Here is a 288358-nt window from a genome sequence, read left to right on the forward strand (position 1 = left end):
CTATTTTGTCTGCCATGTTTAAGTCCTGGCAAAGAAGTCATCGTCTCCTTAAGTCTAATCCGCGGCTTCACCTTAATGCTCTTGTATGGTCTAATTCAGCTATTCGAGTGAGAGGTCGAACTCTACTTTGGCCTTTATGGCAAGAAGCTGGTATTCATTCCCTGGAACAGTTGTTTCATGGTGACCATTTCAAATCCTTCTCCCAATTGAGTGAAGAATTTCATCTGCCACTTACTCAATCCTGTAAATACTCTCACCTCCAACAGGCTATTACAAAGCATATAAGTTCCCGCCTGAGTTGTTATCCGCCTCTCCTATCTTAGCTTATCTGAATTTATGGGGCACTTTTAAGGGTGTCACTTCTGGTCTCTACAAGACTTTTCTACACCCTTTATTTTCGCTACCTTTCTCCAAAGCTCTTCAATTAAAATGGCAAACACGTCTTTCTGTGACCTGCTCAGATACTCAATGGGATCTTATTTTAGAAGGATTGCACAAGAGTGTTAGAGAAGCCCGCCTTAAATTTAGTATTTTTAAAATCCTTCATGAATGGCACTGGTCTCCGGTTAAACTGCATCATGCTAATTTACTTTCGCATTCCTTGTGTTGGAGATGTTCAGCTTCCAGGTGTGACATCGCGCACATTATATGTGAATGCCCTCGTACTAGATCATACTGGCTTTTCATACGAAATACCTTGGCTCATTCTATGTCATTGCCCCTACCCTTTACCTCCGCAAACATAATTTTACATGACTTTCGTGACCTTCCCAAGTTTACCAAACCACAGGTTCGCCTTCTACACACTGCTTTAGCCACGGCAAAAATTTGTATACTGCGTCACTGGAAATCCTCCCTACCTCCTTCTCAGGAGGAATGGTTAGTGGCAATGATACAAACAGCTTCATATGAGCGTATAATTTATAATGTACAGGACCAAGCTTCCATTTTTCTTCAAGTATGGTCCCCATTCTTGGAAACCACAGTCGATAATGAGTCTGCCTCTCCTACTTCTTCTGCTGCGCCTATTACTCCTTCCTAATCTTACCTTTTTTTTTCCTTATACCATGTTTCTTTTATCTTACTCATCTATTTATTTATTTTTTGCCTCGTATCGTTCTTTTTATTGCTTTCATTCTTCTTTATAACTAGATTGCTACTCTGGGGTTTTTTTTTTCCCTTTCTTTCTCTCTTACCCTTCTTATTTCTTTTTTCCTTTCTTCTTCTTTCCCTTCTTATTTCTTTACTAAACTACACTTTCAGAATACTAGAGGATATGTTGTTTTACATCTATTTTATCATAATTTAGGAATGCCTTCCTCATTTGTATTGTATATCATTCCTTCTTCTGCATATGTATCTGCATTTGTAATTGGGCGGATTTTGCGGATTGGCAATCCGCGAATTTGCGTATTTACGGATTCGCAATCCGCGAAGATCCGCGAACTCTAGCGGATTTGCGGATTTTTCCGTTTTTTGTGTTGGCGCGTGTTCGCGCCGATTTTGGGACAAGTTCGCAATTGCGAACTTACTTTTCGGCTTGCAACGGCCGCGACTATGTTGTTTCTACGTCTGGTTTATCATCACAGGTTCACAGCACCCTCTGTTTCACCACTGCCACCCTCTGGGACACCCATGCCACCCTCTAGTACATCCTCACTGGCACCTATTAGGTTTATTTATCACTGTAGATTATGGTGGTTGAAAAAAGCAAGCACACCTGCCCTTCTTCAACTGCCATCAATTAATTTGTGTTTCATTAATGTGTCAGTAATTTTGAAAGTTCCAGTCTGGCTGGCACCTGCTTCCTTCCTTATCTGTAATTTGCTTTTTGTTGCAGTGAAATTTTTTTTTCACAGGACCTTTATGGTGCTATTCTATGAGCCTGCTGTTTGGGTCATAGCAGGGTCATAGAATAGTTGCAAACTCTGGAGGGGCCCATCAGGAAGCACTACCTTGAATGTTACTAATGTTAAGTTTGAACTTTTGCACCTGCTCATTGCTTTCAGTTCAGCTAAAATCGTTTTTTCGGCAATTTGGCGCGTTTTTTGGGGCGCGAATCCGTGCGAGATCGATTTCGGAAGCCGCGAATACGTGCGAATACAAAATTGTTTTTGTTGCGACATGTATGTTCGCGTGATCTTGCGCGTGTTCGCGAGGCACTTCTAGCTATACGTTTGCCAAGTTACCCTATCGGTCGTACACGGGCGCGGCCATCTTGTTGGCGTGACGTAATTCCGTTTCCGCCCGCTATGTGTAATCTCGCAAAGTGTGCTGCTCGCTAGTACAATTTCGCGCGTACTCGCAAGGAAAATCTCGCGCGAACTTACCCACGCGGTCGTGAACGGGCGCGGCCATCTTGTTTCTCATTCATTGCTATGGTTCTGGGCATGCTTTCTCTATCCTCTCTCAATCTCTGCCATCCTTTGCTTGTTTGAAGTTTTTTTGATCTAATTTTACTTATTATCTAACCCTCTATTTTTCTAGCTCTATATTTTTGTGTTTTCTGCAGCTTTTAGTTACTTTTAAACTACTTTTTTAAACTCTTTTCTTTTCTTCTTCACTATTCTATTTCTTCTTTATCATTTAAGTTTATTTCTGCCCAGACCATGGTAAAGGGAGCCGGGAAGCACCCTGAGAAGGGGAAGGGTCCCGCACCCCGTGCCCGGCTCCCGTGCGGGCGTTTAAGGGGGGAGCAAGTGGTCCCGAGGGAGATCTTCAGCGCGGAGGAAGTGGCGGCACTGATCTTCCACGTCCAGCGCCGCCTCCCCAAGACGATCCTGGGAGGCGGCAAGATCGCGACCGGCTATGGCATCCGGGAGCGTCGCAAGCGGTGGGAGAAGGTGTGCCGGGCCATGTACAAGATCTCTGGGGTCCGGCGCACATATAACCAGGCCACCCACCGCTGGACCGATGTCATGGACCGGGAGCGGGACTTGCTGGACGCGCTCGGCGTAGAGGTCCCCGGGCTTGGTGAGTAGTAGTAGTAGTACATTTACTACTCTGTTTTATCCTGCTCTGTTATTTGCAAATCTTTGTTCTTTACCAAGAGCAATAATGCTGCCGATTACATTGAGGTAAATTATATTTCAAAATCTTCTATGCATTTCAGGTGCACTGCTCTCCTTCTCAGTAGCCTTGCTTGCTACTATGCTTCTTTGTTTTGTATGTTGTGTTCAGAAGCATTTCATTGGCCTGAGAAATTATGTATGAGTGTACTGTAAAGAAAAGAACTGCGTAATGCTAGACAGTAAGGGTCATATTTTCAATTACCGGCGCATCCCTGCAAAGTAGCAGGGATGCGGCAGTAATTGTGTGCCATGCCACCACCACCCATTGGCCCAAAACGTCACAGAAGCCTTACGCATCTGTGCCGTAAAGGCAGCGCATTGCTGGAGTTGCGTGCCAACGATGGCGCAGCTCCAGCAATGCTCTGGGGTACCCTATCTCCCCAATGCTGCATCAAGCCGTACGTCGGCTTCAAGCGCGCAGGTTTTGAGTCATGCATCATTGTCCTAAAAGTGACTGATTGACATCTTGTAGATTTCCCTCAGCCACTTTTAGGATTCGTTCCTGCGCAGGTACGCCCTCCCTTGCGCCGGAACGCCCCCTGATGGCGCAGGGCTTTACAACGTGATGCATCGCCCATATGCCCATATGTGTTTTTTTTTTTAATATATACGCCGCACCAACACCATGGCGAGTCTTTTGTTCTGCCGCTGCGTCAGAAAAGGCACGCAACAATGGAGGAAAATCAGCCGCAACTTCCGCAAGGGACTTATAAATCAGCCCCAACAGACTGAAGTCCAGTCCTTCCTTTAGACAGTCACATGGCTATCAGAAGAAATAGTGGCGGTGGTGGCGGGTGGATTGATAGTTTGAGTATTCACTGATCTGCAAGCAGGATGGACTTTGTCTGTCACGTGTTGCGCACTGCTGCCTGCAGTGCCAGGCCTAGGCAAACCTCTTTAGTAGTCTGTTTATTGAGTTACATAGGAACTTTCTAAGTCAACGTTCCGCAAATCAGGCAATACGAATAACGTAGTATACCACATGAGATAGATCCCGTGGAATAGTTGTCTATCTATTTGCTATTTTTCCAAAATATGTTGTTATTGTTCTTTTGAAATGTTTGATTTGGTTGAAAAATCTCATCCATGTTTTCTGGTTTTTCTTTCTTTCATGTTGTACATCAGCTCCCCCCAAGGGCAAGAGGACACAGGAGGAGGGTGCTGAGGATGCAGGCCAGGATCGGGCAGGCGAGGGCTCCTTTGCTGGCCCCAGTAAGTTTACATTTTAATAAACAGTACCTATTTTTTCCTAGCGTTCCTCATTCGATTTTTTCTAAATCGTCTTTGATCTTCTTGTAGACTGGATATAAATTCTTATCCTGCCTCGAATATGACTCCCTGTGGTATTACTAGACTATTCTTATTAGTCTGTCTGTGTAGCTAACTAAGATTGGACATTTGGCAATTCCATTGGACTCCCATTATATTCAGCAATACCTCTATGCACTGTCTCCTTACTGACTAGATAGTGTGGCAGAGTCATTCAGCTCCCGAAGTCACCGATTATAGATCCCCAATGATCTCTAGATTATCGTACGCAGGACAAGAGAGTAGTACGGAGTCACAGCACAGTCAAGAAGTGTCAGAGGCACTCATGCTTGCAAAAATTCCAAAACCTTTAGCTCATCCACTCTAGTCTAGAGGAACAAAAACCACAGAGTCTATTTAAGTGTAAAAGCTTTATTAAAAGTAAACACATTTATTAAAATCTACTTTGTCATAAAACTATTTAACTGTAAACGGAAAAGTGGTTAGTGCTGACGATTAATTGGACACATTTCTTGTGGTCGAGCCGAACTCTCACCTAGTTTGAACTTGATCCTGGTCGTGTTCTTAGGACTCAGGAGTCAAGCTTCTGTCTGTTAGGAGAAAAAGTGGTGCGTGTTAAAAATCAAAAGCAAGCATTCATCAGTTGTGCATAAAAGTGCAGCAAGACAACAGCCTTCCCTGGAAAATGGGACATTTTTACTATGGAGTAGACAGTCACAAATTATTACATTGTATTCTGTTTTTTTAACATTTCTCCTAGACCAAATATTATATAGTAGTGAGTGGTGTATTCTAACATTCTTAAATGTACTTTGTAGGTGTAACATCTGGTGACGGGGCCAGCGCGGAGGTGGCTGTGTTGGACTTGGACTCGGAGGCCTCTGGGGAGGAGGCGGCGGTAGAAGAGCTGGTGGCCGTTCCTGTGGGGGATCAAACGGTGGTGGCGGAAACAGGTAAGCTATATATTCCTTACTTATTGAGATTGAAGACTGCATAGTGTGCTTTCTGCACGGGTGTATTACAATTACAAATCAACCAGGTAGTAGCCTCCTCGAAATGTACTTCGACTTAGCTGTGAAGTTTTTGGTGAGAAGAATCCCAATAAGTTCTTAGACGAACGTGATGGATGGGATGAACGAAAAGCGAAAGAAGGGTGTAAGTAAGTGGGACGCGAACTTGTATGATGGCTGGCAAAGAAGAACGATATGTGTTTGCTTGGACCCAGAGGTGGCTGGGAAGGAAATAATATGGTATGGTGCATGGCTGGGTCAATGATGAAGCAAGGATGGGTGGAAGGACAGCAGCCTGGGTGGGTGAAACAGAAACTGTATGTGTGCGTATACTTTGACTGAATGGATGCCTGGAGCATGGTATTCTCTGACTCTTACATAGCACATGTGTATCTAGAGAGAGTAGATGGTCGCCAGGTGAAGTAAGTGTTACCTTGAAGAGCATGTACCACCGCACCCGCACGTCCGTCCCAGTGCAGGGAAGGCAAGGAAAAGAAATTGTAAATGTGTCCAATACTACCATGAATAGTAGCAGTACTTTGTATTGCGTTTGCATTCACAGCATATATCTGGTTATTACGGTGGACACTCCGTACCTCTCTTAATAACTTTAGTTTACTTGTAGTACGTCATTCATGTGTGGGTGTATCACTGTTCACTCAATATTAAGCAAAGCACCTAAAGTCATCTCATCTGTCATTAAATACGTCCCATGTGAAGTGATAGATAATCAAATTAGTTAGCTTCTTCAGTTTCCTTTTCTAGTACTCATTTGCACTGTAGGGTGAAAGGTAAATTAATTAAGCAGTAGCCCTTGTAACAGAGTATTCTCAGTGCCACCCGTAATAGAAAAGTAATAGCTTCACCACCTGCATGTACTGGACCGGTACAGTAACGCAAGTCTGTCTCCATCATCATGGTGTGCAACTTTTTTTCTCGGGTGCAACTTCACTGTGCTGTGTCCATGTCATTCTGCCGGCTTGCATAAGATAACGTACCCATTTCCCTAAACAAGAGAGAAGAAGAAGAATAAGACTGGTGTACTGTCATAGTCGACTGTAATGGAAGTCCATAGTGGTCGTAGAATTAGTTCATTAAACTACCACTACTGTTAGAGCAAGGATGCAGAAGTGGGAGGTTACATAGATACTGTTCTCAATAGTTATGTACTGTGCTTTCAATTTGCTACTTGTACTCTGTGACCCAAGTTTCGGCTCAATCACTTTGTGTTATTAATAAGGAGCATTGGTTACAGACTATGTCTTTCTTTCTTCATATAGTTGCTCCTTCCAAATCAACAACAAGGAGGGAGCAGGCTAGATTGGCCCGGCAACGGAGGCTGGAGGCCACAGTCGCCGAGTATCGGCGGCTGGTGGCCCTGGAGGAGGAGGAGGACACGCAGTCGAGCGGGGCAACATCTTCGACTGTGACCACTGCATCCTCCTCCGTGACTAAGCCAGCGGGACCGAGCCGGGCTAAGAAAGCCGACCGCCACCGCCAAGCAACCGAAATACCAGCTGCCCCCCACAGGAGCTGCAAGGAACGCCAACGCCGCCTACGAGTCCGCATGTCCAACCTGGAGCAGGAGGTCCTGAGGTATAAGAACTTGGTTAAGGGCCTCCGCTCCGAGCTTGCCACCCTCCGCAAGGAGTATGATGCCCATGCCGCATCATGCACCAGCACCAGCACCCTCCAGTAGTGGAGTGTCCCTTGCCCTTTTTTTATAGACTTTTGGGGGGTGGGATTTGGGAGTTGGGATCGTTTTGGGACGTTTCAGAGACAATCGTTGGGGTTAGGGTGGGTGAGGGAGATTATTTTGTTAGGGCTAAATAAATATATTTTTCAACTTTATCTGACCATACCTGTTTTTTACTGCTTTTCAGTCTGGTGGGTGGGGGGCGGGGGTGTAACAGTAACTTTGTTTTCCTGAACAGTCGTAGGACTTTAGTAGTACAACCGTCAATCTCTTGTCTACTCCGAAATAATACTCCATTATACTACCTCCCACCAAACGCTTATCTTACCTGTAATTTGTGTTAGAAATTAGGGCTAGGCCCAGGGCTGGCTCCAGGTGAAATGGGGATTAACGTTGTCAATCCTGGGCGGGTGACATTTCCTCATTGCGGTGGTACTAGTGGTGTGACACAGTGGCAGTTGCATGCCTATGGAAAAAAAGAAAACGAAACCTTGTTTGTCCTCCTTACTGTAGCATTACAACGGTTACGGTACGATCGAGAAAATAGCAGGTGACAGTACACTAGAACAGTGCCATAATGTAGCCTAACAAATGGTAAAGTATTTGCTTGCAAGTATAACTAGTACTTGCGTTGAATTTATTTGACATTGGCTACTACTACTAGAAGATATAGTACTGAAGCTGAGTAAGTCTAGAAGATATCCTCGTATTCCTTCACCAGCCTGTTGCTGCTATCACCTTATCCTCCCCAGCAAGTGTGTGGAATTATTGATGTCATTTTAGTCAGACATCAAGCAAAACAACACAGCCCGGGGGAAGAGGGTTAGGGTTTGTAAAATGGATGGGAATGGGGGTTTCTTTTTGGGTAGGTTTTGTTGAGAGAAGAAAAAAAAAGCAGAGCATGGACAAACAATAATTGAAGATACAGAGTTTACAGACAATCTTTGGTTACAAACTAAAGGTAAGCACATGCAGTCACACTCATAGAATAAAAGACAACAATGGATACTGTATCTGTATTGCGTATGTTGTTGGAGTTGTCCTGTTGAAATTGGTAAGTAAGTTGCATGCAGCAAACAATTCCTCTTATTGGCGGCACTCCTCCATTCCAGCTGACGCTTCGTCCATCAATGTGGTGGTGACCACTGACAGAAGAGACACCCTGTCCACTGCCTGCCTGGCGGATGTTGACTGAAACCCGGCCTGTAATTATTGAACGGAAAACAGGAAGTTCTATTACAATACCACTGATAAATAAATAAAAGGTATGTACGCTGTGTGGTTCAAAAAGTGACACTTTGATTTCCCTAATAGACAGTACAATATTTTTGAAATTGCGTGCTCTGTCTGAGTCACCTTTTTAAGGATCAATAAGTATGGCCAAAATATTATAGCGGATCTTTCCCCTCAAGGTGGGTGTACTACTGTGTTTTAGAACAAAATTTGACCTTCCCAGCAATGCTCCCACCAAGACCCTTACTAAAGCCAGTCGCAAAAATGTAGAAGAACCCAATCATATCTCCAAAAACGATGCCTAGCAGAAAAATGGTTACAAAACGTACTTTGAAAGTAACAGTAGGCCCAAATACAGACCGTGGATTGTATTCAAACCACTTGCCTGCAAGCAAAAGTATCCATAGCCAGCATCGCTCCAACAGTGCTCTACAACAACAGAACCGCGTTGCAATAGAACCCCCCTAAACACATGCAATCCTGCTGCTAGGGCTAACCCTAACGAACCCTAACTTACAAAAAGTGCCAAAACTGGTGTTTCCTTATGGATTTTGTCCAACAAACTTCTAGCCGGTATTAGACCTTCCCAGGAATGCCCCAGGCAAGACCCGCCCGCCAACCCACCCGCAAAAAAACACCCGACACAACACCACCAAACAGCGAAAAAGCTAAATCTCATACTTACAATGTCTCTCGGCCTTCGGTCCAAACGCGGCGCTGTGCAGCTAGGTCGTCATCATCATCAATCATCATAACTCCTGTTTTCCACCACGGATTTCCTGAAAAGCAAATGCAATCAAGATTAGACTGTCGCAGCAGTGCTTCGACAGAGACCCCGGCCGCAACCCACCCACGAACAGCAGGAAGCCCCCCAAAACGCTACATTGAGCAAGATGTCTGAAGAAATGGCAAAAAAAAGGCTTTTCCTTAAGGATTTTGTCCAAAACACTTCTATCCGGCATTAGACCTTCCCAGGAATGCCCCAGCCAAGACCCGCCAACCCACCCGCAAAAAAACACGCGACAACACCCCCAACAGCGAAAAAGCTAAATCTCATACTTACAATATCTCTCGGCCTTCGGTCCAAAGTAACGCGCTGTGCAGCTAGGTCATCATCAATCATCATAACTCCTGTTTTCCAGCACGGATTTCCTGAAAAGCAAATGCAATCAAGATTAGACTGTCGCAGCAGTGCTTCGACAGAGACCCCGGCCGCAACCCACCCACGAACAGCAGGAAGCCCCCCAAAACGCTACATTGAGCAAGATGTCTGAAGAAATGGCAAAAAAAAGGCTGTTCCTTATGGATTTTGTCCAAAACACTTCTATCCGGTATTAGACCTTCCCAGGAATGCCCCAGGCAAGACCCGCCGGCGCCAACCCACCCGCAAAAAAACACCCGACAACACCCCCAAACAGCGAAAAAGCTAAATCTCATACTTACAATATCTCTCGGCCTTCGTTCCAAATGCGGCGCTGTTCAGCTAGGTCATCATCATCAATCATCATAACTCCTGTTTTCCACCACGGATTTCCTGAAAAGCAAATGCAATCAAGATTAGACTGTCGCAGCAGTGCTTCGACAGACACCAAAAATTACACACAAACCCCCGGAACCCCGCCAAAGAGCACCTCAAAGGCAAGCAAGTCAGCAAAAACGGCAAGAAATTTCCACCTCATATTTGGTCCAAAACACTTTTGTCCATTATTAGAGCTTCACAGCAATGGGCCCAAAACCGTCAACTCACCCGCAAAGAAGTACAACACCCCCACAAGTGCTGAGTCTTTCTTCATTGTGCGTAATCCAGCACTCTGCTTGGAGGGAAATCGCAGTCTGGAGGAGGAGGATAGAGGAGCATGTTCTTCAGAACTTGTGAACCTGAGGAATGTAGACTGCGGCACCTTCAAATCAATAAGCAAACAAGTGAAGACAGTTCTGATGATGGTCTTGTTTTTGGGATTAGGTGATTAAAGTTTGAATTAAATTAACTGTGCAAAACAAAGAAAGAGAGACACAAAGCACACAGGAATAAAAGTGAATAAGGACGAAAAAGAAAGTTCTTGATTGATTGTCTCATTTTCAGGGCTCGGTGTCAGGGAATAAGAACAAGATTTCGTCATCATACTCTGCGAATTCAGGCTGGATGAGGTCAGTGGCACCGAACAGAGAAAAAATCCCCTCATCTACGTTGCTGTCCTCCTCGTCTTCATGCGGCGTGCTTTCTCGTACTTTGTAATCTGGTGGTATGAGGTGCTGATTCATCTTGATCATTGTCAGCCGCTCCACATTTTTGGGCGAGAGGCGGCTCCGTTTGGGAGTTACAATGCCACCAGCAGCACTGAAAACACGTTCAGAAGACACACTTGCGAGTGGGCAAGACAAATAGTTTATAGCCAGGTTGAAGAGCTGTGGCCACAATTGTTTTTTGCCATGCCAATACTGCAATGGCTCATCATTAAGGAAGACCTCTGTTGAGTCATTCAGATAGTCCTGCACCATCGACTCAAGGTCATCAACTGTTCCTCCACTTTGCTTACTTTTTGCTGTGCCTGTGACATTTTTTCGAGAACCATACCCCATCAAACTTAGCCAATCCTCCTCCCCAGCCACTGTTAGTGTTGTCATTGTGTGTGGTGCAGATGATCCAGTTGCCGGTGTCTTTAACGGCTGAGAGGTCACTTGTGCCCCAGCCACAGGTGCAGAAGTGGATTCTTGTGACTGCGGATGGCCTGCTGATGCTGATGCTGATGTACTGGCTTCTCCTTCAATAACCTGCCGTTCTTTTTCAAACCTCTTGGCTGACCAGGCTAACCAATGTTTGTACTTTTGAACATCTGCATCAGCGAAAGGAAAGAATGCGTTGTCTGCCAGCGCCTTTTTGTAGCGTGGATCCAGAATAGTAGCACAAATGTAATGCTGATCTGAGTTGATGTTTTGAAGACGTTCATCACCACGTAGGCGATGTAATAATTTCTCAGACAAAATGAAATGGTTTTTTTTTTTCATCTTTTTCAAACTCAGAAGAAACCGCCATCAGTTGGTGCTCCAGTATGCACAACAATGGGATAGCTTTTCCCAAATTACAGTCCTCCTGGCTGACTGCACGCGTGAAGAACTCAAAAGGACGAAGCATGTCTGTCAGGCTTTTAACTATGTCCCATTGCGCCTTACTCATCCGCAGGTCCTCCTTCTGAGATGTAGCCTCTGTCAAGAAATAGTGATCGAGTACCGTATACTGCTCATACAGACGCTCAAGCATGTAGAAGGTTGAGTTCCAACGTGTTGCCACCTCCTGGATGAGTGCTTTCACTGGCATTCCACGTTGAAGTAGCAGTCTCCGCAGATGCTTCCGGGCCTTAAAAGAATGGCTGAAATGGTTGCACATTTTGCGGCAGGTGGCCATTACCTCGAACGCTGGACTCTCTTTATCACTCAAGAATTTTTGAACTACCAGGTTGATACAGTGCGCCAAACACGGCACTCTAACATGGTCACCAAGGAACATGGCCTTAACTACATTGGCGCCATTATCCGTGGAAACATAACCAATCTTGCGTTTTAGGGGGGATAGCATTGTCAAGACCTTTTTGTCAAACTCTTCCAAAAGGTTTTCTGCTGTGTGACTTTTCTCCAAGCCAAACATGGCTAGTGTTGCATGTTTCCGAGCAGCTTTGAAAACTTGGTCCGGGTCAACACCTGCGTTTAGCTTTGCTATAACACCTGAAAAAGAGACCCAGTGTGCAGTGATGCACATGTAATCATCGCCTGGGCCACTGGTCCACATGTCTGTTGTCAGATGTATTGTGTGAACAGCACTCTTCTGCAAAGCTGCCCCAATCGCCTGCAGCACATCTTCATGTAGTGCTGGAACCGCAACTCTGGCAAAATAGAACCGGCTCGGAACCTTCCATTTAGGGCAGAGCGTTGCAACTAATTCAAGAAAACCTACCGCTTCTACAAAAGAAAAAGGTAGAAGGTCCACAGCTAGCATTTTAGCCAGCTTAGTGTTATACAGACGCGTCAGTGGGTGGTTGCGTTCATATGGCACGTCTGAAGTAAGCATTGTTCTAATGTTGCCCTGGACCAAGCATTTACGGGCTGATAATGACTTCGTTGACCCAATTTTGCTCGCTGGTGAACTTTTGTGCGTTGGTGTCTCACTCGCTCCAACACTCTTAGTGTGCCTCACATTGGGTGTGCTGCTGACAGGGGTACTGGGTGTAAGGGAAGTGTTTGACACGTCTTCTTCCTGCTCGTCAACATCAGATGAAACATCAACGTTTCCTTGATTTTGGCCTTTCTTGATCGCAGCTAGGTGCGCAAACCATTTGACAGCGTGCTTTCTCTCAAGATGACCACTCTGGCCGCCGGTACCATAGTTGGCACCTGACTTACCACGACTAACTGCAAGCTTACAAAGGGTACAAATGGCAAACTTTGGATTTTTGGGACAAACAGTAAAGAAGTCCCAAACTGGGGACTTGAAGTGTCTGTGGGACCTGGAGGAGGCGGCGATACTGGTGGTGGTGGTCATGAAGCTAATGCCAGATGAAGTGGAGGATCTGGATTGCCCAACTTTTGTACGTTTTCCACTTTCACCGCCACTAATTAAGGTCGAGGTTGACGCAGGTCTCTTCTTGCCAGAAAGAAATATGGAAGCGGGACGAGTTGGTGTACTACTTAACTCCAATGATTGTGGTGTTTCCACTGCCTCCTCATCGACAACATCATCATCATCATCATCACGCGCAGCAGCTCTTCGGGCTAGGGTCAAAATGTCTGTTTGCTGCATGCCCGCTGGGGCTGCAGTGACCTTTATGATGACTGGGTCGTCGTTGGCAGAGTCTTCATCAGCAGCAGTATCCGCCACTTCTTGTTGAGCCTCATCACACTCCATAAGTCTGAGACTTTGGACGAGCTTCCTTTTACGCTTAAGTACCTTTGTTGGATCATGGTGTGCCTCACTCTCAGACGGCTGTGGTGCTGGTTCCCAAGTTTGATCCGTATCATCAGAAGGAGGTGTGCTTGAAGAGGATGTAGACACCACCCTTGATCTCTTCCTTGCTAGGGTTGTGGAAGACAATGAAGGATCAGCAGGAGGAGTGGCTTCCTCAAATGATACCTCGCCTTGATTGTCGATTTCCTGATGTGCCCCTACTTCGGGAGGAACAACTATTGTGGGCACTTGTGACCCTCCATGCACCTCTGCTTGCGCATCTCCTTGCGCTGCCTCTCCTTCCACATGTACTTGGGCTTGTACTTGCACATGTGATTGTTGTTGCGGCTGTGGTTGTTCAACACTCGTCAGATGAGCTACAACAACCTGTGTTGATTGAGGGACATTGCTGCTACTTTCTTGCGATGAGCCAACATCACTGGTCGATGGTGATTGAAGAACTATACTGGCTGCCTCTGCAGCACTCAAGGGCTTGGACTTAAGTTGGCGTGGTGGTGGTGGTGGCACTGAGCCCAATGGAGCGGGGGGGGTGCTGCCAGCTTGGTCCCCAGCAGATCCCGCTGCTGCTGCTGCAGGCATACTTTTTTTTTTACTCCCAAAAAAAGGGGCGGGCGGCACACCAGTCTCCTTGGTAACTTGCTTCTTCTGCTCCTTACTGGCACCTTTCTTGCTAGAGGAGCTACGGGTTACTTTTTTTGGGGCCATCCTCTTCAGAGCAGGTCAGCAGGCAGCAGTTGCACGAGTTGCAGAGGGTTCTGTGTCCAGTCGTGACGTCGCGTGACGTTATGCTGCACACACCGCTGCAGGACTTCTTCCTGGCACTGGTGGTTCTCTTGAGTCTTCTTGTGCACCTAAAAGCAATGGAAGACAGAGGAACATCAGTTCAGTTATACACCCCAAAAATTCGACAAAACACAGAAAAATGAGCACAATCCCATGCCATCCTTGATGTTTACATTGAAGACACCCCACAGAAAGACTACGGACATGCAAGTATGCAACACTCACTACCCCTGGGCATAATGGATGAAAAGTAGGCAAAATAAGTGCAGGCCTCAGACACTGCCTCTCCTCAAAATGGCCCCTTACACCCCAGGCACATGTTGCCTGTACCAGCCAGCACTCAAGATGGCCACCACCACCACCCACATGGCCAGTCCACATCAACAGTACACCCCCAAAAAACAGAAAAACAGCCAGAAATCACCACAATCCAACGCCATCCATGATGTTTACATTAAAGAGAGTGAGACCACACCACAGGCACACTCAGTCCATGCACCACCCACCACCCCTGGGCAAAAGGCCACACCAGCAGCCCCCCAAAAACGACAAAAAACAATAAAATAAGCCCAATCCCAGCCCATCCATGGCCTCAATTATGTTTAAATTCAAGAAGACACCCCACAGAAAGACTAGGCCCATGCAACACTCACCACCCCTGGGCAAAGGGCCCCACCAGCAGGCCCAAAAAAACGACAAAAAACAATAAAATCAGCACAATCCCAGCCCATCCATGGCCTCAATGGTGTTTAAATTCAAGAAGACACCCCTCAGAAACACTAGGCCCATGCAACACTCACTACCCCTGGGCATAATGGATGAAAAGTAGGCAAAATAAGTGCAGGCCTCAGACACTGCCTCTCCTCAAAATGGCCCCTTACACCCCAGGCACATGTTGCCTGTACCAGCCAGCACTCAAGATGGCCACCACCACCACCCACATGACCAGTCCACATCAACAGTACACCCCCAAAAAACAGAAAAACAGCCAGAAATCACCACAATCCAATGCCATCCATGATGTTTACATTAAAGAGAGTGAGACCACACCACAGGCACACTCAGTCCATGCACCACCACCCCTGGGCAAAAGGCCACACCAGCAGCCCCCCAAAAACGACAAAAAACAATAAAATAAGCACAATCCCAGCCCATCCATGGCCTCTATTATGTTTAAATTCAAGAAGACACCCCACAGAAAGACTAGGCCCATGCAACACTCACCACCCCTGGGCAAAGGGCCCCACCAGCAGGCCCAAAAAAACGACAAAAAACAATAAAATCAGCACAATCCCAGCCCATCCATGGCCTCAATGGTGTTTAAATTCAAGAAGACACCCCTCAGAAACACTAGGCCCATGCAACACTCACTACCCCTGGGCATAATGGATGAAAAGTAGGCAAAATAAGTGCAGGCCTCAGACACTGCCTCTCCTCAAAATGGCCCCTTACACCCCAGGCACATGTTGCCTGTACCAGCCAGCACTCAAGATGGCCACCACCACCACCCACATGACCAGTCCACATCAACAGTACACCCCCAAAAAACAGAAAAACAGCCAGAAATCACCACAATCCAATGCCATCCATGATGTTTACATTAAAGAGAGTGAGACCACACCACAGGCACACTCAGTCCATGCACCACCACCCCTGGGCAAAAGGCCACACCAGCAGCCCCCCAAAAACGACAAAAAACAATAAAATAAGCACAATCCCAGCCCATCCATGGCCTCTATTATGTTTAAATTCAAGAAGACACCCCACAGAAAGACTAGGCCCATGCAACACTCACCACCCCTGGGCAAAGGGCCCCACCAGCAGGCCCAAAAAAACGACAAAAAACAATAAAATCAGCACAATCCCAGCCCATCCATGGCCTCAATGGTGTTTAAATTCAAGAAGACACCCCTCAAAAACACACTAGGCCCATGCAACACTCACTACCCCTGGGCATAATGGATGAAAAGTAGGCAAAATAAGTGCAGGCCTCAGACACTGCCTCTCCTCAAAATGGCCCCTTACACCCCAAGCACATGTTGCCTGTAGCAGCCAGCACTCAAGATGGCCACCACCACCACCCACATGGCCAGTCCACATCAACAGTACACCCCCAAAAAACAGAAAAACAGCCAGAAATCACCACAATCCAATGCCATCCATGATGTTTACATTAAAGAGAGTGAGACCACACCACAGGCACACTCAGTCCATGCACCACCCACCACCCCTGGGCAAAAGGCCACACCAGCAGCCCCCCAAAAACGACAAAAAACAATAAAATAAGCACAATCCCAGCCCATCCATGGCCTCAATTATGTTTAAATTTAAGAAGACACCCCACAGAAAGACTAGGCCCATGCAACACTCACCACCCCTGGGCAAAGGGCCCCACCAGCAGTCCCAAAAAAAAGACAAAAATCAGCACAATCCCAGCCCATCCATGGCCTAAATGGTGTTTAAATTCAACAAAACAGTTGTATCATGCACCCCTAACCAACCCTGGTCCTACTGGATACTGTGGCTACCCACAATATAATTTATTTAATGTTCTGAAAAAGTTCCAAAATTTTACTTGCAGCAACTGTAATGCCCCAAACAAACTTACTTGTGAAAGTTGATTTCTAATCCAAAAGTGATCCAAAGACAGTCAAAAAGGCCTCAAATCCAAATATCCAGCAGCACCCACAAAAAGTAATCCTTCCAGCTCCAGATCCAAATGAAAGTGACCAGGAGATGGACAAAGCACTGGGAGGAGCCTGCTGGACAGGAACAGGAAGTTGGAGACTGTGGGGCACTTCCTTCTTCCCCCCCCCAAAATGGACTCCTTGCAAAAAAAAAAGGCCATGCAAATGTCAACCTGAGGAGTGATTCTGATAAAAATCATAATTTTCTGAAGGTTTATCCTGTTTGCTGGTGATTTTCTTGTGCGAAATTGCAAAATCTCTATTTCGCAAGTGCGAGATTGTTCCTTTCCGCCGCAACTACGTGTTCGCAATTGCGAACTCTCGCGAGGTGTGCTGTGCAAGGTGGCAAGCCGCGAGTACGTATTCGCGGGCGACAAACTCCCGCGGGAACACGCAGCAAGATCTAAAATGGCGCGTCACTCGCAAAGAAAAACAACTCGGCAAACGCTAAAATGACGGAAAGTGAACGCCGTGCACCACGCCGCGCGCCGCAACCAAGCAAAAAATCCGCCGCGAGCGGATTCACGGATTTTCGACAAATTCGCGAGCGTTCGCGGATTGCGGATTTGCCGAAAATCCGAAAAATCCGCGAGCGGAGCGGATTTTACGCCCATGCTTAGAAATTTTCTTAATAAATAATTTCACCACAAAGAAGTCAATGGGGGATTTTCCTTCCCCTGATTTTCTATTTTAAATCTCCCCTCCCTGTCCTGAAATGTTGCCTGTGTGATTATTACTGGATTTGAGACTCTTCGCAGCCTGGACCCAGAGCACAAGTCCCCATGGGGCTGCTGCAGGAGCCTTGCTGTCACTGAACGGGGCGTGGCCAGCCACAGTCATTTGCATACCCAGAAGCCTCTGCGGCAAACACCAGATTCATCACTGCAGGTGATACAGGCGTTTGTTTGATAGGAGAAGGAGCGCCTGTAGCTGTGCACTCTCAGGCATTCAGGAGAGTGACTGACACGTCACCGCTGTAAAGTCACCCTACCAGTAGGAATTGATAGTTTTATTGTGATGGTGTGGACAGGACAACTATCCACATTATCCGCATTTTATGTTCTTCATCTTCGTCGCGGGTCACGTGCACTTCGAGGGGCCGTGAGAAGCGGAATTTGTTGACATTTTTGTAGGGTTTCTGTACTAGAGGCTCCGTGATTGGTTGAAATGTGAGTCCTCCGTGTGCGGTCGGGCCTCGCTGAGGAGAGGCGCGCCCGCTGCTTTCTTCAGAAAGGCGCCATCGCAGCGCGCGCGTCACCGGGTAACGGAAGGCGTCACAGGGTCACGTAACGCAGAACGAGGCGCCATGCGTAAGGACTGACGCGTGCCTGCGGGAGGTGCACCGCTCCTTCTTGTCGCTAGAGGTCAGGAGGCTCCAGAGGAACTTTCAGCGCGTCACCAGCACTCTGCATACCCACAATCCTGTGCGCGCCTCATAATGCTGCTTTACTTTCAAATAAATGCAGGGCTCTTTGAGGCATTGAATATGATAAAGAGCAGACGTTTAAGAACGAAGGGGCCAGAGTATCAGTCCTCAAGTAGGAAGACACGAACCGTAGTTAGGCACACTACTTTTCTAAGGGAAATTTCGGGTTATTAGTGTATGGTGCTGAAGATTAAAGGAAATAAAGCATTGGCAAAGTCAATAGTGCCCAATATAGAGACCTTAATTAATAACTGGAACTGCTCCCCATTTGCTGGAAAACATACAGTCCGTTTAATACTGAAGTTTATAAAGCGCGACAGCTACCCCAGACAAGGGGATACCAAGAGAAACTGAAGATTTCCCTAACCTGACCGATAGAAAGCGAGTGAATGTCATGAATGTAATCAACGTGGATGCAGAAGCGGGAGGGACCTACCTCAGAAGCGAGAGGGACCTACCGCTGGCTCTAACGAAGATAACGAATGAACACAGAGGACAGAAGCGAGAGGGACCTACCTCTGAAGCGGGAGGGACCTACCTCAGAAGCGGAAGGGACCTACCTCAGAAGCGGGAGGGACCTACCTCAGAAGCAGGAGGGACCTACCTCAGAAGCAAGAGGGACCTACCTCAGAAGCGAGAGGGACCTACCTCAGGAGCAGGAGGGACCTACCTCAAAAGCAAGAGGGACCTACCTCAGAAGCGAGATGGACATTCCTCAGAAGCGGGAGAGACGTACCAGTGGCTCTAACCAAGATAACAAATGAACGCAGAGGACAGAAGCGAGAGGGACCTACCTCAGAAGCGGGAGGGACCTACCTCAGAAGCGGGAGGGACCTACCTCTGAAGCGGGAGGGACCTACCTCAGAAGCGAGAGGGACCTACCTCAGAAGCGGGAGAGACCTACCGCTGGCTCTAATGAAGATAACGAATGAACGCAGAGAACAGAAGCGAGTGGGACCTACCTCTCAGAAGCGGGAGGGACCTACCTCAGAAGCAGGAGGAACCTACCTCAGAAGCGGGAGGGACCTACCTCAGAAGTGAGAGGGACCTACCTCAGAAGCAGGAGAAACCTAACTCAGAAGCGGGAGGGACCTAACTCAGAAGCGAGAGGGACCTACCTCAGAAGCGGGAGGGACCTATCTCAGAAGCAGGAGGAACCTACCTCAGAAGCGGGAGGGACCTACCTCAGAAGCAGGAGGAACCTACCTCAGAAGCGGGAGGGACCTACCTCAGAAGTGAGAGGGACCTACCTTAGAAGCAGGAGGAACCTAACTCAGAAGCGGGAGGGACCTACCTCAGAAGCGGGAGGGACCTACCTCAGAAGCAGGAGGGACCTACCTTAGAAGCAGGAGGGACCTACCTCAGAAGCAGGAGGAACCTACCTCAGAAGCGGGAGGGATCTACCTCAGAAGCAGGAGGGACCTACCTCCGAAGCAGGAGGGACCTACCTCAGAAGCGGGAGGGACCTACCACTGGGAGGGACCCACCTCAGAAGCAGGAGGAGCCTACCTCAGAAGCGGGAGGAACCTACCTCAGAAGCGGGAGGGACCTACCTCAGAAGCAGGAGGAACCTTCCTCAGAAGCGGGAGGGACCTACCTCAGAAGTGAGAGGGACCTACCTCAGAAGCAGAAGGATCCTAACTCAGAAGCGGGAGGGACCTACCTCAGAAGCAGGAGGAACTTACCTCAGAAGCGGGAGGGACCTACCTCAGAAGCAGGAGGGACCAACCTCAGACGCAGGAGGAACCTACCTCAGAAGCGGGAGGGATCTACCTCAGAAGCAGGAGGGATCTACCTCAGAAGCAGGAAGGACCTACCTCATAAGCGGGAGGAACCTACCTCAGAAGCGGGAGGAACCTACCTCAGAAGCGGAGGGACCTATCTCAGAAGCGGGAGGGACCTACCTCAGAAGCAGGAGGGACATACCTCAGAAGTGGGAGAGACCTACCGCTGGCTCTAACGAAGATAACAAATGAACGCAGAGGACAGAAGCGAGGGGACCTACCTCAGAGGCGGAAGGGACCTACCTCAGAAGCGGGAGGGACCTACCTCAGAAGCAAGAGGGACCTACCTCAGAAGCGGGAGGGACCTACCGCTGGCTCTAACGAAGATAACGAATGAACGCAGAGGACAGAAGCGAGAGGGACCTACCTCAGAAGCTGGAGGGACCTACCGCTGGCTCTAATGGAGATAACGAATAAATGCACAGCTGGAGCTGGGCTCCCCTGCTGCACCTCGGTTAGACAAGATAAAGTATTCTACTCCCGGCCTTTAAAGTGTCAAGGGCTGTTAATTTACAAAAAACTATTCAATATAAGGTGCCACTGCATGACTAATATGCTCTGGTCGCGAATGCTGTACTTGTAATTGTACTGTTGCTATTGCTAAAAAGACAATCTTTTAAATTTGCTTTTAGAAATTTGCCATGTTTTAAATACTTGCACATTACTCATATGTTTGGGTCTTCAGACTGATCACTTAGTATTCTATTTTCCTGTCCGCTTGTTGCCTCCTCTGCCTTGTGCCCCTTTCCACCGCGGGTGTTCCCGTTTGCATGGAGGGCGCGTCGGCAAACAGTTGGTCCCCACTCCCATTGGCTGAACTTGGTCAGGTGGGACGCCAGACTCGGGATCGTACATATTTAAACGGGATGACTTTCTCAGCGTTCAGCGGACGCGCGCCGAGGTCGCGCCAAAGTCAAGCCCGTCCGCGCCTGTCCGCGCTGAGGACGCGCCAGGGGCCAGGCGGGCCGGGCCAGGATTCGCTCTTCAGCCAGATCGTGAGTTGTATACTCGGTCCGCTCTCCTCTCTGTCAGGCCTCCTCCTAGGTCATGTCATTTTACCTTATATCCAGATATTTATTTAATATGCAGTGTTGCAAGGGGGCTTTAAGATCTGTACGGTCCCGGCAATTCATTAGAAATCAGGTACAGCCTGGGCGAGCAAAGCCCGTAGTAAACCCTATAAACCCTATTAAGGAGGCAGGCTTGCTTATTAATGCTAGGTCACTGGTCCGAAATAATGTGTCTTTTAACGACTTCGTCTCGCAAAGAAAACCCCCCTGGGTTTTTATAACCGAAACCTGGGGCTATGACTCCTCAGGCCCGGATCTTGTGGAGGCAGTCCCAGAGGGCTATACCCTGACCAGGATGGACAGGACTGGTCGCAGGGGTGGGGGGTTGGGAATTTTATTTAGAGACACTTTCATCTGCCGCACTGAGCCTCTTTCCTCTACCTCCGACAATTTTGAGGCAATGTACTTTTCTATAAACTTCACCCCCTTAGCTTCCTTTTCTGGCATTCTCTGCTATAGACCTCCTGGCCCTAGTACTACTTTTTCTCAAAATGTTCTTAAACTTTTAGCGCCTTTTATTGATAAACCCAACTTAAGTATCTTAGGCAACTTCAATTTTCATCTAGAGGCTGCAGATGCTAAAGACACTGCTGCTCTGGTGGAAGGTCTAGCCGCATGCAGTCTGGTCCAATTGGTTAATGGCCCTACGCACTCCGCTGGCCACACGCTGGATGGCATCTTCACTAATAATGCCAGATTAACGACTGGAACACCCATCCCTCTGACTTGGTCCGATCATCGGGTAGTACCATTCCACCTTAATGTTAATCCTATGCCACCTAATCTGCCTAAGAGTAACCTATGGGAGACCAGAAGGAACTATAGAGAGATCAATGATGCTACTCTTGCACCATTTATGAATGCTTTTAGTTCTCTCCCTCTGTCTGATCCCAATACGGCCGCACTAGGTTTGTCTAATGCCCTATCCAATGCAATAGACACCAAGGCTCCGGCAAAACAGCACTACTCAGCCCGTAAAAGTCCCTCACGGCCCTGGTACTCTGATCGCCTCAGGCTTCTGCGACAGAAGTGTAGACGACAGGAGAGGTTTTGGCATGCTCACCCTGACTCCATGGGAAAAGCCCTACATAAATCATTGTTGAGAGACTACAAGAAGGCTATTGTGGAAGAAAAAAGGAGTCACTTTACTAACCTTACTTCCTCCCTAAAATCATCGAGAGATTTGTTTAAAATAATTGACACACTTTCTGCACCTAAAGTAGCTGACCCTACTATTGAGACGCAGGAGCTTTGTGATAATATCCCGAGTTTTTTTCACTCAAAAATTGCTGATATTTACAATTCTCTCGAAACTCTCAACCTGGAGCTGGATGCCAACTTGGCACCTTCCTCTCTTTCACTCTCTCCCTCCCAAGTTGAGGCCGTCCAAGTTAACCCCAAATTGCGTCTCATCGGCTTCCCTCTTTTGACCCTAGAAGATCTAAACCGCCTTCTTGACGCCACTAAGTCAAGCTCGCCCTTGGATCCCTGTCCTTTAAAAACCCTAAAGACCTGTAGAGAGGTTATTCTTCCACCTTTATTAGAGGTCATGAACCTGTCTATTAGCAAGGGGATTTTTCCTCTACCATGGAAAACTGCTGTTGTTAAACCGCTACTCAAAAAGGCCTCTCTGGATCCAGGAGTCTTAAAAAACTACCGTCCTATTTCTTTACTTCCAGCCCCGGCCAAGATACTTGAGGCCCACCTCAATCGAAATCTCTCCACTTTTATGGAAAGTTCTAACCTGCTGGATATTTCTCAACACGGGTTTCGTACCGCACACAGCACAGAGTCTGCCCTCACGGTTGTGATTAACAACATCCGTTCTGAGGTTGATAGGGGACATTCGACTCTGCTGGTGTTGCTAGATCTCAAAGCAGCTTTTGACACCCTGTCCCCATCCATCCTGATCTCCAGGCTTGAGGGGATTGGTGTAGAGGGCACTGCTCTCAGTTTACACTCCTCTTTTTTACATCATAGAGAGCAGAGAGTTAAGATGGGTAATTTTCTCTCTTCCTCTCAGTCAGTGCAATGTGGGGTACCACAGGGCTCTTCGCAGAGTCCTCTATTATTCAACATCTATGTTACCCCACTCGCTAAGGTGGTGAGATCTTTCGGTTTTGAGGTGCTATCGTATGCCGATTATACCCAGATTATAGTTTCCATCACTCAGTCGGCAAGCGATTCAGCCCTTAAATTTAGAGCATGTATGGAGGCTGTCTCCCAATGCATGGTGCGAAATTTCCTAAAATTGAACGGGGAAAAGATGGAGGTTATGATTTTTGGAGGAAATCAGAACCTGTGGTCTGAGGACTGGTGGCCACCCTCCTTGGGGGAATGCCCTCATCCTACTCTTTCCGCTAGAAACCTCGGAGTGTTAATCGATTCAGCTCTATCATTTGACTCTCAGGTCAACAGAACGGTGTCCACCTGTTGTGCCATCCTAAGAACTCTGAGGAAGATCGCCCTGTATCTGTCCCATGCAGCACGGAGACAAGCAACAGTTGCCTTGGTCTGATCTAGGCTTTATTATTGTAATGCCCTCTACAGCGGCATTAAAAAGAGCTCCATCCATCGCCTCCAAATGGTGCAGAACGCCGCGGCCAGGATGGTCTTGAACCTTCCTAGGCTAGCTTCGGTAACTCAGGCCAGAAAGGATCTCCACTGGCTCCCGATACTCTCCAGGATTTCCTTTAAACTTCTTTGCCTGGCCCACAGAGCTGTATATGGCTCAGGCTCAGAGGGTATTAGGTCCCTTTTGTGTGTTTACACTCCCAGTAGAACTCTCCGCTCAGCATCCAAGAAGCTGCTTTCGGTTCCAAGATTTGTGAAGGCAAGGTGGGGAGGTAGAGCCTTTTCCACCCTGGCCCCCAAACTCTGGAACTCCCTCCCTCCGGAACTTTCCAGTCAGTCTTCTCTGGTGGTCTTTTGGAAACTCCTAAAGACCTGGCTTTTTTCTCAGGCGTACTAGTGGCCTTGCATTCGGCAGTCTGAGATTTTATGTTTGTTTTCTCGCGCCTTGATGCCCTTTGGGGCTAAGTTTGCGCATTATAAAACTCCTTTTCCTTTCATTTAATTTCATTTCAGTATGCAACACCAGCTGTACAGGGTATGGAAAGGAACAATGTGCAGCACAGAAAGAGCAGACATGTGTGTTGCTGTGCACTGACATCCCTGAGTGCACGCACAAATAGCCAAAAAGACTGTACATTTGAAGGAATCATTTGCACAAATGTATGTTATTGCGGTTGGTGGTTTGATTGGTGATGCAAATGATCTTGACAGTAGGGGAGATGTGGCCACCACTATGGCTTAGCAATCCATGCAGCTGACTCGCCGAGCTGTAATCCATCCGTCACACTTTTTCATTACTAGATTCACACACACTGAGGGGCATATTCACAAGGAGCTATCGCCGAGTTAACTTAACTTTATCACAGCCAAACTCGCGATAAAAACATCGTCCCATTCACAAGCTGGTGCAAACTGCACATAGCACCAGTTTACCAGCAATAGCAGCCGCAATAAACATCGCCACAGATGACCACAGCAACCGTCGCTAATGAGATGCAGAGTAGGCGTTCCTGTGCCAAAAGCCGCAACAACACCACTCCTCAACATTCACAACAAACAGCCCAATCGGCCCTAAGAACACAGAACAGACGATAAAGCACGTTTGCACCAGGAAATTAACATCTGACCTGGTGTAAAGTCGGACCACAGCCCGCCCCACAAAAGGGAGCCCAGCCCAGAGCCACACCTGAAGAACAACAGATGCCATGGAGCCAACGATCATGCAGCTCGGACCACCAAGAGAGCCACAACACCCACCGCTACTCCCCCCAACCCAGGACCCCAAACCCCCCACCCCCTGAACTCTCCCCGGACCACCACAGAGGCAGCGCAAACAAAGACAGCAGATCCTCAGGAAATGCATCTGCATCACAGACCAAACACCTGACAATGCCATTGCCCCATACAGACCCAAAAGGACAACCATCCTACGCATCCTGACCATCATCGCACAACAGGCCGATGGCACCAACAAAGCGGACAACCAATATCCCACCACACACAAAGCTGCTGGCTGTGCTGCACAAGTTGGCCTCTGGTAACCCCCAAACAACACCGCCAAAGTCTGAGGAGTCACACAACCAGCCATATCCAAGTCCCACACACCTATCCTGGACAACACCATCAGCCTGGTACCCCAGTCTCTATATGTACAACACAATGCGCAGGATCCGCCGGATACCAAGCAAGAACCATATGCCATAGCTGGATGCACGCACGTGTTGGTGGCTATCCACAGCACACATGTCATACTCGTGCCCCCTAGTGACACAGCACAGAAGCACTTCAACAGGAAGCACATGCATTCCATCAATGTTCAACCAACAGTTGACCACCGTATAAACACCGCCAATGTTGCAACAAAATACCCAGCCAGTGTGCATGAGTCCCTCATCCTCCGACAGTCCATCATCAACCAGCGGCCCAGGATGGTACCAAGGAAAATGCACACCCCCTTGTCAAGTTGCTAATGAACACCCCACACAACTCAAATCAAAAACCATGCAACTAACAACTCTGGACATGCACACGTCACAAAATCCCAACCAACATGCAAAACAACATGCCCACCCACCAGACACGACAGAACAACTTACAATGGTAACCTGGGATAGCCGTGAACATGAGGCATCAACGGCATGGCGCCTCAGCCACACAATTGCGGAATGTGGGGCGAGGTGGAGCCAGGCATTTGTGAAGGTGGTTGGAGAACCATGTTCTGGAAAGTACACAATGCCAAAATTTGGAAGGGTGCAGTATATACACATATCCATGGCGACATACACCGCTGGTGTATGAAGTTTAGTGGACAGTGGACGCAACCATGTCACCCCAGCCAGTGGGGTACCCTGAATCCCGAGACTGTATAGTCTCTCAAGCAAAATATCATGAGAGACCGTGTCGAATGTCGCGGACAGGTCGAGAAGCACCAGCATCCCTGCTTCACCTGCGTCTAAATATTCTCAAATGGTTTCAGAAACCTCCAGCAGCGCAGTCTCTGTGCTATATCCGGATCTAAACCCGGATTGTGAGTCGTGTAAATGATGGCATGTCTGATGATAGCTCGATAATTGCTCCTGAACTACTTTTTCCAGGACTTTGGCTCGTTTAGGTAGCAGGGAAATGGGGCGGTAATTTTTTAAAACAGAAAGATCTGCATCCGTTTTTTTCAAAATATGTATTAGCATGGCCTGTTTACAGGTCAAAGGGAAAAAGGGAAAGCCCCAGTTCACAGGGAGGTGTTCCAAATCAGGGTCAAAGGAGAGATAATGAGGGGGCCTAAAGAGCTAAATAATAATGGGTCCTTTGTGGAGCTTGATTTACAGGCGAGTAATTTTTGGAGTGCTAAATCAGTGGAGATCGGAAGAAAGGTGGTGAATGGCTCACTATTGGTTACCACTGAGTTTTAAACCGGGCAATCCAGAGTAGGGCCGGAAGTAGAGTAAATGTCTAAAATGTTATCTTGAAAGAAGTCCGATAGTCCATTGCACAGTTTCTGAGTAGGGGGAATTATGCTAGATAATGCGAACGGTTTAGTAAAATCTTTCACTATTATAAAAAGGGTTTTCGAAGAATTACCGGTGGAGTTCACTTTCTTGACAAAATACTCTCTCATTACTGAGCGCTTAAATTTGTGAAAATTCTTAATTGCAGCTCTGTAAATTGATTTAGCCTCTGTTTCATAGGATAGTCTCGAATTCTGTTCGAGTTTCTTGCACTGACTTTTTTCATCGCGCAGAGCGGGAGTAAACCAGGGGGCAGATGTTTTTTTTCTAGAGGATACAATAGGTTGCTCTGGGGCAACCGTATCAAGGGCAGAGGAGAGCCAATAATTAAAGTTAGATACATCTAGTTCCAAACCCCCCCTCCAACTGCAGATGGGTGCGAGAAAGGGCGGGGGCCAAAGTGTTACAAGTGATTTTAGGTTTAAAGCATTTTATTGAAACATTTACAGAAATAGGAAACATTTGTCGCAAGGAATAAGTGCTATGGCACAGCCATGTAGGAGCGCATACGACATGGGTAGTCTCTTCAAACTAAATGCCCATCCGGGCTCGACGCTTGATGCGCATGCAGCGACAATAACACAAAAATAAACATCCCCCCTTCCCAACTCCCCCCCCACTCCCATCCCTTCTGTCCCCTCCCTTCTCCTCCCCGTCCAGTGCTAAGTTCGCCCCCCCGCCTTACCCCTTCCATGCCACCTCCTCCTCTCAGCCAGTCCTAATCTAAGACTCATCCATCAGCTGAATCCGCAGGTGATGTTAATCTCAAAAGCCGGAAGTATCGTGGGCATGTGAGTTCCTTAACTTCCGTAACCTGTAGTGAGTGAAACGGTTGCCACAGGTCGTTAAACTGCTCCACCTCTCCCGCCACTGTGAGCGACAACTTCTCCATGCCCAGGACATGCCATAGTCTATGCAGCCAGCCCGTAATGGAGGGGAGTGTGGTGGTGCGCCAGTGTATGAGGATGTTTTGAACTGCCGAGCCCAGCGCTATTGCAATCTGCCTGCCCCTACGGGACTTCAGGGGGTACATCAACCGGTTGGGCAAGCCCAACAGTACATACGCCGGGAAGAGCGGCAGCTCGATGTCAAAGTGTGTGTCGATCTCGTCCAAGACCTCTTTCCAGTAGGGGCGCAGCAGAGGGCAATCCCACAGCACATGCGTAAGTGTGCCTATCTGGCCACAAGCCCGCCAGCATGTGTCCTCAATATTACGATTCATTTCATGCAATCTTTCTGGTGTGTAGTACCAGTAGGTGGTTACCTTAGTAAATGTTTCAGTAAGGCCCGTGTGGTATGCGGAATGTCGTGCCCGGTATGAAATCTGGTCCCACTCCGTGTGACTCAATGTCCTCCCCAATTCCAGTTCCCAACGTTCTCTGCCCGGGTTATAAAGATGAGAAGAAGGAGGCTGCAAAAATCTGTAGAGGTCAGAGATCAGTTTTGCACCTGAGGTGCGCGTCACAAGCCACTTCTCATAAGGTAGAAGCCTCCTGTCCGCTGTTTCACGCACCTGCGGCTGCAGTGCCCAGTGGCGCAACTGTAAATAACGCATTCTCTCCGTTTCAGGTAGTTGATAGTCTTGCCTGAAATCCGGAAATGGAATGACGCCATCTGGGGTATACATATGGAACAGCGTCCTGCATCCCGCAGTCCGCCAGCACGTAAAGGCCCTCTGCTCCATCCCGGAGGTGAAATCCGGGTTCTCAACCAATGGCGTGAACGGCGAGGGGAACGTGGTGAGAACATGAACGACATTAGTGGCATCCCATACCTTCATCGGAACTCGCGTGATAAAAGATGTGTACAGATTGGGGGGGCGGTGTGCCCTGCGCAGGAAGGGCACCTCCTGCAGAGGCCGGACCGCTACTGCCTGGTCTTGGAAAAGGCAGTGCTTATCCGATTCCCATCTGCTCCACTCCACAAGATATCGCAGTTGTGCTGCCTGGAAATACTTGCGTAAATCCGGTATACCCAGACCCCCTGCCTCCGGGGCTAGCATGGATAAAGCCCTCTTCAGCCTAGGTTTGCGGCTCTGCCAGATGAAACGTGCATGGTCCGCTTGAGTCTGTTGAATCCACCCTTTGGGGGGTTGGAGCGGCAGAGCCCGGAAGAAATACAGAACCTGCGGTAGGATTGTCATCTTAACCGCGGCTATCCTGCCGAGCCAAGATAGTGTGCCTCTCTTCCAGCGCCCCAGCTCCTCCTTAATTTTCTTTCCCAAAGCTGCATAGTTAGCGGTTACCATAGCGGGCAGGGTGGGTGCCAATAGGATGCCCAGATAAGTCACAATGTCCGTTGACCAATGCATGGGGAAGAGGCTCTGGAGTTCGGTTTTCGTGGCAGCGGTCAATGACACATCAAGGGCCGCCGACTTCCCCATATTCATTTTAAATCCCGCGACCGTCGAGAAAGCCTCTAGCTCTGCAATACATGCTGGGAGTGCCCTCCCCGGTTCAGCTAGTGTCAGTATAACGTCATCGGCGTAAAGGCTAATCGTGTGGGTATACTTCCCCATCCGCACTCCCCTCGCATTCGGGTTCTGGCGTATCCTTTGGGCAAGAGGCTCCATATATAGTGCGAAAAGCAGCGGGATAATGGGCACCCCTGCCTGGTGCCCCTCTCTATTGCAAACCTCTGGGAGCTGCAGCCATTCACCCACACCACCGCAGATGGAAACCTGTAGCAATTGAACACTAGGGTGCGGAACTTCTCTCCTATTCCCACCTTCGCCAGGACCCGCTCTAAATAAGGCCAATGTACCCGGTCGAACGCCTTCTCCGCGTCAATGGCTAACAGCATTCTCTCTCCGGGAATCCGGGAGGCCTTCTCTAGGATGTGAACCACTCTTTTGGTATTGTCTACCGTCTGCCTCCCGGGGACAAAACCTGCCTGGTCCGGGTCCACCAGTCCCGGTAGATGAAGTGCCAGTCTATCCGCAATTATCCCCGTGTACAGCTTGAGATCAATGTTCAGGAGAGAGATCGGTCTGTATGAGCTGCATTGAGTTTGGTCCTTCCCTGGTTTGGGGATGACCGACACGGTAGCCTGGAGTAGATCAGGTGGGATAGCTCCAGGAGTGGAGAATGAGTTAAAAAGCCGGGTGAGGATAGGCGCCAGCGTGGAGCAGAACGTTTTATAGAAGAGCGACGTATAGCCGTCAGGGCCCGGCGCCTTTCCATGTTTGAGTTTTGAGATGGCAGTAATCACCTCCTCAACCCGAATGTCCCTTTCCAGGAAATCCGATTGCTCCGGAGTGAGGGAAGGGAGGGCGACCGAGTACAGATAATGTGCCTCCGTATGTGCCGACGGGGGCCCACTGGCGTACAGTTCTTCGTAGTACAGACGGAAAGCCTCCGCTATCTGGCCGTCCTCCGTAACTGTCTCTCCGTCGGAGACCGAAAGCTCCTTCACTAAGTGCCGTTGATGCGCCACTCGGAGTTTGTTCGCCAGAAGCCGGCCGCACCTGTCTCCCCCGTGTAATACGCATGTTTCAAACGTAACGCCTCATACTCCGCTCTATCCGAATCCAAGGCCGACAGGAGTTTCCTCGCTGCCTTGAGTTGCCTCCAAATTCTAGGGGCTCCCGTACGCTGATGTACCTGTTCTAGCTCACGTACTTTGTGTGTGAGTTTGTCTCGTTTGTGTTGCCGTTCTCTGCTGATGATAGTGCTATAAATTCCCCCCTGAGCACCGCCTTCAAGGCCGCCCACTGCGTCGCTAATTAAGTGTCGGTATTATCATTATGGGTCTGATAATCGCGGACCGAGTCCGTAACTTGCTTCACTACTGTTTTTTTATGCAATAGAGTATCCCTGAGGCGCCAAACCCCACGCGAAGGAGACACCGGCGGTAAGCGAAAGGTGCCCGTGACAGGTGCGTGGTCTGATAAGGAGAAAACTCCCATTTCAGAGGCCGTGGCTAGGGCACAGATTGGCCTTGTGACCAATAGGTGGTCCAGTCTCGCATAGGTCCTATGTGCATGCGAGTAATAAGAGTAGTCTCTGTTGGAGGGATGGAGGCGGCGCCAGAGGTCGTGGAGATCCAGGTCCGCTATTTGGGATTTACCCAACTGTGAAATCTCCCCTGTCTGCCGGTACCTCTGCGCTGATCTGTCTAAAGCCGAGTCGAAGACCATGTTCAGGTCTCCTCCTATGATAATGTGCTTATCTGGGGTGGCTGTAATATCCACTAAGGCCGAGTTGAAAAATCGCTCTTGATGCTCGTTGGGGCTGTATATCGACCCAATGGTAAACACCAGACCTCCTGATTTAACCCTGTACACTAGAAGTCTCCCTTTCTGTTCTGCAAATTTATGTAAAACCTCCCCTTTAAATGTTCGTGACAGTAGGATTGCTACCCCGGCCGTTTTGGTAGTGTTGGAGGAGAAAAATTGTGTTGGAAATTTGTGAGATCGCATCCTATGGCAATCACGGGCTAGCAAATGGGTCTCCTGCAGGAGACAGATATCCGCTTGTGTGCTCTCTAGCAAGGACAGGACCGCCCTCCTCTTGACTGGGTTGTTCAACCGCTTCACATTAAGGGTCACGACCTTAAGGGCTGCCATAGGGGTAGGGACAGATGTAGCGCAAGCATGGAATCATAGCCCAGGTGGGGCGGCTCTGTGATAAACAGTGTGCAGGAGCTCTGTCAGGCCAGAGTAGATGCAACAAAAGCACTGGACGATCCCCACCCTTCCCCCCCCAACTCCCCTGAACTTCCCCTGAACTGCCCTTCCCTGTCCACCCCCCTCCCCCACTCTTCCACCAACAACCCCTTCATGCAAGCAACCAGCCTATTCCCACCCTCTCCCCTCCTCCCCTCCTGAACCCCCTTGGAACTCCAACAACCTTTAGTCCCAGTCATGTCCAAAGATGACAAGTCTGTGGTGAAGTACTTGAGTGGACGTCCGGCCACTCACTCCTCCCCACGGCCCCCCACCCCCCAGGACCCCAAACCTGCAATATGTAAGGCTGTGATGTTCTCCCCCGGAGTGTTTCTACGCCGTCAACGCGACATCGCTGTTGGAAGCCGTGTCTCTGGCCACTTCGGAAACGGCGTTCGCCATGCTGGCTCTGATGGTAGGTGAGCCTGGTCTCAGGGGGGTGGCAGGGGCTCGTCTCCTCGACACTCTCTGCCAGCCGTCTCTAGGGCCACGCCTCTGCCGCGGCGTAGCTGCACCTTCCTCCTCTGCGGTGATACCTAGATCCTCGCATGTCTCTTGCAGTGATCGTAGTTGGTGCATCGTGCAATTCCACTTAAAGATAAGGCGGAAAGGGTGTCCCCAGGTATAGTACGTTTCGTGCTCTCTCAAAAAATCGGTCGCTATCTTAAATGCCTTACGCTTCTGAAGGGTGATAGCGGACAAGTCCTGATACAGAGCTACAGAATGACCGCGAAAGGTGAAGGATTGGTGCTTTCTTGCTTCAGCCAAAATGCGTTCTTTCAATGGCAAGTCTGGGAGAAAGGCCAAAATGTCCGGTGGTGGTGCCGACGCACGCCTCGGTGGTCCCACTCTGTGCGCCCTGTCAATCCGGATGGGAAACTCTGCCGGTTCTCCCAAGATCTCTCTGAACAGGTCTCTTAAGTAACCGGCAACATCCGTGCCCTCTTCTGCAGATGGAATTCCCCGGACCCGAATGTTATTTCGTCGAGACCTGTTTTCAAGGTCCTCGTTGTGTGTTTGGAGATTCAGATGTTGGTCCCGTAGGCGCAACACCTCCTGTTGCAGCTGTACAATTTCATCGTCAAGCCAGTGTTTCGTGCTCTCCACGGTGGCCACCCGCTCTCCCAGGCTGTCTACTTCTCTACGCACTTCTCGCACCTCACCCGCTACTGTAGTGTAGCTCCTATTTTCCCAATAGGCTCTGCGCATTGGAATAGTACCTACAGCAGTAAAGGCCTAGGCCAGACGTTAACTAGGTCTACTACTGTCGATACTAGACTTAATTTTTGGGTTTGCCAGCTAAGCTCAGAGTTCGCTAGAAACTTTCTCGAATGTTCAAGGAAGGATTAACTCCCCTGATTAGACAAGAAGGGATTTAGTTTCTGACAACCATAGAACATGACAACTTTGCTCTCCCCTAATCAAGAGTCAATCTCGAGAGTCGTGTGAGCACAAGGCAATTATTTTACTCAGTCAGTACGTGCATTCTTAGTCTCATCAGAATGTAGAGAAAAGGAAGAGACGGGCGTGTTCAATAAAAGATGTTATTTATTGATCAGTCTCTTTTCTCGTACAAGAGAAATGGATCGATATTATTGCAATACTTATAGTTAAGTAAAGTGCATACATTAGAAGCAATAGTATAAAATAATACTGTAAAAACATTGATATGGTTTCTGAGCCATATGATGTTTAAAATGAATAAAATATATTTACATACACATATACATTTGACTAAACGTACTCAACTGGTGTTTCTAAATACGCCTACCCCGTGTACCTGACCTAAGTCTAATGCGTGGGCGGGAATAGAAAGTTACAGTTTAGTTTAAGTTTGTTTTTGCCAAGTGAATAACTAAAGAATTCTCTAGGAGGGGTTATTCAGTTCTGTACCTGGAATTTAGGATGAATGAGGAATGGTATCTCTTTCTCTGCTCTCGATATTCCAGGCTGCCTGCGAGGGCTGCCCAGAAGCGCCGGTGCTGGGTCTCTCGGCTTGAGATAGCAGCGCGTCTCTCAGCGCGTCAGGAAGGCGGGGCTGCTGGCTGCGGGGTCTGCTTCTGCTCTCGGCTTCGGCAAGTATGGCTGCTCCGTCTTGTCACCACGCGTGTGTTTGCATAGGGCAAGGTCGGCAATATTTATACCTTAAAGGTGCCGGGATTGACGTAAGGATGGACATAGGTACGTCAATAAAGATGTCATACGACTTGCTCGTTAGCACATTCTTTACTAAAGTTCTCTGTGAAATCAAAACAATGGCCGCACGGATTATCCAGGTTGTCATAGGTTTGATTTGTTATGAGAACGTCGTATGCCTTATCAGGGGCTGGAGGAATATCGCTTGTCTAATTAGATCTCAAGCGTTATGACCTAATCAGATAACACGTTCCTGTGCGGTAGTGTGACTGCGTCAGATAACGGTATCTGCATCATGGGGAATTTCTTGCCTCATGGGCTGACTGTTAGTTAACTAGCTAGTAAGTTTAACCAGAATAGGGTCAGGAATAGGGGGATCGAATCAGAACCTATAGAAATACACGACACCCACTCCACGCTAACTATGGTCATATCTACTAATCTATGCATAGTATAACATAGTACAACATACTATAGAGTATAGTGTATACCTTACCACCCCAAAATACACAAAATGCATTTTCGAAATTTTCAAATATACTGAAAAATTGCAGTCATATATATTGTATGCACTTAAGCTATGAATTAAATGCAAAAGTAAACACGCATTGTTATGCATTATTGCTTGTTGGTATATGAGAAATACACATGAAATGGCTCTTAATATGGCTATACAGAAAAAAGTCGAAACCATTTCATCACATAAAATCTATTGCGAACATACCAGCGGGCAGCTAAAGTCTATAAAGTCTATAAAGTATCTAAAATAGAAATCTTAGTTCTCTAGGAATAGTCTCTTACTTTAAGCAGAAAATCAGTGTCCCGGGAAAAAATATATAGAAAAATATTTTAGGGGCTTGCTGAAAAAAGTTGCTGTCCGTGAACTGGATTGTAATTGTTCATGTGACTTTATTTTTAAAGTTGAAGGCCGAATTCAGGGAACGCCGTGTGCGAGTTAACTCAAAAGTCTCTATTTCTGTTCCGGAGAGAACATCATATCATTCAGGCTTTCGAAAAAACTGTCAACAGCTTCATGGGAAAGTTCCTCTAAGTCGGAAATAGGGGTAACTATGCATTCATGCGCATGATTGTCTCCATTGACATTCTGATTTGCATTGCTGACAGAAGGTCGTACCTGTTCGATGCTGCTTTCATCTTGAACTTCACTACTCTTCAATCGCAGTGGTGAAGATTCCAGGAATGCCGTCATCAGAATTGGCAGCCTTTGAGGGCAGCACAGTGCGTGAACCTTGGTAGGAACCAACAGTGTATCTGCATCCACTGGCGCATCCGATTGTAGCGTCAGACAGGTGTCTAACACGCATTCTTCTCCGCATAGCAGACACCTTAGTACAGGTAAAACACACCTTTGCCACATTGGTCGAAATGATAGAAACCAAGTCATGTTTAGGTCTCTAAGCCGGGATAGTCCCAGGATTTTTGATATCCGGTCCCGGTATCCAATGGCTAGGATCGTATCTTCCATTGTCGTGAGATTTTGTTCTGTGACATGGGTTGCCATAACGAAAAATAAGGACTAGGAATAGGATTCCTGCAATTAGTCCTAGGATCAGGGGAAGTCCGCCAAAAATCGAATGGACGAAGTCTGGAAAAATACCCAGTATGGCTTTGAATGGTGTTAATGCCATCGAAAATACTGTCTTAAATACCTTTGAGACCCCTGTGGTATCAGAAATATTTAAGATTTCGCTCAGGATTTCCGCGAAATGTACGGGGGAATTAGTTGATAATAATGTATGTATCTCTGCAGTCGTCCTTGCGACTTGTAGATCATACGTTTCTTTAGATGACGTGAGCCTTGTAGGCGTCTGAAGAAGCACTGTTTTCATTCTGCTTAAAGTGTCTATTCGAATAGAAGTAATCTTCAATCCGGGCCATACCCTTGCCTCCTTGTCTGGAAAGGAGCTGGGAAACAAAGAACGTCCACAGCACTTGACCTTCGCCGTCGTAGTGACGAGATAAGGAGTACCGGGCATAAGACTACAGCATCTGCGGTCTACAATAAGAATGTAACTCCCATTATAGAGTCTTTGAAAGAATGGTTCTATTTCAGTTGCAGGTGCGCCTTGCTGGTGACATGAAAGGTTGTATGAATTCCCTTCACAGGCTCCGTGCAAACTAATACCGTTACACAGAAGCGTGCCGCTTAGTGACATAGCACAATTGTTGCCACTAAGAAACACTTTCTGTCCTTTGTTACTGACACATGCATGTGAATAGGGCAGGTTCCAAGTTGTTTTAAGGTACCCCTTTCCCAATTTCTCGTACATGCCAGCCTGTATATATTTTTGGCAGTATTGAAACCTGAAGGTTGAGATTGGAATATTTATGATTCCGTGGATTATCCATTCACTGACAGGTCGTTCTGACATTGTCAACGGTAATCTTTCTAGTTTTTCAATGCTCAAGATTGTATAATCAGCACCCTTCTGCGCCATACCGATCTGTCTATCAGTAAGGTTAAAGATTTGGAATAGTGACGTTGTGTTGATTAAACGCCAAGGCACATAGCCTGAACGCAGATTTTGTAACGTCCAGCCAAGCTGTACAATAGAACACAATTGTGACTGACCATGTTGTAATAACAGTAAGTCTTGCGATAATATATCGATTGCTGACGACACAATGCTGTCCAATGAAAAAATTCTGGAGGACAGAGTCATTAACCCATTGTCCACTACAGAAAGTGATTTTTCCAAATTAATACGGTCAATTTCCCGTATTCTTTCTGCTGTCTCAATTTGAGTAACCTTCCAGGCCTCATTGTATGCTGCATATACAGAGGCTGCTATGAAACGCTTATGACGCTGTTTGCGTGGTCCCAGTATGAAATCACGCAAGTCAGCACCATCAGTAAGTAAAGTTAGGTGTTGCTTAATTTCAGGCAGTGTGGAAGTTTGTAGCCATTGAAGGCATAATTTGCCCACACTGTAGGTTGTTATTATCCCTGGGTGATGTCTTTGGGGATATCTAGGGTCTGGCCTGGTCATTTTGAAACCCTGTGTTTTATTCAGGAATCTATCTTGACAGTTATTTGTATCTGTGGGCCAGATCAACCATTGTTTCCAATCAGGATGTGTTCTGTTTTGGTTAAGTATATGGTTTATGTCTATTTCTTCATCTGTTTCAGAGTTATTGCTAAACATTGTTGGCTTTGGAATAGACAGGTTATTTAAATCTTTGATTTTGGCTAAACCAAGACAGGTGGTTTGTTGAACGGTGTCATTTAAAAATATCATTTGTTCTGGGATCATGCAGGCTCTAAACAAAGCTTCTAAACCCTGTACTTGCCATTCTTTTGTACCCCAAACACTTTTCAAATCAACATGTTTGTCCCAATAATCAAATCCAAAAGTATTCATTTTTTCAAAGAAAGAATCTGAATATATCAATTTTGTGTTGGTTATCATGGTTTTCATCCCTGTCTTGTTTGACAATTTGTAATAAAATGTTTCAGCATTAGTTATGTTAAAACCTGAAAAATATGAATATTTGCCATATACGGTTCTAGAGCTCCCTTTTGGAGGTGTAGCACAATGTTCCCATTGATTAAAATTTAAAACATTTCTAGGTTGTGCAGATTTATGCAAGAAATGGTTACCATAATGGTTATAGCAGTACATGCTGTCATAATTTGTAGAACCCTGCAAATAATCATGTTTTGTAAATTTAGCAGACATTACTAAGTCAGACATCATATTGTTTATACTTTCAAAGTCCCAATCATCAGCAAAAGAGTTTGGTTTTGCAAAATCACTCAAGGAGATCTTGATTTGGTGTGGATATTTCAGGATCTCGACCGGACCATAAATTTCATAGTCAGTGTTGTCCCAGGCTACCCCACCAGGTATTGGAATTGCTGTGAAGTTGGCTGAAGAAAGTTCTGAAGAAAGTTCTCGTTTCTTGACGTGTGAAGATGTGTGTGGTTTGAGGACCAAGTTGATGTTCTGACTTGCTGTGTCCATTTTAGCATATTTTCCCTCAATGAAGCGTCCCAAAGTAAATACCATGATGAGCCAAAGTATGAGGATAAATGCACCAAAACCCACCCAAAATTCAATCCATGGAGAAACTAGATATGTTTCTTTCAGTTGTTTTAAAAGTTCCTTCGCTTTGTCTTTAAAGGATTTTGATGATGGCTGTGTCTTTTGTTCGCTGAAGCCTTCAGAGGAATCATCGAAGTTGATGAAGTAACCGGATGCAGTTCTGTCAATTGTTCCAATTGGTTCAGGATTTTTGTTTCTTGCATTTTCACTTGGTACTTCTGTATAGATTGGTGTGTCTCTGCTAAATGTCTTTATTTGGGTTTTCAGAGGTCTAAGTTCTATTGCATTGTTGCATAGTCCTTGTTGTTCTTCCGTAGGCGTTTCGAATGTGATGAGCCTCTTTGATAGGACCTCTGTACTGGTAGCAAACCTTGGTGTTCTGCTACTTATTGGGAGTCCACTTGGCCTACTGTTGGTTATCGGCCACATGTTGTGGTTTTACCAGGTCGATGGATACAACTCGGTTCTCCTTTTTTCCAGCAAGTGGCGGTAGTACAACTGATCTTGTCCCGTTGACAGACAATACAGGAACTGCTTTTCTGTAAGAAGGCCCAAATTCCTTCTTTACCGCGATCTTCTCCCTGACTAGATCCCCGACTTTTGGAATCCAGACAGGTCTTGCTGGGACAGGTGGTGATTCTTCAGTGGTCGTTGGCTGTTGTTTCAACTGTATGTTGCTCAGGTCTTTTCTTGTTTTGTTTAAGTCCTGCAAAATAGCCAAACGGTCTTTGACATCAAAGCTTTTTTCTGTTACCACTGAAGTCTGACTATCAAGGTCAGAGATCAACATCCTAGTTCCGAATAATAATTCGTACGGACTGAATCCCTTCAGAGAATTTCTTGGCAAGTTATTAAGACTACGTTGGACACTTATTAGATGTTTGACCCACCCAGCTCCCGAACCTAATATCCTTTCTATTATAGATTGCTTTCTGTCTTGGTTTTTTCTTTACACCATCCCATACCCTCAGGAAGGAAGTGAGAAGATTCCCGCTGGGCTGTGCTCATTTGGCCATTCTTTCCCCCCCCAGGCTGGATTGCCTGAGTGAAAACAATGGTCGAACGTAGCATGCTCTTAGCGTATATGCCATTTAGACTCGCAAATCTTGTATAACAGTCCGGACGTCAGCCGAGTGCTGTGGATCTACATTATAAGTGGGAACTAGCCTGTATATGTTAATCGCAAGCCATTCTTTTTAGTGGTGATGTTATCTGCCTTGATACGACGAGGTATTAAACTGCTTCTCTCCCCACTGCGATCTCTGTTGCAGTTTGGGCAGTTTTTTACAAACATGGTGTAGTGCAGGCTCATGCCTGGCCACCAGTACCGTGATTGTAATTCCTCCAGAGAATCTTTTAATTTAAGGTGTCTGAGACCCTCGCCCATGTGTGCGTCTGCGATTAACAAGTTTCTCCTGTCCATGTTTGGAATCACTCTATCCCCCACTCCAGGGATTCGAGCAAAAGGAATGGAGTTTGCATCTATGATGTATGTGTAATTGAGTGGATAGTTGATCGGTAACGCCGAGCAGTCGCCTTTTGATGACGTTTTTACTGCCAGCAATGTTTCGCCGTCAATGTATTTTAATGTACGCTTTTTCCGATCTACGGGAGCCGGTTTACTGGCTGCCGCTGCGGCTGTTTCAGCCAATGAATTCCCTACAACGTGAACGCCATCACGCTGGTGACTCAGTGAGTGTGTCACGTGAGTCTTTGGTAGTTCTTTTTTCAAAAGAGCTACCTGTTCCCAGAGCAGTCTCTGCTTTATTGGTGCATCCGTGTCATCTTTGTAATCGTTCTGAATCCAGGTCTGCAAATCCTTGTTATATGCTTTGACGCAGAAATATGAATCTGACACTATAAGTGTCGGGAATTCGCGATCCGCATTATCTAGCGCCATTTTCAAAGCTAATATTTCAGTTTGTAGTTCTGAATTAGTTTCTACTGAGTGTGTTTTTGTTAATAGAGGTCTTAGTTTACCTCCGTGCCACACTTCTTTTGTAATCTCACATGTGGGATTGTATGCATGTTCTCCCCAAACGGAGGGTTGAGCATGTCCGTCTGTATAGATTACACAGGCGTAATGTCGTAGAGGCAGAATGTCGATTGGCAGAGGATACGTTTTTTCATATTTTAGATTTTTTAATTCTTCTAGTTCTTAAAAGACTGTTAACCAGGCAATACTTGATAATTCATATCCTCCGTACTGGATTTTCAGATGGGCAATTCTGGACTTTTTGAAGTTGAATTTGTAACCCTCTGCAGCGAAACCAAGTATTATGGTGTTCACTCTTTTCAAGTGAGTTTCCAAGTCATCATCTGTTAAGTAAATGTCATCGACATAAGATAATGCTTCATCATCATATAGTTGTAGTAATTCTGTTACTCTCGCTGAGAATACCCCCGGGCTGTTCTTGTACCCCTGGGCTAACCGACAGAATTGTTTTTGAGTGCCATTTACTGAGAATGCAGTTAAATATCTGCTCTCTGGTGCTATGTTTTGACAAAAGAAACCGTTGGAGATGTCCAAGGTTGTTTTGTATTTTTTGCGCACTATGTTATTCATTAGTGCAGCACTGTGTGAGTTTTGCACTGCAAAAGTTTTGCAACATGTGTTAAGGTGTCGGTAATCCAAAACTAGACGGTACGAATTGTCTGGTTTGGAGACCGGAAATAAAGGATTGTTCATTTGTGAGGTGCAAGTTTCAATCACCCCTTGGTATTCTAGCTGATCTAGTATTTCATTTACTTGTTTTTTAGCTTCTTGCTTAATTGGGTACTGCCTTTGTGCAGTAGGTTGTGATTTTAACTGGACTTTGTGAGGAGGAGAATCCTCATCCCATCCTACATGATTTTTATATAAAGCAGGTGCTAAGGCCACTGCCCACTTTCTAGCAAGTGTATATTTTTTATGAATCGGTATTTGATTCGAGAAGGCAGGCATAATTACTTCTTCGCCATGAGGGCACTCCCTGACAAACTCTGGTGGCCAGTCTTTTTCAGCTAGAAGGATGTCATAGCCCTTGGATAGGTTATCCCAAAATAGTCCCCTTATTTTCCTAGTCTTATCTCCCTCTATACGTAATGTTATCTCGTATATTTTGTGGGGCTTGCTAACTCTGGTATCTGCAGTTTCCACTTGAAGGTATTCATTCGTGTCCACTGTCTCCAGATGATTCATAAGGACTTTGCGAGCTATGCTCACCTCTGCTGCGCTGTCTAGCATTGTCTGAGCCCATTCTCCGTTTTTCAGTTGTGTCCTCAGTATTCTCGGCATTGTTAACTACCTTGATACTGGCTACCTTCTTTTTTGGAAATTGTGATTTCTTTTTCAGTTGAGCAGGTTCCTTGTCTTTGGACTTGGCGTGCTCTTCTGATCGTCCTCTTCTTTCCGATTTCTGCGAGGAATTCTGAAAAGATTGAGACGGACGTGTATCAATGTCTTGATATCTATCAGGTTTTTTAATATTATCCCTATTTCTAAGGTTATATCTATTCCCAGAGGGTTCACTCTGAGGTGACCTTTGTCTCGGGTTTGGAGATTTCTCTCTTCGCCTAGGAGACCTTCCTCTGGACTGGAATTTCTTTTCTTTAGGATTGGATTGTTTGTTTCCATCCCAGTTCTTTTTTGGTGAATTATTATTATTAAAAAATATTTTTTCTGGACTTGTAGTCAGTTGCGGTTTTACTGGTATTCCACCTAGACTATCTCTGCCTAGTTCTTCATAGGATTTTTCTATGATTCTGGCAATTTCAGCTGGTTGGTCTGCTATATCTGTCTCTTTTAACCTCTGGCGGATCGCCACGTTTGCTGCTTCACCCTTTATGTTGGCTAGTAATATAGCCGAGACCTGCTTGAAGTCTTTTAGTAATTTCATACCAAGAGTTAAAGCTGGTTCTGGACCGTATTCATCTTGAATTTGTTTTAGCACATCTGGTATCACCGAAATGGATGGGACACCGTGCGTTTTTGTATAGATGGAAGCAAAGACTGTACCCCAAGTGTCACAGTCCTCAATGTGTGGTGCGATTCCCATTGGGAGACATATAGTCAGAATCCTGTGTTTTTCTAATGGGGTGGTGTCAGGAAACACCGCCTCTATTTGGGTAATTTTCTGTGCCAACCAGAATGGTATCTGTTCCCGTTTAGCTGGAACTTTACCTAGGCAGGATTGGATGTTCTGTGGTGTAATTTTATTTGTGTTCCCCTGGTGAGGGGTCAGCTGTGGAAGTTTAATCGCTGGCTGAATTGTTGAAGTCCGCATTACATACTGAACTAATTGTCTGTGAATTTTTAGTAGTTGTTTTAGCTGTATTAACAGCTCTGCTGCAGGCATTCTTTCGATGTCTGGATGTGGTGTGTATCCGGCTAGGACCGGCCACGTTGCTCCTGGTCTTCCTAAAGGACCGAGCCTTGTAATGTGATTGTTATGTATTAGGGCGCCATCAAATAAGAGCAAATGCTCTTGGAATTTGAGTGGTACTTCCACCTCCTCGAAAGGAGTGTACTCATTAGGAGGTTCCTCTACTTTGTAATAGTGGAAGTACTTTGTTACAGCATTTGCTGCTGGAAAATTTATCCATGTATAGTATACCTCTGTCTGCCGATATTCGTGTGCCTCGATTACGAATATGACTGTGCCACCTCTAGGTGTCAGTCCATTTTCTATAAGTTTTAGAGTTATAGCTCTCCTTTTGGCGACCTGGATGAGTATTATATCCGGGTCTACATCGAGTGCTGTAGTATCAGCTGCTGCTATTTCAGTAGCTAATCTAATTGCCTCTCTTTCTTCATCACTCTCTGTCATTTTACCGACAGGAGGCTTATGTCTTTTGTTTGCAGATCAGGTTTCTTTATGGAACAAAGATTAGGTGCACAATATTTTGGAACTGTTTTATCCTTCAACGTTGACTATACCAAGAACCATACATAGGAGTTCCCTCCTGCGAGGTTTTGGAGGATATTATAACCTTTCACCCACTCCAGACGTCTTTGGAGTATTTAGGAAAAGGGGTCTGAGTGAGAAAGCACGACTGAGTTACTCTAAATGTCTTACGTTAGTTTTATCGCCCTTTCCAAACGCGTTGGGCGCCATGTAGTGTAGCTCCTATTTTCCCAATAGGCTCTGCGCATTGGAATAGTACCTACAGCAGTAAAGGCCTAGGCCAGACGTTAACTAGGTCTACTACTGTCGATACTAGACTTAATTTTTGGGTTTGCCAGCTAAGCTCAGAGTTCGCTAGAAACTTTCTCGAATGTTCAAGGAAGGATTAACTCCCCTGATTAGACAAGAAGGGATTTAGTTTCTGACAACCATAGAACATGACAACTTTGCTCTCCCCTAATCAAGAGTCAATCTCGAGAGTCGTGTGAGCACAAGGCAATTATTTTACTCAGTCAGTACGTGCATTCTTAGTCTCATCAGAATGTAGAGAAAAGGAAGAGACGGGCGTGTTCAATAAAAGATGTTATTTATTGATCAGTCTCTTTTCTCGTACAAGAGAAATGGATCGATATTATTGCAATACTTATAGTTAAGTAAAGTGCATACATTAGAAGCAATAGTATAAAATAATACTGTAAAAACATTGATATGGTTTCTGAGCCATATGATGTTTAAAATGAATAAAATATATTTACATACACATATACATTTGACTAAACGTACTCAACTGGTGTTTCTAAATACGCCTACCCCGTGTACCTGACCTAAGTCTAATGCGTGGGCGGGAATAGAAAGTTACAGTTTAGTTTAAGTTTGTTTTTGCCAAGTGAATAACTAAAGAATTCTCTAGGAGGGGTTATTCAGTTCTGTACCTGGAATTTAGGATGAATGAGGAATGGTATCTCTTTCTCTGCTCTCGATATTCCAGGCTGCCTGCGAGGGCTGCCCAGAAGCGCCGGTGCTGGGTCTCTCGGCTTGAGATAGCAGCGCGTCTCTCAGCGCGTCAGGAAGGCGGGGCTGCTGGCTGCGGGGTCTGCTTCTGCTCTCGGCTTCGGCAAGTATGGCTGCTCCGTCTTGTCACCACGCGTGTGTTTGCATAGGGCAAGGTCGGCAATATTTATACCTTAAAGGTGCCGGGATTGACGTAAGGATGGACATAGGTACGTCAATAAAGATGTCATACGACTTGCTCGTTAGCACATTCTTTACTAAAGTTCTCTGTGAAATCAAAACAATGGCCGCACGGATTATCCAGGTTGTCATAGGTTTGATTTGTTATGAGAACGTCGTATGCCTTATCAGGGGCTGGAGGAATATCGCTTGTCTAATTAGATCTCAAGCGTTATGACCTAATCAGATAACACGTTCCTGTGCCGTAGTGTGACTGCGTCAGATAACGGTATCTGCATCATGGGGAATTTCTTGCCTCATGGGCTGACTGTTAGTTAACTAGCTAGTAAGTTTAACCAGAATAGGGTCAGGAATAGGGGGATCGAATCAGAACCTATAGAAATACACGACACTACTTCCTGCTTCATTGTTTGAAAATCGTCCCTGAGGGTGCTGAAGAGGGATTCCAGGAAGGACCTAGTGACCAGCGGCTCCCCTCCACACGTGTTCTGCGATCCTCCGGTGGAGCTCGGCGACGGGTGTCCCCTGTCTCCTCTTTGCTGGGTCCTGCTGAGCATCTCCGGGAGAGTGCGGTCCCCTTTCTTGCTACCCTTGTTGCTTGCCATCGTGGTGCGGCTGCTGGCCAGATCCCTCGCTGCACCTGTTCCGCTACTCCAGGCTCTCCACGCGTCTTCCGGGATCTATTGAGAAATCCCCACCAGGTACCATCGGCCTCGTCTCTCACGGTGGCTGGAGGAGCTGCCCCTCGACTGCCAGGGCTCAAGGACCAGGGCAGTCCCCACCGACCGCTCCCCGATCGCTGCTAGGGCGCTCTGTATGTGGCTGGGAGTCCGTTGCCACCAGTCTGCTGGCCCTCCACCCTGCCGCCAGTAGACGCGATCCACGGGGGTGCCCACCCCAGTCCTCGGCACCGGAGACTTGCCTCTATTCCTGTAGGATACCAGCGATTCCCGGCAGGGTGGTTGTCCGGGGGCTGTGCAAGTCCGGTCCGTTCCGCTGTCCTCCTGTGGCAGTTCTTCTATTCGGCCTCACCACAGTCTCCGGTCCCGCCGGCCCACCCGTATTCCAAGCTGAGCTCCTGTGCTCTGTAGGCACCACCAGCCCGGCACCCATCGTCGGTATCTCCTACCTCTCACGACACGCTGACAATGAGAGTCCCCCTTGTCGCGTTATCAGCAGTCAGTGTCCGCCAGGGCATCCACCCCGGGTTGGTTCGCAGGGGTCGTCTTCCACTCCTACACAACTTCAACTCATCCGCGCAGCAGGGCAATACCTCCGGTGATCAGCACCCGCCTGCCCCGCTCCGGGGACCCCCCGTCGGAGGCCCCGTCGTGAGGTCGCAGCCGCGACTCCTAGTTCTGCTGCACTGCTCGTCTTTGCTGATGGGCCCTGCTGGACTCTGGGTGCGGCCGATACTGCTGGGCCCTCCGCCTTGTTGTGAGACTCTCTGGGTAGGCGGGCCCGCTTCGCTCTGAAGAGCCTTTGTTAGAGGCCTTGCTGGTGGGCCGCAGCCGCGTTCTCCGGCTCCGCCGTACTGCCTGTTGTCTCTGCTGGGCCCTGTGAGGCTTTGGTTGCTCCCGATGCCGCGAGGCCCACCGGTCCGTCCCGACACCTCCCGGGCAGGCAGGCCACTGGAGGCTTCTCAGGGCGTTTCCCTCTACGGCTACTCCATCGCAGCCGCGCTCCGAAACCTCTGGTGCAGCAGTCGCCGGCCGGCCAGCGCAGGCCAGTCCCCACTTCCGAGCCCCCCAGGCCACTCGGGGCCCCCTCTGCTTCGTCCTTCGTCCCCTAGCCCGGGGGGAGCACCGAAGGGCGTTCAGCTCCTGTGATCGAGGGCGGAAATCCAGGCTTTGTCTCCTCCGGCTTCGGGTCACCCCCAGCGAGCGTCCGGTCTACTAGGCCGCAGCCGCGGCCTCGATTACTGCCCCGTTGCGTCCCCTCCAGCGCGGATCCACACGCCGGGCCGCAAGCCGCTCTCTGGGCGGTCCGGGTGATGCAGAGTCTTTCTCCTCTCCTTATTCCACACCGGGCCGAGGGTTAGCGCGGTGTGCAGCCCGCTGAGGCACCTTCTTTTGTTTCCCGGAGGTTGGCCTCCGTCTCCTCCGTCTCCCGGCTCCGACCTCCGATGCCGTTCGGCAGATTGCTCCGAGACCGCTCCGAGGCGAGTCCCCCTGCCAAAGTCTTCACTCCAGGCTTCACCACCTCTCCCAGCGCTGCTGAACGCCAGCGGGGGGAGAAGAAGCTATATTTCAAGGCTTGGGCCTAGTCGGATTGGGGAGCCGTGAGGAGAAGCGTCATCTCACGCCGACATCTTGGCCACGCCCCCCTTACAAGTGATTTTAAACCATTTCCTACTGTGTTCCCGGGCCAAAGAGGAATTAGTTGATTGAGACAGAGTAGACACACTAAACAGGATTAAAAAAATGGTCTGACCATGTAAGAGGTATAGGCGGAGCCGTGGACAGATTAGGGTAAACAGTAAATCAGGAGTATGGCCAGCCCGATGGTTAGGGCCTCTAACCCGCTGTGTTAGATTAAGGCCTTTCAGGGTTTCTAGATGCTGTCCAGCTTTAGTGCACTGAGTATCATCCACATGTAAGTTAAAATCACTAAGGATTATAATATGTGTATGTTTAAGTGACAGATTAGCCACAATATTATAAAAATCTGTAAAATGTTGAGACGGGAGGTAGGGAGTCTGTAAATAAGAATTCCAGCCATGGCTATATTGGATACAGCAGAGATGCTGAAATACATCGCTTCTAAGGGGCTGATGCTAGGGATTTTCCCAGCCTGAACGTCGGATCACTGCAATCCCACCATCCACCTTGTTGTTAGGCCTATTTATTCCCACAAAACGATATTCAGGGGGGATGCCAAGATTGAGGTCGGGATTAGAAAAGTCCCTAACCCACGTTTCCCAAGCATGAGTTGCAAGGGAAAGCAAAATGGCGGGGTAGCGATCTACAATTGAGTAAACAGGCTTCAATGGGAGTGAAGACCAATTTGCCCCTTTGCGGGTCCAAAGCGCATTGGGTGTAGTCTGGGAGTGGCTGAAGGATCTAAACTTAAAAGTGAATAGACAAGCGGCACAATTAAATTGAGACGGGGCCCAGAAAACTCCCATAAGGTCGGGGCACCACAGCACTTATCTCGCACTTCAAGCAGTTGCGACCTGGACCGAAGGATTTGGGCACCGGAGGGGCACCCAGCAGCATGGCTGGCGCTGGCCACGGAACAGGCGCTGACGGGCTTGCTTTTGGTGCGCCTTAAGTGTGCCAGTGGCGCGCCCGCTGCGTGCTTCTGCTGCGCGCGTCCGCTGCACGACGGAAATGTTAGGTTTAAGTAGTAAGTGGGTGCTAGTGCGCTAACCCACTTGTTCAACCTCCAGAAGCAGCCAGAAGTAGAGAAGGCGGCAGTCCTCTATACTCTCCACTACAAACGGGCATGCCCGTCATGCACCGGAGTAAGAGGAAAAGAGGCAAGGAGCGGCTAAGGGAGGGGCACTACATACAAGATAACCAAAAGTGCAATGTGCCAGCAATTGATTTAAAAGTCAAGTCAAGTCAAGTCAAGTTTAAATTTATATAGCGCACTACTCACCCATAGGGTCTCAAGGCGCTTGAGGGAGGGGGGGAATTTTACTTATCGAATATCCAAGTTTTTAGTTGTTTTCTGAAGGAGAGGTAGTTTTGTGTAAGGCGGAGGTGGGTGGGGAGAGAATTCCAGGTCTTGGCTGCTAAGTAGGAGAAGGATCTTCCCCCCATGGTGGATCTTTGGATGTGTGGAATTGCGGCGAGGGCTTGATTGGATGACCGAAGTTGGCGGGTGGGGGTGTAAAATGTCAGGCGCGTGTTGAGGTATTCGGGTCCTTGGTCGTAGAGGGCTTTGTGTGCGTGGGTGAGGAGACGGAACGTTATTCTTTTGTTGACGGGGAGCCAGTGGAGGTCTTTCAGGTGACCGGAAATGTGAGCTTGGCGGGGGATGTCTAGGATGAGTCTGGCTGAGGCGTTTTGGATGCGTTGGAGTTTTTTCTGTAGTTTGGCTGTCGTTCCGGCGTAGAGGGTGTTCCCGTAGTCCAGTCGGCTTGTGACCAGTGCATGGGTGACCGTCTGTCTTGTATCGGTGGGGATCCAACTGAAGATTTTTTTGAGCATACGTAGGATGTTGAAGCATGATTCTGAGACCGCGTTGACTTGTCTGGTCATCGAGAGGGAGGAGTCCAGGGAGGAGTCCAGGATGAAGCCCAGGTTACGTGCGTGGTCCGTTGGTATGGGTGCGGTTCCCAGGGTCGGTGGCCACCAAGAGTCGTCCCAAGCGGAGGGGGATGATCCTAAGATGAGGACTTCCGTTTTGTCCGAGTTCAGTTTTAAACGGCTGTTCTTCATCCACTCGGCTACTTCTTTCATCCCTTCGTGTAGGTTGGTTTTGGCGGTGTTTGGGTCTTTAGTGAGGGAGAGGATCAGCTGGGTGTCGTCTGCGTATGAGATAATATTGAGGTTATGTTGGCGCGCGATGAATGTGAGGGGACTTATGTATATGTTGAAGAGGGTGGGGCTGAGTGACTTTGGTGGCCTCTGATTTAAACGGGGGGAGGCGGACCCTCTGTGTTCTTCCTGTGAGGAACGAGATGATCCAGTCCAATGCTTTTCCTTGTATTCCGACGTTGCTGAGGCGTTGTATAAGGGTGTTATGACAGACAGTGTCGAAGGCTGCGGAGAGGTCAAGTAGGATGAGGGCAGCTGTTTCTCAGTTGTCCAGTAGGGTTCGAATGTCGTCTGTTGCTTCGATGAGGGCGGTCTCGGTGCTGTGTTTGGCTCGGAAGCCGGACTGTGAAGGGTCGAGTGATTTGTTGGATTCGAGGAAGGCGGCGAGTTGACTGTTGACGGCTTTCTCGATGACTTTGGCAGGGAATGGGAGGAGCGAAATGGGGCGGTAGTTCTTAAGTTCAGTGGGGTCTGCTGTGGGTTTCTTCAAGAGGGCACTGAGTTCGGCATGTTTCCAGCTTTCCGGGAAGGTAGCGGAGTTGAGGGAACAGTTGATGACGTCTTGGAGATGGGGTGCGATAATGGAGTTTGCTTTGTTGAAAATGTGGTGGGGACATGGGTCGGTTGGCGATCTTGAGTGGATGGTGTTCATCAGGCGGATGGTGTCTTCAGTGGTGATTGGGTTCCAGGCGCAAAGGTTGTTGGAGGGGTGTTTTGGTTCGGAGGTGGGTGGGGTGGATGGTCTCCAAAGCTGTTATGTATGTCAGCGATTTTGTTGTGGAAGAACGAGGCTAGAGAGTCGCAGAGGTCTTGGGAGGGGGTGATGTCGTTGGTACCGGTGATGGGGTTGGAAAACTCTTTGACGATGTTGAAAAGTTCCTTGCTGTTGTGGGCGTTGTTGTCAAGTCGATCTTTGAATGCTGATTTCTTGGTGGATCGGATCAGTTAGTGGTGTTTGCGGGTGGCGTTCTTGAAGGTGGCTAGGTTGCCAGTGGTTGGGTTTTTTCGCCAGGCTTTCTCGAGGGTACGACATGTCTTCTTGGATTTCTTAAGGTCATCATTGAACCAGGGGGCTTTTTTGCTGCCTTGCTTGATTAGATGGTTTTTCAAGAGTGCCAATTCGTCAGCGCTGAGGGTGATCCATTGTGTAAGGTTGGTGGCTGCTTGGTTTGGGTCCGATGATTTTGCAGGAGGGTTTTGGAGAAGCGATGTGCAGAGCTGGTCGGTGGTAATTTTGTTCCAGTTTCTCCGGGGAATTCGTTGTGGGTGGTTGTGGGTCATAGTTTTATTGTAGTTGAAGTGAACGCAACTGTGGTCTGTCCAATGGAGAGCTGTGGTGTGATTAAAGGAGACGTGCTTGATGGAGGTGAAGATTGGGTCGAGCGTGTGCCCGGCATAGTGAGTGGGGGTGTCGACAAGTTGTTTGAGTCCGAGATTGGTGAGGTTGTCCAGAAGGGTGGTGGTGTTGCTGTCGTTGTTCTTTTCCAGGTGGAAATTGAGGTCTCCCAGTAGAATGTAGTCCTCGGAGGGGAGGGCGTGTGGGCTGATGAAGTCAGTGATGTGTTCGCTGAATTGTGTGCGGGGTCCGGGTGGTCTGTAGATGAGGGTGTCTCTGAGTGTGGTCTTGGGGTCGGTGTGAATCTGGAAGTGAAGGTGTTTGGCGGTTGTGAGGTTGTCATCGAAACTGGTCGTGATGGGGATGGTGTCCTTATGGACGATGGCGATGCCTCCTCCTGATTGGTTGATGCGGTCCTTTCGGATGATTTTGTAGCCGTCCGGGATGGCTATGGCGATGTCGGGTGATGATGAGGCGTTCATCCAGGTTTCTGTAAGAAAGGCGACGTCTGGCGATGTGGTGTCGAGTAGGTTCCAAAGTTCGATGGCGTGTCTGCGGACCGAGCGGGTGTTGAGCAGGATGCACTTCAGGTGGTTAGTGTCGGAGCTCTGTTTGGAGTCTGTGGATTTGGTGTGGCTCCTGATGCAGTCGAACTTGCAGGAGTGGCAGGTGAAGGGTCCATGGGTGTGTCCTGGGGCGGCTTGGTAGCAGTTTGGGAGGCGGCCGGCGTTAAGTGCTGAGAGGGTAGCGGCGTCGTATGTTAGGCGGGCGGAGTGGGTCTTGCGGGGGTCAGGGGGTCTGGCGCTGGGCGCGGTCCAGGCGCGGACGGGCGTAGACGGGCTTACCTTTGGCGCACCTTCGGCGCGCATGGGGCGCGTCCGCTGCGCGTGGACGCTGCACGTATGTTGCTCTGACATAAGTGGATAGTGGAGGGGGCGGAGCGAGGGAGGAGCAGCTGGGAGGCGGGAGCGGGGTGGAGAGCTGGGTTGGGAGGCACACCAACAAACAACAAAATGGCAGCAAGCCAAAAGTCTGACACGACGAGATGAGGGCACAACCTGAATAATGGCTAGGAAATGGGCAATGGCACCGGCACAATCAGGCACAAATCGATTAAGCAGGCAGAGGAAGCAAAAGGCAATTGATTAATAATTAATGCGCACTTTGGCAGTATAGCGCTACGATAAATTTATTCAGCAATATAGCGCTACGATAAATTTATTCAGCAATCAGGCACAAATAAAAGCAGAAGCAATGCTAGCAATGCGCTATTGATTTCACAAACAAAGAGCAGTCTGGCAGTATAGCGCTACGATACCAGATTCCAGGTACCAAATCAGAGCAGGGAGCAGCGTGAGGAGCGACCGCTTCTGAGGAGCTCAGGACGGTCACCTGTAATAACAGATGCCAGTGTTTGTTTCAGATTCTATACAAACCTGTACTGATCGAAGTATATGGTGTGATAAATCTGATTTCTTTAGAATCCAACACCTTTTTACTGCATCTGTGTTTGAGAAGTGTGTTTCTGTCCTTCTTGTTGATCTTTGACCGAGCCGTGTCAATTACATATTTGCCATATCCCCTCGCCATAAATCTTTTTTCCACCTGTACCAGTTCTTCATTGAGTCTGGTTTCGTCAATACAGTTTCTTTTCGTTCTCACCATTTCCCCCAAAGGAAATGAATTAATCTGTGAGATAGGATGTGAGCTCTCTGCATGTAATAAGGCATTATAAGTAGTTGGTTTTCTATAAGGAACTGAAAGTAGTTTACCTTTGACCAACACAATAGTGATGTCTAGAAAATCTATGCTAGAAGTACTTTGTTCCTTTGTAAAGCTTAAATTGAAAGGATTGTCATTCATATATGCAAAGAGCTGGTCTAATTCATCAATGGTGCCTGACCAGAACATAAGGATATCATCAATGTTTCTACCTAGATACAAGATGTTGTTCAGACGGTTTACTGGGCCTTTGCACCATATGTGTGCTAGTTCAAAGTACCCCATATAAAGGATGGCCAGCGATGGGGAAAATTTTGCCCCCATGGCCACCCTTCTAATTTGGCGGAAAGAAATACCACTGTGCAGAAAGATGTTATTGTTAAGAACCAGTTCATTCATTGCCAACAACATCAGACGTTTCTATAGGTCTTGTATCCAGAAAATGTCGTACTGCGTCTAGACCAATTTTGTCTGGAATACTTGTGCACAATGCACAAACGTCCAAGTGATGCCCAACGACCCAATCCACATTTACAATTTTATTCAGGACATCACCAGTAGCCTGGATAAACAAAGGCAAGTTTTTAAGCAGCGGTTGAAGCAACAGACCTATATATTCAGAGATTTTTTCAGTGGGACCCACCAGATATGATGGGTCTCCCCGGAGGAAAATCTCCACCCTTGTGTACTTTGGGTAAGCAATAGATGCATGGATAAGTAGGCCCCTCATTGTAGAGATATTTAATCTCCAAATCCGAGATTAGGCACTGATCATTCCAAAACTTTAGTTGACTATATATCAAATCTTTAGTTTCTTTCATGGGATTACCACTAAGTTGCATGTATGTCGTCACTTCACTGAGCTGTCTGTCTATTTCTGAGGTATACTCCTGATGATTGATCAGGACTATATTTCCACCCTTGTCAACCTCTCGGATGACAAGGGACTGCTTCTTAAGATTGCCCACAGTATTTCTTTCTTCTACCGTGATGTTCTGTCTATAAAATTTACTTTTAGTATTGAATTTGTCCTCCAATTTATAGAGATCAGACATGACATTTTGTTGGAATTTATCGATGTTATTTCCTCCCTGAAAGTGTGGAGTGAATCTAGATTTCACTTTGAATCCGCTATTGATTTTTGAATAAGTGTCTAACTCCAAATGTGTAGCCACTGTTTGTAATGTTGGATTGTCCTCCTGGTCATCTAAACTAAGTAGTAATTGTACATCCTTGATTTCTCTAATGGATGGCATAGATTCACTCTGGTCAGATGTTAAACATATGTTTGTGGTATTGGGCCTATCTGAAAAATATTTGTGCAATTTAATGTTCCTGACAAATTTAAAGCAACTGATATGAAACAATGAGAAATCTGATTTAGAGCTAGGACAGAAGCCAAGTCCCTTGCTTAGTATTTTTATTTCTGTATTCGACCAGACATGTTCTGAGAGATTTACAATATTGATATCATTACATGGTTCAGTATCATGGGGGTATTCTACATCTTTTGATTGTGTGCCCCCATTTGTTGTTACCCCTACTTTCTCTTTTGGATATTGTTCTTAATTTACCCCTCGGCGTTCTTTTCTATTCATATCTTTTTTGAAAGCTTGCTTGTTGCCTTTCCTGAACCTGTGCAGTTCTTAAACAAACGGGGCAGGGCCCATACCTCCTGCACCACTAAGGGCTTTTAATGATCTTCCACTTTTCACATTGCTGTTACGAGACACATCCGACATACTTGTTAATTCTGCTGACTACGATGTACATTCGGAACCTCTTGGCTCATGCATGGTTTTATAGTATCACATTTTATAGCACAGGTATATACCCTGCCTTTGCGATAATCTCGCTCATCCCATTTGATCTTTTGGGATTTCTTTTCCCGTAAATACATTTGATGTTTCTACAATTCCTCTTTAAGAATGGCCCAATTGCGTTCTGTAACATCTGGGAGATTAGGATCTTGTATCTCTTTCTCCAGATTGGCAATTTCTAAGAGAAGCATCTCTCGTTTTAATTCAGTGTCTCTTATTAGGATATCCACCTTACCCATAGAAGAATGAAGTAAAAGTTTCTCCCACTCCTTAAGGTGCCCCTTATCCAAATCCTCAAAGGAGGGAAAAATCAGCACGCGTAGGCCTCTAGGGACTTGTTCCTTATCTATGTACTTCCGTGATACAGTGGCATCCCACCATCGCTACAGTTCTTCTTTTTTTACCCTTTCCAATCTTACAAATTTCTGTGGTAAACCCTTCTTTCGCCAATATCTTGGGATATGTCATGCTTTTTCCGGGGTTTGCACTAAACAGATCTTCTAATAAGGCATCTCTGTTGTCATCAAAGGTGGCCTAAAAGCATATTGTATCAGTATATCTGTGTACAATTTATCTCACACAAAGACGCATCAATTATATGGTCTCTAATATTTCATTACTTCATGAACTTTTCCCTATCTATTCTATACCAATTGACAGAACTTAATTATCAAACTTGTTGATTCAAAGGTACTTGAGTGCTAGATCAGCAAATAATTACATACAGTTTATAAAGCAAAGTGGCTATGCCTTGATAAAGTTAGATCTTTCTTCACTGTGTGGATAAAGAGTTTGGCGCCCTAGGTGGATGAGCGTTGGACACTAAGAATGCACTCAATATTTGCTTCATCATTATTTGTCAAGCTGATATATTAAGGATACACATTGATGTGCAGGTCGATGAAGGCATATCCACTTTGCTTTATATACACTGACCAGTGACACTGAAGTTCCTGCATGCAGACGCTCCAGCTAGCAGTGGTCTAACATCCATTGCGGGGTGTCCAACTCGAGACGAGGATGGGGTGCCACATTTTCTTATTCTAAGGTAATGATGTTGACTAAATCCTAGAGTAACTCTTGGCATAACACCTACATAGATGCATTGTACATTTAGGTATATCTAGTTAGTGAAGTATTGTAGGAGTATGCACATTTATCATGTGTTTTATATCTATGTATGTATTTATGATTATTGCTACATGGTAGAGCTTTACCATTTCTTTACTTTCATAGTACTGCTAATGATATAACTCTTCGGGGGGCGCGGCCAAGCAGCAGGGTCGACAGGACCTGACCTTTGGCTCCCGACTGGCCAGCCGCATAAATCCTGTTAAAATACTTTCTGCAGAGCTTGAACCGAGCCCTTGGATCGGCCCGGGACCCTGCAGGCAGGGGGAACACCGGGTAGTAAAACGGAACTGGTTTGCGGCCTGGAAACAGCCATCGCAGTGTTGGGCCTGTGAGACTCCCGGGCCAGAACTACGCAAGGCCAGGGATGCGGCCTCTGCTGCTCTGAGGGAGACCCGGTGATGGTGACTGCTGCGAGCCCGGCGGACTAATCTGGGCACCTGGCTGCTGCACGGGGGGCGCCGGCTGTCATCGGGGGACTCCCGTGGGGGACCAACCCTTTGCATAACATCTGGCCCCCACGAGTGGATGCAGGGCCGTGTCGGGTGCCGCGGGGTGCCTGGAGATGGCGGTGGCGCCTCTGTGGCCTGGAGCAGGCTATCCGATCGTCGAGTACTCCGGTGATTCCCTCCGGGGGTGCAGCGGAGTGCAAGCGGTGGCGGCGCCCTAGCAAGAGGTGGGCAGCCCAGTGGTCGGGAGCTAGAGTGGTGCCTGCGCGAGGCCGGGGATGCGGCCTGCATCGGAACGAGTGTGACCCACCCCCTGGGCCTGTCGCATGCTTGGCAGACCGGCTTGGACATTTCATAATTGCCGGGTGAGCACCCGTAATCATCTGGGGCCTGTCGCGTGGGCTGGGCCTCTGCCTTGCCTCTGGCCTCTCCGCGTGGGAGGTGGCTTGCGCGGTGCCCGGTCTGGAGGCAGCCCGAACAATAGACAGAAACCTGGGCCCATATGTATGAGAGGCTGGGGATGCAATCTGCATGACTGGAGGAGAGGCACGTGGTCCCGGGCTGGCACACGCCGGTGGCAACTCCTGTGACTTTACTGGATGTGGAGGTGGTACCTACTGCTGGCTCCTGATTTGATTTGAGGCAACCCGGACTGTGGTGTGGGACTGGGCGCACAGCAGAGGCGCGCCTGACAGTCAGGATCAGCGATACTGGCTCCCGGAGGAGGGCTACGCCCGTGGTCCAGTGCTCCTGTTGGGACCACGTGTGCTGGGGGAGGGCGGTGACCTATGGCGGAGGCCTCACAAAGACTGTTCTCCCTTATTCTGTGCAGCCCTAGACGGAGGGTAGCATAGGCGGCATATTGTGGTCGGACCGGGCTCTTCCTTTTAGGGACTTCTGCGGTGCCTCCTCTGTCTTGCCGGCAAGCAGGAATATTGTGTGCAGTGGACCTGAGACGCTGAACCTTGCGGTTCCCAGAGTAACCCCCAAGAGGACAGCAAGATGGGCAAGGAAAGGCTGGCCCGCGCATCTCAACTCAACACCATTACGCAATACACCACACAGCGCCTCCCCTCGCAGCGGATTACGCGTCAGACGGGTTTGGATGGGGAGAGTGAGGCTGCTGATGAGCCCTCCCGGGCGGAGCTCCCAGCAGGCGATACAGGGGTCCCGCACCACCCTAGAGAAGCAGATAGAGATGGTCTCCATCGATGTGAACCTGTTGCGGGCAGACCTGAGGAAAGTAGCTGATAAGGTCTCCACTGCGCAGGGGGATATCATCCAGCTGCAGGGTGAGGTAGCTTGCCTGAAGAAAACGGTTTCGCGGCTCACGACCACGACTGGGGAACTGAAGCGCAGAGCAGAGGAGGTAGAGGGGGGCACGCCGCAGCAACATCAGGGTCCTGGGTGTTCCAGAATGCTCTGAAGGGGGCAATGCGGAACGATTCCTGGAGAACTGGATACGCACGAAACTCTGCCCCAGAGGCTTGTCTGAGGTCTTCGAGATAAAGCGAGCCCACAGGGCGCTGGTCCCGCCGCCGCAGCTGGGCGCTCCCCCGAGGGCCCTTATTGCTAAAATCCTGAATCATCAGGATAGAGACTGTATACTGAAAGCGGCCAGAGAAACAGCAAACCTCACCTTTGAAAATGCTAAGGTTTCTATCTACCCGGACTACACCCTCCAGGTACAGGAACAGAGGAAATCCTTCCTCACTGTTAAGCAGAAACTCCGGGACCTCAACATGCAGTTTATGTTACTCTACCCTGCCTAGCTCAAGGTCCTATTCCAGGGAAAGGTGCATTTCTTTGATGCCCCAGAGGAGGTGTGGGAGTGGCTCGAGATCAGGGGAGATGCCCTCCAGCAGGGTGAACGCGAGGGAGCATGAGGTGCTTGGGGGTCCAGGCCGCCGAGGAGGCATGGCAACAGGCACGGGAGTTGATCGGCAGACGCCACCCAAGGAGAGAGACAGCTAATCACGGTGGGGGAGGATGGCGCCCTCCGCCTGGAGTCATCGGAGACTGCTTACCCCTCCGTTCTCTCTGTGGCAGCTCCTCAGGATGGGGAATTGGTGCTGGAAACCCTACAGCCAACTACAGACACTGTTCCTGAGACTGTCAGGGGCTCACTTACTGTCTCCTCGGTCCCGCCTTGAGGATGGTATCCTTCCTTTATTTCCTTGCTCATACTGTTGTGGTGGGGGGGACAGCCTGCCACTTAAACACTGGGTATTGCTACCCTTGAGGGGTTCTGGCTAATCACTCCGGCATATGGAGCTAGCGGGGGGGATAATGCATAGAGAGGTGGGATGCTGTGGCCCGAGTCGGGGAGGGTCCACTGCCGGTGCATTGACCCTGGTGTTCTAGGCGCCTTCTCCTAGGATTTCTGAGGCACCGAGATACGCAATGTGGCGGCTTCTTTGGGATGGGGGCTAGCCTGGCGGGAGGGACTTAATGGCTCCTCAGACGCTTATTCATTTGGCTCGAGACTCTGCATAAATGACTGGGGGCGGCTGGCATGTGTCGGGTGCTGAACTTGGGGAAGGGGGGGTTGTCTTCTCCACCAGCTGGGTAGGTTGGACTGGTTGGGCTCATGGGTTGGCTGTGCACGTCCTGGCACCAGCACGGGAAGGGCATTTCTGCATGTTTTGTTGTTGTCAGTAAATTGCTCGTGGGTGGGGGGAAAGTTTGTGGGGGGTTGTTGTTTTTTTCCAGGCATTGTCTGTACTGCATTTTGGGCAAAGGGTGGCTGCGTGGGACGTGGACTACGGCATGATGGGTTATTTCGCCTTACATGGGGCATAAATTCCTGAGTTGTAATGTGAGAGGGCTGGGTACGTGCACCAAGAGAAATAGGATTCTGTCCTCCCTTCGCAGGCACAAGGTTTCGATAGCGTGCCTCCAGGAAACTCACCTCACGGATGACGGGGCTCAAAAACTGGGGAGAAAATGGCGGGGACAGGTTATCCACTCTTCCTTTTCTACATATGCCAGGGGGGTCCTAGTGTGGGTAGCCCGGAGTCCCGTTTGCTGTCCAGTTTGTGGAGGCTGACATCCATGGGAGGTACCTGCTCCTTAGAGCTAAGCTAGATGGCAGGGATGTCGCCAATCCTGAAATCCTACGCCCCGAATACTGATGACCCAGCCTTTTTTCAGTCCCTGCAGGAGGCGCTGGTCCCTGAACTGGAGGTACCGTTGCTTTGGTTTGTGGACTTTAATTGCATCCTTGACAGGTTCCTACCCTGTGCAGGCACGAAGCCACGAATGACAGCGAAATTCTGGGAGGTCATGGGGAATATAGGAGCTCAAGATATCTGGTGCCAGAGGCACCCGACTCAAAAAGTATACACCTGCTTTTCCCCCACTCACAACACACATATTCGTTTGAACAGGGTCTTAATTGCAAACCCAGAGGCCACCATGTCACTTGAGGTTACCCATCAGGCACAATTCCTTTCTGAACACTCCCCTGTGGCATGTGAGGTGACTTGGGGGCCCCGGTGTGTCGGCTCCGGTGTGTCATCCCTGGACCTGGAGGTTACCGACGGAATTCTTGAGGACTAGGTAGTTAAGCACCACATAGATACTGCTATTGCTGACTACGATGACCTTAACTGGGGGGGGGGAGATCTCTCACTGGCCACAAAATGGGACGCCCTAAAAGCTGTGGTGAGCGGGCGAGCATGAACCTAACCTATGGGGTCCAGAAGCAGCTCCAACGAGAGGTAACGGAGGCGGAAAGCCCCCTCTTAGACCTACAGACCTCTGAGACCCATGACATGACACTATAATGAGCGCGGGGGAGCATGACGCCTGGACACGCATCCACGATAATCTGGTCAGGCTCGATAAATATACCCTCACACAATATAGGTAGCGTCTTCATAGGGAGGGGGATAAATCGGGTCGACTCTTGGCCTGTATTCTTTGATGGGAGAGGGCCCCGGGGAGAATTGTGGCCCTGCACGGCCTACGGGGGGCTTGGTCCACTCAGAAGTGGGACTGCTGCGGGTCCTTCGGTCACATCTCCAGCGGGTGTTCTCTACGGACCCCGTTGTTATTGAGACGTCTTATCTCCCTTACCTTCCGGAATTGGCCCTGCAGTCTCTCCCTAAGCTGGTGCAGGAGGACCTCGAGGAAGCTCTAACACTGGGTGAGGTGCACGCCGCTTTGCGGTGCCTGCCGAAGGCCAAGTCCCCGGGGTGTGACGGATTCCCTCCTGAGTTTTATCAGGCCTTTGAGGGTACACTCCCCAAACTCCTACTGCAGGTTTATCTTGATGCGTTTGAGAGTGGGACTCTTTCACCGAGCATGACGCTGGGGGAAATATGCATGATCCTGAAGCCGGGGGGGGGGGGATGCCCACGAGCCTTCCTTGTATCACCCGATCACGATGATCAATACGGATGTTAAAATCTTGTGTAAGCTTCTAGCCATGCGCTTAGCACCGTACATGACTCACCTGGTCCATGAGAACCAGTGCGGTTTCATACCGGGACGTAATATGGCTATGAATCTGCGGAGGCTGAATCACATTCTACACGAGGTGCAGGGTCGGGAAGAGCAGATGGCATTGGTATCCATTGATCTCACCAAAGAGTTCGACACGGTCAATTGGGGTTATCTTCTTGAGGTCCTCCGTACCATGGGGCTAGGCCCCAATTTCTGTCGCTGGATTTGCATCTTGTATATGGCCCCTCGCGCCAGGGTGAAACTGGGGGTGCGCAATCTGAGATATGTTGGCTGGCACGGGGTACTCGCCAGGGCTGTCTTAGAGGTGTCGGGGCTATGGCTCAACTGCCATAAGTCCCTGATCTTTGGATTCGGTGCCCCTGGGAGACATACCAGACCTCGGGCTGCGCTAGGAACGTGAGGGACTCCGTTATCTTGGTATACGGGTGGCCCCGATGGACGCGCAGGCGTTAGTCCAGAATGTCGATCGTATAATCGCGTCCTTACAGCAGTCAGTGTCTTTCTGGAATTCTTTACCACTCTCGTTAATGAGAAGACTGGCCGTCGCCAAGATGGTGATGCTCCCTAGGACGTTGTATGTCCTTCAGAATTTACTGTGTCCGCTCCCACCACGAGTCTTCCGCACTCTCAATACGCTTCTCATGTCCCTGCTTTGGGCGTGCTAACGCAGTAGAGTGGCTCTTCATACCATTGTTTGCAGCTACGAGGAGGGGGGCCTTGACGCCCCGCGCTTTGATCTATATTATTATGCGGCCCAATTACAACATGCAGCCTGTTGGTTTACAGATGCTGACAACTGGGATACGCACCTCCTCTCTGGTAGGGTACATATCCAGGCGCTGCAGGTGGCCCTGATGCAAGATAGGGGGGCAGACACATCCCTTCCTTATGTTGTGCGACATACAGCCGCTATATGGCTGTGGTTTGTTGAGAGAATCTTATGGAGAGCACACTTTCACAGGGAGCTCCCGATTTCGATATTGGCCCCCTTCATCGATATGGAGCAATATATGTCCTTTCATTCCTGGAGTGAGGGTGGCTGCTAAGTTCTGGCTGACCTTTACCCTAATAAGTCCTTCATTACCTATGAGCAGGCTGAGGAGACTTTTGGCATTGGACAAGGGTAGTAGCTACACTTCGAGGGACTCCAGGGGGTGGCGAAGGTCACCTGGTCCCAGTACCCGGATGCTCCACCACTGACCCACACCCTGGACATCCATCTTTCCTGCGGCAAGGGGCGTAGGCTGATTTCACTTCTCTATAAGACCATGAAATAGGATTCACCCCCCCCCCCCGGTGCCACTGTCCCGGGCAGCCTGGGAGGCGGATCTCGGCGCTCCGCTAGACCAGTGACAGTGGATGCACATAGGTTCCCTCGAGCGCAAGGTCTCATGCAACGCAAGGTTTAAACTCACGAACTTCAACTTTTTACACTGCACCTACCTAACCCCAGTGTCTCTGAAGCGTATCTCAGAGGATAGGGGAGACGGATGCCCTAGATGTAACGCTGAGAAGGCGGGCTTCCTGCACTTAGCCTGGGACTGCCCTTTGGTTCGGCGATTCTTGGTGGGGGTGGTGGAGTGAATAGTCGCAGCCACAGGCCTTAGGATGGCACTCGAGCACCTGCCTTGTCTGCTTGCACTGGTCCGGAATCCCAAGAAAAATAAATTTCCTATAAACTCCTGCAATTAATGTTGGTGCGCGCAAGGCGCAGGGTAGAGATCACTTGGATGGGGCAGAGGGCCTCGGAGGTCTCCACCTGGCTTAGAGATGTGCGGGAGTGGTCCCTGGCTGAGGAAACTCACATGCAATTCACTCGGAGGGATGAGAAGCTGAAGGACGACTTAATGGCCTGGCGCGTTATGTGTGCGTCGGGCTAGCAAAAGAGGAGCTCTCCTCATATGACACAACTGACAGTGGGAGTGGTGGGTGGGGCACGCCCTTTGGGTTTGGATCTGATGGGGAGCAGGGGGGTGGATCTCAGTGATATTCATCATCTGTATCAGCGATGTGCCTGGTTTCTTCTCATGACACTATTATTATATACTTTTGTATCCCTTACCTATATGTCCGTTCCCTCTCTGTTGCCGCCTGTCGCCCTAAGTGCCGCTCATGAGGTAGTCAATCTGCGTACATACACTGAATAGATGCCAGTTGTGTGTTATTGTTTTTAAGATGTATAAACTGAAAAATAAAGTTTAAAAAAAAATGATATATCTCTACTACTGTCTAACGGTTGTTACAGCTCATATATTCTACACGAGAAAAACAACTGTTCAATACATTCTTAATGAAACGACCAGACTGTTTATTCTGTGTATCTCTGAGACAGACTAAGTGAACACGAGTTTCTGAGCGAAAAGTAATATATTGTTTCCATGATTCTGAGGGATCAGGGTTGTCATGCTCTGAGGTTACCAGAAACTATTCTCTCCCTGATAAGAGGAGACTCTAGTGGCACTGTGAGCTAGCTAATACAAATAAGGCTAAGATACCCGGTGGGGGTGTACAGAATCAGTCTGCCACCAGACCCACAGCTTATGTTATCCAAACGCGCAGATCCTCTATAGGACATATAGGATCTAAACGACAGTGTCAATGTCTGCTAACGACAAGTACATAAAAAAGGTGAATCATTAATGTTTACATTTTAACAATTTGCATTAAAGCAGTTCTCGTCAGCACGAGCACTGCCCAACTGAGTTGGCAAAAGAGACTGAGCAAACTCTTCGAGAAGCTTTTTATGAAGTTGAGGTTTCACAGTTGCACAAATACAATTCCCCCTTTCTCTCCCTGTCAGCTAAGGGCACCCAGAGCACCTCTCTCCCCTTTATCTGAGCTGTCCTTGTTTTCAGGTCTGCCAAGGTAGTTTGAGTGCTTCTTGTCTTTAATAGCTGTTTTTGCTGCGTTCTATGGGCTTTGACAGCAGTTTAACAAGCATTTGCATAGCCAATAGGTCTCGCCTTTGAGACTTTATAAGTGTTTAGCCATGCAACAGTTGAGGTTGTTGCACCAAGGATATTGTGCTGCATAACTAAATACTTATAAGGTCCCAAAAGCGAGACCATGATCCAGCAAATCAACGCTGTCTCCTCCTTCTTCAACACCCTGCGCATGCTCCACAGGATCTACAGATGGATCCCCATCGAAACAAGAAGGATGGTCACCCAAGCCCTCGTCAGCAGAAGGCTGGACTACTGTAATGCCCTCTATGCGGGAACCACGGCCAAATTCCAGAAAAGACTCCAACACATATAAAACGCTTCCGCACGCCTCACCCTCAGAAACCCTCGCCAAAGCCACTTCACCCCCACCTCAGAGACCTGGACTGGCTCTCGGTCCACAAGAGGATTACCTTCGAGCTCCTCACCCATGCTCACAAAGCACTCCACAATGCTGGACCAGCATAACTTAACGAACGCCCCACCTTCTACACCGCGAACCGCCAGCTTTGCTCCGCTGACCTCGCCTCCGTCCCATACATCCACCAAACGAACACCAGCGGCAGATCATTCTCCCACCATACAGCCAAGACATGGAACACCCTCCCCATCCACATGCGTCAGACCCAAGACCGACTGACTTTCAGGAGACCCCTCAAGAACTGGCTGTTCGATCAGTAGCTGCAACATCCCCTCCCCCCCTTTCAATGCATTGAGACCCTCACGGGTGAGTAGCGAGCTTTACAAATGTTTTGAGTGAATGAAATGAGATTCAGTTCAGCCCTGCTCCAGCTTACCATTTCTGTACTTAGCTCCTCATGAAACAAAGTGAAATGACAATAGACCGCGAGTAAAATGCGAATGTTAAAAAGAAAGCATGGAATTCTTGAATGTGATCCATTCTTTTAATCAAAGGCAAATACGAGGACCAGGTGGCTGTTTTGAATGAAATCATTAGCAGTCTCTGCGAAATTGAACCAGATAGGAGTTTGTTCTGAGCCAGTGACCATGAAAAATGTCAGGCACTCAGCTCCTATATCCGGTGGCTTCATCTCAGCAAACAAAATTAAAGGTCCGTTGGGGAAGGAAGGAAAACACGTTAGGACAGGGAACCATTCTCATTATCATTTTACAAAAAGGTGCCTCACACATCAAGGGTTTTGTTATTAAAAAACAATCTACAATTCCATTGGTGTTTATTATTTATGGTCCTCTTATGTCAGACAGCAGACAAAATGTGCATAATTTAATCGCTCCAATCCCAGTGAGTGTCAAGTGCTGAGATGAACAGAGAAAAAAGAAAAAAAAAGTAACACGCACAAAAAACACAGGACACTGAAACCTGGAAGGTTCAACACAAAATGATCCTGGGTTGGATGTAGTGATTATATTCTGGTGTTGTCAGAGCTGGTCAGGAGGCTTCCCAGAGACAAAAACACCCCCAGAGGGCTGCGAATAACGAGACAAGAGTTCGCCTCTTACAGACCGCCAGGAGAAGAGGCGTGGGGTGGGGAGTTAAAACCCCTAAATCCCGACTTTGTAGAACAAGGATATATTGCACATGACTTCCCTTTCCCTAACCGAACACTAGCTGTATGCTCTGAAATACAGTGGTGGTTAACCACGGGGGCGGCGTACAGAACCCCTTATTACAGCCTCACAACAGCTGGACTCCACCATATGGGCGCTGCCAAAGCACTAGCCTTAACTGTTTGGAAAGAAAATACAGCACCTTGTCTCGGAGTGCTCGTACACCACTCTGTGTGCATGCCATGGCAATCTCCCCTGCTTTAGGTATTTGTATCTCAGATGCTCTCTAGCGGCCTGGGTGTTTCAGCGCTTTACAAAACCCAAAAGAAAATCTGTATTAACTCCCTATATGTAAGACAGTGAGGCCACCGTCACAGAGCTCTTGATCTAGACCCAGGGTAAGGAAATAACCCCAAAACTCTCTATGGACCACCAAAGGCCACCTTACCATCTGCAATATACAGTTGACCACCTTCGTGCAAAGAGCGCTATATATCCAGGCCCCCTCACACAAGAACATAAACACAAAGTCCAGTACATGGTGGTATCATTCTGCAGCGTGTGAATGGCGGCGGGGGGACGGTGCAACGGCAGGAGCTGCAGCAGCATAAGACAGGGACTGTGAGCACCAGTGGGTGGCGGCGCTGTGCAGGTGAAGAGAGTGGGAGCCGGAAGCAGTCTTCAAGCAGCACGGGTCCCCATACGCCTGATGCGGGCCCTACACCGCTGACCCGATATCTGTGACGGTGGCGGGCGAGTGCAGGCACGTGAAATAAACAAGTGGGAGGGGTGGAGGGAGTGCGTCGAGAGCAGGGACTGGGGCAGGCAGGTTGGCGATCTGAAAGGCGCTGTCCGTGACAGCGGTGGGTAACTGCAGGCCCACGAAATAAACAAGTGGGAGGTGTGGGGGTGAGAGTGCACAGGTTGGAAGTGACACCCTTGGAATGCTTCGTAACGCGCGCCGGCGAAATAAATATGTGTGCGGGGTTGAGGGAGTGTACAGGCAAATGTTAGCAAGCGTGGCCATGTTAATTACAAACATATGGCCCCTGCGCGCCGCTGCTCACTCCGGCAAGGTGGATGCCCCCACATGCACAAGTGTGTGGAAAAGTGCAGACCGATTTCTAAAGGTCATCTCCTAGGCAGCGCATGCGCGCTGCATAGGCGAGACCTAAAAAATGAAAATAGGGGGGCATAGGCATGAAAGGAAAGCAAAGCAGGGACTGAGGGAGCAGGAGCTAAGTCTGAACAGGCCTCTTGCGAAAAACACCAGGCAGGGTCTGATATGGAAGGCAACACTGTCTGTTCTGCAAGGGAAATCGGGGTGCTTTAGACAGGATGGGCTGTTAATTGCCTGACTCTGCTAGGTAGTATGCAGAATCGGCTGGGAAGCATCACAATCAGATAAAAATACATTTCTAATAACACATGCTAAAGCTTAAGCTGAATATTTAGAGGACAGAGACACAACTAGGCGTCCTCCAATTGGAGCAGTTAGCTTATTGACTAAAATGAAGATCTTTACTAAGGTGCAAGAGCCCTCCACGAACCATGTTCTTTGTTTCCTTTCGCTCGCACAGAACGACTTTACATGCATTCTGAGATTAATTAACCCCTTCAAGTGCAGGCCTTGCTGTTCTGTACACTTTTGAGAAGTGCCCTGGGGAAATGCTGAATGTAAGCCATGGTCAGTCTGGCTGGAGTCCAAGGGTTGCAGAGACAGTGCCAGAGGCAGACCCTTGGCAGGCATGGGGTCGCAGCTGCGACCTCTGGCGCCCCCTTAATGAGGTCCATGCGCTTGCGTTGTGCCTGTAAAATCTTTTGCATTTAAAAAAAATCTTAAAAGTCTCCATTACTTACTATATGCTGGCTCCCACGTCACTTTTCTTAATTTGATTTGGCAATTTACAAATGCCCGAAGGCGTCAAGGCTCTAATGCGTTTAGTCTACTGAAGGGCAAGAGCATCATTCCTGGGCTAAAGGACATTACAAGGCAACAGCCAGGTCTTCAGAGCCTTGCGGAAAGGAAAATGGGTTTCCAGGCAGAAGGCGATGTACTGAGGGAGAGTATTCCAAAGCTTAGATGCAGCCATAGCAAAAGCGCTCCCTCCCCATCTTGCTCCAGAAGTCTAGAAATAATCAACGGATTATTTCCAGCAGAACGCAGCTGTCTAGAATTGTCATACTGTTGAAAGAGATGCTTAACTCCCTCAGGGCCTGAATAGTGAAGTGCCTTATGGACAATGCATAAGGCCTTGAAGGCAATTCGTTTCGTGGCTGGGAGCCAATGCAGTTTCCGAATAGCAGCAGAGACTGAATGATATTTGGGAAGATCAAAAACGAGTCTTGCTGCAGCATTCTGGACAAGCAGCAACTTGTCAATGGCTGTCTTACTAATGTCCAGAAAGAGCGCGTTGCAGTGATCCATCCTGGACATAATCAGTGCCACAGCCGGTTGTTTACACGCAGGAAAAGAAAGAAACGGAAACATATTCCTAAGGGATTGACTTGAAGATTAAAGAACAGGTTGTTATTAACCAGGATGGCATGTTTTTTTGCAAAGTCAACAGCGCTGGGATGTTGCCCCAGCATTTCTGGCCACCAAGAATGGGTCCAAATAGATTGTTGGTTACCAATGATCAAATCCTCGGTTTTATCCCCATTCAGTCGAAGGTAGTCAGAGATACTTACCATTGGCTATCTCCCACAGCGCTCACAAATCTCTCATTCCCTTGCTTCCTATTGGTCAGCGCCTCCTCCTCGACCCCATCTTCCTTCTGGCCTTTGAGTCTTCGTTGTGCTGTGGACCCTGATAAAAGTACTGCTACTGGTGGCCAGTGTCCTTCCACTGCAGTCACTCTCGCTTAACTTTTCAACATACACTCTTATTGTTGAGTTCATGTCTTTGCAGTCCATCTTCTTCACCCCCACGTGCTGCTGTTTTGTTTTTTAACCCTCTTCCCATCTTTCGCTCAAAGGTTGAGTGCCCCACTCCAGATATATGGGTGTTCAGTCCCTGTGGGAGCACAAACTGCGTGTCGGCATATGTATGAATTGGATGTTTGCTTATCCCGCACAATGGTCTTACTGCTTACACCAAAGGACTGGTGCCAGTAAGATTAGAACGGCTTGCGTATTCTAGGCCGTGTATCTATATTGACGTACCAGGCAACTGAAGATCAATTGGGAGCTTACTTTCTCTGAGAGGTAAAGACATGTTCTTTATTTTTAGACAAAGGAGCACTGGCAGGGCTGTGCTACTCTGTTCTCCGAGCCCTGCTATCTGTGCCACATCCAAGTGGTTACACCCAGTGCCTTTGTTTTTGGCGGCTTACAATGATACCTCTACAATATACATGTTTATACTGATAGGTGGCGAACTCAATCACCGAATTGTACTGAAACGGTGAATACATCAAATTTTGCTGCTTATCTTTAGGGCATCTTTTCATCTTGCAAGTTGCCCACCAATGTTGTGTCTGTTTATAAACAATGGCCATCTCGACTCTGAGGGACTAAGAGTCCCACAACAAGGTCACATCAAGCTGGCACGGTAAGAGGAGAGATGGCTGCAATGAGCTGTGAAACCCAGCACCCTCTTTCTGCCGCTTAAGTGAAGGCGGCCGGGAGAAGCATGTTGTCCATATTCTTACAATTGGGCTAAAATGTCCCTTTTTACCCTGCCATTTTTAAGTTTTCCACGTTTTCGTTCCAGTTCCTAAGCAATGCTTGTTCGGAGTTGGCATCTGTGAAAAGGACCTGATTATCAACTTAAATATATTGTTATTGCTATTCATGAAGGCTGAACTTATAATGGGGTATTTAGATAGATTTGTAATCCATGTGTTAGGTGAAACAATATTATTAGAACAGTTCTTTAAGCACAAATGCAGGGCGTGAGAGCTGCAACTCACTCAAGAACAATTATCCCCAGAATGCAAATTAAGGAAAAGGCATAATATTGGATTTTGGTACAGTGGTAGCATTGTATTGTTAAGGGTACACATTTCACTAATTAAATGGAAATAGGGGACACTTTCCATTGCACTTTGTTGCACGCGTGTTCTTTGGTGGTTTATTTCCCACATTTTATTTGTCCTTCTCCTCCCACCACTCACGACAGCTTGAGAACTTTTCTGGGTCACACAAGATGTTTGGGACTGTTACCAATCATCTTCTCCTTACCTCCTATCACATGCCCGGTCCTTACCCCATCTCGAGAGGGTGTTATAGCTCATCCATGATCAGATATCGGCAGTGAGTCATCCAAACACAGGTCCCGCGTGCACTAGAGCTGCGCGTGTCTTACCAGAATAAACCAGTGGTCAGGGAGGTAGTACCTTCTCGCCCACAGCACCTTCCAGGCAGGATGGGCAATAAGGAGCTCTTGCACTCTTCTGCTTCACAGACAGACAAACAGATGTCCCTCTGCATCCCATTTGGATGAAGAGTTTTCCCTGGGCCTGTCATCAGAGTGACCATTAAGGGTTTTCACCCTTAAACTCCTTTAAGGGTTTTCACCCTTAAACTCTCTCGTTAGTTTAAGTTCTTGTTTGTTATGTTTTTGTCATTGCAGTAAAAAGACACCATAACATTTTTCTCTGTGCTTTACTAAACACCTGTTTAAATTCATAAACTGTACTGTGGCTACTTCTGTTTTATGAACTTTAAGTGTTCCAAACCTTTAGGCCTGTTGCCCCCCCTAGTTTATTGACCTTGGAGATACTTGTGTTTGTGCAGGCCATTACCAAGCCAAAGGAGAATCTATGGACCCTTTAAAACAGCTGATCACAGTTGCAGACACCTTACATATCACTGTTTTGCAAGCCAACGCTCTATATGTAGCAGTAACCTTTTTTCAGGATCACTGACATTTGTTTTTTTCTTATTCCTAAAGTAGAAACCCACACAGTGTTTTTTTCTTTACTTGAAGCTGCTTTGCACAACAGCTGCACTGCTGTGCAACATGTCTAAAAGCATTGATAAATCCTATAGATCTCGCTTAGGCAAAACCTATTGGCTTTGCAGTTGCTTGTTTAGTAAGCTTTCACTCGCCCCTCTATTTTATTTTTATATTATTAAATAATTTTTATTTGCATTGAACAAGTTAACAATCTTGCCATGCCAGACAGACAGGTTCAGTTTACCCCGTTTACCGCGTCGGCATGTCCGTTGCGATGTGGGCATTCCATTGAGCGGGCAGGGTTGCGGCGGCCAACAGTCGTGCGCAACACCCGTGAGTTAGGGCCGAAGGAGCACGGAACGGGTTAATTAGCATTACATCAGTAGTTGAAACCTCAGTCAAGCAAATGTAGATTTCGCATATGAGGGACTCACTTCCCTCGCCCCTCTTTGACATGTTTTCTTGTGTAGTACTGTTAAGAGAACAGACTCTCCTTACATGATTGGTTTAGTGGGAGGTGGTCTGACCCGGCCTACACGCTTGAGCTGCACATGCTGCCACTGACTGACATCCAATCCATACTTTATGGGGACCGCATTCCATCCTGACTGCCAGATGGGACGCGTTCAGTGCTCCTTGCCTGGCGGGTGGCGCTGCGGCACACTCAGTGGACACACAAGTTGACCCAGTGCATCCCCCTCTGGCACCGCACCTGGCTTAAGAAGGTGAGTGGCCTACAGGGCTTTCGCTCCTGGGATCTTACGGGATCTCTCAGCTGGGCGATGTGTGGGCGAATGACCATATGCGTTCCTTTGCGGACCTACGGACCCGGTATTCCCTGCACCAGTTCCAATTCTACAAATATTTGCAGCTGCGTCACGCCCTCCATGTACACCTCTCTGAGGGCACACGCATCCCTGAGCACAACCCGCCTGAGGCACAGATCATGCTTGGGGACCTGGGGAAGGTGGGAAGTCTCCAGCATCTACCGCACACTAATTAATAATACCCCGACCACGATCGACCGACTCCGACATCAATGGGTGGGAACTCTGGATGAGTTGGATTGGCGTGATGACCTGATGGCCCCCAGGACTATCACTCCTTCCGCCAGGCTTCGCTTGGTCCAGCTATACTACTTGCATGCCGCCTACCTGACCCCAGCCCGCCTTCATCGGGCTGGACTCTGTCCCTCCCCTGCATGCACCAGGTGCGGACATGATCCCGCTGACTTCTTCCACATGGTGTGGGCTTGGCCCAAATTGTCGCGGTTCTGGGGTGACATTGAAGAAGAGCTTACGGAGGTGCTGGGTTGGGTGGTCCCCCATGATCCTCGACATGAACTTGTGGGGATTACGGATGGGCTGGACGGATCCAGGAATGAAAAACTGTTTCTCACAACTGCATTGGATGTGGTAAAAGGGACATAGCTGCCTCTTGGATATGTCCGGAATCTCCAAGTGTTGGACGATGGCGGAGCGGGGTTTACTGGTGCGTCCCGCAGGAGAAAACATTGTATGAAACACGTGGTTGTCCTAGGAAATATCGCAGGGTGTGGGGGAAGTGACTGGGGGGCAGATTTAGATTTATGGAAATGTTTACTTATACTATTTTGTAACCTGCCAGATTTGTACCTCGGGAAAGTCTTACCTTTTGTATATACCTATGCTTTTATGCATTGTAATATGTGGCTGAATTTGTGTGTGAAAACAATAAAAATAGTTTATCAAAAAAAGAGAACAGAAAAATACAGGGACAGAGACAGTGGTCATGGATCCCCAATGTTGTCTTACACTACCAGTTACCACAACAGTACAGCACGGCAGGAATGTGATACCATTCCTTTGCATTCGCTTCTACCCCTTCATTATGTTCAATTTCTTATCTGCTTGTAGCCTTATTTGTCCATTAGGAGAAAAACATTTTTGGTTGACTAGACTGACTGACTGTCTTTTAAAATGTTGTCAACCAACAATTTTCCCAAAGGCATTGTGGTAGGGAAATATGGCATTGATGATTTGGTTCTTCTGTGAATTTGGTTTTTATTTGGGTGTTAGGATATTGTTGCGGTTTTATAAATCAATAATATAGATGAACACAATTCCAAAAGGGTAAGGAGTGGGGGCTGCAGCTTCTTAGTCTTGACAGGCGTAGTAATGGATTCCTTTTTCTCTCCACAGGTTTCTTGAGGGATGGTGCCACTGGCAGCCTCTTACCATAAAAATAGGGACAATGCGAGGTGTAAGCTACTCTATTCTTTTACTATTTTCTCCCATCACCAGGTCACCCACGATGAAGGATTCTAAACACTCTGTGTCTCTTTTCTCTCTGGTAGGAGTGTCATGGTGGCCCGGTGGGAGTGCCCAAGGTTATTAAGAAGTTCACAGATAAGTGCAAAAGGAGAAGGTAGGGAAGGAAATGAAGAGAAAAGAAATGGAAGCTTTGGATCTCTCAGTTCCTGTGCCCAACTTAAGGGAGAATTTCATATTATACTCCCCCTACTTGTATACTGGCACCCTCTAAGACACATGCATGGGCCTGCAGTTTTCCTCCTTTCCCCTTCATGTAGGTACTCCCCCTACCCACAATGATGCGCCCCACCTTGCTCAGAGCTCTCCTGAGCTGCTGCGGGCTGCAGCAGTATCTCTGGCAATGTCTACCATTCGGTGGCGAACCACACATAGTGGATCTCTTCTGTCTTGCTGCGGTCCTGCCGATTCTTCTTCTCCAGTGTGGCGCTGACTCAAGGCTTCTTTTTTGATGTCCCTTTGTTTTGCTGGTCTCGCTCCTGTCTCTCCTCCATGCTGGCATCTTTCTCTTGGTCTCCCCCTTCTCTTACGGTGTTGCGTTTTAAAATGAAAAGGCTGAAGGACCAGGAACCAGCTTAGTATGCGAGGGTCCCTTTTGTACCGCTTTTGGCCGCCATAAGTGTGGCAGGGTATGCTCAGACGTGAGTCCCTTGCTCACTTTGCCACTGGATTCAAGCAAGCCGGGCTGAAGACGGCTGGAATGCCAGAAACCGGTCCTCAGAAGTTTGTTTCCGGTCCAGGGAAGACATGGCTTGGCAGTTCGGGCTGGACTGTTCCCATGAGGCACAGGGTCAGACTGATTTGCATATGGCCATGTCTGAACTGAAGTGGCAGAGTGGGCTAAAGAACGGTGATGGATTAAACCCAGATCTTTTGACTGGGTGTGAGTGTTTGATTGATTCGGATGCTCCGTCCATCACCACCCCCTTTTGTACCGCTTTTGGCCGCCATGAGTGTGGCAGGGTATGCTCAGACGTGAGTCCCTTGCTCACTTTGCCACTGGATTCAAGCAAGCCGGGCTGAAGACGGCTGGAATGCCAGAAACTGGTCCTCGAAGCTTGTTTCCGGTCCAGGGAAGACATGGCTTGGCAGTTCGGGCTGGACTGAAACAAGCATTGGCGCCTGCTAAGACCCAGACGTGGGTGTTATGGGAAACAAGCATTGGCGCCTGTAAACACAGACATGGGTCTTAAGGGAAACAAGCATTGGCGCTGTAAACACACAGGCATGGGTGTTATGGGAAACAAGCATTGGTTCCTGTAAAGACACAGACATGCGTGTTATGGGAAACAAGCATTGGCGCCTGTAAACACACAGACATGGGTCTTATGGGAAACAAATATTGGGGCCTGCAAAAACACAGACATGGGTGTTTAGACACTCGCAGTCCATGACAGGCCTCACCGTTGCATGGTGTGCTCTTGAGGAGCCTCAGATTCAGCCCCTCATGCCAGCTCTGCCCCCCCCCCTCAGTGAAATACCAGCAAATTGTTAATTTTTTTAACTTCTGCAAAGGAACAGACATGATATTCAGGAGTGAATTGAAATGAGGACTTGTATTTCATTCAATGTGTTCAATGTAGACACAGTTGTTGCAATGAGGCTGAGCAGCATTTCTAATGTTCCTGGGGGTGATTCTTTATATTTGACAGGGCCGTGAATCCCCAAGCCATAGCTACCAAGGTTTCAGATTGCTATGTGTGACATTTTCATCATTTCAGTGAAAGTATGAGTGACATTTCAATGACTATGAGTAACACTGTCTTGGGGCGGGCAAAATTAAGTAATGAAGATTAGGGAAACAGATAAATATCAGAAATTACCCCCATTTGAGCAACAAGAAACTCTAACAAGGTTTTAAAACTGCAGCAAAGTAGCAGAAATGGAAAGAAGGGCACTAACCGGAGACAGCCGCATGACTGAAGCTCTCAGTGACAGAGACATTTTCCCCCTGAAATAAAACCAAACACGTAAGTCCATGGAAAAAGCTAAATATCAGAAATTACACCCTTTAAAACAGTAATAAGCTTTGGAAAGACGTTGAAGCTTCTGCGTAGCCCCTGAATTGCAAACTTACTAACCTACAGCCCCTTTCTAAGATTAATGTTTCTGGAAGGGGGCCTTCTAGCAAAAGGAATGTGTTTTAAAACTTCATGGGATATAAATTGCACACAGATGATCAATCATGGTAATTAAGAAATCATTTTTAGAACCATTAAATGTGAACTGTAACGCGTCCAAGCATGTTTTTTTAAGGGACCATTTCTCCCTTTTCTGTCTTCATACTGCTTTTTAAAAAAGGTTTTTGTTTTGGCATTTATAAAAACAGAAGAGTTCAGGTCTTACAAGCAATATTCTGCTCAGGCTGCATGTGGAGAGCAGGGCACGTGCACACTCCAGTACGGATGACAGCGCTAGGTCAGGTGTAACATGAAAACGAAGTACAGAACTCCCATGATCGCTTTTAGGTGACCTCAAGATGCTACAATGTACTAAAGAAACAGCCCATGGAAAATAAAATGCAATAGTTTAGACAAAAACGCAGTCATGTAGCTAAGAACCGGAGTATGTGCAAAACATGAGAGGTTCGGTATTAAATACACTCGTATCACTGCTAAACAATTCCCAAGCAGGCCTCTGCAATAGGTTATGAAATAATTGCATAACATTATGATGTGAATGCAGAGCCCGCACACTGCCCAGATGAACAGAAGGGCCCTGCACACATTTGTTTTCAGAGTTGCTGTCAAGGAGAGCTACAACATAGATACTGAGCACGTGAGCTGTGCTGAATTAAGTTCGCTAGAAGAAACCAAGAGAACCTGTTTACTAAATAGATTAATTCAGTCTAAAAACAAAGCTACATTGGCACAACTTAGCTGAATAGCTTAGACAATTGTGACAAATGAGGCCTCTGTCTTTACAACAATGGAATAAGACACCTACAATGTATTCGCATGTCTTGTAAAAAAAAAAAAGCTCTGTCACACACGCTAGTTACATGATGAAAGAGAGCGCACGACGGGAACGTCGTACCACACATAAATCAAGGACAATTTGCAATTAAAGAAATTTTTACTTTTTAAGGAACGCTACAAATTGAAGATATTTTCCATTCTTATTGAACGATGCCACTCCAGTAAGCGAAAACATAGCCGGGACTGCATAGAAGAGGGTTTCGCTGTGAATAAGCAGCACAACCTTTTACTATTTAGTACAAACAACTCAGGTCACAAACTGGCACTGAAAGTATTAGGACCGGCAGCACTGGCAGCGCGCTAGTGCTATTAATAAAATGTAAACTACACTTAGAAGAAAACTGATACCTCTCGAGGAGCAGCAATTGTACGGGCCGGACCTCGCCGCAATGACTACCTCCGACAATCAACACTCTCCCGCTGCTTTGCACCACATCAGGGTTTGCATTTCTCTGCTGCTTTCCTGTCCAACTCCCCCTTCAAGGGTTCACTCATAAAACAAGGAAAGAAGCAGGTTGTAGTCACAATAAAGTCATGAGACAGAACTATCAGGTGTGACCCACACATGTGTCTCTGACTCAGTGGATGGGGTCTGATGGAGGGGGTATTTCGCCCATACAGGGGTCTCTCACTATTTCACCCACACAGGGGTCTCTCACTCAGTGGATGTGGTCTGATGGAGGGGGTATTTCACCCACACAGGGGTCTCTCACTCAGTGGATGGGGTCTGATGGAGGGGGTATTTCACCCACACAGGGGTCTCTCACTCAGTGGATGGGGTCTGAGGACAGAGGGGGTACTTCACCCACACAGAGGTCTCTCACTCAATGGATGGAGTCTGAGGACGGAGGGGGTATTTCACCCACACAGGGATCTCTCACTCAGTGGATAGGGTCTGAGGATGGAGGGGGTATTTCACCGACACGGGGGTCTCTCACTTAGTGGATGGGGTCTGAGGACGGAGGGGGTATTTCACCCACACAGGGGTCTCTCACTCAGTGGATGGGGTCTGAGGACAGAGGGGGCATTTCACCCACACAGGGGTCTCTCACTCAGTGGATGGGGTCTGAGGATGGAGGGGGTATTTCACCGACACGGGGGTCTCTCACTTAGTGGATGGGGTCTGAGGACGGAGGGGGTATTTCACCCACACAGGGGTCTCTCACTCAGGTGATGGGGTCTGAGGACAGAGGGGGCATTTCACCCACACAGGGGTCTCTCACTCAGTGGATGGGTTCTGTATTTTTTTCTTATGGACTTAATCTGGGGAGCAGGCCACAAGAGAGTCATGCTTCGCAAACTTTACTCTACCTTGGAATGGGATGGGGGATGTACATTTCAAAAACTAACAAAGAACTACAAACTATTGTGTGACTTGGAAGACAATTATTTCTCAATGCAGCCCTTGAGGGGGGTGACAGCCTGTTCACAAAGCACATCCCAACTTATTTATGTAAAAGTTTGTACATTACACAGGGAGTGTGATTCAGGTAACAGTGTGAGTGTTGCATGACAGGAGCGGGCAGTCTTAGTTGCTGAGACATGAATGTCTGACGGGTGCATCTGTAGCTCTTTCAACGGTTTGAGAGAGGGTGGCAGTCTCAAATTCTGGGGGCGCAGATACCAACAGCTTCCCTCATAATCTTTGATCTTTGCATCTACAGGTGGTGCAGATGCCACCTAAGAGAGTAACCTTTCCAGCTAGGTAGTGTGCTTTCTGGAGTCAGCCTGCTTTGCTTTTCCCAAACTTTGGTCAGCAAAGCTAAATGTGTCTTCTACTAAAGTGTTCTTAGCTCGCTTTTGGTAACGTGGCTTGAGCAGTATGGCCTAAGGCGCACTCGAAGGTTAAGCAAAACAGTAGAAGTCACAAATTTCAATGCAGTTTATTAAAAATAGACAAGGAACTTTAAGATTCAAACCAAGTTTAGATCAAAAACAATATTAAATAATTATTCAGAAGCAAACTCTAAAGGAGGGCTGTGATTTAATGATTATTAATTAGCAAAAACAAAAAGGTAAATGAACTAAAAAAAAGCAGATCCACTGAATCAATCAGAAAGTCACTTACAAAATTGTAGCTGACTTCGGTAGCTATGCTCGAGGGGACAAAGGTAAGTTTAGACTCTGGTGATGATCAACACTTGAATTTGATGTGAGGTTTTTGGCTGAATCCGTCTCAGAGGTGACGAGCTGCACAGAAGTGGCTTGAAGTGCCAAAATTCCCACAGAGTAGAGTTGGGTCATCACATTGAACCTGAATCCACAGCCATCAAAAACTATGAAACTTCAGGCAGTTACAACAGCTGCGAAGTCTTCGGAGCTTCCAAGTTGTGGAGATGGTTCAAGGTTGATCGTATGAGCCAAAGCATGGAACGTGGTGTGAGACAAGCAGCGTACTGGAGCTCACGCCGGAGGTTCAAACATGAAACTTGTAACCGTCAAGGTGTATCACAGCAGGTTCAAAGGTTGTTCAGGGTTTCAAACCCATATCTCACTTTTCCAAGTGGAAAGGGAGAATACATATAAAGGCAGATCAAGGTGCAAGAATCTCAGGGTTAGGGCTCTCGGTGCTTACACTGTAGTCGTACAGCGAGGAGCGGGGTGGACACCCGCGTTGCTATTAGCCAATGCATCAATGGGGGTCAATAAAGGGCAGGAGCGCTACCCTCCGAGGGAAAACAACAGCGATCTGCCCACAGCGGACAATTAAAGCACCCTTCAAGGCGCTGGGGGGCACAGGCAGCACCAGGGCCCTACGGAATGACCTCTTTCAGCAACCAGGGCCCCAGCAGCAAGGTCCTCCTAGGGGCAGAGGGCAGGAGGGTACAAAAGAAGCCCTCAGCACACAGGCCAGGCAGAGGGGTCCCCATAGCTCCTCCAGTAATCCAGGGCATCAGCAGTCCATGGGCTGGGCAGGGCCCAGGAAGGCAAGCCTTCCCCTGGGTCCCAGCAGCAGCACACCCCTGGCAGATTCAAGTAGGCACACAAGAACATTTTGTAAGGGGACACAGCCCCTTTTTATACAGAGTAAACCTTTGTCTTGGGTGCAGGGTGGGGTAGAAACCAGTTGCAGCTGGTTTTAGAGTACTTTGTTTTCCCCAGCCACCCTTTCCATTCACCAGGCAGGCTAGGGTCATCAGTCGCACCTCAGGGGGCGGAGCCAGCATTGTGTGGGGAAAGCCCAGCCCTATTCAGGACCCAGGTGCACCACTCCCTCACATCACACATGCTAATCTCAACACTCACCACCGGGCAGACCCATCATGACTCATGGAGCCTGGCACCCCAGCCAGCTCCAGCCAATCACACGCCAACACATTCACTGCACACACAGGTACACTTCTAGAAGTGGCACTTCCATATTAGACACAAACACGCAGCACATACCATTGCGCAGCATTCAATCACACAAGTACTCACATACCAGACTCGAGCCTGCACACCCCACGCATCAGGAACTACCAGGGACACATACATTCCCCATGCATTCCTATGGGAGGGCAGGCCAATCTCACACACACACTCAGGGAGCGCACACACTTTACCCTGCGCCACAGTGTCAAAGTGCGCAATGACCAGCAATCACTATAATTATTTAATAATACCAGGCAAAAAGTTCAGGGGTGAACCTGCCAGAAGGGCCAAGTCCAACAGTTCCTTTGCGGACTTACGGACCCGGTATTCCCTGCACCAGTTCTAATTCTACAAATATTTGCAGCTGCGTCACGCCCTCCATGTACACCTCTCTGAGGGCACACGCATCCCTGAGCACAACCCGCCTGAGGCACAGATCATGCTTGGGGACCTGGGGAAGGTGGGAGTCTCCCGCATCTACTGCACACTAATTAATAATACCCGACCACGCTCGACCGACTCCGACATCAGTGGGTGGGAACTCTGGATGAGGTGGATTGGCGAGATGCCCTGATGGCCCCCAGGACTATCACTCCTTCCGCCAGACTTCGCTTGGTCCAGCTATACTACTTGCACGCCGCCTACCTGACCCCAGCCCTCCTTCATCGGGCTGGACTCTGTCCCTCCCCTGCATGCACCAGGTGCGGACATGATCCCGCTGACTTCTTCCACATAGTGTGAGCTTGTCCCAAATTGTCACGGCTCTGGGGTGACATTGAAGAAGAGCTTACGGGGGTGCTGGGTTGGGTGGTCCCCCATGATCCTCGACATGAACTTGCGGGGATTACGGATGGGCTGGACGGATCCAGGAATGAAGAACTGTTTCTCACAACTGCATTGGCTGTGGCTAAAAGGGACATAGCTGCCTCTTGCATATGTCTGGAGTCTCCGATTGTTGGACAATGGCGGAGCGGGGTTGACTGGTGAGCCGTGCAGGAGAAAACATTGTATGAAACACGTGGTTGTCCTAGGAAATATCGCAGGGTGTGGGGGAAGTGGCTGGGGGGACGGATTTAGATTTATGGAAATGTTTACTTATACTATTTTGTAACCAGCCAGATTTGTACATCGGGAAAGTCTTACCTTTTGTATATACCTATGCTTTTATGCATTGTAATATGTGGCTGAATTTGCGTGTGAAGACAATAAAAATTGTTTATCAAAAAAAGAGAACAGAAAATTACAGGGACAGAGACAGTGGTCATGGATCCCCAATGTTGTCTTACACTACCAGTTACCAGAACAGTACAGCATGGCCGGAATGAAATACAATTCCCAACCAATACCATATGTCCTTTGCATTCCCTTCTACCCCTTCATTATGTTTCATTTTGTATCTGTTGGTAGCCTTTTTCGTCCATTAGGAAAAAAACATTTTTGGTTGACTTGACTGACTACATGTCTTTTAAAATGTTGTCAACCAACACTTTTCCCAAAGGCATTGTGGGAGGGAAATATGGCTTTGATGATTTGGTTCTTCTGTGAATTTTGCTTTTTATTTGGATGTTAGGATATTGTTATGGTTTTATAAATCAATAATATAGATGAACACAATTCCAAAAGGGTAAGGAGTGGGGGCTGCGGCTTCTTGGTCTTGACAGGTGTAGTAATGGTTTCCTTTTTCTCTCCACAGGTTTCTTGAGGGATGGTGCCACTGGCAGTCTCCTCCCATAAAAATAGGGACAATGCGATGTGTAAGCTTCTCTATTCTTTTACTATTTTCTCCTGTCAGCAGGTCACCCACGTTAAAGAATTCTAAAGACTCAGTGTCTCTTTTCTCTCTGGTAGGAGCGTCATTGTGGACCGGAGGGAGTGCCCAAGGTTATTAAGAAGTTCACAGAAATGTGGAAAAGGAGAAGTTAGAGAAGGAAATAAAAAGAAAAAAATGGAAGCTTTGGATCTCTCAGTTCCTGTGCCCAACTTAAGGGAGAATTTCATATTATACTCCCCCTACTTGTATATTGGCACTTTCTAAGACACATGCATGGGCCTGCAGTTTTTCTCCTTTCCCCTTCATGCAGGTGATCCAGCGCGGCTCCAAAAATTATTTTTAAACATTACTCACCATTTCCCTGAAACCTTTAAACACACAAAACATGCACCAGTGGGGCCCATAACACTGCACAATTACTCTACTCTCTCTGACTTGGCTTCAAGGCGTTTGGTGAATCACAATGGAGAAAACGCTGTAACATTTGGTGGAGCGTCTAAAACCTATTTATTATTTACACTAAAGTTAAACATTTTACCATGGTTTCTTTAAAATACCTTTTATTCAGACACACCACCATAATGGCAATGGATCTGCTAGAATGAAAATTAGGCGTAGGAAAAATCAAAAGACCAGCTTTTTAATTCTTCATTTATCTAAATTTTAATTCAAAAGCAAACATTTAGTATGTCCGACATTTTAGGCTTTTATTGATACTTTATTTCAATAAATCTTAAACTTTATTTCAAGAATAATGATCATTGTATTTAAAGCTCAGAAATAGACAGTTTATTAAGAAAGTGCAGCAAAAGTTTAGTAAAGAACAGATAGTTTAAATTCAATTTCTCCTAACATCCCTGACTAACACCCTCATCTTATCCTAACAGTCCTGCAAAGCAAACAAGAAAATAAATCATAAGAGTTTTACATCCAGGAATCGGTCAGCAAACAGGCAGCATCTCCATTAGAAATCGGAAAAGCGACTCCAGACTCATAAAACCAGGGTTTTTTATACCTTATCTCTCCTAACTTAATCTATCTAAAAGTAACTATCGCTCTATATTCGGTCTCTCATTGGACAATTTCGGAGTGGGTGAGCATCCTCTCACCATTACAGCATCATTTTGGTGACAACTCAGCATAACACTAAAAGAGTCTTTGTTTAAGTTAGTTTGCGGCCTAGGCACTTCCTTGTACTTGTAACATTGGTCCTTATTCCCAGGCTCTGAGCCTTACGTCGTCTGTGTTTGGCATTCATCCTAGGTTCCGGGCCACAGCAGCCTTGAACCTCCTCGAACACAAGCAGTTCACTCTGGCTTGCAGAATTTTGGCACGCCTGTGCAGTTCAGCTCTTGCTCACAGTTTACTCACTGCCATTTTCATATAGGCCTCAGAGGCCACTTTTGAAACTATCGCAGAAACAAACACAAATTCATGTTAATTATTGAAATATATCCCATTCTGTTCACCTCCCACCATACTAATATTCCCCAATAGTTGTTACCTCACCAACAAGCCACATAAAAGCGTTTTATACTTACATATTCGACCTTCTCCTCACACAAAACGTGTAAAAAAATCACATTTAAATAGCGTTTTATTTATAACTAAGCAGCATATTAGTTCACAACACAATAACATTACATATTAGCTAGTATTATTTTGACATGCAAGCAAAGTTAATATCCCACGTGTAATAATAAAAATAATGTGTGCAACTTATACTATGGTTGGTTAATTTCACAAAACATGCAATTAATAAACATTATTGTAATGGAACATTGACTTCGAGAGGGGTACACAAAATTTTGCGTTTGCCACATCGCTCCATCACAGGTACTCCCCCTACCCACAATGATGCGCCCCACCTTGCTCAGAGCTTTCCTGAGCTGCTGCGGGCTGCAGCAGTATCTCTGGCAATGTCTACCATTCGGTGGCAAACCACACACAGCGGATCTCCTCTGCCTTGCTGCGGTCCTGCCGATTCTTCTCCTCCAGTGTGGTGCTGACTCGAGGCTTCTTTTCTGATGTCTCTTTGTTTTGCTGGTCTCGCTTCTCTCCTCCATGCTGGCGTCTTTCTCTTGTTCTCCCCCTTCTCTTACCGTGTTGAAAAAGCTAGGAACCATCTTAGTATGCGAGGGTTTCTACCCTTGTTATGAGCCATCCATTCAAGAGGAGCATGGTATGTATAGAGGGCAATATCCTGTCCTTCCAAGTAGTATCGGAGTGCATTTAATAGCTAAGGCTGTCCTTCCAAGTAGTATCGAAGTGCATTTAATAGCTAAGGCTGTCTTTCCAAGTAGTATCGAGGTGCATTTAATAGCTAAGGCTGTCTTTCCAAGTAGTATCGAGGTGCATTTAATAGCTAAGGCTGTCCTTCCAAGTAGTACCGAAGTGCATTTAATAGCTAAGGCTGTCTTTCCAAGTAGTATCGAGGTGCATTTAATAGCTAAGGCTGTCCTTCCAAGTAGTATCGAAGTGCATTTAATAGCTAAGGCTGTCTTTCCAAGTAGTATCGAGGTGCATTTAATAGCTAAGGCTGTCCTTCCAAGTAGTATCGAGGTGCATTTAATAGCTAAGGCTGTCCTTCCAAGTAGTATCGAAGTGCATTTAATAGCTAAGGCTGTCTTTCCAAGTAGTATCGAAGTGCATTTAATAGCTAAGGCTGTCCATCCAAGTAGTATTGAAGTGCATCTAATAGCTACGGCTGTCCTTCCAAGTAGTATTGAAGGGCATTTAATAGCTAAGGCTGCCCTTCCAAGGCTGTCTTTCCAAGTAGTATTGAAGTGCATTTAATAGCTAAGGCTGTCCTTCCAAGTAGTATCGAAGTCCATTTATTAGCTAAGGCTTCTTTCTCCACTGTAGCATCTTTCTTTTCTTGGGGAATTAGCTTGCAGCCATATATAGGACGGGGTTTTCCTCTCCTCTTTCATCTTTTTGGGACAGTGCCGTACCTAAGCCAACTCCCAAAGCTTCTGTTTTGGGAATAAAAGGTTTTGTAAAATCGTGACTGCGAAGGATGGGTTCTGAGGTGAGAATGTTTTGTAAGGTATAGAAATTCAATAGGACCGCTTAGGAGGGATGATGTAACCTTAATTCTGCTTCTTTATTCTTTTTTAGACGATCTGTTAGGGCAGAGCTTTCCAAAGTGTGTGTTGTGACACAGTACTGTGTCACCTCCCATGTGTGGGTGTGACGCGAGATGATGACGTGACGTCATAGGCATATTAGGGCGAATGCTTGCATTCAGTGACACAGTACAGTACAGCGACGTACGCAGAGGAAGGAGAAGCTGAACGTGCGGCCTTGTTCCCTTTCTGGCGCAGAGACCACGGAGCCGCCTCTGCTCTCCAGGCGCTCAGTAAGACAAATCTTCAAAATGTTCAAACTCTGTTTAGGCCGTACAGGATTTGCATTTACAAGTGGGTCGGATTTCAACAAACTCTGTATTTACCAATTGGTTTAAAGACCAAACTACCCCTCCCCTAGCCCCAACCCCCTCCAGTATAGATTTCAGCAGGTCAAAGCTGCTTGGTTCCTGGGTATCAGATTTGAACAGGTGTGATAAATACCATCTATCCATCAAGGTAGGGTTGCTTCCCGACAAGTATTTTACCATTCTGGCTGGTATAGAAAAAAAAACTAGAGATACCCATCACAATCAGGTCCCTTGTCTGCCTGAAAAAGTCTGAAAGGAAGTGGTAGGCTGCTGGGAAATAGGGCATGCAATCATGGCAAAGTCGGTGAGTGAAAATAAAAACGTGAACACTGCACTGCGCAAACAGCCATATCCATGTAGCAAGCACTACACAAAAACACTTATATCTAGATTAACATTATTATTACTTCCAACCTATATAGTCTATCTTACCCTCACTTACAGTGTTACAAAACTATTGCAGCAAACAGAATGTAAAATAGATGACACCATTATATATCAGGAATATCAATTACTGGAAAAGAAACATCTCTGCATGTTTCTACACAATTTGAGACACAACATTTTGAGCACGACACATTAAATTGATTTAAAAATATTTTTGCGAAATACAAACTGCTTTTTAGTGTGTTTAATTTCACAGTGCGGATTCTGCTTTGATTTTAATTGGACCCTCGGTCCCTGCACCCCGGTGACACTGCTCGTGTTGCGCCACTGATAGCCACGGTTCGGTTTCACAGAGCTCCCCTAGATTACTCTTCAGCTTTACCCCCCGCTCTCAGTGTGGGGGTGAAAATTCAATCTTTTCGCTTTCCTACCTCTATATTTTGCTCTTTCAGTCTCATTATTTTCTCTCACTTTACCTCGCTCTACGCTTTCTCTCGCGTTATTAGTTTCTGCGAGTGTCCTCCATCAGTTTTCACTCATACTTTCCGATTATCACACCTGCGTTTCCATTGACACTTGACCCCTTTCCCTCCCATTCCTGTCACCCTCTCCCTTCTTATCGTTCTGCCACCCTTTGTCTATATCTATCTCTCTTTGACTCACCTTTCCTGTTTATCTTCGCAAGTTACATTCCTTCTTTTTCTCTGTCTTTCTCGCCGTTTTTAGTATTTCTTTTTTCCTCTTAGTTCCTCTCATTTCTCTTAGAATTGTTCCCTCTTTCCTAGAGAAACTTGCTTCGAGCCAATTTAGCCCCTCTGTTTCTCCCACTCTGTCTGTTTCTACTGTGGCACTCATTCTCTCTCTGTCGGTTCCCTACAAGTTTTCCGAGACATCTCACTGTTTCCCGTGACACTTGCTTTGCACCAGTCTCTGTTCTTTTTCACTTGAGCCTCTTTCCTAATTCCACTGCTCATTTTCCTTATGTGCAACTCTTCCGAGCAGTGCTTTAAATGAGCCAGTGCTCACAGGTACTGAGTACCTGCACTTCTTTAGTTTGAGCGGGAGAGAGTACTTGCTCTTCTCAGTGGGGGCTTTTACTGGGAGAGTACAGGCTTCCCAAGATCACACATGTACTCCTGGGCAAAGAATACCGCTACATCTACAATACCATTTCAAACATTGCTTCCTAGTGCTTTTTTGATGGCATTACATAACCTTTTTTTATTTCCATTGCTACGAAGCTGCAAGGCTGCAGCAGAACCACTGCAAGCAAAGTACATCCCTCACACCTCTTTTCCCCCACTTCCCTTGTCACTTTCAATGGCAAACTGTTTCCCTATTTTTCCACACCAACTATTGAAATCTCTGACTTTTTCCATCTCTTTATGTCCCTCTTTTTTCTTCCATATTTCTCTTCTTCTGTGCCCTGTGCTGTCACTTTTGTATGGTGAAACGAAACGATAATACCGGCCCCTCGACTAAATCCTAATTTCATTCTGCGTAAATCACTTTATGCTCCTGGGCCTCTGTTAGCCATGGAATGCTAAAATGTATGTAAAATAAAATACAACGCCCTCTCTAGGGAGGAAGAGCATAGAAGTAACTCATATGACAAGATGGCGCTATCCATGCTGTCTCTGTCACTCTTTCGTGTTGGCTGTTGATTCAATTCCGCTCCTTATGTCTAGCTTGTTTCTATCTCCCAGCACCCCTGCCTGTCCTCTAGCAGTCTCATAACTATCGAAGAGATAAAGCACATAGCAGTCATGCTGGGTGCTCTTGTGCAGTCTTTGCCTGCGTTCACGGTGGCAGCCAGAAGTCAGTATTTAGCAGCAGCACTAAGGGACCACCCTCTGGCTTTGGCCCGCAGCACCTTTCCAGAGGTAAAGGCTGTTTTTTGATCTCGCCGAGACAGCGCTTGCGCTGTATCTGCAGGACATGCTGTATTCAGGATATGCCCCCCTGTTACATGTATTGTCACTCAGAGCTTGTGAGCACTATTTCTTTCTTTAAGTTGGAGCATGAGAGACCAGGGCTCCTGGTTTATAGAGCTCTGATGTAAACAGGGCTGTAAATCTTGCTCTTATCTTGCCACATTTGCTGTGCATTCAAAGTCCGAGGTCTGTTTTGGCTGCAGCTGCCTCCTCCTCCTTCCTGCTTTTGAAACACACGGCCTGACGTCACAGTCCCTGCCTTCCTATGGCAGCTGCCACCCCTCTGTCTCAGAGCTCAACAAGCATTTGCAATGGAATAAATCTCACATTTGCAAGAGTTTAAGCTATTGGCCATGTAAATGACAACGCCTTTTATTTATGTTTTGAAAACCTGCTAGTGGTGCGTAAACATGCAACTTTGTACTTATAGTTGTTGCTTACAAGAAACAAGGCTGGCAGTAACTCTGCCTCTTTTACTGCCAACCTTGCTTCTCCTAAGCAATGACTATAAGTATAAAGTGCGAGTTTACACATCACTTACAGAGTTTCAAAACACACAAATAAAAGGCATTTTCATTTACAATGCCAATAGCTCAAACCATCACAAATGTGAGACCTATTGCATTGCAAATGCTTGTTTAGGAAAGTAAGCAATCTAGTTTGGTGGGGAAGACCATGGCATAGAAATTTAAGGGCCTTCTGATAAAGGATGGAATATAATTGTGGATTCTGGACAGATCACTTGGCATCCTGAGTCTGTCCGAGCCCGCGTCAAAGCAGTTATTACTTCTGTCCCACCTTATGCTGAGAGCTCTGATTTCAAATGATTATCTACTACTCAAATCCTGAAATGTTCCTAGAGAGAATGAAGACTGTAAGCAAGGTGAAGGAATGTTAAACTTCGTATCTCATGTTCTTCCTATGTCTAGATTTCCACATTTCTTAATTTTCCCATAAGGCAAACAGAAACTCAAAAATGGATAAGTTTATAATTAGGAAGTGAAAAGCTGGTGAAGATGGCGGTTGCGAAGAACAAAATGTAGCAGCTATTGAGCAAAGTACCCAAGAATCAACTGAGCCGTTTGTCTCAGTACGTAAGAAGTGTGAAGGGAAAATCTCCAATCCCCGTTTATATAATAAAGCTTATATGTAACTGGGGTTCACATTTTCGGGTAATGAAAACCATCCTTGTCTCCAGTGTTTAGTTTGTGGGAAAATACTTGTAAATTAAAGTATGGTACCAAATAAATTAAAATGACATTTTACCACAAAACAAAGCCATTTGTCAGAAAAACCAGTAGAATACTTTGTACTTTCTAAATCTATAAGGAAGCAGTCTGCATCATTCACAAAGAGAAAGAAGACATCGGAGAAAGCTCAAAAGGCAAGTTACTTGGTTGCTAAAATAATTGCCAAAATCAAGGAACCACACATTGTTGCCGAAACCACCATAAAGCAATATTGCTGTGCTATTGTTCGAACAATGTTTGGGGCAGAATTTAAGATAGAAGGTAATAAAATCCCTTTGGCAGATATCACAATTGGAAGACGTATTCAAGATATGCCAGCTAACGTTAAGCTGCAAAGGAAGGATATTTTCCAAGACGATAATATGGTCTTTACATTGCAATTAAACGAATCAACAGTTGTCAGTGGGTTAGCTCAATTACTAGTTTTTATACGTTTCATTCATAGTGACAGAATAATTGAGCGATTCCTGTGTTGCCTAGAACTTCCACTGAGAACTAGAGGTGAGGATATATTTAAAACTTTAAATTGCTTCATGAAGGAAAATAATTTGCGCTGGTTAAATTGTGTCAGGATATGCACTGATGGAGCACCCTGAATGGTTGGCTCAACAAAAGGTTTTATAGCTTTAGCAAAGAAAGAAAATGAAAATATCATATTTACTCATTGCTTTTTACATCGCGAGACACTAGTCGCAGAAAAGTTATGGACAAAGTGATTCAAATGGTCAATTACATTAAAATCAGACCTCTTGAATCACAAATATTTACTCATATTTGTGAACAAATGGGGACAAGATTTAAAAAGCTCCTGCTGCACAAAGACGTTTGTTGGCTCTCAAGAGGTCGAGTGCTTTGTTGTGTATACGAATTGCGGGAAATGATACTTAAACTTTTGGAGGAAAATCAGCAAGACGGATTCGGCGATCTAATTCTAAACACACTTTGGTGCACAAAATTGGCATATTTTGCCGACATATTTGAACATTTGAATAAAATTAACACCAGTATGCAAGGAATAGGAGAAAATATCTTAACGGCAGTAGATACAATTTGTGATTTGAGAGACAAAATACATATTTGGGAAAGGAAAGTGAAAGAAGGCAGGTTTGAAATGTTTTCCAAAACTGATGAGTGCCAGCTGAAAAATGAGATCAGTCGGCTGATTGTTGACCATTTAACATGGCTCGGAGAGAAAGTTTATCATTACTTCCCAAATGTTGAAATCAAAGACTATGATTGCATAAGAAATCAATTTCTTTCAACTGCAACTGGAAACTTTTACGCTTTCTAAAGAAGAATTAGCTGAAATAAAACATGACACTGAAATGTGGAAGCTTGAAAATGCTTAATGACGAAATGCGTGTGTCTTTATCTAATATTCCACCAACTATTGACCAGCCGTGTTCATCCTATCCCTCTCATTCATCTCAATAAAATAGTAAGTGCTATTGTTTATATTCAAAGTTTTTCATTCTTGCACATATTTACATATTGTTACTCATAAAGGACAACATGTTTTGGAAAAGTATGTGTGTTATATTACAAATCATATATATATTTTTTTTAAATCAAGGAAAGGTTTTCGTAAGATATGTTGGGTCCCCATACATATTGATATTTACAATTTATATGCCATATATGTATTTGTCCTTATCTCTTATATCCAGTTAATTTTACCTCAAAGTGCTGGATGGAAAAACGTATGACTCGTCTTATTTTCTGTTGCGTTTTGGCGCACTGCGATGAGGAAAGCGGTCCCACCTGAGTTCAATGCGCAGAGACCAGCTGATAAGTTGCCTGGTTGTTTTACCAATCGCAATTCCCCCTTCCTGAACGGATTTTTGTAAAACTCATATTCAGCAAGGCAGCAGGCGGACTTTGTGCATGGTTGAAAGGGTTGGCAGTGCGTACACCCCCCCTTTTTGTGCTGTAAATCACTGGGGCATGTGACAATGTGTCCATGATTATATTCTTGTTTCAGGCTCAAACCTAATCTTGCTTACACCCAGTTTTGCTAGTCACTGTCTTTGTTAGAACAGATTCACAATTGCTTTATTAACCTTCTTGCTTTCTCAAATTTGCTTGAAAATGCACCATTTGCCCACTATTTTTTCAACATTTTCTCGGGCGGAGAACCCTCCCGTCCCCCTGACCCCCAACTGAGGTGGTTCGGGCAAGCTTGATGCACTCGCTCGCATTACTGTCGCCATATGAAGAGTGTTGGAAAGATGTCTCACGAACATGAAAAGTCTGGAAAGCTGTGTGTTAGGGGAACAGCTAATTGAGAAAATTTGGGTAGGACTCTTATGTAGTAGCCTACCTGTCCCAAGAAAGCCCTCAGGTCTCTTTTTGTTTTTGGGAAGAGTATCTTGAGAATGGATGCAATTTTTTCTCTCTGGGGTTAAATTAAGATTTCCCAATTAAATGCCCTAGGTATTGTACCTTTGTAGTGAGAGCTGGGCCTTGTTGCATGCATTGCTTTGTTAGAGGTGTGGCTCACTGGTTAGAGGCGGCAGGCCTATAAGCAGAGAACGGCCCGGGACCAGGGTTCAATTCCCGACGCGGCAGGGTCTTGGACCAGGGTCAACAGACTCGATAATTCTCGCCTCAGTGCCTACTCTAACCAGGGAACACACTCGGTAACTCTGGGCATTAAGCTTGCCTCATCTCTACAACGGCCCCCCACAGACGCCAGGGATGCCTGGTTTCACCCTGGAGATACCCAAAAAGGGAGCATCTCACAGGGAAAACCAGGACGGGTTCCCCAGCGGTCTACAGCGCCAGGACACTCGGGTAGAGTAACAGTGCGCTTTACAAGTATCCCACACAGCATAGGCTTATTAGAAGTTTAAACGGCATTTTAACTTTTCGCTGCTTTTGCACACAACACTACACATAAATGTTGTTGTAAGTTTGACTGCATGAAATGCTTCACATGAGAATGGCTTGTATTTAGCATCCCGAGACTTACATCGAGACTCTAGTCAGCACACAGTGTTCTAAAGCCTCCAAGGTTATCATAACAAGGTAGCTGTTGTTCGGGCTGATCGACTCACGTTTTAGCCATAACATACATGCAGCTGCCACCAACGTGATTCTGGTGCCTTTAATAATGCACTTCATGCACTTGGAAGACTCCCGTTTTTCCAGAGAGACAGAGAGGTCTTGCAGATCCTGATGTGATACATTCCTGCTGATCCTAGAGGTATGGGGTCACCCACACAAGCCTAAGAGACCTTCTATATTTTATAAAACATAGTTCCTATCGAGGGAGGGTGTTATACTAGGCACTATAAGACCAGTTTTGACCATCATTGTAATATGTTTTCTCTTTTTGTGTTTTATGGAATTGTAACAATGCTGACCATATTATTTCTGATTGTATGTCTGCTTATGTTAGCAAAAATACTGCATCTTAGAGCACGTCGTTAAAATAAATATTTTAACTCTGCCCCTGTCTCTTTTTACTCCTGTTGTGAACTGGTATGAGAGTATAACGATAGAGTGTTCTTGCTTCCCACCATTCCTGAGTATAACCTAAGTCGCATGTTCTGGGTTGTCTTATCATTGGTTCCTTTGCTATAGGATGAAGAGCTATTGTGACACTGATGCTAGCTGGTTAGGGTTCCTAGGCACTGAAGTGAGTTTTTTGGTACACCACAATTCACTGAGGTTCTGTGTAGGAGCAGAATCCCTGCAACACATTTTCTAGTGGCTAAGTGGATTTTTACGAGATTAACCTTGAGACCCATAGAGCCTAATGAGTCCAAAACATTACATAAGGTTGTATGACAGAGGCAGTCATGGCTGAACCACGCATGCCTCTACAACGCAGTTCCAACCTCAAATGCGACTTAACCATGCATTTGTTTACTATGTATGCCTTTGCAACAATTTTTGTTGCAAAGGTTTGACTGCTAAATAAATATGTGTGGTAATTTCAAAACCAGCAAATCCAACTAGCTCCACTCAGAAACACAAGATGCAATCCCATAGGCCCCAATGCAGGCGATTTGCTATTTCCAAACTAGGTCCAAACACCCTCTTACTGTGGATCGATTTTCCCCAAATTGTTCATACACACAGCAGGCATCCCCAACCATCAGAAGCCGCATTCACCTGGAGCAACTGAAAAAAAACCAAAAGTATTTCTCAAGAACCTCCAAAATGGGCCCATTGGATAAAATTGGACACCAGCATCTCAGAAACAATTGCTTTTCTACTAGTTCCACTTGTTCGATCCTTTGCAAACTTGGAGGGACACAAGTCCCACTTGTCACCAAATACCTACCAAGCTGCATCCGATCGATTCACAGGCATGGGTATGACATTTGACCTAAAAATCCCCACCTGAACCCATTCAAAAACAAGCAAATTCAGCCAAACCAAGTCAAAAACCAAATTTCAGCCAAACCTTGCTAACTCCTATATGTGCAAAACTGAAATGGCCCCTGAGTCCTAACTCAAGGAGCCCTAACCCAATCTAACGTTAAGCCCTAAAAACTACCCTGAACACCCCCCAAAACCAACTACTCCACCCCCAAACCCGACCCCAGCCCCTCTACCTGTCCGCGTTGACCTTTCTTTCTTAATGCTCCCTGTTCATCTCCCTGCCTATCCAACATTCAGACCGCGCACTGCCTTAAACATGCATATGTGTGGGTAAGGTAAGCATGGTTCCGCTTGCAGGTAAATGACATGCCTGTCTCAGACCGCATTGTTAAGGCAGTTACCATTGTATACGTGTTGTAGATGTGTACTCTGGAACCCATAAAGGGTTAGTGTTGAATTAGTATAGTGGAATATGGAATTTGAGAAGTGAACATGTTAGACTGGTTTTTGGATTGAAAAGGATAGTGGTGGGATAGTCAAGGTTTTTTTGTGAAGTCATAGCAGTAAGAGGAGGCTTTTGGATGAGTAAAAGGGGTTTTGGAGGGGAAGAGTCAGAGAGAAGAGTTTAGAAAGGTTTGTTTTGGGTATCGGTATAGTAAAGGATGTCAGATGATGTCCGCGTTGACCTTTCTTTCTTAACGCTTCCTGTTCATCTCACGGCCTATCCGACATTCAGACCGCGCACTGCCTTAAACATGCATATACGTGGTTAAGGTAAGCATGGTTCCGCTTGCAGGTAAACGACATGCCTGTCTCAGACCGCGTTGTTAAGGTAGTTACCATTGCATACCTGTTGTAGATGTGTTTACCATGAGGGACTGTATATAACAATGTCATCAATATAGGCGGCATCTTCCACTTCAGGAGCCCCTCCAGTGATGACACTCTGATGACAGTCGGTGTCCAAGAGAGCCACAATGGGATCCCCGTTCACTTTCATTGTATTGTATTGTAATTGCATCTATATAGCGCTTACTACCCCGACGAGGTGTCAAATTGCTTTTTCGACGAGTAGCACGCGACTCCAGGACCCATAGAGGATTAATGTTGAATTAGTATAGTGAAACATGCAAGGTCATTTTAAGTAGTGGATAGGGTAGTCAGTTATTTGGATTCAGAAGGATAGTAGAAGAATAGAGGGAAATAAAGGTTTGTATTTATATAGAGCTTGTCACCCCTGATGGGGTGTTGAAGCACGCTTCTCCAGAAACCCATAAAAGATTAGTGGTGAATTAGTATGGTGAAATATGAAAGTAATTTGAGTGGTGGATATTAGTCAGTTATTTGGAGTGAGAAGGATAGTGGAGGGATAGAAGGGGAAGAAAGGTTTGCATTCAAATAGCGCCTGTTACCCCTGATGGGTGTTGAAGTGCTTTTCTGGCGTGTAGCATGCTACTCCGGAACCCATGAAGCATTAGTGTTCAAAATTAGTATAGTGAAATATGAAGTAATTTGAGTGGTGCATATGTTATTCAGTTATTTGGATAGAGGAGGGTAGGTGGTGGGATAGAAGAGGGAAAGAGGTTTGTATTTATATAGCTCTTGCTATCCCTAATGGGGTTTTAAAGCGCTTTTTTGGCAAGTAGCACGCATCTGTGGAACCCATAAGGATTAGCATTGAATTAGTATGGGGAAACATGAAATTATTTTGAGTAGTGGATATGTCAGTCATTTATTTGGATAGAGAAGGGTAGGCAGCAGGATAGAAGTGGGAAAGAGGTTTGTAATTATATATCGCTTCTAACCCTGATGGGGTGTTGAAACGCTTCATTGGCAAGTAGTACGCTACTCTGGAACCCATAAAGGATTAGTGTTAAATTAGTATAGTGAAATATGGAACTTGAGAAGTGAACATGTTAGACTGTTATTTAGATTGAAAAGGATAGTGGTGGGATAGTCAAGGTTTTTTGGTGAGGTTATAGCAGTAGGAGGAGGATTTTGGATGAGTAAAAGGGGTTTTGGAGGGGAAGAGTCAGAGAGAAGAGTTTAGAAAGGTTTGATTTGGGGATCGGTATAGTAAAATATGTCAGATGATGCAAGGAGGGGTAGAGTAGGAGAGAGTCTAGAAAGGGGTATTTTGGGGATCATAGTAGTGGTATGGGTTTGGGATCAATGAGAGAGTGGACGTAGAGCATATATTGATAGCTGTATAGGGTGAGAGATAGGGTAGTGCATTGGAAAGAGTAGTAGAGATGAGACAGATAGTTGGGCTAGAATATATATTGACAGAGGTAAAGGCTGAGAAATATGGTAGTACACTGGAAATGCTAAATTAGAAGAAATTGATAAATGTATAGATCCATAAGTACATTGAAAGTTTATAAATGCATAAAGGAGGTAAGTATATGTAGATTAAAGATATTGATAGAGGTACAGGATGAGAAATAGGGTAGTGCATTGGATATGCTTTTTCAGGAGAAAAGTAACTGACACACAGATCCAAGTACATGGAAGGTACATAGATGCACAATGGAAGCAAGTACATGTAGGCCAAAGATGATTTTTAATTTTTTTTATTATTAACAACATAATTATTGTGCATGTGTATACAAAGCAATACACAAAGATAGGTACATATCTATGGTGAAATAAATGCTTATATACAGTATGCTGCTTTTGTGAGGAAGTGCCAATTCTTGAGTAGGTTTCTGAAGATAAGGTGGTTGTCAGTGGATCTTATGTTGAGGTGTAAAGAGTTCCATAGTTTGGCTACTTGAACAGAGAAGGATGTGCCACCCATGTTTTTAGGTCTCGCCTGAGCCATTGCGTTAGCAATGCTTTGGCGAGATATAAAGTAGGGACTTTCAAAAATGCTCCCAAATGCTTTTCCAGGTGGATTGCCTACAGTGCATGTGTTTGGGTGTGTGCACATCGCACACCATTTGGCAGCCTGTGAGCTTCAGACTTCAAAGGAATCTGCCCCCCCCCCCCTCTGCACAATGGCAGAGCTTGTTTAGTACTTGGGCTGTTTCCGGCCTTATTGCAATTACATTTTCCTTAGCCAACTTGCGCTAGTACTGCTTTCTCTGCTTTCCAAATAATGTCTCAAGATGACTTGCCCTGCTTTGTTTTACCTTTCTCATTCTCCTTACACTTCCACCTCTCTCCGATTTCCCCTCCACCGCTCCACGTATGAGTAGACGAGTGTCCTGTGGCATTTCCTCATTCAGACACTGACACGTTTTCAATAAAACTGGCATTTTGTCACTTAGCTTCTTTTTGAACTTGAATAAACTGAAACCTCCCTTTCTGCCTACAAGCCGTACTTTTAAAAGTGCATCTCATTTGTTTTACGACGGGGATATCTAAAATCATCTAGGTTTTTGAGAGGACGTGTCTTTGTCAAGATTTCTACTGAAAACATCTGTGCATCTGCAAACTGCCTGCGCTCCGGTGGGTGAGTCAGAGGGGACCGGATTGTGGATCTGTTGCTGCGGCAGATGCTCACAAGCTGAGCACTTCCTAGAAGTGCCTGCGGCATTTAAATCCTGGCACTCTGCTTACTTTCCATGCAGCCGCTTTATTTTACAGCCAAGAGATCTGACTAGAGCTGCACGGAGCAAGGAGGATTCTTGGGTGAGTGCCCTTATGGCAGTGCTTGTTACTTCTTCCATCCCCTCAGTATGCTCCTCTGCAGCCACATGGAGGCCTGCCTCTTGTCTGCCAATCTTGCAGCCGTCCTTCCTTTTGCCCCTCCCCTCTCTGTAGTGGGATTAGGTGTTCCAGTGATATTTTTATGAGGTGGCCACACACGGGTGCATGGAGTTACCAAACCTCTTTAGTAACCACAGCGTAATTCACAATAAGTGCTTATTGGAAAGCCATTGCGGCTGTTGATTGTCATGTTGGATTCACAGAGTTCGCTTCCAGCACACCCCAAGACGTTATGGAAGGGACACAGGAGATCGCACTCAGTGATGCATGAAATAGTTTAAGCTTCTCTTACATTATAGTTCAAAGGGGTGTCTGAAAGGCTTATGGTGCCAAAGAGACTGCTCTATTCTAAAAGAAGAGTAATTTACAAGATGAAGATTGGCCACCTACAACCACATTAATCATATTGTTTTTGAAGGAGTACCACATGCTTTGCAATTAGTATTTGCCACGCTGAAGGCCTCTTCAATGTTTTTACATGCTTACATTATATTTAGAACCCATTAAAACGCCACAGCAGGACACTCACCTTTTAGTAAGGGGTAATCTTCTAATTTCTAATTTCTAATTTCTAATTTAAAACATTTATAGAGCGCATCGTCCACCGTACGGTTTCTTGGCGCTAACGAGAGGTCCGAGTACTGAGACATAAAAGCCGTCAAATTACAGGGGTGAGCAGGTCTATACAGAAAAAGCCTGTTTAAACAGGAACGTTTTGAGGTCTCTTCGAAAAGAGACGTAGTGGGTGGCAGAACGTAGATGATCGGGCAGGGAGTTCCAAAAAGTGGGGGCCAAGGTAGAGAAATTGGCACCACCCCACTTTTTGCGCTTGAAACGTGGGATTTGGAGGAGAGACTTGGAGGAGGAACGAAGCTCTTTGGTGGGAACATATTCGCTTATCAGCGAAGAGATGAAGGCAGGGGCAGTGCCTTGCCGGGCCTGGAAGGTCATGCAGGCGGTCTTGAAAAGGGAGCGTTCCCTGACAGGCAGCCAGTGGAGCTCCCTAAGGAGGGGTGAAGAATGATGGTAACGTGGGAGACCGTAGATTAACCGGGCCGCCTGGTTTTGCACCATCTGGAGCCTCCGCAAGCTGTATGCCGGGATGCCGTTGTAGAGGGCATTGGCATAATCCAGTCGCGAGATTACTAATGCGGCCATGATCAATTTGAGAGCCTGGGGGGAGAAGAAGAGGGAGACAGTACGGATTGTTTGGAGGGTGAGAAAGCAAGAGGAGACTACGGAACTGATTTGTGAGTGAAGGGTGAGGTGTTTTGACCGTGACTGAGGGGGTAGGGGCGGGACCAAAAGTGGAGGGCCAAAAGAGGGGGTTCCAGGGACTGGACGAACCACCAGTGAGAACCAACTCGGTCTTCTCCGGGTTCAATTTGAGATGGTTGTGGTTCATCCAGTCCCTGATGAAAATCATAATGGACTGGAAGTTAGAAACAGAGAGAGAAGAGGAGGAAAGATCAAAGATGAGCTGGAGGTCATCTGCATAATTAAATACAGTGACCTCCAGCTGCTGAAGAGCGAAAATAAGAGGAGAGATGTAGAGATTGAATAGTAGGGGAGAAAGGGAAGAACCCTGGGGAACACCACAGGTGACGGGGAGTGAGGTGGTCGTGAAGTCTCCTAGCCGAACCGCCTGGGTACGGTCCCTCAGGAAGGAGGAAAGCCAAACCAGGGCTGTGCCCCGGATTCCAGCCGCCCTGACACGGGACAAGAGGATGTTGTGGTCCACCGTGTCAAAAGCGGCGGAGAGATCCAGGAGCACCAGCGCCTGGTATTGGTTATGATCCATTCCCTTCCTGAGTTTATCTAGGACCGATACCACCACTGATTTGGTCGAGTGCCTGGGGCGGAAGCCAGCCTGGCGTGAAGCCAATCCCCCATTTGCCTCTACGTGGGCGCTGAGTACCGTGGTAACGTGGCGCTCTAGCACCTTGGCCAAGTAGGGCAGTAGGGAAATGGGGCGATAGTTGGCTGAGATGGAAGGGTCAGCGCCAGGCTTCTTCAGGATGGGCACTATGGTGGCCGATTTAAGTGCAGGCGTCACGACACCCTGGGTCAAAGAGCTATTAAGGAAGGTGATGGGGGTTTCAGGGCAAAAAGAATAGATCTGTTGCAAAATGCGTGCAGGACAGACATCTGCCGGAGAGCCCGACTTCACTTTAGTTGAATGAACTGCATTTTAATTTAAGTGCTACAGCCAGAAATATGACATTCAAGCTCCTGTTAGGTCACCAGAAGTCTTGCTTTTTTACTATCTATCTCCCTCACTTTATCTATCTATCGCACTCACTCTATCTATCTATCTATCAATCTATCTCCCTCACTCTATCTATCGCCCTCACTCTATCTATCTACCGCCCTCACTCTATCTATCGCCCTCACTCTATCTGTCGCCCTCATTCTATCTGTCTATCTATCTATCTATCTATCTATCTATCTATCTATCTATCTATCTATCTATCTATCTATCTCCCTCCCTCTATCTATAGCCCTCACTCTATCTATCTACCGCCCTCACTCTATCTATCTCCCTCACTCTATCTATTTATTGCCATCACTCTATCTATCTATCTCCCTCACTCTGTCTATCTATTCTATCTATCTATCTATCTATCTATCTATCTATCTATCTATCTATCTATCGCCCTCACTCTATCAATCTATCGCCCTCACTCTATCAATCTATCGCCCTAACTCTATCTATCTATCGCCATCACTCTATCTATCGCCCTTACTCTATCTATCTATCTATCTATCTATCTATCTATCTATCTATCTATCTATCTATCTCACTCTATCTATCTATCTATCACCCTCACTCTATCTATCTATCGTCCTCACTCTATCTATTTATCGCCATCACTCTATCTATCTATCTCCCTCACTCTGTCTATCTATTGCCCTCACTCTATCTATCTATCTCTCTATCTATCTATCTATCTATCTATCTATCTATCTATCTATCTATCTATCTATCTATCTATCTATCTATCTATCTCCCTCACTCTATCTATCTATCTATCTATCTATCACCCTCACTCTATCTATCTATCTATCGCCCTCACTCTATCTATTTATCGCCATCACTCTATCTATCTATCTCCCTCACTCTGTCTATCTATTACCCTCACTCTATCTATCGATCTATCTATCTATCGCCCTCACTCTATCTATCTATCGCCATCACTCTATCTATCGCCCTCACTCTATCTATCTATCTATCTATCTATCTATCTATCTATCTATCTATCTATCTGTCTATCTGTCTATCTATCTCCCATCTATCTATATATCTATCTATGTATCTATCTATCTATCACCCTCACTCTATCTATCTATCGCCCTCACTCTATCTATTAATCGCCATCACTCTATCTATCTCCCTCACTCTGTCTATCTATTGTCCTCACTCTATCTATCTATCTATCTATCTATCTATCTATCTATCTATCTCCCATCTATCTATCTATCTATCTATCTATCTATCTATCTATCGCCCTCACTCTATCAATCTACCGCCCTCACTCTATCTATTTATCGCCATCACTCTATCTATTGCCCTCACTCTATCTATCTATCTCCCTCACTCTATCTATCTATCGCCTTCACTCTATCTATCTATTGCCATCACTCTATCTATCTATCGCCCTCACTTTATCTATCTATCGCCCTCACTCTATCTATCTATCTATCGCCCTCACTCTATCTATCTATCGCCCACACTCTATCTATCTATCGCCCTCTATCTATCGTCGTCACTCTATCGCCCTCACTCTATCTATCTATCACCTTAGCTCTATCTATCTATCGCCATCACTCTATCTATCGCCCTCACTCTATCTATCTATCTATCTATCTCCCATCTATCTATATATCTATCTATCTATCTATCGCCCTCACTCTATCTATCTATCGCCCACACTCTATCTATCGCCCTCTATCTATCGCCGTCACTCTATCACCCTCACTCTATCTATCTATCGCCCTCACTCTATCTATTTATCGCCATCACTCTATCTATCATCCACACCCGGTCTATCTATTGTCCTCACTCTATCTATCTATCTATCTATCTATCTATCTATCTATCTATCTATCTATCTATCTATCTATCTATCTATCTATCTATCTATCTATCTATCGCCCTCACTCTATCTATCTATCTCCCTCACTCTGTCTATCTATTGCCCTCACTCTATCTATCTATCTATCTATCTCTCGCCCTCACTCTATCTATCTATCGCCTTCACTCTATCTATCTATCGCCATCACTCTATCTATCTATCACCCTCACTCTATTTATTTATCTATCTATCTATCTATCTATCTATCTCTCTCTCTCTCTCTCTCTCCCATCTATCTATCTATCTATCTATCTATCACCCTCACTCTATCCATCTAGCGCCCTCACTCTATCTATTTATCGCCATCACTCTATCTATCTCCCTCACTCTGTCTATCTATTGCCCTCACTCTATCTATCTATCTCCCTCACTCTATCTATCTATCGCCTTCACTCTATCTATCTATTGCCATCACTCTATCTATCTATCGCCCTCACTCTATCTATCTATCGCCCACACTCTATCTATCTATCGCCCTCTATCTATCGCCGTCACTCTATCGCCCTCACTCTATCTATCTATCGCCTTCACTCTATCTATCTATCTCCATCACTCTATCGCCCTCACTCTATCTATCTATCTATCTCCCATCTATCTATATATCTATCTATCTATCTATCACCCTCACTCTATCTATCTATCGCCCTCACTCTTTCTATTTATCGCCATCACTCTATCTATCTCCCTCACTCTGTCTATCTATTGTCCTCACTCTATCTATCTATCTATCGCCCTCACTCTATCTATCTCCCTCACTCTGTCTATCTATTGCCCTCACTCTATCTATCTATCTATCTATCTATCTATCTATCTATCTATCTATCTCTCGCCCTCACTCTATCTATCTATCGCCTTCACTCTATCTTTCTATCGCCATCACTCTATCTATCTATCGCCCTCACTCTATCTATCTATCTATCTATCTATCTATCTATCTATCTATCTATCTATCTATCTATCTCTCTCTCTCCCATCTATCTATCTATCTATCTATCTATCTATCTATCTATCTATCTATCTATCTATCACCCTCACTCTATCTATCGCCCTCACTCTATCTATCTCCCTCACTCTGTCTATCTATTGCCCTCACTCTATCTATCTATCTCCCTCACTCTATCTATCTATCGCCTTCACTCTATCTATTGCCATCACTCTATCTATCGCCCTTACTCTATCTATCTATCTATCTATCTATCTCCCATCTATCTATCTATCTATCTATCTATCTATCTATCTATCGCCCTCACTCTATCAATCTACCGCCCTCACTCTATCTATTTATCGCCATCACTCTATCTATTGCCCTCACTCTATCTATCTATCTCCCTCACTCTATCTATCTGTCGCCTTCACTCTATCTATCTATTGCCATCACTCTATCTATCGCCCTTACTCTATCTATCTATCTATCTATCTATCTATCTATCTATCTATCTATCTATCTCCCATCTATCTATCTATCTATCTATCTATCTATCTATCTATCTATCGCCCTCACTCTATCAATCTACCGCCCTCACTCTATCTATTTATCGCCATCACTCTATCTATCTCCCTCACTCTGTCTATCTATTGCCCTCACTCTATCTATCTATCTCCCTCACTCTATCTATCTATCGCCTTCACTCTATCTATCTATTGCCATCACTCTATCTATCGCCCTTACTCTATCTATCTATCTATCTATCTATCTATCTCCCATCTATCTATCTATCTATCTATCTATCTATCTATCTATCTATCGCCCTCACTCTATCAATCTACCGCCCTCACTCTATCTATTTATCGCCATCACCCTATCTATGGCCCTTACTCTATCTATCTATCTATCTATCTATCTATCTATCTATCTATCTATCTCCCATCTATCTATCTATCTATCTATCTATCTCCCTCACTCTATCAATCTATCGCCCTCACTCTATCAATCTACCGCCCTCACTCTATCTATCTATCTATCTATCTATCTATCTATCTATCTATCTATCTATCTATCTCCCATCTATCTATCTATCTATCTATCTATCTATCTATCTCCCTCACTCTATCAATCTATCGCCCTCACTCTATCAATCTACCGCCCTCACTCTATCTATTTATCGCCATCACTCTATCTATTGCCCTCACTCTATCTATCTATCTCCCTCACTCTATCCCTCAGGCTCTCGTAATGTCCCGTATCGACTATGGAAATGTGCTCTATTTGGGAGCCGATAAAGCCACCATAAATGTTCTCCAGGTTGTACAGAACTCAGCTGCCCGCATGTTGTGCAATGTCCCACGAAGAATGTCTGCTACGCAAGCCCTGTGTGACCTTCATTGGTTAAAAATTCCCGACCGCGTGGCTTTCAAAACTTTGTGTCTTCTGTTCAAGATTCGCCAGGGCTCTGCCCCTACTTATCTGCACAATCTTGTTCAGGCTTACCAACCTTGTCGTCCCCTCAGGTCATCTAATCAAGCCAACCTTGTAGTTCCTAGAATTCGTTTGGCAAAAATGGGAGGCCGTTCATTTGCCCATTTGGGGCCGAAGATGTGGAATGCTCTTCCGCTGGCGCTAAAAATGGAGACTAATCTTTTTGCTTTTCGCAAAAAACTGAAAACTTTGTTGTTTAACTGATCACGGCTCTGTGTATTCTTTATTCAGCATTCACCTGTCCTTTCTTCTTCAGTCTGTCCCTGGCGCCGGGAAACCCATTACGGGTAGCTGCGCGCAATATAAATTTAATAAATAATAATAATAATAATATCTATCTATCGCCTTCACTCTATCTATCTATTGCCATCACTCTATCTATCTATCGCCCTCACTTTATCTATCTATCGCCCTCACTCTATCTATCTATCTATCGCCCTCACTATATCTATCTATCGCCCACACTCTATCTATCTATCGCCCTCTATCTATCGTCGTCACTCTATCGCCCTCACTCTATCTATCTATCGCCTTCACTCTATCTATCTATCGCCATCACTCTATCTATCGCCCTCACTCTATCTATCTATCTATCTATCTATCTATCTATCTATCTATCTCCCTCACTCTATCAATCTATCGCCCTCACTCTATCAATCTACCGCCCTCACTCTATCTATTTATCGCCATCACTCTATCTATTGCCCTCACTCTATCTATCTATCTCCCTCACTCTATCTATCTATCGCCTTCACTCTATCTATCTATTGCCATCACTCTATCTATCTATCGCCCTCACTTTATCTATCTATCGCCCTCACTCTATCTATCTATCTATCTATCGCCCTCACTATATCTATCTATCGCCCACACTCTATCTATCGCCCTCTATCTATCGTCGTCACTCTATCGCCCTCACTCTATCTATCTATCTATCTATCTATCTATCTATCTATCTATCTATCTATCTCCCTCACTCTATCTATTTATTGCCATCACTCTATCTATCTATCTCCCTCACTCTGTCTATCTATTCTATCTATCTATCTATCTATCTATCTATCTATCTATCTATCGCCCTCACTCTATCAATCTATCGCCCTCACTCTATCAATCTATCGCCCTAACTCTATCTATCTATCGCCATCACTCTATCTATCGCCCTTACTCTATCTATCTATCTATCTATCTATCTATCTATCTATCTATCTATCTATCTATCTATCTATCTATCTATCTATCTATCTATCTATCTATCTATCTATCTATCTCACTCTATCTATCTATCTATCACCCTCACTCTATCTATCGTCCTCACTCTATCTATTTATCGCCATCACTCTATCCATCTATCTCCCTCACTCTGTCTATCTATTGCCCTCACTCTATCTATCTATCTATCTATCTATCTATCTATCTATCTATCTATCTATCTATCTATCTATCTATCTATCTATCTATCTATCTCCCTCACTCTATCTATCTATCTATCTATCTATCTATCTATCTATCTATCTATCTATCTATCTATCTATCTATCTATCGCCCTCACTCTATCTATCTATCTATCTATCGCCCTCACTCTATCTATTTATCGCCATCACTCTATCTATCTATCTCCCTCACTCTGTCTATCTATTACCCTCACTCTATCTATCTATCTATCTATCTATTGCCCTCACTCTATCTATCTATCGCCTTCACTCTATCTATCTATCGCCATCACTCTATCTATCGCCCTCACTCTATCTATCTATCTATATATCTATCTATCTGTCTATCTATCTCCCATCTATCTATATATCTATCTATGTATCTATCTATCTATCACCCTCACTCTATCTATCTATCGCCCTCACTCTATCTATTAATCGCCATCACTCTATCTATCTCCCTCACTCTGTCTATCTATTGTCCTCACTCTATCTATCTATCTATCTATCTATCTATCTATCTATCTCCCATCTATCTATCTATCTATCTATCTATCTATCTATCTATCTATCTATCTATCTATCTATCTATCGCCCTCACTCTATCAATCTACCGCCCTCACTCTATCTATTTATCGCCATCACTCTATCTATTGCCCTCACTCTATCTATCTATCTCCCTCACTCTATCTATCTATCTATCTATCGCCTTCACTCTATCTATCTATTGCCATCACTCTATCTATCTATCTCCCTCACTCTATCCCTCAGGCTCTCGTAATGTCCCGTATCGACTATGGAAATGTGCTCTATTTGGGAGCCGATAAAGCCACCATAAATGTTCTCCAGGTTGTACAGAACTCAGCTGCCCGCATGTTGTGCAATGTCCCACGAAGAATGTCTGCTACGCAAGCCCTGTGTGACCTTCATTGGTTAAAAATTCCCGACCGCGTGGCTTTCAAAACTTTGTGTCTTCTGTTCAAGATTCGCCAGGGCTCTGCCCCTACTTATCTGCACAATCTTGTTCAGGCTTACCAACCTTGTCGTCCCCTCAGGTCATCTAATCAAGCCAACCTTGTAGTTCCTAGAATTCGTTTGGCAAAAATGGGAGGCCGTTCATTTGCCCATTTGGGGCCGAAGATGTGGAATGCTCTTCCGCTGGCGCTAAAAATGGAGACTAATCTTTTTGCTTTTCGCAAAAAACTGAAAACTTTGTTGTTTAACTGATCACGGCTCTGTGTATTCTTTATTCAGCATTCACCTGTCCTTTCTTCTTCAGTCTGTCCCTGGCGCCGGGAAACCCATTACGGGTAGCTGCGCGCAATATAAATTTAATAAATAATAATAATAATAATATCTATCTATCGCCTTCACTCTATCTATCTATTGCCATCACTCTATCTATCTATCGCCCTCACTTTATCTATCTATCGCCCTCACTCTATCTATCTATCTATCGCCCTCACTATATCTATCTATCGCCCACACTCTATCTATCTATCGCCCTCTATCTATCGTCGTCACTCTATCGCCCTCACTCTATCTATCTATCGCCTTCACTCTATCTATCTATCGCCATCACTCTATCTATCGCCCTCACTCTATCTATCTATCTATCTATCTATCTATCTATCTATCTATCTCCCTCACTCTATCAATCTATCGCCCTCACTCTATCAATCTACCGCCCTCACTCTATCTATTTATCGCCATCACTCTATCTATTGCCCTCACTCTATCTATCTATCTCCCTCACTCTATCTATCTATCGCCTTCACTCTATCTATCTATTGCCATCACTCTATCTATCTATCGCCCTCACTTTATCTATCTATCGCCCTCACTCTATCTATCTATCTATCGCCCTCACTATATCTATCTATCGCCCACACTCTATCTATCGCCCTCTATCTATCGTCGTCACTCTATCGCCCTCACTCTATCTATCTATCTATCTATCTATCTATCTATCTATCTATCTATCTATCTATCTATCTCCCTCACTCTATCTATTTATTGCCATCACTCTATCTATCTATCTCCCTCACTCTGTCTATCTATTCTATCTATCTATCTATCTATCTATCTATCTATCTATCTATCTATCGCCCTCACTCTATCAATCTATCGCCCTCACTCTATCAATCTATCGCCCTAACTCTATCTATCTATCGCCATCACTCTATCTATCGCCCTTACTCTATCTATCTATCTATCTATCTATCTATCTATCTATCTATCTATCTATCTCACTCTATCTATCTATCTATCACCCTCACTCTATCTATCGTCCTCACTCTATCTATTTATCGCCATCACTCTATCCATCTATCTCCCTCACTCTGTCTATCTATTGCCCTCACTCTATCTATCTATCTATCTATCTATCTATCTATCTATCTCCCTCACTCTATCTATCTATCTATCTATCTATCTATCTATCTATCTATCTATCTATCTATCTATCTATCTATCACCCTCACTCTATCTATCTATCTATCGCCCTCACTCTATCTATTTATCGCCATCACTCTATCTATCTATCTCCCTCACTCTGTCTATCTATTACCCTCACTCTATCTATCTATCTATCTATCTATTGCCCTCACTCTATCTATCTATCGCCTTCACTCTATCTATCTATCGCCATCACTCTATCTATCGCCCTCACTCTATCTATCTATCTATATATCTATCTATCTGTCTATCTATCTCCCATCTATCTATATATCTATCTATGTATCTATCTATCTATCACCCTCACTCTATCTATCTATCGCCCTCACTCTATCTATTAATCGCCATCACTCTATCTATTGCCATCACTCTATCTATCGCCATTACTCTATCTATCTATCTATCTATCTATCTATCTATCTCCCATCTATCTATCTATCTATCTATCTATCTATCGCCCTCACTCTATCAATCTACCGCCCTCACTCTATCTATCTATTGCCATCACTCTATCTATCGCCCTTACTCTATCTATCTATCTATCTATCTATCTATCTATCTATCTATCTATCTATCTATCTATCTCCCATCTATCTATCTATCTATCTATCTATCTATCTATCTATCTATCGCCTTCACTCTATCTATTTATCGCCATCACCCTATCTATGGCCCTTACTCTATCTATCTATCTATCTATCTATCTATCTATCTATCTATCTATCTATCTATCTCCCATCTATCTATCTATCTATCTATCTATCTCTCGCCCTCACTCTATCTATCTATCGCCTTCACTCTATCTATCTATCGCCATCACTCTATCTATCTATCACCCTCACTCTATTTATTTATCTATCTATCTATCTATCTATCTATCTATCTATCTATCTATCTATCTATCTATCTATCTATCTCCCATCTATCTATCTATCTATCGCCCTCACTCTATCAATCTACCGCCCTCACTCTATCTATTTATCGCCATCACTCTATCTATTGCCCTCACTCTATCTATCTATCTCCCTCACTCTATCTATCTATCTATCGCCTTCACTCTATCTATCTATTGCCATCACTCTATCTATCTATCGCCCTCACTTTATCTATCTATCGCCCTCACTCTATCTATCTATCTATCGCCCTCACTCTATCTATCTATCACCTTCACTCTATCTATCTATCGCCATCACTCTATCTATCGCCCTCACTCTATCTATCTATCTATCTATCTATCTATCTATCTATCTATCTATCTATCTATCTATCTCCCATCTATCTATATATCTATCTATCTATCTATCGCCCTCACTCTATCTATCTATCGCCCACACTCTATCTATCGCCCTCTATCTATCGCCGTCACTCTATCACCCTCACTCTATCTATCTATCGCCCTCACTCTATCTATTTATCACCATCACTCTATCTATCATCCACACCCGGTCTATCTATTGTCCTCACTCTATCTATCTATCTATCTATCTATCTATCTATCTATCGCCCTCACTCTATCTATCTATCTCCCTCACTCTGTCTATCTATTGCCCTCACTCTATCTATCTATCTATCTATCTCTCGCCCTCACTCTATCTATCTATCGCCTTCACTCTATCTATCTATCGCCATCACTCTATCTATCTATCACCCTCACTCTATTTATTTATCTATCTATCTATCTATCTATCTATCTATCTATCTATCTATCTATCTATCTATCTATCTATCTCTCTCTCTCTCTCCCATCTATCTATCTATCTATCTATCTATCTATCTATCTATCACCCTCACTCTATCCATCTAGCGCCCTCACTCTATCTATTTATCGCCATCACTCTATCTATCTCCCTCACTCTGTCTATCTATTGCCCTCACTCTATCTATCTATCTCCCTCACTCTATCTATCTATCGCCTTCACTCTATCTATTGCCATCACTCTATCTATCTATCGCCCTCACTTTATCTATCTATCGCCCTCACTCTATCTATCTATCTATCGCCCTCACTCTATCTATCTATCGCCCTCACTCTATCTATCTATCGCCCTCTATCTATCGCCGTCACTCTATCGCCCTCACTCTATCTATCTATCGCCTTCACTCTATCTATCTATCTCCATCACTCTATCGCCCTCACTCTTTCTATCTATCTATCTATCTATCTCCCATCTATCTATATATCTATCTATCTATCACCCTCACTCTATCTATCTATCGCCCTCACTCTTTCTATTTATCGCCATCACTCTATCTATCTCCCTCACTCTGTCTATCTATTGTCCTCACTCTATCTATCTATCTATCGCCCTCACTCTATCTATCTCCCTCACTCTGTCTATCTATTGCCCTCACTCTATCTATCTATCTATCTATCTATCTCTCGCCCTCACTCTATCTATCTATCGCCTTCACTCTATCTTTCTATCGCCATCACTCTATCTATCTATCGCCCTCACTCTATCTATCTATCTATCTCTCTCTCTCCCATCTATCTATCTATCTATCTATCTATCTATCTATCTATCTATCTATCTATCTATCTATCGCCCTCACTCTATCTATCGCCCTCACTCTATCTATCTCCCTCACTCTGTCTATCTATTGCCCTCACTCTATCTATCTATCTCCCTCACTCTATCTATCTATCGCCTTCACTCTATCTATTGCCATCACTCTATCTATCGCCATTACTCTATCTATCTATCTATCTATCTATCTATCTATCTATCTATCTATCTATCTATCTCCCATCTATCTATCTATCTATCTATCTATCGCCCTCACTCTATCAATCTACCGCCCTCACTCTATCTATCTATTGCCATCACTCTATCTATCGCCCTTACTCTATCTATCTATCTATCTATCTATCTATCTATCTATCTATCTATCTATCTATCTATCTATCTATCTCCCATCTATCTATCTATCTATCTATCTATCTATCTATCTATCTATCTATCTATCTATCTATCGCCTTCACTCTATCTATTTATCGCCATCACCCTATCTATGGCCCTTACTCTATCTATCTATCTATCTATCTATCTATCTATCTATCTATCTATCTCCCATCTATCTATCTATCTATCTATCTATCTATCTATCTATCTATCTATCTCCCTCACTCTATCAATCTATCGCCCTCACTCTATCAATCTACCGCCCTCACTCTATCTATTTATCGCCATCACTCTATCTATTGCCCTCACTCTATCTATCTATCTCCCTCACTCTATCTATCTATCTATCGCCTTCACTCTATCTATCTATTGCCATCACTCTATCTATCTATCGCCCTCACTTTATCTATCTATCGCCCTCACTCTATCTATCTATCGCCCTCACTATATCTATCTATCGCCCACACTCTATCTATCGCCCTCTATCTATCGTCGTCACTCTATCGCCCTCACTCTATCTATCTATCGCCTTCACTCTATCTATCTATCGCCATCACTCTATCTATCGCCCTCACTCTATCTATCTATCTATCTATCTATCTATCTATTTATCTATCTATCGGCCTCACTCTATCTATCTATCTATCTATCTATCTATCTATCTATCTATCGCCCTCACTCTATCTATCTATCGCCCACACTCTATCTATCTATCGTCCTCTATCTATCGCCGTCACTCTATCACCCTCACTCTATCTATCTATCGCCCTCACTCTATCTATTTATCGCCATCACTCTATCTATCTCCCTCACCCGGTCTATCTATTGTCCTCACTCTATCTATCTATCTATCTATCTATCTATCTATCTATCTATCTATCTATCTATCTATCGCCCTCACTCTATCTATCTATCTCCCTCACTCTGTCTATCTATTGCCCTCACTCTATCTATCTATCTATCTATCTATCTATCTCTTGCCCTCACTCTATCTATCTATCGCCTTCACTCTATCTATCTATCGCCATCACTCTATCTATCTATCGCCCTCACTCTATCTATCTATCTATCTATCTCTCTCCCATCTCTCTATCTATCTATCTATCTATCTATCTATCTATCTATCTATCTATCTAGCGCCCTCACTCTATCTATTTATCGCCATCACTCTATCTCCCTCACTCTGTCTATCTATTGCCCTCACTCTATCTATCTATCTCCCACACTCTATCTATCTATCGCCTTCACTCTATCTATCTATTGCCATCACTCTATCTATCGCCCTTACTCTATCTATCTATCTATCTATCTATCTATCTATCTATCTATCTATCTATCTATCTATCTATCTATCTATCTCCCATCTCTCTATCTATCTATCTATCTATCTATCGCCCTCACTCTATCAATCAATCGCCCTCACTCTATCAATCAATCGCCCTCACTCTATCTATTTATCGCCATCACTCTATCTATCGCCCTCACTCTATCTATCTATCTATCTATCTATCTATCTATCTATCTATCTATCTATTTATCTCCCTCACTCTATCTATCTCCCTCACTCTATCTATCTACCAACCTCACTCTATCTATCTATCGCCCTCACTCTATCTATTTATCGCCATCACTCTATCTATCTATCCCCCTTACTCTGTCTATCTATTGCCCTCACTCTTAGAAGTTCTCTAGGGGGTATCACTCCATAGGAAGTCCTTTTTGGGACCAGAATGTTAGTAGCGGACCTCGATTGGTAGACCACAAACTCTTTGATATCAAAGATCGTTTGGCTGTCTTACAGGACTTAAATGAAATAAGAACGAAACAAAGTAATGTGTTCCTGAAGCCAACCACCACTGAAGAGAAACCGACCGTCCCAGCAAGGCCTGTCTGGATCCCAAAGCTTGGTGATCTGGTCAGAGAAAAGATCGCGGACAAGAAGGAATTTGGGCCTTCTTACTGACAACCAGTACCTGTGCTAGCAATCCACGGATCAAGAACAGTATTACTGCCGCCCCTTGCTGGAAAAAAGGAGAACAGGTTTGTGTCTATCAACCTGGTCAAACCACCTCATGTGGCCGATTATAAGCAGTAGGCCAAGTGGACTCCGCCAATGTACCAGATGCCAGGCTTTGGCTACTATCCAAGAGGTTCAAACTGAGAGACTCATCACCTTTGAAGAATCTGCAGTGCGAAATGAAGGACTAAGCAACAAAGCTATGGAACTTGTACCTCTTGAAACCCAAATAACAGTTTGTCAAGCAATGCCTGTCTACAATGAAGTAGCATCTGACTACACAAATGGTACAAGTAATCCTGAGGTTCCAGCGATTTCAACGAATCCCGATGCAATCCCAACAATTGACAGAACTGCCTCTGGCTATGTTATTAACTTTGATACATTTTCCGAGGATCCAAGCGAACCTAAAACTGCGCCAATAAAAAGATCTTTGAAAAAACAAGCAACAGACCTTTTTCATCACCTGGAAAAGACTTATTTGGTTTCACCATGGATTGAACTTTGGATTGTGTTGGGTGTGCTTTTTCTTCTACTTTGGTTGACTCTGGTAATAACTTTGGGAATGCTGATAAATGGAAGATATGTCACAATGGACAGAGCAAGTAAGAACGTCAACTTACTTTTCAAGCCACACAAATCATCCCATCGTGAACAAAGAGACTTGTCATCAGTGAACATCACAGCCGTTCCTATACCAGGGAGTATAGCTTGGGACAGAACTAATTATGACATGTTTGGCCCGTCAGAGCGGTTGAAGATTCTACACCAGCTCAAGATTTTCTTGAATGACTTTGTTTCAGCTAGTAATTTTTCTGATGATTGGGACTTCGAGACTGTTAATGATATGATGTCAGACTTTACAAATCATGAATACTTAGAAGGTTCATCAGATTATGAACAAATGTATTGTTATAATCACTATGGTCATCATTTCTTGCACAAGTCTGCAAATCCTAGAAATGTATTAATGTATAACCAATGGGAACATTGTCCTACCCCACCAAAGGGTAGCTCAAAAACATTTTTTAGAAAATGTCTGTACTTTTCACGGTTCAATGTATCCAATCCGGAATCATTTTACTTTAAAAATGTAAATAAAAACAGGAATGAAAAGTATGTTAACAAATACCAAGCAAATTTATTCTAAAGCCTTTTATGCTCAACTGTCTTCACTAGGTTTCGAACCTTGGAAAGACAACATTGAGACAAAAACTGTCTGGGGCACAAAAGATTGGCAAGTGCAGGGGATAGAAGCTTTATTTAGAGCCTGCATCATCCCTGAGCAAATTATGTTTTTGAATGACACTGTCCAACAGACGTCTTGTCTTGGGTTAGCCAAGATAAAAGACTTGAACAATCCGTCTCTTCCTACACCTACATCTGTTAGTGATAACACTTCAGAGGGGGGAGTCGACGTACATACTATTTTGCATCACAACAGAACAGATCCAGATTGGAATAAATGGTTGATCTGGCCCACAGACACAAACAACTGTCAAGATAGATTCCTGAATAAAACAAAGGGGTTCACATTCATTAGGCCAGAACTAGGATATGTTCAAAGACAGCATCCAGGAATAGTAACAACATACAGTGTAGGGAAACTTTGCCTTGATTGGCTACATAGATCTACACTTAAGGATGTAAAGCAACACTTTTGTTTACTTAAAGATGGCGCTGATCTTAGGGAATTGTTGCTAGGACCAAGAACACCGCATCATAAACGTTTTATATATGCCGGTATCTTTGCTGCTTATAATGAAGCATGGAAAATTACACAAGCAGAGACTGCAGAATGAATACAAGAAATTGATCGTATTAATTTAGAGAAATCTCTCTCTGTGGTTGACAATGGGTTAACGACTCTGTGGTCCAGGATATATTCTTTAGATAGCATAGTGTCTTCTGCCATAGACATCATGGAACAGGACTTGGTCATGTTGCAACATGGTCAGTCACAATTATGTTCTATCATGCTATTAGGCTGGACGTTGCAAAACCTTCATTCAGGCTATGTGCCTTGACGTTTAATCAATACTATGTCACTGTTTTCAGAATTCAATCTCACTGATAAACAGATCAAATTGGCACAAAGGGGAGCAGACAATACGGTGCTGAGCATTGAAAAACTGGAAAGATTGCCATTTACTGTCGCTGAAAAGACAGTTATGGAATGGATTATACATGGAGCAATCACTCTGCCTGTTACAATTTTCTATTTTCAATATTGCCTACAACATATACCAGTAGGCACATATAAAAAGTTGGGTAAAGAATACATCAAGACATCCTGGGAATTGCCATACACATACAGATGTTGGAGTGGGGGTCGTGAAGTGTTTCTTAGCGGGGAAAATTGTAAAAACGCACTAAGCGGTTCTCTCCTATGTCAGGGTATAAACTTACACGGGGCCTGCGATAGTTCCTCTAAAAACGTATCCTGCCACCTGCATGGTTCACCAGCCATGGTGATTGATCCAATTGTTTGACAACTCTTGAATGGAAGTTACCTTATGTTGAATGATCGCAGCTGCTGTGGCATGTTGCCAGGAATCAAACGGAACACTGATATACAAAGTACTATCAGTCCCAGGATGCATCACACCGTATTGGTTGAAAACCTTCATCGTAAATTTAGAATTAATCCACAGTCCACTATTTTCGTTTCATATTTTTGATAGGAATACCATATCTAGTAACTGTATCAGCCAGGGTCCCTTGCTGTATGCAAGTATTGTTTCCTAAAACCAAGACAGCCGGGAGTCGCCACTTTGGCCTTCACTGAACATCTCTTCTATACGAATTGCTACTTTAAGCAGAATGAAATCCATTCTTTTGCAAAAAACTGTGCCACTGACCTCGGCCAAAGAAACCTATGATCTGCAAGTCGCAAGGACTTCTGCAGAGTTACATGCCCTCTCAACTACAAATTGCCCTATACATTTCTCAGAAATGTTAAGTCGTATCTTAAACATGTCTGATACGAGTGGTATTGTACATGTATTTAAGACCGTATTTTCTGGACTGTTAGAACCTTTTGAAGCGGACCTAGTAAAATTTCCAAACTTTGTGCACTCAGTGTTTGGCGGATTGCCTCTCATTTTGGGACTCGCTGCAGGAATACTATTTTTGCTCCTATTGCTGCTATATGGCAAGTCATTTCACAAACGACACCTAGTTCTCCATGGAGACAACTCTACTGGCGATGAAGTGTCGTGACCGCATCGTCCAAATTTTAAGACTACCTCGTCTAAGAGAATTAAATACCCCATGGTTTCTGTCATTCAGACCAATTTGGCAAGATTGCATCCTACCTGTTCTACGCTGCCTGCTATGCGGAGAAGAATGCGTGTTAGACACATGTCTCACACTCCCATCAGTCATGCCAACGGATGTTGATACTTTGCTTGAACCAGTAACGGCCCATGCACTGTGTTGTCCCCAGCGGCTACCGATTCTGATGACGGCATTCATTGAGATCTCACAGACGCAAAATGCTACTGCTGTAATTCATGAATTTTTATCTTGTGTTCTGATTAACTTGGACATATTATATTTGTCAATATGTAACTTGGAAAATGTTTTTCTTTTATAAAACCGAATAAAGTTTGTTGATAATAATCACTAGGGGATTCATTTACAGGGTAGCATGGTATCCCTCACAATAACTCCAGGAGTCACAGTCCACACTCCCATCAGTCATGCCAACAGATGTTGATACTTTGCTTGAACCAGTAACGGCCCATGCACTGTGTTGTCCCCAGCGGCTACCGATTCTGATGACGCCATTCATTGAGATCTCAAAGACGCAAGTGCTACTGCTGTAATTCATGAATTTTTACCTTGTGTTCTGATTAACTTGGACATATTATATTTGTCAATATGTAACTTGGAAGATGTTTTTCTTTTATAAAACCGAATAAAGTTTGTTGATAATAATCACTAGGGGATTCATTTTCAGGGTAGCATGGTATCCCTCACAATAACTCTAGGAGTCACAGTCCACACTATGTACATGCTTTGTTCCCCCTACTTCCAACCTTATATGTACCCCTAATCACCTGCCCAAACCTCTCCCTGCTGATGCCAATGTGGTCCTCCGTCATCCCACAGACCATATTTTTGGCCCCTTTGAAACTGCCCATACAATAAAAATGCTGCAGTTGTAAATACATATCAACTACCATTTGTTGTGTTTGAAACATTTTATTGAATAATAAAAACAAACATAAGCTGATTATTAAAACAAAAAAAAAACATCAGTTGCCATACACATAAGAGACACAAGTAGTACATAAAAATCAACACACTGTAACACAGCAAAGTTATGTAGAGCACAATTCCTAATTTCGGGAAAACTTTAAAGTTCAACAATAGAAACGTCCATAAAGAACAGGAAAGGAAACAAAGAAGGTAGGATACAGTGATTTCATTAATGTAATGCTTCCTACATATAGAAAAACAAATACAAATTATTTTGCTTAAGCAAGAAAGTCCTCACATTAAAATACTAAGAGAAATATATTGAACAATGAACATTTCATATGTAATTAGAATTCAATTTGAATATGTTAACCTCAGCATTAATTGACTCATGATTACAACCTGAATGCTTCCTGGAAAGGAACCGCCTCATGGGGTTCAAAATCACATCTTTTCCAACAATAGGATTCAAATGATTGAATTGAAATTCAATTTATTGATTTAGGCCATTTTGGAGATCAACAATTTGAAATATATACAAAGTCCATACACTTTTGTAAAATTGTCACCTAAACTTGAATTCCATCCACTTTTTGATTAAACACTTCCCATTCCAGCAAGCATCACAAGACTATTTGTTGTTATCTTCTCAATTTGTGATAATGTTTCAGATGGCAACAACAATAAATATGTTTAGAATTTTACCTCCAAAAGCAAAAACATGCCATTTCTGAATCAAGGTGCACAATAAAATGTAGGAACAGAAGGGCATCGTTTGGTGTAGCATTCATTAAGGTTTGACCAGGCTTGAAACTAGAATTCCTGATTTTTTGGGACATTTAAATGTCATATTTTTGAAAGAGTTCTAACAGAGCCAGCACGAGCTCCGCAAAAAATAGAAGATGACTGAATTGAACTTAGAGAAAATGTGCTGATAAGTAATCTATTGATGTAAAATACAGTGGTCAGGCAATGCTTGTGGATCTAATCTATTCAGATTTTAACTCCATAGTTTGTTCAATAAATTGACTGAGCATAATACTTGAAGGTCCATCTCTCAGATCAGTTCTATTACAGTTTTAGTTGCGATAACACTAATAGAGATCATTGATAAATAGATTTTAAAAGCCATGGGTGGAATTGATTCTTGGTCTAAATCTAGATTGTTGTCTGCAATAGAAACCAGTACAAACAGATCAAATCTCAAAGCATTGAATATGTTTATTATAGTGGTTTAGAGTAAACCCAGAAGACACACATTGTTCCTGAAACAAGTGACAACATTTGCAAATATATCTAACAAAACATTAACGCTGGATGTCAGAAATTCTGTCTTTAAGTATTGTGCAAGAGTTATGTGTGATGGTTTTTATTTGATCTGAAGCAACACTAACACTAAATAGGTACATGCACCGGTTATTATTCAACTAACATTATTAGCAAACTTAATTTGGAGGGAATTGAGAAAAATGGCCTCATGTTTTATTGTTAACAAAATCCACTGGTTCAGTAATTCACAGAGTTTGCAAATGCTAAACCCCTTTTTGAAATGTACTAAGCCCATTTAACAATTCAGAATTTGGAAGGGGAATGTTAATAGTTTCCCTTCTGAATATTGAATACATTGTTAAGGTATGTATTAAGGTATGTATTAAGCTTTGAAACCATATGTGGACTGAAAAACAGTAACAGGAGGTAGTAACCCAAGGGGACATTTGTGAATCTGAAAGTAAAATGGGGTGCATTCAAAATGCCTTTATTTAAAAGCTATCACAGACAAAGTAGTGTGCTGACTCTACAAGCAACCACTTTTTACCAAATGGATTATTAGTACATGAACCTCAGTATTTCCTATATTGCTGAAATTTAGTCTCTAATATTTTTGTAATGTTGTGTAAATATTTATTCCTGTTAGTTCCCATTTCAATATTGTCATGAAATGTACCTATTCTTTTTGTCAAACATATTGAAATATCTTTATCACAATTTTCGGGGCATTCTAAAAAGTGTTTTCACTCTCTAACTTGAAGCTTCCTAAGAAAAATACTGACCTAGGTCCTGGTTTCTCCTAGATCATTTAGCTTTCTCACTAAAACAAGCACAATATTGATTTGAGAGAGGTGGTTATTGTAGTCATACGCACTGGGGTTAGTTTAGAAAAGACCAATTCCTTAATCTTTAGAAATAATACTTGGGAAAGTTTATGTTCAATAATTTCATATAATTTACTGATAAAGATATTAGATAAAGATCCCCTAATTTCTTATACCTTGTGGTATCAAAAATATGATAGAATTAACAGACTTCTCTTCTTGATAAATCCAGGTATGAGAAGTTATTAAATGCGATTATCAACTTTCTGTTATTTTAACACATTTTGTCAGTGCACAGAGTATTTTCCCTACATAGATCACATTTCATGCAATGAATGGTCTGTGCTTGAATGTACAATCAAGGGGTAAAAATGCATTTCTACCACATTCAAGAAACCCTTGGGTCTCTGAGGATTACTGTTGCAAATGAAGACCTAGCTAAGATGAAATATCCCTTTAAAAGGACGATTTCCCTCACCCACCATAGTTGGCATGCTTCCTTATTGGGAATCTCCTTGCACCGTGATACAACCCCCTCACTGAGAAGGAGGAGTTCAGGCATATTTTGTTATATAGAAAGGTATACTAAATACCACAATAATGAGCTCAGGGTAGTGGGGGCAGCAGAGTGAAAGTTAAAACTTGCTAAAGGGTATGTGGGTTCCATTATTTGTACACCCCTGGGCCAGGATTAAAAATAGGACACTGTGGGAGAAATATATATGCACTGTTAGAGTCAATAAGAGGTCAACATGTTTCAGCCATTTAACCCTCCAAAGAGGTGTTTGCGGCATTCTTCAGGACTTAATCAAAAGTTCTGCCGCTCAATGAACTCAATCAATAACAAGCATTGTCATAGCCAATAGGTCTCGCCTTTGGGACCTTATAAGTGTTTAGCCATGCATATTCAGTAAAAACGTGAAATAATTACTATTAAAAAATAAAAGAAGACTATAAACTAACTAAGCTAGATGTGACTTTATAACTGGTTAATCAAACGTTTCTGGAGGTTTAGTATATATAAACAACTCCTTTTTTCTATGGTGTGTCATATAAAATTGATGCTATAAATTTTGGTAAGAGTGCACAACGTCAAACAATTCAATACTGCTTTTATATCAATTTACATTTGAAAGCTTGAAGTGAAAGACAATTCTAAATGGCATTTGGTTATGAGTAGGCGCTAATGACTATTTTCGGATGACAATGTAATTAGCTTTTTTTGTATAAGATGTGTTAAAAGTATGGGAAGGGAAAATGGCTATTTTGGCCAAATGCTGCCCTTTCTATATGCTTGCGAGTTTTAATTTGTAAACAGAATCACAATTTGTTATGTTGTGGAAAAGTAAATTCTGCCATGTTCTGTGTCCCTACGCGTCCTCCATCATATGTTATGTGTGCATGATTAATATGCATATGTATTCCCCATGTTCGATTAAAGACGCAATTATAGTTGTGTCCACCTCTAGTATGCCAGTTTCCAGTTCTCGTGAATACTACGAATATCAGGCCTATGTAAAGTTACGTTGCCACGTTTCTCAGTGTGCACGTTATTTCATTGTAAAGTTCCCGTTTCTAGGCCTCAAAAGGGCCTGGACACCAGATTTCAGCTTCTGTCTCCTGAGCCCTCGCTGAGGAGCGACACGGCCCCCACCTGTGTTCCTGACCCTTCACTTACTTCCTGCCTCACAGTGCCCGGTTCAGCCTGGCTCTGTCTCTGAGTCTGCCAAGAGTATGTTATGATTCCAGTTATCAGTTCAGCCCTCCTTCTCTGCATTCCTCAGCTACTGAACTGCATCAATAGTTTCCGTCATTGTCTAGCCTTTACGTCTCCATGTAAGAGAAATACTGTATTAAATGGTCCTTTACTATTCTTCATCACGCACTACATGTAGAATAATGCATGCTCCAGTCTTAGAGTCTGTTAGCCTTTACCCTGATAACTTTTGGATTCTATCAACATGTTCTCTAAACATCAGATACTAGATACTGTTTAGGTACATGTCGCCCTGACTCTCCAGACTCCAGTCTCTGCTCCTAGCACAGAGTTCATAGCCCCAGCTTCTCCTAGTAACACGTCATTGCCAACTTGCGCGCACCACTAGGTTAGAGGTCCCGGCTCCTTAGGTAGCCCCCTCCATGTCTCCACCCCATTCATGACATATTCTGTTACGTTTACATCACATGTCTATGTATACGCCTCTGTTACACCTACTTTCACCCTTATCTTTCGCGACTGCTATTGACCACACCCACTGCTCCGCCCATTGTATGTACTGTAATGCAACTGTTTTCGTATATATGCTTGTGTACTGTTATTAAATGTTACGCCAGTCCTTTCCCCAGGCAGCTGCCATCCTATTCCTGTGCAGGTTGTCCTGTTCCTGTCCTTTATGCTGTATTAAACCTGCAAACTCCTACTACCTCGAATCTTGACTCTTATTTATTGAGCTATCTGTTATTACTATGCCTAGACAAAAATAGATCCGGTATTATTTATTTATATACCACATAATGGCGCCCGAATAGGGACTTGCCCTTTCCCCACGCGTCGGTGAAGCCACGCCGACCCCCTGACCCTCTGCAGTCGTGACGGATCTCTTCTGCGCACCGGCAGATATTTCTGCTTCAAGTATCCCTCAGGCCCACGGAGGAGACGGAGGAGGCGGTCCAGCATCCAGACGAGACGGTGGAGGAACGCGGCGAGTCCCGACCAGAGCCCAAGCCGAGAGTCCAAGGTCCGAGGTATCTGGAGGTCCACCCGTAACAGAAGTCCGAAGTCCGTCCGTCCGGCGTCGAAGCAGTCCAGTCTAGTCCGAGGCCTTCCGTTCTTGCTGCCCGGTGAGTACCGTTGCTGGGGTAGTATCTAGACAGGGTCAATTTAATTGACTCTGGTCCGTGGGGTTTGGTGGTACACATATCCCAAACGAAGTGTCCACTTCGGTGGATGCGGGTCCTGACGTGTCTCTTTATGAGACCGGTAAGTTTAGTACTGTTTTAGCAGTGCATCTAGTTCCTGTTCTAGTCAGTTTTGTTCTCGAGAAAATTCATGTATTCTGTTTTCCGTATTCCAGGTAGTATTCTGTTCGAACTGTTATTTTAAATGTTATTCATGTATTTTAATGTCGTGGTATGAGTGTGAAGTAATTATCGTGTTCATTGTGTATTGTATTGTGTCCAGATTATAGTGCAGTCATGCCGCTCTTTTCAAAACTGCGTCAGTTAAAAACCAGAAAAGGTCTGCTGGAAGCAGCAGTTCCTGTCCCTCCTAGGGACAGTCCAGGTCATTTTATGTATCAGAAGCATGGCATAAACGCCATATTATATCTAGATTTATGGGTAGAGTATACCAAGGTGTTAGAAGAAAAGTATAGATGGCCCGTATCAGGTACGTGGGATGCCGAGTGCATCATGAGAGTAGAAGAGGCATTATGGAAAAAGAAAGCCAGACAGTCACAGAAAGATGCCATCGAGTTATGGCGCAAAGAATCTCATAAAAGAACCGAAAAAGAAATCAGAAAGTCTGAATTAAGTAGAGAATCCTTAGAACGAGCACAAGAAAAAGAATTAATCGAGATAGGTGAACGAGTTAAAACCGAACAGTCAGACAGACAGAGGAACGCCCTCATTAAGGGTATGTATCCTCTTCTTGCCGAGGGCTTGCCAAAAGCGACCCCGGAGGCATCCAGTAACTTTCCGCCACCATTAGTTCCGACCAAGCTACGTCACAAACCGACCGCAGCTGATATTTTCATTTCGTCCTATTTGGACGACACAGTCCCGGAATATGCAAATCCTGTTCCTGCTCCGCCAGTCCCTGTAAATCAGGCACTTCCCGCTCCTCCAGATACTGCAGTACCTGCTACGGCACCCCCGGTCCAGCCCGTCCTACAAGTTCAGCCCGCATTTCAATTTACCACTCTGCCAGCACGAAGAGTATCAGTCGACGATTCTAGTTTAGGGGCCGCAGGGGGAGGTCCTCCAGGAACCCCGCCGCCACACAAGCGTTTAACGTTAGCCGAATTACATGCACAAGCGTCACAGCGTACGCCCAGATATCAGTCTGTTGCAGAAATAAGAAAAGCCCTTACCGAATGTGGCTATGATCCAGTCCCAGGCGAGGATAATATGGTTTTATATTCATTACGCGTAAGAAAGGTGACCGAGTATCTAGTCACCCTACCAGATATGAAAGAAGATCTAGACAGAATATATCGTTTCATCCGTACAGGGAATGATCCAGAAAGTATTAGTGACGTCATGTGCCAAAGAAAAGTTGAAGTCCAGCTCATGCTATTAAAGTTTCTGATTAATTGTCTAATAAGGGAACAAGATTATCCGACCAAAGATCAAGTCGAAATGAGAACCCTGACAAGGTGGAGTGATAATATAGCCGAGGGTAAGCATAAGACCATCAGTAGTATAGAGAGTATGTACAAGAAGATTCGTAAAGAAATAATAAGGATACACGAACAACGCAAAGAAGCACGAGTAAGCGAGAAAGAAAGTAACTCTGATACTGAAGAGGTAGACGACGAGAATCCCGCCAGAATAGCGTATGTAGGAAAATCTAGATTTCCAGATCGCCATTTACGTCTAGAACACAAGCCAGTTTTTCACCATCCAGCACCAGAACAAGGTTCTTTAGAACAAGTATTCCAAGCTACCGATCATATTCTGAAAACACGAATCGGTTATAGCGAGTTAAGTACCATGCATGAACAAGAACTAGTCCGATCAGCAGTCCGATGGATTACTGATTCTACCACTTTTCCAGACGAAATAGTGGCACAAATGTTTCTGAAATTGCCCCCAGCCGAGCAGCGACTGGTGGGTATGTATATGATCCAGCACCTCATTACATTGTATGAGGGTCAACATTCTGATCCAGGTCCGTTACACGATGTTCTGAACGAGTTACTCCAGTATAAATGGAAAGGTTTAGGTACCGATTTAATTAGTGTCATTCTAGAACAGCGCCACAAATATAGAACGTTCTTGAACCCGCATTTTGTTCATGTCTCACCCCCAGAAAGTAAACCCTTTTATATAGATAGACAAAATCCGTTACGAGAAGTGCATCCAATTAAGACAGACGGTGGTGAAATGCAACGAGTGTTTGTTTACACCCCGATTACAAAGATGGAACTCTTAGAGATGAAAAAGTTAATTCCCTGTCATGATAAAGATCCAGCAGGGTTCCACCGAGAATTAAAAGACATGCTCCGTATGGGAGAATACACGTATCCAGATATTATTAAAATGCTAAAGGTCCTGTTGCCCGCAGGGGTATATGAGAAACTCAAAGAAAAAGAATGGGAGGTGGGAGAGAAAAAGATCGATTGGGCAGTTCTAGAAGCCGAAGATAAGGCACGAGTACCAGGTACCGGTCTTGGAGATAAATGTAAAGAATTACCTGAATTATTGATTCAAGTTTTACCCAGATTATTAACAACTAAAAAGGAAGACTGGGATGCAATCTCAGCCTGTAAACAGAAACAAGATGAAGATATTAGTGATTTTTATTCTAGATTTGAGAAATGTTTTAGCATAAACAGTGGCCTCAAGACAAGTAGTGAATCATACCCTCATCTTTTTGTTACTAAATTAGTCGAGAATTCAAATCCACAAATTAAAAACCGAGTTTTGAAAGTCGAAAGTACCTGGCAAGCTAATACCCCGTCCCAAATGCTCCAGATGCTTCAATATCACCAGAATAGAATCAGAGAAGAACAAGAACATGAAAGGAGACGTATGAAAGACACGAAAATGAAAGTGCTAGTTGCACAATCCGTTCCTCAAGACAGTCAGAAGAGGGGTCCGAATCAAGCCAGTCATCCTGCAGCTCCCGTTAAAGGAAATTGCAATTATTGTAAACAGCCAGGTCATTTTATAAACGAGTGTGCAGTTCTGAAACACAACATAGCTACCGGTAAGACTAAAGAAAGACCACGTCCGCCTAGACAAGAGCAAGTTTCACAGACTCCTCAGCCACAGAATGCACAACAGACAGTTACTGTACCGCAGCCCATCGCTGCAACACAGCATGTTACACAGCAGATGTACCAGTATGCTCAGTCAGAGTATCCAGAGTATCAACCGTATTCATGAAACAGCCTAGAGAGGGAGGTAGGCTTGCCTCTCATCGAGATACCTGTAGATCAAGAAGGTCCCTATGTTCACAGTCAAGTATTAGGGAAAGATAGAAAGTTTCTGATTGATACAGGGGCAAGTAGGACCACTATAAGTCACGCCGAAGTTCCAGGGGCTCCGCTCTCAGGATCTAGAAATGTTTCCCTTGGATTTTCAGGAAAGCCTATTGTAAATGAAATATCAAAGCCAGTTACTCTAGAAGTAGGTCCATTGTCCCGCACTACTGATCTGTTACTTACTAAGTCATGTCCAGAAAACCTATTAGGCATTAAGACACTGAAAGAGTTAGGTGCAGTTATATGTTGTTCCCCAGAAGGAATACGATTGTTCCTACGTGACTTCAAGGGTCACTATGTATTACGAGATTTTGATCCTAGATTGTCTAATGTTCCGCAGCATCTATGGGCGCAAGGTCCAACTGATGTTGGCTATATGCAAATCACACCTCATCGTGTGACTCTCAAGCCAGGTGTAGTCCTGCCACGTATCAGACAGTACAGATTGCCACCGGAGGCTGTAGCAGCCCTATCCAAAATTATTGACGAGCTCATGGCTCAATGAGTAATTGTAGAAACTGACTCCAATGTATGTAATTCTCCGATCATTCCAGTCATGAAACGTACCGATCCAAATGCACCTCCAGTATATCGATTGGTGATTGACCTTCGAGAACTTAATAAATGTATTATTCCCCAGTACCCAGTTGTCCCAGATATCTCTGCCCTATTGACAGCCATTGATTCCGAAGCTTCATTTTTTACAGTCATAGACCTCAAGAATGCGTTTTTCAGTGTCCCCATTCATCCAGACAGCCAGTTTCTTTTCGGATTTTGTTTAAATGGAAGGAGCTATATGTTCACACGCGCTCCTCAAGGTTTCACAGAAAGTCCTAGTATTTACAGTCAAGCACTCAAGAGACAACTAGACAACATTCACATGCCAACTGACACTGCCCTGCTCCAGTATGTCGATGATCTACTGATCACAGCCCGTTCTGAACGTGCTTGCGAGCGAGCATCCCTTACAGTCTTGTATTTCTTAGCCGAGATGGGGCACAAGGTGTCCCCTTCGAAGCTTCAATTCTGTGTCCAGCAAGTGATCTATTTAGGCCACTTACTGTCCAAGTGGGGTAGGCAGTTGACACCAGACCGTATCCAGCTAATAGCGAGTCTTCCTCAGCCCAAGACCCAGAAGGAGGTACGTGCTTTTATCGGCCTTACTTCTTATTGCAGACAATGGATTCCTCAGTATGCATTTCTAGCTAAGCCACTGATACAGTTAACGACACAGGAGGCAGCCGTATCGACTGTCCTCCCTTGGACATCTGAACATACACTTAGTTTCAATGAGTTAAAGAAAGCCCTATGTCAAGCTCCAGTTCTAGCTACACCGAATTACAGTAAGCCTTTTACACTTTTCGTCACTGAACGTGAAGGTACAGCATTATCTGTTCTCACACAAGATCAAGCAGGACAATACAAGCCCTGTGCTTATTTCTCGAGCACATTAGATCCTGTAGCCCAGGCTCTGCCTGCGTGCCTCAAGTCAGTTGCAGCCACAGCACTAGCTATCAGACAAAGTGATTCCATAGTATTAGGACACTCCCTGACAGTACAAGTTCCACACTCAGTGGAAGTTCTTTTAAACCGAACACAAACTCAGCACTTGACAATTGCACGTTTAACAGGTTATGAATTGACACTGTTCCAGCCACACATAGAGATCAGACGCTTCAACGTCCTAAATCCTGCTACACTGTTACCATCAGTTACTTCGAATCCTACCACACACGATTGTGTGGAAGTAGTCAACATTATGACAAAACCAAGACAAGATCTGACAGATATCCCATTACCAGATCCCGACCTGACACTTTATGTGGATGGTTCATGTATGAGAACAAGTACAGGAGAACTAGTCGCCGCGTATGCAGTGACTACTGACACCGAAGTTATAGAGACACACCGCATTGACACTCTGTCTGCTCAAGCAGCAGAGCTAGTTGCTCTGACTCAAGCCTGCATACACGCTAAGAACCTGAAAGTTAATATTTACACAGATTCACTCTACGCATTTGGAGTCGTACACGACTTTGGAGTGCTCTGGCAGGAGAGAGGTTTCATGACTTCTCATGGAACCAAGATTCAGCATGGTCTCCTTATTCAAGCTCTGTTAGATGCCATACACTTACCGACATCCATTGCTATCATGAAATGCAAAGCACATACGAAAGTTACTGACATTATTTCCCAGGGTAACGATCTAGCAGATCGCACAGCCAAGCTTACAGCTCAGACTCCAGACATTCCAGTTAATCCGACACAGACACATACTCCAGATCCGACTACATGTATGACAGTTAAGGACCCTACTCAAGATGTCATAGATATCCAGTTACATGCTACTCCCGATGAAATCAAGAAATGGTCTGAACAAGGAGGGGTCCAGACAGATCAGGGATGGGTAACGAAGGGTAGAGCCACATGGTTTCTCCCCGACTCTATGGTTCAAGTCATTGTTAATACCGCACATAGTCCAGCACATTTAGGAGAAAAAGCAATGTTAGACAGTATCCAGAACATTTGGTTCAACAAGCATTTACGAGCTGCAGCCAAGCAGAAAGTCCGTACCTGTATGATATGTTGTCAGTTTAATCCAGGTAAAAGTGTCCCGGTGGAACAAGGTGGATTCCAGCCCCCTGACCACCCTTTTGAAGTCCTCCAGATGGATTATATTCAGATGGAGCGATGTCGAGGTTTCAAGTATGTCCTTGTAGTTGTATGCGCTTTGTCCAGGTGGACGGAGGCATATCCAGTCCCAGATTACACAGCCACGACCACTGCCAAGCAGTTGGTTCGTGAGTTCTTCCCCCGTTACGGACTCCCTAGAGTCGTATATTCTGATAACGGCCAGCCATTCTCATCTGAACTCATGAAGCATGTTTCCCTTCTGTTAGGGTACCAGTGGAAGTTCCATTGTGTACGCCATCCTGAAGCAGCCGGTCTCGTAGAGAGACATAACCAGACTTTGAAAATCCGTATTGCAAAAGTTTGTCAAGAGAAAGGTGTGGACTGGCTAATAGCTCTGCCAGTTGCCCTGTTCTATATGCGCATGGTCGCACATTCCAGATCAGGTCTGTCCCCGTACGAGGTCATTTTCGGCCGCCCCCCTAACATGTGGGGTACTCCTAGACCTCGAAGTATTACCGATGTTTCAAGTAATATGCTGACAGATTACCTAGCTTCCTTGATGTCTGCCCTCCACTCTTGTCGTTCACAGGTTGCCGCCGCATTTCCAGACAATACCGAGGTGGCACCGCATGAAATTGTTCCCGGATCCATGGTCCTAGTGCGAAATTTCGATCGTTCAAGTCCGCTGGAGCCTCGCTGGAAGGAGCCCCGACAGGTCCTCCTCGCCACCCGTACAGCCGTGAAGTTGGAGGGACGCAAAGGCTGGGTGCATCTTTCGCACATCAAAAAATTTTATGGATTGAAGCCAGTCTCAAAGAACATTTCCGAGCATTTTAAGGACTGCCAAAGTACTATTCTTAAGGACTGTCCCGCAAAGAACAATGATACTGCACCCTCCCTGTTAGGGAAACCTCCCCAACAGGAGTATAAATTAAAACTAAGGTCTAGTAAAATAAGTCAGCCAGTTTGATTGTCGAAGTCCTCCCCTAGGTGAAACGGTTAGACCGGTTTCTGACATTTATAAAATAGACCCCCATAGTGAGAGAGTTAGTCAAAACTCAATCCGATGTATCGTTTTTCTAAGTTTCGTTTTGTTTCTCAGCATTATGATTTCCTGCACTAGTTACGCATTTTACCTGTATTTTCCAGTTTCTCATGTAAATAATTCTTCTAATGTTACAGTAGAGCACACGTTTAGTGATCTGCCTCCTCATGAACTCTCTTACCGCCTCGCTATGCGTAACAATTCTTTTATCCGCATGTTACATTATTCACACCAGACCAGCAATGCCACTAATTGTTGGGTGAGTGGTCGACTCCCCCCTTTCCAGACACCGAAGGGAGTTCTGCCACTCTTTCCTTATCCATTTTCACATAATGGTTCGTGTGGAGCATGGTCCACGTTAACGTCATCCTCAACAGATATGTCTTTTCTTAACAGTACATGTTTCCCAGACAAGCAAGGTCTTCCCCACAGAACAGGGTTAGATCTAGAAAATGAAGTTTACAATTTAGGTAATTATTCTTCAAATTTTATGATCCTGAATGTTCAGTCTGATTCCACTCCAGACTTACCTGCTATTTCAGTACTACCAGTCAAAGGCGAATTATGTGTTAGAAATTATGGTTCCGTACATGTAGGACATAGTGATTGTACTACTATTGTCAAGTATAGTGACAGTAGGAAATCTATTTTCAAAGCTTCACGTCATTCTTATTTTATTTGTGGTCAGACCGCATATGTTCGTCTGCCCCTCGATTGGGAGGGAACCTGTTACATTGCCTTCCTACTGCCACCAGTTTTCCTAGCCCCATCTGATTATCACAGAAACACACATCTAGTACACATAAGACATAAAAGGGAGATCGAGTCCCCAATTGTCGATTATACTGAAACCACTCTAGAACAGTATACAGATTTTAATAAAGGTTTCTTCTTCTTTATAGGACCTGTTCAGAATAGTAAGCTAATCCGTAGGTTAACCAGAACCCTTGAAGCTGTAGTAAATGAGACTGCCTCTGCTCTAGGTAACTTAACCGAAGAGCAATCTGCTATGAGATTTGTCGTTTTGCAGAATCGTCTCGTCCTTGACGTCATACTGGCCGATAGGGGCGGGGCATGTAGAGTCATCGGATCTAGTTGCTGCATTTTCATTCCAAATAACGCGCCGTCTGTTTATTCAGCTATAACCAGACTTCATAAAATTGCCCATCTGTTACACCAAGATCCAGGCACCTGGACATGGTCCGGTTGGTTCTGGAATATAATTTCCGCCTGGGGATGGAAAGTCTTGTCTTTTCTGGGTATTGCAGTAGCGATCATATTCAGCTGCTGCCTCTGTATACAATGTGGCCCTGCGATTTGCGGCATTTGTGCTACCTCTTGTATTCCTAGTCCCAAGTCCCGTTCTAAATCCCGTTCCAAGAAAATTCGAGACGAGCAATTGATGCTGTATGAAATGATAGATGGTATCATGAATATTGATGTTTCCTGATGGAAACGTAGTGACAAGGAGGGAATGTGGAAAAGTAAATTCTGCCATGTTCTGTGTCCCTACGCGTCCTCCATCATATGTTATGTGTGCATGATTAATATGCATATGTATTCCCCATGTTCGATTAAAGACGCAATTATAGTTGTGTCCACCTCTAGTATGCCAGTTTCCAGTTCTCGTGAATACTACGAATATCAGGCCTATGTAAAGTTACGTTGCCACGTTTCTCAGTGTGCACGTTATTTCATTGTAAAGTTCCCGTTTCTAGGCCTCAAAAGGGCCTGGACACCAGATTTTAGCTTCTGTCTCCTGAGCCCTCGCTGAGGAGCGACACGGCCCCCACCTGTGTTCCTGACCCTTCACTTACTTCCTGCCTCACAGTGCCCGGTTCAGCCTGGCTCTGTCTCTGAGTCTGCCAAGAGTATGTTATGATTCCAGTTATCAGTTCAGCCCTCCTTCTCTGCATTCCTCAGCTACTGAACTGCATCAATAGTTTCCGTCATTGTCTAGCCTTTACGTCTCCATGTAAGAGAAATACTGTATTAAATGGTCCTTTACTATTCTTCATCACGCACTACATGTAGAATAATGCATGCTCCAGTCTTAGAGTCTGTTAGCCTTTACCCTGATAACTTTTGGATTCTATCAACATGTTCTCTAAACATCAGATACTAGATACTGTTTAGGTACATGTCGCCCTGACTCTCCAGACTCCAGTCTCTGCTCCTAGCACAGAGTTCATAGCCCCAGCTTCTCCTAGTAACACGTCATTGCCAACTTGCGCGCACCACTAGGTTAGAGGTCCCGGCTCCTTAGGTAGCCCCCTCCATGTCTCCACCCCATTCATGACATATTCTGTTACGTTTACATCACATGTCTATGTATACGCCTCTGTTACACCTACTTTCACCCTTATCTTTCGCGACTGCTATTGACCACACCCACTGCTCCGCCCATTGTATGTACTGTAATGCAACTGTTTTCGTATATATGCTTGTGTACTGTTATTAAATGTTACGCCAGTCCTTTCCCCAGGCAGCTGCCATCCTATTCCTGTGCAGGTTGTCCTGTTCCTGTCCTTTATGCTGTATTAAACCTGCAAACTCCTACTACCTCGAATCTTGACTCTTATTTATTGAGCTATCTGTTATTACTATGCCTAGACAAAAATAGATCCGGTATTATTTATTTATATACCACAATGTGGTACACTGTAATGTTAGCTTAATCTGTTTTACCCTTCTGATAAGCAAGGGATGACGATGAACTGTTTTTTCGTCCCTGGTTTTAAATGGATTCAGGTTGGAACAGATGAGGTGTTGGTTGACTTTACCTCAGAAAATGGTTGTTTCCCGCATGCTGTTTTCATGCGACTTAAATCCCTTCAGTGGAAGAGGCGGCTGCATGCCTGCATATATGGCCAGATCAGTACTTGGTTGTTTCGGTTCTCCAGTGGGGCTAGAATAGAAGCTGTTAAGGGCAGGGGCTTAGCTTCCCATTGGTGCAGCAGGTGCAGTGGCACCAGGTCCCAGATGTCCTAGAGGCCCACTGAACCCTGATAATTGCTGTTTGTCACAGTTCAAACAGAGGCCTGACGGGCCCACAGAACAATGATTATTGCTGTTTTCCACAGCCCAAATAAAGGGCAGAGGTCACATTTCCTTTCTTGCCTTGGGGCCCAGGGCACACTGGCTAGGCCACTGGTTAAGGATGCATTGAGGAAGAGGTGGCGAGACAGGTGGATTATCTAAACAGCTCGACGATGACTTCATGCCTGGGTATTAAAGTATTCATTGCAATTAAAGACTTAAGCAGGAATAGATCTCATAATATAGGAAGGCCTGTGTACAAATGCAGCTCGATTAGCGGCTGCCTTTAACTTCTCACTTATCACTTCTCCTAATTTACAGTTTTATATTAGATGCAGACATAAATCGTGACCTATGAATATGTTTATCTATCTTTAGGTTCAAATGACCCATCTTTTCCATATGCAAGTATCAGACAGGTCGGGAACGCCTAATGGCGTTGAACTTGATAAAGCCACATTAATCACTGGTCTTGAAATACAAATGGCAGCATTAGGCACGCAGAGGTGTAATCTACATAATCTCATTATGTTCAGGGTACGGGGGAGTATTTAGGGCATAAAGCACTTTGACAAAAACATTTCTGCCACCATAGAAATTCAATCTTCCTTGTCCTACCCTAGTATACAAGTAGTACCACATTCTTTGTATACCTGAACTAAATAGGCACACAAAATAGTACCGTATTTAAAGGCCCAGTTCAGAATTACATGGAAGGTGCACTGTCCCAGACTACACAACGGTGCAGTTTTCAGTGGGTGCTATCATTCCACACAGGGGGGAGCACACCAGATTATGCTGGAAAAAACATGTGGTGCCCCAACGTAGGCGCAGTTGTAAACCACCAGTCTGCTTACATAGTAAAGCGTCTAGCCGCTATTAAGTTAGGTGGCACGTTTCCCCTGCAGGTGGTTGGGGTCTGTCACCATCCTGTCAGGTGGGGGGTATACAATCAGTGTACCTCCTGACTGCTTGTTTGCCTTTTCGCCCGTGCCAATAATACAGTGCAGTCCTTGGAGGAGTAGTCAATTTGTATTCATGAAAGACACTTGTGTTTCTCGGATGTGTAATCCCCAGATGATGCCTGAACTGTTCCCCAATGGGCTATTTGTACATCGTATTGAATTGTATGGTCTTTTGAGCACTATTAATAATATAAAAGAAAGATTTAGTGAGTGTTTATTGCCCTCTATGTCACTCTACTTCTAAGCACCTAATACAGCTTGTACAGTGCTTACTGTCATCTGCTCACTTACATTATGCTTATTATGCTTAATATAAATAGTGCACAATTTAGGCGTTTGTGTCTGCCTACAACGTGGACCTGATACAAATAGCAGTACCTACAAGGTGGATGTTACAATTCAACAAGAGTTTAGGATACGCCAGCACAGATGACTTTGCATCAACATTACGGGGCATCAGTCTTGATGGCAAGCCAACTTAAAACTTATCAGTATTGTATACATTATTATCAGAGACTATACTTGCCTCTTGGATACAACTTTATAACATAATTTTATTAATTTGTGTACAGTTGTGTGTATACAATAAAACAACCTCCCCACCATAATTGATCTGTCTATTCATCTTTTTGGGATCTGGAGTAGCATGCTACTCGCCGAAAAGCACTTCAACACTTCATCAGGGGTAGCAAGCGTTATATAAATGCAAAACCTTCCCTCTTCTATCTCCCCACAATCTTTTTTAACCCAACTAACAGACCAACATGTCCAGCTCTCATATACATTTTATATTTCCCTATACTAATTCACCACAAATCATTTTTGGATCCTAGAGTAGTGTGCTACTTGCCAAAAAAGCGCTTCAAAGTTCGTATGGGGTAGTAAGTGTTATGTAATCTAAATACATTACAATTACTGTTTACATCGGGCTGCACTAACACGAGGATAGAAGGAGAGTGGGGATTAGAGTTTATCTGCCCAGAACAAAGCATACTACAGAAAGTGTGTGAACAGTCTATATGTTGTGCACCTGGCAGAGAAAAACATAGCAGAGGTGGGAAGAAGGTAGGTAATCTGATGGTCAGACCTATGTGGAAAGAGGCTATCACTTTGGGCAGAAAAGAGGGCTTACACAGAGGACTACTTTGTTTGGATGGACAGCAAGACAGGGAGGTCTGGAAGATAAGCCTGAAGCTCACTCATCCTGCCAGCAGAGGTGATGGCAAGCAAAAAAGCAGTCTTCAAAGGAGGCGAAGAGGACAATTATGTAGGCGCTAAAAGGGAGCACACATAAGATAAGTGAGGTCAACTCCCACTAGGGCATTACGAAAGGAGAAGGAGGAAAGAGATGAGTAATGCACTTCAGAAATCTGTTAACAATAGGATCGATGGCCAAGCTCAAGAGCTCGGGGTACCAGACTTGGGACTGATCGTGTTTGATCTTCTTCAGCAATCTTGGCAGAAGTGGTACAGGAGGCCGCAACTCCACTCGCAATGAAAAGGGTCGCCGAGCGACAGCCGCTTTGGAAACTCTAACACGCAGAACTGCTGACATTGAGCGTTCTCTTCGGTGGCGAATAGATCTAACCAAGGCTCTCCCCACTACTGAAAGAGACCTAGCACAACCTTCGAGTGAAGATGCCATTTGTGATCCATCATGCACTGGCGGCTGAGTTTGTCCGTCCTGGCGTTCAGTGAACCTGTTAAGTGTTGAACCACCAGAGATCTGCCCTGATGTTCCAGCCATGTCCAAAGGCGAAGAGCCTCTTGACATATGGTCCACGACCCCACCCTGCCCTGTTTGTTGCAGTACCACATGGCGGTGGTGTTGTCCGTGAACACCTGCACCACTCTTTCTTTGACAGAAAGAAGGAATGCCTTCAGTGCAAGATGAATCGCCCGGAGCTCCAGAAGGTTGATGTGGTGCCTGGACTTCGCCGGAGACCAGAGGTCTTTGATCTCCACCATTCCCATATGGCCGCCCCAACCCAGGAGTGACGCATCCATCACTACTGTGAACTCAGATCGGGGGAGGATAGAGCCAAAACTGTGCTGTGACCAGAACCGCTCCGATGAAAAGGAGCTTATCGGTTGGAATCAGGTGCGACTTCAGCACGTTAACTGAGAACCCCAGCAAATGCAGGAAGTCCGTCGTAGTCTGGAGGTGGGAGCCTTCAACAGCCAGTCGTCAAGATAGGGGAAGACTGGAACCCCCTGATCTGCGCAGATGAGCTGCGACCACCGCCATCACTTTCGTGAACACCCGAGGGAGGGGGGGCTGGTAAGGTCAAAGGGGAGCGTGGTAAACTGAAAATGCATGTGGCCTACCGTGAACCGTAGGTAATGCCGGTGGGCAGGCAAGACGGGGATGTGAAAGTAAGTGTCCTTCAAGTCCAACGCTACCATCAAATCTCCAGGTTCGAAGGCAGACAAGATCTGAGCCAAGGTTAACAACTTGAACTTCTCCTTTCGGAGAAAGCGGTTGATGTCCCTGAGGACTAAGCTAGGATGCAGGCCTTTGTCCTTCTTGGGTACCAAGAAGTAGTGGGAGTAGCAACCCGACCTACTTCTGGCACAAGGATGCATTTGACAAAGAGATCCATAACTTCCTGGAAGAGAAGGGCCAAATGATCCTCCGACATGGGATGAAATCACCACAAACTGCATGACCCTTACGCACTCCGCTGCTTGCGGAACTCCGCGTAGACCGCCAGAGTTTTTTAGTCACTTTGCGGAGTGCCTCACTGAGGAACTCCGCATATGCTTAATCTTATCATGAAAAAATAGATATCAGTCATATGTTAAGAAACAAGGGTGTGTAGAAACCTTTTGGGTGGAGTAAAATTTAAGACATTATTATTGTGATTTTTTGGGCAATTAGTTGATTTTTGCAAGCACTAACACTTCTCTGCGTAAAGTAAAGACCTTGAGAGTTTTGTAACTTTCAGATACTCAAATTGTGGATTCTGTTGCAATTAAAAATATTTCCAGGCCTGAAATTTCTTTGGAGGTTGCATGCGGGCAGCCTAAGTTATCCTGCAAGAGTTTCTTGATGAATTCTATTGCAACTACAATATGTGCTCTCTCATGTAAAGTCAGGTTGTTAGAAGCTTTTCTGCAACTCAAGATACGCCTTACTTTTCACCTGGTGTGGATGTATTTCTCATGTTTAGTGAAATCTCCTTTCTGAGTATAACGGTTCTGGCTTTCCCCTCCTGTATATGGCTTTAGTCCAGAGTGAATTCTCTCATGTGAAATGACATTGTATTCAAGACTAAACCTTATCTGACATTCAGAACACACATAAGGCTTTTTTCCCCCTGTGTGAGTTCGCTCATGTCAAGTGAGAAGTAATTTGTAACCAAAACATTGCTTGCATTTCGAGCACTCCTAAGGTTTTTTCCCAGAGTGGGATCTCTCATGAAGCATAACACTGTCTTTCAGATTCAACCTTTTATGGCATAAGGATTTTCTCCAGTGTGGAGTTTCTCATCGTGAAATAGCATTTTTCTCTGCAGCTTTTCTGGCATTCAGAGCACTCATAAGGTTTTTCATCAGTATGGAGTTGCTTATGGTTAGTGAGGCTGTGCCAATCAAATAGGAATTTCTGGCATTCCCAGAAATTGGTAATGTTTTTTCCCTGTGTGCGTCTGCTCATGTAGAGTGAGATTGAGTTTAAAATTGATGCTTTTCTGGCATTCGGAGAACTGAATTATTTTGATGGTGTGTTTTCTTATGGTGCTTGTAACCATCTCTACCTCTGAATCTTTTCTGACATTTAGAGCACTGATAATTTATTTATATAGTGTGGATTCTCACATGTTCAGTGAGATGAGATTTTTGGCTGAAACATTTTTGGCATTCGGCGCACTGATAAGGTTTTTCCCCAGTGTGGGTTCTTATATGCTGAGTGAAACGATATTTTACACTGAAACATATCTGGCATTCGGAGCACTGATAAGGTTTTTCCCCAGTGTGGGTTCTTATATGCTCAGTGAGACTGCTTTTTACACTGAAACATTTCTGGCATTCAGAGCACTGATAAGGTTTTTCCCCAGTGTGAGTTCTTATATGCTGAGTGAAACGATATTTTACACTGAAACATATCTGGCATTCGGAGCACTGATAAGGTTTTTCCCCAGTGTGGGTTCTTATATGCTCAGTGAGACTGCTTTTTACACTGAAACATTTCTGGCATTCAGAGCACCTATAAGGTTTTTCCCCAGTGTGGGTTCTTATATGGTAAGTGAAACTGCTTTTTTGATTGAAACATATCTGGCATTCAGAGCACTGATAAGGTTTTTCCCCAGTGTGGGTTCTTATATGCTCAGTGAGATTGATTTTGTGACTGAAACATTTGTGGCATTCAGAACACTGATAAGGTTTTTCCCCAGTGTGGATTCTTATATGCTGAGTGAGACGGCTTTTTTCACTGAAACATTTGTCACATTCAGTGCACTGATAAGGTTTTTCCCCAGTGTGGGTCCTTGTATGTTTAGTGAGCCTTCTTTTGTCACTGAAACATTTCTGGCATTCAGAGCACTGATAAGGTTTTTCTCCAGTGTGGAATCTGACATGTGCAGTTAGAAGTGATTTATCTTTGAAATCTTTTGGGCATTCATAGCACTGATAAGGTTTTTCCCCAGTGTGGGTTCTTATATGATAAATGAGATGGTTTTTTTGGCAGAATTTTTTTTTGCATTCAGAGCATTGATAAGGTTTTTCCCCAGTGTGGGTTATTGTATGTCGAGAAAGATCTCTTTTGTTACTGAAACATTTCTGGCATTCAGAGCACTGATAAGGTTTTTCCCCAGTGTGGGTTCTTATATGCTCAGTGAGACTGCTTTTTACACTGAAACATTTCTGGCATTGAGAGCACTGATAAGGTTTTTCCCCAGTGTGGATTCTTGTATGTTCAGTGAGATATCTTTTTTCATGGAAACATTTCTGGCATTCAGAGCACTGATAAGGTGTTTCCCCAGTGTGGATCTTTGTATGTCGTGTGAGATCTCTTTTTACACTGAAACATTTCTGGCATTCGGAGCACTGATAAGGTTTTTCACCAGTGTGGATTCTCATATGCCGAGTGAGACTGTTTTTGTCAAAGAAACATTTTTGGCAATCGGTGCACTGATAAGGTTTATTCCCAGTGTGGGTTCTTCTATGCAGAGTGAGACTGTTTTTGTCAAAGAAACATTTTTGGCAATCGGTGCACTGATAAGGTTTATTCCCAGTGTGGGTTCTTCTATGCAGAGTGAGACGGTATTTGTCACTGAAACATTTCTGGCATTCAGAGCACTGGTAAGGTTTTTCCCCAGAGTGGGTTAATGCATGTCGCCATAGATTCTGTCTGAAACAAAACCTTTTCTGGCATTCAGAGCACTGATAAGGTTTTTCCCCAGTGTGAGTTCTTATATGCCGAGTGAGACAGCTTTTTTCACGGAAACATTTGTCGCATTCAGTGCACTGATAACGTTTTACCGAAGTGTGGGTCCTTGTATGTTTAGTGAGGATTTTTTTGTCCCTGAAACATTTCTGGCATTCAGAGCACTGATAAGGTTTTTCCCCAGTGTGGAATCTCACATGTGCAGTTAGAAGTGATTTAAGTGTGAAATCTTTTGGGCATTCAGAGCACTGATAAGGTTTTTCCCCAGTGTGGGTTCTTATATGATAAATGAGATGGGTTTTTTGGCTGAATTTTTTTTTGCATTCAGAGCACTGATAAGGTTTTTCCCCAGTGTGGGTTATTGTATGTCGAGAAAGATCTCTTTTGGTACTGAAACATTTCTGGCATTGAGAGCACTGATAAGGTTTATCCCCAGTGTGGGCTCTTCTATGCAGAGTGAGACTGTTTTTGTCAAAGAAACATTTTTGGCAATCGGTGCACTGATAAGGTTTATTCCCAGTGTGGGTTCTTCTATGCAGAGAGAGACGGTTTTTGTCACTGAAACATTTCTGGCATTCAGAGCACTGGTAAGGTTTTTCCCCAGAGTGGGTTAATGCATGTCGCCATAGATTCTGTCTGAAACGAAACCTTTTCTGGCTTTCAGAGCACTGATAAGGTTTTTCCCCATTGTGGATTCTCATATGCTCAGTGAGATGAGATTCACGGCTGAAACTTTTTAGGCATTCAGAGCACTGAGAGAGGTTTTTCCCAGTGTGCATTCTCTCAAATTCAGTGAGATGAGATTGATGGCTGAATCTTTTTTGGCACAGGTAACTTTTTTCTGCAACTTGGGTTATTTTGCTTTGATTGGGGCGGGTTTGAACACTGAATTTGTTCTCACAGCGCGTCTTTTTATAAAGTGTATTCCAAGAGTTAATATCTCTACGTTTAGTTTTCTCTTGCTTATATGCCACAGTAAGAGTGAACCCGATTTTAGAGTCGGGCTTGTTTAGATAATGTTCAGCACTTATCTCTAAAAGAAATTGTGTGTAATCTTCTTAACACTTGAATTGAGCAAAATATGTCTGGATGCAGCCCTGTAACACTTGTCGAAATGTTTGTAGCAGATAATAGTCTTTTGGTTATAGCCTCTCCGGCAGCAACTTATTTTGTGACTGAAGTTTTTCTCAAATTTATTAGTATAGGTTCTTAGCAATGCAGTGATAAGGTGTTAGTCTGATATTTAATGATTAAACTGAGAAGTCCCTTTTTGCACTGACGTAATGGCAGTAACTGAGGACATTAAAACATGCACAGAACTATTGTGGATCATTAGTCGCAGAACATCAGCTCCTTTTACCCTTTCTTTGTTTGGTGTAAGGTTACGGTTTGTAGTTCTGAAGACGAGAATTTATTTACATTAGCTATAGCGCAACGGTGCTAATTTAATCAGTTTTACACATCACTCCTGCACAACAGATAAGGTTGAGGCGATTTACATAGAATTACAGAACAGTACACAACAAAAGGGAACAATCTGAGATGGTCATGAACACAATAAAGTGGTGAATTTTTAAGGTTTTCGCCAGAGTGAGCAGAGTGGGTGAAGGTGTTTTATCCCGAGGCAGACAGTCTCAAACTTGTGTAACTGGTTAAAAACGGTTGTTGAACAAAGGTGATTTTCCAATCTTCTGGTTGTTAATGTGTCAGCTTCGGAGTCTTCTTTCAGCGTCTTTTCTTTGATGGTCTGCAGAAGAAATCTTTTGTTATAACTTTCTTTTATGCAGTGTGTGCTTCCTCTCTGCAATTACATGAAGCTTTAGATGAACGTTATTCAGTCATGCTGAGGCAATTTGTCTTTCTGATCATATTTAAGATGAGGATGCTGTGATTGGTCTTTCTCAAAACAACGAACAAGGGCTTTGACTCACCTCCAGTAAAGCAGAGTCTATTAATAGAATCAACAAAGAAGATGCCAATACTGAATCTAGATTCAACCAAACCTTTTTGTATTCAAAGCTAACAAACAATCAATTATTAGCCGAATATTGGAATTTATCCATGGATAAATTCCAATATTCGGCTAATAATTGATTGTTTGTTAGCTTTGAATACAAAAAGGTTTGGTTGAATCGTGATTGGTCTTTCTGGCATTATTTCTGATGCTGTGTGCACAGATATGACTTTGCTCTGGGTAAATGAAATGCAAAATTATAGACTTCACTTACAGTTATAGTACTTTCCTCAGCTCCCACTTCCTCGCAACACCTAGGTTTTGGAAATTGATTAAACTTAGAATGCTGGATGTGCTTCAGTTTTTCAAAATAATCCTTCTTATGGCACTAACATTCAGTTGCCTGGTGCTAAATCTTGTTTTCTTCGTCCATAATTTCAATCACCTACAGTATTAAAATTAAATAGTTAATACATGTAAATTTCGCCAAAAATAATATACAAGCAAAATCAATGCAGAATTGAAGAATTTTGACAATGTTGAGCTGTTCTTCAGACAGAGCAGAGTGTAGTATGGTAGCCTGAGAGTACTTGGATGTAGAAGTGAGGATTTGTAGATTTTTCAACATTTTATTAAGCTCACAAAGGGTACCTGTACCCTAAGGCAGAAAGTAAAGACATATGGACTGGAACCAAACAGATATTTAAAAAAGAATACCATTAATTTTTCTTGTCAAACATATTTGTATTGACAGTTTCGACAAAGTACATCATCTTACATTACCATTTAAGTCATTACATGAATGAGATTGAAAGGACCTCACAGACATCGTTAAAAGTCATGCAGACCGTTAGGGTCGGACCCTGGCCAAGACATTGTGGATTGCACATTGAAGGCTTACAGCTTCTAGCATAACAGGGCCCGGGTATGTCCCCGCTCTACACAGAGCGCGACAGGTAAATCAAGCATTTTCTCATCGATATCCGTGGCAGCTTTATCTGAAGTTTGACTGCAGCAGGGAAGTTGTGTAGACAGTACTATAGTGGAGTAAAAACGGCTCCCAACCGTGGAGCAGTGAACGAGAAAGAACCAGACAACTTCTTCCCACCCCCACCCCCCTCCCACAACATGGTGGCGGCATGAAAGAAAAAAAGAAAGTAGGGAACACAGAAAGAAACATGAATTGTGGAGGGTTTGATAGATTGTACTTCATAGTTGGAAGAGGTGAAGTGCTCTGATGAAAGACGGGCAGACAGCAGAAGGCAGACCTCGGGAGAGAAAGGAGACCAGGAAGCCCCATTTGAATTCAACATTTGTAAACTCATCTCTGAAGATGTCTGACATCCGCTCTAAACTAAGGAACTTCCATAATCTAGAATGCCAAAGGGAAATCACCTGGGCTTCTCTCTTTTTCCATGCTGCCGCCTGTGTAGTCTTTGCAGCCTTTATACAGAGCCACATGATCTGTTTGTCCGCCCGGGTTTGGTGTTCTAGGGAAGGCCCAACAGAATATCCGCCATGGTAGTCGGTATAGGGTACCTCAACATATCTTTGATATGGGCGAGAATTTCTTACCAGTAAGGCCTTATGTTTGACAGTCCCACCAAATATGCTGAGAGTCTCCCAGGAGTCCACAACCCCTCCAGCACCTATCAGAACACCCAGGAAAAATACGTCGACGTTTGGAGGGGTGAAGGTACCAGTTTATCATGGTTTTAAGGTGTGCTTCCCTGAGTTTGACGGAGTGGTTGAATTTCGTAATATCAGACCAGAGATGGGACCACTCTTCGTCAGTAATATCCCGCTGTAAAATGCCCTCCCATACTGACATGTAGCGTGGACAAGGGGAGAATGAGGTAGTAAGGAGAAATTTGTATATAAAGGAAATCGTGCCCCTCATTGACTTTGCCTTACTGAGGAAGGATTCAAATTTCGTCAGGGGACGAGTAGCCGCCTCCCGGACCTGTGGCGTGAGGGCCCAATGTAATAGCTGCTGGTGACTGTATCTCTCTGAGTTCTGTAGGTTGTACTCCCGTTTACAGCTGTCAAAGGAAAGGGGACCTGGAGGGTCACACCAAGTGTGCCCTTATTTAAGGCAGAGGACTGTCATGGGTTTACCAGATAGAGCGGTGGTGGCAATGCACCCTGTTGTAAGGATCAATAGCCTGATGAGATCTTTGCATCATGGTCAGTGGAGTGGCTTCCTACTGACACACCCATGTAATGCTCCATTTCTTTGCCTGTGTCCAGACTTTGCGCTAATATCAAGTGCCTGTTTAGGGTGTTGGTGTGCGTAGCATAAAAGCAATGTGAGAGTGCGACAGAGTAAACTGCATCTCCTGCCTGCCAGTTGTGTATACAAGTGGGACCATCTATCCCTCTTTTATACCCCAGTTCAAAGTCCTCTGTTACCAAGGAATAATGTGCTCTACAAAGTACTCAGGTGCCTGCTGTGCCACCAGGGATGGTGTCAGCCTGACAGTCTATCTAAGTTGAAGGGACATCACCGGCAGGCTGTATTACTTAATGGAGAAGCTGTGTACCTGTCCTGAAGAGCCTAGAAGTCTGCCTAGAAGCCTGCCTGCCTGGTAAGAAAGGGAAGGGAGTTTGACTATCCAGCAGGAGGACAAGGCTGCCCTGGAAGAAGCAAGGTCCAACACAACCCCGGTATCAGTAGGGCGGGCAGGAAAGCCATCCAGCAGGACCAGCTAGTCTGAGGGACCCCCCCCCACCCAGACTGTCCCAACAGTTCAAGGCAGAAAATAAAACTCTACGACAACGTGATTGTTGAGGCCCAGTTGGACGATTGTGTGCTGCCAACCAGCCCGTTCAAGGTTGCATTTGCCAAATTCCTAACACAACAGGGTCTGAATCTACTGGCTTCCTGGAGAGCCTGTGTTGGGCTTTTAGCTGCTGAATTTCTGACTACTCTGTGTCAGAGGCCCATGAGGGACTACAACTACTCTAGTGTCGAACACCCTGTCCGAGCTTATACTTGTGGTCCAGCCGGCCACAGTGTGGGCTCAATTGCTGACGGTCGGGCCTCCAGAGGGGCTGCACTTACCGACAGCCCGGGTGTGACTGCTACCTTGGGACTGCTGATCTTCAGGTAACTGCAAAGAAAAGACAGAGTCGGTGCCCTACTGAATGCAGCCCTACATCCAGGACAAAAGCCTGCTGGTGGGTCACTGCTCTCTCTTGGGGCGTGCTATTCAAGTGCTGGGAAACAGGAAAGAGACCCAGACAAAACTGACTCATCCTGAGAAAGGGTAAGACTATTACGACAGAGCACACACCCATTGTGGTGACTGGAGTGACAGAACTGACCCTATACTATACTCATGATACTCCTAAATGCCCCTAGAGGGGAAGAGGGTATCAGAACCGGACGCACCAGTCTGCAGCACATGGTAGCATGGCATGCCTGCACTATCTTTTCACCCAAACTGTCCATAAAGATGATTTTAAAGCCGCTACGCACATAGCAGGGGGAATCACAGACCATTCGCTGGTGGAGGTGCAACTCGATGGTCTGGTTGTGGACTTCATCCTACCCTCAAGGGTTGATCCGTGATATTTAAAAGACAAGACGTTCAAAGCTCGTATGAGATGGAGCAGAATTCTATTCTATTTTAAGGAGAACGGGCGGCCTGTTGAATCAGCTTGCGTGCTATATAATGAATTCAAGGCAGTGATTCGAGGCCAGACACAAGCCTTGATTGGGGGAATGTCAAAGGAACGTAAATTGAAGTGCGAGGCTCAAGACAGGGAATATGCTTTCCTGGAGGTTCGGTTGGCAAGTAGGGAATCAATTTCTCTCCCATTACACCATCAACTGAAGCAGCACACATTAAGAGCACTAATGGAAAATAGCGTGAACTCAAAGCCAATAAGTTGCTTGCATGGCTAGAGAGACGAGACAAAGGACGGAACTGGATCCTTGAGGTTAATGACAACAAGGGGATGGAAATACTGGGAGACACTTCCTGAAAGACCTGACCCTGCCAATGCTAACGAATGAGGACCGAGACACACTAGACCAAGACATGACAGTAGACCAAATAAATAAGACAATAAGAACCTTGCAAACAGGGCAAGCAACGGGCCTGATGAGCTGCTCATAGAATTATATAAAAGCATGAGAGATAAAATCAGGGAGTGCCTCCAGAGGAGGTTTCAGACTGCCTGAAAATAAGGGTGTCTCCCAGAGGCCCAAAGAACGTCTGAGGTGGTGGTCATCCCAAAAAAGGACGAACCAGCAACTGAGTGTGGGTCTTATAGACCTATCTCCCTGCCTAATTTTGATACTAAGTTCCTTGCGTAGGCCCTGGCGATCTGCCTGCGGACAGTAATTGCAACAGTGGATCATCCTGATCAATGGGTCTTTATGCCACACCAGGGAAGGCGCTTAAATCTCCGACACCTTAATGGAGTACCACATGCAACAGTGAATTCCTTTGCTGAACCAGTGGCGCTGCTGTTAAGCTCTTGTATGTGGCCCCTCTAGCGTGCATGCGCGTCAATAATACCGTTTCCCGAGTCTTTACCGTCCGACAGGGATGTTCCTTGTCTCCTATACTCTTCACACATGCGTGGGTTTGCCAGGACCTCTCATATGGGGTACTCCAGTTGATCAGGAGTGGGATGAGAGAATCTCCCTCTACACTGATGTTTTGCTACAGGACACGTAATCAGCCTTCTTGAGTGAACGAATCCTACACATTTTTCATATATTTAGAGATTATTCAGGATATAAGATCAATTGGAAGAAGTCCTTAATATTCCTGCTGGAGGCAGGGACCCTGCGGCTGCACTCTAGGTGCACAGTTCGTGTGGCACTACATGGCTTTAAATATTTGGGCATGTTTATTACAAGAGAGCCACAGGCAGGAACGTACTCCCGAAATTAGATCGGCTTCGCAGGGATGCCCCACACTTCCAGCGCCGGGTCGCCCTTTTTAAAGTGATCACCCTACAGGGCCTCCTGTACATCGTGAAAAAAAACGTCCTTTAAGATCCCACCGGAGATTTTCTTTCAAAAGATAGTCTGAGAACTTCGGCTGCTGTTGTGGGATGGTGGCGCTTCACGCTGAGTAAGTTGCAGAGGGGAGTTCATTAAGGTGGACTGGCGGTCCGGACCATTCTCAAGTATTACTGGGACACGCAGCTGGTGGCAGTCAAAAACTGGGTTTTTGCGGACTGTGAGGATCCTGCTTACCGGGTAGATAGATTGGCCATGGGCAAGAGAGGTTACCCCACCCTGGTGCTGTATTGAAGAAAGTATGAGTGCTCTCTACCTACTCATACCCAATCAGTGGTAAGGGTGTGGAGAGAGGCTACCAAGTGTTTAGGCTGAGAAGGTAAGATGACTGGAATTACTCCACTGTATGATGGTGATCTCCTAAGTGCAGTGGGAGGATTGCAGGGCTTCACAAAATGGGGATTGATTAGCTTAGAAGGCCGGGCGATGTGTGGAGGGGACAGGCGCTTGTGTCCTTCACGATCCTACAACAAAAGTATGAATTAGGTGACTAAAAACGGTTCTGACATTTGCATGTGGGTCACGCTCTGCAAGGTCACATCTGGGAAGGGGGGAAGTTGACTGATGCAACCCCACTGGAGGACCAGTTGCTAACTAATCCCCAACCGAAAAAGCAATCTCAACCATCTATAGGAAGTTGATCTACAATTCTCTGGATCCCTTGGGGATGTTTCAGGCGGCCATTCACCAACTTTTGTGTTTTTCAAAAACAAGCTTCCAAAGCAGGAGTTTGTTTTTGAAAACCAATAACTAATCATGCTCACACCCTTGGAACTTTCTCCCTGATTAATTTACTCCCAGGAAGTGGGATTCATTTAAAAACAAATTCTCATCACGACTGCCAGGTATTCCCTGGTGGTCCTGAATAAGAGAAAAATACATCAGACTGCTTGATTCTAAAAGGAATGGTCGTCTGATGTATTTACAGGCAGACCATTCGTTTGTACCTTGCTCACCAAACTCTAAATCAAGACCTTTATCTTGTCTGTGCTATGCATGTATCTCTAGGTCCGCTTCATTATGTCCATCAGTCTTTCTATGATGTACCTGTTATTGCAGCGTGTGTGTTTAGTACAGATTTAATCTTACGGTGTGTGTGTGGGTTTATTTGAACCCTGTGGTTTAATCTGCACTTGTTGCTTATTCGGTGTTATGTGGTGTTGTCACACCCTTGTAATTATAACAAGCATTTGCAATGCAATAGGTCTCGCATTAGGAAAGTTTGAGCTAATGGTACTGTAAATGACACATTTTTTATTTATGTGTTGGTTTTGAAAATAGAGAAATTAATAGCTTTGTCATTTACAATGCCAATAGTTTTAACGTTCGCAAATGTGACACTTATAGCATTTGTAATGCAATATGTGTTGTATTTACGTGACTTAGATGTATTGATATTACAAATAACAATGGCTTTTTATTTTTTTAAATAATTAATACTTAAGTAAAAGTTATTGTAATTTATAATGGCAATTGCTTAAATTTTTGTAAATAACTTTTGTGAAGATTATGTTCAGTGTATTTTATTGTGACGAAAATCGAAGAACAGAAGTGAAATATTAACATCTTTTTGTGACATTTGTATTAAAGCTTGAAACATTGAGAGAACATATTTGAACTAGTTGTTGTTGAATGGTTGCACAGATTGCTGCTGTGGTGGCGCTGAGTGATGTTTTGGTGGCGCTGGGTGATGCTGTGGCTTTCAGTGATGATGTGGTAGCACATAGTGATGTTGTGGTGCCCCTGAGTGATGCTGTGGTGCTGATGAGTGATGCTGTGGTGATGCGACAGATAGAGTGAGTGCGATATATAGATAGAGTGAGTGCGATAGATAGATAGAGTGAGGGCGATAGATAGATAGAGGGAGGGCGATAGATAGAGGGAGGGAGGGCGATAGATAGAGGGAGGGAGGGCGATAGATAGAGTGAGGGCAATAGATAGATAGATAGATAGATAGATAGATAGATAGATAGATAGATAGATAGACAGATAGAGTGAGGGCGATAGACAGATAGAGTGAGGGCGATCAATAGATAGAGTGATGGCGATAGATAGATAGATAGAGTGAGGGTGATAGATAGATAGAGAGGGCAATAGATAGAGTGAGGGCGATAGATAGATAGAGTGAGGGCGATAGATAGATAGAGTGAGGGCGATAGATAGATAGAGTGAGGGCAATAGATAGATAGAGTGAGGGCAATAGATAGATGGATAGAGTGAGGGAGGGCGATAGCTAGATAGAGTGAGGGCGATAGATAGAGTGAGGGCGATAGATAGTATGAGGGCGATAGATAGATAGAGTGATGGCGATAGATAGATAGAGTGAGGGCGAGAGATAGATAGAGTGAGGGCGATAGATAGATAGAGTGAGGGCGATAGATAGATAGAGTGAGGGCGATAGATAGATGGAGGGCGATAGAGTGAGGGCGATAGATAGATAGAGTGAGGGCGATAGATAGATAGAGTGAGGGCGATAGATAGATAGATAGATAGATAGATAGATAGATAGATAGATAGATAGATAGATAGATAGATAGATAGATAGAGTGAGGGCGATAGATAAAGTGAGGGCGATAGATAGAGTGAGGGCGATAGATAGAGTGATGACGATAGATACATAGAGTGAGGGCGATAGATAGAGGGAGGGCGATAGATAGAGGGAGGGCGATAGATAGATAGCTAGAGTGAGGGCGATAGAGTGAGGGCAATAGATAGATAGAGTGAGGGCGATAGATAGAGTGAGGTCGATAGAGTGAGGGCGAAAGATAGATAGAGTGAGGGCGATAGCTAGATAGAGTGAGGGCGATAGATAGATAGATAGAGTGAGGGTGATAGAGTGAGGGCGATAGAGTGAGGGCGAAAGATAGACGGCAATAGATAGATAGAGTGAGGGCGATAGAGTGAGGGCGATAGATAGATAGCTAGATAGAGTGAGGGCGATAGATAGATAGCTAGATAGAGTAAGGGCGATAGATAGATAGCTAGATAGAGTAAGGGCGATAGATAGATAGCTAGAGTGAGGGCGATAGAGTGAGGGCGAAAGATAGATAGACGGAGGGCGAAAGATAGATAGAGTGAGGGCGAAAGATAGATAGAGTGAGGGCGATAGATAGATAGAGTGAGGGCGATAGATAGATAGAGTGAGGGCGATAGATAGATAGAGTGAGGGCGATAGATAGATAGAGTGAGGGCGATAGATAGATAGAGGGAGGGCGATAGAGGGAGGGAGATAGATAGATAGATAGATAGATAGATAGATAGATAGATAGATAGATAGATAGATAGATAGATAGATAGATAGATAGATAGATAGATAGATAGATAGATAGATAGATAGATAGATAGATAGATAGATAGGAGTGAGGGCGATAGATAAAGTGAGGGCGATAGATAGATAGAGTGAGGGCGATAGATAGAGTGAGGGCGATAGATAGATAGAGGGAGGGCGATAGATAGATAGATAGATAGATAGATAGATAGATAGATAGATAGATAGATAGATAGATAGATAGATAGATAGATAGAGTGAGGGCGATAGATAGATAGCTAGAGTGAGGGCGATAGAGTGAGGGCAATAGATAGATAGAGTGAGGGCGATAGATAGAGTGAGGTCGATAGAGTGAGGGCGAAAGATAGATAGAGTGAGGGCGATAGCTAGATAGAGTGAGGGCGATAGATAGATAGATAGATAGAGTGAGGGCGATAGATAGATAGCTAGATAGAGTGAGGGTGATAGAGTGAGGGCGATAGAGTGAGGGCGAAAGATAGATAGACGGCGATAGATAGATAGAGTGAGGGCAATAGAGTGAGGGCGATAGATAGCTAGATAGAGTGAGGGCGATAGATAGATAGCTAGATAGAGTAAGGGCGATAGATAGATAGCTAGAGTGAGGGCGATAGAGTAAGGGCGATAGATAGAGTGAGGGCGATAGAGTGAGGGCGAAAGATAGATAGACGGAGGGCGATAGATAGAGTGAGGGCGATAGATAGATAGAGTGAGGGCGATAGATAGAGTGAGGGCGATAGATAGAGTGAGGGCGATAGATAGATAGAGTGATGGCGATAGATAGATAGAGTGATGGCGATAGATAGAGTGAGGGCGATAGATAGATAGATAGATAGAGTGAGGGCGATAGATAAAGTGAGGGCGATAGATAGAGTGAGGGCGATAGATAGATAGAGTGATGGCGATAGATAGATAGAGTGAGGGCGATAGATAGATAGATAGAGTGAGGGCGATAGATAGATAGATAGATAGAGTGAGGGCGATAGATAAAGTGAGGGCGATAGATAGAGTGAGGGCGATAGATAGATAGAGTGATGACGATAGATAGATAGAGTGAGGACGATAGATAGATAGAGGGAGGGCGATAGATAGCTAGAGTGAGGGCGATAGAGTGAGGGCGATAGATAGATAGAGTGAGGGCGATAGATAGATAGAGGGAGGGCAATAGATAGCTAGAGTGAGGGCGATAGAGTGAGGGCGATAGATAGATAGAGTGAGGGCGATAGATAGATAGAGTGAGGGCGATAGATAGATAGAGTGAGGGCGATAGATAGATAGCTAGAGTGAGGGCGATAGAGTGAGGGCAATAGATAGATAGAGTGAGGGCGATAGATAGAGTGAGGTCGATAGAGTGAGGGTGAAAGATAGATAGAGTGAGGTCGATAGCTAGATAGAGTGAGGGCGATAGATAGATAGAGTGAGGGCGATAGATAGATAGCTAGATAGAGTGAGGGTGATAGAGTGAGGGCGATAGAGTGAGGGCGAAAGATAGATAGACGGCGATAGATAGATAGAGTGAGGGCAATAGAGTGAGGGCGATAGATAGCTAGATAGAGTGAGGGCGATAGATAGATAGCTAGATAGAGTAAGGGCGATAGATAGATAGCTAGAGTGAGGGCGATAGAGTAAGGGCGATAGATAGAGTGAGGGCGATAGAGTGAGGGCGAAAGATAGATAGACGGAGGGCGATAGATAGAGTGAGGGCGGAAGATAGATAGAGTGAGGGCGATAGATAGAGGGAGGGCGATAGATAGATAGATAGATAGATAGATAGATAGATAGATAGATAGATAGATAGATAGATAGATAGATAGATAGATAGAGTGAGGGAGGGCGATAGCTAGATAGAGTGAGGGCGATAGATAGAGTGAGCGCGATAGATAGAGTGAGGGCGATAGATAGAGTGATGGCGATAGATAGATAGAGTGATGGCGATAGATAGAGTGAGGGCGATAGATAGATAGAGTGATGGCGATAGATAGAGTGAGGGCGATAGATAGATAGAGTGAGGGCGATAGATAGATAGAGTGATGGCGATAGATAGATAGAGTGAGGGAGATAGATAGATAGAGTGAGGGCGATAGATAGATGGAGGGCGATAGATAGAGTGAGGGCGATAGATAGAGTGAGGGCGATAGATAGATAGATAGATAGAGTGAGGGCGATAGATAAAGTGAGGGCGATAGATAGAGTGAGGGCGATAGATAGAGTGATGACGATAGATAGATAGAGTGAGGGCGATAGATAGATAGAGGGAGGGCGATAGATAGCTAGAGTGAGGGCGATAGAGTGAGGGCGATAGATAGATAGAGTGAGGGCGATAGATAGATAGAGGGAGGGCGATAGATAGCTAGAGTGAGGGCGATAGAGTGAGGGCGATAGATAGATAGAGTGAGGGCGATAGATAGAGTGAGGGCGATAGAGTGAGGGCGATAGATAGAGTGAGGGCGATAGATAGAGTGAGGGCGATAGATAGATAGAGGGAGGGCGATAGATAGCTAGAGTGAGGGCGATAGAGTGAGGGCGATAGATAGATACAGTGAGGGCGATAGATAGATAGAGGGAGGGCGATAGATAGCTAGAGTGAGGGCGATAGAGTTAGGGCGATAGATAGATAGAGTGAGGGCGATAGATAGAGTGAGGGCGATAGAGTGAGGGCGATAGATAGATAGAGTGAGGGCGATAGAGTGAGGGCGAAAGATAGATAGAGTGAGGGCGATAGATAGATAGAGTGAGGGCGAAAGATAGATAGAGTGAGGGCGATAGATAGAGTGAGGGAGATAGAGTGAGGGCGATAGATAGAGTGAGGGCGATAGATAGAGTGATAGATAGAGTGAGGTCGATAGATAGATAGATAGAGTGAGGGCGACCGTCATGTCTAAGTCATTAGATATGGTCCAAACTCCAGCCAATCAGGTGACAGCACCCTCTGGAACCTTCTCCTCAGAGGCTCAGGCTCTCCAATTTTTTGGCACAAGTGTGGCATAAGAGCCAAGGAGAAGAGGGGAGCCTCTAAGGGGAGGTGGGTGAGTCACATGTAAATCTATGAAAGATATCAATACTGGAGAAGCACAGTTTTCAGATAAGTAACTTATGTTCTCCAGTATCGTGGTATCTTTCATAGATTCACATGCCTCAATCAGGGTAGATAGAAGTAATTCGAAAAATGTGCATAGTAAGCCATAAGTACATTGTAAACAGAGTACGAGAGAATACATATACGTATATTACAGTATAGCAGTAAACATGGGCACATCTGCAAAAGCAGAAATATATACATATATACATTGTGTGCAGGAGGAGGTAAGAAACAGAGGCTCACCTTACTTAAAAAGATTACGTAGCACCGCTTGCCCCACAGCTGTGTCAACATTGTTGGCAGCTTCCAGACAGTAGTGCTTGGTCGCAGCTCTGCAAATCTGATGAAGAGGCACACCAGCAAAGAGAGAAGTAGAAGAGGAGACTGCTCTAGTAGAGAGCACTTTAATCGTTACATGAAGTGTCTTGCCTGCTTGCTGATGGCAAAAGGAAATTGCTCTAGATATCCAACGTGCAATAGTCTGTTTAGCAACTGGAGGTTCTTTACGCATCCTGCCGTAGGCTGTGAAGAGCTGATCAGTTTTACAGATACTGGTTGTTCTTTGCAAATAAAATGTCAAACATCTCTTAACATCTAGAGAATGTAAAGTCTTTTCTGCTGCCGACTATGGATTAGGGAAAAAAGTCTTTCAGATGACCGTCTCATTCAGGTTGAAATCAGATGGAACTTTTGGAATAAAGGCTAGATTAGAGCGTCTTTGGTGAATTGAAGAAAAGGAGGTTTGATAGTAAAAGCTTGTATCTCGCTGACTTGAAGTAAGAGCTAAAAGCAGCAATGTCTTCCAGGAGATGAATTTAAGATCAGCCCTACGAATGGGCTCAAATGGGGACTTCATGAGTTGTGCCAACACAATGTTCAGATGCCAAGGAGGAGGCGGGTGTCGAATTGGAGGGAACATCTGAAATAAGCCTTTGAAAAATTGTTGAATAATTCTTGAAGAATAAAGAGAATTGGAGCCATCCTGCCGGAATCTGGAAATTGCGGCCATAAAAACCTTCAGGGTAGAGTGAGAGAGGCCTGATTTTGCTAATTGTAAGAAAAAAGGCAGAAGCTGCTCTGGCGTAGAGTGAACAGGGTGAACATTTATTTATTTATTTTATCACTATTTGTAAAGCGCAACTGACACCCTACGGGTAACCTGGCGCTGTGATACAGGCGACTAGCTTAGGGCCGAGAGACTATGTCCCCTGCCCGGAAGGAGTTAGCAGGATGCCAAGCAGCCTACTCGAGGGTAGAGCCAGGTTTTTAACCATTTTCTAAACCGCAGGATGTTGTCTATTTGTCTCGGATCAAACGGAAAAGTATTCCAAAGGCGGGACGCTGCCGCACTGAAGGCCCTACCTCCTGATTTGACTTTCCTAACTCTAGGCACCCTCACCAGATTAGCCGATGAGGAGCGCAGTGCTCGAAGAGGGACATACCATGTCAGTTTCTCCTACAGAGATTTGGGCCCGTGCCCACGTGGAGCCTTAAATACTATACATAGTGCCTTAAATCGTATCCTCTGCGAGACTGGCAGCCAGTGTAAATCTGAGAGTGCCCGGGAGGCGGAGGAGCAGCGTGGTTGCACTAGTACCAGTTTGGCCGCCATGGTCTGTACTCTCTGCAATCTCTCAATCAGATATTGCGGGGATTCTAGTAACATGGCATCACAATAGTCCGGCTTACTGAGGATAGTGCTCCGGACCATCAGCGCTCTGTTCTGTTAAGAGAACATCAGAAGGATTTTCCGAAATGCTCTGATCAGAGTAAAACAACTTCCAGCTGTTCTGTTGACAGTTTCTAATGTCAATTTGCTATCAACCATGACTCCCAGATTACGTACCACGCATTTGGGAGCCAATGGAGTAGAAGGGGATGTTGGCCAAAACTCAAGTGGAAGTTTAGGAGGCATTCTACCTACTGCACAGTGTAGAATCTCTGTCTTCTCAGAGTTAAACTGAAGAATTTGAATTTGAAGCTTCACACCAAAGATAGAACCGTTTCCACTTGAGTTTGTAGGTTTTGATAGTGGAGGGTGCTTTAGCGTTAGTGAGGACCTCCCTGCAGTCGGAGGAATAATCAAATTGGCAAACTCATAGTGTTCAGGCGCCAGGCTGCCAATCGCAGAGAAGTTGGATCCGGATGGCAGATCAGGCCGTGGTTCATAGTAAGAAGATTCGTAATTGGGCACAGCCAAATTGGATTGCACTCCGACAGGGAGGAGGAGCTCCATAAACCAGAACTGGCGAGGCCATCTGGGGACTATGAGAAGAATGCTGCAGGGTTCTTTCTGCATTTTCCAAAGTACCCTTACTACTAGAGGAATTGGTGGAAAAGCGTAAGCATATATTTTTGACCAGTTCATCAAAAACGCATTCCCGCACGATTCTGAGTGGGGAAGCCAACTTGCATAGAATGGGCATTTGCGGTTCACGTTGGTCGCAAATAAATCCATATTGGGGTGTCTGCAAAGCGGATAGATGCGGTCCAGTGCCGGCTGATGAAGTTCCCACTAGTGGTTTGACAAGACCGACCTGCTCAGGGAGTCCGCTAGTAGGTTGGACACACCCGAAACATGAACTGCTGTTAAAGTGACCTGATGTTGAATCGCCCCAATCCCAAATTTGCTGAGCTTGTAGGGATAGCAAAGTGGATCTCGTGCCCCCTTGTTTGGTTACATAATGCATGCTTTTTGTGTTGTCCATTCGGATCAACACTTGAGCTCCTTGAATGAGGGTGCAAAAGGACTTTAGAGCCGGGAATATCGCCAGTAACTCCAAAAGGTTTAAGTGCCAAGTTCATAGGTGGGTGTCCCATTTCCCCTTGACTGTGAGGGCTTGAAGATGCGCTACCCACCATTCGAAGAAGGCATCTGTCGTGAGGATGAAACTTGGAGTGTCCACTACAAACTAACTGCTGAGATGTTTGGTATGCGAGTCCACCGTAGCAATGCTCTTCGTATCTGAGACGTGATGTTGATGACATTGTTTAAGGACCCTGAGACTTGTTGCAATTGGTTGCCGAGTTTCTCCAGTCGGAGTCCCATTTTGAGGCGACAGTTGGGAATTAGGGGGATACAGGAAGACAGCATCCCCAGAAGCGATTTGAACTGTCGAACAGAAACATACTTTTATGTGCGCAGGAGAGTTGCCAGTTTGGAAATCTGCTGTTGTCTTTCGTTTGAGACAAAAGCCCTTGTTTGCTGTGTGTCTATGATGGCCCCCAAGAAGGCCCACACTTGAGAGGGGGTGAACTGAGACTTCTCCAGAGTGATGGAAAGACACAGAGACAGTCATGATTGAGTGTGTCTGCTTGCGACTGCGAACGACTGTGCCTTTATAAGGCAGTCGTCGAGGTAGCGAAATATTTGGACACCAGCTTGACCAAGATATGCTGCCACCGGTGCCAAGACCGTAGTGAACATTTGGGTGCAGAGCGAAGGCCAGATGGAAGGACTTGGAATTGGAAATCTCTGCCAGCCACTCTGAAGCGCAGGAATTTTCGGTGTCTGGGTAGGATAGGGACATTAAAATAGGCATCTTGAAGGTCCAGTGTTGGCTTGTAATCCCCTTAAGACAGTAATTGAAGCACTTCTTGGAGAGACAACATCCGGAAAGTTTGCTTCTTGAGAATCTTTTTGAGGGAACGAATGTCCAGAATGGGGCTCCACTCCCCCGATTTTTCCTTGATTTGGAAGAATCTGGAATAGAAGCCTGCATCCCTTTGACGATTCGGTACACTTTGATCGCTCCTTTCCTTAACATGAGATTGATTTGGCATAAAAGTTCCTTCAGACGGGCAGGAGGGGGACCTCTTGGGGAGAATTTGGAGGGAATTTCACAAATTCCACTGTAGTCTCTGGACACTATGTCCAGAACCCATCGATCTGTAGTTATTGCGGACCAATTGGAGAAGAAATGGGAGATCCGCCCTCCAACTTTGGTCAGATTGATGGGAAGAGCGGTTGACAGTTGGCAGTTGTCACTGCTTTTTTGAGGAATCTCTACCTCAGCAGTTGGATTTCCCTCTATACTGCTCGTAAGAGGCAGCCTGCGCCTGTCGAAACGACTGCTGTTGCAGGGAGGAGGAGTAACGCGGTTGGCCCGGATAGGGATGGTACTGCTGGTATTGGTTGTAACATCCCCGAAAGGAAGAGGAGGAGCCACGACCCCTCGCACCCCCAAAGGGCTGCATTTTAAACTGTACTGTAGACACTACACACTACACACGGACCCGAGAGGCCTGGAATTTAGACTTTGACATTCCAATGGAAGATAAAGACTGTCAGTCGGTCCTGTGAACTAGCATGCATGGTTTCTAGTAATGCCCATTTTCGACTGATGCATTATAATTTTCTGCGAATAACCTACTTAACGCCACAAGACCCTTATCGAATGGTCGTGTCTTGCCCAGATATATGCCTGCGCTGCAACACAGTGGCGGCTGATTTCTTACATAAACCATGGCCCTGCGATGCAATACACTCTTTCTGGCAACAAGCTGTCGAAGAAATGGTGCATGCCACACAACTAAGTATTGATCTGACAACCAAATGCTGTTTATTAGGCAGAAGGGCGCAAGATAACCTATAAATTTGGTCAGTCGCCTATGGTACTGGCATGACGTAAAAATGCAATCACATCACTGTACCCGCTAATGACTGAATTGATGTGATTTTCTATAATGTAAGCACTACTGCTCTTTCACTGCTCCATGATGTGTCTTATGATGGAACTGTTTCTTTCAATAAAAAGATGTTTAAAAAAAAAATGCAATCACATGGCTGTCCCAGCATGCCCCAACGATTGCGCTCTGGCATAGAGATGCGCTCGACTGGGCCCTAGCTGAGGAGACACATATGCGCCTTAGCAGAAAGGATGACATATTTGAGGATACACTAAACACTTGCTGTGCTCATACAGATAACTCCAAGCTCCTGCTTCCCGAGTGACAACAGACACAGACTCTGGCTCTGAAACTGACGAGGCAAAAGACTACGACACTGGGGATGAGCAGGGAGGTGTCTCCATATGATAATTATAAGGTACATTCCCAATTAGGGGAATGGGACACTTATTGATCACCTGGAGAATGGGAAGGCAGATTAGTGCATGTGTAATTAGTGACTGCTTCTTGATTAACCTACTTACGTAGAACATATTCGTATGATATGTCTCTGTATACTCTGACTGCCAGGTTGTATGTTGACAAAATTAAAATAAAGTTCTAAAAAAACAAAACAAAACAAAGTCATTACATTGTGGGTGGTAGAGGGTAGTGAACCAGTAATTCACGCCACACTCCTTCGACATGTGTTTCAAGTAGCCAGACATGAAGTTGGTACCTCGGTATGACACCACCTCCTTAGGGAAGCCCACCCTGGTAAAGATGCTAATGAGGGCACTAGCCACTGCAGGGGCAGTGGTAGTCCTGAGGGGAATAGCCTCAGAATACCTGGAGGCATGATCTACTACCAGACCTCACTGAAGGACGTGGAGTCACCACGCCACGGCCCCGGAGTGACGTGGCTCTTCCAGGTGCGTGGGGGTCTACGGGGTTTTGGAAAGGGGCTGAGTATAAGAGGGACGGGAGGGGAGGCTGTGGAGTGAAATGGACCCAGGGAAAAGGAAATAAGTGAGACAGAAAAGAAAGACAAGAGCAGAAATCATCGGCTACTCTTTTTCTTTTGGTTGCTCCAACCTCTACTCCCTCCCTTCCCATTTATGCATAGCTATTATTTATCCCTCACATCCTCCCTTGACTAAACCATAAATCAAAAACACTTACCTGAGTCTTTTCCTTCTGTCCGAGGGACGATGGCGGCCGAGGCTCACCTAAGGGACTGAAGTGGAAGACCCTGTGGGAAAGAAGAATATAAAAGAGACAATCAATCATTGTGATTTCCTGTAATACTAATAAAAAGTGCATACCAAGAAATTATTCAATGCAGTGTGCTCCTTCTTGACCGACTCTTCTACAATGGGGAGCTACATACTTTCCCTACAGGGAATGGGAGACAGAAACACAGAGACCAACAGACACAGACAGACACACGGGAAAGCACTGTAGGAAAAAGCTACATACAGTTATTCTATGCTTGCCATATGTACATTGTTTTAGAAAGATGGTGGAACTGTTTATTTTGTTCAATGTGCTTATACTGCTAATTACTTTTATCTGCTTCTATTATCATTGAAGCACATAAATTCTATACATGAATTACGATGGTTCAATTAATAATGAAAATGCTAATGTTATATTATTTAAATTTGATTTCGCACATGAATTACCCCTAAGCAGAAACTACTTTAAGGAGAAATTTAGGATTGGTACGTAGAACAACTCTATCTTTGTGAAGTTGAAAGAAAGGCTCTTGGATAGTTAATGCCTGAAGTTCATCAACTCTCCTTAGTGAGGTTATCGTTATGGGGAAAGCAACTTTCCATGATAGGAATTGTAACTGACATTTGTGCATTGGTTCATAAGGCGGGCCCTTTAGCCTTGTAAGGACTATGTTTAAGTTCCACTCTGGAGCAGGGGGACTACTTGGTGGTATAACCCTTTTTAATCCTTCCATGAAGGCGTTAATCACTGGTACTCTGAAGAGAGATAGGTGTTGTCTATTTTGCAAGTATGCAGCTACGACTCCCAGGTGTAAACAAATGGATGTGTAAGTTAATCCACATTGCTGTAAATGCAACAGTTAACAAATTATTCCGCACAAACGCATCAAGATAATTGATATTGTTGTTGTTACAATAGGAAACAAAACGTTTCCATTTGCTGCATAACATGCTCTAGTAGTTGGCTTTCTAGCTTCCTTGAGAATATTCATACAGTCTGGTTGTAGTTGTAAATAACCAAACTCTATGACTTCAGGAGCCAAATCGCTAGGTTGAGTTCTCTGGGAATTGGATGTCCGACTTCCCCATGGATCTGAGTGAGGAGACAAGGTGTGAGATGTAGCTTTTGATGTGGAACCACTGAGAGTTCTAACAGGGTGGTGTACCAAGGTTGCGAGCCCATGTGGGGGCTATTAAGATCAGTGTGAGGGATGTTTGTCTGAGTTTCCGAACAAGTAATGGAATTAGCAGGAGAGGCGGAAAAGCATAAGCAGATATACCTGACCAAATCATCCAAAGGGCATTGCCTTTGGATGCTGGTTGTGGGAACCTGGATGTAAAGTTTGGGTATTTTGCGTTGTGTACTGTTGCAAACAGATCTATATGTGGAAAAGCCCATTTTTGAAAGTAGGGAAGAAGAACTTCTTAGCTTCTCAGACTGTGTCAGCTAAGCAGGGCTGCAATCTGATGGCCTATCCCTGGAAGGTGTTCTGCTAGGAGATAGATTTTTGGGTGAATCGCCCAATTCCAAATGCTTTGTGCACAGCGTGACAGCTGGAGAGAGGGAGTACCTCCCTGTTTCCGTAGGTAGTACATTGCTGTGATGTTCTCTGTGCGTACTCAGACAGTCTTGCCTACAAGTTGGGTGAGAAAAGCTTGGAGTGCTAGGAACACTGCTAGAAGTTTCAGGTAGTTGATGTGAAGACATTTGTATTTGTCCGACCACAGCGCTGTACTGTGTAATATTGAAATGGGCACCCCAACCTGTTAATGATGCATCTGTTGTGAGTATAGTCTGTGGAATCAGGTCTACGGAAGGCCGCCCTTTTGCTAAGTTTTGAGGGTTCAACCACTGCAGAGAGCGATGGGTGCCACTGTCTACCAACACTAGATCGGTTAATAGACCCTGTGATTGATTGCACTTACTCGCTGGACAGTGCTGCAGAGGACACATGTGAAGTCTTGCATGAGGTACGATTGCAACGCAGGATGCCATCATTCCCAGCAGCGCGATACCAAAGGGGATGATGGACGGAGCGATTGAGCAAATCAAACACTCACCCCCAGTCAACTGATCTGGGTTTAATCCACCACCATTCTTTAGCTCACTCCGCCACTCCAGTTCAGACATGGCCATATGCAAATCAGCCTGACCCTGTGCATCATGGAAACAGTCCAGCCCGAACTGCCAAGCGATGTCTTCCCTGGACCGGAAACGAGCATCCTGGGACCGGTTTTGGATTCATAATCCTCTTCAGCCAGGTTATCTTGAATCCAGTGGTAGAGTGAGCAAGGGACCCACGTCTGAGCATACCCTGACAACTTAGGGCGAACAAAGCGATACCAAACGGGATGATGGACGGAGCGATTGAGCAAATCAAACACTCACCCCAGTCAACTGATCCGGGTTTAATCCATCACCATTCTTTAGCTCACTCCACCACTCCAGTTCAGACATGGCCATATGCAAATCAGCCTGACCCTGTGCATCATGGGAACAGTCCAGCCCGAACTGCCAAGCCATGTCTTCCCTGGATCGGAAACAAGCATCCTGGGACCGGGTTCGGATTCATAATCCTCTTCAGCCAGGTTGATGAAGGCTGATAGCCAGAAACCAGACTTCCTCCAGCCCGTAGATACCACGATTCCTGTATCAGGCCTACTCCACGCCCCACTCAGACTGAGATCCTGCGCTCCGTGATCCCAGGAGGACCCCACCCGGGCCCCTTGAAGGGCTGCCACTTCCTCTCTGCCCCTTCAAGCATCAGCCCCCCGGACAGCCCGCATTTTCTATCACCATCCACTGCAGCCCATCGTTCCAGTTTTGAGCCCGGGACTCCTTATTTGGAGTTCTCCACTCGGTTATCTTTCTACTCCTTTTTGACGCCTCGCTCAGCATTTGGCCAGCGTGTATCCCGACCTTGTTCAACCTTCCCTGGTGCACTGATTTGCTCCCGTTACCTGCCGACTTGTGCGCCTTTCAATTTGACCTCCCAGATACCCCCACCAGTGTTCTTTTATTGACTTGTGCCCTGATGAACGTGAGACCTCGCTGAGGTCGCACACCGAAACGTACGTCGGCACCGCGAATTTCACCTGGCGATACCTATGTTTACTATTGTATCTCCATATTTTTCCATTGTCATTATTTGTGCAGAAAGGTATTCCTTACTGTTTATACTTTGTTATTTTGTGACAACATTTATTGTATTTACAAATTCTGATTTGGTTGGACTTTGATCCACTAATGATTTGATACTACACCTTATTCAGTAGGAGTATCTCCATTTATAATCTTTCTTCATTGTACCCTAACTCATAGGTTTTCGCCCCTGTTTGATTAGTTTGAGAATTTTAGTTTCCCTAAATGAATGGATCTTTGTGAGTCTCTGGACGTCTGTGAATGAATGAGTGAGAATGTTTTATTCTTGTGTGGGGGATCATTAACCGTTTTTGTGTTTTGTTATCAAATGTCTTGCAAATTTATAAATTATCTCTTTATGAATTTTGAATTTTGATTAAAACATACCTATGTACTCATAACTTTTTTGTTGCTTTGCTGATCTTCTTTCTCCTGGGAGGAAGACCTTCTATATCAAGTGACTTTATAAGCACTTAATGATTTAATACAGGTGGAGCTTTCTTGTTTTATTGTGATGAAGGCTGATAGCCAGAAACCGGTCCTAGGATGCTTGATTCCGGTCCAGGGTAGACATGGCTTGGCAGTTCGGTCTGGACTGTTCCCATGAGGCACAGGGTCAAGACTGATTTGCATAAGGCCATGTCTGAACTGGGGTGGCTTGGTCAGCAAAATAACAATGGATTAAACCCAGATCTGTGACTGGGGGTGAATGTTTTGCCATTGTGCAACATTCCGTCCATCATCTTGTGTGTTTTTCTGTTCCCTCTATGTGGGTAGGGTATGCCCAGACGAGGGTCCCTTGCTCACAACGCCACTGGAGTCAAGCTATCCTGGCTGATGAAGGCTGATAGCCAGAAACCGGTCCTAGGATGCTTGATTCCGGTCCAGGGAAGACATGGCTTAGCAGTTCGGTCTGGACTGTTCCCATGAGGCACAGGGTCTAGACTGATTTGCATATAGCCATTTCTGAACTGGGGTGGCTTGGTGAGCAAAGTAACGATGGCTTAAACCCAGATCTGTGACTGGGGGTGAATGTTTTGCCATTGTGCAACATTCCATCCATCATCTTGTGTGTTTTGCTGTTCCCCCTATGTGGGAAGGGTATGACCAGACGTGGGTCCCTTGCTCACTACGCCACTGGAGTCAAGCTATCCTGGCTGATGAAGTCTGATAGCCAGAAACCGGTCCTAGGATGCTTGATTCCGGTCCAGGGAAGACATGGCTTGGAAGTTCGGTCTGGACTGTTCCCATGAGGCACAGGGTCAAGACTGATTTGCATATGGCCATTTCTGAAGTGGGTTGGCTTGGTGAGCAAAATAACGATGGATTAAACCCAGATCTGTGACTGGGGGTGAATGTTTTGCCATTGTGCAACATTCCGTCCTTCATCTTGTGTGTTTTGCTGTTCCCCCTATGTGGGAAGGGTATGCCCAGACGTGGGTCCCTTGCTCACTACGCCACTGGAGTCAGCCTATCCTGGCTGATGAAGGCTGATAGCTAGAAAACGGTCCTAGGATGCTTGATTCCGGTCCAGGAAAGACATGGCATGGCAATTCGGTCTTGACTGTTCCCATGAGGCACAGCGTCAAGACTGGTTTGCATAGAGCCATTTCTGAACTGGGGTGGCTTGGTGAGCAAACTAACGATGGATTAAACCCAGATCTGTGACTGGGGGTGAATGTTTTGCCATTGTGCAACATTCCGTCCATCATCTTGTGTGTTTCATCATTCCCAGCAGCAGCATGACGACTCTGGCTGGTAATGATTGGTTGGGTTGAAATTGTAATAGTGTGACCTGGATATTGTGAATCCTGGCTATATTTGGAGTGGCTAGAGCTTTGAGAGTGTTGCTGGAAGCTCCCAGATAAGATTGCACTTGTGCCGGATACAGGTGAGATTTTTGTGCATTTATTGTAAAACCCAACTGGTGAAGTAGGTGTACTGTTGTCTGAGTGTGTAGTATACAGTTTTGTTAAGTGCTCGCTTCGATAAGCCAACCGTCCAGGTAAGGGAAGACATGTAAACATTGTTTTCTGAGATGAGCAGCTACTACTGCAAGACATTTGGTGAACACTCTGGAGGCCGTGATGACGCCAAATGAAAGTACCTTGTAATGGTAATGTTCGCCTGCTATCATAAACCTGAGATATTTGAGATGAGCGGGATGAATTGGAATATGAAAGTAGGCGTCTTTTAGATCTAATCAATCAATTAGGGGACTTGTAAGCGTGCTACTCTCCCATGAGGGTCTCAAGGCGCTGGGGGGAGGAGGGGGGGGGGAGAAGCAGCTCTTTTCAGTAGAAGAGCCAGGTCTTGCGTGTCTTCCTGAAGATGTTCACGGAGGGGGAACGTCTGATGTCGGTTGCAAGCTTGTTCCAGGTCTTGGCCGCGATGAGAAGGCTCTTCCACCTGTTTTGGCTTTTCTGCTGCGTGGGGTTTCGTCGAGGTCGGCGAATCAGAGGTTTCTCTTGGGTACGTAGAAGGAGATCCTTTCGTTGAGGTATTGGGGGCCGGTGTTGTGGAGGCATTTGTAGGCATGGGTGAGTTTCTTGAAAGTAACGCTCTTCTCCATGGGGAGCCAGTGGCGGTTACACAGGTGTTGGGTGATGTGTTCATGTCGAGGGATGCAGAGGACGCGTCTGGCTGCGGGGTTCTGTATGGTCAGGAGTTTGTGGAGCAGAGACCTGTTGATCCCGGCGGACAGGGCGTTTCCATTGTCCAGTCTGCTGGTTATGAGTGTGTGGGTGACCGTCTTCTTTTTTTCGGTGGGGATCAGTTTGAAGGTCTTTCGGAGGATGCAGGGGGTGTTGAAGCAGCTAGAGGTGACGGCGTAGACCTGTCGGGTCATGGAGAGGGAGGAGTCGAGGACGATGCCAAGGTTTCGGGCGTGGTCCATGGGGGTTGGAGGGCTGCCGAGGGCGGTGAGCCACCAGGTACTGTCCCATGCAGAGGGGGAGGGTCCAAGGACGAGGACCTCTGTCTCCTCCGAGTTGAGCTTCAGCCAGCTGCTGCTCATTGAGGATGCAACGTCCATCATTCCTTCCTGGAAATGGAGTCTGGTGGTGAGTCCATGCTGTTTGACGATGGCGGCGAGGGGGGCCATGAAGATGTTGAAGAGCATGGGGCTAAGCAACAATCCTTGGGGTATTCAGCAGTTGATTTCCGTAGGTTTGGAGAGGAAGGGTGTCAGTCTGATTCTTTGGGTTCTGCAGAGAGGAAGGGGCGGATCCAGTCGAGGGCGGTTCCGTGTATGCCGGTGTTGTGGAGCCTGGTGGTTAGTGTGCGGTGGGAGACGGTGTCAAATGCAGCAGAGAGATCAAGTAGGATCAGAGCCGCGGTGTGCCCTTGGTCGAGGAGGATGCGGATGTCGTCTGTGACGGCGAGTAGAGCTGTCTCAGTGCTGTGGTTGCTGCAGAATACGGATTGGGAGGGGGCAAGGATGGAGTTTTCTTCAATGAATTTTGTTAGCTGGGCATTGACGATCTTCTAAGTGACTTTGGCCGCAAAGGGGAGGAGGAAGATGGGTCGGTAGTTCTTGAGGTCAGTGGGGTCCGCAGAGGGCTTCTTGAGCAGGGGTTTGACTTCTGCACGTTTCCAGTTGTTGGGGAAGGTGCTGGTCTTAAAGGCGGTGTTGATGGTGCGTCGTAGTTCTGGGGCGATGGCGGCACTGTGGTAGATGTGTGGCAGGCAGGGGTTTGTGGGGGCTCCTGAGTGGATGCCTTTCATGGTCGAAGTGGTGACTTCGGTGGTCACTGGGGTCCATGAGGAGACGGTAGGCTGTCTGGCATTGTTGGGGAGGGGGTGGTTCCGGCGTCAGGTGTCTGGTCATTGAAGTGGTCGTAGAGGCCCATGATTTTCAGATGGAAGTAGGATTCAAGCTTGTCGCAGAGGTCGTGGGAGGAGGTGATGCCCGTGGTTTTGCTGGGTGTTTAGTGAATTCCTATATAGACTACTATTGGGGGCATTGATTGGTGGTTGCATCTGGTGTTTCTATTGGTTTATGGTTAGTGTTCTCATTGGTTGGTTATTTGAGCGTTCTGATTGGGTCCTGGATCAGTGATTCTATTGGTGTAGGGCTTAGGGTTGGTGATCTGATTGGTGGATAGGTTTAGGGTTTTGGATTGGTTCCTGGGGCTAGGCTTTTTATTGGACGTAGGGCTTAGAGTTTTTTGTGTGATTGTTGTGTAGTCTAGGGTTAGGACTAGGGCTAATGTTAGGCTTTCTATTGGAAATCGGGCTCAGGGTTTTCTGTGTGATTGGTTACTTAATATAGGGCAGGGACTAGGCCTAGGGTTAGGTTTTCTATTGGAGATAGGGTTTAGGGTTTCCTGTATGATTGACAGGGAACTGGGTTGGGACTGGGTTTGGGTTAGGCTTTCTATTGGACGTAGGGTTTAGAGTTTTGTACCTGATTGAGTCCTTGGCCTCCTATTGGCCCTAAGGTTCAGGGTTAGTGTTGCGATTGGATAGGGCTAGGGTTCCCATTGGCTGAAGGGGTCACCTGACTACTAGGGATATAAAAGACCAAGGCCAAGGGTACGGGAGGGGATGTAACCTTACGGCCAGAGCGGTTGACCTCGAAGCTGGAGAACCAGGTTTGAGTCTCGACAACAACGCACAAAATCCTGTGATTCTGGGCAAATCACTTAATCTCCCCTTGCCTAACAAAATGAATGTGTCCTTTTGTAACGAAACTGGTGCTCATGTAAAGCACTCTGATACCTGATATCTTCGGGTCTAGTTCGGGCTACATAAAAAAAAAAGCTTAGGGTGTCTCACCTGTGCATCGAGGCTGAGGGTGGAGAGGACAAGGGTGAGTGTCTGTTTGAAGCTGGTCGGGACAGGGTCAGAAATGCTGCCCATTTCCTCATTCATCAGCACACACCCAACCCCATCCACGACCAGAGTAACACACACACACCCAATGTACTCCACTCATGGACTACAAACTAACCCTATGCACAATCCAATTTCTCAGCACACACTACTAAAGCACACCTTTATACCCTTCTATCCCAGCTACCACACATTTCTACCATCACCTGCGAACAGTACATAACTCTATCCTACACAACTAACCAATCCACTCATCACTAACTGTAGGAAAGTAGGAACTGCTTCTTATGGTTAGCCCCCACTTTTTGCTGATTGCACCCACTGTTTTTGACTAGTCTTGCTGGGATCCTGCTAATCAGGACCCCACCCTACTGCTTTTTCCTCCTAAACTGTAAAACACGTACTAGGTACACTCCAGATTGGACACTGGGGTACCCTTATCAGTCCCTAGTATATGGTACACATGTACCCAGTGCATTGCATAGGTACCCCAGAGGCCTCCCACGGGCTGCAGCATGTATTATGCCACCCATGAGAGTCCATGCAAAATGCAACTACAGGTCTGACATTGCAGCCTATGTAAGCTGGTGCTTCACCACTTATGAAAGATATAGGTTTACTATATCTATAAGTTACTACACTTAAAAGAAAAGGTCATCGCCAAACTCCAGATGATACAAAATGCCTCAGCTAGAGTTTTACTGGGCATCTCAAAATTCAGTCCCATCTCTAAACACATTAAACATCTGCATTGGCTTCCCATCAGAAGCCGCACAAAATTCAAATCCCTCTGTATTGTCTATAAGGCAATTAACAACCTTGGACCTAAATTCCTTAAGAAATCATTTAAACCTCATATTGCCCCCAGAATGCTCCACTCCAATACTGCCCATTTGCTCAACATATCCAGAACAAGAAGTGTTAACTGGGGAGACAGATGCTTCACGAACGCCGCTGCAAGACTGTGGAACTCCCTCCCCCTAAAAATAAAGATCAGTCCCACCCTCATCATTTTCAGGAAGCAATTAAAAACATGGTTATTTTCTCAGTAATCTTATCATCCTCAGTAACCCTTTCACTCTTAGGAAGCAACTAAAGAAAGGGTTGCCGTGTCAGTATTCTCTTACCAGTTGTCTTAATTACAGCATCAGCGCCGAGACACCCCTGGGTAATTGCAGCGCTTTAAAAATCGCGTAAATAAATAAATAAATAAATAAATAAATCAATAAAACCTATCAGTCAACCCTATTTCAGGCCTTATCAATCCTGAAGGCAGGGTGCTGGGTTTTATGTTAGAGGGTGCCTCTGCATGAGCAGGGTCCCTTCAAATAATAAATGGGTGGCGATACTAGGAACTTCATTCTCACCTGATATGTGGAGGTTCTGCTGTGCCCGAACAGGCCGCTTAACTGCAAATTGCAACCTCCGCATCATCCATTTTAAATACTTGCACCAGTTATACTATACACCGCTGCAATTGAAGCGCTTTGGTCTGCGGGAGAATGCCTGCTTTGTTCGGTGAGGGCAGGGGGATGCAGAGTTTCTGCATCTTGCATGGCATTGTACAGGAATCTATCAATTCTGGACCAAGGTCACAACTCTGCTTACTAATGTGGTCTCTGAATCCGTGATGTGTACTCCTGATGTCTGCCTGCTGGGCTGGGTAAAGAACCTCAAACCCTGCAACCATATTTTAGTCGCTGTCTCGACCTTGTTTGCTAAACGGGCGGTGGCACAATGCTGGGGGTCTAAAACTACTGCTACTCGGAAAAAGTGGATCCGGGACTTACTCTACTGTAAAATACAACTTGAAATATATGCAGAGGAACTGCCCGAGTCTTCACGCCCTAAAGATTTCTGGGCAACCCTGATTTGCAATAGATATTGTAATGGGGCTGGGTGGGTGCACTGCCTCAGTGCCAGAAAGTCTGCACGAGAAGCACATTTAGTGTCCCTGTGCCTAGTCCAGTTCAAACCGTTCTGAGAGTCGTTGGCTCAGGCTCTGGCACGAAACTGGACAAGGACATTGGAGTATCCTCCCCACTGTCTAGACCCTCTCCTGGGAGGGTCCTCTTATTCTGTCCAACACTCTCACGTGGGTAACAAAGGGCTTACCTGGCTGTAGGACCCTAGATTCGACGTGGACAAGATTCTGAACCAGAAACCACTGAACTTCCACCGTCTGGACACTCTGCACTTTGCTGGACTTCGACTGAGCCTGACTTCGTCTCCCTCTCCGTCCAAAGCATCGTCGGTGCCCATGCACCATACCTGTGGAGCATCAAAGACTACAGAAGTATCTCTCTTGGAGTGAAGGGGTCACTCCCCTGCATTCACAGGCATGTAACACAATTAACCGGTCTGCTGATCCTGAGCTCCTGCGGACTACAAAGGCTCCAGCAACACAGGAGGTGGGTTCCCAAGTTCCCTGAGGTCGAGCTGCCCTCTTACCGAGTTTGAGGCCAGTATCCCTCGTGGGGACCGCATAACCCATACCCCTGGGCACCGCGTTCATTTGCAAGTGCATATGCTTGTTGGCGTTCACCAAATTTGTGCATTGGGGTGACAGCCCCAACATCTGTGCACATTTCCTACCAAGGACTTCGGCCTCCTCGCACTCTGTGCCCTGGGAACTGAGGTTTTGTGAAACTGCCTGAGGTCCCCTCGCGACTCCTGTGCCTCCGGCATGTGGGTCCTCTTGAGGGTCAACACTGCTTTATTTGGGCTTCCCTGGTTGCTCCAGGCTTGCCCTGACTTCCCTTGCTGTGGTGAGTCTCCTGGTCCTTGTTGGGCCAGACCCTAACCAATCTTGACCATCTTCGTGGGTTGCCGTTGCCAAGGCTTGTTGGTGTTCCCGCCGGACACTGACCCCTCAGCACTCGACATCCGGGACAGCTCACATCTGGCTCCTGGTCGTCCTCGACGTCTCCTGGTCCCTGCAGCTGACGAATCAAAAACCCCCTCATCGAGCGGCAAACAAGATGGCTGCTTAAGCTCCCGGCTCCGTCGACCTCTGTATCCCGCCACAAGATCCTCTACATTATCCTGATTTTGCGCCCAGCCCCTGCGTGAATGAACTGTTCCTCACTCCGATGGTGAAATCCAAAACTTTTTATCGGCTGGTTTCAGGAAGTTACATCGAGCTGAGGGTTGTGGCCTGTTCCAGCGGTGAAGCCGGGGCCTCGAGTATCTCCAAGGCCAGGCTGCAGTGCAACAACAGCGGCAGAGAGACCCAGGCAGGGTCCGGTCAATCGTAGTGGAGGTTTCTTTTGCGCCCGATTTTGGCGGCAATTGTTTTCTTTGCTCAGCATTGATGGAGAGGTGACCCTGCTTGCTACCGCCTGTGGGTGGGGGTCCCCGCCCTGCGGACTCGGTGTTGGCTCCCTGCCTGGTTTTGGCGGGTCGGGACCCCGGCCTGCGGCGTTAAGCAGGGTAAACGCGGCTGTAGAGAACGACGGGTCACCGTCCACGCTTGCCCTTTAGCGATCTTGTGTGCTCCCCCCGGAGATGCCGGATTCACCCGGGGGGGTGATTGTGATTGGTATTGGGCATGAGACTATGGATCGAACGGTGTCTGAGCTATCGCGGAGGTCAATATTGGCAGAACTTTGGGCGTTTCACTCACAGGTGGATGTTTTATTGACTAAAATGGATGCGAGCCTATCCGAGATGCTACTTGTGGTACCGGACCCTGCCTTGCTGTTGGAACAGCAATCTGCAGCCGTTCAAACCGCGGCCATTTTGACTCTGAGCAAGCACCCCGTGATGGAACGAGTATTGGAACCATCGGATGATGCCTTAGAAGATGGTGTCCCCGCGGTTGTGAGTGTACCACTACACCTTCCTTCATTATTGACTTTGGAGGTATCAAATGGCGTTCCCCCCCGGAGACCTGTGTTGTAGACTCTTCTCTCATCTTGTGGTCGTCTCCTCCCTCCTCGGAGATGTTACGGCCCTGTGGCAAAAAACTTCGGGACTGTCCAGCTAGGAGAGGGAGACTTTCGGTGCCTGAAGCTCTCGTGGACTTACTGGCTACAAGTGGTAACGGATTGACTCTCGATGACTTCCTTCTCCGATATGACTCGTTTGTGTGCTTTTGGGTCTTGCTGGGGAGGGTTTGTGTGCTGGTTCGTAAGGGTCAAGGTTGAGATCAATTAAATCAGGACGGTTTGGAATGGCTATTATGGACACTCGATCTGCAATTGTTTGACTTAAGGGGCTGGGCGGTATGTCACTATGCCCCCTAGTTTCTTTATAAGGGTCCCGCTATATCCGTCGTGTTGCGATAGGGGGTGTCGGTTTCTGGCGGGGGGACTAAGGGGCTGGGAGCACGTACGAATATGCCCTCCTCCATTCTTCTTTCTCCTTCCTTTAGGGTTTTAGTTACTTGGGGCGACAGGCACGCTGCTAGTGGGGTTAGGCTGTAGCCATCGGCAGGGGTGCAGGGTGGGGGGTTGGAGTTTTTTTTTTATTTTGCCTTTTTTATTTTCTATGGCCTTTTTCTCCTTTCCCTTTCTTCCTTTAGGATCAGTATGGTTTGTGATTTATTCTGATTTCACTGTGTCCTGGAACTTAGTGCCCATGCTTCTTACGTTAGTCGGACTTTCGGGTGGGCAGGCCCTGAGAACTGGCGCTCACGAAAATGTATATCGTATTGCTGTTTACTCTGATTCATAAGTATTGGCGCCAGAGTCCCACATATGGCTGTTTCTAGATGGATATCCTGTTTCTGGGCTTGTCCCCCGTATCCTCCTGTTTAATTGTGTGGCACCTGATCCGTTCATTTAGATAATATAAAATAAAACCTTTATTATATCCTGTGTCCTATTCACGCGTTCTAATACAAGTTCTATCCTGAATCGTTACCGAACCTCAGGGTCGTCGGCTGATGAGCTATGTTGTACCGCGATATAATGTGTTCTACTTCTGTATAGCGGCCGGCCCCTGCGGTTGTAGGCCCATACTTGTATTTTAAGAATGTTCTAATAAAGGTTTTTTTTTTAAAAACCAAAAAAAAAAACCCTCATCTCACCAGAGGCACCCGACATCGGTGGGCATTCGTCTCCCGAGCCCCTGGTCACTCCTGAATGACCCAAACTCTGTCCCCTCTGCTTTCAGGTTCCTTCCATCAAGAATCCACTTGTGGATTCCACTGGACATTCTTCTTACTTCCAGCAGTGGCATTTCCTTGAAGTCTCCCATTGAGAACGACAACGGTTTCCAACACCACTTCAGCCCTATGCACCCAGCTTCCCTGGGATAGGTAACTCTGGTACTACGGTATCCACGGCTCTCCAACATTCTAAGTTCCAAAGGGTTTCTTCGTAATCCACTGGGAAGGGTCCTTAATCTTTAAAACTTCAACCGCGACTCTCCCATAGAGTTGTACGGAGCACGCGTCCTCCGTGGGGTTACTACGTACTCAACTTTGGTTTGTTCCTTGGGGTTGTGTGATTCTACACCTCCGAGACATTGTCTTGACTCAAGTCGTGGTTCTTATATCACTATTTTAGTATATGGTTTGGTCTTCCTGTGGAGCCCACTGCGTATTGTGCTACTTATGATTGTTTAATTGCTAAAGTATTGCGTGCTGTGTATTGTATCCTCAAATAGAGGATACTAGAGAGTGTTATATTAATAAATACATATTTTTATAACTACTGTGTGGTTTACCTTTAATTCAACCAATACTATAAGGTTGCATTCTGGTAAAACAAGCTGCTTAACATTACTTCAAGACTAAGCCCAACGGGTGCTCTCCACAGCTACCACTTGGAAAGCTTTCCAAGGTTATCTTTAACCTAATTACCATAAGGGTTGTTTGGACTGGTGCAAGGTGCCCACTTAAACTAGTGGAAAGCATATACCAGACCAACTTCTCACATTGGTGTGCAGCCGTTGGGATTCACCCCTGCATTATTTTACCACATACATCTTTGTATTGATTAACTGGAAAACCACAAGTACTAGGTACATATAATACTAGCTTGGATAAGTAAGTTCTTCTGAACTTGGGGTTGAGTAGTCAAGGGTTTAGCACACCCTTCCCCAACCTAAGAGAGTTTAGTTTCCCATTGGGTTAGGTAGGTGCACACACCACTCCTTCAGTATGTCTACTAAAGGAGAAACCAGTGGCTCTCTGCCCTCTAGATACAGGAATTGAAAGCCCCGTGTGCCTCTAGAAAGCTGAAGACAGGGCGAGCAGCCAACACTCAACGCCTGACTGAGGTGTTACTCATAAATGGCCTTAGGAAGACACAGCATTGCTCTCGCACACAACAAAAATCAAGTTCGCAACTGGTAAGTAGTTAATTAAAGCACAACAACAGTGTCATCAAAGGACAGATGCAGAATCTTGAAAGCGTGTCTCAAGGTAGGTTGTTTTAATAAGTCCACAATCAGCCGACACGTGTTTCGTCGTGTAGGTATAATCCAAAACGACTCTTCAGGGCTGATGACAAAAAAACGATATGTGTATAGATTTTGTTGAAAAGTTACAGCACTTCAAAAAGTCAAGGATTGTGACTGTATGTGATTGTTCAAACCCCCATGCTGTGCCAGTCGTCCTTAAAATCAAGAGTGTAAGAGGGTAATGCATGTGACTCAAGTGACTGTTTTCCAGACAGAGCATTAAAGCCATATTTACACGTTCACATGATAGTATTTCATACAAATGATTCATTTTATAAGGTCTTATCTCACCACATAGCTAGCAGTGGTAAGTGCTGTATTAACAACAAACATTAGAAACAAAAAGTTTGTCCCGAGGTGAACGACGTCTCAGAGTCAGTGTATCTCAATACGTGTTCTGTGGACTGCATGCAAGTGAACCTGGTGCATGCAGATGAATCCAGAAAGAAAGTAAAGGTGTAGCCCGAAGTGACAGTAAACGAAAGAGGAAGCCTACCTTGTGGCAAGCCTGCACGTACGCAGGTTTAGTGGAATAAGCTCTATGTTGATACCAATCTATTGGAATAACAGGAAAGCATAAAAAGAGGGCAAAAAAAGTTGAGAAAATACTTTGTCGTTTGAGAAGAAAGACTCGAAAAAAACATCTTACCAAGCATTCATAGGGAGTCGGTAAGTTGTGTAGAAGGTATGGCAAGTGTGTATGCCTCCGATAGCAGTGAGAACTTCGAGTTGAAGGTGGTACTCGTGTGCTGTTTGAAAAAATCGGTGTAAGGTGTAAGTATCCACAACATGTTGATGGGATATAGAAAGTACTGAAAAACCCCAGTATTCACAATGGAGATAAAATGAAAAACACACTGTACCTTAATACGTGTGTGTATTAGGCTGTATCACTGATTATTATGGACAGAGCTAAGGCGGCTTCAGATTTATTTGATAATTTAGCTAAAGGCATGCCTACACATCAAGCCTCAGCTACTACAGGTCCTAAACGAACCAAAGGTCTCAGAGATAAGTTTATTAAACTAGAAAAACTTAAAAAACAAGAGAATTCCCGTTGCTGGGATGGAACCACTCTTAAACATTACATTAAACTGAAACAAATTCCAAGGGGACTACGGCCCCAGGTTTTTCCGACTTATGACGATCTAGACCTAGACCTGATGACCAAATGGGAAGACACGCTCAATCACAATTCCATGACACTCATGGATATTTTGATCGAAAGTGCTGAGCGGAAAACAGTCAAATTACAATTGGAGATCTCCAATTTAGAACAGGAAATAAAAGATCTTAATCTATCAGAAGCCACGGTTAAGAATTACACCTTGCTAATGATATTCTACTCACAGATCAAGCTGAGATTAAGAACAGAAAGGCACGTCAGATAAAACGAGATGAGGCCGATTATAGAGATGGAAGGGTCTATACCTTTGATCGTAAATATGACTCCATGATCCCTAGAAACAAACAAGGGTCGCAGACAGGCAGATCCACCACCTCTACCTCAGTTAACTCTAGCAATAACTCACTGAGTCTTACTGGGCTTAGCGAGACGGAAAATGAATCCCCAGAGAGCACCAATACCAACACCACACAAATGCCTTTTTTATTAGAGATGCAGCGCATCAGGAAGGGCAACAGGATTCCACCCCCAAGAGGCGCTATCGACCCAAAACCCATAGGGGCAAACGCCTCAACAAACGAGGACTATCGAAAGAAATTGAGGTCAGGAACACAGAGGAATAGACTAAAGTAAATGAACAAGTACAGGTTATCAACCTTTCTTCATTTCCTCTAACTGATGATATGGTCTCCTTACTTTGTAAAGGCTTGAGTTTCAATCCATATGCTACTGGGGATATTTGTCAAACGAAAATTGATGTCTTTAAATTTGTACGCAATCTCAAATTAAAGAAACACTTTGCGGGACAACAGAATCCCACCAGACATTTGAAGAATATTCCTCATGTATTTGACAATGAATCACTAACTATTAAAGACGTGCAAACAACACACTTGCTTCTTTCTTTAACAGACTTAGAAGAAAGTCCTTACGACATGGAAAGACTATTAGAAGAACTAGATGTGGAAACTGACTTTGGCTTGAATAGTGGTCTTAAATGTAAGTCGAAATGGACCCCCACTCTACCAGGGGGCAACACAATAGATAACTTTCACAGACACGTTCAGGAGGATCTGAATAGATTTAACATCAATAACCTAGACATGAAATTCAAATATAAGGACAACTTGACCAAAGCGGAACGCTCAGCATTGTCGACCCTAAGCAACAACTCTAATATCATTATCAGAGAGGCTAATAAAGGGGGCAATATTGTAGTAATGAACCTCACAGACTACAACAACGAGATACAATGTCAATTAAGTGATGCTTCTTGTTATGAACCATTTTCCCAGAACCCTATGGGTCCTCTAACAATCTTGATTAATGATCTTTTACTAAACTGGAAACAATCTGGTCTTCTAGACAACGATGAATACCTTTATCTAAAAGTCTCTAGACCCACGTTTCCTTGGTTATACACCTTACCCAAGGTTCACAAAAATCTCCCTTTTCCCCCGGGCAGACCGATAGTTTCGGGCATAGGAGGTCCCACGGAGAGACTGGCAGAATATGTTGATCTTTTCCTGGGTCCTCTTGTGAAAAACCTACCGTCTCACATACAAGACTCTAAACACATACTGGGCATTATGACAGATATAGAATGGCAACAGGGCACCACACTTGTGACTATGGATGTGGTGTCTCTGTACACCAGCATCAATCCCAAACTAGGTATGGATGCTATGAGTAAATTACTAGCCAATAGACCGGCTTCACTATGGGCTCACACTAAAATGCTTATGAATATGATGGACATCATTTTGAATAACAACTGCTTCATTTTTTACCGAAAATGGTACCGCCAAAAGAAGGGCGTGGCTATGGGCTCAAAATTCTCTCCCTCTTTCGCCAATCTCTTTATGGGAGCATTGGAAGCCGAATATATCTGGGGTACTAAGGGAGCGCAATATATCGACTCGGTAGTTTACTGGGGCCGGTATATAGACGATTGTTTTTTATTATGGTCTGGCACCAAAGAAACACTTCAATCCTTTTTCGATTATCTAAACTCAAACACATGGGAAATAAGCTTTACCATGCAACACAGCACAAGTAAAATTGAGTTCCTAGACCTAGAATTCTATGTCAAAGAAAACAGACTACATAGTAGACTATACAGGAAGCCTACTTCATGTAATTCCATTTTACACGCCGCCAGCTCTCATCCACAACACCAGATACGCTCGATTCCATATGGGGAATTTTTAAGAGCCAGACGTAATTGTAGTGAGGAATCTGAATTCGAACAATGCATCACCAACATGAACAATAGATTTCTACGTAGGGGTTACTCTAGAGAGTCCATCACAAAAGCTGAGAGAAGAGTTAAGAATACCAAAAGACCAGATTGTCTTATGACACGTACCAAACCAACATCCTCCAAATCACCAGTGAGACTAATCACTGAATATAATGCCTTACATCATACGGTCAGGAAGAGTTTCAATAGACATTGGAAACTCCTGACATCAGATCCTGTTCTTAAGGAATGGATACCGAACAGACCAATGATTACATACAGGAAGGGCCACACACTTAAAAACATACTCAGTCCCACTGTTCCTCGAAATACCACACCTCACAATTGGCTTACCACCAAGAGTTTGGGCTTCTACAGATGTGGTTTTTGCTCCATGTGTATATGGAGTAAACATGGAACTCTAACTTTTAAGGGTTTTGACCAAACTACATACAAAATAAAACAGAACATCACATGTCTGACTAAATACGTAGTGTTCATTATCGAATGCCATTGTGGCAAATTCTATGTTGGCAGCACCATCAGGGCTCTGAAGGATAGACTAGCCGAACATATGAGAGCAATTCAGAAAAGGGACCCTAAGTATCCAGTGGCCTTACATGTTGCAGAATGCCAACCTATGGAGGATGATGTCAAGGTACGCTTTTATGGCATTGATGTAGTCCCATTGAATATTAGAGGTGGCAATCGCGAACTGACATTGAGAAGAAGGGAAGCCATGTGGATCATGCGCTTACAGTGCGTGGAACACAGGCTCAATTACGACCCAGAGATGCAATTCTTTTTGGGCGATTGAATTTGTAATTACATTTTCAGGGATCCACAATGCATCTGCACTTTCATGATTTTATATAGAGTGTGTTGAAAGATCTAAAAGAATGTAGAAGATTCATGTATATATAGGATGATGAATATGTGAATAATGCATTACATGTATATCTCACTAAACTCTGAGTAGTAGAATACGGTGTTCTACACACCATGTCCCATGTCACAAATTGTTAATGAATATTACTTACTCGTCATAGACACTATTGAACACGGCTATATTGCATGACTTCACGGTTTTTCTCATAAAGAAGGTTATGTTTTGAGCAATATGGAGTCACCATTACGCTAGAAACAGTCACGTGATCACCAACCATGACCACCCATCGCATGTATGAACTCTAACTACTCGATCTGTCTTTCTATCTAAATTTTCGAATTCCTTATTCAACATAAGAATAATTAACTTGTCCATGAATATGTGGATCAATTTATTGGTCTTGACACATTATTTTCATAAATTCTTACAACCAAGATACATGATATACGAGAAAGATGTTTCTCGTGAGACCATCCATGTATTAGCTTCCTGGATACAAACGCCTACGTTTCAATTCAAATATCACTAGCATAGAACGGAACCTTGGAAAATGGTTATTTTCTATTAGGTGTTCTCGCTATTTTTCTATCATTGCCTTTTAAAAATAAAGGCATACAAACCGATCGACACCGATTTCTCCTTTTGCTACCCTTTACCTCAACTGCGTATATCAACAAAGAAATGTTATTGTCATACTTAAGGAAAACCCCACCCAACATGGGGGACCTATAGTATCTAATAATTGAAATACACTTCCTGTTTCCGGGTCACGTGTCCGTTCTTTGGTAAACGGCGACCGGGAAACTTTGGAGGAGGGATACCGCACTTCAGGTAGTAAAGCTTTCCTTGGTCCCTTCTTCCATTTAGTAATTAGAAGTTCGTATTTATGAACTTAAAACTTATAAAGAAACAACTCTAGATAGCTGACTCGATAACTACGATGACCGTTCATCTAATTTATTTTACTAGAACCAATCGCAAGGACTTTGGGTCACAACTGTCCAGAGGACGAGAAAAATAAACCTTAAGTGGATCCCCTCCCGGTTACAGCCTAATACACACACATATTAAGGTACAGTGTGTTTTTCATTTTATCTCCATTGTGAATACTGTTTTTTTTTAGTACTTTCTATATCCCATCAACATGTTGTGGATACTTACACCTTACACCGATCTTTTCAAACAGCACACGAGTACCACCTTCAACTCGAAGTTCTCACTGCTATCGGAGGCATACACACTTGCCATACCTTCTACACAACTTACCGACTCCCTATTAATGCTTGGTAAGATGTTTTTTTTCGAGTCTTTCTTCTCAAACGACGAAGTATTTTCTCAACGTTTTTTTGCCCTCTTTTTATGCTTTCCTGTTATTCCAATAGATTGGTATCTACATAGAGCTTATTCCACTAAACATGCGTACGTGCAGGCTTGCCACAAGGTAGGCTTCCTCTTTCGTTTACTGTCAGTACGGGCTACACCTTTACTTTCTTTCTGGATTCATCTGCATGCACCAGGTTCACTTGCATGCAGTCCACAGAACACGTATTGAGATACACTGACTCTGAGACGTCGTTCACCTCGGGACAAACTTTTTGTTTCTAATGTTTGTTGTTAATACAGCACTTACCACTGCTAGCTATGTGGTGAGATAAAACCTTATAAAATGAATCATTTGTATGAAATACTATCATGTGAACGTGTAAATATGGCTTTAATGCTCGGTCTGGAAAACAGTCACTTGAGTCACATGCATTACCCTCTTACACTCTTGATTTTAAGGACGACTGGCACAGCATGAGGGTTTGAACAATCACATACAGTCACAATCCTTGACTTTTTGAAGTGCTGTAACTTTTCAACAAAATCTATACACATATCGTTTTTTTGTCATCAGCCCTGAAGAGTCGTTGTGGATTATACCTACACGACGAAACACGTGTCGGCTGATTGTGGACTTATTAAAACAACCTACCTTGAGACACGCTTTCAAGATTCTGCATCTGTCCTTTGATGACACTGTTGTTGTGCTTTAATTAACTACTTACCAGTTGCGAACTTGATTTTTGTTGTGTCTGAATTTTACCTTTGAGCGGTTAGGGGCTTCTCCGCTCGCTCTTAACGCACCACACTACCACCAATTATTGATACCCTAAGACATACACACTAGGTAGAGCGCCGTGATTCTGAGTTGTGAGAAAAACCCTTATCCCTGCATTTATGGCCTTAGGAAGACCCCTGGGTCAGATGAGCTGGAGAGAGTGGGTGGGACAAGGAATGAGGACATATCAGGAGGTGACATCTTTTATGACTTAGACTCAAACCCAGCAGGAGGAACCTGAAGGTTCCCACCTGGATAATTCAGATATTCCAGAGGATCAGGGAGATCGCTCAGGGGAGCCAATCTTCACCCCTCCTGGAAGAGTGAAGAGTTTACCAAGGATATCTAGATCCCCATCTGCAGAATCTGATTGCTCAGGGCATTCAGTAGAGACCTCTGTATCTAGCTAAAGGGACCACTCTTTAGATAGGGAATACTAGTTACTTGAGCTTGAGAAAGCTAGGTTTAGAGTCAGGCAAGAGCAACTGCCCTTGACAAAAAAGTCCCTGGAAGTCCAGAGAGCTAGAAAAAAGTTGGGACTAGAGTCCCATGGTGGCAGCAACAGTGTCCCTAGAGTTAAGAAACATTCATTTGACAACAGGAACCTGAGCAAGATTGTCCCTCTCTACCATGTTGGGGATGACATCCACAAAAGGAGACCTGCTTTAGAGAGGGCATGTAAAGTACAGAGGGTCCCTCAAGAGCAGTGGGCAGCTATCTCGTGGCTCTCCTTTGCTGACAATAGAGATAAGCCCCTCGCTGTTAGACAAGAAGATGCTGACAACTATTCAATTCTGATGAGTGCTCTCATTGATGGGTTTGGCTTAACCACTGAGCAATACAAGATTAAGTTCAGAGACACCCAGAAGGCTCAGACTCAGGCCTGGGTAGACTGTGTGCACAGTGCTATTAAGGCCCTGTAAGGCTGGTGCTTGGCAGCATGATTTTGTAGGATTGTATAATAAATTATGAGGGAGCAGATACTTCATTATTGTCAAAGTCCGTTATTGCATCAGTACCTGGTTGACTCAGATTTGACTTCTCCCCAAAAATTGGGATCGAAGGCATATAAGTGGGTCAGAACCAGGGTGAAGCAGAAAACCCAGAACAATGGTGGTGACCAAAAGAAGCAAGATTCTAAGACTCCAGATGGGGTTTGGAGAAGGGTAAAGATCAAAAGTCTTTATTGGAGCCCCATAAACCTAAATCTGGGGGGGTCACAGTCTAACAAAGGTAAAGGCAAAAAGAAACCTTGGTGCTATTTATGTAAAGAAAAGACCCATTGGACAAAAGATGTAAATTGTCCAAAATCTAAGGATTCTACTACCACTGCCCCTAAGGAAACTTCGCCCCCTAGCACAGGTACAAGTGGTGGTGCAGGGAACAAGGGAATAGTAGGGTTAACCTTGGGCTCCGAGGTGAGTTCTGGCTTAGCGAGATCTACTTGATACAGAGATCTATTAGCTACTTTTTTATCTACCTTAAATTGATTACGAATTTCACGATAGTTAACAACTTGATTTTAAGAAGCCCTTATGAATTTACAAATAAAATAAGTCCTTTTGACGATTGCCCGTCCTTTAGGCAAATACGAAGCAACAGCTTATTTTGGAAGCCCCAGGGAACAAGGACGCGGTACCTATAGGATTTATTCAAGAATCTTTTATCCAAGGACGATCGCTTCCAGAATATCCATTCTAAACAGTTATTCTGATATCTTGCTTCTCCTAAATTCATATTCATGCCCTGACGAAGTTCCCATGGCACTAAGGGAACGAAACTCGTTGGCTGTGCCCGTGCTCACAGACAACTAATATTTTAAATAAAGAAGAGACATTCACAAAACATTCTTCGTTCCATTAACTTCATTAGAGTGCACCTTCCTTTTTGGTTTTTGTATACTGTTGTAATTTTCACATCCCTGAACAGCGGATGTTGGAAGTGGTTGCACCATCTGATATTGAGAACATACGGAACCATTGTGCTTGACCTAGGTCTGCTGTTTTTGTGCTTTTGGGATTTATAAAATCGTAAAAGAACTGTGCAAACCTGCCTGCATGTCCCAAACATTGCACCCTGCAACAGAAAACTGTGAAATGATCAGTAATTTTTTCACAGATAAAGTAGAGAAAATATACTCAACATTAGACCTAAACACCCCAGTGGCTCCCACTAGCAGGGAAGAATCAGACCCCCCCTTGAATAATCACGCCCGACTAAATAGCTTCGCCACATTTTCAGAAGCAGAAGTTGCCAGAACCACGAACGATATCAAATCTGGATCCCCCCTTGACCCCTGCCCACATTTTATTTAAGACAGATCATACCCTCCCTCCCCCCAGCTATCACGCAGCTTTTAAACAACTCCCTAGAAGCAGCAACTTTCCCAGAAACATGGAAACAAGCGATTGTGACCCCGCTGCTAAAAAAACAGCAGGTACAGGTGTGACAAACCCGGTCAACTACAGACCCATATCTCAACTCCCGTATCTCTCCAAAGTGTTGGAGAAGCTGATTAACAGACAGCTATCCAAATACCTGGAAGACAACCACCTACTGGACCCCTCCCAAACAGACTTAGGGCTACCAATAGCACAGAGGCCACATTGCTGGCCATCATGGACAATATTAGGAACTCTCTGGACCAAGGAAAAGCTGTGGCCCTGATCCTGTTAGACCTGTCGGCAGCGTTCGACATGGTCTCTTATCATCTTCTGCTCGACAACTTACAGGAAAAAGGGATAAATGGAAAAGCCCTTGAATGGCTCAGTTCTTTTCTGAGCAACAGAACCCAAACGGTCCAGCTAGGAGCCTTCTCATCTAACCAAAACAACTAAAATGCGGTCTCCCGCAGGGAGCATCCCTCAGCCCCTCACTGTTCAATACCTATGTCTCACCTCTGGCACAAATTGGGACAAAATTGGGCTTTGGGGTTTGCTCCTATGCGGATGATACACAACTTACAATCACCGTAGGAAAGGGGCATGAAGACACCAAAACTAAACTTACTAGCTGCCTTACCGAAATGGCTGACTGGATGACAGACAACTGACTAAAGCTAAATGCAGACAAAACCGAGATCCTGCTCCTCGGAGAAACCAAACACATCTGGGACTCTTCCTGGTGGCCCTCCTCTTTAGGAGACGCCCCCACATCCAAGCACTGTGCCAAAAACCTGGGTGTAACTATTGACGACACACTATCTATGCAGGCCCACGTACGAACTCTATATGGGAAAAGCTTCACCACCCTGAAACTCCTAAAAAGGTTATTCCTGTTGGTCCCCCTGGAAAGCAGGAAAACAGCCACACAGGCCCTGCTAGTCAGCAGGCTCGACTATGGCAATGCCCTTTTCGTGGGCATGCCAGACTACCTATTTAAACGTTTACAGGTGGTGCAGAATGCTGCAGCAAAACTAGTGTGCAACAAAGACAAACACAGTTCAGCAAAGGACTGCCTAAAACAACTCCACTGGCTGCCCATGCGTCAAAGAGCCTGCTTCAAGCTCCTTGGTCATGCTCACAGGACACTCCACGACACAGGCCCCATGATCCTTCAGAACAAAATAAACTTTTATATTCCCACTAGACCACTAAGATCGCAACACCTTGCTCTGGCCAAAACAAAAAGATAAATTAGTCTAGAACAGGAGGCTGTACCTTTTCACATCTGGCAGTATGGCATTGGAACGAACTCCCAGTCGAACTTAGGTTGACTAAAGAGTACAAGGCCTTCAGGAGAAAACTCAAAACACACCTATTCCCTAAAGACTGATATCTGGCCCTAACCCACCTACTCCCCTCCGTAACCCTTAGCGCCGTGACATCCCCTAGGATAAATGTTGCGCTTTATAAATATATAAATATATATATATATATAAATAAATATGGCCACCTTATTTGTCAGTCCAAGTAACTTTGGAAAATGCAGGCAGCAGCCTTTGATTAATGGTAAGGAGGCCATTGCATACCGGGACACAGGTGCCAGAGTCACTATGGTGACAAAAGATCTAGTGGACCCTGATCAAATCAAACTTGGTGAGATGTAGGAAGTGACCAAAGCTAACAATGTCAGTTCTTATCATTCATTGGCAGTTGGTAATTTCAGCTGGGAAGGGTTCACAGGCCCTAAGAAAGTTGTGGTTAGTTCAGACCTTCCTTTGGAATGCCTATTGGGCAATGATTTAGAATCTTCAGCATGGGCTGAAGTAGAACTAAGGACTCATGCAGCAATGCTTGGCATCTCTGCAGATGTGTTTGCTGCGACTAGGTCACAGGCCAAACAGACATCCACTGAACAGGCCCTGTATCCTGGAAGAATGGACCAGGAGGGGTAAGGATGTGTCTTCCCCCCAGGCTTAGAAGGAGGACCAGTCTCCTGAGGGAGATGATCACGGTCCCTGTGAAGGTTCTGTCTCATAGGAACTTGTATCTGATCAGGTTGAGTTCTTGGGGACAGGGGGCCCTTCCAGGCCAGATCTGAGCCAGGAGCAGCAAACCTGCCCCTCTCTTGAACCCCTCAGACAGCAAGCTGCTGCTGAGGCTGATGGGAGTGCCAGTGGGTCCCACAGGATCTACTGGGATGAAGGACTCTTTACTCAGAGGATAGAGACCCCAAGCCTGGTGTCACCAGGAGGTTGGCCATTTCTACCTCTGAAGTTTAGGGGCTTCCTACTGACACTGGCACATGACATCCCTTTAGCAGGACACCTAGGTCAAAGTAAGACTTGGGACAGGCTTGTCCCTCACTTTCATTGGCCTCACAAGTCAGAGGACACAAAAGAGTTTTGTCACTCCTGTACCACCTGCCACAGATGGCTCTTCCTGACCAGGGGAGGTGTGAACACCTCCACCCAGTAGAGGAGTATCGACCTCAGAGTGCACAGGCACTCTCCCCATGAGGACAGAACACTGTCCAGTGGTAGCAGGCTGGCTCAGGCCAGTTGGTGACCCCCCTAAGGATTGGTAGATTTTAGGGGACCCTTCTAAGGGGCACTCTGTGTGCAATGTTTAATAAATAGGACACTGCATCAGCGCAGGTTTATTATGCTGAGATGTTTGGTACCAAATATCCCATATTTCAGTGCATCCTTCATGGAGCTGTGGCACTTGTAACGACAAGCGTCCAGCCAATGCACTTACTACAGAGCTTCCCTGGTCACTTACAATATCCCGGAATCGACAAGGATATTGTAGGTGAATGTCTGCTCATGCAGATATGCCCTCACAGGAGATATCCCTAAAGCAGCGTGCACTATAAGGCCTGCTAGAGGGGCGTCTTACCTACATCTCAGACAGTCCTTACGGGCATCGCATACAGGTATGTGTGCCATGTCGACTCTTCAGTTTTGTCTGCACCAAGACACACAGTGGCAGTATGTATATATGTGTTTGGTGAGGGGTCCCTTAGGGAGGCATAATTTGTGCTGCAGCCTTTAGAGACCCTCTTTAACAACAAGGCCCTTGGTACCAGAGGTATATTTTACCAGGGACTTATGGAGTGCCAATCGTGGAAACAACAGGTACACTTTAGGGAAGCAGATGTGGCTCAGGGGGCCTGGTTGGCAGTGACCTTGGGCACTTCCAGACAAATTCTGCATACGCAGTTTCAATTAGTTTGGGTAGTTCATTCACCTGTTCTAATGGAGAGAACTCCCGTAGGCGTTGGCGGATTGACACTGATGCTGCGTCCACTTTAATGTTAGCAGGTATTATGGCGGATACCTGGTTGTAGATATTGATTAACTTCATCCCTAAGTTTCGGGCAAGTTCTGCTCCGTACTCATTTTGTATTTGTCTTAATACATCTGGTGTTATTGCTAATGAAGGAATACCATGAGTTCTGGTGTATATGGCAGCAAAGACGGTACCCTTAGAGGCACAATCCTCTAACTGTGGTGTTATCCTCATGGGCAAGCAGATTGTTAACATTCTGTGTTTTTCAAATGGTGTTGTATTTGGGAATACTGCTTCTAACTGGGTTGTTTTCTGAGCTACCCAGAAAGGAATTTGTTCAGGTATGGTGGGCACTTTGCCCATCACCGTGTGTAATGTTTGTGGAGTAATTTTAGAACCTGTGCTCTGAGTAGGAGCTGCATTATGTGTAATTACTGTAGGTTGGACCGGTGGTGTCCTCAGGACAAAGTGTGTCATGTTTCTGTAAAGTTTTATCAACTCTTTGAGTTGAACAAGCAGTTCATCACGTGGCATTGTGTCAATGTCAGGATGTGGTGCATAGGCCGCTAATATCGGCCATGTTGCTCCTGGTCTTCCTAAAGGACCAAGCCTTGCCCTTGTAGTAACGTGGGGTACGGCGCCATTAAACCAGAAAAAATGTTCCTGGTAGATAAGCGGAATCTCAATGTCCGCAGACGGAGTGTAGACCGCTGGAACTTCTTCATGTGTGTGATAATGAAACGTTTCTGTTATGGCATTCGCTGCTGGGAATATAGCCTATGAGTAGAATACCTCTGTCTGGAAAGCCTCTATCACAAATGTTACTACACCTCCTCTGGGAGGTAACCCATTTTTTAGTAGTTTAACTGTCAGAGTATGCCTTACATTGGGAGCAATCCGTATTTACATTGACATCGTCTTCTTCAGACTGATTAAGTGTCTGGGTTATTGGGGTTAAGGCTGCTTCTTACACATCGTGTTTAAGACACAGAATAACTGTCGAAGGTATTTTAAGGTACGGTTTTATGCACAATTTAGGTAAATTCCTTCAAGCTTGATTAAACAACAACCAATACATAGGATATCTTGCCTACTCAGCTGCGGCGGAGTTTGCGCCCACCCACTCCACAACTCTAGTTTTTGTAAGTAGGGGTCTCTGGGAATAACCCCAACTGAGCTACTCAGATTCTACTGTTAAATAAGTACCAAACGTTGGTGGCGCCATGTAGTGTAGCTCCTATAATACCCTTCATGCAGGACCTGCGCTGTTTTTAGATAACATATACTGTGGATCTGGCAGCAGACTGCCTCTGTACACCCCAGCCGAGTATGTTAGCCTATTTTTACATTAGCTTGCTCACAGTGCCACTAGAATCTCCTTTTATCAGAGAGAATAGTTTTTGTCAACTTCAGAACACAACATTCTTTGACCTACAGAGGCTCATTCATATTTTTTTGCAACAAGAAAGAAACTTTTATTGCAGCTTGTGTCAACTGAAGAGATAAAACCCCTGGGAGTGTTTAATTAACTTCTGACAAACATGAACAATCAAAAACATGAGTTTCTGGTAAACCATCAAGCACCCAATCAGAATCAGCCGCCCTTCACACCCAGGAATTCTTGAGGCTTTGCACGTGGTGAGCAGGAACACTACATGACTCAAAGCTCACTTCTCAGGGATGTACTGAAATGCCAGCCTCATGGCACACTTAGCCAGCTCTTCACCTCCTCCTCCTCAAACTGTTGACCAGCTATCAGGGCAAATGAGGCTGCAGCAAAGCATCGCTGGCTTGATTCCACACTGGACCAGGCAAGGTGGTCAACTCCATACTCCTCCAAGTCAGCAAGCACTCTGGTCGAGCCAGTCCTAACCCCACATGAATGTTCCCCATCACAACTATTTTAATGGTACAAACATATGTTTCTGCCAAATGACTGAGTCAAAAAGTGAAAGGTGTTACTAGGAAGTGCTGAAAGAGAAAACATTAAGTTTTTCAATATTTCTGAGGCTGCCACAGTACACAGGAGCATTATTTCTCTACAGCAGCAAATCATGTATGTGCCCTGTAGAAAGCATGTTTGAATGAAACATGGAAGTAATGCAACCAAAGATCTGTGCAACATCATAGCAGAGTGCAAGATAATTTGTGTTATTATTCCAGCAGAACGAAATGCCATTCCTAATGGGTAAGTCATTTTAAAGACAAACCCAGGAAAATATATGGTCAAGTGTTGTTCTTCTGCCTGTTAAAAGACTATCACCATTAATGTGCCAGGAAATAAAATACTATGAGAAATCCTACTTGTTGGCAGGGTGTTGCCTGACACTATATTGCAGGTTACTTCCAACATAATCTGATTTATACATACATACTCCAGGGTGCTGCCAGCTATCAGGTCTGCACACAGCAGTCTGGAGCCACTCAAGAAGGAGGTAAGCTCTTCATTTCATCTTAATCCCTTAGGTTACATTCACAGCCTGATGGGTCCGTAGAACTTTATCCGCGCTCTAACTGCGCCGAACAGATATGTTAAAATCTGGATTGTGGCGTAAACATTATCGGCGCCATCTTGTCCTTTTCAGATCCATACGTGCGCGTAAGCAGCAGCCATTTTGATTGCCATGGTCTCTCTGCCCACTGCCAATAGCCTGCGCGTCTCTCCCCCTCACTCCCCGCCCTCGCAAGCATCCCCCCGCGCCCCGACAGCCCCCGGTCTCTCCTGCTCGGGCCATAAACGCACTCCCAGCGCGACCCTGTCCCCGGGCCACATCCCGTGCTGAACCCCCCTCACTCTTTCATCTCATTCATAGAACAGACCCTTTTGATAACCTCTTCCTCTCTGCCCGATTGTCCGGCCTGATCCCAGGCCATCACCTAGCCCAACAGATACGGTTTATTGCCCCCTACAGTAGGACCTCGCCTCACATCAAAGGAGCGGGGATTAATCAATGCCTTCACACCCTTAGATCCGACCGATCGCCCGCATTCCTGTTCCCAGCGGAATGTCCAGCTGCGCGATAGCCATCATGCTGAGATTTGGGTGGGGACCCCTACTGTAGATATGTGTGAGAACGGGCCTGAACCGGGGATTCCAAAGATGCCTTTTTCGTACTTCAAAGCAATACCACTGATGTCATAAATGTAATAAAGCCATAAACTTGTGTATAAGAGGCCAGGCCTCAGAGATGCGGTTAGAGCACCTCGAGAAGATACCCTGTTGTCTGATTTGACGTGTTCTGCTCCGTCGGAATAAACTCCTGTTTCCTGCCTTCTGTCTCCAGCGCCTGCCTCTTTGTTTGGTAATCTCGAATGGTATGAGAGGCGGCTAACGCCGGGCAAACACTGAAGGTTCTTGGTCGACATCGGCCCTACCTTTTAACAATTGGCGTCCCAAACGTGGGGCCCATCAGCGACACGTGGATCCAGTGGGAGAGGTCCCGACGACAGTGTGAACAACTGCAACGATCGGGAAGAGCTCCTGCCCGATAGACCCTCGTCTGGCAGCCGATCATCCGAACTTCACCGGTTCTGAGCAGACCTCTCTCGAGTGATCTACGGTCCTGACTGGGAACCATCAGGAGTGCCACAGCAATTACGGAGAATAGAGGACGATCGGGCGCTGGAAGCGGAAGACGAGAAACCGTCCATGCGGTCCGGGTAAGGTCGTGTAACACGACGAATTGCGAATTGATTGTTTGATTGTTTGAAAATACTAGTATTACTCATTTGATTGTTTCTGAGAGATTCTCTATTTGCAAACAAGCACAGAGTCGCAATACTCTGTTTAGTCTTTGCAGATAGTGAAGGGTAGGTAACGCAGGCCTTTGCCCCCATTGTAATCCGTCGTGCCTGCTTCCCTCTCCATTTGATTGATTGTTATCCAAGCATTTACTGTTTTGGAATTGGTTCTCTTTGGATCATTCTCTATCTGCAAACAAGCACAGAGTCGCAATACTCTGTTTAGTCTTTGCAGATAGTGAAGGATAGGTAACGCAGGCTTTTGCCCCCATTGTAATCCGTCGTGCCTATTTTTATCCCTCATTTGATTGATTGTTTATCCGAACATTGATCGTTCGGAATTGGTTCTCTTTGGGTTATTCTCTATTCACAAATAAGCACAGGATCGCAATACTCTGTTTAGTCTTTGCGGATAGTGAAGGATAGGTAGTGCAGACTTTTGTCCCCTTTGTAACCCGTCATGCCTGTCTTCGCCCCTTTTGTTGGTAGTTGGTTCAGCCCGGACCGCTTATTAGAGGTGAACCATCCGGCTCCACTGGAGGGCACCCCTAATAAGGACATGTTTACTAAATATGGACTAGTCACCGTGGCTTATAGTAAGCTGTGGCATAAATACACGAGAAAGGATCGGGAAAATCAGTGGCCACTGATAGGATCCTTTGATAACGATAAAATAAACGCGCTGGGAACAGCCCTTTATAACAATAAGACAACACCCACTATGCTCGATAGCTTCGGAATGTGGCGCAAAGAAACAGAACAACGGAAAAAGAGAAATGAGGTCAGGTTAGAAAAGGAATTACGCAAAGCAGCTCACCTAGCCGCTAACAAATTGAAGGAAGAAATAAAAGAAAGAGAGGAAACCAAGCTAAAACAAGATTCCGAATCATCGGGCCAGTGTCCCGTCAGGACACCCTCTCCACTTTACCCCGAGCTACCTTCGAAACAGCGAACGAACGATGATTTACTATTAGGTCCCCCGATCTACATGCCCCCTCCATATGCCCCTTCCCAGCCCTTAGCGCAACACCCGCAACCCCCAACGACAGGCAAGAGTAGTGCCGGAGCCTCGGTCCTCACGGCCTCTGCGCCGACCGAACCCCTCGCACTCAGCGCAGCGCGAGCAGCGACTTCAGATGATCCCGAAGCAGGGAGGAAAGACCGAATAGATTAAGTAAGGACGAACGAGCTGGGATCGATAAGATTGTAAAGACACTGGTGGTGCAAAAGGAAAGTGTGGATTATGTAACGGATATGTACAATACATATGCCAATAGCCACAGACGACACTTTGTCGTACGCCTTTGTTACCACACCCTTAATGCCTACGAGGACCGATACCAAGGAAAAGGCCCTGAAAACCTAACGACTCTGTATAGGAAAATTGATGTCGGAGATGGGGGCGAGTGTGATGTGACGAACCTCTTCACGCGTACGCTTGAAGTTTTCCGCCACCTCACGGAACTGAAACCAGAGACTAACACCACGACTCCTGCAGCGACTGAAGCCAGAGTAGAAAAAATTGACACTATGATGCCCATAAAGGAGGCCGCCCCCTATTGGGTCCCCCCACGAGGACAGGGAAAACACGATGATATTAATCACCAAGATGCGAGAGGGAGGGTAGTTTACAACTGGGTTTACCAACCATGGGACCGGCAAGACATCCTGACTTTCCGAAAGTCCTTGCCTGATCTGCGAAAGAACCCCACAGCCTTCTATACAGAATTAGCCACCGCTTTGGGTTCGACGATTATGATCCTAGCGTATATCGATTTGTTCTTCGGGTTATGTCTGCCAGCTGATGTGTGGAAGCAAATCCGGAAAGTCGACCACCTTGAGCTGTTCGGACATACCTGGATACAACTCGGTGATGTAGACAAACATGGAGAGCCGGGACAGAAACCTTTGAAAGCCATTCTAGACCTACCAGACAAGATCGTTCAGAAATTAAAAACCTTAGTCCCAGAAAGGAAGGTGGACTGGTCGATAGTAACGGCCTGTCGCCAGAAACCCCAGGAAGACGTATCAGAATACTTCTCCCGGTTTGAAACGGTGTTCTCCGATTACAGCGGCCAGGACATGACCACTGCAACCGGACATCACTTGTTTGTCCAGAACTATGTGAAAGGCCTGACACCAGAAGTCTCGCAGAAACTACAGACTAGCGAGAGTAGTTGGGCGGCCTCCAAGCCCGCAGCTATCCTTCAGATGGCTCAATACTATGAGCGACAAAAGAACGAGAACGATCAAGCGACCGAGAAAAAGAAAAAGGACTTGAAAGAGAGGATGATGATTGCTCAGTTGCAAGGGGTGACTATAGGAAGGGAACAGTATAGAGGGAACTACCAGTCGAATGCTCCTAGAAATCCACCCCCTAGAGACCGCACACCCGCACCCGGCGCTCCACGAACAGACCTCGATGAGAACCAGTGTGCTTTTTGCAAAGGATTTGGCCATTGGAAATCTCAATGTCCAGCTCCGCAAAAAGCACTCAGAAATAAAGACACGAGAGACGTAGCGGGCGGGCCGAGAAATAGAGGACAGGGACGAGGGCACACAAACGACACCAACAATGACAGACCTGGCAGACCGAACATGTTTGACCGTCCCCGACAGAATCAGTGCCAACAGTCTGACTGCGACAATGCCCATGACTTTGCATAGGACTGCCAGGGGCAAGGAAGGGATCCAGTCGAGCTCTATGTTGACCAGCAAGGTCCTTATGTCACCGCTAAGGTCCTAGGTACGAAGTCTCCATTTCTGGTAGATACTGGTGTATCACGTAGCGCGTTGTCTAAACGATTGATTCCCAGGGCACCCTTTGTCTGGCTCACATGTGACATCAATAGGTTTTGATGGAACGCCCTCCACTAATCCCTTGTCCACACCGATCTCTTTTAACTTGGACAATAACACCACTGACACAACGTTTTTGCTCTCCTCCAACACCCCCGACGCTATTATGGGAGTTGACTTGTTGAAACATTTTCGAGCTACTATTAGGTGTTCACAAGACGGAGTTCGAGTCATTCTGTATGACAACCCAACGCTGCTCAGATCTTGTCACACACAACGCATGTTTTCCATCACTGACGCTGACTTGTCCTTACTCGACACCCTACCTCTGTACCTATGGGCAAAGACTGACTCGGACGTAGGACACATGATGATAGACCCTGTACACATAACTGTTCGACAGGACGCAGTGCTCCCAAAACTCCCACAGTATCGGATATCGCCCGAAGGCGAGAAGGCATTGGTAAAAATCATCCAGTCCCTGGTAGACGCAGGAGTGGTAGAAGAAGTAGTTAGCAATGTTTGCAACAGCCCTATCCTACCCATTGTACAGAAGCAGGGTGAGGGAGATGAAAAAGCGTACCGCTTCATCATCGACCTACGAGAAGTCAACAAAGTAGTCGTACCTCAGTACCCTGTAGTCTCAGACATCACCACCATTCTGACCCTGATTCCTTCCACTGCCACCACCTTCATGGTAATCGATCTCAAGAACGCATTTTTCTCCATCCCCATCCACTCAGACAGCCGCTACCTTTTCGGCTTCACTTTAAAATCCCGCTCATATAGATTTTGTAGAGCACCCCAGGGCTACACTGAAAGTCCAAGCATCTACAGCCAGGCCCTCAAGAGACAGCTGGATGCAGTCCAGTTACCGGATGGAGTGGTGTTGATACAGTACGTCGATGATATCCTTTTGGCGGCCGACACCACTCCACTTGCAGTCACAGCCACCATCCAACTCTTGCACTTCCTCGCGGAAAACGGCCACAAGGTCTCCAAGAAGAAGTTGCAATTCTGCCAACCTCAAGTCACTTACCTAGGCCACCTCTTGTCCAAAGATGGGAGAAAACTCACACCCGATCGAATTCAGGCTATTCTAGAGACCCCTATCCCTAAAACCCCGAAGCAAGTCCGCTCTTTGGTAGGCCTCACCTCCTTCTGTCGACAATGGTTGCCAAATTTCAGCCTCATTGTGAAACCACTACTTTCCCTACTGGCTAAAGATGTCCCCTTCCCGCTCCCTTGGACGCTCTTTGTTCAGCACCAGTCCTAGGAACCCCTGATTATACAAAACCCTTCTCTCTCTACACCCACGAAAGGGAGGGATGCGCTTTGTCTGTCCTGACCCAAACCATCGGCCCCAAACAACGACCATGTGCCTATTTCTCTGCCACTCTTGACCCTGTAGCGAGAGCTTTGCCTGCCTGCCTTCGAGCAGTAGCTGCTGCTGCTGTCTCTATCCGACAAAGTGAGGGGATCGTACTCTCGAATTCCCTCACTGTACTAGTGCCCCATGCTGTTGACACCCTCCTAAACCAGACCAAGACACAACACCTGACCAGCGCACGACTGACTGGGTACGAACTGACACTGCTCGCACCTCACATCACGTTGAAACGATGCACCACACTGAACCCAGCCACCTTGTTGCCTCTGCCTGAGAATGATCCCGATGTGCCCCCTATACATGACTGTGTGACCCTCACGGACGAACAGACTAGGAGTAGAGTGGACCTTCGAGACACAGCTGATGCAAGTATTCAACAATCCAGCCAGACCCACCTTCTCCTACCTCCGGAAACGAACGGCTGCCACCCTGACTGTGGCCCTATCTGTCGTCAATGTCTCGGGCCTTGTATGCATCACAGGCCATGGGACACAACTGGTGGGCCACAGCGCTTGCCGCATCACCAGAACTTTGGACTCAACCGACCCGCCCTCTTTTATCACCTCTCCAAACATGTACTTCGTCTGCGGTACAAAAGCCTACACCTGGCTCCCAAAGGGCTGGGGAGGTACCTGCTACATTGCCTTCATCCTTCCTCCGACCTATGTGGCTCCGGCAAACCATCACCGACAAAAACAAGCAAAGGACATTGAGCAGGCCGACTCCACTGGAGCACAATTCTTGGATGCAATAAAGGGACTTGTTCCACTTTGGGGTCCGATGGCGAACAGTCGTGCCATTTGGCATTTGTCCCAGGCAGTCGAAACATCGATGAACATTACAGCTGGTATCCTCACCAACAATACAGCCGAGCTTCAGGCGGTCCGTCTGGTGGCTCTTCAAAACCGCTTTGTTCTAGATGTGGTTCTGGCGGACCGTGGAGGAGCATGCCGTATCATCGGGTCCAGCTGTTGTACCTACATACCAGACAATTCGCCCTCAGTCTACAAAGCCATTGAACACCTCCACAGACTCTCCTCAGAAGTTCATCAGGAACAAGACGGATGGTCACTTGGGAATTGGTTCTGGAGTGCTGTAAAGGACTGGGGATGGAGGTTGTTCATGATCGTACTGATACCAATCGTCGTAATATGTGGACTCTGCCAGGGTATTCAATGATTGCCGCCTCTATGCTCACTGTTTGCTAACTGTATTTGCCCTAAGACTCCGAACTTCGAAGCTGAACGCATGAAAGCTTTGTACGATATCGAAATACGTAATATAATGGGGATAGACATAAATTGACAACCTGGCTAGATATGTTGAAAAGGGAGGACTGTTAAAATCTGGATTGTGGCGTAAACATTATCGGCGCCATCTTGTCCTTTTCAGATACATACGTGCGCGTAAGCAGCAGCCATTTTGATTGCCATGGTCTCTCTGCCCACTGCCAATAGCCTGCGCGTCTCTCCCCCTCACTCCCCGGCCTCGCAAGCATCCCCCCCGCGCCCAGACAGCCCCCGGTCTCTCCTGCTTGGGCCATAAACGCACTTCCAGCGCGACCCTGTCCCCGGGCCACATCCCGTGCTGAACCCCCCTCACTCTTTCATCTCATTCATAGAACAGACCCTTTTGATAACCTCTTCCTCTCTGCCCGATTGTCCGGCCTGATCCCAGGCCATCACCTAGCCCAACAGATACGGTTTATTGCCCCCTACAGTAGGACCTCGACTCACATCAAAGGAGCGGGGATTAATCAATGCCTTCACACCCTTAGATCCGACCGATCGCCCGCATTCCTGTTCCCAGCGGAATGTCCAGCTGCGCGATAGCCATCATGCTGAGATTTGGGTGGGGACCCCTACTGTAGATATGTGTGAGAACGGGCCTGAACCGGGGATTCCAAAGATGCCTTTTTCGTACTTCAAAGCAATACCACTGATGTCATAAATGTAATAAAGCCATAAACTTGTGTATAAGAGGCCAGATTAATGCTTGGATCACAATTCTACGAGATTGTTCAGGTAGGATGGGTAGAATTTCACGAAGCATAAGGAGTAAGCCGAAACATTTGCCTGAAAGTTTCTTTGCTTGGGTGTCCATGCTTAAATTTTTGTCTAGACAGATTCCCAGGTTTTTTATGGCAGTCTTGGGGGTTGGTGGTACTTCCAACTGAGTAGGCCAGCTAATAAGATTCCTGGGGACTGTTTTGTTTCCCAGGAACACGAGTTCAGTTTTATCCTCATTCTGTTTAAGGGACTATTTACACATCCATTCAGCTTTTCATTTCATGAAATGCCCTAGGTTGTTGTGTAGGGAGTGGGGGTCGTTCGTCACTGATAATACAAGGTGTGTATCGTCCGCGTACAACACTATGGATAGACCAAATTCTTGTACAATCACTGTAAGAGGTTGCCTGTAAATATTAAAAAGTGTGGTGCTCACTGCAGAGCCCTGTGGGACTCCGTACGGTAGTTGGAGGGTATCGGATAGATAGTCCCCTTCCAGCAACTCTGTCTTTCAGAAATGAAGTGAGCCACTTTATTGCTGTGCCTGTGATACATTCTTCCTTTAGCCTATTTATCAATGTGCAATGGTCAACTGTATCAAATGTGGCGCTAAGATCCAGGAGCAGGATGGCAGCTGTGCACCCCTGGTTTAACACTTTTTTAGTTCCTCAGTTACCACCAACAGAGCTGACTCTGTGCTATGTTGGGGACGGAAACCCATTTGTGTGTTGTGTGCGCCGGAAACCCATTTGTGTGTTGTGTGCAGTATTAATTTTTTCTTCGAAGAATTTGGTCTGTGCTTGGATCATCTCCCTAAGATATTGTCTAATAGCTGCCTTATATTGACTTTTGAAGGCGGGATCACAGTTTTTTCTCCACAACCTTTCCATTCTTTTACATGATTTTTTTGTCTGAATTAATTGCTCATTGAACCATGGGACTTTAATCCTAACATCAAGTTTACTTTGTCTGGTTTTCTGAGGGTGTTGGGCTGCAACTTTGTTGAGCCAGTCAGCCCAAATCTTGTTGGCCTCTTCTACGTCATCTGTCAGGCTTGGTCCTCTAATTCAATCCTTACGTTGTCAGGTAGGGATTTTGGCCATTTATTCTTAATCCAGGTTACTTTATAACTGGTGTGTCGAGCCTGTGGATTTTCCAGTGAAATAATGATCCGACCTTGGCATTGGTATAGGGGTCCCTACTTTTAGCTTATGGTCAATTGAAACAAGCATTGGTGTAAGCAGTAGGTCTCGCCTTTGGGACCTTATAAGTGTTTAGCCATGCACAAGTTGATGCTGTTGCACCGAGGATATTGTGCTGCATAACTAAATACTTATAAGGTTCCAAAAGCGAGACCTATTGGCAATGCCAATGCTTGTTGAGTGTTGCACTGGTGTTTCCTTTGGTACAGTGCTATACACCGTATTTTAAAATAGGGTTAATACATATAATCAAATAAACGTTGCCTGTGAAAGATCGTTTCCTACTGTTTTTGTAGTGTTGCTCTGGTGTTTCCTTTCTAATAAAAAAATGTTTTTGTGTCAATGATCAGAGCGGCAGTGGAAATATACAGTGAATCATGCCCTCTAATAGTGGATGCAAAAATGGCATCAATGCTGTGCACTGGCATGCTGAAGGCACCATCTATGCATATTTGTAATTCTGGGGAGATATGATCTTATTCTATTCTGACTTGTGTTCCAGGCGAACCCTAGAATGAATACACTAACTGTTTATTGCTCATTTTAAACTAATAAAGAGATTGAACTGGAGGACTCTGAGACTCTGAAAATGCATCTCTGCCACGGATTAGACCTCTCTGGTTGTTTACTTGGAAGCAGGAGCAAATCTTGCAATAATACCTAAACTCCCGACAGTCATCTTCAAAAGTCTGAGTATAAAAAAAGCTTGCAAAAACTAGTTTCTTTACAGGTGCTTGTTGTTGTTCTAGATATTCATGTATGCATGGGTATCTGCGGTGGCTGTCCTTAAGTGGCATTTTGTTAACTATTCAAAAGTGTACTCAAAGCGAGCTCTGGCTGATGCTTGCGCATCCACGGAGCCATCGTTGAATGAACAGGTTTTGATTAAGTAAAGCACATTCAAATATTCTCCCTGTAGATGTGCGTGCATCAGTGGTAGGAGCGATCTTTGATGAGATTTGTTAAAGCAAGTGCCATTTGAAGATGCAAGTAGTGCATGCGTGCACTTGGGGCACGTTAGAATGTCAGCGTGCGTGTGCACGCAATCAGCTCTTTTTTGCATCACATACTCGTGCTTGTGGCGCGCCCCTGCTTGCTCCCGCAAGGCGGATGCCGCCAGAAGCACGAGTATGTGCTTCCAAAAAGAGCAGAGCAATGGCTAAAGGTCCTCTTATGCAGCGCATTCGCACTGCGTATGCGAGACCTAAAAATGGCATCCAATATGGTACCCTTTACATGGGTGCTTGTGTTTATCAGTTGTTTCAGTTGCATGGCCTCCATGTCATGAATTAATCTAACTGCTGTGGTATTATGAGGTTCATCCAGATGGAAGTTTAAGTCCCCCAATAATGTAATGGAGCTCTTGCTGGCCACCATGTCTGCTATTAAGCTGGGAAATTCCTCTAGGAACGGAGTGGGGGGTCCTGGGGGTCTATAGAGCAGTGTGCCTGAAAACGAGTTATTAGCCGATGTTTTAGGCTGAATTGTACAGTTTCACTGTTGGTGGTGGCAACGGACGATATCATGCATTCTTAGTCGTTTTTGTAAATGATTGCTACCCCGCCTCCCCTTTTTGCCATCCTGCCTTGCCTTTGGATAAGGAAATCGGGGGTTAGTCCTTGGATTATGCCAGGGGCGGACCAGTCATTCAACCACGTTTCAGTAACGAAGAGAATGTCAAGTTCTTCATTCTCTATTAGCATTATGATTTCTGTGGTGTGTGCTGGCAAGGATCTACTGTTAATAAGTCCCATTTCCCATTGCTCATTCCTTGTGGGCCTATCTAGTTGTAGTGGCCCTTCAATCTTGCCTGAGTTAAACTTAGTCCGGCAGAGAGGGCATGACATCTTCTTCCCTATCAAGCTTGTTGGCGCTAGAGTAATCTCACATTGGACTCTACCGGAGTATCTCAATGAGAGTAATAATGCTCTATCATATGTGATGAGCTTACCGTTTTCTGGGTTGAATCCGGCATGGTTCCTTGCCCATGACCGTGTCCGGACGCAGACGGGCTTGTCATAGGCGCGCCAGCAGCGTGCCGCTGCCCGTCCGTGCTGCGGGCACCATAAGTAGGCTTTTGCTTAACTCAGTGGTTCCCAAAGTGTGCGCCGCAGCACCCTGGTGCGCCGTGATTAGAAGCCAGGGGCGCCGCGGCGCAGGATGTGGGTCGTGGAAATTGCAGCCGCAATTCCTCCTCCTCCTTTGTGCTGCCAGGTCACGTGATCCTCTTGAAGTGTTCGCTTGACTAGCTGACGGTCCTCGCATATGACACGCAGGGCTTCCACCGCTCGGTTCCTGGGGGAACAGCACTCAGCTGCAACTCAACCAAGCATGGGCTTTCCGGCTGACTGAGCCGGTATTTAAACAGAGTTCCAATCACAATCCTGTGAAACGGAACTGCATCAGTAAGAAAGGTATGTCTATTGTCCCCCATCCAGAGGGACCTATGTCTAAGAGACCTGTTGAAGTCTATTTCGCAGTGGTGGGGGTTATTACTAATTCGTCCCCTCGTATTCATTTTTAGATCTCTGGAGCCTTTGATTTTTGCCAGCCCAAGTTTATGAAAATAGGACAATGGCTGATTTATTAAATGTGGGATTCCTTTCTCGTATCATATAGCGCAACCTCGACCCGAAGGTATTGGAGCGCTTAACGTCAGCACCAATTTCAGTACACAAGGGCACATTATTTTGTGTGTGTTTTTACAAGTGTCCTGAGTTTTGACTCATTGTACAGGGGCACTGGCACAGGTGGAGGAGCGGGTGGGGCGCCTACTAGTGACATGAGTTTTGGCATATTGTACCGAGACACTGACACACTGATGAATGGGTGGAGCGCTACAAGTGGCACGTGTTGTGGCACATGGTACCGGACACTGCACGTGTGGGTGGGGAGCCTACTAATGGCCTGGGTTTTGGCATATTGTACACTACATGGGGCACTAGCACTTGTGAATGAATGGTTGAAGTGCCAAGTTGTGACCTGGACTTTGGCACCTTGTATGTGAGCAGAGATCCTGTACAGGGATAGGTGAAATGCTTTCAAGTGGCCTGAGTGTTGGCACTTTGTTCATTGGCACTGGCCCATGTGGAGGAAGTTTCATATGAACGACTGCATAAGTAAATAAGTAAGTGCTCCTTGTTTCTGGAGACCATTGTTGATTACTTAGTATTAACTTTCCATATTACTAGTGCTGATTTTTGCCTAATTGTGTTTTCAGCCACTAAACCACGTCCCTTTCTGAGTTTGGAGCCTGAGGGTCAGGAACCATGGTGGAGAGCGTTGGGTGGGTACAGGGTCAGAGGCCTGGTGGAGAGCGTTGCGAAGGAGGGGGCCGGGTCAGGGTCCTGGTGGAGAGCGTTGGGTGTGTGGGTGGAGGGTCAGGGGCCAGGTGGAGAGCGTTGGGTGGGTGCAGGGTCAGGGGTCTGGTGGAGAGCGCTGGGTGGGTACAGGGTCAGAGGCCTGGTGGAGAGCGTTGGGTGGGTGTGGGGTCAGGGGCCTGGTCGAGAGCGTTGGGTGGGTGGGTGGAGGGTCAGGGGCCTGGTGGAGAGCGTTGGGTGGGTGCAGGGTCAGGGGCCTGGTGGAGAGCGTTGGGTGGGTACAGGGTCAGAGGCCTGGTGGAGAGCGTTGGGTGGGTGCAGGGTCAGAGGCCTGGTGGAGAGTGTTGGGTGGGCACCTTATGCCCTGTAGTGATGGCTACTCTCTGAATCCTTCATCACGCCTAGGCTTGATTCTTCATGTAGAAAGGTGGTTCCCAAAGGGGTGCTGCGGCACCTCGGTGCGCGGGTAAAAAAATGGTGGGGAGCCACAGCCAACTGCCAATTAGGTCAAGGGAGCCACGGGTCAAAAAAGTCTGGGAACCACTGGCTTAACTACTAGAGCGCTGACCTGTTCCTCGCTCCCCACGAGGGCGAGTCCTCTCAGCTGTGCTCACTGGTCCTGCCCCGCCCAGCTCCCGTTCCACTGTTCGACGTAAGTCAGGCTTCCCCACAGTGAGTTAGCATTCAATTCAATTTCAGTTTAAAAAAAAATTTGTTTCAAAAAGCTTAAATTTAAAATGCGATTGTCTTAGAAGCATTCAGAGTAATTTTAAAAGCGATACATTCAATCATTCAAAATACTCTGCCTTAAAAAGACTGTGAAAACAAGCAAGTTCTCAGTTAGTACTCTCTGGTACCGTGTGTCTGACCTGTGTCAGTTTCTCTGATTCTTCCTGTTTCTCTTGTTAAGAAATGGCAGCTTATTGAGCTGTGCAGGGTGTGAGCATCTTGAAGGGCAGCCCCAGTTTTACCCCTCCCACTCCCCCCAATAAACGCGCTACGGCTTAGCAAGAGAAACAGGAAGAATCTGATCTGAGCCTCTTGTCACCATACATTAGGAATAAAGAGACTCGCTGAATTAATGTTGCAAAAATGTAACAGACTCACTCAGTAACTCGAATGACTCAGCAAGCCTGTCTACTCTGACACTTCTGGAGAGATAGGGAAGGTTTAGCAGAATGAGCAGCTTTTACTCCCATGGGACCACCGAGAGCAAAGGAGATACAGCGGCCCCGGCTCAGCCCGACCCCTTTTTGAAGAACATGGAAATACGCATGTAGCTGCGGCGGTCGCCGGGAGGATCTAGATCAGTGATACTCAAAGTACGGCCCGGGGGCTGCATAAGGCCCTCCAGGTCTTTACATGCGGACGCCTGGGCAGCAGCAGCACTGGGCTCCCGTTTACTCGACTCAGCACTAACATGAAAAAAAAACGTATGTATACAGCAAACACTTATTTAAAGGTTAATTGCAGTTAGGAAAAGGAGGTGACTAGGCCTTTAACTTTAGGAACACCTTCATTCTGGCATCAGTGCGGGCCTCGGTCACACCACAGACCAAACTTTGCGGCCCCCTGGAAAATGTTTGTGAGTACCCGTGACCTAGATCAACAAAAGGCGGAAGTAGTTAGACATGAGGACGAATCAGAAGCATGCATCTCTAAAAGGCTCAAACAGGAACCAATGAAAACAAGCATTGGCATAGCCAATAGGTCTTGCCTTTGGGACCTTATAAGTGTTTAGCCACGCAACAGTTGATGTTGTTGCACCAAGGATATTGTGCTGGATAACTAAATACGTATAAGGTCCCAGAGGCGAGACCTACTGGCGATGCCAATGCTTGTTTCCCTGATGGGCATTGGCTGACCGCTGCCTGGTCACTGAGGCCCTAGTGAGGTTGAGACATACTTGGGGGAGTTTTATCCTCATCAGATGATGCTGTGCAGGCCCAGCCCAGGTGCAATGAGGCGCATCGGTGCTGCCTGGGAGTGCGTTGCCAATGCTTGTTTACCTGGTGGGCCTTGGCTGACCGCTACCTGGTTACTGAGGCCCTAGTGAGGTTGAGACATATTTGGGGGAGTTTTAGCCTCATCAGATGATGCTGTGCAGGCCCAGCCCAGGTACAATGAGGCTCAGTCGGTGCTGCCTGGGAGTGCGTTCTTTCACTTTCGATTCACGGGGCGGCCCCCCTTCACTCTGGTGAGAGCCACAAACGGGATTCAAGTCGATCTTCTCATCACAGACTTGTCACCGTTTGTTGAGGCCTTGAAAAGAGCGACCCAACTCCAGCAGTGAGGGCCAATGAGCATTGTTGAGACAAAATAATCATCGATCGATGCAACAACAACAACAACAACAAATGAATCCCGGGCAGCAGGCTCGAGACCCTCCAGCCCCAGACAGTCTTTGTATCTCTTGACCTCACCTGGTCGGGCCTCACCTGGGGTTTCATGTGGGTGCTGTGCTCCCTGCTGAGCCTGAGGCCAGGACTGAACCATGAGCGCGGGGTTAAAAGGGGGGGGCCTGTTCATGGACAACTGCGCATGCGCTGGGGATAGACACCGCTTTCCACAGTGCCGATTAATGAGACATTGAATTAACTGCGCATGCGCTGAGGACAGACACTGCCTCCCGCCGGGGAACGCGGGTTAAAGAGGGCCTGATGGCTGAACAACTGCGCATGCGCGGAGGACAGATACCATGTAAGAAAAATTTCTTTCTTTCGTTCACAGCAGAGTAATGGGCGACAGCACAGGTCCGCGCGGGGACACAATGAATGAGAGACAACAGCTGCCACAGCACCCGCGGAGGTGTATTTTAAAGCTCCTCTGTTCGGCTCGTCTATGGGGAGGGGGGAGTGTCTTTCCTCTGCGCAGCCGCAGTGAGACGGAGCGTCATCTGTTTAGGGCAGTTCAGTCTGTACCCCGTGCAATGTCCTAACTCGGCGATAGGGAGTAGTGTCTTTGCTCTGCACATGCGCAACTGTGACGTGCACAGAACACGAGCATTTCACAGATTCCCCATTCCAAGAAGGCGCCCGTTTCCATTGCCATAGTCCTTCGTTTATTGTTGTGTCGGGATACCGGAAGTCACCCAGAGCGACGGCCTGAGCTCTTCTACAGCTTTGGATCCCGCGCACCGCGCTCGGGCTGCGGGTTTGGATACAGCGGCTCCCCTGCTGATGTTTGGATCCTCTGCTGGACTCTGCGACGGTAGAAAGGTAAGACCGAGATCACAGGCTTCATGTACTGTGATAGCTTCCGGGTCATCACGCTCCAAGGACCCGGAGGGAGCACGAGGGAGACATGAGGATGAACGTTTTGATGAATGTTTAATACCAGAATGAACGGCTCCCTGTGGGTCTCGATGGGAGATCCACGCTGACCATAGACCCAAGGACCGTTCCTTATACACAGCAGGCGCAGGTGACTGTCAGCGTTTGCATCAAGAGTGAGGCCTTGATAGACTTCAGCCGTGTGTGGCCGGGCTCGGGTAAACACGGCTTTACATTGAACCCTGGTTCACCTCACACTTTATGGGGCTGTTTCTGTGCCTCGAGAGAAGGAGTTCCCAATAGAGCCGGGTCTCGGCTGAGAGTGGATCCCCGGATAACAGAGCGTTTTAAAGCAGTGCTTTGATAGCTAACTTGGGGATTAAGAGCACTATCAGACATGTGGTTTATTCTGACGCTTAGCACACTAGAACATGACCAGAGCATTTGATTTACAGATATAGCCTGATTCTTGGAAGAAAACAAGAACACATGAATCAGAGGACCCATCATTGGACTCATCGTTGATACTGAACGGAACCCTGTGTGGGTGGAATCAACACCACATTGAAAGTAGTTTCCTTGAAATATCAATCACGCTGGAACTTTACAGAGATGGATTTTCAGACCTTTAAAAATACCCCTTCTTTATTTACAGAAAGTTATACTGGGACAGTAGAGGTATATATTTCTCACCTTCATGCTTAGTACACTTGGGGATATAAGGTTTGGGACTTATGACCCCCAGACTAGAGCACACGACATGATCGCCATCATTCGGACCCAATCCACAGACACAGGTTTTCACACTTGAAATTACGAAGGATTTTGTGCACCAGGGCTATAAGGAGGTCATTTTGCCATTGGAGTTTTATCTGGATTTGCTCTCTCCATCGTATACTGTATCTTAGAATGCTTTCTTTACATGTATCTTCTCAACAAGGTTAGGTTACTATTGTTTGTATACCTAACCCCCTTAGTTTATATGCACTGTGGCCATATTTAATTTTACAAAAAATAATACCAATGACTGAGAAGGATGTGACTTCTATTTAGACCATGGTTCAGTACCTTTATTTTTTACACTGCCTTGAGAAAGTCGCGAGATCACACCCTGTAGCAACAAAACAAATGTTGATTGTGGCCGAGAACACCAGAATAAAACGCGAACAAGACAAAAGAAAGAAATAATTGTGTATATTCTGTGACTCATTTACTGTACTTTTTTTTAACTTAGAGGGAAACCACATCTTACTTAAATACGTGTGCTGGGGAGTTGATTTTCTCAGGGGTGCAGAGGAGGTGAGGCTTGTCGGGGGGGGGGGTAGAGAGGATTTGAGGCTTGTCCAAAGGGAGGTGAAGCGTGTCCTTTTCAGGGGTGGAGTGGTTGCGAAGGAGGCGAGGCCTGTCCTAGGGGTGCAGAGGAGGTGAGTCCTGTCCATGGGGAGGAGAGCAGGTGAGACCTGTCCAGGGGGAGAAGAGGAGGTGAGGCGGGTCGTGAGGGGTGCAGAGGAGATGCCTGTTCAGGGGGAGCAGAGGAGGCAAGACCTATCCAGGGGGTGCAGAGGAGGTGAGGCATGTCTTGTCCATGGGGGTACAGAGCAGGTGAGGCCTGTCCAGGGTTCAGAGGAGGTGAGGCATGTCCAGACCAGGGGGTTACCAGCAGGTGATGCCTGTCCGGGGGTACAGAGGAGGTGAGGCCTGTCCAGTGGTGCCTGTCCTGGGCTGGGGTGCAGAGGAGGTGAGGCATATCTGGGAGTGGTGCAGAGGAGGTGAAGCCTCCCCAGGGGGATGCAGAGTGGTTGAGGCCTGTCCAGGGGGATGAAGAAGAGGCAAGGCCTGTCCAGGGGTACAGAGGAGGGGAGACCTGTCCTGAGGGGTGCAGAGGAGAATGCTTTCCAGGGGTAGCAGAGGAGGCGAGGCCTGTCCAGTGGTGCATAGGATGTCATGCTTGCACAGGAGGTGCAGTGCTGGTGAGATTTCCAGGGTTAAGAGGAGGTGAGGCATATCCTGTCTAGGGGGTTAAGAGTAGGTGAGGCCTGTCCAGGGATGAAGAGGAGCAGGTTCCTGGGCTGGGATTGCAGAGGAGGTGAGGCCTGTGCAAGGGGTGCAGAGGAGGTACGGCCTGCCTCAGGGTGCAGAGGAGTTGAGGCCCGTCTTGAGGGGTGCAGAGGAAGCAAGGCCTGTCCTGGGGTGCAGAGGAGGTCAGGCGTGCACAGGGGTTGCAGAGGAGGTGGTGCCTGGGCTGGGGGTGCAGAGGAGGTGAGCCCGATCCGGGAGGGGTGCAGAGGAGGTGAAGCCTGTCTAGGGGGATGCAGAGTGGTTGAGGGCTATCCAGGGAGATGCAGAGAAGTGGAGACCTGTCCCCTGCTGGGATGAAACCTGCTCGGTAGGGATCGGAGTTGAGGCCTAGCGTGTCCTCTGTGTATGAGGAGTGTGGACCGCCTCAGCCGCTTCTCTCACCGCCCAGAGATGCTCCTTTCCAGGCAATGTATTTTATTGTAAGAGCTTGTAATCCGAGTTTTTGAAAAATATCCGGAGTTACCATTGAGCCCCATATGGCTCATGACAAAGGCATGTTAAATCAATGAGAACTAGTCTGTCAAGACGTGATATGAGACTCAAAACTGTATGTTGTTAGTGATAAAAAGAAAAGGCTTCTTTCTTTTTATGAAGCCCCCATCCACCAACCTAGTTGGTGGCATGCTTCATCATCGGGCCCACCTGGTGACACCAAGTGTGTCCCTGCTGTGCTACAAGGTCTGTATTACAGCAGAGCAGGTATATTTACTGAGTGTGCAGTGATACTGATGTGAAAGTGAAGTTTAAAAACTGTCCAGTGTTCCCATTATCCAAAGGGATTATCTTTAATGTTTGGGCCTCTGGCAGTAGTAAAAGCAAGGCAATGGATGTAGGTGGAGTAGTAAGCGAACCCAGCCGGGGGAAAGGGGAATGGGACAGAGAAGAGACTATCTGACCTTCTGGCTCTTCCACTCTACTTCTTCCTTTCTGCCGTACTCCGTTTTATGCCTTTCTTATTCCCTCTCTATCTTTAAGCATGAGTGGAAATCGCTGTAACAGAAAAGCACACCATTACTAATTTCCTTCGCCACTTTCTTACTCTCTCTCTATTTCCTTCCCCAAGTGCCTATGGCTTTGGCTCCTCTTCTATTCTACAATATAAGTATTCTATTCTTTGGTAAACTGCATTATAAACAACTTTTTAGCACCCTTTAACTCTTGTGAGTTCATTTATTCTTTTTCACTAATTTGTTCGTTCACTCTCTGCCTTACTTTTTTATCTTCTGAATTCTTCTTACTTCTCCCTTAGGAACCTTCTGGAGCTTCCACCGTCAACCAAGCGACGAAGAAATCAGGAACTGAAGTATTCAATGGGTAAGTATTAATTCTTCTCTTTATATATTTTTTTTCCTGTTTACTTTAAATTGGTATTTCTCTCTAGCCTACGCCTGGCACAAAGCTTCACTTTTTCTATCTAACAAGCCTACAGAAAGAACGTGACTAATCTCTGAAAATAAGTTGGTGAAGTGCGTGGTTCTAAAATCAACCGGCGCTCTTCACAGCTTGTCTAGACCTTGCACCCGTGTCCAGGAGCGCAGGACTAGACTGACAACTTCTACCGCGGTCCTCCCTGTTGGTATTACAGGGGAGAATACCCAGTTCCGCAGTATAATCACTTGCGACCATTTGCGAGCGGGTAATCTTTGCAATGCCCATTTAATGGCAGATACTGCGGGATAAAGAAGAGCTTTGATTTCTTTTTCCTGCACCTTGACAGTACCCCTTTGCAAGGTTAAGCCTCCGGGCTGAGGTTTGTGAGGATTCTGCAAGTGAAAAATGTTGGTTAATCGGGGAGCATGAACATCTGATTGTTCCACACACGACCTATCCTCTGGGCCAAAACCCTTCCAGTCTACAAGATAGAAGATTTTCCCTCGAATGGACTTTGAAACTAGGATTCTTTTAACTTAAAATTCTTCTCGTCCTTTCACTTAAATAGGTTCTCTGTAACTCAATTCTTTCAAATGGGGTGAACAGTGCTTAATTTGTAAAATATGAAGTGCAGGTGCTCAAATGTTTGTCAGAGGCCACACCTACTTTCCCATGGCTCCATCCACGTCCTCCGCTGGCTCCACCCACTTACTCTATTGGTTCCACCCAAATCCTCAAATGGCACTGCTATAAGTCAGTTGGAATCCCAGGTAGCAAGGAAATGTCGTACTCAGACCAGGAAGCATGGAAATGTCACACAAAGGCACCCAAGCCAGTGGAGCTGGAACAAAGTATTCGTAGGAGAGAGAGCTATCCTCTCTCTTACCAGCGGCAGTGGCAGAAAGTTATGTTCCAGAAGACATGAAAACGTCTGACAATGTGGAAAAATGTAGATCTCAGGGGCACTTCAGGGGCAATTTCTATAGTTAACAAACAGTAAAATCTCCCTTTGGCACATACTTCGTATTTGTATCTTGACCAGAACCATTGAAAGTAAGAGGTTCAAAGTTTGTCGCACCTGCCTTAATTAGTTCTCTGTTTCTGTGCTCTCTAGCCCTTTTCAGTCACAAGCAATATACACATAAACCCTTGTTTATATTGACTCTACATGGTGGCCAGTGCCAGTCCTTAATAAAGTAAAAGATTACAGTGAAATGGTGTGGTAGAAAGTTCAATGGCTCTATAAAAAGCAGCGCTATAGGAAAATGTAAAATAAACAAAAATATTAAGAAATTATTGCCATAGTGTTAGGGAATTTACAGAGGAACACGTTGCCAAGCCTAGAATGAACCTGAGCAAAATGTATACTTTTTATGCAGTTGGGGCATAATTCTGTTGTCCTCTCTGTCCCGTGGTTACATTCTCTAGACTGAGATTGCATATTAAATGCACTGAAATTTACTGACATTTTCAATAATCGATCATATATTGGTAGCTAGGAATGATAAATTAAGATGCTGCCTTCAACAAACAGCGTTTTCTACTAACCCACTGCAAGTCAGCCTTGTCTGCTCAAAAGTATACATTTTGTGTGTAAATTAAATACTCTTTGTACTTTATTCCTGCTTTCGCTCTCATGGGCTCTCTTTTCCACTTAGGCTTTACTTCAGCGCCTTGAAACAGCCCATGCTTTAGCATAAGTGCTAGACAAGCAACCAACATGAGAGTATCCTGCCTCTTCCCTCTTCCTATATTGTACTTACTGCTTTCAGTTCATGTCCTCTTTTCCCCAAGTTCCCTGTCAGTACTTAGGAACACTTGATTTTTAGGCATAAGTGCTACTCAAGCATCAGTACACCAAGGGTCTCTTTTCTCTCTCTAGCCTGTCATTGACTCCCTTGTCTTCTATCTCCTTCCCTGCATTCATCTGTCAATCACAATGATTTTATTTTCACCAACTACTACTAGGCCCATTGGCAAACGTGGAGGCCCATCAGCCAAAGGGTTGCAACACCATGCTGGCGGACCCAAGGAAGCGAAACAAATAAAGATCCCCCAATGTACAGGGAAAAACACTCACATGGGAGTTTACTTTACAATAGTAATTAACTCAGGGCAGGCCTCAGGCTATATGTGTCTTCCTGTGTGAACTGACACCTCTTCCAAGATGAGTGCGTCCGAGAAAAACATAACCATTTGGTGGTGTTTGATTAATACACCACTAAATACTTTCGTTTTAACATGCTCGCACTCTCGCAGTATTCCTCCGGTCACCACCAAAGCTCATTCTAATCTCTCCCTCCCGAGTGCAATACGTATAGAGTGTGTGCACTGTGCAGTGATAATTTGGAGCTGTTCTGCTCACACACCACCAAACGTTCTTATTATTCTTGCACGCACTTAGAACACCTCTTCGAGTCCGACCCTACGCTAATTACAGGTGTGCACTCCCGTTTACATTTAAGTATTTAACCACGATTAAAATAAAATCGTTCTGGAACGAAATGTCAGGCAGTGTGTTGCGCGCGCCACTGAAGAATCACTAGAATTAAATCATTGTATTCTAGAACGTGTATTTTTTTAATCATTGTCAATTAAGAGTAATAATTTAGCGGGCTCCTGCTTCACTGCTCTGGACTGACACCCACCTGGAAACATAATCTCCTATTTGTTGTCTTTCACTGACTTAATTAGTGCATGTAGGCATCCCTGGTGTGAATGCACACTCGTCACTACAGTTGGTATTTTTCTCCCCACCAAAGGGCTTGCCTATCAAACGTACAACAGTGCCACGGGTCTATGGGAGCGAGTGGCACATTAAAATCCAATTAAGACTGGTTTTAACTATCAAATGAGGGGAGGGGCAATTTTACCTTCTTACATGAGGGGACATGACATCCTTGCTTCATCGCCACTTCCTCTCTAAAAAACAGACCTCTGCCTGCCCAACCCCTTCTACCCACTGTCTTGCTGCCAGCCCGCCCCGCCCCGGCCCTGCCAGCCATTTAATTCCGACAAACTCTGTCGGGCAGATTAGAAGTACCCAAGGCCGGAGCCCCCCTGCTCCATTAGGCCTCTGCTCAGCGCTCGAAGCGGCTGTAATCGGAACTGGCTCAGAAGAGACCATTGTGGTCTGGGGCCACAAATAGCCATATTGCTTGATTCATCGCCCCCTGGGCCCTGCTATAAAATCACTGCTCACACTCCCAGAGTGAGAGCCCCCACCCCTTATGTGTCTTCCTGAGACGGACACCCAGAGCCCACCGCCGACATTCTAGCTTTAATGCTCCACAACTACATTCTAGCTGATATATTTGCAAACAGAGCGCCAAGTGTTTATGAGACGATACTTCACGGGCAGGGCCTTTCACTTAACCCCGGCGGCCCTATCGTGATGTAATGTGTACAGTAGGCCAGGGCCCTGGGCATCATGGAATCTTCAGGTTTTGGCGCGCTGCCACGTAACCGCCACAACGCCACGCATGGCTACTCATTACTTACAGTTACTGGTGGTTGGTGGCTGGCGCACTTCCTTTTTTATTAACTGATAGGCCTGGTCTGCAGGTGCTGGTGCTGCTGCATGCCCTCAATGTGTTCAACTGTTGACTCGTGTGCTGGGGAGTGGCATCCTAAAAAGAAATCTGCGCACGCTGCCTGCTCACGCTGCTGCTTCCCCCGCCAAACCAAATCTAGGCCAATCAGTGTCCTCCTATCCTCCCGGCAACACTGAAGTAAGGGCAGAGGCAGATTCACAATGCGCATGCGATATGTATATTGGCAGTAAATATTTATGATAGGAGTCAGGACAAGTCTGCGTTGATTCAGATCATATGAATCTTAGCTCTGACTGCAGCCGCAACACTCTTTACCGGGATTCATCACTCGGCAGAATAAATGAACACTGTCTGCACGGAGTCAGTAACTAAGTGAGGTAAGCATAGGCTCAATGTCATATGACGTAGAGACGTGTGTAGACCCGGCCCTCATAAATAAGTGTCGGTGCTAAGCACCGGAAAGCACCGGGACAAATTAAGCACTGGGGGTGAAACCTTTTTAAGAAGAGAAACATGAAACACTGGGTGTATTTTTAGCTGTGGTGGTAGTTTTAGTTTGAAAGTCACTGGATTCACTAATTGCTCCACAGGAAATGGACCTATAAATCGGGATTGAAACTTTCTATTTCCTTTAAGCTTTAGGTTTCTTGTGCTTAACCATACCCTGTCCCCTGTACTTAAATCTGGTTCAGGTCTTCTTTTTCATCTGCACTTTGCTTGTAGCGTTCCTTAGCTTTCATAAAGTTCTTGGTGGCAGACTCGTGTACCTTGCTAAGATGCTGTACAAAGTTTTGTGCTGCAGGCACCGACACTTCTTGAGAGGAAACCTCAGAATTCGGATGCCTTCCATAATTCAAGTAGAAAGGGGGAAACCAGTAGAGGCATTCTTAGCATTATTATGTGCAAACTCTGCAGTCCAAAGAAGATCAAGCCACTCTCCCTCTTGATCCAGAAGAAACAGTCTGAGATACTTTTCTAACTCTTGATTGGCCCTTTCAGTTTGACCATCTGTTTGTGGATGAAAACTCGTTGGGTAACGTGTCTCAATTCCCAAACCCCTTGTGTAAAGCTTCCAAAAATGAGATAGAAATTGAGATCCACGATCTGTGATCAAAACCTTTGGAATACCATGTATCTTCCAACACGTTAATTGAATTGTGTGGCTATATGTTTTGCAGATGACTTCTCTTTCAGGGCAACAAAATGCGCCATTTTTGAGAACGAGTCTTCCATGAGTAATACTGAACTGAATCCCTGACTAGAAGGCAATTTAACAATCAAATCCATAGTCACAGTGTGCCAGGAAAATGGAGGGGTAGGCAAAGGTCTCAATAAACCCAGAGAAGCCAGCTTATTTGTCTTCCCCATTGGACAAATCTCACAGCCTTCCACATAAACTAGAACATCTTTGGACAACCCTGGCCACCAAAACTGTCTCCTTAACAACTCCTCCGTTCAATGGATTCCAGGGTGACCAGCCAATGGACTGTCATGACAGTCAATCAACGCTTGTTGTTGAAGTTCTTTGATTGGTAAGTACAAGGCCTTGGAATGAAACGGTAATCCATCGACAATTTCTTGAGTTGACTCCTTCTCTGCCCAGCTGCGTATTCCTTCAGAAGGTAGGGCTTCTTTGACCTTGTCTACAAGAATTTTCTCACTAGTGGCTCCAACGATCTAAGTTTCAGGAATTCTCTTTTCATCACTAATGGGACTCTTTCTTCCATCCGTGTCAATGCGAGACATGGCATCTACCTTTCCATTATTTCTTCCTGGCCGATAAGTTATTACAAAGTCATAATTGGCGAAATACAGGGACCACCTAAGTTGGCATGGTGTGAGCGTTCTGACAGACTTCAGAAACTGAAGATTCCAGTGATCGGTGATTACCGTCACCACATGTTTTGCTCTGACAAGGTAATGTCGCCATTCTTGGAACGCATCTTTGATAGTGAGGAGTTCTTAATCTGAAATAGTATACGTTATTTCCACTGGTTGCAATTTTCTAGAGTAATATGCCACCGGATGCAATTGTTCGGTCTCTTTGTGTCTCTCTGAAAGTACCTCTCTGTTGGCCTGTTTAGAAGCATCAGTCTCCAGGTAAAACGGTTGAATAGGATGCGCATGCAGCAGAATTGGTGCAGTGGTAAAACTCTTCTTCAAGAACTGGAAAGCATCTTCTGCCTCAGCAGACGATTAAAAAGGTACTCCTTTCCGTAGCAATTTAGTAATTGGTGGTACCTTCAGGGAAAAATCTTGAATGAATCTGCGATAGAAATTTGCAAACCCGATGAAGCTCTGTATTTCTTTCACAGAGGTTGGAGGAGGCCAATTTAAGACCGCCTCAATGTTTTTAACATCCATGGTAAGACCTTCTGGAGCAATTACAAATCCCAAGAAATCCACAGGTATCACTCCAAAAGCGCATTTTTCAAGTTTTATGTAAAGCTTGATTTCCTTCAGGCAATGCAGGAGTCTTTTGACCTGTTGCTGATCTTCTTCTGATGAGGAATAAATCAAAATGTTGTCGATGTAAACAATCGTGCATTGATCAATGAACTCCTTCAGGACATCATTAATGAAGTACTGGAAGGCTGCAGGAGCGTTGCTCAAACTGTAGGGCATCACTTGGTACTCATATAATCCACACTTTGTTCTGAATGCTGTTTTCCATTCCTCTCCACTTCTCACTCAAATTAAATGGCACTCCCCATGTAAATCTAACTTCCTGAAGATTTTTTCATCTTTTAGTTGATCTAGAACATGGGTACTCACAAACTTTCTCTCGGGGGCCAAATTTACAGTGTGGTTTGTGGCCGAGGGCCACACCGGTGGAGGCGTAGTCAGTGGGGGAGGGGGAAGGGAGAGGTGTGGCGCCAGGGCGACTGACGCTGGAATCTTGAGATCACGGTTCGATCCCCAGCGCCGGCTACAGGTTAGCCCAGCACCATGTGACTCTGGGCAATAGCTTGCTTAATCTTCCCGACGGCCCCCAGCGCCTAGAGACCCTGACGGGTGATTGTGCGCTTTACAAATGTGGATTATTATTATTAAGGGGCTAGAGAGAAAAAACCTGTGAAATGTAACCATGAAGTTGAACACAGGCCCCTGCAGCTGACGCGTTCATTCACTGAGCCAACAGACCAGCATACACACACATCTCTCTTTCGCTCTCTCTCTCTCTCCCTATCTCTCCCTCCCTCTCTCTGTCTCTCTCCTTCTATCTCTCTCTCTCGCTCCCTCCTTCCCTCTCTCTCTGTCTCCCTCTGTCTCTCTCCCTCCGTCTCTCTCTGTCTTACCTCTCTTTCTCTCTCTGTCTCCCTCCCTCTGTTTCCTTCCGTCTCCCTCCATCTGTCTCCCTCTATCTGTGTCCCACTGTCCATCTCCCTCTGTCTCCCTCCCTCCGTCTACCCTCTGTCTGTCTCCCTCCCTCTGTATCCCTCCCTCTCTCTGTCTGTCTCACTCTGTCTTTCTGTCTCACTCTGTTTTTCTGTCTCACTCCCTCTGTCTGTCTCCCTTTGTCTGTCTCCCTCCCTTTGTCTTTCTCCCTCCCTCTGTCTGTCTCCCTCTGTCTTTCTGCCTCCCTCCCTCTGTCTGTCTCCCTCTGTCTGTCTCCCTCTGTCTGTCTCCCTCCCTTTGTCTTTCTCCCTCCATCTGTCTCCCTCCCTCTGTCTGTCTCCCTCTGTCTGTCTCCCTCTGTCTCCCTCTCTCCCTCTGTCTCCCTCCCTCTGTCTGTCTCTCTCAGTCTGTCTCCATCCCTTCCTATGTCTGTCTCCCTCTCTCTCTCGGTCTCTCTGTCTCTCTGTCTGTCTCTCTGTCTGTCTCTCTGTCTGTCTCTATCGCTGTCTGTCTCTATCGCTATCTGTCTCTACCTCTATCTGTCTCTGCCTCTATCTGTCTCTGTCTGTCCCTGTCTCTGACCCTATCTAGCTCCGTCTGTCCCTGTCTCTATCTGTCCCTGTCTCTATCTGTCCCTGTCTCTATCTGTCTCTGCCTCTATCTGTCTCTATATGTCTTTATCTGTCTCTATCTCTATCTGTCTCACCTCACCCGCTCTCATTCCCTGCTGCCCTCTGTCACCGCACCTGGCTCTAACTCCCTGCTGCCCTCTGTCACCGCACCTGGCTCTCACTCCCTGCTCTGCCCTCCACCTCCCTCACCCGGGCTCTCACTCCCTGCTCTGCCCTCCACCTCCCTCACCCGGGCTCTCACTCCCTGCTCTGCCCTCCACCTCCCTCACCCGGGCTCTCACTCCCTGCTCTGCCCTCCCACCTCACAGGGCTCTCACTCCCTGCTCTGCCCTACACCTCCCTCACCCGGGCTCTCACTCCCTGCTCTGCCCTCCACCTCCCTCACCCGGGCTCTCACTCCCTGCTCTGCCTTCCACCTCCCTCACCCGGACTCTCACTCCCTGCTCTGCCCTCCACCTCCCTCACCCGGGCTCTTACTCCCTGCTCTGCCCTCCCACCTCACCCGGCTCTCAGTTCCTGCTGTCCTCCCCCTCTCTCCTGTGTGTCAGCCTGGCTGGCACAGCCTCCCGGGCACCTCAGTACTTCACAGGTCTTTAAACGACCATGTGTTTGTTAATGAGGCTTTGTTCACCTCTTAGCGCCCCTGCAGCTCCACTCTCGACTGTGGCTGGAATCGCCCGGGGCCCCCACAGAGCAGGCTCTCTGATTACGCACTGCTGCTCCCCGAGGTGTTTGCCGAAGTTAAAAAAAAAAAACACACAGGTGCGATGTGTCTCAAGCTCCGTGGGCCGCCACTGAAGGCTTGCTGGGCCGCTACTGGCCCGCGGGCCATACTTTGAGTACCCCTGATCTAGAAGAACTGAAAACAGGGGAAGAGGCTAACGATTCTTGTAATCTTGTTCAAGGCACGATAATCTATACACATTCTCATATCTCCGTCACATTTTGGAATGAAAAATAACGGTGAAGAAACGGGGGACTGTGAAGGTCGTATGAACCCGTTTTCTAAGTGTTTCTTAGGATGACGTTTCAGCTTCAGTAAGCGCATGCATTCGGCTACAAGGAAGGTTAGACCCAGGTTCCAAATCAAATTTTGCAGTCATACCAATGATGTGGGGGCAACTTCTTTGATTCCAATTCACTGAAAACTTCAGCAAACGATTGCTATTCTACCGGAAGACTCAGTTTGCACATCAAACAGAATCATCTTTTGCTTGCATAATAAAGCTGCTAGATTTCCATCTTGCTCTTTCTGCTTTTCTCCGAAGCAATTCTCCAACCAATAACTTGGTTGTGTTGAGTTAACCAAGGCAAACCCAGGATGATTCCAAACTGCGGAGCATCAATCAAGTTAAATTGAATCTCTTCCTTCTGACCTTCAACAGAGACAAGTTCCACACCTTCTGTGTGACTGGTTATTGGGCCGGAAGATACATTTGTACCCTCAACAGCCCTAAGTGCCTCACTTCTCTCTTTAGGTAATGCCTCAGACCAATTTTCGAGGCATATTTGAGGTCACAAAAGTTCCCCGTTGCACCGGAGTCCAGCATCACGGCCACTCCTGAAAGAACTCGGTCTTGAAATCTTAGGGTCCTCGTCAGAATAAGGTGTGGAGCGGAAGATTGTAGAATATTGGCCACCTGATGAGAAATTAGAGTTGTATCCTTGTTAGCAACCACCAGCCCAACTCCTTCTACTAGTGGTGCAGAGAGTTTTCCTTCTTGAAGGTTTTTGGCTTCTTGGGACATTTCTTTACAAAATGTTCACTGATACCACAATAAAGCCATAGATTATTCTGTCAATGCTTTGCTTTCTCTTCTTTGGAAAGGGGGCTTCTAATATTTCCAAATTGCATAGGTTCGACTCCATGTTCTTTATCACCAGATTTAACAACCTCTGTGCTGACCCGGTCAAAGCGTGGTACACTGGGCTGAAATTTGCATTGTCTTTCACCCCTTCATTCCGTTTGTCAATAGTCTATCTCAAAAACGAGATCAATCAAAGCTGAAACTTCTGTAGGGCGATTTGGGATCTGTGACACAGCATCCTTTAAGTCATCTTTCAAACCCCAATAGAACAAGGCTGCCCTTTTGGCCTCCGGCCATTCAGTTTCTACAACAAGTTTGTTAAATTGGGCCAGGTAAGTGACACACTCTCGATTCCCTTGCCTCAACTCCAGTAATTCATTATCCGACTATCAAAAATTCACAAAAACACTTTCTTGAATTCCTCGAAGTTATATAAAATTGGGGAGTCTTGGGTGACCAGGGGCATTGATCACGAAGCTGCGTCTCCATTGAGATACGACAAGATGGAAGCTCTTCATCATTTGGAAACCAAAACTGATCTGAACCAATGAAAAGTGTTATTTTCAGGTCACATGACCCGACGCGCTTACGCTACGCGCCCCGGTGCGCTCCGGGGGGCGCGCTTGGCGGCGCTTACGTTGCGCGCTCGGGCGCTTCCGGGTGCGCTTACGCTGTGCGTCATAAGACGCATCACGCGGCTACGCAATAGTGCTAACGGGAAGCTCACCGGTACGCGCAACGGGACGCGCAACGCTGCGCTTACCGGTGAGCGCATTGGTACGCGCCCAGGGAGCGCACCAAGGCAAACATTTTTTTTAAAAGGGAACATTTACATTAAAAAAGAGTTTTATATAAATATGCAATATAGGATTTATTATAACAAATATTATATATCATAGCTGAAGCCTTATATATGGTTAGGAATTAGTATTTACAAAACCTATGAAATTCATTGAAAAAAACATAGGTTTCACATCAGTTATAGTTAGGAATTAGCATTTAAAAAACCTATGAAATTCACTGAAAAAACCATAGGTTTGACACCAGTTATAGTTAGCTGGAAATTTTACTCGCATAAAACCAATGAAATTCCCACGTTATAGTTAGTTGGACTCACTATAACTTGCGCGTGCAATGCACTGCTGATGACGTCACATATTACATCACTCATGACATGGTCAGTGACATCACTCATGACATCACTGATGACACCATCCTTGTGACAGAGTGACAGACCTCCTTTCACTGTAATGTAACCCTGGAAACACATATTCAAAAATAGAAACTAACATTTTCAAAAAAATGGAGATACCCATACCAGTTACAACAACCAATTCAATAATTCCACCATCTATATACACATCCACTCATTGACCAACAGTTCTATATAGTCACTCATACATATACTCACTCATCATATGTAGTGATACACCTATACATCCTGTTACACACCGACAGTCCTCCAAAAGATACTCTCACACATACTCACACATGCAAATAAACTATTGAACAGCCATTTATTTGCATATACAGCTATACACACACTACCACCTTACTTCTAAGGAAACTTACACATACTTACTCTCTTAAACAATCACTTATAGAAACACATACTTATTTAAACAGGAACTCTTACAATCCCTCACTCTCACATATACTCACTTATATACATCAATATTCACATATATTAGATTAAATCATATGTAGTTACTGATAAAGACACTAGTGAGACACTCATTCACTCACTGACACACACATATACACACTCATCCACCCATACAGTCCTGCACATATGCTGTCTTCAAAACACATAAAAAGAGTCAGTCATTCATGCATCTATGTGCTAAGTAATACCCCCACCAAACCATACAAACACTCATACTGATACTAAAAAAACATCTAATAACCCATATACATACATACACATGTAGCTACTCACCAACCCATGCAGCCACTTATACACAAAGTGAAACACTAATGCATATATTTAAATATTTAAACATTACTCACTAATATATGTATTCACTAAGATACACTGAATAAGCCAGTTAACCAATCATTTTTTTTTAAAAAACATCCATTTAGACACTTATTTAAACATTTATTCTTCCATCAACTTTTACATATACATATATAACACATATTTATTTTTCAGAAAGACACACATTCACTGGATGGTGTCATCAGTGATGTCATGAGTGATGTCACTGACCATGTCATGAGTGATGTAATATGTGACGTCATCAGCAGTGCCTTGCACGCGCAAGTTATAGTGAGTCCAACTAACTATAACGTGGGAATTTCATTGGTTTTATGCGAGTAAAATTTCCAGCTAACTATAACTGGTGTCAAACCTATGGTTTTTTCAGTGAATTTAATAGGTTTTTTAAATGCTAATTCCTAACTATAACTGGTGTGAAACCTATGTTTTTTTTCAGTGAATTTCATAGGTTTTTTAAATGCTAATTCCTAACTATAACTGATGTGAAACCTATGTTTTTTTCAGTGAATTTCATAGGTTTTGTAAATGCTAATTCCTAACCATATATAAGGCCTCAGCTATGATATATAATATTTGTTATAATAAATCCTATATTGTATATTTATATAAAACTCTTTTTTAATGTAAATTTTCCCTTTTTTTTATTTTTTTTTCCTTGGTGCGCTCCCGGGGCGCGTTACGATGCGCTCACCGGTAAGCGCAGCGTTACGCGTCCCGTTGCGCGTACCGGTGAGCTTCCCGTTAGCACTATTGCCGCGAACGAAAACAACATCGTGACGTATTGCGTAGCCGCATGATGCGTCTTATGACGCGCGGCGTAAGCGCACCCGGGAGCGCCTGAGCGCATACGAGCGCGCAACGTAAGTGTATATATATGTAACACTAGCTGTCACCAGTAGGTAGTTATAGTTTGGACCTTTTTTGTTTTGCTAATAACTTTGGCTCCATTTGACGAATCTACATAAGTTTTAAAGCTAGTTAACCATCCAATTCAGCTACTGTCTGGAAACCTTTAGGGTCATTCATCAGTAGAGGTCGAGAGAAAGGGTTGTCCCAAAATGCCTTTTCCCCATGCAATTTCCCATAGGGGTTTTAGACATGACTACAGGCTGGACCGCTGAACAGAATTACCCCAAATTTGGCAGCAAGCTAGAGCTTGGTCCAGAAAGATCTCTTTTTATAATTTGGTGCAAATCCATTGATTAGTTTTCAAGTAATTAAAAAGAAAAAGATTCAGCAGCATGACCGTCTTGCGGCAGCACCTTGCAGCGCTCTCCTCCATGGTCAGCCGACAGCCCCGCTTCAGCCCCTGGGCCCCCTCTACATGCTGAGCTGCATGGGAGCCCCCAGGTAATTGTTGCACGTTGCATCCGGGTCTGCATGTGCTTATGGCAGAGCACGGATAGGATATATATATATATATATAGAAAGAGAGATTTTCACTGAAAAAAACCAAAGTTTACAGGGACGTTATAGGTAGGAAACAGCATCAAAAACCTTAGAAAAACATGGAAAAAACAAAGGTTAAAGGGACGTTTACTTAGGTTCAGATTTTACACACACAAAACCGTAGACACTGAACAGTTATAGTTACGTGGGCTAACTATAACTTACACTCCCCACAATGCACAGCTTATGAAGTGGGCAGAGAAACACATGAAAAAAATGCTCCTGCCCGTAGAGCGCAGGATTGTAAGCTGCTCCCTATGGGTAGGAACAATGCTATCTCCCGCTAGCATCACGGGGGCTTTGGGACCCCCCCCACCCCCCCCTGGCCCCCAACGATGATGATGTGGGTGCCCTGGCTGGGCTCAAGGGCACCCACCCTTTACCGGCAGGGCCATTTTTGTAAATCTTTCATTAAGCGTGGTCAAGGCATATGTATGGTAAAGACTTGCGTGGTAGAGTTGTTACGTGGTAAAGGCATATGTGGTAAAGGCATTTGTTGGAATGTATGACATTATAATTAGTCTAATCCTGCACTATCTCTTGACTTGAAACTAAACCCTGGGCCTATATAAACAGGAGGACACAGATGGCCCCCCAAAAATGTGCAAAATCACATGTAGTGGGAATTTCCTGTCACATTTTCATCACATTGCATTTTCCCAGTGTATTGTACCATTTCCCCAGTTTTGCTTGCATAAATGGTGCAACGTACCGTATAGCACTACTCGCCACCACGTTTAGAGGGTGGTCCAGTTCTCTTCCTACTCTGTACGGAGAGTTACTCTAGCATTTTATTGAAGTGAAACTCGCTAAGTGTCAGAAAGTATCACATTGGAGTCTGTGAATGCTTACTTACTCACAAGTAAACAGTCTTTTACAAACTGACAAGGTGAAGCATGCGTGCACTGCATTTACTAGTGTGTGATTCTACACATGCAAAACATGTACACCTGGCAGCGATCATCTGACTAGTTTTGTTTTCAAAAATTGTTGAAAGAGCTGTGAGTCCTCAGAACTCCAACTCTTTGTGCATAAATAATATAAGCTGTAAACAACTCTTCAGGTGACACAGACAAGCCCACTGACACCAAGAGAGAAACAGTAATGATGGTTATTCACAGGCCCTGGAAAACCCCCTAGTCCTGCTCATCATACAGACCCATCTCCCTCCTAAACATTCTTGCTTAACTATTCACAGGCATTCTGGCACACAACTTAAACCATTCATAATGGCCTTATGACTGCAAGTCACAGCAGTGGTGAGATAATACTGTGCCATTAATAAAATGGATGCTTTCCAACACTGAGAGGACACTGGACACCATGTCCGCCAAGGGCCCGATTTATATTTAGGCGGATGGTTTATTCCATCATAAATGTGGCAGGTGTCCCGTCCACCCTATTAAAAGTGCATTCTATCCTGTGGCAATTGTAATAAAGCGATCAGGATCTGTCATGTTTGAGGCAATAACCTGTCTGATAACCTCTAAATCAGGCCCCATGTCTGCAGCAAGTGTTGTAGAAGGAGCGAGAACCAGCATTATAGGAAGAGGGCCTAGAAGCAGATATAGACCCCGAGTCACTGAAAAGGGATCTGAGTTGGAGAGAGAGGACCAATAGGAAATGAACCCTTCAGTCTCTTGTTGGAACACCCGAGAGTGTTTCATAGGATGCTTTTGTCTTCTTATGAACTGATTCGTGAACCCTCACCTGGATCTCCCCCTCGAGGCAGATGGCCTCCAGGTGTTGTGTTTCCTGAGGCTCTGCTCCCCTCAACTAAAGGCTCAATGTGGTGACACCCACGCAGCAAGTGTCCATGTGAGGCCGCAGGAATAGGATCCAGTGGGCACCAATACACCGCCTAGTACAGATGGGAGCAGATGCAGAGGGGTGCACCCACCTACCCGTGGGCCTCCTCTGTACATCATAAGCCCCAACCTGTGCACCTCCTCTGTTTATACCTCATAGGCACCTACCACTGCATCTCCTGTTTATACCTCATGAGCATCTACCTGTGCACCTCCTCTGTTTATAACTTATGAGCACCCACCTGTGCACCTCCTCTGTTAATACCTCGTACGCACCTACCTGTGCACCTCTTTTGTTTGTACCTCATAAGCACCTACCTGTGCACCTCCTCTGTTTGTACCTCATAAGCATCTACCTGTGCACCTCCTCTGTTTATACCTCATAGACACCTACCTCTGCATCTCCTCTATTTATACCTCATGAGCACCTACCTGTGCACCTCCTCTGTTTATACCTCATAGACACCTACCACAGCATCTCCTGTTTATACCTCATGAGCATCTACCCGTGCACCTCGGTTTATACCTCATGGGCACCGACCCATGCACCTCCTCTGTCTGTACTTCCTAAGCACCTACCTGTGCACCTCCTCTGTTTATACTCCACAAGCACCCTCCTGTGATCCTGCTCTGTCTTTGCCTCATAAGCACCTACCTGTGCTCCTCTTCTCTGTGTATCTCATAAGCACCTACCTATGCACCTCCTCTGTTTATACCTCATAAGCACCTACCTGTGCACCTCCTCTCTTTATACCTCATAAGCACCTACCTGTGCACCTCCTCTGTTAATACCTCGTAAGCACCTACCTGTGCGCCTCCTCTGTTTGTACCTCCCAGATGAGCTTCTCAAACGAAACTTGTGATCATCATACTATCAACCATGGCTTCTTGACTATCAGGCTATGACTATTATCTGACTTCTGCTGTGTGCATGCTTCAAGTGTGCCCCTTGCCGCACCCAACAATAACCTCTGTAGAGTGAGTAAACAGAGGGGAGTCGGGAGCTGAAGGACATGGAATGAGGTAAACCTGGATAAAAGAAATGTAGGATGGGAGAAATGAGACTTCACCTGTGGACAGCAGACACCTCCTCCAGCTCTACTAAAGCCCTGTTGAGTCACAAAGTAGCATCCTGGCCTTCAAACAGATAATAATATAGCCTTATAGCCTGCCGTAGAGGGCTATACCACCTATTAAAGGCCCTCTCCAGTGTTAAAGGCCTCGAGCCGAAGGCGAGGGCCTTTAACAAGGGAGAGGGACTTTAATAGCCAGTATAGCCCAGCTACGAAGGGCTATTAGGCTATTAGAACATTCTGCCTCTACAGGACAGAATGTTTTAACAAAAAAGCACAAAGCCTTATGGGAGCGTGAGGGGATTGGAATCCCCTCAGAGTCCCTGAAGCCTTTGTTCACAGACAGAGCTGTGAACAAAGAAACATTGGAATGTTGGAGCTCCAGGCTTACACCAGCCATTATAAGCCCGGAGCACTCGATTGTTTTCAATGGAGCTCCCAGCATTCCAATGTTCTAATAAGTCAAATATCTTGAAAATGTTGAAAAACAAAAACAATTATTAATATGCACACATCTGTTGGATTGGGTTATATTTCAGTTAAATTATTGGTTGTGATGGATTCTCTATAAGGAATAAATGACTGATATCGTTGAATAATAAATGACATAATGTAATGTTTGTTTGCCATATCTGTGTGTGCAATGTAAGGACGGGCCATTATAATAAACCCTGGAAGGAGCTGCTGATTGAAATACAACAGGATCATAACTTTACCTACTTTAGGAACAACTAAAGACATACTTTTTAAGTTGTCTTTCAGGGCAGAATCAGTCAATAGTTCAAGGGAGATGGATATATATTACGCTGATAGAAAATCCACCTCAACTCAGAATAATGCTCCAGTCTTCTAGGTTAGAAGGATCCAGAAATGCTTGGGCCAGAAGGGCTGTAAAATGTGTTGAAGGTGACTTAGGGCTTTATTACGAGTGTGGCGGTCTTCCAATGGTACTACCACAGCGGAGGTACCAGGCAGACTGCCAAGCCCATTGTCAGCCCGCCGCCGGATTATGACCTAAATCCAGGGTGGTTGGGCGGTGTAGCAGTGGTCTTGTGGCAGCTGTATTAGGCTCATTAGAGAGCCTAAACACCACCTTAAGAGTGCCTGCAGCATGTTTCTGCACCATGTCATGCATGCCACACTGTGCAGTAACAAGGGTGCAATTCCATGGGGTGGCACAACATGTGCCCCCCGCATGCAACCCCAGGAGCAGAATCTGTTAGGGCCCCCTTACCTGCATGTCCTTTATCCTTTTCATGACAGGGTCCCCGCCATGAAATGGCGATGAATATGCAGACCGTAATATGCTCGGCGATGTCGGCATTGGCAATGGCAACATATTCAGGGTATTTGCAGACCGCCTCCACAGCGGGATCCTTGATCCTGGCGGGGTGGCGGTCTCGTGGCGGTCCCACCACCACACTCATAATACAGCAATCAGGCCGCCAGGATGGTGGCAGTTGGACCGCCACCGTGAGTACGGCGATCATGAGGGCCGTCGCACTCGTAGTAAGGCCCTTAATGAGCTGCAAGGTAAAGGCGGGAGTTGACATTTGAGCTGATCCAGTATGAAAGCATTGTGGAAAACGATGTCTGGAGTTACCGTTGTCATATATACTTCCTAAAGAGTTACCTTTTTCATGTATACTTCCTGAAGAGTTACCTTTGTTATACACTTCCTGAAGAGTTATCTTTGTTATACACTTCCTGAAGAGCCACCTTTGGTAGATACTTCCTGAAACTGAATTAACGGCAGCGCTTCCTGATTCCTCTCTTTTTCCACAATCTGTTCTGTTTAAATGAAATCTTATCCATGTGTATCTACCCACAACTGTTCCTTTAGCACATGAGTGCTCTGTGGCTGCCCTTTCTTTAGTAAGTTACTCTGTGAATAGTGGTAAATCACTGCCTTTTCAGAAGTAAATAAGATGTGACATTTTCAACCACAGTTTTAATGAAATATCCATGTATGGTAAAATGTTCCTTAGTAAATTTCAAATATGGTAGAGAAGAGATGTCTTCTACAGCTGGTTAAATATTATGTATTCTCATTCTATTACATTTGCATTTAGTAATATTGCATTTCTTTACATCCAACAGAAAATAAGCCTTAAAAGCACGGATTGATTATGAATAATGAAGATAACACATCAAACCTGCAAAAATTATCAAAAATAAGGAGCTCCAAAAACATCAGTGTAATCAGAGGCAGACTACAGATCCAGGAAGAAGCAGTCCAAGGCAATTCAGTGAGTGTACGAGTCTGAGCTCTGCACCCCGACACCCCAAGACGAAGAAATGATCTCAACAAAACCAAGACAACAAAACTGACAAACCACCTGCTGTATAAACAAGCGTCCAATACCAGCTTTGATCATGTGGCCGGTATGATAGTTGGAGGAAGGTCTCGTGTCTATTTGGGATCCATAGCTTGGAACAAACTCCCTCTTCAGTTTTGAGCTGTTAGCAACATGAAAATGTTTTAAAAAGGTTGAAAACTTAGCTGTTTGTCCATGTTTGAAACAAACAGATTGACTTTCTTTTCTGACCTGTGCTTTGCCCCGGGACACTCTTTGGAGTAGCTGTACACATTACAAGTCGCTTCATCATCATGATATGGCTAGAGCAGTGCTTCGCTATCTAAACTGGCACCAGACCATCATTCAGTGCTCTAGGTGTATTGTTAACTCTTTCTAGCCAAACCACAGGTACCAGGGAAAAGCACAACGAAGTGGAGCCTAACAACTGAAGGCTAAAGGAAAGGGGAGTTCTGCTCTCTAAATTACAGAGTACTGTCCCAATTTGCACCTACCGGAAGGAAGATGAAGCTTTACCCGCAAGCATGCAAAGCCATTATCCAATCTAAAGATGCAATCACCCACAAGGAAGCCTTACTGATATTATGAATGTGGCAGGTATTTAGTGAGTCTTGTATTTTATTGTTAAATCGGAAATCAAGTGTCCAAAATATCACACACATACAGGGAATGTGAAAATAACGCAGGTGGTTTATTAACTATGCTGACCCTTCAGGAAACACGGTCAGGAGACAAATCGTGCAATTGCACTGAATATGTCAAGAACTTTAGCCAATTAGAAACCCTAAAAGAGCATCAGCGAATACAAACAGGGGAAAAACCATACCATTGCACTGAATGTGTGAAGAGCTTCAGTCGGTTATCACTCCTCCAAAGACATCAGCGAATACACACAGGGGAAAAACCATTCCATTGCACTGAATGTGTAAAGAGCTTCAGTCAAATTGCAAACCTCCACACACATCAGAGAATACACACAGGGGAAAAACCATACGATTGCAATGAATGTGTGCAGAGCTTCAGTCGGTTATCACACCTCCAAAGACATCAGCGAATACACACAGGGGAAAAACCATACCATTGCAATGAATGTGTAAAGAGCTTCAGTCAGTTAGCACACCTCCAAAGACATCAGCGAATACACACAGGGGAAAAACCTTACCGTTGCAATGAATGTGTGAAGAGCTTCAGTCAGTTAACAGACCTCCGGGGACATCAGCGAACACACACAGGGGAAAAACCTTACCATTGCAGTGAATGTGTAAAGTGCTTCAGTCAGTTAACAGACCTCCGGAGACATCAGCGAACACACACAGGGGAAAAACCATACCATTGCAATGAATGTGTAAAGTGCTTCAGTCAGTTAACAGACCTCGGGAGACATCAGCGAACACACACAGGGGAAAAACCATACCATTGCAATGAATGTGTAAAGTGCTTCAGTCAGTTAACAGACCTCCGGAGACATCAGCGAATACACACAGGGGAAAAACCATACCATTGCAGTGAATGTGTGAAGAGCTTCAGTCAGTTAACAGACCTCCGGAGACATCACCGAATACACACAGGGGAAAAACCATACCATTGCAGTGAATGTGTGCAGAACTTCAGTCGGTTATCACACCTCCAAAGACATCAGCGAATACACACAGGGGAAAAACCATACCATTGCAATGAATGTGTAAAGAGCTTCAGTCAGTTAGCACACCTCCAAAGACATCAGCGAATACACACAGGGGAAAAACCATACCTTTGCAATGAATGTGTAAAGAGCTTCAGTCAGTTAACAGACCTCCGGGGACATCAGCGAACACACAGAGGGGAAAAACCATACCATTGCAATGAATGTGTAAAGTGCTTCAGTCAGTTAACAGACCTCCGGAGACATCAGCGAACACACACAGGGGAAAAACCATACCATTGCTATGAATGTGTAAAGTGCTTTAGTCAGTTAACAGACCTCCGGAGACATCAGCGAATACACACAGGGGAAAAACCAAACCATTGCAGTGAATGTGTAAAGAGCTTCAGTCGGTTAACAGACCTCCAAACACATTACCGAACACACACAGGGGAAAAACCTTACCAGTGCAGTGAAAGTGTGAAGAGCTTTAGTCAGTTAACAGACCTCCGGAGACATCAGTGAATACACACTGGGGAAAAACCATACAAGTGCAGTGAATGTGTAAGTAGTTTTAGGGTACTATCAAACCTCCACACACATCAGAGAACACACACAGGTGAAAAACCATACCATTGGAATGAATGTGTAGAGAGCTTCAGTCAAATTGCAAACCTCCACAGACATCAGAGAACACACACAGGGGAAAAACCATACCATTGCAGTGAATGTGGGAAGAGTTTCAGTCAAATTACACACCTCCACACACATCAGATAATACACACAGGGGAAAAACCATACCAGTGCAGTGAATGTGTAAAGAGCTTCAGTCAGTTAACAGACCCCCGGAGACATCAGCGAACACATACTGGGGAAAACCATACAATTGCAGTGAATGTGGAAGTCGTTTTACTTACTCTTCAGCATTAAGAAATCATCAGCGAGCCCACAAAGAGGAAAAAAATCGTTTAAATGCCATGCATGTTTGAAAAGCTGTAGTCCGTTATCAATCCTAAACAGGCATCAGCGAACACACGCCGAAGAAAAGCCTTCAAGTACAGTGAATGTGTGAACAAATGTAGTCAATTATCAAGCCTATATAGACATCAGCTTACATACTCTCTGTAAATACCATACAACTGTAGTGAGTGTAGAAGTACCTTTAGTGCATCTTCCGCATTAAGGATTCATCAGTTAACGCACACAGAGAAAAATCCATTCAGGTGCAGTGAATATCTTCAGTCAGTTATTAAACCTACGAATACATCAACTAACACACACAGAGTAAAAAAGAGCATTGCAATGAATGTCAGAAGTGATTCTGTCAATTGTGAACACACCTGGGGTAAACCTTACAATTGCACTAAAAGTGTGATAAGCTTTTGTCAATTTCTGATCGTACATAGCCTCAGCGTAAACACACCTTCATTTAACTCACTTAGAAATAATCCTAGAGATGCAGTGAATTCAAAAAGAACTTAAGAACATTGACAATAATATTGACTCATCTGAGGACATGGACAGTAGCAGAACAGTGCAGCTATTGTGAGATGAAGGAATTACAGGAACAAGTATAGAATTATGTGGGTTATTTAAATACCAGATGAATGAAGACTCGACTAGAAGAAATGAAGAAAACCAAAGATTTGTAGAATAATAAAAGTGTCTGTTCCCAGTGATTGTTCACTTCGGTACACAGAAAAAACAACGTGATATATCAGGAAATCCACTGGGAGACTAGCTCAATGTGGAATAAAAGAAAAGAAACACTGGAGGTTTTTATTTGGCGATGAAGAGTTACAAAGAAAAACATCCAAGTGTTCCTGTTCATGCTACCTGTAAAAGTGTAAGGATGAATATGATTCTGCCTGCACACATTGCTATATTAGCATAAGTGAGTTAGTTGCAAAAACGCCATTTTGCTGCTTTTGCACATGACACTACATCTCTGTTTTTATAAAGACAAACTGCTTGCTTTTCCTTCACATGAGAACGGTCTGTTTTTCATTTCTCTAGACTCACTCTGCGACCTCAAGTCTGCACAAAGTGTTCAAGGTTAAAATAACAATGTATTCTATTGATGCAGGTTGATTGGCCCACGCTCTAGACACAACACAAACACAGCTGCTCATTTCTGAAACTCAGGTGCTTTTAATATTGCACTGCATGCATGAGACTAGCACTTGGAAAAAAACTTTCAATCGAGAAAGAGCTGTGCTGATCTGGGATGTGATTCACTTCACCTGACATTGGAGGTATGGGGTTCCCGGTTTTAACCTAGAGGTCTTCTATTATTATAATACCTAGCTCCTTGCAAGGGGAGGGTGGTACAAAAGGCGCTATAGACCTGGTTCCACTATCATTATAATATGATTTCTCCCTTTATATTTTATGGAATTGTAACAATGTTGATTGTATTGATCTTATGCATCTTTTTACTTATGTTAGCAAAGATACTGCATCTTAGAGCACGTAGTTGAAATAAACATTTTAAACTATACAGTGTCTCTGATTGCTCACGTTGTGGACATTTATGAGAATAAAAACAAAAGAGTGTTCTTGATTCCCACTATTCATGAGAGGTCCCAAAGTCGCTTGTTCATTGGTAGCTTCGCTGTAGTGCGGAGAATGAATGAGACACTGTTGCTAGTCGGATAGGGGTTCTGGGCACTGAGGTGGATTTTTGGTACACCACAATACACTGAGGTCCTGGTTTCCTGCGCATAGTTCTGTGCATGAGCAGAATTCCTGCAACATGGCGCCCAAAGTCTTGATTAGTGCTCGTATTTGTCCACAATACCCTCAACACCTTTTCCGGTTAACAGGCGTGACGGATTAACCTACCTATACGAATGTGTTATAGGTTAATTCAAGCATGAGATTTATGAAAAGGTTCACATTTTGAATTACTACCCTTTGTTGTACTGCAATTTATATAAATTGTTTTTCTTCTCTATGTCCTCATGGGTGATATTGACATAGCTCAGCATAGTTGGGCAGCGCTCCGGCGTCATCTGACGCAGTTTGGAGTACCAGACGATGGTATGTCTGTTATCTTTGTGGTGAGTGCTGATTCGGCGTTTCCCTTTGAGCTTTTCTACTCTTGGGTCACGTTTCCTGCAATAAATGCGGATGATGATATGTTTCATACATACACTCACACTGCGATTCCTGTGAACTATACTCCATATAGGACACAAGAGATTCCAATTTCGGCATGTCAGCATCGTGTTTGGTTGTATGGCACCCTCCCGCACACCGTAACTCCGGTTAGGTTAGGTCCCTTGTCAATTCCTGGGGCCACTTGGCCAGTCTTAGCCGGGTTCACACCATATCCATGTTATCTCAATGCCCCGATTGACGACTTGTGTCAACTGTATACCTCTTTTGTTGGGGTACATAGGGTTTAGTTCAATATGTTTCTTGCAGCGGAACAAGTTGGACCGGCCGGGATGTAGATTAGTCCAGTCATAGTTAATTCGGTTAATTCGGTAATGGGCAAGCACCATCAAGCTAAGTACGATATGCCTTATTGGCTTGCTGAAAAATTTGACCAACTGGAAGCAGTGTTTCATAATACCACTCCTGTGGAAAAACACAGGATTCTCACAATTAGTTTGCAGAAAGACTTATTGCCAGAGGTAACAGATTGTGAGATTTGGGGTAAAGTATTTGCAGCAGAATATGCGAAGTGTTTCTGCACGGCGTCTATGAATGTCTTGCCCTCTGTGATCAAGCATGTTCCGGATGAGCACAGTGCGGAGGCGGCTGTCGAGTTGAGAATGAGGCTCGTTGGAGTGTTTGACGTAGTTGCTGATCTCATCTTTTGTAATGTAAAGGGAGTTGCGGTTAACTTTCAGGCGTCGAATGCTTTGCGCCTTGTCCAAGACGTCGACAAACCCCGAGCGTTACCGTGAAATATTGCGGAGGCTTATAAGACCATTGGCCGCAATAGTTTGGGTGTTAAGCCTTTTCCAAAACAGAATTGGAAGAATAAAAATATGGGGAAGCAGCAATAGAAACAGGGGTCGCCTCTGGCATCGCCGATACCAGCGTCTACTGAGCGCACTTATGATTTGTGCGACCACACAAGAATTAGGTCTCCTGATAGATTTCAGGTTCCTGAGCAACGTTCTCCTCGTTCTTTACAGGAAACATCGCGCGCAAGCTGGTGGAGGAGAACACGGCAGGGGTCGGGGTGCCCCACAAGGACGTGAGCAGCCCCGCCGGTCTGATGGTGAAGTAAAGCAGGAAGACTTGCCACGTTAACGCCCTCATTTTCAGAAAAAGAAAGTTGCTGCGTTAACCGTAAGGTATGCCACGGATAGTGAGAACACAGCTTTGGATCCTAACATGGGCATTAACGCTGCTCGACAGCGCAGCGGAGGTTACAATACTGCGGCAAGCACTGCGTCCATATCTGAAGGCGACAGCAACTGAGACTTTTATCACAATGGAAACTGCTGACAGTAGGGTGGCTCCCCCTGACAGACTATATGATATAGTTCTTTTAATAGAAGGTGACATCCAACGTGTAATAAAAGGGATTTTTTGGGAACATCTGACCTCTACATATGACATTCTGTTAGCTGAGTCAGACTGTCCCCCGCTTTTCATTTTGGCTGCTCTAAGAGGGGAGGAGGTCACCCTCCCCAGCTTTCCGCACACCATGCCCAAGGAGCAGAAGAGTGTGCTCTGGTGCTTGCACCTGCGTTGTACCATACTCAAGTCGGGTGGGATAAACTTTCTCCCAGACACGAGATTCCAGTGCGGTTTATGCACAGGCACCACCCCGCTATCCCATGCGGCGATTGGCTAAAACCCCCGTTGCGGAAATCCTTGAACAATTAGAATATCAAGGTGTGATTGAGACATGTGTGACACCCATGAATAATCCTCATTTCACTGTTTCTAAACCTGATGGGTTGTACTGCCTGGTTTTGGATTATCTTTGTGAAACAAAGGAGTTAGGTCCATGTAGGGTATGGGGTTGACTGGATCGTAATAAACTGGAAAACACACGAATATGTCTACACCCAATTAATTTCCAAAAACTTATTTCAGGTCATAGGAGAAACACAAACGTATTGAGTTTGACCCGGTATTTTTATTTATACCTGTCTATTTCGAAAAAAAAATCATTCTTCTTTTGAAAGTTGTGTGCAAAAGTAGTATAATGGCGTTTCAGCAACTAACTCACTTATGCTAACATAGCAATGTGTGCAGGCAGAACAGTATCCTGAATACACCCTCCCTTGATCGGGTCAATGCACGAAAAGAAACATAAGAAGAATGTAGAGTTCAAGTTCATCCAAGAAAGAAATAAGTTCATTCTTGTCAAAAAATGGGTCACGAGGAAATGAAAGGGGCAAAAAGAAAAGAATGTCTATTAAAAAAGAAAAAAATGCAAGTGAGAAAAAAAATAACACCACGGGGAGAAGCAAAATACTTGAGTGATGCATCGCATGCTGGATCGTTGCCAATCGAATCCATCAGCGTGTATGCACAGTATGTCGCAACAGCCTCCAAAAGGAAGTCATTGTTATTGTCAGCAAAGAGTTCCGCCATTCAGTTTAGTAACGGAAATTAACAAACATGTCCTTCAATTGCAGGAGCCTCTAGCCCGATCAGAGGACAACTTGCGTTAACGTCAAGATAACTTCGTTCCAGGAAGTCATGCGCAGCCGTATATATGTCCCAATTCGGTAAAACTCAGTGTGCTGCTGCACAGATCATAATCCCGATTCCAGAACAGGCAAACTCATGAGCCACTAAGGAATTCATTAGATGGTCAAAATCTGGAGCAGGAGACACCGTATTTGAGAGACAGAGTTCTAATGGCCATTCGAATTGGCAATCCAGGCAAAGGAACACGGGCTGAGCGCAAGTAAAGTATGAAAAGCGAAATGAAAATCCATATGCCACGCCCAATGTGCCAAATGGCAGTACTCCTACTCCATAGTGTTCAAGCTTTCGATCATGAAGCCTGGGGAGCCTGGGTCAGCTGTCTCTTGATTCAGACAGTGCAGCCATTTCGGAGCAAGCAAATTAACAACAGCACACCGGCAGCCAAGGCGACAAATAGAGGGAAGCCGCCAAAGATGCTGGAAAAAAATAGATTGAGAAAATGCCAGTATCACACCAAATATAGTTTGGAATGAGGTTACAAGGCCAGAGCTAACAGTTTAAAAAAATTGGGCCAGGCCTGTAGTGGTTGAGGCATTAAAGATAGTGTGGATTAAAGCGCCAAAATGAAGTGGGAGATCCGTATTTAAAAGCATGTGTACTTCTATATTCGTGTTAGTAACATGAAGGACACGTGTTTCATGATAAGAAGTGAGAGCGACTTCTTTTTGAGACAATTAAGCTCTTATTCTGTTCAACTTGTTGAACTCTGCTTTCAGGGTCGGAATGGAAAGCCACATAGAGATATCAAGCCTCCAATGCGGGGGCGGGAAAAGCACATTTTTACAGCAAACTACTCGCTGTGAAACAGTGACAATGTACAGAATTCCAGCCAACATCCCGCAGCAAGCTTCATTATTTAAAAGCAAATAGCTACCATTAGCTAATAGTGTGAATGTTGGTACGATAGCTGGTACAGGAATTCCCTTCAAAATGCAAGCTAAATTCGGAGCCTCCACATTACACGGGCCGTGCAATTGAACATTCTTGCATACGAGTGAATGATCAGGTGTGGAAGTGCACTTTTAAGTAAACCTCTTAGCCATCCCTCAGACATCTGTATGAGAAGGACAGAGACCAAGCTTCATGGAGAAAAGCAGTACCAAGTGGTTCATATCTGCCCAGGGCATAGTGTTTCTTACATGAACTAAACTTAAACAGAGGAAAAGGCAATGTTATTAAGCCATGGATGAACCAACAGCTGAATTAGATTTGACTACAGAAAATGGTAATGGTTCTAATTTTTCAATATGCAATAGAGAATGTGACGCATCCTTCATGGACATGAACTGTTGTTTTTCTGTTAAATTAAACTTTAAAAACACTGACGAAATATTAATGTAGTTCATGCAAACTGCATGATGGACCGCAATTGATTTTGACCATGAAACAAAACAGAAACATCATCTTACACACTATCCACAACAAATGAAACAATATTATCCAAGGTGTAAATCCTGAAAGAGAGTGTGTTAATGCTATTATCAATGACAGCAAGCACTTTTTCCAAATTAGCTTGGTCTATTGCTCTTAAACGGGAAGCAGCCTCAACCTGCGACAGTTTCCAAACTTCATTGTAAATCGCACATATATATATCTTTTAGATCTTCCACTCACAGGACCCTTAACAAAATCAGTTAAATCAACATTGTCGGTGAACAAAGATAAATGATGTTTAACAGACGAAAGAGTGGAATGTTTCAGCCAATTTTGACATAATTTTCCCACTGACTAGGTGGTAACTGAATGGGAAGTTTAAAAAAGGGATCAGTTCTGTCCTGTGTAAGGCCAGGGGCTAAACACAGAAAGCCATGTTGACAAGAATCAGAACTTGTTGGCCACAACAGCCAACCCTCAGGATCCAGGGACGAAATTTTAAAGGAGGAATTTGAAATGAAAGATTGTAATTCATCAAGGGATCTATCAGTATGATTGTTCCAATTAGGGTAAGCATGCAGATTAGGAATTTTAGGGGTATTCATGTGCTTTGAAGTGGCCAAACTAAGACAATTTGTTTGTGAGATCGTACTATTTAAAAACAACATGTGGCCGAGAATAAGACATGCTCGGTGTAAAGCTTCAGTGCCCTGCACTTGCCAGGGTCTAGAACCCCAAACAGATTTAAGATCTATGGTATCTTTCCATAGCTTGTAGCCATCCACTGCTAACTGATCCATAAAGGATTTGGAATACAACAATTTTGAGTGAGTAAGTCTCACTTTCGAATTAGATTTGTAATTTAATTTAAAATAAAATGAGCGCGGGTTAGACCGATCAAAGTCAGTAAAATATGTGAATTTATTCAAAAGGGTATTTGAGCTGCCTTCTTTCGGAGTAGGACAATGTTCCCATTGGGTGTAATTAACCACATTTCTAAATGTATTAGCCTTATGCAGAAAGTGATGGCCATAGTGTTGGTAACAGAACAAGTCGGCGTAGTTTGTGGAGTCTAAATATAAATCCTCAGCATCAAAGGCAGCATAATATTTCAAATCAGAAAAGAGAGCTTCAATGGCTTGGACATCCCAATCATCAGAACGTATGTTTTGTTTTAGAACATCCCCCATTGAAACACGAAGTACAATAGGAACATTAACCACCTCTGTGGGTCCATGAATTTGAAATTTTACAGCATTTCATAGAATAACTTCTAGCACGGGCTAGGCTGTGATGTTGACAAAAGTCTGGTCTCTTTTCATGATGTGTGATGAGGAGTGTGGGACCAAAGTTCCATCAATTAATCAGATTTTTGATTGTTCAGTTATGTAGTGTCCATTTACCAGAGGGAAAAATACCATCACAAATCCAATCGACATGAACAAAAAAATGGAGATGAGAACCAACCAGATGTAATTCCAAGGTGGAACCAAAAAATGTCTTTTAAACCAAGTAACAAAACTAGAAAACCTCAATGGTACCCTCGATGTTATAGAGTCAGAGTCAAAGGAAAAATGTGACTGGTCAGCTAGACTTTTTTACACACCAGGCAATGACAAATCCGTGGAATATGTATACTCAGTATCTTCATGTGGATCGCCAGCTGGCGAATTTAAAAATGGATTAGTGACTGTGGACATCTCTATAGCAAGGTCAGGGATGTTGGTGTCAGCAGAGGCCAAAACAGAATTTCTCAGCAGTGCTGGACAAGAGACAGCAGGAGTCATACTAAGAAGAATCGGCCACTCGTTGTAGTTTGACATTGTCAATGGAGTCATACCTGTTTCCCTTGCGACCAGGAAGTGGTGGTAAAATGACTGTTCTTGTACCCTGCATGCCAAGCACTGGAACGAGTGCAAGATACAAGGGGCTGAACTCCTTCTTGTTCTACACCTTCTCACAGACCAGGTCACCGACTCGGGGTAGCCAGCTAACTACCGGAATCTACCGGAAACTGCAGAGCAGCTTCAGCTCCATATGTGGAGGGCAAGTATTCCTTTGCAAGACTGTCTCGAGTCTCTTAAAGGTTCTGTAACACAGCAGAATGATTATCTACGTCAAAGGGTAAGGCTGTCGCCGCCATGTCTAGACAATCAAGGTCCGGGACAAACATTTTTATGCCAAAGAGCATTTCGTACGGGGTCTGCCCACCCAGAGATCTTCTAGGAAGATTATTTAGTGCACATAGTACCTAAAACCCTAGCTGTCAAAGATTTCTTTAAGTCACGGTTCATTCGTTCCAAAACAGAATTGCCCTCAGGCTGGTATGGGGACAAACATTTCACCTGCACCCCCAAAGACCCCATGGCTTCCTTGTACACCTTAGAGGTGAACGCTGGACCTGATCAGAATGGACGGTGCCACATGCAAAAATTCCCACAAAGACATGCAAATCTCGAATGACAGTTCGAGCATCAGCACTCCTTTGTGGCCAAACGCAGTGCAACTAAGATATACTTATACGCAGTATTAGCAGAAAAAAGGTCAGAAGTGATCTAAATAAACACAACCAAGTGGTCTATTAGATATGTACAGCTGAGTTTGTGGCGGCCGTGCAGCAGTTGATGGTTTAATCTGCTGACATACATAACAAGAAAGGACATATTCACAAGTTTATTTATACAATCCACGCCACCAGTAACGCTGCTGTAAGATAGAGACATACGCTGAAACGTCGGCATGAACCGAGGCTATGCCTTCGTGAGCGACTGTTATCAAGGGTAGCCTGCAGTCCGCTTCGGGAATCAGCCTGTCACCAACGTTGTTAATTCTCACATAGGGAACTTTATCAGGCCTTAAATGATAGGAGTATTTAGAAGGGAAACCCTTAGGGTAATTATCACCGATCTCTGTAGCAGCTATAGCTGCCAAGATGTCATCATCATTCTTACTGTTTGACCTTGTAACTGCTGCTACTACATATGTTGCTACTGCGGTCTTTGCTGCTTCACCAGCAAGACTGTTGCCAACAGCGTGTACTCCTACACGCTGGTGACCAAGAGTATGAATTACATTTACGAGAGGCAGACGTTCTTTATTTCTGCGACTCAAACCCATAGCATCTTGTGCTTAATTGTGCCACCTTTGGAATCACGATAGTCATTCTGAGTCCAAAAGAATACATTTTTATTGAAGGACTGAACAAAGTAATAAGAGTCACTCACAATTAAAGTAGTCACACAAGGGTCAGCAAACTTCAATGCAAACACTAGAGCACAGTTTGAAAAAGGTGTGTCAGTGCAAGCTTTGTTTTTCATAGTCTATTATGGAAAAATTCCAATCACACGATGGTTCATTTTTTTGTTTTAATAAAGGTGTTACTATATTCGTGATAGTACGTAGGAGAACAGCCAACACTTGTTTCACCCCTTACATGGCCATCCGGCCTGGGGCTTCCTCAGGGCGTTACGAATCAGGTTGAAGAAGTATATCTGGTCGTTCTTTTCTGTGCATAAATAGGGATTCCCTGATTTTGGTGTAATGCCGGTACGAGTCGTCTCATGCGATTGGAATTTTTCCATAATAGACTATAAAAAACAAAGCTTGCCCTGACACACTTTTCTCAAACTTTGCTATAATAGGGGGTTAGGGGTTTCCCCATGCCGAGGGCAAGCTTGACAAAAAAGAGGGACCATTGCGCAATAAATGGCTAGTAAGGGAATGGGAACTTTTACCCCTTATTCTCACTAACCCAAGCCCTAGAGCACATAGCTCTGCCAACTGGGCGGTACAGTCACCTAATGTCTGCGTGTGCACGACATCGGACTTGAATTCTCCATTCACCATGGTACCAGCCACGATTGCGCAGGCCACTGAATAAGAATGCTTAGATTCTATCGCCGGTTGCACCGAACCGTCAGTGTTAATGATACAATGGTAATCCTCAAGCGTGCGCATGAACAGAGGAGCAGGATGAACAAACTCATACTGTAAGAACTCCTGAGTTTGCAATGAGGGGTCAAAGATAAATGTGACATCCGGAGATGTCAACGAAGTTGCCCATTGTATCCAATTAGGATATAAAACTTTAGAATTGGGTACACTGGCTTTCATCACTGCTTCAAATGCAGTATAAGGTGTAACAACCAACATGTGTTTTTCCTTGTGACTGCGCTCTCTCTTTTAGAATCGCCATCTGTACAGCTGTCAAGACTTTCTCGACAGAAGAAAATCGCTTTTCAGCCGAAGTGTACAAGTGTGACTTGTAAGCGATAGGCACTGTGTCTCCTTCATTAAACGTCAAGTACGTGAAACCCACGGCACCAGGCACAATTCTTATTACCAGGTTAGTGTGGTTATCATGAGTCAATAAGTACTTATATTCAAGAAGATCAGACTGCAAAAATTGCAGAATAGCTGAATGTTCAGGCAGCCAGCATGACTTGGTAAAAGTTGGTTGTATCAAAGCATATGTATGTATACTTGTAAAGCGCACTATCACCTTTCAGGCATCCTGGCACTGTATACCGCTGTGGAACCCTTCCTGGCTTTCCCTGTGAGATGCCCCCTACTGGGCACCCCCAAGGTGAAGCCAGGCATCCTAGCGCTTTCGAGGCCATTGTGGAGATTAAGCAAGCTATTGCCCAGAGTTGCAGAGTGGGACCCATGATTAGAGTAGGCACCGAGGCAAGAATTATCGAGTCCATGGACATTGAGCCCAAGACCCTGCCGCGTCGGGAATTGAACCCTGGTCCCGGGCCAGACCTCTGCCTCGGGGTTTGCCGCTCTAATCGTTGAGCCACACTTCTCCAAACATATAGAGGTTTGATACGCTGGGCATAATCGGGAATATAAGTACGCCCGAAATTCAAAAATCCCAGCAAGGATTGTAGTTTTTTCAGAGTTGTAGGAGACCATAAACATGCGCATTTCTCCAGGAAGTGAGGTTCAAGAACTCTACCTTCATTGTTGAGCCCAGGAAAAACACTGTGAACTTCGCAATGTCTGACTTTGCAAAGATACATTTATAACCGAAGTCCGCAAACATAACTATGATGTGGTCAATGTGACACAGATGCCGCCATAATTCGTCGTCCATTAGATAAATATCATCAATGTACGAGTACGCATTAGGATCAATGCCATCTAAGAAAGGGACGACACGTGCGTAAAGTATGAAAAGCAAAATGAAAATCCATATGGCACGCCCAATGTGCCCAATGGCAGTACTCCATAGTGTTCAAGCTTTCGATCATGAAGCTGCGTGAGCCTGGGTCGGCTGTCTCTTGACACAGACAGTGCAGCCATTTTGGAGCAAGCAAATCAACAGCAGCACACCAGCAGCCAAGGCGAGAATTAGAGGGAAGCCGCCAAAGATGCTGGAAAAAATAGAATGAAAAAATGCCAGTATCACACCAAATATAGTTTGGAATGAGGTCACAAGGCTGGAGCTAACAGTTTTAAAAAAGTGGGCCGGGCCTGTAGTAGTTGAGGCATTAAAGATAGTGTGGATTAAAGCACCAAAATGAAGTGGGAGATCCGTATTTAAAAGAGTGTGTACTTCTGTACACGTTTTAGTAACATGAAGGACAAATGTTTCATGAGAAGAAGTGAGAGCGACTTCTTTTTGAGACAATAAAGCTCTTATTCCATTCATCGAGTGATACCTCGAGGCAAGATGGCGCCTGCACGTCAGGCGTGTTTGTGAGGGCTCCGTTTGGGCGTTCTAACCTGAAGCTTCACCTGAGCTTTTGGCGGTGATTTTGCTACCGCTAGACCGCGTTTTCAGCTTCTAATGTTTTGCTGATGTTCTGGACAAAGTATTGCTGCAGTTCACGGAGTTCTCAGCGTTTTCAGCGCTGTACAGCTTTCAGAAGAGCTTCGGTTCATCTATCACGGTCTCCGAGGGAGAATGCAGGGCGAGGCAGCAGCGGCAGCGGCAGCCTGAGCCTCGGCTCCGGTCCGCGTGTCACGGACTCCTTGATGGTAGAGAGAGGTGCTCGAAGAGAAAGCTCTTGGACGCGCTACTGTTAAAGCCTGCGGGGATCTCGGCACTGCACAGCCCTTTTAGGAGCTCTGTCCTGGCTCTTTTGCAAGAGGGGTGAGACGACCGCTGAGCTTCAGACGCAGGTGTGGATGTAGGCTGAAGTATTATCGGCGATCCAGTTCGTGTCCGTGTTTTACTATCCTGTGCCTGTGTTTGTGCAGCAGACGCCCCCAGCCTGCTGGCGTTTCTGGTGGTGTTTCAAGTGCCTCGCTGAAGGCGCCTAGAGATGTTCGACGTTATACTTTGAATGCCGGTTTAGGCATAGAAGGACAGCCTATTCTCATATATCGGCGCAGACTCTGCTGAAAACAGCGTTATTCACCTGACAACCACACGCAAGGATTTGAGGAGAAAACTCCGGTCTGGGCAAAACAACATTCAAAAAACCAAGTAAGACCGATTTTTAACTTTGAAAAAAAACTGTTAAAGGCATTTTTTGAATAGTGCAAGGAGTTATAAGAGACTTTCAAACTATAAAGAGAATTTAAAGAGACTAGCAACTAGTGATTAGTGCTCTCTAGCTGAGCTGAGAGTCAAATCCATACAAATCTACACAAACTTGCACAATATAAGGAGCTGTATAAACATTTGTTGGCAACATGGCCCCTAAAACTGCGCGTGGTGGCAAAACCAGCCATAGCGGCGAAAATCAGATTGGGACCCGCGCTGCTTTAGCGGCAAAGTCAAAGCCGGATACTATCAATAGTGACCTTGATACAAGCCAAATAGGCACTCCGAAAATCCCACAAATGTTCAATTCTAAACGGAAAGCAGCAGCAATAAGCTCTAAAATGCAGAGCGATAGAGTTTTGAGCGAAAAGAATATGCCTGTTGACGACCTGGGTGGATCACATCCGGATAGTGACCATGATAAGACTTTGGTAGAGGCACTTGAACAGCTAGTAGCATCTCCGGCAGCTGCCTCAACTATGCCAACTATTCTAACTATTCCACCTACACTCGACTCTCCCCTCACGCTGTCCAAAACACAGAACACTGTTGCTTCTAATATTAATGACGATGAGAGGGAGGTGGAAGGCGATGTGGAATCTGATCCATCCCGAGTTGAGGGGGCAGAAGGTGATGGCGACCCCATTAGCAGTAAAGACAGTGAATTGTATTCACTTTCAGAGCATTCCGAAGGGTCCGGCTTAGAAGAAAAGGATTTAGAGGAGGATTTTGAAAACACAAGTAAAGAAATATCTGTTATCTCTACAGTCGATGTGCAAGCAGTTAGAACCTGGAGTGAGGAAACCTCTGACGGTGACCCAACTATAATAGATCATGATCTAGAACAGGATCTAGTAGACTCTACTCAATTAACTAACCCTAGTCCTGGCTGTTCTAATCAAACACCAATAGACATTATATTGAAAGCCATCTCAGAACAACGACTGGAGGCCAAATCTTAGCACTTACTCATAATGCTTGTAAAAAACTCCAGAACACGGTGCGACGCCTAGTAAAATCATGTAATGACTTTACAGATAGAATGGTGGAAGCGGAAGGACGCATATCCTCACTAGAGGACCAAGCAACTCACATTAAAACTAGCTTGGACGAGTCCAAGGGGCAGAAAGAAGACATGAATTCTAAACTGACCGATTTAGAAAATAGACTTCGTCGTAACAACTTGAGAATTTTGGGTGTTCCAGAAGGAAACGAGGGACAAGATGTACGACTTTTGAAGCAGCCTTTTCCTGATTTTAAAAACTGGCAATGGTCTCAGGAGATCCAGAGGGCACATCGCATTCCTTTTCGAAAACAAACAACACGAGACACCCAAACTAGGCAATACCCTCGAGCTATTTTGATATCCCTGAACAATTTTCTGGCAAGACAAAAATTATATGATCTTGCAAGACCGGATAGGAAACGTTCTGGGAAGGGTATAGAGTTTTTTGTGCGTCCTGATTATTGCCATACTACTGTAGAGAATCGTTGGAGAATGCGTCAACTGATCGATCCTTTTAAAAAAAAGGGTGCTCAAGCTTTCCTGCTGCAACCATGTACTTTAAAGATTGTATATAAGGGTCAAAATAGATTTTTCACCGCAGAAGCTCTAGCAAAAGCGTATCTGAATACACTAGCATGAGGAGTATGATCTGAGTTTTAGATATTAGTTGTTTTCTGTGGCTAAACTCATGCTTTTCTATTGTTTTAGAGTTATGGTTGCGCCCAAACACTTGTGGTGTCCTCACATACATCACCGGGGCAATAGGCCCCTTTGCCTTAATGTTGGGGGAGGGCCACGGGGGGGGGGGTGTGTGGGGGTTTGGGGGGGATGGACACGGGGGGAGTGCTGATGCAATGGTACAATGGTATAATGTAATTTTTGCAATGATTTTAAGTATTTGTCATGGCGAGCTGTAACTTACGAATGTGTTCATTCAATGTATGTGGCCTTAATAATGTGCATAAACGTAAGCGTGTGATGCATGAAATTCGCTTAATACAACCTGATATAATATGTATTCAAGAGACGCATATACCATGGGCAAAAAGACAAGTCTTGAATGAGCTTGGGTTTATTGTGTTGGCTTCCTCTCAACAATCTACCATGAACAGAGGCGTGGCAATATTGGGACGACGATCTGTAATTGCAACTGGGAAAACTAAAGTAGATAGCTTAGGACGTTGGGCAATCGTGGAATGTTTTATAAGCAATGTTGCTACTACAATCTGTACAGTATATGGTTCCAATATTGATGACGCTGCAGTGATAGAATTTCTAAATGTAGAATTAGCTCTTTGGAGTACCCCATTATTTTTACTGGGGGACTTCAATATTCATGGGTAGCTGAATATTTGGAATCCAAAATTTACCAGATATATAGGCAGGAAACCCAAGGTATTTAGGGCGCTACGTCAACTTCTATATCAGCATGGCTTGATTGATGGATGGCCTGTCGCAAACCCGGGGGATCCTGGCTTACTTTTTTTCTTCTCCGCACAAGAAATTTGTGCGAATTTATTATATTTTCATACCCAGACATATGGCACAAAGATCTTGTATGGTAGTCAGGCCACGTATCACATCAGATCATGCTCCAATTGTTATAGATATACCTGTACTCAACACCCAACGAAGTCAAAGATCTTTTACTTTCAATAAGAAACTTTTATTAGATAAAATATATGTGAAACAAGTAATAGATTGGGCCCAGCAATACTTTGAGCTTAACAGAGGCTCTACATCTTATGCAATGGTATGGGACTGCTTCAAGGCAGGATTACGTGGCGAAACTTGCAGTTATGGATGGAGTTTGCAGCAGAAAAAGAAAAATACAATGACACAATTAATTCAAGAATTAATAAATGCAGAACAAGATCTAATGCACGATATTAGATTACATCAAGAAAGCACAATTTCTCAAGATAAAGTTGCGAAGCATAAAGCCAAGATAAATGGGGCTTGGAGCCAGGATATAGCACAGCAATACAAGGCTTTTCGTGCAGAAAGATATGAATATGGGGAAAATGTGGACAGATGTCTAGCTCAAAGAATGCGGGGGAGACAGTCTATACAGCGTATAATCTCAATAGAAAATAACCAGGGCATCCTAATTGACTCATCTGAAGGGATTCTACAGGTTTTTTATGAGTATTATACAAACCTTTATACCCAAGAAAATTTCTTATTTGATCAACTTGATCAATATATAGATAAACTTGAATTGTCACAATTAGACTCAGCACAGCAGGAACAACTAGAGCTCCCAATTACAATTGAGTAATTAGAGACTTCTCTGAAAGAACTGGCCCTGGGGAAAGCCTGTGGCCCTGATAAACTCCCGCTAGAAATTTATCAAATATTATTTCCCATAATTAAGAATGATATGCTTGCAACATTCTTAGACGCCCAAAATGGCTATCCACCGCCATCATGGGCAAATGCAAGCATAGTTATATTTCGCAAAAAAGATAAACCTTCGCACTTACCCGGGTCATACCGTCCTATCTCACTTATAAACGCTGATGCGAAATTATATTCCAAAATCTTTGCCAATCGATTAAGCCAAATTGTTCCAATTTTAGTCTCTGAACAACAGCACAGCTTTCTCCCAGATCGCGGTACGATTAATCATATACATAGGGTTATTGCAACTTTAGATTATGCTACCGCAAATCATTTGGACGTTGGGTTGGTGTTTTTAGACGCAGAGAAAGCGTTCGATCGCGTTTCATGGGTATTTTTATGGACGATCTTGGAGAAAATGGGATTTGGACGACGGTTTATATCCGTTTTACAAATTATGTACAGATATCCGAGGGCCAAGATATGTATTTCGGGGCAAGAGTCAATGGCAGTTAAAATCACGCGGGGTACACGGCAGGGGTGTCCCTGCTCACCTCTTCTATTTGCCATGTATATAGAACCATTATTAAAGGCATTAATGTCATCCCAACATATACAGTCCATGGTCTTGCCTGGAGGTAATATACGTGTGTTAGCGTATGCTGACGACATTGCAGTAATAACATCTGACCTGGAGTCTGCATTAATTGAAATAGAAAATCTGACTCGTGAATTTGGCAACGTGTCAGGGTACAAACTCAATATCCAGAAGACACAGGTTATATGTTCAGCAGGATTATGCACCAGTGATAGTAGAGTCACTCTAGAGGCCAAATACTTAGGCATTAAAATCAGATTGTTGGAGGAGGAGCTTGGCGGGCATCCGTGATGGCCGCGTGAGCACAGCGCTCTCCGGACCCCCGCCACTCCCGGCATAATATCCTGAACATATCCTGATTTTTCCCGAGGATTTGTGTAGAGGACACTGGGCTGATCTTCCTGTGGTTTTTGAATTTTGATTTGGACCAGGGACACCGAAGATACGACGACTTGAACCTTCGGGGTCCGCCCTGGAGGTGCGCCCGGGTCTGGGTGAGGCACAGTGGCCGTGTCTGAGTTGAACAACAACGGCAGGGGGATTCGACTGGTGGGTCCCCCTCTTAAGTTTCGGTTTCGATTCTGCCTCAGACTGTGCATCTGGCAAAGGAGTCTGGCCCTTGCTGGGTCCGGCGGCACGAGACTGCTGTTGTGCCTTTGGCTAGCTTATTGTCCTTCCAGGCTGGCTCACACCTAGAGGTACCCTCGCCACTGCCTTTCGGCTGCAACGCCCTGCTCTCCTGTGGCCGTTTTCACCGGGTCGAGTGAGTCCCCTGGGACGCGGTCTCCAACATGGCGGGCAGAGGGGACCGAGAGACACGGAAGACCAAAACGCCCCTTCGCGGGGGCCCGGTCCAGTCTAATGTCATGGACCGGTACACCCATTCGAAGGGGTCCCCTGGAGCCGCCTTGCCTGGCCCGAGTGCAGTTGGCCACACTGTGGAAGAGTCGACGGAGCCTTCCCTGCAGGACATCATGGGCGCCATTTCTGGCATGAAGGAAACATTAGGCCTACAGTATGAAGCTTTGGCCCACAAAATCGACACCGTGGCCATTGACGTGAACTTGATTCGGGCCGACCTATCTAAAACCAACGAGAAGGTGAAGTCATTGGATCTCAAGTCATCCAGCCTTACGGCCGACGTCTCGGAGATACAGACGGAGATTGGCAACCTCCGAAGGGTGAACGATTTCATGACCCGGCGCTTGGAGGACTTTGAAAACAGAGCACGTCGTTGTAACGTGCGTGTGGTTGGCGTTCCGGAAAATCCGGACCCGCATTCTGTTGATCTCCTGGTCGAGGACCTGATACAGAACTACCTCTCTCCGTCTGGGTTGAGTAAATTCTTCGCAGTGGAACGTGCCCATCGTGTTCCGGGAGGCCAGGGCAAGCCTGGCACCCCGCCGAGGCCTATTGTTGCGAAACTCTTTCATTATAGGGACCGGGACGCTATCCTGCAGGCATCGCGAGTGAAGGGCCCGGTGGCCTTTGAGAATGCCACGGTGAACTTCTACCCGGACTTTTCTCAATTGGTGCAGAAACAGCGTATGGGCTTCCGTGGAGTCAAGAAGCGTCTCCGGGACTTGGGACTGCGCTACGCTATGCTTTTTCCAACCAGGCTGCGAGTTGAATACAATGACTGGACCTTTTTCTTTGATCGGCCTGATTCCGTGAATGACTGGCTGGACTCTCTGCCGGACCGACCTCCTGGGACTGAGCCCGCCGAACAGCTGGGTGGTGCCGAGGGTGGTGTAGAGAGCTGAACTTGTGGTCTATGCCTCGGTCACCGTGCCACGTCACTTCTTCTGTGATTCTATGCCTAAGTGCCTCTATTTTCTGTGTGTTCTCCTCTTCTTTATACAATAAAGCTCTTATTCCATTCATCGAGTGATACCTCGAGGCAAGATGGCGCCTGCATGTCAGGCGTGTTTGTGAGGGCTCCGTTTGGGCGTTCTAACCTGAAGCTTCACCTGAGCTTTTGGCGGTGATTTTGCTACCGCTAGACCGCGTTTTCAGCTTCTAATGTTTTGCTGATGTTCTGGACAAAGTATTGCTGCAGTTCACGGAGTTCTCAGCGTTTTCAGCGCTGTACAGCTTTCAGAAGAGCTTCGGTTCATCTATCACGGTCTCCGAGGGAGAATGCAGGGCGAGGCAGCAGCGGCAGCGGCAGCCTGAGCCTCGGCTCCGGTCCGCGTGTCACGGACTCCTTGATGGTAGAGAGAGGTGCTCGAAGAGAAAGCTCTTGGACGCGCTACTGTTAAAGCCTGCGGGGATCTCGGCACTGCACAGCCCTTTTAGGAGCTCTGTCCTGGCTCTTTTGCAAGAGGGGTGAGATGACCGCTGAGCTTCAGACGCAGGTGTGGATGTAGGCTGAAGTATTATCGGCGATCCAGTTCGTGTCCGTGTTTTACTATCCTGTGCCTGTGTTTGTGCAGCAGACGCCCCCAGCCTGCTGGCGTTTCTGGTGGTGTTTCAAGTGCCTCGCTGAAGGCGCCTAGAGATGTTCGACGTTATACTTTGAATGCCGGTTTAGGCATAGAAGGACAGCCTATTCTCATATATCGGCGCAGACTCTGCTGAAAACAGCGTTATTCACCTGACAACCACACGCAAGGATTTGAGGAGAAAACTCCGGTCTGGGCAAAACAACATTCAAAAAACCAAGTAAGACCGATTTTTAACTTTGAAAAAAAACTGTTAAAGGCATTTTTTGAATAGTGCAAGGAGTTATAAGAGACTTTCAAACTATAAAGAGAATTTAAAGAGACTAGCAACTAGTGATTAGTGCTCTCTAGCTGAGCTGAGAGTCAAATCCATACAAATCTACACAAACTTGCACAATATAAGGAGCTGTATAAACATTTGTTGGCAACATGGCCCCTAAAACTGCGCGTGGTGGCAAAACCAGCCATAGCGGCGAAAATCAGATTGGGACCCGCGCTGCTTTAGCGGCAAAGTCAAAGCCGGATACTATCAATAGTGACCTTGATACAAGCCAAATAGGCACTCCGAAAATCCCACAAATGTTCAATTCTAAACGGAAAGCAGCAGCAATAAGCTCTAAAATGCAGAGCGATAGAGTTTTGAGCGAAAAGAATATGCCTGTTGACGACCTGGGTGGATCACATCCGGATAGTGACCATGATAAGACTTTGGTAGAGGCACTTGAACAGCTAGTAGCATCTCCGGCAGCTGCCTCAACTATGCCAACTATTCTAACTATTCCACCTACACTCGACTCTCCCCTCACGCTGTCCAAAACACAGAACACTGTTGCTTCTAATATTAATGACGATGAGAGGGAGGTGGAAGGCGATGTGGAATCTGATCCATCCCGAGTTGAGGGGGCAGAAGGTGATGGCGACCCCATTAGCAGTAAAGACAGTGAATTGTATTCACTTTCAGAGCATTCCGAAGGGTCCGGCTTAGAAGAAAAGGATTTAGAGGAGGATTTTGAAAACACAAGTAAAGAAATATCTGTTATCTCTACAGTCGATGTGCAAGCAGTTAGAACCTGGAGTGAGGAAACCTCTGACGGTGACCCAACTATAATAGATCATGATCTAGAACAGGATCTAGTAGACTCTACTCAATTAACTAACCCTAGTCCTGGCTGTTCTAATCAAACACCAATAGACATTATATTGAAAGCCATCTCAGAACAACGACTGGAGGCCAAATCTTAGCACTTACTCATAATGCTTGTAAAAAACTCCAGAACACGGTGCGACGCCTAGTAAAATCATGTAATGACTTTACAGATAGAATGGTGGAAGCGGAAGGACGCATATCCTCACTAGAGGACCAAGCAACTCACATTAAAACTAGCTTGGACGAGTCCAAGGGGCAGAAAGAAGACATGAATTCTAAACTGACCGATTTAGAAAATAGACTTCGTCGTAACAACTTGAGAATTTTGGGTGTTCCAGAAGGAAACGAGGGACAAGATGTACGACAGTTTGTGGTGGAACTTTTTGAAGCAGCCTTTTCCTGATTTTAAAAACTGGCAATGGTCTCAGGAGATCCAGAGGGCACATCGCATTCCTTTTCAAAACAAACAACACAAGACACCCAAACTAGGCAATACCCTCGAGCTATTTTGATATCCCTGAACAATTTTCTGGCAAGACAAAAATTATATGATCTTGCAAGACCGGATAGGAAACGTTCTGGGAAGGGTATAGAGTTTTTTGTGCGTCCTGATTATTGCCATACTACTGTAGAGAATCGTTGGAGAATGCGTCAACTGATCGATCCTTTTAAAAAAAAGGGTGCTCAAGCTTTCCTGCTGCAACCATGTACTTTAAAGATTGTATATAAGGGTCAAAATAGATTTTTCACCGCAGAAGCTCTAGCAAAAGCGTATCTGAATACACTAGCATGAGGAGTATGATCTGAGTTTTAGATATTAGTTGTTTTCTGTGGCTAAACTCATGCTTTTCTATTGTTTTAGAGTTATGGTTGCGCCCAAACACTTGTGGTGTCCTCACATACATCACCGGGGCAATAGGCCCCTTTGCCTTAATGTTGGGGGAGGGCCACGGGGGGGGTGTGTGGGGGTTTGGGGGGGATGGACACGGGGGGAGTGCTGATGCAATGGTACAATGGTATAATGTAATTTTTGCAATGATTTTAAGTATTTGTCATGGCGAGCTGTAACTTACGAATGTGTTCATTCAATGTATGTGGCCTTAATAATGTGCATAAACGTAAGCGTGTGATGCATGAAATTCGCTTAATACAACCTGATATAATATGTATTCAAGAGACGCATATACCATGGGCAAAAAGACAAGTCTTGAATGAGCTTGGGTTTATTGTGTTGGCTTCCTCTCAACAATCTACCATGAACAGAGGCGTGGCAATATTGGGACGACGATCTGTAATTGCAACTGGGAAAACTAAAGTAGATAGCTTAGGACGTTGGGCAATCGTGGAATGTTTTATAAGCAATGTTGCTACTACAATCTGTACAGTATATGGTTCCAATATTGATGACGCTGCAGTGATAGAATTTCTAAATGTAGAATTAGCTCTTTGGAGTACCCCATTATTTTTACTGGGGGACTTCAATATTCATGGGTAGCTGAATATTTGGAATCCAAAATTTACCAGATATATAGGCAGGAAACCCAAGGTATTTAGGGCGCTACGTCAACTTCTATATCAGCATGGCTTGATTGATGGATGGCCTGTCGCAAACCCGGGGGATCCTGGCTTTACTTTTTTTTCTTCTCCGCACAAGAAATTTGTGCGAATTTATTATATTTTCATACCCAGACATATGGCACAAAGATCTTGTATGGTAGTCAGGCCACGTATCACATCAGATCATGCTCCAATTGTTATAGATATACCTGTACTCAACACCCAACGAAGTCAAAGATCTTTTACTTTCAATAAGAAACTTTTATTAGATAAAATATATGTGAAACAAGTAATAGATTGGGCCCAGCAATACTTTGAGCTTAACAGAGGCTCTACATCTTATGCAATGGTATGGGACTGCTTCAAGGCAGGATTACGTGGCGAAACTTGCAGTTATGGATGGAGTTTGCAGCAGAAAAAGAAAAATACAATGACACAATTAATTCAAGAATTAATAAATGCAGAACAAGATCTAATGCACGATATTAGATTACATCAAGAAAGCACAATTTCTCAAGATAAAGTTGCGAAGCATAAAGCCAAGATAAATGGGGCTTGGAGCCAGGATATAGCACAGCAATACAAGGCTTTTCGTGCAGAAAGATATGAATATGGGGAAAATGTGGACAGATGTCTAGCTCAAAGAATGCGGGGGAGACAGTCTATACAGCGTAAAATCTCAATAGAAAATAACCAGGGCATCCTAATTGACTCATCTGAAGGGATTCTACAGGTTTTTTATGAGTATTATACAAACCTTTATACCCAAGAAAATTTCTTATTTGATCAACTTGATCAATATATAGATAAACTTGAATTGTCACAATTAGACTCAGCACAGCAGGAACAACTAGAGCTCCCAATTACAATTGAGTAATTAGAGACTTCTCTGAAAGAACTGGCCCTGGGGAAAGCCTGTGGCCCTGATAAACTCCCGCTAGAAATTTATCAAATATTATTTCCCATAATTAAGAATGATATGCTTGCAACATTCTTAGACGCCCAAAATGGCTATCCACCGCCATCATGGGCAAATGCAAGCATAGTTATATTTCGCAAAAAAGATAAACCTTCGCACTTACCCGGGTCATACCGTCCTATCTCACTTATAAACGCTGATGCGAAATTATATTCCAAAATCTTTGCCAATCGATTAAGCCAAATTGTTCCAATTTTAGTCTCTGAACAACAGCACAGCTTTCTCCCAGATCGCGGTACGATTAATCATATACATAGGGTTATTGCAACTTTAGATTATGCTACCGCAAATCATTTGGACGTTGGGTTGGTGTTTTTAGACGCAGAGAAAGCGTTCGATCGCGTTTCATGGGTATTTTTATGGACGATCTTGGAGAAAATGGGATTTGGACGACGGTTTATATCCGTTTTACAAATTATGTACAGATATCCGAGGGCCAAGATATGTATTTCGGGGCAAGAGTCAATGGCAGTTAAAATCACGCGGGGTACACGGCAGGGGTGTCCCTGCTCACCTCTTCTATTTGCCATGTATATAGAACCATTATTAAAGGCATTAATGTCATCCCAACATATACAGTCCATGGTCTTGCCTGGAGGTAATATACGTGTGTTAGCGTATGCTGACGACATTGCAGTAATAACATCTGACCTGGAGTCTGCATTAATTGAAATAGAAAATCTGACTCGTGAATTTGGCAACGTGTCAGGGTACAAACTCAATATCCAGAAGACACAGGTTATATGTTCAGCAGGATTATGCACCAGTGATAGTAGAGTCACTCTAGAGGCCAAATACTTAGGCATTAAAATCAGATTGTTGGAGGAGGAGCTTGGCGGGCATCCGTGATGGCCGCGTGAGCACAGCGCTCTCCGGACCCCCGCCACTCCCGGCATAATATCCTGAACATATCCTGATTTTTCCCGAGGATTTGTGTAGAGAACACTGGGCTGATCTTCCTGTGGTTTTTGAATTTTGATTTGGACCAGGGACACCGAAGATACGACGACTTGAACCTTCGGGGTCCGCCCTGGAGGTGCACCCGGGTCTGGGTGAGGCACAGTGGCCGTGTCTGAGTTGAACAACAACGGCAGGGGGATTCGACTGGTGGGTCCCCCTCTTAAGTTTCGGTTTCGATTCTGCCTCAGACTGTGCATCTGGCAAAGGAGTCTGGCCCTTGCTGGGTCCGGCGGCATGAGACTGCTGTTGTGCCTTTGGCTAGCTTATTGTCCTTCCAGGCTGGCTCACACCTATAGGTACCCTCGCCACTGCCTTTCGGCTGCAACGCCCTGCTCTCCTGTGGCCGTTTTCACCGGGTCGAGTGAGTCCCCTGGGACGCGGTCTCCAACATGGCGGGCAGAGGGGACCGAGAGACACGGAAGACCAAAACGCCCCTTCGCGGGGGCCCGGTCCAGTCTAATGTCATGGACCGGTACACCCATTCGAAGGGGTCCCCTGGAGCCGCCTTGCCTGGCCCGAGTGCAGTTGGCCACACTGTGGAAGAGTCGACGGAGCCTTCCCTGCAGGACATCATGGGCGCCATTTCTGGCATGAAGGAAACATTAGGCCTACAGTATGAAGCTTTGGCCCACAAAATCGACACCGTGGCCATTGACGTGAACTTGATTCGGGCCGACCTATCTAAAACCAACGAGAAGGTGAAGTCATTGGATCTCAAGTCATCCAGCCTTACGGCCGACGTCTCGGAGATACAGACGGAGATTGGCAACCTCCGAAGGGTGAACGATTTCATGACCCGGCGCTTGGAGGACTTTGAAAACAGAGCACGTCGTTGTAACGTGCGTGTGGTTGGCGTTCCGGAAAATCCGGACCCGCATTCTGTTGATCTCCTGGTCGAGGACCTGATACAGAACTACCTCTCTCCGTCTGGGTTGAGTAAATTCTTCGCAGTGGAACGTGCCCATCGTGTTCCGGGAGGCCAGGGCAAGCCTGGCACCCCGCCGAGGCCTATTGTTGCGAAACTCTTTCATTATAGGGACCGGGACGCTATCCTGCAGGCATCGCGAGTGAAGGGCCCGGTGGCCTTTGAGAATGCCACGGTGAACTTCTACCCGGACTTTTCTCAATTGGTGCAGAAACAGCGTATGGGCTTCCGTGGAGTCAAGAAGCGTCTCCGGGACTTGGGACTGCGCTACGCTATGCTTTTTCCAACCAGGCTGCGAGTTGAATACAATGACCGGACCTTTTTCTTTGATCGGCCTGATTCCGTGAATGACTGGCTGGACTCTCTGCCGGACCGACCTCCTGGGACTGAGCCCGCCGAACAGCTGGGTGGTGCCGAGGGTGGTGTAGAGAGCTGAACTTGTGGTCTATGCCTCGGTCACCGTGCCACGTCACTTCTTCTGTGATTCTATGCCTAAGTGCCTCTATTTTCTGTGTGTTCTCCTCTTCTTTATACAATAAAGCTCTTATTCCATTCATCGAGTGATACCTCGAGGCAAGATGGCGCCTGCATGTCAGGCGTGTTTGTGAGGGCTCCGTTTGGGCGTTCTAACCTGAAGCTTCACCTGAGCTTTTGGCGGTGATTTTGCTACCGCTAGACCGCGTTTTCAGCTTCTAATGTTTTGCTGATGTTCTGGACAAAGTATTGCTGCAGTTCACGGAGTTCTCAGCGTTTTCAGCGCTGTACAGCTTTCAGAAGAGCTTCGGTTCATCTATCACGGTCTCCGAGGGAGAATGCAGGGCGAGGCAGCAGCGGCAGCGGCAGCCTGAGCCTCGGCTCCGGTCCGCGTGTCACGGACTCCTTGATGGTAGAGAGAGGTGCTCGAAGAGAAAGCTCTTGGACGCGCTACTGTTAAAGCCTGCGGGGATCTCGGCACTGCACAGCCCTTTTAGGAGCTCTGTCCTGGCTCTTTTGCAAGAGGGGTGAGATGACCGCTGAGCTTCAGACGCAGGTGTGGATGTAGGCTGAAGTATTATCGGCGATCCAGTTCGTGTCCGTGTTTTACTATCCTGTGCCTGTGTTTGTGCAGCAGACGCCCCCAGCCTGCTGGCGTTTCTGGTGGTGTTTCAAGTGCCTCGCTGAAGGCGCCTAGAGATGTTCGACGTTATACTTTGAATGCCGGTTTAGGCATAGAAGGACAGCCTATTCTCATATATCGGCGCAGACTCTGCTGAAAACAGCGTTATTCACCTGACAACCACACGCAAGGATTTGAGGAGAAAACTCCGGTCTGGGCAAAACAACATTCAAAAAACCAAGTAAGACCGATTTTTAACTTTGAAAAAAAACTGTTAAAGGCATTTTTTGAATAGTGCAAGGAGTTATAAGAGACTTTCAAACTATAAAGAGAATTTAAAGAGACTAGCAACTAGTGATTAGTGCTCTCTAGCTGAGCTGAGAGTCAAATCCATACAAATCTACACAAACTTGCACAATATAAGGAGCTGTATAAACATTTGTTGGCAACATGGCCCCTAAAACTGCGCGTGGTGGCAAAACCAGCCATAGCGGCGAAAATCAGATTGGGACCCGCGCTGCTTTAGCGGCAAAGTCAAAGCCGGATACTATCAATAGTGACCTTGATACAAGCCAAATAGGCACTCCGAAAATCCCACAAATGTTCAATTCTAAACGGAAAGCAGCAGCAATAAGCTCTAAAATGCAGAGCGATAGAGTTTTGAGCGAAAAGAATATGCCTGTTGACGACCTGGGTGGATCACATCCCGATAGTGACCATGATAAGACTTTGGTAGAGGCACTTGAACAGCTAGTAGCATCTCCGGCAGCTGCCTCAACTATGCCAACTATTCTAACTATTCCACCTACACTCGACTCTCCCCTCACGCTGTCCAAAACACAGAACACTGTTGCTTCTAATATTAATGACGATGAGAGGGAGGTGGAAGGCGATGTGGAATCTGATCCATCCCGAGTTGAGGGGGCAGAAGGTGATGGCGACCCCATTAGCAGTAAAGACAGTGAATTGTATTCACTTTCAGAGCATTCCGAAGGGTCCGGCTTAGAAGAAAAGGATTTAGAGGAGGATTTTGAAAACACAAGTAAAGAAATATCTGTTATCTCTACAGTCGATGTGCAAGCAGTTAGAACCTGGAGTGAGGAAACCTCTGACGGTGACCCAACTATAATAGATCATGATCTAGAACAGGATCTAGTAGACTCTACTCAATTAACTAACCCTAGTCCTGGCTGTTCTAATCAAACACCAATAGACATTATATTGAAAGCCATCTCAGAACAACGACTGGAGGCCAAATCTTAGCACTTACTCATAATGCTTGTAAAAAACTCCAGAACACGGTGCGACGCCTAGTAAAATCATGTAATGACTTTACAGATAGAATGGTGGAAGCGGAAGGACGCATATCCTCACTAGAGGACCAAGCAACTCACATTAAAACTAGCTTGGACGAGTCCAAGGGGCAGAAAGAAGACATGAATTCTAAACTGACCGATTTAGAAAATAGACTTCGTCGTAACAACTTGAGAATTTTGGGTGTTCCAGAAGGAAACGAGGGACAAGATGTACGACAGTTTGTGGTGCAACTTTTTGAAGCAGCCTTTTCCTGATTTTAAAAACTGGCAATGGTCTCAGGAGATCCAGAGGGCACATCGCATTCCTTTTCGAAAACAAACAACACAAGACACCCAAACTAGGCAATACCCTCGAGCTATTTTGATATCCCTGAACAATTTTCTGGCAAGACAAAAATTATATGATCTTGCAAGACCGGATAGGAAACGTTCTGGGAAGGGTATAGAGTTTTTTGTGCGTCCTGATTATTGCCATACTACTGTAGAGAATCGTTGGAGAATGCGTCAACTGATCGATCCTTTTAAAAAAAAGGGTGCTCAAGCTTTCCTGCTGCAACCATGTACTTTAAAGATTGTATATAAGGGTCAAAATAGATTTTTCACCGCAGAAGCTCTAGCAAAAGCGTATCTGAATACACTAGCATGAGGAGTATGATCTGAGTTTTAGATATTAGTTGTTTTCTGTGGCTAAACTCATGCTTTTCTATTGTTTTAGAGTTATGGTTGCGCCCAAACACTTGTGGTGTCCTCACATACATCACCGGGGCAATAGGCCCCTTTGCCTTAATGTTGGGGGAGGGCCACGGGGGGGGGGTGTGTGGGGGTTTGGGGGGGATGGACACGGGGGGAGTGCTGATGCAATGGTACAATGGTATAATGTAATTTTTGCAATGATTTTAAGTATTTGTCATGGCGAGCTGTAACTTACGAATGTGTTCATTCAATGTATGTGGCCTTAATAATGTGCATAAACGTAAGCGTGTGATGCATGAAATTCGCTTAATACAACCTGATATAATATGTATTCAAGAGACGCATATACCATGGGCAAAAAGACAAGTCTTGAATGAGCTTGGGTTTATTGTGTTGGCTTCCTCTCAACAATCTACCATGAACAGAGGCGTGGCAATATTGGGACGACGATCTGTAATTGCAACTGGGAAAACTAAAGTAGATAGCTTAGGACGTTGGGCAATCGTGGAATGTTTTATAAGCAATGTTGCTACTACAATCTGTACAGTATATGGTTCCAATATTGATGACGCTGCAGTGATAGAATTTCTAAATGTAGAATTAGCTCTTTGGAGTACCCCATTATTTTTACTGGGGGACTTCAATATTCATGGGTAGCTGAATATTTGGAATCCAAAATTTACCAGATATATAGGCAGGAAACCCAAGGTATTTAGGGCGCTACGTCAACTTCTATATCAGCATGGCTTGATTGATGGATGGCCTGTCGCAAACCCGGGGGATCCTGGCTTTACTTTTTTTTCTTCTCCGCACAAGAAATTTGTGCGAATTTATTATATTTTCATACCCAGACATATGGCACAAAGATCTTGTATGGTAGTCAGGCCACGTATCACATCAGATCATGCTCCAATTGTTATAGATATACCTGTACTCAACACCCAACGAAGTCAAAGATCTTTTACTTTCAATAAGAAACTTTTATTAGATAAAATATATGTGAAACAAGTAATAGATTGGGCCCAGCAATACTTTGAGCTTAACAGAGGCTCTACATCTTATGCAATGGTATGGGACTGCTTCAAGGCAGGATTACGTGGCGAAACTTGCAGTTATGGATGGAGTTTGCAGCAGAAAAAGAAAAATACAATGACACAATTAATTCAAGAATTAATAAATGCAGAACAAGATCTAATGCACGATATTAGATTACATCAAGAAAGCACAATTTCTCAAGATAAAGTTGCGAAGCATAAAGCCAAGATAAATGGGGCTTGGAGCCAGGATATAGCACAGCAATACAAGGCTTTTCGTGCAGAAAGATATGAATATGGGGAAAATGTGGACAGATGTCTAGCTCAAAGAATGCGGGGGAGACAGTCTATACAGCGTATAATCTCAATAGAAAATAACCAGGGCATCCTAATTGACTCAACTGAAGGGATTCTACAGGTTTTTTATGAGTATTATACAAACCTTTATACCCAAGAAAATTTCTTATTTGATCAACTTGATCAATATATAGATAAACTTGAATTGTCACAATTAGACTCAGCACAGCAGGAACAACTAGAGCTCCCAATTACAATTGAGTAATTAGAGACTTCTCTGAAAGAACTGGCCCTGGGGAAAGCCTGTGGCCCTGATAAACTCCCGCTAGAAATTTATCAAATATTATTTCCCATAATTAAGAATGATATGCTTGCAACATTCTTAGACGCCCAAAATGGCTATCCACCGCCATCATGGGCAAATGCAAGCATAGTTATATTTCGCAAAAAAGATAAACCTTCGCACTTACCCGGGTCATACCGTCCTATCTCACTTATAAACGCTGATGCGAAATTATATTCCAAAATCTTTGCCAATCGATTAAGCCAAATTGTTCCAATTTTAGTCTCTGAACAACAGCACAGCTTTCTCCCAGATCGCGGTACGATTAATCATATACATAGGGTTATTGCAACTTTAGATTATGCTACCGCAAATCATTTGGACGTTGGGTTGGTGTTTTTAGACGCAGAGAAAGCGTTCGATCGCGTTTCATGGGTATTTTTATGGACGATCTTGGAGAAAATGGGATTTGGACGACGGTTTATATCCGTTTTACAAATTATGTACAGATATCCGAGGGCCAAGATATGTATTTCGGGGCAAGAGTCAATGGCAGTTAAAATCACGCGGGGTACACGGCAGGGGTGTCCCTGCTCACCTCTTCTATTTGCCATGTATATAGAACCATTATTAAAGGCATTAATGTCATCCCAACATATACAGTCCATGGTCTTGCCTGGAGGTAATATACGTGTGTTAGCGTATGCTGACGACATTGCAGTAATAACATCTGACCTGGAGTCTGCATTAATTGAAATAGAAAATCTGACTCGTGAATTTGGCAACGTGTCAGGGTACAAACTCAATATCCAGAAGACACAGGTTATATGTTCAGCAGGATTATGCACCAGTGATAGTAGAGTCACTCTAGAGGCCAAATACTTAGGCATTAAAATCAGATTGTTGGAGGAGGAGCTTGGCGGGCATCCGTGATGGCCGCGTGAGCACAGCGCTCTCCGGACCCCCGCCACTCCCGGCATAATATCCTGAACATATCCTGATTTTTCCCGAGGATTTGTGTAGAGGACACTGGGCTGATCTTCCTGTGGTTTTTGAATTTTGATTTGGACCAGGGACACCGAAGATACGACGACTTGAACCTTCGGGGTCCGCCCTGGAGGTGCACCCGGGTCTGGGTGAGGCACAGTGGCCGTGTCTGAGTTGAACAACAACGGCAGGGGGATTCGACTGGTGGGTCCCCCTCTTAAGTTTCGGTTTCGATTCTGCCTCAGACTGTGCATCTGGCAAAGGAGTCTGGCCCTTGCTGGGTCCGGCGGCACGAGACTGCTGTTGTGCCTTTGGCTAGCTTATTGTCCTTCCAGGCTGGCTCACACCTATAGGTACCCTCGCCACTGCCTTTCGGCTGCAACGCCCTGCTCTCCTGTGGCCGTTTTCACCGGGTCGAGTGAGTCCCCTGGGACGCGGTCTCCAACATGGCGGGCAGAGGGGACCGAGAGACACGGAAGACCAAAACGCCCCTTCGCGGGGGCCCGGTCCAGTCTAATGTCATGGACCGGTACACCCATTCGAAGGGGTCCCCTGGAGCCGCCTTGCCTGGCCCGAGTGCAGTTGGCCACACTGTGGAAGAGTCGACGGAGCCTTCCCTGCAGGACATCATGGGCGCCATTTCTGGCATGAAGGAAACATTAGGCCTACAGTATGAAGCTTTGGCCCACAAAATCGACACCGTGGCCATTGACGTGAACTTGATTCGGGCCGACCTATCTAAAACCAACGAGAAGGTGAAGTCATTGGATCTCAAGTCATCCAGCCTTACGGCCGACGTCTCGGAGATACAGACGGAGATTGGCAACCTCCGAAGGGTGAACGATTTCATGACCCGGCGCTTGGAGGACTTTGAAAACAGAGCACGTCGTTGTAACGTGCGTGTGGTTGGCGTTCCAGAAAATCCGGACCCGCATTCTGTTGATCTCCTGGTCGAGGACCTGATACAGAACTACCTCTCTCCGTCTGGGTTGAGTAAATTCTTCGCAGTGGAACGTGCCCATCGTGTTCCGGGAGGCCAGGGCAAGCCTGGCGCCCCGCCGAGGCCTATTGTTGCGAAACTCTTTCATTATAGGGACCGGGACGCTATCCTGCAGGCATCGCGAGTGAAGGGCCCGGTGGCCTTTGAGAATGCCACGGTGAACTTCTACCCGGACTTTTCTCAATTGGTGCAGAAACAGCGTATGGGCTTCCGTGGAGTCAAGAAGCGTCTCCGGGACTTGGGACTGCGCTACGCTATGCTTTTTCCAACCAGGCTGCGAGTTGAATACAATGACCGGACCTTTTTCTTTGATCGGCCTGATTCCGTGAATGACTGGCTGGACTCTCTGCCGGACCGACCTCCTGGGACTGAGCCCGCCGAACAGCTGGGTGGTGCCGAGGGTGGTGTAGAGAGCTGAACTTGTGGTCTATGCCTCGGTCACCGTGCCACGTCACTTCTTCTGTGATTCTATGCCTAAGTGCCTCTATTTTCTGTGTGTTCTCCTCTTTCTTTATTTTGTTCGGGGTGGCGGGTGGGACAGGGCCTTTCCTCCTCCGGGGTCTTTTTGTAGAATGGGGGTTTCTGGGCGACAGGCACACTGCATGTTGGGGTGCCTTTTTAGCTTCTTGCAGGGGTGCAGGGTGGGGGGTGTTTTCTTGGTCGTTGGGGGGTGGGTTGATGGGAAGTTTGATGTTAGTGTTTTGTTTTTTCAAGGCGATTCTAATTTGCTAATGGTATTTTTGATGTCGTGCTCACTGGGGGAGGGGTCCGGCATCACTGTGTGGGATGGGGGGTAGTGGGTTGAGGTTTATTTCATGGAATGTCAATGGTCTGGGGGATCGTATAAAGCGGGGTGTGGTGTTGCAATGTCTACGACGTTTGTCTCCTGATATTGTCTTTCTGCAGGAGACTTATCTAGTGGGCAATACTTGTCGTGCAATGAACAGGTGGGGCTATCGCCTCGTCGCACATTCAGGGTTTACCACGGGTTCCAGGGGGGTGGGCATCCTTGTCCGGGCTTCCCTCCCCCTGGCGATTGATGATGTGATCCTTGATGATCGGGGGCGTTACGCCGTCCTCGTGGGGCGCTACGAGGGTCGGACCCTTTCCCTGTTTGCCGTTTATGTGCCCCCCGGTCTACAGACCTCTACCTTTTCCGATTTGGGCCGAGTGTTGTTGAACCTCCCAGATAGTACTCTTTTTATGGCGGGTGACTTTAACTCTGTGTGTTCCGGTCTACATGATCGTCACCCCCCTAGGGATACTCCTTCGGCCCAACAATGGCTGGGTGGGTTTCTGGATACTTTTGGGTTGGTGGATTGTTGGAGACTCATGCACCCTACTCAGCTTCAATACACTTTCCATTCAGGGGCCCATGGGAGTCTGTCTAGACTGGATTATTTCCTGATGCCTGCGGTGCATTCGTCGGCTGTTCGGGAGATTAGACACCTCCCCCGGGGCATCTCTGACCATTCTCCGCTTTGGCTTTGTTTTGAGATGGGGGTGGCGGCGGCGGGCCGGGTGGCTCCTATCAATCCATGGTATCTAACCTCCCCCGAGACCCGTGGTCTCTTGATTAAGTCGTTGGACAATTATTTTCTAGACAACGAGGGGTCCGTCTCCTCTGCGGTGTCCCTATGGGAGGCCTTTAAGACAGTGATCCGCGGGCAGGCCCTTTCCCTTATTGCTGAATCCAAAAAGGCGAGGAATCGGGAGGTGGTGGAACTCGAGAGGGAGATTGTTGGGATAGAGGCTGACTTGGAATTGACTGTTACTCCTGATAAACTTCACGCCCTGGGTCTGAAACAATTTGCTTATAGGTCTTTGGTTACGGACGCGGCTAAAATGATGTTTCGGGAACAACAGGGTAGTTTGTATGATGTGGGGGACAAAGCGGGTAAATTGCTGGCGTGGTTGGACAAGAAGGAGAGGGCGAATCGTGTGGTACCGGTGATTCAGACTTTGAATGGTGTGAGAGTGACTGACCCGGTTGAAATAGTGGAATGTTTTGCAGACTATTTTCGTGTGGTTTATTCCCCTGTGTCTGAACGGGATGTGGATGACTCTCGCCTCTTGTTGCGTGATATAGCTCTGCCCTGTGTCTCCGATTTAGACCGAGTCTCTTTGGAGTCTCCTTTCTCCACGGACGAGATAGCGACTGCCATTCGCTCACTCCTTTCGGGCAAGGCTTTGGGCCCGAATGGATTGCCAATTGAGTTGTACAAGCTACGTCCTGATAGGGTGGCGCCCTATCTTCGTACCATGTTTTTGGAGTCCCGGGAACGGGGTGTTCTCCCATATAATCAGCGGCTGGCTACGATCGTTGTTATTCCTAAGGGAGGTAAACCCCGGGACCTTTGTTCGTCTTATAGGCCCATTTCCCTGTTGAATGTTGAGCCCAAGGTTCTGGCTAAGCTCCTGGCTACCCGCCTCCTGACGGTTATTAGCGGTTTGATTCATCCGGACCAGTCCGGTTTTATCCCGCATCGTAACACGGCTCTTAATCTGCGTCGTCTCCATGGAGCCATTGCGAGGGCGGGGCTTCTGACGGAGCCGGCCATTTTGGCTTCGCTTGATGCCTCGATGGCCTTTGATACGATAGAGTGGCCCTATCTTTGGGCAGCTCTTGAGAAATTTGGTTTCGGCCCTGGATTTATTGGTTGGGTGAAGTTACTATACGCCGAACCCCTGGCGCAGGTTGTGGTCAACGGTCGAGTTTCTGTTCCCTTTTGCCTTGGTAGGGGGACCAGACAGGGGTGCCCCTTGTCTCCGCTACTTTTTGCTCTTGCTTTGGAGCCACTAGCTGCGTGGCTTCGATGGGAACCTTCACTCAAAGGGATCCGTTGGTCACCAGATTTTGAGGACCGCGTCTCGCTTTACGCGGATGACATTCTTCTTTACCTTACTTCCCCGCGCAAATCTTTAAATGTTCTATTTGACGTTCTTACTTCGTTTGGCGCTAACTCTGGTCTGGTTATTAATTGGGCTAAGTCCTGTGTATATGTTCTTTCGGGTGTTCTGCCCCCGTTGCCGGATAGATTCCCTATCCAGGTTGTCCAGTCTGGCTTCAAATATCTGGGGATCTTTATTACGCTGGACTCCTCACTCCGGTTTGAACGTAATCTCCTCCCCCCGCTTCTTAGACTGCGACTGGATGTGGCTCGCTGGCGTAAGTTGCCCTTGTCCCCTCTGGGCAGGGCTGCCCTTTTCAAAATGATGTCTTTGCCACGATTCCTGTACGCACTTCAGAATTCCTATGATGACGTTCCCACTACCTATTTCCGAGAGATTGAGAGTCTCCAAAGGCAGCTGATTTGGGACGGGCGTCCACGTATCGCCCTTGCGAAACTTACCATCCCTTGGTTTGACGGGGGCATGGCGCTCCCTGATATCAAGAGATATTAATGGGCTACCCAGCTGTCGGCCATTAACCATGCAATGTATTCCCCGGGTCGGGATCCGGCCTTTGAGATGGACAGACTCCAGCTGCCGGGAGGGGATTTTAATAGAGCGCTTTATTCCAGGTCGGCTGGGCGCCATCTTATGGGCCCGTCCAAGATTGCAGTCAGTGTGTGGCGCGCCACGAATGTGAGTCTGGGATGGGAGAATCGTCTGACACTGGCGACGCCGCTTTATGCTTCCGAGCGTTTGGGATGTCTCTGGTCTACTAAGGGCTTTGACCGCTGGGATATGATTGGGATATGTAGAGTGGGTGATGTCTGTGTGAATGGTAGAATGAAGTCCTTTGAGGCCCTTCGGGCCGAATATGACTTGAGTGATAGGGAATTTTTTCGTTATCTGCAGGTCCGACATGCCCTGGCCTCTGTTTTGACTCCTGATGTGGCCCTCCCCGAGTCCTCTCCCCTCGAGGATCGCATTCTGGATGGCCACCTTCCCGATAGCACTATCTCCCTGATTTACAAGAAGCTGATCAATAATCGCACTGACTTGCTTGTCCGACTTAGGGAGGTTTGGGTCGGCGACGGGCTGGACTTAGATGACGAAGATTGGCAATCGGCACTCTCTTCTCCGAAGGAGGTCGCCATCCCTGCCCGTCTCCGTTTGGTTCAGCTTAAGATCCTCCACCGGGTGTATGTTACTGGTCCGCGTCTGGTTGTGATGGGTTTTTCCCCGGATGGTCTATGCAAACGTGGATGTGGAATGAGTGTGACGTTTCTACATATTATTTGGGAGTGCCCGGGGGTGGCGGCCTACTGGACTGAGGTACTTGCGGTGATGACAGTTGTGACTGGGATTGCCTTACGGCCTGAGGCCCGACGATGCCTGTTGAATGTGTGGGAACCCACCGAATATTCTGTGGCCCAGACCAGATGGGCGACCTTGGGATACATGGTTGCAAAGCGAGACATTGCGCAACTCTGGGGCGCATCTAGACCTCCCGATGTCTCGGTGTGGGAGGACAACATGGACTGGTCCATGTTCCGCGAGAAGACCGTCTATGTAGCTAGGGGCAGACCCAGGGCGTGGACGAAGATTTGGGGTCAGTGGAACGAATATCGTGGAAATATTTGTACTCCTCCCTTGATTGACGCACACGATGTCACCCTGTCTCCCTAGGCTGGTGTTCCCGAGATTTCTTATGCTGTTTTATGATTTGCCTTTCCTCCCCGCTGTCCCCCCCCCCGCCTTGCCGAGTCCTATCGATTGTGATTCCGTCTTCCTGATTAGTGACTTTCCCCTCCGCCTTCTGGGCTGACTTTGATTAGTATGCATTCGCCTTTTTGTGGTTTGTTGTTTTTTGTATGTATATAACAGAAAATTGTTGTGTCCTGTTCTATACTTCGAGTAACATTTGGTATCTGATCTGTGCCTGACCACGGGAGTGATCGTATGATCTTTACATTGTGCCTTGATTTTAGCGGCCAGCCCGTGTGGTTGTAGGCCCATCCTTGTAACCTTTATTTGATTGCTCAATAAAAGTTTTTACCCAAAAAAAAAAAAAATCAGATTGTTACCTCAACAGCTAGTTATGGTAAATTGGTCAGATATACTAATTTCAGTTAAAAGTCAATTAGAGAAAATTGAATGTTTACATTTATCACTGGTTGGGAGACGTAATGTCTTAAAAATGACTATTCTACCGAAAGTTCTATATTATTTTCGAGCAATACCATTGGAGATATCCAAATTACAATTGAGCAAACTGCAGTCTATAACTGATCGTTTTCTATGGGGTTGGAAGTCCTCGCGGAGAGCATCTAAATACATGACATTACCAATCTTAAGTGGGGCTTGGGGAGTTCCGAATTTTGCATTATATTATTTGGCATTTTTAATGCAAAATATTAAATATTTTTCAATAGGTGGAACTCCACCTATATTTGAAAGCCCCGATATCTACTCTCTCTTACTTGGCCCACAATCTCGGCAAATGTTGCTTCGGTTTTTAGAACCAAGCTATTATAAAAGAACGAGATTTAAACTCATAATGTCCGCCTTTAAAGGATGGCGAGCTATACGGAAGACGTATTAATTTTTACACTCCATGTAATTCTATAGAATTGCTTCCATTGATATTCAGGGATCGTATTATGGGTATATGGCGGGAAAAAGGTATAACAACCATTGGCGACATGGTTAAAAATGGCACATTTGTCGTATTTCAGGAGTTAAAAGAGGAGTATAATCTTTCCCAACATGATTTTTTCAAATATCTGCAAATACAGAATTTTATCTTTACACATCCAAATATTGTACCACTCTGCCATAATGAATTTATGGAAATACTAAAAAAACCAACAAGCATAGGGATTATATATAACTATTTCTTAAACTTACAGCAGGACGATATGGAACAGCAGGAATTAAAATGGTGCACGAGACTAGGCACATCTGTAGTACCTTTTCACGAATCAATATGTATGGCCGATAAAATTATTTTATCTGCCAACCTATATTCATGTGACCGGGTGGAGGGGCGCTACCCCCCTGCACCCCTGTCCGAGCCCATAACATGTGACCCCCCCTCTTCTCTCAACAGGTGTCCGAGACCTCAGGATGGACCCCCGGAGCCGTACAGTATAGCAGCGACGAGGAATACGAGTACGGCCCCTTTAACTGGCCCAGCGCGGAGGAAGAGGAGGAGGGGCTGGTCTTCCCTACAAGAGACGCCCAGAACCTGGATCAGAGGTGTCTATTCACCGGAGGAGCGGTCAGAGAGGAAGAGAGCGGCGGAGTGGCGTGGAGCAGCGGAATCGAGGAGAAGAGGAGAGTGGATCAAGAGGGAATCGAGGAGAGGAGAGGAGGAGAAGACTGGAAGAGAAGACAGGCTTGGAGAGCGGGAGAGGAGCGGAGCGGCGGACCAGCTGGGCCCTCGGAAAGAGCCGGGATCGGGAAAGGACCAGAAGAGGCGGTAAAGCAACCGGGCGGCGGCGCCTCAGGACGGGGAGTCACCGGGAGAACGGAGGACGGGACGGGAAGCAGACGGCAAGGAGCGGTTAGGACACCAGCTGCAGCAACGGACCCAGGAGGGCAACGGACCCACGCTTCGCCCAGCCACTCCCCCGGAGGGGCGTGGCTAACAGAGGTACGGGGTCGGGTTACTGGGTGGTTGAGGTTGGGGAAGGGAGGACCAGCTGTCCCTTAGAGTAACTCACCCCCGGCCCTCACCTCACAGAGAGACACAGACGGGTAGCACGGTGTATCCCTCACCCCCCTTCCTTGTTACAGTCTGTTGGAATTGAAGGGATACTAAGACCTCCTCTGTTTTCTTGTCTTCCCCCCTTCGGTAGAGTCTGGGCAAGACGGAGCCCGAGGAGCAAGAGAGAAGGAGTCCGATACGGCGGCGAGAGCCAGACGGCACCCTAAAGACCAGGAGGGAGCGGGAGAGAAGCAGGTCACCCCGTCCTATACGTGTTCGTTCTACCTGTACCGACAGACTGTTCCTCTCAATAAAACCTTCTTTGACACCTACCAAGACTCGACTATTGCCTATTCCCACCGAACCGGCCACAATTCACAACATTACAAAACTTTATTTAATCTTTATCATACACCACTTAAAATGTTAAAATGGAGCAGTGGCAACAATGGGAAATGCTATAGATGTCAATGTGATCTAGCAGATATTTTGCACATCTTCTCAGACTGCCTTATGCTAAAACCGTTTTTTGTATCCATAGAAACTTTACTAGCACATATTACAAAATGCGATATAAAAATCTCAAGAGAGATGATTATTTTTGGTTTATCAAATGATAATGAAGTGTTTTCAGGTTATCAAGAAAATAGATATATTATATTTATGGCTATGGCTGTAGCTCGCCTTTGTATATCATCAATGTGGTTAAAGCCTGAAGCACCTACATATGAAATGTGGCGAGCAAAGTTTTATAATATCCTTTATTTAGAATTTAATCTATATCGCATTAAATCAATTGTGAAAAGGCGTAGAGGTTACAAAATTTGGAAGACTTTGGTAGAATATTTGGATCACCAGTGACTATTATTCCTGCTATCAAATGAGATAATCTGTATAGCAGTTATTTATTTTATGTTAAATCACTTTACTGTTTATATCTTGATTTATTAATTCTGAAAATGCAAATTTTTATATGCTGTTTGGGATATGATATAATCTCTGTGTATGTTTATTTTCTGGTATATATGGCCTTAAACTGAATCAATAAAAATAAAAAAAAAATAAAAAAAAAAGCTCTTATTCTGTTCAACTTGTTGAACTCTACTTTCAGGGTCAGAATGGAAGGCCAAATCGAGATATCACGCCTCCCATGCGGGGGCGGGAAAAGCAAATTTTTACAGCAAACTACTTGCTGTGAAACAGTGACAATGTACGGAATTCCAGCCAACATCCCGCAGCAAGCTTCATTATTTAAAAGTAAATAGCTACAGTTAGCTAATAGTGTGAATGTTGGTACGATAGCTGGCACAGGAATTCCCTTCAAAATGCAAGCTAAATTCGGAGCCTACACATTACACGTGTCGTGCAATTGAACATTCTTGCATACAAGTGAATGATCAGGTGTGGAAGTGCACTCCTCCCCTTTTAAGTAAACCTCTTAGCCATCCCTCAGACATCTGTATGAGAAGGGCAGAGACCAAATTTTATGGAGAAAAGCGGTACCAAGTGGTTCATGTCTACCCAGGGCATGGTGTTTCATACATGAACTAAACTTAAACAGAGGAAAAGGCAATGTTATTAAACCATGGATGAGCCACACAGCTGAATTAGATTCGGCTACAGAAAATGGTAATAGTTCTAATTTTTCAATGTGCAATAGAGAATATGACGCATCCTTCATGGACATGAACTGTTGTTTTTCCGTTAAATTAAACGGTAAAAACACTGCCGAAAAATTAATGTAGTCCCAAGGCACTTTCCCAGATTTTAGAGTTTTTAAGTTCCATGCAAACTGTGTGATGAACCGCAATTGATTTTGACCATGGAACAAAACAGAAACATCATCTTGCACAATATCCACAACGGATGAAACAATATTATTCAAGGTGTAAATCCTGGAAGCGGGTGTGTTGATGCTATTATCAATGACAGCGAGCACTTTTTCCAAATTAGCTTGGAAGCAGCCTCAACCTGCGACAGTTTCCAAACTTCATAGTAAATAGCACCTATATATATCTTTTAGATCTTCCACTCACAGGACCCTTATGAAATCAGCAAAATCAACATTGTCGGTCAACAAAGATAAATGATGTTTAACAGACGAAAGGGTAGAATGTTTTATCCGATTTTGACATAATTTTCCCACTGAATAGGTGGTAACTGAATGGGAAGTTTCAAAACGGGAATCAGTTCTTTCCTGTGTAAGGCCAGGGCTAAACCCAGAAAGCCATGTTGACAAGAATCAGAATTTGTTGACCACAACAGCCAACATTCAGGATCCAGGGACGAAATGTTAAAGGAGAAATTTGACATTAAAGATTGTAATTTATCAAGGGACCTATCAGTATGATTGTTCCAATTAGGGTAAGCATGCAGATTAGGAATTTTAGGGGTATTCATGTGCTTTGAAGTGGCCAAACTAAGACAAGTTGTTTGTGAGATCGTACTATTTAAAAACAACATGTGGCCCAGAATAAGACATGCTCGGTGTAAAGCTTCAGTGCCCTGCACTTGCTAGGGTATAGAACCCCAAACAGATTTGAGATCTATGGTATCTTTCCATAGCCTGTAGCCTCCAACAGCTAACTGATCCATGAAGGATTTGGAATACAACAATTTTGAGTGAGGAAGTCTCACTTTCCAATTCGATTTGTAATTTAATTTAAAATGAAATGAACTCGGGTTAGACCGATCAAAGTCAGTAAAATATGTGAATTTATTCAAAAGGGTATTTGAGATGCCTTCTATGGGAGTAGGAGAATGTTCCCATTGGGTGTAATTAACCACATTTCTAAATGTGTTAGCCTTATGCAGAAAGTGATGGCCATAGTGATGGTAACAGAACAAGTCGGCGTAGTTTGTGGAGTCTAAATATAAATCCTCAGCATCCAAGGCAGCATAATATTTCAAATCAGAAAAGAGAGTTTCATTGGCTTGGACATCCCAATCATCAGAACGTATGTTTTGTTTCACAACATCTCCCATTGAAACACGAAGTACATTAGGAATAATAACCACCTCTGTGGGTCCATGAATTTGAAATTTTACAGCATCTCATATAATCCCATCTAGCACGGGCTAGGCTGTGATGTTGACAAAAGTCTGTTCTCTTTTCATGATGTGTGATGAGGAGTGTGGGGCCAAAGTTCCATCAATTAATCAGATTTTTGATTGTTCAGTTATATAGTGTCCATTTACCAGACGAAAAAATACCATCACAAATCCAATCCAAAAAAATAGAGATGAGAACCAACCAGATGTAAGTCCAAGATGGAACCAAAAAATGTCTTTTAAAACAAGTAGCAAAAATAGAAAACCTCAACGGTACACTCGATGTTATAGAGTCAGAGTCAAAGGATAAATGTGACTGGTCAGCTGTACTTGTCTACATGCCAGGCAATGACAAATCCATGGGATATGTATACTCAGTATCTTCTTGTGGATCGCCAGCTGGCGAATTTAATAATGGATTAGTGACTGTGGACATCTCTATAGCAAGATCAGGGATGTTGGTGTCAGCAGAGGCCAAAACAGAATTTCTCACCAGTGGTGGACAAGAGACAGCAGGAGTCATACTAAGAAGAATCAGCCACTCGTTGTAGTTTGACATTGTCAATGGAGTCGTACCTGTTTCCCTTGCGACCAGGTAGTGGTGGTAAAATGACTGTTCTTGTGCCCTGCATGTCAAGCACTGGAACGGGTGCATGATACGAGGGGCTCAACTCCTTCTTGTTCGCCACCTTCTCACAGACCAGGTCACCGACTCGGGGTAGCCAGCTAACTACCGGAATCTACCAGAATCTGTAGAGCAGCTTGAGCTCCATATGTGGAGTCTCTTGTAGGTTCTGTAACACAGCAGAATGATTGTCTACGTCAAAGGGTACGGCTGTCGTCACCATGTCTAGACCATCTAGGTCCGGGACAAACATTTTTATGCCAAAGAGCATTTAGTGCACGTAGTACCTAAAACCCTAGCTGTCAAAGATTGCTTTAAGTCACGGTTCATTCGCTCCACAACAGAATTTCCCTCAGGCCGGTATGGAGACAAAAATTTCACCTGCACCCCCTAAGACCCCATGGCTTCCTTGTACACCTTAGAGGTGAACGCTGGACCTGATCAGAATGGAAGGTGCCACATGCAAAAATTCCCACAAAGACATGCAAATCTCTGATGACAGTTCGAGCATCAGCACTCCTTTGTGGCCAAACGCAGAGAAAACGTGTGCATGAATCCACTGCAACTAAGATATACTTATACGCAGTATCAGCAGAAAAAGGTCAGCAGTGATCTAAATAAACACAACCAAGTGGTCTATTAGATATGTACAGCAGAGTTTGTGGCGGCCGTGCAACAGTTGAAGGTTTAATCTGCTGACATACATAACAAGAAAGGACATATTCACATGTGTATTTATACAATCCACGCCACCAGTAACGCTGCTGTAAGATAGAGACATACGCTGAAACGTTAGCATGAACCGAGGCTATGCCTTCGTGAGCGACTGTTATCAAGGGTAGCCTGCGGTCCGTGTCAGGAATCAGCCTGTCACCAACGTTGTTAATTCTCACATAGGGAACTTTATCAGGACTTAAATGATAAGAGTCTTTAGAAGGGAAACCCTTAGGGTAATTATCACCGATCTCTGTAGCAGCTATAGCTGCCAAGATGTCATCATCATTCTTACTGTTGGACCTTGTAACTGCTGCTACTACATATGTTGCTACTGCGGTCTATGCTGCTTCACCAGCAAGACTGTTGCCAACAGCATGTACTCCTACACGCTGGTGACCAAGAGTATGAATTACATTTACGAGAGGCAGACGTTCTTTATTTCTGCGACTCAAACCCATAGCATCTTGTGCTTAATTGTGCCACCTTTGGAATCACGATAGTCATTCTGAGTCCAAAAGAATACATTTTTATTAAAGGACTGAACACAGTAATAAGAGTCACTCACAATTAAAGTAGTCACACGAGGGTTAGCAAACCTCAATGCAAACACTAGAGCACAGTTTGAGAAAGGTGTGTCAGGGCAAGCTTTGTTTTTTATAGTCTATTATGGAAAAATACCAATCACACGATGTTTCATTTTTTTGTTATAATAAAGGTGTTAAAATATTCGTGATAGTACGTAGGAGAACAGCCAACACTTGTTTCACCCCTTACATGGCCATCCGGCTTGGGGCTTCCCCAGGGCGTTACGAATCAGGTTGAAGAAGTATATCTGGTTGTTCTTTTCTGTGGATAAATAGGGATTCCCTGATTTTGGTGTAATGCCGGTACCAGTCGTCTCGTGCGATTGGAATTTTTCCATAATAGACTATAAAAAACAAAGCTTGCCCTGACACACCTTTCTCAAACTTTGCTATAATAGGGGGTTAGGGGTTTCCCCATGCCGAGGGCAAGCTTGACAAAAAAGAGGGACCATTGCTCAATAAACGGCTAGTAAGGGATTGGGACCTTTTACCCCTCATTTTCACTAACCCAAACACTAGAGCACCTAGCTCTGCCAACTGGGCGGTACAGTCACCTAATGTCTGCGTGTGCACGACATCGGACTTGAAATCTCCATTCACCATGGTACCAGCCACGATTGTGCAGGCCACTGAATAAGAATGCTTAGATTCTATCGCCGGTTGCGCCAAACCGTCAGTATTAATGATACAATGGTAATCCTCAAGCGTGCGCATGAACAGAGGAGCAGGATGAACAAACTTATACTGTAAGAACTCCTGAGTTTGCAATGAGGGGTCAAAGATAAATGTGATATCCGGAGATGTCAACGAAGTTGCCCATTGTATCCAATTAGGATATAAAACTTTAGAATTCGGTACACTGGCTTTCATCACTGCTTCAAATGCAGTATAAGGTGTAACAACCAACATGTGTTTTCCTTGTGACTGCGCTCTCTCTTTTAGAATCGCCATCTGAACAGCTGTCAAGACTTTCTCTACAGAAGAAAATCGCTTTTCAGCCGAAGTGTACAAGTGGGACTTGTAAGCGATAGGCACTGTGTCTCCTTCATTAAACGTTAAGTACGTGAAACCCACGGCACCAGGCACAATTCTTATTACCAGGTTAGTGTGGTTATCATGAGTACTTAGATTCAAGAAGATCAGACTGCAAAAATTGCAAAATAGCTGAATGTTCAGGCAGCCAGCATGACTTGGTAAAAGTTGGTTGTATCAAAGCATATAGAGGTTTGATACGCTGGGCATAATCGGGAATATAAGTACGCCTGAAATTCAAAAATCCCAGCAAGGATTGTAGTTTTTTCAGAGTTGTAGGAGACCATAAACATGCGCATTTCTCCAGGAAGTGAGGTGCAAGAACTCCACCTTCATTGTTGAGCCCAGGAAAAACACTGCGAACTCCGTAATGTCTGACTTTGCAAAGATAAATTTATAACCGAAGTCCGCAAACATAACTATGATGCGGTCAATGCGCCACAGATGCAGCCATAATTCGTCGTCCATTAGATAAATATCATCAATGTACGAGTACGCATTAGGATCAATGCCATCTAAGAAAGGGACGACACGTGCGGCAAAAAAACCTGGGCTGTTTTTATAGCCCATGGCCAATCTTTTAAATTGTTTTTGTTTGCCGCCACAAGTGAACGCTGTCCATTGACTACTAACGGAGGACAGGTTATGACTAAAAAAGCCATTTGAAATGTCTCGTGTGATCTTGAATCTTTTTCGCATCAGACTGTTAACGAGAGCTGAACTGTGGGTGTTCTATACCGCACATGTACGACAATGTGAATTTAAATGTCGATAATCCAAAACCAGAAAACACAAGAATATGACTACACCCAATTAATTTCCAAAAACGTATTTCAGATCATAGGAGAAACACACATTTATTGAGTTTGACCCGGTATATTTATTTATACCTGTCTATTTAAAAAAAAAATTCATTCTTCTTTTGAAAATTTCGCAAAAAAGGAAAAAACTGTACATTCAATACATTTAAATTCCAACATCTAACTATTTACAAACAAAATATTTACAATTCACATACACAATTATCATACATTCCACAAAAAATTCACTATACAAACACAAACATATGAAATGTTCAAAAAAGTTAATCTGAATTCATAAAGAATGAAGAGACAAAGTCAAAAGGAAGGAGCACGTCCTAAAATAAGGATGACTTTTACAACCAGCCAGAGCTAGTTCAAATGCTTAGTGATATCGATTGCTCCCTCAGATGTGCCGACACGTTTATAGTCCGAGGAAACCAGTTCCCAGACTGTCATCAGTGCTTTGTCACTTTTCTGTGTAAAATGCAGAAAAACAATAAAGTTTTAATTATCTAGCTTGAAGCCTCTATTCTTTCTGGTATTGCACTAAACGATCTAAAATATTTACCTGTTGGTCTCTGATGTCCTGGCCTCTCACGGTATCGTCAGGCTCAGGGAAAACTTTTTTATGAATCTTTGTATTCAAGGAAGTGGCTCAAGCTGTGAAACAGGACATTTTATGTTGACTGCCTGTGATAGAAGGAAAAAGTCAGAGTTTCTCCACTCATTTATGTACGCGGACAGGAGGAAGAAGATACAATCTTACTCATTCCTACCTCTGTTTCAGGGTCAGAGTCTTAATAGCGGCAAGTGGATCGCCTGTGCTTCTGTTTTCAAAAGCAGGTTCTGATAAAGGAAATTGCAACAATATTGGACCCATAATCTTGTGTACCCAGCACCAGTATTGCCACCAGTTTGCTATATAACATACCTTTGTCAATGTGTGAGCAGGACGGGTGCTCTCTCTATTGTGCTTGACCAGTGGCCATCTTGGAAACGTCTGCACTTCAAACTCTTTTTTAATTTTTTTACTAGGCTGGGGGTTATGGGACATGTAGTTTCTAGCAACTGAAGGGACCGTTCCTAATACGTGTTTTGATGCAATTTGTAAATAAAGCGACATTTGGAGTCGGAATGAGTAAGACATCAGAGATCAACAGGTACATATTTTAGATCGTTTAGTGCAATACCAGAAAGAATAAAGGCTTCAAGCTAGATAATTAAAACTTTATTGTTTTTCTGCATTTTACACAGAAAAGTGACAAAGCCCTGATGACTGTCTGGGATCTGGTTTCCTCGGACTAGAAACGCATCAGCACATCTGAGGGAGCAATCAATATCACTAAGTGTTTGAACTAGCTCTGGCTGGTTGCAAAAGTCATCCTTATTTTATGACGTGCTTCTTCCTTTTGACTTTGTCTCTTCATTCTTTATGAATTCAGATTAACTTTCTTGAAAATTTAAATTGTTAGTGTTTGTTTAGTGGATTTTTTGTGGAATGTATGATAATTGTGTATATGAATTGTAAATATTTTGTTTGTAAATAAGTAGATGTTGGAATTTAAATGTATTGAATGTACAGTTTTCTCCTTTTTTTCTAAATAGACAGGTATAAATAAAATACCGTGTCAAACTCAATACATTTGTGTTTCTCCTATGATCTGAAATAAGTTTTTGGAAATTAATTGGGTGTAGACATATTCTTGTGTTTTCTAGTTTATTACGATCCAGTCTACCCCATACCCTACATGGACCTAACTCCTTTGTTTCACAAAGATAATCCAAAACCAGGCAGTACAACCCATCAGGTTTGGTAACAGTGAAATGAGGATTATTCATGGGTGACACACATGTCTCAATCACACCTGGATATTCTAATTGTTCGAGGATTTCCGCAACGGGGGCTTTAGCCAATCGCCGCATGGGAGAGCGGGGTGGTGGCTGTGGCATAAACCGCAATGGAATCTCGTGTCTGGGAGAAAGTTTATCCCACCCGACTTGAATATGGTACGACGCAGGTGCAAGCACCAGAGCACACTCTTCTGCAAAGTTCTGCGGACTGCTCCTTGGGCAAGGTGTGTGGAAAGCTGGGGAGGGTGACCTCCTCCCCTCTTGGAGCAGCCAAAATGAAAAGCGGGGGCCAGTCTGACTCAGCTAACAGAATGTCATATGTAGAGGTCAGATGTTCCCCAAAAATTCCTTTTATTACACGTTGGATGTCACCTTCTATTAAATGAACTATATCACATAGTCTGTCAGGGGGAGCCACACTACTGTCAGCAGTTTCCATTGTGATAAAAGTGTCAGTTGCTGTCGCCTTCAGATATGGACGCAGTGCTTGCCGCACTATTGTAACCTCCGCTGCGCTGTCGAGCAGCATTAATGCCCATGTCAGGATCCGAAGCTGTGTTCTCACTATCCGTTGCAAACCTTACGGTTAACGCAGCAACTTTCGTTTTCTGAAAATGAGGGCGTTAACGTGGCAAGTCTTCCTGCTTGCCTTTACCATCAGACGAGCGGGGCTGCTCACGTCCTTGTGGGGTACCCCGACCACTGCTGTGTTCTCCTCCACCAGCTTGCGTGCGATGTTTCCTGTGAAGAACGAGGAGAACGTTGCTCAGGAATCTAAAATCTATCAGTAGACCTAATTCTTGCGTGGTCGCCCAAATCATAAATGCGCTCAGTAGACGCTGGTATCGGCGACGCTGGACGCGACCCCTGTTTCTATTGCTGCTTCCCCATATTTTTATTCTTCCAATTCTGTTTTGGAAAATTTGGATGGTCGTCTTTAGTAGACTTTGCTATCTGAGTTTGCGGTTGAGTTGCCGTTTTAGCAAAAGGCTTAACACCCAAACTATTGCGGCCAATGGTCTTATAAGCCTCCGCAATAATTCACGGTAACGCTCAGGGTTTGTCGACGTCTTGGACAAGGCACAAAGCATTCGACACTTGAAAGTTAACCGCATCTCCCTTTACATTACAAAAGATGAGATCAGCAACTACGTCAAACACTCCAACGAGCCTCATTCTCAACTCGACAGCCGCCTCCGCACTGTGCTCATCCGGAACATGCTTGATCACAGAGGGCAATACATTCATAGACGGCGTGCAGAAACACTTCGCATATTCTGCTGCAAACACTTTACCCCAAATCTCACAATCTGTTACCTCTGGCAATAAGTCTTTCTGCAAACTAATTGTGAGAATCCTGTGTTTTTCCACAGGAGTGTTATTAGGAAACACTGCTTCCAGTTGGTCAAATTTCTCAGCAAGCCAATAAGGCATATCGTACTTAGTTTGAGGGTGCTTGCCCATTACCGAATTAACCAAATTAACCATGACTGGACTAATCTACATCCCGACCGGTCCAACTTGTTCCGATGCAAGAAATATATTGAACTAAAGCCCTATGTACCCCAACAAAAGAGGTATAACGTTGACACAAGTCGTCAATCGGGGCATTAAGATAACGTGGATATGGTGTGAACCCGGCTAAGACTGGCCAAGTGGCCCCAGGAATTGACAAGGGACTTAACCAAACCGGAGTTACGGTGTGGGGGAGGGTACTATTAAACCAAACATGATGCTGCCATGCCGAAATTGGAATCTCTTGTGTCCTAGATGGAGTATATTTCACAGGAATCGCAGTATGAGTGTATGTATGAAACGTATCCTCATCCGCATTTATTGCAGGAAACGTGACCCAAGAGTAGAAAAGCTCAAAGGGGAACGCAGAATCAGCACTCACCACAAATATAACAGACATACCATCATCTGTTACTCCAAACTGCGTCAAATGACTCCGGAGCGCTGCCCAACTATGCTGAGCTATGTCAATATCACCCATGAGGACATAGAGAGAAAAACAATTTATATAAATTGCAGTACAACAAAGGGTAGTAATTCAAAATGTGAACCTTTTCATAAATCTCATGCTTGAATTAACCTATAACACATTCGTATGGGTAGGTTAATCCGTCACGCCTGTTAATCCGGGAAAGGTGTTGAGGGTATTGTGGACAGATACAAGCACTAATCAAGACTTTGGGCGCCATGTTGCGGGAATTCTGCTCACCACCCCTTGTTGTTAATTATTTTGTCCACCCTAAGCGTGGAAGGGTATGCTCAGACATGAGTCCCTTGCTCACTGCACCATCAGGATTCAAGCAAGCCGGGCCGAAGAGGCTGAAATGCCAGAAACTGGTCCCCGGTAGCTTGTTTCCTTTCCAGTGTAAGAATTGGCTTTGTAGTTTGGTTTGCCCTGTTCCCATCATGCACTGGGACAGGAACAGACTAATTTGCATACAGCCAGGTTCTGAAACTGGGATGATGCAGTGAGCTAAAAAACGGTGTTGGATCTAGCCCTGATCTCTTGACTGGGTGAGAGTTTTCTGCTTAATTCAGAGACTGTCCATCACCACCCCTTGTTGTTAATTATTTTGTCCACCCTAAGCGTGGAAGGGTATGCTCATACATGAGTCCCTTGCTCACTGCACCATCAGGATTCAAGCAAGCCGGGCCGAAGAGGCTGAAATGCCAGAAACTGGTCCCCGGTAGCTTGTTTCTTTCCAGTGTAAGAATTGGCTTTGTAGTTTGGTTTGCCCTGTTCCCATCATGCACTGGGACAGGAACAGACTAATTTGCATACAGCCAGGTTCTGAAACTGGGATGATGCAGTGAGCTAAAAAACGGTGTTGGATCTAGCCCTGATCTCTTGACTGGGTGAGAGTTTTCTGCTTAATTCAGAGACTCTGTCCATCACCACCCCTTGTTGTTAATTATTTTGTCCACCCTAAGCGTGGAAGGGTATGCTCAGACATGAGTCCCTTGCTCACTGCACCATCAGGATTCAAGCAAGCCGGGCCGAAGAGGCTGAAATGCCAGAAACTGGTCCCCGGTAGCTTGTTTCCTTTCCAGTGTAAGAATTGGCTTTGTAGTTTGGTTTGCCCTGTTCCCATCATGCACTGGGACAGGAACAGACTAATTTGCATACAGCCAGGTTCTGAAACTGGGATGATGCAGTGAGCTAAAAAACGGTGTTGGATCTAGCCCTGATCTCTTGACTGGGTGAGAGTTTTCTGCTTAATTCAGAGACTCTGTCCATCACCACCCCTTGTTGTTAATTATTTTGTCCACCCTAAGCGTGGAAGGGTATGCTCAGACATGAGTCCCTTGCTCACTGCACCATCAGGATTCAAGCAAGCCGGGCCGAAGAGGCTGAAATGACAGAAACTGGTCCCCGGTAGCTTGTTTCCTTTCCAGTGTAAGAATTGGCTTTGTAGTTTGGTTTGCCCTGTTCCCATCATGCACTGGGACAGGAACAGACTAATTTGCATACAGCCAGGTTCTGAAACTGGGATGATGCAGTGAGCTAAAAAACGGTGTTGGATCTAGCCCTGATCTCTTGACTGGGTGAGAGTTTTCTGCTTAATTCAGAGACTCTGTCCATCACCACCCCTTGTTGTTAATTATTTTGTCCACCCTAAGCGTGGAAGGGTATGCTCAGACATGAGTCCCTTGCTCACTGCACCATCAGGATTCAAGCAAGCCGGGCCGAAGAGGCTGAAATGCCAGAAACTGGTCCCCGGTAGCTTGTTTCCTTTCCAGTGTAAGAATTGGCTTTGTAGTTTGGTTTGCCCTGTTCCCATCATGCACTGGGACAGGAACAGACTAATTTGCATACAGCCAGGTTCTGAAACTGGGATGATGCAGTGAGCTAAAAAACGGTGTTGGATCTAGCCCTGATCTCTTGACTGGGTGAGAGTTTTCTGCTTAATTCAGAGACTCTGTCCATCACCACCCCTTGTTGTTAATTATTTTGTCCACCCTAAGCGTGGAAGGGTATGCTCAGACATGAGTCCCTTGCTCACTGCACCATCAGGATTCAAGCAAGCCGGGCCGAAGAGGCTGAAATGCCAGAAACTGGTCCCCGGTAGCTTGTTTCCTTTCCAGTGTAAGAATTGGCTTTGTAGTTTGGTTTGCCCTGTTCCCATCATGCACTGGGACAGGAACAGACTAATTTGCATACAGCCAGGTTCTGAAACTGGGATGATGCAGTGAGCTAAAAAACGGTGTTGGATCTAGCCCTGATCTCTTGACTGGGTGAGAGTTTTCTGCTTAATTCAGAGACTCTGTCCATCACCACCCCTTGTTGTTAATTATTTTGTCCACCCTAAGCGTGGAAGGGTATGCTCAGACATGAGTCCCTTGCTCACTGCACCATCAGGATTCAAGCAAGCCGGGCCGAAGAGGCTGAAATGCCAGAAACTGGTCCCCGGTAGCTTGTTTCCTTTCCAGTGTAAGAATTGGCTTTGTAGTTTGGTTTGCCCTGTTCCCATCATGCACTGGGACAGGAACAGACTAATTTGCATACAGCCAGGTTCTGAAACTGGGATGATGCAGTGAGCTAAAAAACGGTGTTGGATCTAGCCCTGATCTCTTGACTGGGTGAGAGTTTTCTGCTTAATTCAGAGACTCTGTCCATCACCACCCCTTGTTGTTAATTATCATGCACAGAACTATGCGCAGAAAACCAGGACCTCAGTGTATTGTGGTGTATCAAAAATCCACCTCAGTGCCCAGAACCCCTATCCGACTAGCAACAGTGTCTCATTCATTCTCCGTACTACAGCAAAGCTACCAATGAACAAGCGACTTTGGGACCTCTCAGGAATAGTGGTAATCAAGAACACTCTTTTGTTTTTATTCTCATAAATGTCCACAATGTGAGCAATCAGAGACACTGTATAGTTTAAAATGTTTATTTCAACTACGTGCTCTAAGATGCAGTATATTTGCTAACATAAGTAAAAAGATGCATAAAATCAATACAATCAACATTGTTACAATTCCATAACATACAAAGGGAGAAATCATATTATGATTATAGTGGAACCAGGTCTATAATGCCTTGTGTACCACCCTCCCCTTGCTAGCAGCTTGGTACTATAATAATAGAAGATCTCTAGGTTAAATCCGGGAACCCCATACCTCCAAAGTCAGGTGAAGTGAATCACATCCCAGATCAGCACAGCTCTTTGTCGTTTGAAAGGTTTTTTCCAAGTGCTAGACTCATGCATGCAGTGCAATATTAAAAGCACCTGAGTTTCAGAAATGAGCAGCTGTGTTTGTGTTGTGTCTAGAGCGTGGGCCGATCAACTTTCATCAACAGCATACATTGTTATTTTAACCTTGAACACTTTGTGCAGACTTGAGGTTGCAGTGTGAGTCTAGAGATATGAAAAACAGACCGTTCTCATGTGAAGGAAAAGCAAGCAGTTTGTCTTTATAAAAATAGAGATGTAGTGTCATGTGCAATAGCAGCAAAATTGCGTTTTCGCAACTAACTCACTTATGCTAATATAGCTATGTGTGCAGGCAGAATCATATTCATCCCTACACTTTTACAGGTAGCATGAACAGGAACACTTGGATGTTTTTCTTTGTAACTCTTCATTGCCAAATAAAAACCACCAGTGTTTCTTTTCTTTTATTCCTCATTGTGCTAGTCTCCTAGTGGGTTTCCTGTTATATCACGTTGTTTTTTCTATGTGTACCGAAGTTAGCAATCACTGGGAACAGACACTTTTATTATTCTACAAATCTTTGGTTTTCTTCATTTCTTCTAGTCGAGTCTTGATTCATCTGGTTTTTGAATAACCCACATAATTATATATTTGTTCCTGTAATTCCTTCATCTCACAATAACAGCACTGTTCTGCTCCTGTCTATGTCTTCAGATGAGTCGATATTATTGTTAATGTTCTTAAGTTCTTTTTGAATTCACTGCATCTCTAGGATTATTTCTAAGTGAGTTAAATGAAGGTGTGTGTTCGCTGAGGCTATGTAGGATCAGAAATTGACAAAAGCTTGTCACACTTTTAGTGCAATTGTAAGGTTTACCCCAGGTGTGTTCGAAATTGACAAAATCACTTCTGACATTCATTGCAATGCTCATTTTTACTCTGTGTGTGTTAGTTGATGTATCCGTAGGTTTAATAACTGACAGAAGATATTCACACATTCACTGCACCTGAAAGGTTTTTTCTCTGTGTGCATTAACTGATGAATCCTTAATGCGAAAGATTTCCTAAAGGTACTTCTACACTCACTACAGTTTTATGGTATTCACAGAGTGTGTGTACGCTGATGTCTACATAGTCTTGATAATTGACTACATTTCTTCACACATTCATTGCACTTGAAGGCTTTTCTTCTGCGTGTGTTCGCTGATGACTGTTTAGGATTGATAATGGACTACAGCTTTTCAAGCATTCATGGCATTTAAAAGATTTGTTTCCCATTTGTGAGCTCGCTAATGATGTCTTAATGCTGAAGAGTAAGTAAAACTACTGCCACATTCAGTGCATTGGTAGGGTTTTTCCCCTGTGTGTTTTATGATGTGTGTGGAGGTTTGATTGTAACCTAAAACTACTTCCACATTCACTGCAATTGTATGGTTTTTCCGAAGTGTGTATTCGCTGATGTCTCTGGAGGCCTGTTAACTGACTGAAGCTATTTACACATTCACTGCACTGGTATAGTTTTTCCCCTGTGTGTGTTTTCTGATGTGTGTGGAGGTTTGATTGTACCCTAAAACTACTTCCACAATCACTGCAATTGTATGGTTTTCCCCCAGTGTGTATTCGCTGATGTCTCTGGAGGTCTGTTAACCGACTGAAGCTCTTTACACATTCACTGCACTGGTATGGTTTTTCCCCTGTGTGTATTCTCTGATGTGTGCGGAGGTCTGTTAACCGACTGAAGCTCTTGACACATTCACTGCAATGGTATGGTTTTTCCCCTGTGTGTGTTCGCTGATGTATTTGGAGTACTTGTAACCGACTGAAGCTCTTCACACATTCCTTGCAATGGTATGGTTTTTCCCCTGTGTGTGTTCGCTGATGTGTTTGGAGTTTTGCTAATGTACTGAAACTCTTCACACATTCACTGCAATGGTATGGTTTTCCCCCTGTGTGTATTCTCTGATGTGTGTGGAGCTGTGAAATTTGATTGAAGCTCTTTACACATTCCTTGCAATGGTATGGTTTTCCTCTGTGTGTATTCTCTGATGTCTATGGAGGTTTGATAATTGACGGAAGCTCTTCACACATTCCTTGCAATGGTATGGTTTTTCTCCTGTGTGTGTTCGCTGATGTGTTTGGAGATCTGCTAACGTACTGAAGCTCTTCACACATTCCTGGAAATGGTATGGTTTTTCCCCTGTGTGTATTCTCTGATGTCTATGGAGGTTTGATAATTGACTGAAGCTCTTCACACATTCCTTGCAATGGTATGGTTTTTCTCCTGTGTGTGTTCGCTGATGTGTTTGGAGTTCTGCTAACGTACTGAAGCTCTTCACACATTCCTTGCAATGGTATGGTTTTTCCCCTGTGTGTATTCTCTGATGTCTATGGAGGTTTGATAATTGACTGAAGCTCTTCACACATTCCTTGCAATGGTATGGTTTTTCTCCTGTGTGTGTTCGCTGATGTGTTTGGAGTTCTGCTAACGTACTGAAGCTCTTCACACATTCCTTGAAATGGTATGGTTTTTCCCCTGTGTGTATTCTCTGATGTCTATGGAGGTTTGATAATTGACTGAAGCTCTTCACACATTCCTTGCAATGGTATGGTTTTTCTCCTGTGTGTGTTCGCTGATGTGTTTGGAGTTCTGCTAACGTACTGAAACTCTTCACACATTCCTTGCAATGGTATGGTTTTTCCCCTGTGTGTATTCTCTGATGTGTGTGGAGGTTTGCAATTTGACTGAAGCTCTTCCCACATTCATCGCAATGGTATGGTTTTTCCCCTGTGTGTGTTCGCTGATGTGTTTGGAGTTGTTTTAACCGACTGAAGCTCTGCACACATTCAGTGCAATGGTATGGTTTTTCCCCTGTTTGTATTCGCTGAGGCTCTTTTAGGGTTTCTAATTGGCTAAAGTTCTTGACATATTCAGTGCAATTGCACGATTTTTCTCCTGACCGTGTTTCTTGAAGGGTCAGCATAGTTAATAAACCACTTGCGTTATTTTCACATTCCCTATATGTGTGTGATATTTCTGATTTAACAATAAAATATAAGACTCACTAAATACCTGCCACATTCATAATATCAGTAAGGCTTCTTTGTGGGTGATTGCATCTTTAGATTGGATAATGGCTTTGCATGCTTGCGGGTAAAGCTTAATCTTCCTTCCGGTAGGTGCAAATTGGGACAATACTCTGTACTTCAGAGAGCAGATCTCCGCTTTCCTTTAGCCTTCAGTTGTTAGGCTCCACTTCGTTGTGCTTTTCCCTGGTGCCTGTGGTTTGGCTAGAAAGAGTTAACAATACACCTAGAGCACTGAATGCTGGTCTGGTGCCAGTTTAGATAGCGAAGCACTGCTCTAGCCATATCATGATGGTGAAGCGACTCGTAATGTGTACTGCTACTCCAAAGAGTGTCCCGGGGCAAAGCAGAGGTCAGAAAAGAAAGTAAATCTGGTTGTTTCAAACATGGACAAAAAGTCAAGTTTTCAACGTTTTTTTAAACATTATCATGTTACTAACAGCTCAAAGCTGAAGAGGGAGTTTGTTCCAAGCTATGGATCCCAAATAGACACAAGACCTTCCTCCAACTCTCATACCGGCCTCATGATCAAAGCTGGTGTTGGACGCTTGTTTATACAGCAGGTGGTTTGTCAGTTTTGTTGCCCTAATTTTGTTGAGGTCATTTCTTCGTCTTGGGGTGTCTAGGTGCAGAGCTCAGACTCGTACACTCACTGAATTGCCTTTGACTGCTTCTTCCTGGATCTGTCCTCTGATTGCACTGATGTTTTTGGAGCTCCTTATTTTTGATAATTTTTGCAGGTTTGATGTGTTATCTTCATTATTCATAACCAATCCGTGCATTTAAGGCTTATTTTCTGTTGGATGTAAAGAAATGTAATATTACTAAATGCAAATGTAATACAATGTGAATACACAATATTTAACCAGCTGGATAAGACATCTCTTCTCTACCATATTTGAAATTTAGTAAGGAACATTTTACCATACATGGATATTTCATTAAAACTGTGGTTGAACATGTCACATCTTATTTACTTCTGAGAAGGCAGTGATTTACCATTGTTCAGAGTAAATTACTAAGGAAAGGGCAGCTACAGAGCTCTCATGTGCTACAGGTACAGTGTTGAGTAGATACACATGGACAAGATTTCATTTAAACAGAACAGATTGTGGAAAAAGAGAGGCATCAGGAAGCGCTGCCGTTAATTCATTTTCAGGAAGTATCTACCTTGGGTAGCTCTTCAGGAAGTGTATAACAAAGGTAACTCTTCAGGAAGTATATATGACAAAGGTAACTCCGGACATCTTTTTCCACAATGCTTTCCTGTTCACACTGGATCAGCTCAAATGCCAACTGCCGCCTTTACCTTGCTTGTTACTAAAGACAGGGGTCCCTGTTTACACAGGGTGGTCACTCCTTGACCACAAGGGAGATATCTTCAGTCTTCTAGCCGGTACAGAATGTCGAAGGTCCAAGAGTTTCATTTCAGAGTTTCGTTCCAGGATAATCTAAAGTCCTGGGGACACAGCACCTATCTTTATACTAGGAAAATGGGCTGGATTACCCACTAGGTCCCTCCTATAGGTGCACCTGGGAAGGGGGTGGTTACACCCCTTACCCTTTGTCCAGTATTGTGCCAGAGCGGGGCTGGAGTGCCCCAGCAAACTGATTTGAACCGGGCTATGCATGGAGCATCTTGTGTGCCCCAGGCAGTTTCTGGAAAAGCATTGTTCCATTCAACCCATACTGCCCCAATACACTACAGGCTGTCTGGGGAGGTCCTAGCACCTCCCTCGACAGGTAACCCATTGTCCAGGCCTCCCTTGCTGGAGTTTCGTTCAGCAGCAGGAGGTCAGACTCGTGTCTGTGGCAGCAGCATCCATTTTGTGATGCTGAAGCTCTGTTTAACTCTAACTGGGTAAAGCAGTTACATACAGGGGAGAGGAGGAGGAGTAGCTATGGTGTTGAGAAACCATATAAAATGCCATACCTTCAATTTAGAACCTTTGAAAGGAATAGAAGGGCTTGGTTTTTCTATTAAGTTAACTGACACTACCTCCTTCTCAGGAGGTTTAATTTACCGCCCTCCAGGCAGTGCAATTAAGTTCTTAGAATCACTGGGCGACTCCTTAGGCCAACTCCTTCTCCGTTACCCCTATTTCACCCTACTCGGAGATTTCAATTTACAATTGGAATCTAAACAAGATGCTCAGGCGCTTAACTTCTATCAGACTTTGGAAATTTTTGATTTACAACAAAGGGTTATGTACTAATTTTCCCCTTTTAAACATCCAAACACCTGTCCCACAATACTGGACAGATCACAGTCTGATTCCCTTTAATATCAGAGCAACCTGCCCTCAAAACTCATTAAAATTGAATAAACATGCAGAAAATAATACTAACTGGACTAAGGTCGAAGACAGTTTTAGGCTCCAACCAATATCCCAGAATCAGATTCCTATTATGTCGGGTAACGTTGAACAAGACTCAAAATGTTTTCACAACTGGATGCAGATAGAGATCAAAAAACGTGCCCCTCCCAAACACCCTCCAAAAAGGGAAGGAAGAGGAAAGAGAAATGCCCCTTGGTTCACACCTGAACTGGCCAAACTCCATCTTCTATGCAAAAAGGGTGAACGCAATTGGCGTAAAGCCTATGACCCCGCAAATAGAACCCTTTATATCCAGCAGAGGAAAATGTATCTTGGTTCTATTAAAATCGCCAAGAAAGAGTATTATATTAACGCCATTAAGGTAGCAAAACAAAAACAAAAAACTTTATTTTCCATTGTCAAGACTTTTACACACCCAAAAGCATTGCAACCCGAAATCCCACCATCCCTAGAACTCTGCAACCAAATTGCGGACTTCTTTGTGGAAAAGATTGACCTCATACAAAAGGATTTCCCAGCCCCTCAAGCCTATCAGTCCTCTGTCTCTCAAGATCAGGGAGAAAACTTGACCAGTTGTCTAAGAACCTTTTCACCAGTCTCGCTATCCCTAACTAGGGAAGTGCTTCTTGCGTGTAAATCAGGTTCCCCTTCGGATTCTTGCCCCCCACGAATTCTTCATCAGTTGATCGAAGTGGTTAATCCCCTTATAAACGAGATTGTAAATACTTCACTTAGTACAGGCATAGTTCCAGGCCAATGGAAACAAGCAATTGTAAAACCTTTGATGAAAAAGTCCAACAAATCCCCCACAGAGCTTGCAAACCTACGCCCTATTTCACTCCTCCCAGTATTAGGTAAGATCACTGAACAGATGGTATACAAAGAGTTAAAAGGACATGTTGAAATCTCACCATTCCACGGAAACAGCCCTGATTGAACTCTCCGATTCCATAAAAAATCTGCAGGATCAGAGGAAAGAACGCCGTTCTAATTCTATTAGACCTCACCGCGGCATTCGATACCATCTCCCATTCTATACTGATAGGTAGACTAAGAGATATTGGAATTTCGGATGTAGCATTGGCATGGATTGTTTCGTTTCTGACAGAAAGATCACAAACAATTGCACTGGGCCCCTTCCTCTCCAAAGAAAAAAAGGTGTTGTCTGGAGTCCCTCAGGGCTCTATTTTGAGCCCACTCTTGTTTAATATTTACATGGTTCCTCTCATCTCATTGAATCGTACGGCATACTAGTGACATCGTATGCCGACGATACTCAGCTTATCGTCCCTCTCGACAAGAACTCCACCAATGCGGAACAAAACCTCAAGAATTGCCTTGAAGATGTCTTCCTCTGGATGGAAGAGAATCATCTCAAATGCAATGTAAATAAAACAGAGATTCTTCCTATGGGAAAGACCCAACATTTCTGACCTACCAAATGGTGGCCAGATGACTCTTCTGCCCCCCCACAAACTGTGATGTCAGCACAAAATCTAGGTGTCTTATTTGACACCGAATTATCATTTGACCAACATGCGAGGAACGTGGCAGGAAGCTGCTTCAGTATTATAAAATCTTTTAAAAAGTTCTTCGACTTCCTGCCCACCGACTCGAGAAAGGCTGTCGTAGTGGCCTTAATCCTCGCTCGCCTAGATTACTGTAATGGCTTGATGGCAGGTATTAAAAAGACCACACTGAAAAAACTTCAAAGCGTGCAACACGCAGCCGCCAGACTTGTTCTTAAACTGCCAAGGCTATCCTCAGCGTCTGCCGCCCTAAAGACCCTTCACTGGCTGCCTCTGCATAAGAGGGTACTATTTAAAATTCTGATCATCGCCTTTCGAGCATTCAACGGTACAGGCCCAAAGTACCTGATCAGGCGTTTTCCCCACTACAACCCTTCCAGGACATTACGATCCTCAGGAGACAACCTAATAAAATTGGCCAAATTTAACTATAAAACCAAGGGGGTGAAGACCGTAACCTTCCTGTCATCCAAAGCTTGGAATTCAATGCCTAAGAACCTTAGACTTCTGACTCAGGAAAACCAGTTCAGGCAGCATCTTAAAACCTGGATTTTTAATCTTCTAGATGACTACGTAATGGCGACCATCTAAGATTGTCCTTGTAATTGTATGCACACTGCTTTATTAGCGCCAAGATGCTCCTTTCGGAGCGATAGTTGCGCTCTACAAATAAACCATACAAATACATGTCTATTCCCTCTAGAAGGGTGGAATGCTACCCCCGCCGCTGGAATTGGTGGGAGGGGGTAGTATTCCAAAGTGTTTGACACCTTACACCACATGTTTTGATAAAGTCACACCAAAGTTAGCATTTAACCGCGAGGATTATAATGCACTTAAGAGTATGTGGTATGACTATATTCTAGAACAGCTATAAGGACATGGTTCTGAAAGCTGCAGAGGGGCTCAGCTCATGCTAGGGCACCCTCTCACATAAAACCAAGCACTCTGCCTTGAGGATTGTCAAGGCCTACCATGGGAGTGACTTATAGGTGCATATGTGTCTATATAAAAAGGTAGATATAGGTATACTATATCTAAGTAAGGGGTGATTACACCACCTTACTCAAGCTGAGTGATCAACCTGTGGTGTCAGTTTGGATGGCCAGACAGGGGTGACATAATACATGCTTCAGGCCATGGTAGGCCTTGGATGCACCTATGCCCTGGGTACCTATGGTACACTACACAGGGGCTCACAGAGGTGACCCAATACCCAATCTGGTATGTACCTAAAGTACATGGAGTCCATTTTATAGGGAGAGCAGATAGCCTGGGGCCCTGAATAGCAGGATCCCAGGCCAACTAAGTCGGAAACCAGCAAAACACAAGGAAAAAAGTTGGGGTAACCATATAGTCAGATATCTACCTTCCCTCACCCAGTGTCTTCTCAGTGTTGGAAATTATCAATTTTATTAACAGCACATTATTAACTCACCGCTGCTGTGGCTTGCAGTCATAAGGCCATTATGAACAGACTAAGTTGTGTGCCAGAATGCCTGTGAATAGTTTAGCAAGAATGTTTCGGAGGGAGATTGGTCTCATGATGAGCAGGCCTAGGGGTTTTGCCAGGGCCTATGAATAACTGTTATTACTGTTTCTCTCTTGGTGTCAGTGGGCTTGTCTGTGTCCTCAGCTCTTTAAAAAATGTTTGAAAGCGAAACTAGTCAGATGATAGCTGCCAGGTGTACATGTTTTGCATGTGCAGAATCACACACTAGTAACTGTAGTGCATGCATGATTCACCTTGTCAGTTTGTGAGCAAGTGAGCATTCACAGACCCCAATCTGACTATTTCTGACACTGGAAACAGTTAGAGTTTCACTTCAACAAAATGCTGGAGTAACTCTCTTTCCGGGGCAGGAAGAGAAATGGATCACCCTCTAAACGTGGTGGCGAGTAGTGCTATACGGTTCATAGCACCATTTATCCGGGCAAAGTTGGGGGAATGGTACAATGCACTGGGGAAATGGCATGTGATGACAATGTGACATGACATTCCCACTAAACCTGCTTTTACACTTTTTTTGAGCTGTCTGTTTTCAGTTTATCAAGGCCCAGGGTTTAGTTTCAAGTCAAGAGATAGTGCATGTAGGAGAGTAGGGTCTGCAATCCTATGATCACCCAGATTTTTGCTTTTTGCTGCACTGGTTTACGACTTTCCCTGGCTGTGGGCCTGCTAATCAGACCCACAGCCTAGCTGTTCTCTCTATCCAAATTGTACTCAGGTACTGAATTGGCACTGGGCCCTCTCCAAGTCCCTGTACCCAGGGCTGAGGTGTACCCAGAAGTCTCCCAGGGGCTGAAGCATGTATTATGCCACCCCTGGGCTGACTAACTAAACTGACACAACTGGCTGCACGACAGCTGGGGCAAGGTGGTGTACTCACCCTTTGCTGTAGATATAGTATACCTATATCTAACCCTAAAATGGACACACAGATCTCCTATCAGTCACTCCTATGGCAGGCCTTAACAATCCTGAAGGCAGAGTGCTTGGAATCGTGTGAGATGGTGCTCTGGCATGAGCTGAGCCTGTCTGCTGCTTTCGGGATCCATCCCTTAGCCGTTTCCATGATATCGCATACCATATACTCTTAAATGCATTATAATCCTCGCGGTTATATGCCAACTCTGGTATCACTTTATCAAAACATGTCGAGTAAGGTGTCATACGAATTGGAATACTAACCCCTCGCCAATTCTGGCGACGGGGTTAGCATTCCACCCTTCTAGAGGGACACGACATGTATGTAACCCCTAACCCCGGTTAAAGTCAAACAGAGCCTCAGCTCCACAAAATGGATGCTGCCACCGAGACACAAGTCTGCCCTCCTGCTGCTGGGTGTCCTCCCAGAGCAGGAGATAAGGACAAAGGGTTTCCTGCCAGGGGCGGTGCCAGCACCGTCCCAGACAGGGTTTTGTGTATTGTAGGTAGGCAGGGCTTTAGAGGAAGGTGACTGCACGTGGCACCCCGGTGCTCACTGTGCATAGGCTGGTTGGAACCAGTTCCAGGGTCACTCCAGACCCTGTGCTGGGGAAAAGCCCGCCAAGGAAATGGGTGTAACCACCCCCCTCCTAGTCCCACCCCTAGGGCAGGACTTAGTCGCGTGCCAGCCCCTTTTTACAGGATAAAGGTAGGAACTGGCCCCCTTCCAAATCAGATCATCTTTGAATCCTGAAACTACTTTCCACGAAAGGAACTCAAGACTTCTTCCTAAGATTTCTCCCTTGTGACTAAGGAGTAGTCACCCTGCATCCGCAGGCACCATCTTAAGAACACTGCGGTCTGCTGCAAGTCTCTCCTCCGGATCAAGGCTGCCCAGCTCGACGAGAACCGGCTTCCCTGGCACCTCTGACCTCTACCTGCATCATCAGTCACGCTGAGATTCGTGGGTGTGACGAGACCTCGAGGGACCGGCCATCTTCAAGACTGCACGACTTCTTTCCAGCAAGCCCGCCGAGTAATTTCTTGGTGAGTGCTTTGGGGTCCGAGAAGCCCCGACCCTGAGCAGCTCCAGCACCGAAGTGCAGCCTCCCAGCATCTCCACGATCTGCGTGGGGCCCTTCTGCTTTTTGCTGCTCACCGCGTTGTTTGGCTACTAGCCCGCTGGCTTGTGGCCTTCTGAACGACGCCCGACGACATTTCTGCTGCTGGTCTGGTTGCTCCAGGCTGGCCCTTGCTCCCTTCCAAAAGAGGAGCACCCCGGACCCTCCTGGTCCACTCAAGACGCCATTTTGAGTCCACCGCGTGGGCTTGAATTAGCCAAGGCTTGTTGCCCAATCCTGGGTAACTTCGACGCCGACAGCTTCATCCATCGTGGGACAGCTCGCCTCTCCATCCTGGTCGCCGACAACGCCTCCTGGTCCGTGAGATCTGCAGAGCCAGCGTCGCCCACTCACCTAGTCGAGGTGACTTCGCCCGGTGCCATCCTGGTGCCCACTTAATCACTGGCTAGTGATTCAAGAACTTGGTCCCCTCTGCTTTCAGGTTTCTTCTTCCTCGATCCAGGCTTGGATCCATCGAACTTTCCTTCACTGGTCGCCTGCCAGCAACTTCCTTCTTCCAGGCTCCTGGTCCGGCAACGAGATTCCCGACGTCTTTTCAGACCTATGCAGCTGCAGCCCCTGGGCTAGGTAACTTCGGCACTTCGGTGTCCCAGCATAGCCTCACTATCCTAGGGTCAGGAACCACTGTCGTTTTCTTCCTACCAGGTCGGGTTCGCCCGTGAACACTAACTTTGCCTTTACTAGCTCCCATAGACTTTGTCCCGCATCCCGCGTGAGAGTGCACACTCTGCACCCGAGTCCCCTAGGTCTCCTAGAAGTAATCTAACGATTCTATAGTCAAGTCCTAGCGAGTCCAAAGCCTATTAGTACTGTACTTACCTGCTAGTAATTTCGCATTCCACTTTTTAAGTATATGGTTTTTCGTGCCCCTTGGGCATTTGTGTATAACGTGCTAACTTAAGTATTTTCGTAAGAGTTTTGTTGTGTGCCTAGCACCCTGTCCTCATAAAGAGTACAGGGTTGTTGTGATTCTAATAAATACATTGTTTATTTTCATAACACTTGTGTGGTGTCCTTTCACTGGGTGTTCAAGGGATAATGTGATGGTAAAACAGCTGGCTTAACACGCCCTCTAGAGTCTTAGCCTTAGACTGCTCGTATCCATGCTACTAGGATAGCTGGTCTATAAGGTTGACTTACAACCAATCATCAATAAGGGTTGTTTGGACTGATATATAGTGATCACTAGAATAGTGAACACTGCACATCAGGCCAACTTCTCACATTGGTGAGCAGCGGTTGGGATTTGAGCTTGCTGTTGTTTTACCACACATGCCCTAAGAATATCTTGTGAAAGATCACATAAGTACTAAAGGTACATATAACTTAGCTTAGAATACTCTGAGTTCTACTGAACCAGCTGTTGTAGCTCCTAGGGCTTAGCACACCCTAAACTACAACTCTAGCAAGGGATCAGTAGGCAAACATATAGTGTAGGTAAGTGCACCACTTACACCTCACTAGAAAAGCATGTCTACCCAGGGAGATTCTACTGAGACTCCCCTGGTCAGTGTTGACCCTCCACAGGTCACTTCAAGATATGCAGCTCTCAGTTTCCAGGAGATGAGACAAATCTGTGTCTCCAGAAAACTGAAGCAGGGGTCTAACCCCACCATTCCCTTTCTGATAGGTCTCTTAGAGACATATGATGCCAGAAAGCTTTCTCAGTTACATGAGAACATGCCAGCCTTAGAGGGGACCTCTGGGGATCCAGACCTCCCCAACACTGCTACTGCAGTTGAGGAGGAGGAGGATCAGGAGGAACTCTCTGGGGATGAGGTAGACAAAGGTCTTGAGGTAGTCAGAAGGCTAACCAGGACCAACTTAGACTTACTTGGGCTAGGATCTGGGGGACCCCCAGTACTAACCCGAAGTGGGCCTAACCTTGGAGTTAGGAGAGATAGATCTCTTTCTAGGGACTCCAATAGATCTCTGCACTCTAATGCCTCTTCTCAGGGGAGAAGGAATCCTCCACAGAGGAGATTTACTTCCCCTCAGAGAAAAGAGCATGAAGCTAGAATGAGACAAGCTGAACTGAGGATTGAAAGGGAAGAACTTGCCCTGGCCAAAGAGAAGCTTGCCTTTGCTAGAGAGCAGCAGATGAGTGGGCTAGCACCCACTGGTGGCAGCAATCTCCCAAGAGATAGAGAGAAGGGTTTAGATACTAAACACCTGACTAAAATAGTGCCCCCCTTTAAGCAAGGGGATGATATCCAGAAATGGATGGCTGCTCTGGAGAGGGCCTGCACTGTGCAGTGCATTCCCCAGAGTCAGTGGGCAGCTATACTGTGGCTCTCCTTTGATGGTAAAGGTAGAGATAAGCTCCTCACTACAAGAGTAGAGGATGCTAACAATTACCAGGTCCTGAAGAATACACTGGTTGATGGGTTTGGTTTAACCACTGAGCAGTACAGGTTGCTGTTCAGAGACACCCAGAAAACTCAGTCTCAGGACTGGTCTGACTTTGTGGATTGTGCCACTAAGGCTTTGGAGGGCTGGTTGCTGGGTAGCAAGGTTACAGATTACACAGGATTGTATAATCTAATGATGAGAGAACAAATTTTAAACAATTGTCAGAACCAGTTGTTGCACCAGCACCTTGTTGATTCAGATCTGACCTCTCCCCAAGAATTGGGAAAGAAGGCAGACAAATGGGTCAGGACAAGGATCAAGCAGAACCAGAACCAGAACCAGGGTGGTCAGAAGAAAGCAGACCAGAAGGGTAATGTTAAGAATGAGCAAAATGACCAGAAGTCTTCACCAGGTCCCCAACAAACCAAAGAGGGTGGGGGTCAGGCTTCCCAGAAGAAGAAGACTCAAGAAGGCCAGTCAAAAAGGTGGTGCCAGTACTGTAAAAGTAAATCTCACTGGTTTAGTGAGTGCACCAAAAGAGGAGGACAAACTCCTGCCACTACAGCCCCTAAGGCAACTGCACCCCCTAGTACAGTCAGTAGTGGTAGTGCACCTCCCAAGGCATTAGTTGGGTTAACCTTGGGTACTGAGGGGTCTGACAACTTAGTTGGCACTCTCACTCAGGCTGTCCTTGTCTGTACAGGGGATATGGATATGTCCCCTGAAATAAGTCCCAATACTTTGGGCAAATACAGGCAGACACCTTTGATAAATGGCAAAATGGCTCAGGCCTATAGGGACACTTGTGCCAGTGTCACCATGGTGACACCTAACTTTGTGGACCCTGGACAGATCATGCCAGGTACTGATTTCCTGGTGACCAATGCCAGCAATGTCACTACTAGTCATAGTGTGGCAATTGTGGCTTTCTCCTGGGGTGGAGTGAAGGGACAAAAGAAAGTTGTAGTCAGTTCAGACCTCCCAGTTGATTGTTTGTTGGGCAATGATTTGGAGTCATCACAATGGTCAGAAGTGGAGCAGAGGACTCACATGGAGATGTTAGGCTTGCCAGCACATGTGCTTGCTGTGACTAGGTCACAGGCCAGGAGATGCCCCACTGAACAGGTGCTGGATCCTGAAATTATGGACCAGACACCTTCCAAGAAGAAGAGCAGTAAGGGTAAGGCTTTGCCTTCCCCCTTACCCCAGGTGGAGGATCAAGTCTCTGAGGAGGCTGATCTGAGAGAACTGAGGGAAACTGAGCCTAAAGAGCTTAAACTTGATCAAGTTGAGTTTCTGGGCTCAGGGGGACCCTCCAGAGCAGACCTGGGGAAGGAACAGTTGAGCTGCCCTTCCCTTGAACCCCTCAGACAGCAGGCTGCTGCTGAGGCTGCAGGGAATGCCACAGGTGCCCACAGGGTATACTGGGAAGATGGACTCCTGTACTCTGAGTCAAGAGACCCCAAGCCTGGTGCAACCAGGAGGCTGGTCATCCCCTTGTCTCTGAGAGGTTTCCTTCTCACCTTGGCCCATGAGATTCCCCTTGCAGGTCACTTAGGTCAGACAAAGACTTGGGACAGGCTTGTCTCACACTTTCACTGGCCCCATATGAATGAGAATACCAAGGAGTTTTGTCGCTCCTGTGTCACTTGCCAAGCCAGTGGTAAGTCAGGTGGCACAACAAAGGCCCCCCTCATACC

General features: G+C 45.4%; 1 protein-coding gene across 1 annotated transcript; it reads right to left on the reverse strand.

The window, feature by feature from the left end:
* Positions 1 to 51447: 51447 nt before the first annotated feature.
* Positions 51448 to 197290, reverse strand: LOC144804521 (uncharacterized). The gene is made up of 6 exons (XM_078671915.1): positions 197236 to 197290; positions 153859 to 153928; positions 136937 to 137107; positions 133530 to 136455; positions 51746 to 52409; positions 51448 to 51618 (listed from the first exon to the last, which is right to left on the reverse strand). Exons 4-6 carry the CDS (start codon positions 135485 to 135487, stop codon positions 51448 to 51450), a joined length of 2793 nt encoding a protein of 930 aa, XP_078528041.1. The 5' UTR covers positions 135488 to 136455; positions 136937 to 137107; positions 153859 to 153928; positions 197236 to 197290.
* Between the last annotated feature and the right edge of the window lie 91068 nt (positions 197291 to 288358).

Source organism: Lissotriton helveticus, chromosome 1_2, assembly GCF_964261635.1.
Source record: "Lissotriton helveticus chromosome 1_2, aLisHel1.1, whole genome shotgun sequence".
Lineage (NCBI taxonomy): Eukaryota > Metazoa > Chordata > Amphibia > Caudata > Salamandridae > Lissotriton > Lissotriton helveticus.

Bases quoted from the DNA above. Each gene is read 5' to 3' on its own strand.
- LOC144804521 (XM_078671915.1), bottom strand. From the start codon at position 135,487: ATGCACACTGGGAAAAACCTCTCTCAGTGCTCTGAATGCCTAAAAAGT. The intron at 52,410-133,529 runs GTGCTCTGAATG...GTTTCATATCAG, and splicing joins ACTGGGGAAAAACCTTATAG to TTGCTTTAAATTTGTCAGGA. The intron at 51,619-51,745 runs GTACACAAGGGT...TTGTTTATCCAG, and splicing joins GCATCTATTGCTTACCCAAA to GCTACTGGTGATGTCCTGAA.